At 35.5% G+C, this 288,358-nt stretch overlaps 11 protein-coding genes across 13 annotated transcripts; 4 read left to right on the top strand and 7 right to left on the bottom strand.

The window, feature by feature from the left end:
* Positions 1-2,740: 2,740 nt before the first annotated feature.
* On the top strand, positions 2,741-17,691 carry mus101 (mutagen-sensitive 101). The gene is made up of 28 exons (XM_077438722.1): positions 2,741-2,879; positions 3,319-3,470; positions 4,256-4,388; positions 4,464-4,571; positions 4,661-4,920; positions 5,000-5,198; positions 5,287-5,355; positions 6,329-6,496; positions 6,575-6,587; positions 7,533-7,636; positions 7,721-7,849; positions 7,928-8,161; positions 8,248-8,449; positions 8,529-8,714; positions 10,287-10,474; positions 10,550-10,716; positions 10,794-10,993; positions 11,073-11,348; positions 13,103-13,219; positions 13,301-13,444; positions 13,530-13,681; positions 13,756-13,851; positions 13,926-13,970; positions 15,299-15,464; positions 15,542-15,657; positions 15,749-15,946; positions 16,024-16,244; positions 17,371-17,691. Exons 1-28 carry the CDS (start codon positions 2,754-2,756, stop codon positions 17,576-17,578), a joined length of 4,377 nt encoding a protein of 1,458 aa, XP_077294848.1. The 5' UTR covers positions 2,741-2,753; the 3' UTR covers positions 17,579-17,691.
* A 1,937-nt stretch (positions 17,692-19,628) lies between these two features.
* On the top strand, positions 19,629-117,029 carry LOC143917065 (fibroblast growth factor receptor 4-like). Its single transcript, XM_077438459.1, has 10 exons — positions 19,629-19,776; positions 26,357-26,732; positions 110,745-110,926; positions 111,891-111,986; positions 112,077-112,182; positions 113,431-113,561; positions 113,648-113,812; positions 115,161-115,298; positions 115,386-115,537; positions 115,611-117,029. Exons 2-10 carry the CDS (start codon positions 26,515-26,517, stop codon positions 115,881-115,883), a joined length of 1,461 nt encoding a protein of 486 aa, XP_077294585.1. The 5' UTR covers positions 19,629-19,776; positions 26,357-26,514; the 3' UTR covers positions 115,884-117,029.
* A 5,693-nt stretch (positions 117,030-122,722) lies between these two features.
* Positions 122,723-126,036, bottom strand: LOC143917086 (ras-like GTP-binding protein RhoL). The gene is made up of 5 exons (XM_077438483.1): positions 125,875-126,036; positions 123,505-123,619; positions 123,305-123,422; positions 123,105-123,186; positions 122,723-123,030 (listed from the first exon to the last, which is right to left on the bottom strand). Exons 1-5 carry the CDS (start codon positions 125,994-125,996, stop codon positions 122,907-122,909), a joined length of 561 nt encoding a protein of 186 aa, XP_077294609.1. The 5' UTR covers positions 125,997-126,036; the 3' UTR covers positions 122,723-122,906.
* A 3,354-nt stretch (positions 126,037-129,390) lies between these two features.
* LOC143917084 (ras-like GTP-binding protein RhoL) lies at positions 129,391-134,511 on the bottom strand. Of its 2 annotated transcripts, none has more exons than XM_077438480.1 (6): positions 134,392-134,511; positions 134,040-134,185; positions 130,281-130,395; positions 130,078-130,195; positions 129,904-129,988; positions 129,391-129,826 (listed from the first exon to the last, which is right to left on the bottom strand). In XM_077438480.1, the coding sequence occupies exons 2-6, from the start codon at positions 134,159-134,161 to the stop codon at positions 129,703-129,705; spliced, it is 564 nt and encodes a 187-aa protein (XP_077294606.1). In that variant the 5' UTR covers positions 134,162-134,185; positions 134,392-134,511; the 3' UTR covers positions 129,391-129,702. The 2 variants fall into 2 exon arrangements, with proteins under 2 accessions (XP_077294606.1, XP_077294607.1); XM_077438481.1 differs by having other exon boundaries at positions 134,040-134,229; positions 134,392-134,507.
* A 3,760-nt stretch (positions 134,512-138,271) lies between these two features.
* Positions 138,272-154,083, bottom strand: LOC143917085 (ras-like GTP-binding protein RhoL). The gene is made up of 6 exons (XM_077438482.1): positions 153,922-154,083; positions 143,050-143,211; positions 139,120-139,234; positions 138,926-139,043; positions 138,718-138,802; positions 138,272-138,640 (listed from the first exon to the last, which is right to left on the bottom strand). The coding sequence occupies exons 2-6, from the start codon at positions 143,169-143,171 to the stop codon at positions 138,517-138,519; spliced, it is 564 nt and encodes a 187-aa protein (XP_077294608.1). The 5' UTR covers positions 143,172-143,211; positions 153,922-154,083; the 3' UTR covers positions 138,272-138,516.
* Positions 154,084-160,085: 6,002 nt separating this feature from the next.
* LOC143916776 (uncharacterized) lies at positions 160,086-163,794 on the bottom strand. The gene is made up of 5 exons (XM_077438023.1): positions 163,711-163,794; positions 163,341-163,500; positions 163,073-163,270; positions 160,964-161,207; positions 160,086-160,889 (listed from the first exon to the last, which is right to left on the bottom strand). The coding sequence occupies exons 2-5, from the start codon at positions 163,476-163,478 to the stop codon at positions 160,720-160,722; spliced, it is 750 nt and encodes a 249-aa protein (XP_077294149.1). The 5' UTR covers positions 163,479-163,500; positions 163,711-163,794; the 3' UTR covers positions 160,086-160,719.
* A 3,506-nt stretch (positions 163,795-167,300) lies between these two features.
* LOC143917045 (kelch-like protein 25) lies at positions 167,301-170,130 on the top strand. The gene is made up of 9 exons (XM_077438417.1): positions 167,301-167,996; positions 168,075-168,263; positions 168,327-168,524; positions 168,594-168,752; positions 168,827-168,982; positions 169,054-169,217; positions 169,286-169,505; positions 169,601-169,781; positions 169,854-170,130. The coding sequence occupies exons 2-9, from the start codon at positions 168,117-168,119 to the stop codon at positions 169,976-169,978; spliced, it is 1,350 nt and encodes a 449-aa protein (XP_077294543.1). The 5' UTR covers positions 167,301-167,996; positions 168,075-168,116; the 3' UTR covers positions 169,979-170,130.
* Positions 170,131-186,106: 15,976 nt separating this feature from the next.
* LOC143917238 (uncharacterized) lies at positions 186,107-201,390 on the bottom strand. Its single transcript, XM_077438723.1, has 8 exons — positions 201,283-201,390; positions 199,565-199,669; positions 199,362-199,482; positions 191,590-191,887; positions 190,810-190,991; positions 188,838-188,930; positions 188,643-188,733; positions 186,107-188,086 (listed from the first exon to the last, which is right to left on the bottom strand). The coding sequence occupies exons 1-8, from the start codon at positions 201,388-201,390 to the stop codon at positions 187,867-187,869; spliced, it is 1,218 nt and encodes a 405-aa protein (XP_077294849.1). The 3' UTR covers positions 186,107-187,866.
* Positions 201,391-204,703: 3,313 nt separating this feature from the next.
* On the bottom strand, positions 204,704-245,141 carry LOC143917048 (semaphorin 5c-like). Of its 2 annotated transcripts, none has more exons than XM_077438422.1 (19): positions 244,827-245,141; positions 235,542-235,657; positions 225,918-226,020; positions 209,876-210,083; positions 209,631-209,785; positions 209,397-209,556; positions 209,131-209,330; positions 208,905-209,063; positions 208,526-208,811; positions 208,245-208,452; positions 207,454-207,609; positions 207,185-207,388; positions 206,881-207,114; positions 206,721-206,800; positions 206,139-206,364; positions 205,903-206,049; positions 205,672-205,836; positions 205,368-205,594; positions 204,704-205,294 (listed from the first exon to the last, which is right to left on the bottom strand). In XM_077438422.1, the coding sequence occupies exons 1-19, from the start codon at positions 244,838-244,840 to the stop codon at positions 205,091-205,093; spliced, it is 3,252 nt and encodes a 1,083-aa protein (XP_077294548.1). In that variant the 5' UTR covers positions 244,841-245,141; the 3' UTR covers positions 204,704-205,090. The 2 variants fall into 2 exon arrangements, with proteins under 2 accessions (XP_077294548.1, XP_077294549.1); XM_077438423.1 differs by lacking the exon at positions 244,827-245,141 and adding an exon at positions 237,447-237,465.
* Positions 245,142-253,734: 8,593 nt separating this feature from the next.
* Positions 253,735-259,227, bottom strand: LOC143917072 (uncharacterized). Its single transcript, XM_077438468.1, has 4 exons — positions 259,117-259,227; positions 257,717-257,853; positions 254,223-257,646; positions 253,735-254,057 (listed from the first exon to the last, which is right to left on the bottom strand). The coding sequence occupies exons 2-3, from the start codon at positions 257,831-257,833 to the stop codon at positions 256,438-256,440; spliced, it is 1,326 nt and encodes a 441-aa protein (XP_077294594.1). The 5' UTR covers positions 257,834-257,853; positions 259,117-259,227; the 3' UTR covers positions 253,735-254,057; positions 254,223-256,437.
* Positions 259,228-262,811: 3,584 nt separating this feature from the next.
* Positions 262,812-271,334, top strand: Mcm2 (DNA replication licensing factor Mcm2). The gene is made up of 13 exons (XM_077437800.1): positions 262,812-262,843; positions 262,959-263,128; positions 263,209-263,378; positions 263,760-263,952; positions 264,023-264,515; positions 264,598-264,801; positions 264,870-265,101; positions 266,772-266,949; positions 267,027-267,194; positions 267,267-267,428; positions 267,514-267,670; positions 270,658-270,897; positions 270,981-271,334. Exons 1-13 carry the CDS (start codon positions 262,841-262,843, stop codon positions 271,266-271,268), a joined length of 2,658 nt encoding a protein of 885 aa, XP_077293926.1. The 5' UTR covers positions 262,812-262,840; the 3' UTR covers positions 271,269-271,334.
* Positions 271,335-288,358: the final 17,024 nt, after the last annotated feature.

Below are 288,358 nucleotides of genomic sequence, written 5' to 3' on the forward strand. Positions count from 1 at the left end.
GAACTCGTTAGTGTGATAGTTGGCGTGGGTACCTCTCGATTAGGGTGACCATTCGTACTGGATTTTTGGGTAGCTGTCCTGGCAGAATCCTTGGGATTGGACTGTTTATAAATATTGAAATCGATTTTATTTTATTTTCATAAATGTGCATCCAAGTTCATTAACGTTTTTGATCACTCAAGTATTTAGAAACATTATTTTTACAAAAATGTCCTGGTTTTGTCACATAACCTAAAAACATATAACATGGTGACTTTCTCTCGATGGATGTAATTTTCGGGTGCCAGATTTTCCGTGATTGATATTCTAGTGATATGTGCGAGATCGCTTTGTGCGGAATAATCACTGAATCGATGGGGTGAGAATCAATGGCGTGACGTGAAAATCTTGCTGTTTTTGTCGCACTTACATGTGCAGGATACTATGGAGGATGAACGAATGAGACGACTGGCATGTTAATGCACGTGTTTATTATATGACAGCTGAAGACAGAGTGAGTAGCAGCTCTCCGAACCCAGCCGGGTTGGTCCCCACTCGCAGGAAGGCAACCAAACTCGACCATGTCGTATAAGCGAGCCGCCACATCACTCCCCCCCCAGCATCAGCGATACCAAAATTACAAAGAAACAAATTTTACAAAAGAAAAAAATTATTGTTACACAAAGAGAAAAATTATTACGTGGGGAGAAAAAAAATTGTTGAAGTGGGTCATCCGCTGTGTACATAGGTGTACCGCCCTGAATGGTCGGTAGATTCGAGGGCGGTGACGTCGCGAGCAGGACGGTGGCTGGTCCGATGGTCGCGCGATGCGATGCTGCGGCGGCGCCGCTCTTCCGAGGCTGATGTCGGTTGGTGGGGCGGCGGGGGCGGCAGGGGCATCGATGTGGTTGATGATACTCCGAGCTGGACTGTGAGTCGTTGTGGCTCGTGGAGGTGTTGTAGCGCTACCGCCCGTCTCGGCGTGACGACGCTCGTGGGGACGGACGGGGCCTTGATGATGATGATGATGATGGTGCTGAGGTGGTGTATGTCTTGTGGTGCTGGATGACCGTTCTATGTGTAGTGGATCGCGCATGACTCCACATCCAGCTGTCAAGATCGTCGTCTCATTCGCTCCCCCATTTTTTTTAAAGCACCTGTCGTCGACGTTGTGGCTGGACTCCAGGTAGGTAGGTAGGTAGCCGTGTCTGCTCGTTTATTGTCACCCGCGGGCCGCGACGCGCTCTGTTGATGGCGATGGGGGCGCGGCGGGTAGCTTCTCCCGCCTGACTCGGCGAGGCAGGGATGAGCGGCATGTTGAAATTGATCGAGGCTGCGTGGCCCGATGTCGGGGGTCACCAGTATGGAGGATGAACGAATGAGACGACTGGCATGTTAATGCACGTGTTTATTATATGACAGCTGAAGACAGAGTGAGTAGCAGCTCTCCGAACCCAGCCGGGTTGGTCCCCACTCGCAGGAAGGCAACCAAACTCGACCATGTCGTATAAGCGAGCCGCCACAATACAATGGAATTCGGTATGATGTCACCTGATACTGAAAATCTTCAAATGTGCCTATATTGTCATCGTAAACGTTCTGCATTAGTAATTAACCGTATTGAGCCCTATTGGCATTTCAAATTGCGGTCTGCATAAATAATTACCCTTATTAAAGTTGCGACGTGTATAAACCTGGGCTCTCATCGTTGTGTTTTAAACCCATCCTACAGCCCCCCATAAGCCCTTTTGGCATTTCAAATTGCAATTTACGTAAGTAATTAGCCCTATTGGCATTTTAAATTATGGTATGCAGAAGTAATTTATTTAAAAAATAGACTAGATTAGAAACTAGAAACTAGTGACTTTGCGGGTTGCCCCAAAGCGCCATTATGGCCAGATATATGAAAATAAAATTCAATAAAAAAAATTAAAAAGGTAATAATGATACAGATAAGAATGATAAAAGAAACATAATAATTTAAAAAATAATAACATAAATTAAAAATTGTAAAACAGAATAAGCTTGTTAAAATAATGATTGATAATATTGATTAATAATGATAATTAGCCGCATTGAGCCCTATTGGAATTTAAAATTGCAATCTGTAGAGGTAATTGGCCACATTGAGCCATTTTGTCATTTTAAATTATAATGTTTGCTGGTGATAATATGCTTATCTTCTCCTATTAGTCCCAAATGTCCTTAAAATTTTTTGAACTTGTATACGTCACAACAGCTGTTGTCCGAGTCATATATTTTTGACACAAAAGCGCTGTGCATGTATGTTATCATTTTAAAATTATACATATCATAATAAACAATGTTCCAAATTTTTATCAAGGACAACGCGATAACCATTTTTTCTTCTCAGAAAGAAAATTTTAATTTACACCATATTTCTCAACTGTTCGATCTTCCAGCTGTTATTTTTAGATATCAGACTGAAAGTGCACATGCTTAAATCATCATTTAGAATTAATTAAAAAGTATGAATGTGACCTTGAAATGAATTGCTTTTTTTTAAGAATTGTTGAACTCGTTTTAAACCAAAGCTCCACTGTCCTAATAAATTTATTATGGATACCAAAATTAGTAGCATTTTTTCCATTGTGTGTGTGTGTTTTAACTTGATTTATTGCAGCACAAAATGAAATAAATTCAACAGTTTGTTTATCGCCAATCATAATGGCCGCGAAATACGTGATTACGGCTGCGAATGATAACAGATGTTGGCCGCAGTGTTTGGTCTGGCGCGGGCCGTTGGCGCAGATATGACAGATCGCGGGAGCTCCGGGGGCTCGGGGGGCGCAGGGGGCGCTGTCACGGAGGTGCGAGTGCGCCTGCTCGTCACAGACCCCGAATCTGACCACTCGCCAGACATGCTAGCTGTCAAACATGTATTTACAACATTCAAATCTTAACCCCACCACTCGATTGTTTTCATTTTTAAATACCAGGCATCGCCCGGGATACAGATTTCAAATGCTTTGACTGGGATTCTTCGCGAGCTGATGGATGTTTTTGATGTTCCTCGAGTCTTAAGATGCCTTCAATTAGATTTTTTTTCAATGCATATACACCTAATATTGTTTTTACATAGTGGGTATGTTTTGGGGAATTTCATATAAAAACACACAATTCATATGGGAAAATTTTTGGTTGGTTTTATAACATAGAATATGTGAAAGCGATGAATAATTCGATAATTAATTTCTGAAGTAATACATATGTATATAAAACTAAATATTTAATTTATTTCATATAAGAAATATGAATTTTGATAAAATTCTGTGCAATCTTTAAGACTATGTTGAAATATAGTTTCTTTGATTTCAGCTATGTGAACAATACAGATGTAATGGTATACTTTCCGAATGGATTACTGAAGACGAGTGCCATGAGATCACCGATTTTACCAAACAAGATATGTTTGTACTGGAGGAATTTTCCGGGGAGATTTTCAAAAAGTTATCTCAAACTAAAGCCGTGTATGTGTATTTTATTTTTGATTATAATTACACTGATATCATCATTACCATTTAAACCATTCAATTCTAAATACACCCTCTTCTATTAAAGATCTTGGCGTAATACTTAATAGTAAACTCGATTACTTTGAACATATTTCCTTCATTACTAATAAAGCATATACACATCTTGGATTCCTACTCCGTTCAACTAAACCTTTAAATGATCCTCGTGTACTTAAATTACTATATTTTTCCCTTTTAACCCTTTGCCCACGGCAATAAATATAGCGAACAAGCCCTGTACGCGGCGGCACCTTTTTCGCGAATTTGGCAATCGAGTTTTCGACCTTAAATACAGATTTTAATATTAACTCAAGTAACCAGATATGTTAATTATCACATAAAGTATTATGTTAAACAATAAAATACATAATATATCTCGTAGTTTTGGATTAATTGTCAAATAATCATTCTTCATAATTGTATGAAGACGTGACGTCACATAAACGAGGTTTCAGTATGGTTCCACAGAAAACTAATTTTGACTGGTATATATTGATTTTAAGCAAATTGAATAGATGGCATTCAACTCTCAGTAATATATTCAACCAATTTTGAACCTTAAAACAGTTGAAATAGGCGCATATAAGGCTCAAAATCCCGTACAAAGTTCAGAAATTCTATGGAAGACAGCCGCGCTACAGACTTGTCGCCCAAAGCTTCCATAGAAGACGGCCACGGGCAAACGGTTAAATGCACATTTATTTTATAAAGTGATCTTTTAAATTGTTCCCAATAAATAGCGTGGTGGGACCGAAATGCTTGTCTTGCTGTTTGACTGAAGGCAGTGAAATTCCACCAGGCCCGTCTCCGATCTTCACGATAGCAATGAGAGGGCTCGTCATTACAATAAGCGGATTAAATATGAATGAAAAGGTATTTTTATACGTCTTCACAACCTTTAGTTTATTTTTTAACGTAATCTTTATACTCGCTTTGTTTATATTATAGGAGAAGTTGAAGCAAAATATCTCATGGATGGGTGGACGATACGAAAGTGTGTTGACGGGCCATACTACACATCTCATTTCTAATACTGTAACATCGGATAAATATATTGTTAGTATAATCTTTCAACTGTTCAATCTGAATGTTATTTTATATTGGATTTATTGATAATGTATCCATTTTGTGAATCTTATCAATAGAAAGCGTCTTGTCACGGTTTGCCTTTGATGCGTCCGGATTGGGTTGAAGCCACTTGGAAGGCTTCTCTAGAGAAGAATATTTCAGCGACGAATTCCCAATTCGACAATTATAAAATGCCCGTATTTTACGGCGTCGTCGCTTGTTCTACGGGCGTCGATAGACGTATGAAGAGAAAAATAGATGACTTAATAAAAAACAACGGCGGGAAACATATCAAAGACTTCGAGACTTCAACTGTCAACGTCCTCTTAGTCGATCAGTCAGTAATCGATTGCTACATCATTTAATGAGTGTCTAATACTGCTTTTTTTATGCATCTGGATGATAACATGTTTCAGGAATGGAATGGGAAGCGAAAAGCACAAGGCGGCAATCGAATATGGCAAGATTTGTACTACGCCGTCTTGGATTTTTGAGTCCGTCGAAGCGGGATATGCGTTAGATTATAGTAAATTTGCCGTCGCTAGTGATCCCGTTCTGAAAACTTCCAGTCCGAATAGACCGTCGCAACTTCCTGATATGAGTAATTGCCGTTTCGTTTCATACGCACTACCACTCGGATATATAGAAAATTCTTCCAATTTCTAGACCTATATATTTTTATGATCGTATATGTATATTACAGTCAAAGCGTATTACCAGTTATAATATAACTGTTTCACATGACACTGTGGATTTACAATCTGATTTTGATGTATTTTATTCATAGTATGTAATGATTTTCGTGAAACGTAAATTGCCTAGTATTATAATTTGAATCGGAAAGTCACTTTTTTTTTAAAAAACATTCTCAGGGTTATCCTAATATTTTTATTTTTACATAGATATATACCAAGAATGCCCAACAGGTAAATCCCATAGTGGCCTTCCTAGTCAATTACAAACATTGCATAATTTTTTTTACATAAATCGCTGAATTTCGAGATGCTGAAAATAACTAAATCGACTATTGATTAATTGATGAATTAATCCATGGAGACATCTATGGATTTAGACTTGTACATACATTTTTACATATTGTACTAAATCAAATTCAGATATTGGTGACGTAGTGGGTAGGAAGGCTTTTGCCAATTTGATGAAGGAACCGTTTCATCAATTAAATCAGATAAATTGGCAAACTCTGATAGGAAACGATCGTCTTGGAGTCACAAATATCCAAGTCTGACCAGCAGCATTAAAGATCGAACCCGGTGCTTAACATAAACGCAACCACCGAGCCATATTGCTGGCTGAAACTATTATCCATAATTCGTAAAATTGACGCATTATAATACATATGTAGTTCATCCGCTGTAGGAAGACACTTAAGAAAAACGCACATGCTGTCCCTTACACCCCATCTAAAGCAATCTGAACTGTTGAAAGCTAATATATGTACATATAATTACTGGCGAGCATTAAAACTATATATTCGCCTGTAGAAACATATATCTACTAGTTCATTTGTATTTGAATATGAATTATCTAAAACACCAGATAAATCGTATTATAACGGGTAATATACTTTGACGGTATCTTACATTTGGCAAATATGTAAATATATGACAGTAAATACGATACAAGAATCTGCTATAAATTGTTTAGACAAAATAATGCTCAATAATATAAAGATAGTGGTTGCTTATTCTCCCCGACTATTGTCAACGTCCCCGAATTATAATTAGGTACTTATTGGTTATACGGGCGCATCTTTCTGCAACAATTCTGATGCTGAAAGCGAAAAAGAATTGTCGATCAAAGTTCATTGGAGGAGTAAAGGGTATCGTAGATTTAAAATTCGCAATGTATTGTTTAGGGTGACCATGAGGAGCATTGTCATTTTTGATGGATTGGTACTCATGAAAGAGAAAGTCGTAGAGTGGTAGGGTTTAATGTAACCTTTTAATGGTTCTCCATTTTGTATTCAGTAGCAATTGAAAAGTGGTTCGTTATGAATTAGTAAATACCTATATAGAATTTTACATACATATGATCTGGCGGAGGTCAATATAGCCTTATTGCAGGGAAATTCCCTTCAGATGGATCTTACAGGTATGTATGATCAGGCACGTATATGACGTACCTAGGCCGATTAGTTTCAGCGCCCTCCTTTTAAACGATAAATTTCATGAAAGTTGTTGAAATTTTATGTTGAAGAAAAGTATACTAAGGCAAAAACAAAAAGTTTCATTTAAAATTTTATTCAAAATAGGTACGTTTTATTTTATTTTACATAGATATATACCAGGAAGGCTTGACATTACCATTTGTGCCGACAACTGTTTGCTTTTTTACAAGTTTTATTCGCGAGTCGTTGATATTTGACGGTCAACTTCCTGCGTTCCTCGTAAATTAAAATATAATATTTTACAATCAGTATTGTTACTTTGAGTTGAATATAGAATGTTTTATAAGTTCAAAGAAAAAGACGGGGGCGCCTCGCAGCGCCTCTTGTCTTTGGCACGTGTCTAGTCTGCTGCACCTTTGAGCCGGCCCTGTGTATGATATACTGTGGGAAATGCGTTTTCGATATTATTCGATGTTCACTGGTTGCGCACTGTCACTTTACTTAAACTTTTTGCGACACCTAGAGGCCATTCATGTAACTGTTGTGTATTTGTATGTGTTAGTGTGTGTATATACTCGATATTCGGACGCGCCCGTATAATCAATAAGAACCCATATGTGTTCAAAATAGTCGATGGTTTTTTTATTCTGATGATTTAGATAAATAAATAAATAGAAATGATTCTCGAACAATACAAAAAACGATTGTAAGATTATAATAATATGGAAACGCTACACGTCGATAATCCAGCGCTGACATAAATTATTTAAGTTGCTTTTATATATTCTCTACATATTAATTATTCTTATTAATATGTACAGGTTTGAATGTATCGACAATAAAGAACATAAGAACTACCAATTTTGTCGATGATACGTGTTCATCAACGAGCAGCGACTTTACAATGCAACCGTCTACTTTACAGGTAATGTAAACCATTTGGTTTCGGTGTAAATTAACAATTTGCTCAAAAGGTACAATCATTGTATGATCAATTTGTATTCCGCAGTCGGTGTCGACCAGTCAGAGAAGTAGACACGGTCGATTGGTCGGACCAGCGAAAGAGTTCGCCCATTTGATAGACTCAATCGACATGAAAGAGGCGAAACGAGCTGGACTATTCTTAGACGGCTGCTGTGTAAGTGGCATACAACGGAAACCGGCATCGATGATGGAATTATGAAGTGATTATATTTTAAACGATGTCGTCTTTCAGGTCTACGCGTATGGAATGTCGGGGACGAGACGAGACAGAGTCCAACGTCTGGTCTCGCGAGCCGGTGGAGTGAGATACAACGAGCCGTCGGACGCCGTCACCCATCTGGTGTGCGGCGATCCTAGTGTTAATTTGACGGAAGACCAGCTCGCGTGCATGCCTCGAGCGGTCGCCGTAACCGTCTGCTGGCTCACGGACAGCTTGCGAGCCGGAAAAACTGTCGACGAAGCTCTTGTAAGCGACCATTCGTTTTTGCACTGTATATATTGTGTGTGTGTGTCGTTTCGTGAAATGTTAACTGTAGCTTGTTTTTTTTTCAGTATCTGGTTTCGTCGAATGCTGAAAAGTCGAACAATGCTAGTAGCAAGTTGAGGTTGACGAAAGCGTCTCCGATGAGCAAACGCAACTTGCAATTGTTGCAGTCGCCGTCTTGTCGTCCGCCGGTGCCGCTCTTCTCGTTGGACGAATCTCCCGAGAAGAATGATATTGTTCAGCATTATAGGGACCAACATAGTAGAACTCGTAATGAATTGTGTTAATTGCTATTTATGTACTAGTGCTGTTCTATTTTTACGTGGTTTTTTTTTCTTCGTTTTTGTAGAAGAATCGTTGACTTCGTGTAATAATGTAACAAAGGGACCCCAAACTGATTCAAATGCTACCATTGTAGCTAATGATGCACCTCCAGAATCGACTGTCGACGATGATAAAACTGTCGATGATGATAAAACAGTCGCTTTAGAAGAAGACGCTACCGTAATCGAAGATCCAGTTTTATTTTTCGATGGTAATTTAGATACGTTAGTGTGTGTGTGTGTGTGTGGTTTTGGTTATATAATTGTAAAGTATCATGTTTAATAATTTTAAATTAATCTGGGCTAGCTTTTGATAAAACAAGATGTAAATACATAACCATCAATGGGTATAAAAAATGTTGTAAGACCCATTTTCGTTTTTACTATATCTACATTTATACGAAGTATCAATAGATGGAGTTTAGTTTGTTTGAACAGATGGAACATTAATCCTTTTATTAGGTACTTAAAGGCGCTTTAGTTATAATTTACACTAATGTTTTCCTTGCATTGAGGATACAGTCATAATATTTTAATAAATCTTGTTGCTGGGATGGATTACGGGATGCGTTACGGAGTTGGCTTATCAAGAGATCATTATCAGATTTTACTGATCCATCACAGAGGATGAGTACATCTTCTTCATCGTTTTCTCAATGCTGAGCGTAATAAATATCATCTAGAATCCGATGGATGATCCGCCTCCACTCCTCCCGGCCCTGTGCCAAATTGAGAGCAGTGTCAGTTCTTTAATTTCGTCTGACCATCTTATGTGTGAATGTCTTCTCTCGCGCCTTCCCTCTAGTGTTCCGTTGATTACCAGCGTCTCTAGACTCCACATTATTTCTGGCAATATGGCTAAAGTAGGAATGAATGTATAGGAGGGGAGGCTATGTTTCGACTGTTTCCCAGCCTATGGAAACTCGGTTGAGTTTTTGAAAAGATCTTTATTTATGTTCAATACACAAGTACATATGTACTGCGAAGGAGGTAGTTGCTCGATTTTGGAGTAGGCTGGCTGAACTCCAGAGGCTCTCTGTCGTCTTGGACTGGTGCACTGGTTTATAACCTGGTTCGTTATGCAATCAGGGAGATTGTGCTTTCGGGAATTTCTGTAGGCTGGCGATCGTTTATATAGAGCGAGTCGAATTGTGTCTTTGCCCTTGTATAAGCGAACATATTTCAGACGAGGACGCTCGTACAGGAACGCGATGATGCAATCGTGCGACTTCTGTTTTATGGGGAAGTAGATGAGATCACCGACCTCGATTCGGAATCGTACAAGTTGCCAGCTCTTTGGGGATGGAGTCCATGGAATGCACAGCATTCGCCACATTTCGAAAGCATCGAACATTTCCCTTTCACTCTTTTTAAGGGTCCATGTTTCGACTCCATACAATGCAATGGGGATCACCAGTGATTTCACCAAACGGATTTTCGTTCTTCTCATTATAGAGCGGTTTTTCGATATCTTACTGATCATCGCTTGATCTTACTGATGTTCTATACATTCTAATACTTTTCTGAACACTTTCCTCTTGATGGTTGCCTACTATTAACATTCCCCATCTCAATCTTGTAATTATAAAATCTATTTATTACTAAATTTATTTTTGGGACCTTTATTTGCTATCAAGTAGATGTAGAAAACTAAATAAAGCTAAAATCTCAGGGGTGGAGTAGAAAATAAACAGTCCAAATATGCCTATTTTATTGGAACGGAACTGATATTCTATGTATTTGTTATTTCGTAACATTTCTAACCATATCGAAACATTTTGCAGGTTTAACATTCGAGTTGCAGCAGATTGAAGACGACGCCGAAGAAATTATAAAACTCATAAACGATTCAGGCGGAACGGTCGTCGAGCACAAAGGAAAAGGTTCAAACCACTACATAATAGTTCCGATAGCCTGCGATGAAGTCAAAAACGCCAACAAACAAGCTGAAGTCGTCACAATAAACTGGCTGGTAACGTAAAGCCTCCCTGAATAATCTACAATATGTCTTATAAATACACAAAATTAACAAAACCGTTGCGTTTAGATCGATTGTTCAACAAATGAAGCACTCGTACCGATTGAATACTTTCACCGACCCATTATACCGATTCCGACTGAAGAACCTCTATCTGGACTAGTGTTTGCTATTTCGACGTACGCCGGAAATGAACGATCGTATCTCGCCGAAGTCGCTCAACTTCTGGGTGCAATGTAAGCATTGGACTGATTTGTAAGCATTGAATGTTGGAAGAGTTTTATGACCGATTTTGTGAAATTTTCTTTGACAGTGTCCAACCATCGCTGTACAGACGAGAAAGTTCTGCGACGAAGCGTTCCACTCATCTCATATGCTCGGAACCTTCCGGCGCCAAATATACAGGCGCCGTCAGCTGGGGACTGCCCGTGGTAAACAATCGGTGGTTGTTGGATTGCCTCGCTGCTGGGCAGCGAATCCGCGAAGGGTCGTATCTCTTGGGCGACAGTGTGGGTATGTTGTGGTATAATTTGGTTTGTGTTTTTGAGTTGCCTTGTACATAGTTATAACTGTTTAATCTTTGAATTTGTAGCACCTGTGTGGCCGGACGATGCTGACAAGCCTGAAACTAACGATCAAACGAAATCGGTAATCGAACCGGATCGTAAGTCTTCACCTGAACCAGAGCCGTCTAAAACTTGTGAAAAAACTTTAAATGGAGTGGATTCGCTTGAAAAGCGCCCTTGTGTGTCTGATATAGTAAATGTAGACGATGAAGATGCAATAAAGCCGTGTGGGCAGCCTGTTAATAATACCCCGACCAACAGTAATACTCTGAGAAGGAAATCTTTCGCTAGGCTGTCGTTAGGTAGTTATGATTATTTGTCTATTGGTTGTGGGATTGTACGCTAATTTGGCAACAAATTAGTTGTTTTATTAATATTGTTGCGTAGGGGGGGTTCAGGATCCAAATGAAAGACCATATTCGCTTCACAGAATTAATTCTTTCGCTCGAGAGTTTCCCATCTACCGTGTTTTAAAGGACAAGTAGCCAAGCATCGCCTCTATGGCCGGTGAAATGTTATAACATATTAAATATTTTTTTTACTATCTACATATGCATGTACTTCAGACGGCAATCGAAAAGTATTAGAAAATATTATTGTTGCGTAGGAGTGGGTTCGGGATCCAAATGAAGAGCCAAATTCGCTTCACAGCATCTATTCAACGATCCCAGAGGTCCACACGGAACGAGTCCACTGGCGAGTCTATTGTTTACGTACGCACTCGCCCAGGTCTGTGAGAACTCCAGCGTATCCTTTATTCGGGCACTTACTGAGTCCTGTTAGCCTAATCCAGGGTCACATGTTCACCCACGAATGCAGTGGGTACTCTCTCTCTCTCTCATGTTCTCACGTTACATTATTAAACTGCTCAACTCTCTAAGCTAGTGACTTTCAACATTTGGACATCGCACAAAGTTCTATAATGAAAGATCGATTTGGAAAATATGTGAGAAGTATGACAAGGGTAGTTGACATTGTGGAAAGAGTGAAGACATTGAAATAGAAATGGGCGGGTCATGTAGCTAGAAAAATGGACGAAAGGTGGACAAGAGAAGTGCTGGAATAGTGGCCGAGAGAATATAGAAGAGTGAAAGTATGATGGGTGGATGAAATTAGAAAAATGTGCAGGGTGAGATAGATGGAAGTTGCGCAAAACAGAGACGAATGGAAGCGTGTTGGAGAGGCTTACATGCAGCAGTGGATGGTGAATGATTGTAAATGATGATGATTTAAAATAAAAGTGGCCGACTCTTATCAATTGGTAATGAACTATACTGCGATTGTGGTAACGCCAGACTTCCATACGATGATCGACTTCAAATTCTTGTGGCCAAGTACAATTATTATTAAGTCCGCTCTAAAGGTCAATGAAGTCGACTCATAAAGCCCTCAAAATGAGTCTGAGAGCCCTTTCGTCGGAGTACGAGATTGTTGTCCAACTACATACAATATGTAGACTGTGTCACAATGAAGATAATGCTCAAAATATGTTTGTATTGTAGTGTGGACGTGAATAGGGGTTTCCGAGATTGGGGCAAAAGACGCAGCGAGTATTGGTCTTATTCTTTCTCGCTTACTCAATGCCGAGTGTCGTGGTCATTGATGTCATCTTATACGCAGCATCCGTCTCCAGCACCACATTTCGAATGCAAGTGGTGGTAGGGGTAGTTTATTGTTATTCCGCCGATGATCCAGCTCCAAATGAATATACACAGCGTGTACTCTCGTTGGTCGATGGGTTGCGAGACCTTATTGGTTGTTGTATATGGTCGACGAGCACCAATCACATAATCTCTGCATTATGGTATTATTAGTCTGGATCCGAAAAAGTACTCCTTTCATGATGTACATATATGGTCAAAAGCGTATCGTCTAATCCTACTTCTATTTGTTATACAATATAAGATTGTGCCCACTGATGTGACTCCAACCAACTTGAATCAAGTATATTACGATTTGATAAGATGCGAAGAACTTTCATTTGGTTGCCGATGTTATATGTCGTTTCTTGCCGCGTCATTGTGATTGAATGTTTTTTTTTAATTTTGCAATGCAGATAAAATGTCTCCAGCTTCAAAATACATAGCTATGGCACGTCAGGGATTCTTTGGCAGCGAGTCGCAAGAAACTCCCAAGAAACCAAATAATGATCAAATTCAACTGTCTGAACAGAGTATGCTTAATTCATTGAATGTATTATATTTTGTGATTTTGTTGTTTCTTTCGAATTGTTTTTATTTTTATTCTTTTCTAGACGATACTGTTAGTACACCTTCGATGGAGAATGCTTTGGCGACGCCTAACCTGGCTGTGTTTTCCTCGACGTCCAAAAGAAGAATACTCGCTATCAAACACGGGCAGAGGCCGTCGAATCCGCTCAGTACTCCAGTTAATATATGTATATATATAAATTTTAAGTAATTATGTGTCGTAATTTGATTGTGACTTAGTTTTGTTTTCATTTTGTGTTTTTTTTTTTGCAGTCGATATAGCGTCTTCAACTCCCGAGAGTCCTTTCGGTGCAATGTTGAGGCCGGACACCGGTAAAATGTCGGTGGAGTCTCGCAAAAGGTTGAACAAACTTTGCGATCAGATTTCTTTGCCGGCCAATAGGCACGAATCGAAGAGTGAAACTGTATGGGTTTTTAAATGCATAATTCACTTCGGAATGTAATCGATTTGTTGTTATGTTTTCGAATGTGTTTTCAGCCACTGTGCGAGCTACGGAATAGATTCTTTTCGAATCAACTGAACCGAGAGCCTTTGCGTAGTAGAGTTTTGATTCCGAAGCAATTGATTATTGATGTAAGTTGGCCGATTTTATCTTATACTAATTGAGTTTTGTAAATCAATTAATTAATTTGAATGTTATTTTTCAGGCTGATGTCGAAACGCCTCCAAAGAGAAAACTATCGGCTGAACCGGTACAAATACATTTTTTATATTGATATTCAACGAAAAGTTACCTTTTTGATTTGGACCACTTTTTAAATGTTTCATAATGTATAATGTCATTAGACATGGATTGAAAATCATAAGATGTATGATTTGAAGTATTTCTGTGATCAAATTGTACATCGAAATGGATCGTTTCCTATTAGAATTTACCAATTTATCTGATTTAATTGTTGAAACAGATGAAATTGGGTTCATATCTACTCATTACTTTCACAATTGTCTGATTAAGACTTCAATTTATATTTGTATCTGTATATACAATACACATTTTGCCATATTGCCAGATTTGATTACACTGAGCAACAAAAAAAATTACTAACTAAATATGAACAATATGACGATGATTTTTGTTGGCTTCTTCTCGTTTATGAGATACTAGTTGTTTTACCCGGCTTCGCTCAGTGTTTGTAATATAAACAGCTTAAACATGACGAATCTAATAGTCGTCCCGACCAAAGATACAAAGTCTCTTTCGAAATTATACATTAGATAACCGTTTAAAAAATGCACAATTTTTACAGATCAATCTCAAAATCTGGTATCTATATGTATGTGCCAAAAGTGAAATCCATAGTCAGATGTTTTTTGTATTGATATATTTATTGCTTTAAAATACTTAAATTAATTTGTCTAACGTAAATTAAAAGTCAAAGATGTGATTTTTTCTTACACGTATTTTTCCCTTAACACGATGGTGGCCGATGACTTATATTTGTATCATGTTAGGTGCACAACGCTTAGTGGCCGTTGGTATATATATGATTTACGACTGCACGAACTGAATCAGTTCGCTGATATATTTTTGTATCACGTTTTCGTCATAAACGAATATATATCAGCGGACTGAAAAATATATTCGCGCAGTTGTGAATCATATATGTATCAGCGGCCACCATAGTGTTAATATTATGATTTTATTTCGCTAAATTGTCACTTAATCAGAAAGCCAAAAATCTGTAAAAATTACGTTTTTTTTTAACGCTTACATCTCATAAACGAGAAGAAGCCAACAAAAATCGTTGTCATATTCGAATTTAGTGGGTCAAATTTAGTAAAGATTGATTTTTTGTTAGTATTATTAATCAGCACACATAAATGTCATGTTATGTGTATCATATTTTGTTTGATCAAAAAATGTGATCAGAATCGGCTAAAGATTTGAGTCCAATTCACAATGTACATAAATATTTTATTTATAAAATGATAACTTAAGAAGTAGAAAAATAAAAACTATACTCGAGTTTGTATAATGAAGTTGCAATGCTCAAAATTGAATGATTTGATATTATCTCAGGTGTCAAACCTTTCCAACACCTCGGGCCACGATATTCAGAACCAATTGAAGCACCTGGACATGGCGCTCACTGGGGGCGACGGCTCTAGCAATTCGTCCACTCCTCGATCGGCCAAACGGAAACGTATCAGCGCCATGAATTGTATGGACAACGCCGATTCAGCGGGTAAACTATACTCACTGCACTATTCAATTGACAAATCCTCATTATTCGTTCTCAACTCATGTGGTATGATTTTCCAGGTTGTGTGGCATCACAAGTCGACACAGTCGGTTGGGACGATATGAGCGAACCTGTGAAGGCAGCAACGGCCGTTGTTTCCAAAAATTATAAATTTATACTATCTACAAACGTTGGGGTGTGTATATATATATACATGTTTTGTTTCTTTCAATTATGCTTAGATTTAAATTTCTCATATTCTATCGGTGGAGTAATTTCGATTGCAGAATCACGAAGAGATTAAGCATATTATAGAACGGCTGGGCGGCTTCGTATCGGGACATGAATTGGATCTCGATGCTACGCATCTGTTGTGTCAAAACCTCGCCCGATCGGAGAAACTCATCGGTTGTCTCGCAAGTCGGAAATGGATCGTGCATCCGGATTATATCATCCGATCGCAAGAAGCGGGACGATTCGTCGATGTTAGTAGTTTTATAAATTCGTACGTTATTCTGGAAGATTCGACTCGTTTTAATTTGATTCTGTTTTTTTTTTTTAGGAGGAGTTGTATGAATGGGGTAATCCCAAGTTTGTTGTAGATTATCAAATGTCGGAAGCAGAACGAAAATTAGCCAAAGCCATTCACCGGGGCCGAAGCGAACGAGAGTGGAACTCGTTGCCGTTTTCGCAGTTTAAAGTTATCGTGCACATGCTTGAGGCTCGCAAAAGGCCGATTCTCCGCGTGCTTCAAGCTGGAGGCGGAGAAGTGATAGACGTCAGGTATAGCATAAAATTAATATAAAGAAGAGATGCATATTTAAATATTTCGACCTGTCTACTCGCAAGAGTCACTGATTCAGTTGAAATGTTTTATTATATTGTCATGGATATTCCATTGGATCCGTCTTGTGTGGAATCTTTGCTCGATTTGGGAAACTATCACTTTTGACGTTTCCATTCGTCGACTTGGATTTGTCTTGAGATATGCTAGGTTATTCTCCAACCGTTTGTCTTCTCGCTTGCTTTCCAACTCAATTGTGAGAAGCAAGCTAGAGTAGAGCATCGTAACCTGTGCACCGCGGTAATATGTGTTCTCTGAACAGCACTTCGGCCTAATGCGTGCGAGTGAGATAGAGAAAACCGATGTTAGTTAGTATTTTGTCCCTACGCATATATGGAATAACTAGCGACTGCCGATGAAGTACATTTGTATGTACGTAGCTGACAAACTCTACGAGTCGTAAACAATGTGTGCCGCAAATATCCAAAGGTTACGATGCTCTGAGCTAGAGTATAATACGATCGTGTGGAATCCGCATGAAGCAAATTACTCTCTAATTATTGAGAAAGTCCAAAAAGCATTTCTTCGTTTCCTATATAGGAAGGAGTATGGGTATTACCCATATCTCTACCCTACTCCTTTCCTTTTGGGCATGCTGGGTTATAATTCCCTTGAACTTCTCATTAATTCGTTTTGTTCTTCAGCTACTACGTGGTAACACGACATGCCCGTCGTTGCTGGATCAGTTTGAGACTTTATGTCCCTAATAATTATGTGCGTGGTAGACATCATCATTTGATGGTTGTACCTCCAGCTCGTACAGTTCTTTTTCGAATGTCTCCTATTCCAAGAGCTATTCGACTTCTCAACGAAATCGTTGCTGCTGAGCCTGAATGTGATATTTTCTATCTTAGTTAGTGTATATTATTCTAACCTATTTGTCTGGTAGCATGCACTCATCATTATTCTCATAATTGAATGTGATGTATGAGTGGAATTTTGATCTTCTCTCTTCCATTTGGGCCTCGCAGGGATGTTTTGTCATATATTATACTATAAATTTTATTTTATTCCTGTAATGCCATAATGGTCCAAATGAATGCTTAAATAAATCTTATTTTTCAGTCCGCCGTTCAGTGGTGAAATAAACGCAACGCATTGCTTCGTGGAACAGGCTCGTTTGCCACTCTCGTCTGCCGATTTGAAATACATGGCCACTCGTCGCATTCCCGTTTGTCAGCCGCTATTTTTAAACCACTATCTAGTCAACGATCCGCCGCCTAAGCCTACGGATTTTTCGTATCCTGAATATATGAACCTTCTGTGTGAATAGTTGAACGTCGTTATGAAGATCCGTGATCTCTCATCGGTGCCTTGTTGCAAATAATGCATTTGAAGAAATACAAGTGCATGTTTTCTTTCTAATATTGCATAAATTTTTGTATATATGTAGTTTTATTTAAAAAGGACGTAGTTTTCTATTTTTATTTCACGCTAATGTGATACGACTGTAATTTTTCTCGACAGAAATAATATTTTCAGTCGCACTAATTATATATTTTAATTTTAAATTGACTCATTTAAAAATTAGACTGATTTAGTCCTCCTGGGATGATAGTCAAGCTTCATGATTTTATTCAACTAAATTTTTAGTCTTCATTCCTATTTTAGATACTTATTATGAATTTTGAAATTTAGACTGCACTTGTCGAGGAAATATAATTTATGTTGGACATTTTGCGTTTATGCGCTCATTATGTATTTATTATATATATGTAATATAATAAAAAATAAATATTTACATTTCTTATTATATGTGTTTCGTTTATTTTGTGAACATTTGATTTTCCATTAATTGCTTAAAAAAAATTTACCATCATTGTGGAAGCATGAAGGGACATTAAAATGTAGGGTTCCAGAAATGGAAAATATGCAAGGAAATTTCCAATGGAAAGCCCTCTGAGAATGTTTTATTGAATACATGTATGCTTTTTAAAACCAAAATTCCAGTTACCTTACCTAGTCGATAATATATGTAATAAAAATCTTGTAAAAATTGAAAATTGAAAAAAAAAATCGAAATGGTCGAATTTTTGGGTGTGACCAGTTTTTTCGTGACCAATTTTCGGGTGTGACCAGTTTTAGTGTGACGGGTGATCACGTGTGACCGATCTAGAGCGACCGGTTGTCCTGTGACTGGTTCACATATGACTTGTAGTCCGTTTACCGCATAGATATATACGCTCAGTGTTGCCAGGTTGCCTCCACTCCTGACTCCACTCACGGAGTTGCCACGCCATATCTTGTCAGGGTAATTGGATTATTAGTCACATCACGATCACCTAAAAGACAATTTTTATCATGAAAATCGTGAATATGGAATATTTGGTACTGGAGTTCCCGTTAGTATGATAGTTATCGTTTGTATAATAAACTTTTCGGCTGCTAGATGTTCCGTTATAAAGATTTTAGTGACTTTTGGGCGAGCGCTTTGTGACCAATAATCACCGAACCATTGTCAGAGGGAATATAGTTAATAGTACGGATTGCGTGAAATTATTATCAAAATTGAAAAATAGAGCATTCTGGGTGGGTCTACCTCACGGGCCCGAATGTGAAACGCCCGAAAACACAAATATCGGAAGGCAAAGAACGAAAAACGAAAGATCTTAAGTCGAAAGATAAAAAAAGGGTGCATGGTAAACGGTACATACTCACTTAATTTGCGCGAGCAGGATACAACAGGAACAAAGGAACAGGCTTTTCCTCCTGTATTCTGCGCGCACACAGTAATACGGGAGGAAAAGCCTGTTCCTGTTGTATCCTGCTCGCGCAAATTAAGTGAGTATGTACCGTTTACCATGCACCCTTTTTTTTATCTTTCGACTTAAAATCTTTCGATTTTCGATCTTTGCGTTTTCGGGCGTTTCACATTCGGGCCCGTCACGAGACCGATTCTGGGTATATTACAAAAAAGAGAGAGAACAAAATAATTGTGTTAAAAAAGAGAACATGTTCTCTTTAAAAGATACCCGTTGACAACCCTACCTATAACACGAGAATCCTGAGGCTCCATTGCTTAGAATATGCCTCAAGATTTACATCACAATTATTTTAATTTCATTTATTCTCGACTTACGACGTATTATGGACAATGATAATCCATTTGGGGGGCCCTAAGCGCGCGCTTATTTTCATTTATGATAAACTGCCGCTGCCGTCAATTGATATTATTTTAATGCAAATGGCCAACGAGTATAACGTTTCTCGTACATCGAACGCGTATAATCAACAGGGCAAGTCCGTGAACGCGCTTGCGAAGAAACGCGCTCGCAAACTCACAACGGGGAGAGAGGGGTTCGCGCGGCAAAGCGAAAGTGGCCGAAGCGCAAATCGACAGTCGCACGTGGAGCGTGCTGGTGTGAGGTCGTGTCGTGTGTAGTGTACGTTGCGTTGCGTTGCGTTCGCCGTCTAGAAAAAGCCGGTCGTGACTCTCTGACTCACCCGATGAGGCGTCCCGAACGACGACCGGTAAATATAATAATTAGATAATTACATCATCGCATCGTTAACATAAACAAATACCCCACACTCATGTTTAGTTTTTCTTGGGAAATGTGTACATCGCTTTCACTGCTCGTTTATGAGTGCGTTTTTTGCTATCTGGGTCGGTTGTCAAATTTTCTTTCTAGGTGATATTTTCGCGTTCGTTTTGAAACACATTCAAGTGTTTTCAAATTGTTCCGTTTTCATTTTTCATATAATTAGTTTTCCTTTTGTTTATTTTTTTTGTTTTTTTTTTTGTGTTTTTTTTTTGTCCAAAATTTTCCTTTGCATTGAATTTTTAAATTTTTTATTTTATTTTAAACACTTAAATAGTTATTGCTTTTGTTGAATATGTTTTAATTTCTATTTTAAAAATTCGTTGTAAAATCTGATTAAAAATCTGTAATTGAAAATATTTTTGATTTTTAAATTTTTTTTATTACTAAATTATGTTCACAATACATCTTATATCTATGTCTTTCAATAGCTACTGATTACTGATCATTTTCTATTTTACAATTTTAATTTAATTTTGTTAGTAATCATAGTATTATAATGTATTAATATGTACAGCTTAATAAGAAGAAAGAGCTCAAAAACCTATTATAATTGAAAATATGTACTACCATATATCCCTTTGGCTGCTACGAGGTTTTTCAATGTCCAAGCGAAAAATGCTAACATTTGTAATTATTTTGAAAAAAAAAAAATATAATATTTTTTTTTACATACTTACTTCGCCGAACACTCGTAATTTTTATAATACTTTATATACATTTTTAAGAAGCAGTCGTGGACTCGTGCTCTCTCTTTCTGTCTTGCTTTTACATGCGTGCGTGCGAAAGAGATACCTACATATATACACTAAATAAGTTTTGACGATTGTTTTCCGAGGCTTTATTCTTTTCAATAATCTATTTTTAGATATCGATGTATCCTTACAACATGCGATATATTCGAAACAGGTAGCGGTCTCTCTCTCTTTCTTTCTTGGTTTTAATTGTGTACGTGTGAGCAAGACACACAAGGATGCGAAGTTTCTAATAATCAAATAATTTTTCAACATGTATCATAAACATTTTGTATGCATTTCAGTTGCATTTGATTGATTGCATGAATTCGTGACGTCTCGTGACCTATATAATTGAAAGCGGATTTCTATTGTTTTTTGCCATTTATTTTAACTCTGCAAAATGATATCGGACAGTGAAAGTGATGAAAGCGAAATAATAGCTCCTCGCCGAGGAACTCGACAAATCAGCAGCTCTACTGATTCTGAAAATGAATTTATCGACAATAATCAATTCCCAAGTAATAACTCCTTATATGACATTGACAACGAACCCGAAATTTACTTTGATGATGAACCCGAAATTGAAGAGCTTTTATTTAAAAAATTGATAAATATTTATAAAGCTTGATTGAAAAATAAATATAAATACGTATATAAAAAAAATGTTTCGTGCCACTGATGCGCTGGTGGCTCAAAGAAAGTATTGAAATACGACAATTAATGACGTCAACAACGATCGTCGTAGCAATCTTCGCCGATTTCAAAACAACGATTTATCGTTGTTGTAGCAGTCAAAGGGATATATACATACATATGTTAGAAATAGTGAAAAATTATCCAGATGATGTCGTAAATAAGGAAAAGTCGAAGGAAAATAGTCAGTAATTCCAAAATTTTGATAAGATATGTATACACATATACAATGTGTGTGATAAATTGAAGGTTTGTATATGTTTTTGAAGTTTTATCTATAAAGAAAGCCACATTTTAATAAATTGACAAATTCGTTATTATCTTAGACAGGAGTGAAACATATATTTTACGAAAGATTTTGAAGTTTTTAAATACAAATTATTATAATATGTAGTTTAATGACATATTGCACTTAATTCAGTCGTTTATTATTAATTATTATTTATACTACTAATTCTTTAACTTTAGCAACGTATGTACATATTATTGTTTTATACTTGGGCGACGCCGGGTCATTATTTTTTTTTAATATAATACATGTTTGTATGGCTTTCTTGACACACATGGAATTTCCTTTGAAATTTAATATAATTCATTCTGAATTGCATACTTTTCAAACGGCTTATATTTATTTGGTCATTAAATATGTGATCGGTAAGTTACATACATTATCAGTTACTGACATATTGATTATTGTCGGTCAAAAAAATACTTTAAAAAAAAAACGATTTCGTTCATTTACATCTGTATAGTACATTATTATAAATTTTGGTAAAAGTTGCTGACCATTTAAACTTAAACATTAACCATTTTGACAAAGCATTATCATGTATTGTAATTAATGTTTATTTAATAATAATAATAGAGGAAATACCACGTATGTCTAAAATACCTGTACCTGGGGGTATTTACCAAGCGACGGATTAAAAACCCAAAATCAGCAGTTTGGGTTTTCCTCGAAGTATACGAATTTTCCACAAAAAAAAATGTTGCTTTATTTAGCGATTGGGTACATGAATTGCAGTGTAATTGAAATGCACCGTTTACATTCAGTTTGAGTTAATTAACTAATTAAACTTAACCCATTCGATTCCCGCTTAGTTATTTGCCTTTTAACACGATATATAACCAAACCATATATATACACGTTTTCTTGGAATTGCGTTATCATCAGTACGTAATTTTATCAGTCGATTTCCCCTTTAAATAATAAATATAACATATTTATACCTGTGTTTTAGATAAGAATACATTAAAAAATTCTGTCAATACACACTTCACCGGATTTTTCTCAAAAAAAAAAATATATATACATATATAAATTCACATAAAATTTACAAATTGTCGACCGTAGAATACGCATACATATTTGCACGCATAAAATTTTCGATAATTAGTTTGCACACCTTATCATTTTCCGTAATTATACATGCAGAAAAAATGCTTATTCTTTATCACCATTTCTGGAAAAGAATTATTTATGCGACTTTTTTTTTATTATTATTTCTTTGTTTAAAACATATGTACGTGCGATATTTTCTACTGATATTAGGGATAGCTATTTACCGTCAAATTTCATAAACCGGTAAACGGTAATTGATTTTTTCCTACTATCGGTATACCGGTATTTACCGGTAAATGAAAAACGTGGATTATGTAACTTTGCGTTGTTACTTTTCCTTAAAACGTCAACTTAGATTGAATCGTAAAGAATTGAAAATAAATCTCAGGTGAATAATGTCATATAAATGAATTAAATTAAATTCGTAATAATATTATATAAATAAATATTTTTTTTTTAACCAATCATATTTATTTATTTAAAGTTTGAACCATTTAAGGTCTGTTCATACTTAACAGCACTGCACGACTCCGTTTCAAATATGTCATTTTATTACATTTCTATTCATATCTACCTACACGTCGCGGTCACGTCACGTTCACAGCACTTTGGCCGAGTGCAAGGCCAAATCGGCTTACTTATACATTACAGGCCATGATGATACGGCGCAATATTGTTTACGTCGTATTGTCAAGTACTTACAATATGAATGCATACACGTGCATTCGTAGCTACGCGTCTGAATACAAGTCAGCAAAAATTTTTCGGCATTTATCGAACGAAAAATTATGTATAATCATGCTGTTGTTGGAAGAAGAAGCTCAAGATGGCAATAAAAAAGCACGGAGGCGTTTTGATGTGCATCCCATGTTGAAAAATAGAAAAACCGAAGGAGAGTTTTGGACACTGTATAAGGAGCTTGTGGATGATGGACAAAATTTTTTAAGTATTTCCGTAAAAAATTTTAATTTTTTTTAAATATTTGCGCCAAAACCATGTCGAAAGATTGAACAGCTGTCAACTGTCACTATCGATAATTGGTCCAAAACAGCAAAGCGGCAGACTCATGGCACGTAATTCGCGTGTATATTTCCACGGTGGCCAAAAAAACGGATACGATACGTTGACGGATGTTGCTGTAAGGTTATGAACAGGAAATGTCGGGTACTGCTGTAAGCCTGCCGTGGCGTAAACGTTACGGTTGGTGTGAATATACCCATACAAAATGTACCAAAGAATACTTTTCGTACGGCCGGATACCTGCTTAAGTCGGTACGTGCTGACTAGGTATGAACAGACCTTTATAAGTTTCAGTCATTGAAACAACCGTCTGATCGCATTTATTACGATTTGGTTGGTCTGTGTTGCCAGTAGATTTATCAATTTGAAATTGCCACATTTAATACTGAAAATAAACAAACTACAGATAACTTAATCCACGATACACAATTTACATCGAATTTAATGTAATATTATGCAATAGTATGTACTTAATTGGCGATAAAATAGTTGACCGTAAATTTTAAAATGTATTTACCGATGGTGAAATTTTGTACCGATTTACCGTAAACCGGTATTGTAATCCCTAAAACCGTGTGTATTAAAAACTCAGCTCAGAAGCAAGAAACTGCATGTACATACATGTGTGCTTTTAAAATTAATTACGTCATCTTGTGTTTGTTCCGTGATCTTCTATATGCCGTTTATGCCGAATTGGGAATTCCCAGTTATTCTTCAACTGCCAGCATAAACTACTAATTATTACTGTCTAGCATTTTTGCCGTATGGTCAAGGTTGACCGTTCTTATCTGCTATTCAATTTAATATGTAATCAATTGATCGGAACGTATCGATGTACATAAATTGTAATTTATATTTTTGTATAATGTTGGTATGCTCGCATTTTGGAAGCAGTACATTTGTACGTATTAATATTTAGAGGTTCATATTCACGTGATAGACATTTAAGTGAATTCCCAGTAAATTAGTTATCTATTGACAATCGGCTTTGAACACCTATTTGTACATAATTTTGTTTTTCAATTTAGGTCGAGATAACGATCAGACCGTATTTTCGCGGAATATTATGCGATAGCTAATTACTTCATATTGATAACCGCACTAAAACCTCTCATGCAGTGGCGTGCCGTGAAAATCGCACCGTTTTTGACGCACAGCCTAACTTGCGTGTGCGCGAGCAGGATACAAGGGGACTCGGTATGACGTCACCTAATCCCTTTGCATCCTACTCGCGCACACACAAGTAAGTCTGTGCGACAAAAACACGGACACGCAGATTTTCACGGCACGCCACTGCTATCATGCTATTTTTCATACTTGGGAAATATTAAAATTTCTAGTTGATTGTCAACGGGCCAATATGTTGGTATTACATAGTAGTGTGCACTAGTGGGTTGAATTGAACGCGAATTAAACACTGTTTTGATATGGTGGGCCTACAGATAAAACGATCCATCTACTGTAGAGATAGTCGCCTACGATATTTGAATGGTAACTAGCAATTTCTAGCAACTAGCAAAGTAAATAGAAAGATTTACAATTGAGCATAATAAATCTGAAGCGCCTATTCCGTTGTTTAATAATATTTTGAGGCCTTTTAATTTATTTGGTACTACGCAATCTCGGTGATATGTTGGCAACTGATTTTCCGACAGTTCATGACAAAATAAGTTTTCCGACAAAATAAGGCGGTCGAAATATACCACTAATATTATATAAATAGATACGGCAAGATTTAATTTAGTAAATGGGACTCAAGTCCAGCATGACTCATGACTAAAGCCCGGACCCAGAGGGTGCTGCGTATTGTTCAATTGTTGTAAATGCATTGTTAAAGGTTCGCCGAACGATTTTTTTTGGACTCTAGCTTTGTAAATAGAGCTAAACCGCCCCGATTCCTGGAAAAAGCAATGTGTCTATCCGCAGTCTACTCATGACTAGTCACCGGACCCAGAAGGTGCCGCGTATTGTTCAAAGGTTGTAAATGCATTGTTAAAGGTTTACCGAACCTTTTTTACAAAGGATTTACAACAATGGAACAATGGATAGCACTGTGACTATCCTACCTCTACTCATGACCAGAGATCGGCTTTGCGAAGATGCTTACCAAATAATAAAACGCTCCATTTGTGTTCAAAGCAATAGAGCAAAAAAAAATCATGGTTGATTTTTTCCTATCAGAGTTCAAGTCCTCGATTGAAAAGAATTTATTCCGAGTATTTCAGCAGAGCTGTTGGTCAGACTTGGATATTATTGATTCCAAGTAAATCCTATCAGAGTTTGCCAATTTATCTGATTTCATTGTTGAAACGGTTCCTCATCAAACTGGCAAAACCATCTTACTAGTTGTCACTACTATTTGATTTCAAATCTATGCACCCCGTAATGGAAAAATATTTATTTAAAAAAAATTACGATCAGCTGGCAGCTTGAGTCTGACTTACCTACCTCACATTTCTATCTTCAATTCAGTCCGAAATTGGTGACGACCTCAAGTCGTGTTCAGACAGGTCAAAGACTGACCGTGACATCGCTGAAATCGACCATGATGCACCGGTGAAGTGCCCCATAGTCCATTTAGTCTTGTCTGGGATGTACAATATAAATGGAACTTTGTTCTGTTCAATGTTTTTTTTATTATAACACGCAATTTCGCAGTGCCACAAGCTTTTTTTAATGTAATCGTAACGTTTTATTGTGTTTTTTTTTTTTTTCAGATTCATCTCGACCACTTTCGACGATCGGCTGCAGCGTGATTCACCTTTTCGTCAGTGGTATTGTGAAGTGAAACTGTCCAATAATCCTCTCATTTCGTCACATATTGTGCTCCAAAAAAATTCGTTGCAATATTAAAGTCGACTGAAGAATAGTCAAAATGGCTTTCGCCAAGTTGTCGTCGGTCATAGTACTCTACTTGTTCGTCGTTGAAAGTGCTTCCGGTCTGGTTGTGGACTATTACTGTTCCACCAACACCTTCGGCTCCAACTCTTCATACTTGCAGTTCACCAAAGAGGTCAGCTCGACCGAGTACGCGGTCGTCAACCGGTTCAAGAGTCTCCATTGCTGTGCTAAAGGTTACAGGAGTATAGAATGGTGAGTCCTCTTCTTCTTTTACCGTGCTTTTTTTTTGCATATATTAACGTCTACAGTGCGTCTCCGACTCTTACTTCTATTCTATTCTGATTACTTCTATTCATACTATACAGCAGCGCACGTTCAGACAAGTTTTGGCCGAGTGCAAGGCAAAATCGGCTTACATATACATTACAGAGCGCGACGACATGGTGCAATATTGTTCGTAACTCAATATTGATACAATATGACTTCTCCGAAAATATTCATATGTACACGCGCAATTTCTTTACTATGTTTCGTTTCATTACTCGCTACTATGACGTCACGTTGTGTGTAAATATTTCCACAGTGGCCAAAGAAAACGGGTTTTCTTGATACGTTATGGCGATATGTATTGCTGTATATATATAGGTAATATGAATAGATTCTGTCGGCTACTTCTGTTAAGTTTGCGCCACGTACACATTACGGAACATATATATGTGTTCATATAGAATGTACCAAATAATACTTTTCATACTGTTAAATGACGATGTAACAATTTTTTATATTAATAAATAGCAAAGATCGACTTTTGTCAATTTCTTAGAAAAACCATGCTTTTTACAAGCATTTTATTTGCTCTCTTGCTATGAAAATTGATGGAACGGTCTTTTGTTATTTAAAAAGTCGCGTTAAGTCGGTTTCTGTTAATTAGTTATCCTGGTGACTTACAGTCAGTCTTTAAAAACTTATGGAGAATAGATTTCTCAGCAGAAAAGTCTGTCGATAAATCTCTGCTTACGATATTTGCTGTGGTGAGAGACAGATTTTTCAAGCAATAACTTATTTTATGTATTGCAGTGTCGGGATCAAAATTTTGTACATTAAGAATTGTATACATTAAAAATAATAATTAAAACTACTATACATACATAATAATTAAAACTTCATTCATTCCTTAAAAACCCTTTTTTAATTAAGTGTTTGAGTAATTAAATACATATGTCTCGACCGTTTGGGTACTTCGTAGGTCGTTGGTATTTGCTCCAGGTGAGATTAGAAATAAATACGTTTCGTTGTGTAATGGATTCCGAGAATTGGATAATGCCACTGTACCGCCATGTATGTATGTACGTACGTAAGTGGGATGGTCTATTGATCGAGGCTCAACGTGTTAATTGCATTTTGGATGTCGGACCTATAATTGAAATCCGCTTCATACAGTACAGCTTTTAATTAGAGCTACCGTCTCTATATCATTGCATATGCAGTTCTCGAAAAAAAAATTGTTGCGCATATAGTGAGAAAACTTCTGGCAACTCGGCCAAGTTTGATGAAAAATGTGTTTGTCGCATAAGGCAATACTAGAACGACTGGTGTAAACAATGAAATCAACGATTACCATCATGAATCATTTACCGTTGGACAAAACATACATATGCTCTCTTCAATTCTCATATATTCTAGGTTACTAGGTGGTTAGCAAGCATGTCATTGGATGGTTGCTATTTAAACGTTTTATCTACATATTTGACAATATGATATCTAAACGCACTTATGAAACCACTCGTTTATTGAAGTTATGAATTTACTATTGTTGGGTCGTAGCTGCCTTTCTTCACCGTAAAATTGTCAGTAATGAAAGACTCGGCGATTGAGACTTGTCATAGTTAGGAAAAAAATAACATTTTAAACTGATTCAATTTGAATTATTTACATACCTACCAGATAAATGTAATAATAATAGAAGCGGCATAAGGCGCCACAGTGTTGCAAGATTGCGGTATGGCTACCGCCATACTTAATTAGTTTTCGCCACAGTCGTGTTTAGCATGCATTGTGCAACTTTTAACGATGCACTTCCCCATCTTGCGAGTAATTCGAACAAATGTTTATCTGACGTATGTCTAACACTAAATACAACTATGGTGGAAACTACTTAAGTATGACGGTAGCCATACTATGGTAATATTACAACACTAGGACCCTAAAGCCACTTATTTTATTATGACATTTCTATGGTGCATACTATTTAATCTACACACTCTTGGGTACCATTCGAGCAAGTTTTTCGACTCATATATGGACATATATTACCCACTATCAAAATTCCAATTTTCACTTGCTTTACTATGTCAACTTCCCTTTTCACCTATGTATGTATGTACGAATAAATGTGTTTTGCTTTATGTTTATCCTCCTATATACCCAACATGTGAAACGTTCCACACTTGTCTGAATACTATGAACTTAATCATTCGTCTTCTTCATATTCGAATATGGCAATGATGATGATGACGATGGAAATCAAACAGGATAATTAATTCAAGCAAAATATTAAGCAATCTGCAGTTACCCTTTAAAGAAAATGAAGGGTTTTATAGTTTGTAGGAGTATTGTGTTTCTCGGAATAGCACTGCAGATATTGGATCATAGGTGACACAGTTCGGTGGAATAGACACTGCGAAAATTGGAGAGCTTCCAGCCAATCAAGTGCAACGAATTGAGAGTGTCTCATAAAACAGAAGTGGATCGCAGAATAATGGGTATTTTAGGGCGAGATAATTCCACGAACCAGATCACATTACCCTCCTCTGTGCATTCGAGAGTCTGGAGAAAGTACGTATATGATTGAGTCTTGGGTCGTTTTTCACTTGTTTCACACCTGATAATTGTCAAGTATTGTTTAGAAAGCGTGCATGTTATTTCTCACTAGTGTAACAATGGGCTTTTTGTACCCCCCTCTAGGAGTCCTTTCGTTGTTTGGAATTTCATGGTTTTGCAACGCGCGCGCTCGTTTACATTCTTCTATCCCCTCACAGTTGCCATTTCTGCTTTTTTTGGCTTCGTGCTGTTGTTGAATCGGTGCTTCTTATTTTCTATTATTGCTATTGTGATTCGATTTTCCGGCCGTTTCTAGGTTTCTTCACAATGCGACGCCTCTGCACAAACAAACCGTTTGCTGGAGTACAATATTTAACTCAGCTTTGTTGGCGATAGGTACTTACAAATGTGTAAGTAATAAATGGAAAAATATACATCACACTCGTATCCATCGAATGTAGCGAAAAATGTTTTGATAATATCATCATCATCCGCGTTCAACGATTGTCCATTGACTATCAGATGAAACATTGTAAATCATGCTTATATGTAGGTATAGTCAAATCATTGACATGTCCGGTAATAAAGAGGAAATAAAGAGACTTATTAAATAAGGATGTAGTGCATTTGGACAAATGAATGCCATTTTAAAATACAAAATGCCACTTTGTCTGAAGAAAAAGATCTCCGATCATCGTGTCTTGCTAGTGATGATATGTGGGTGGAATAACTTGGGAAAGCTGCATAAAGTCCAATACACTAAATAAATCACGGAACTCTGTGTGCTTAGCATAACTAGGAAATATAAAAATCGGATTTTTTGGGTGTGAAGTATGACAAGGGTAGTTGATATAATAGAGATTAAAAGGGTTGAACTGGCAATGGGCGGCTTACGTAGTTAGAAGAACGGACAGTGGATGGACGAAATAAGTGTAGTGAATAGTACCTGAGAGAATATAAAAGGATACAGGGGAGATGGGTTTATGAAATTTGCAAAAATATGTGGGATGAGATGAATGAGAGTTGCCCAAAACCATGGAAATGAATGGAAACGAGAGGCCTTCATCTAGCTGATGATTAAACGAGTTTTCCCAAAGCCGAGACCCATTGCATTTTAGGCCGGATACTTACATATAAGGGTATGAAAAGTTTAGTCTTACAGTTAGTTATGTAGTTTAGAAAGTCAAACGGAGGCGGAACCACTCCGTAGTCTCCTTTTTTTAAATTTCTAGTAGTACTGTTACTTTTGATCTTTAAGATACATATTTTTTTTCATCTGCAACAGTATGATCTTTTTGATGGTTGGTTTCTAATCGAATATTTTTCTTGACTTCTTAATTCTGACCCTTTGGCTTCAGCATAACGCACCGTCGCCGCGGCTATATAGCAAATAAAATTATATTTAATACGCTTCTGAGCCTGAATAATGCTTGGAATTGAACGTGTGTCGTTTATGGCCGAATTCTACGGTTCCATTCTTCTTTTGAAAATCTGCATCAAAATCTCTTTATCTTCTTCGCATTATGGACAAGTTCCCATACAATGCGCCTCACTTCTAAAGCTTCGTTTCAATTGAGCTCTCCCAAACTATCTACCGTATAGGTTTTTTTTTTTTGCTAAGCCACCTCAATTTTTCTGCTCTATTATGCTCGAACTCGAGTGCTGGGTCTCGATGGAACGCACAGGTAAACAACGTTATTCCCCGCTTCTGCGAAATTTAATACGTCGCTCAAGTCTCAACTCCAAAGCCACTCTAAATTGTTTTCATCGTGCGGAAAATTCTGTGATCAAAGGCTAAAATTACCTTTTACTCGTGATTGAGTCATATTCGAACCGCCAGTTTCTAGGAATCCATCTTCTCTTTTATTATCTTTACGTATGTACGTAGTCTTTGCGATAAATTGTTGGTTTGTAATTTAAAATACAGCCAATTTAAATTGAATTTTGTACTACATATATACAATCAACTTGATCTATTCGATTCATAGCATCTAATGTACGCGGTATGTATAAAAGTTTATACTTGAATTGAAACTGTTTCTGAGCACTCGACGTTTTACTATTAATTCGCGCGCGCGCTTATTAATTACCTTACACTATATGTACATATATATGACATAAGTTTATTTTAAATCAATTCCTTTTCGAAGCCACCCGTTGAACTTTCAACGGACACAACACTAGTATTGTATAAAAATTAATGTGCCCATTCTGACTTTACATGTATTTAATATACATTGGTAGATTCGGATTAAATCGAATGCAATACATATGTAATAAAATATAGAGTGAAAAAAGAAAAAGTTATAGGCGTTTAAACAATTGAAATCTGACATGGCGAAAAGTGAGAAGAGGTTAAAAAACGCTGGATAAACGTCAGGGAGAAGTTCGAGGGAGTATTTTCAAACGTGTCTATTACGATTATTTTCACCATCGTAAGTATGAAAACGATCGGATAAGATGCAAATTTTTTCCTTAATAGTAATCGTAAGTGAAAGTAAGAAGAGGTTAGTAATAATTAGTAAAAATGGCAATCGTTTTTATCTTGGTGATTATCGTTTAATAATCCATTTTTGTTCTAATCCATTATAATCCATCAGACAATAATTCAATTATATAATATAATTTATACTACGATAAAATACAGTAGATCTGTTAACACTCATATATATATTATGCATACAATAACGTATACAATATGATTATCATTTAGTATTTCGTTTAAGAAGGCCCACCCCTACTCCTTGAAATAAGTGCGCAAGAGCTACAATCAGTATAGGATCGTAGCGTGCGCATATTTTCCGTAGGGTGGGGGTGAGCCTTAGTCGATAGAATATTATTTATCAATCAATTTTTCAACATACTTGGGGGGGGGGGGGGGGCTGCAAAGCCAATTGACACAAGGGGTGTTAAACATTCAGTTTTATGAATACAGTAACAAAATCAAAATTTATCATTATCCATATATGTATGTATGTATATCTACATATGACCATAATAAAACAGGTTATGGAGTGTTTTGAAGCATTGCAATATTGCAAAATTTTATATTATACCTACGCTTAATGAATTCTTAAGTACCTACGAATTTATGTACGTTTTGTTTATAACGTGCAGTGACTCCCAATTGTTGTGTACGAAACTGTATATCTATGTATGTATCTTGGTTTTTTTTTAATTTATTGTATCGTTTCGATATCGATCTATTGTCCGTTTGCGTGTTTTTCCCTATAACGTACTCCGTTTTACGCGACCAATTTTCTTTCGTTTTCCACTCAACGGAAAATTATCAATTCTGAGAAACGCACGTACAAAATAATAATAATACACATACGTTCTGGTTTTCCGTGTATCGATCGTTCCCTCGAATTTCATAGACGAGTTATAATAATTTCCCCGACAATTTTCTAAGAATTTTTCTCACCCTTATCACTATGATTTTTTTTTTTTTTTTGTAACTTAGCTTTTGACAGGGTTCGTGATCGCGAAAATTTCAACGCGCGACTTTGGCCGCATTTCGGACTTTTCCCAGAATTTGATAATCGTCGTTTGATGTCGTCATTCTGATTTCCCTGACCTGTCCATTACTATACGTTCTGTTCCAGGGGCGTGCGAACTGCGCCCCACGAACCGCAAGCGGTCCCATGAAGACAAATTGCGACACACCTCGAAAAATATTCAAAAATGTGTTTTGATCGATTGCTATTCACTCAAGTCACGTTTCACCGCGGGTGGTCGTCTCGACTATTGATACCAGAAACGTTAGTATTAGAATAACATTATCAACGTTAAGTGTTTTTTTTCCCATTGTACTTACAGCTTAAAACAAATTATCGGTTCTTGTTAAAAGTATTTTATGTAAAAACCGGGTTATATATTGGGTACCATTTATCGGCCCGGCAAATAAAAAGAATGCCCCTCTCTAAAATAGCTCGCACGACAGATTCACAGACAGACAGGCAAATCAAATGTCAAAGTGGGTTGCCACTAACAAATATAAATACCGACCCTAAAAGCCTACTCTTAAATTAATAGGACCAACCCTAACTTAACCTAACCTAACCGTCTGTTATCGGTGAACAGACGGTCTGTGAAAGAGATAACTGCATACGTAATGGCATAGTAAACGAGATCTTGGTGAACAGACGGGGTGAGAAAGAGATGGCCATATACGTAATGCCTGGAGCGCATCCTCGGTTCACGGAAAATCTGTGAACGAGTTGTGGTGTCACCATATTTACGATTCTAGTATGTATCTTGAAAGTTTTGTTATTTATGATACATACTTCAACCAGGAGTAAAAAATAAATAAATGAGGTATCAGATGGTCGTTATTGTGATAAAAGTATCCATCCCACACGATTAATATTTAGACCACCACAAAATTTTCCTATTTACGTGTGCTCACACATTATATTACACAAAAATGGGTTGGGTCTCGTTTGCGGACTTATACTACACACGTACATATGAACGATTCGAAAAAAGTTTGCTGACCCCTGTTGTACACACACACTCAATTTAATATAATAATTGCTGCCAAACGACTGTTTACATTTCACCAGCGAGGTTATTAATCAGTCGACAATAATGCTCCGAAGGACATTAGTCCCATATACCGGTTTTGCGCGAGTAGGACTTGGATCTGAATTGTGGCACATGATTCGATTGAGTCACGTAAATATGTAGTAGGTGAGAGAGACGGAGAGAGGAGCACCTACGAATAGTATGACTCATTTTGCAGTAGTAGCATTGGGTACGTATTAGGAAAAAAAATAGGTGTAGCACACTATCGGTACCCAAAACTTTGTTGGAATCGTTCCAAACGCGTGTAGTAAACGTATCGATCGAGCAACAGGTGTTAACCTTTTGAGTAGTGAGTTAATTTGAACACCAGAAACGTCTCAGGAGTGAGTTTTTTTTTCGGAATCAACTGACTTGAAAAATCCGAGCGAACACTCTTATTTTGTGGGAAGTTTTAAAGTTGACATATTTCGCTCGATTATATGATTGATTTATTGCCCGGCGGCGGTTTTGCCTTGCATCTCGAACCAAATTCTCTCGAAAATAAATCTATAATTTTACGCTAAATTATTTTTATGAGGGTCAAATGAAATAAATTTAGTCAGAGGTTTCAATGTTATTCGTTCGGAACATATTTTATAGTTTTTACACGTGGAAAATATTACTTTGGAAAAAAAATTGTCATCATGTTCAGTCATAAAAATTTAACTGGCTTTCACGCCTCGTTAAATTTGGTTTCTTTATTCGAATACAAAAATATATATACACAAGAGTGAAAGAGAAACCTCAGCAACACTTGAAAAAAAACGAGATGCAAATATGTCGAACAATGAGAGAGGTAGAGTATTTTGAGTGATTGAACGTGTCAAATCGTACAAGTACGGCCGTACTCTGGCGGGGCCATTTTTCTTGCCACGTACCCGTACGGCCGTACTCCTCAAAGGGTTAATGTTTGGCTTTCGTCTGTTGTTAATTTGAATTTGATTGTGTTGTGTCGTATTTGCTGTTGTAAAAAGGTCGTGCCTTAGCTCCGAAAGGTCTGATGTCGAATTTTGAGCTAATTTGTAGACTTTATTCTCGATTTCAATTGGTGCTTAGTGCTTTCTATTGAGGTGAGGTGAGCTCACAATGAAGTATCTACTTTCCCTTTTTTGTCATCTGTAAAAAGTAGAAGGAATAATAACTTCTGGGTTAGATGGATGTCCTTATTGATCTCGATTTTAGCCAGTAATACAAATAGTGAGTGTAGGAAAGGCTTTTCTCCGATTTTTTTTTGTCTCATTGAAGAAATGTTGGATTTGCAAGAAGACTAATTTATGTCGTAGGTAAGGCATGGAAATATTTGCCTTCGTGACAAAATATTGTTATATAGTTAGTACAAAAATAAATAGAACTTATTTTAGAACTGTCAGATTGGGAATCACGTAACGAATCGCAGTTAATCTACCGTATAGTTGCTGATCATTCAGACCGTTAAATAAACTGCAATTATGTTACATGAGTTTGATTTGCTATATAATTTCTATCTACGTACTGGGTATTGCGTCTAATAATCATATGTACATATGACGTATAATACGTACATAGATTGAGATAGGCTAATGATTGCCACATTTACCGTAATTGATTTGATTCGAACCAACCGTTAAAAATTTTTGTCGAGCTAAGCCCTAACATTACCTAAATGCATTGCGAAACTGAAACGAAATGTAATTGGCCATCGCGGGTCGAGTGAGGAATGAATGCGATAGCATGTACATACATTTTAGGTAAGTCTCATTCTACATAGATTGGTTCGAATACAACATTACTCATTTGGCGTAACTGTTTTGTGAAATATCAGCCCCCTTTTTAATTTGACATAAACATGTGAAAAAGACCATTAAAGATTCACCGTACATATCATATACATATAATAGCGCTTTTCTGTGTATCCGTGTGTGATAACGCTCGCCGTACTATAATAGTCATATTATAGACAAACTTATGTACGTCACAGCTAAAACACTGTCAACAAAATATAATAACGAAAGAAACAACTTCTATATATACTGTCTGCTACCAATGTTCCTTCTAGCGCAATAAGTCTCTGAGCATTTAGCGTCATTATTGAAAATTTATCTAATTGATTAATTAATTTTTCTATTGGTGTTTATATGTAGGTAGTTTTTACAATTTTTTCCATATTAAACAATTAAATATAAATATTAAATTAAATATATTTAAAAGGTATTTAAAAAAAAATACGATCTTGTGCGGATCGAATACAGAACCGATACATTTCTTTTTTTTTAATTAATAGCTTAAGAGGGCTGGACAGCAGCGCCTTGTCCATACAAACGTACTATACTTCTCCCTTCCTCAATTATGGCACTAGACAAATTATTTTTTAATATGCTATGGATATCCACCATTGGGGTGCATCTATCGTTTTATTTTTTTTGATTAATTATTTTTTATATGAGCTAGGAGCCGCCAAACATCTATAAAATCGCCTCTTTTTTACACCCACGAAACGAGTCCAGCGTGCTTATTTAACGGTCGATTTAAAAAAAAATACGCCGATAGATGCACAGAAAGTATATTTCTCATACCGATGATGAAATTTTTTTAAAAATTGGTCCAGGTTTGGAGGAGAAAATAGAATACGAAACCTCGATTTTGTCAATTTAAAATACGTTTTATCTGGTCGAAGCGCAACTGTCGCATTCACTCAATAATATACATACACTCAATATATATATCGAAGAAAGGAACGGTAACAAAATTAAGGTTTCGGCTGTACAGCCCTCTTAATATGCCATAACCCATGCGATGATATTTCATCGGGCACAACACCAGTAATTCAATATGCATACGTGAAGTAAAATGAAAATCGAAATAATAAATGAAGAATCAGAATTGAAATGGTTCGATTTTAAACGACTCCGATTCCACAGCCCTGGTTCAATAAAAATATTTATATTTTTACTGCCTCACTGACACAGCCTACCATATAAAATGTTGGATTTCGGTATTAAAACATTGGCTAAACAAATAATCCGTAACATAACATTTGCTATCGCAACTTCTCAGAACTATTTACCTACCTATGTTTATAATCCATATTCTAGGCACCCGCACATTTTAATTTGTACTGTACGTACTTCAGACTATATAATTGTTCCGTTTAAAACCGCAGTTTGTGAAGCTCGATCGTGCACAATTGAAGTTTAAATGTCGTCATCGTCGCCTTCGCGTCTCTCGTTGCATTGTCTTCTTTTCCAGAAAATTAAAAAAAAAATGAGCGATAATGTCACGTGCAGAATATTTGAGAACGTCGTGCGTATCTGATGATGACGCGCGTGACGTAATCGCTCGGATAAAGCGCGGGCCACACGGGGCCGTATTAAACGTCGTTCACACGCGGCCGGATGAAACGCATATAACGCATAATTCGAATCCAGTGCGGTGCATTGGCGTATCGTAACAATTTTTAATTCGCAGGCAATCGTCATTGTGCGGTGTTGACACGAGTGTGTACTTACGTACGTAATGCGGTTATTATTTCTCTTCTGCGAATCCGCTCGCTCGTTTCAACTTCCTTCTTTTATCTACCCTTTTAACCTAACCCAGTTTCGCAATTCGTATTGCATCACATACATATATATATATACATATGTACATTTGCATGGCTCATATGAGCGCAACCCATGGCACTGTTCCTCGAATCGATATTTCAGTGAATGCGTCCGACAGATATGAACGTGGATGGTTTGCTCTTATTCGAGAGATTTGAAACGTTGCAAATTTAGGAATTGATTATGTTAGTGTTGTGTAGCCTGTGACTTTTGTCTGCATGTGGAATGAGGGAGGATTAAGTCGTTCATCTTTTCGGACAATCATCATCAACATCATTTGCATCCATTCACCATCCACTGCTGGATGAAGACCTTTTCAACACGCTTCCACTCGTCTCTATTTTGTCTCATCCATCTCGCCCCACATTTTTTTCATAATTTCGTCTACCTATCTTCCTTGAAGTCTTCCTTTTACTTTTTTACATTCTCTCGGGTACCATTACAGCTCTTCTTTTGTCTACCTTTGGTGCATTCCTCTATCTGCTTGACCCGTTCATTACCACTACCCATGTCATACATACTTCTCAACCATCTAATTCGCTTACTATGACGAATATACAACGCTCCATACTTCTTCCTCATTATGACGAACATACAACGTTCCATACTTCTTTGAATGCAAAGGACTTGGTATACCATCTTGGCGCTGAATTTTTTAAGTTTTGCATCCATACATCATCACATAAGATCTTTTTCTTCAGGCAAAGTGTTCATTCGTCCAAACGCACTCCATCCTAGTTTCATAGTACATCTATTTATTTTATTTCTACTGTATGTTTGTTTGTGTCTGCTATGAAAATCTATTATTTTTATAATTTAGAACTATCAAATTTGAATGTAACTTTTTCAGAAAAGTTTAATTTTATTTATTCACTCCCCGAGCAACGCCCGGCAATTCTGCATTGCCGTAAGCAATTTGTAAATGATACTGTTTTTGCTAAATATTGGATGGTTGCATAAGTTGATGTCAAATTATACTACATTTATGCAACCATCACAGTGACGCTGTACTTCTTCTCTACACTCCTGACTCTCAACATAAGTTAGTTAGATTCACTTTTAACGTTAGCGGGAGGTTTGAGTTCGATTTGCTTTATGCTGAGCTATGTTTGAAAAACACTGAACTCTGATTGGTCGAGTCGTGGCGTTGACAGCCATAAGGGCCGGGCCGCACCGCTCAACTCGCGAACAACTTGGTTGAGGGTGACCAGACCAATGCATGCAGGTAGATGGGACATGCCACACCCGTCAACTTGTTTGTCGCACACATTTCCATACATTTTTTCGTGTTGCGCGACTAGTCGGCCGACAAAGTTGCACGTTGCGGCCCGGCCCTAATGCTGCATTTACACGAGGCCAATTGTTAGACATTCCACCAAGCCAAGCCAGTATTGGCTATTGGTGTATTGTTTCGGATCGCTTATTTATATATTGGCTTGGCTTAGTGTAGTGTCTTAAAACTTGGCCACGTGTAAATGCAACATAAAGAGTAGGCTTGTTTTAGTTGTCAGTGTCCATTGCATATGTATAAACCTGAGAGGTATGGACACCTTGTTGTAATTACCGATTATCTTCACAAGTTCATTGATATGGTTGTTAGTGATTCTTTCATAGTCTCCTGGTTAATTTGTTAGTAATGTCTATGACTAAATTGGTCATTTTTTTTGTCATTTAGTGATATTTCGATTTTTTGCTTCGAGTCAGTGTATTGAAATGTGGAAGGATGTCGAGGAAGGGGGTAATTTTCTCACCGGCATTTTTCTAACCTAACCACAAGCATGCGGATCTCATGTAAGCGTTGATCCTTTGAGGTGGTGAACTCGCTTTCGACGAGGCAACTATTATATTTAGATTGCAGAATGATCGAAACCGCAAATGAGCTAATGCACGCTTATATTTATTCATACGTGTATTACCTATATATGCGATAAGATATACGCAATCATATCGTTTTATAGATCGCGATAGCGGTCATTCAACACAACTCGCGTATTTAAATGATCATTTATTATTTTGTTTGTTTGTTGTACACGCAACTGCAAATAACGGATTCTAAAAGGATGGTTAACGAGCGCGTAATTATTAAGCACATATCAGATACATGATATATGTGTGTTTGCAATAATATAATAATATACTATCGCTTGTGTTTGCTTCCCGTTGGTTCTCACTCGCGCAAAGTTCCCAGCTTTGCCCTGTTCAGTTTTTAGTCTTGTAAAACTACCGTCTGGTTTAGCCGACATTCTTCAGTATATCGGACTATGATCGATTCTGAGGTTTATATCACAAGGCTAGAATGTTGTATGTGTTAAATCATTACAAGGTTTAATGAAGTGTAAATTACACTTATATTGCACATTCAAAGCTGAAGGTCATGCATTCGCATGCAAAAAGTAGATAGCTTGCGGACCCTTTAACTTGATATCGCTTATTTGTATTGATGCTGCAGACAAAAAGCGACCGCTTTCATTTGTATTATATGAGATTGTTTTTTTTTTTTTAATCATAAACAACTTACTAGTAAGAGCCGGGTCAAACCTGGTGACTTGTGGGCAGGGCAGAGCTAAAAAAGTCTTAGATATATTTTTAATATGCGAAAAATTAAAACGGTTAGAAAAATACCTATGTTAAATGCTATTTTTTGAAATAATCGAATAAGAAAGTATGATAAGTGGGTACGATTTTACATGGACACAAAGAATGCCCGGATCGAAAAATAAGAAACATTTATCATTACAGAAACATATGTATTTTTATGTAGAATAATATAAAATATTAATATCGATCAGTCGAACGTCCCAACACGGGGCCCCTGAAGTAGTCCGGGCCCTGGAACTTTAACCCTAGCTTCCCCCCCCCCCTGTCGGCGGCTATGCTTGTGAGAGACTTTGTTACCAAAGCGTAGTTGCTCGTGATCTTTACCTAAATAAATAAAATAATACCTTCTTTAAATAAATAAATAAAATTGCAAAAGTAAGCAGTATGAATTGTATATAATCGATACAGTCATACGTGCTCATAGTTTTTTCACTATGGAGTTGCCGGCAAATTATCGCCGAACCCTTCAATACAACGCTATAGATTTTGAGGGATGGCGACGGTTGCTCCAGTAATAAAATCACTGTAAAATCACTTACGACTTGGGCAACCGATGAGTTGCCTGGTGTAGCATGCTCCATACAACTTCATACATTTTATCTGGTTGCCTCATTAAAGTCACCCATCGAGTTGCGGGCGCAAGTTACCTGGTGTGACCGGTCTCTAGGAAGCAATTAAAGTGTTAACAATGCGTTTGGATAAGTTAAAAACAAAAGCAAAAGTGCTAGCCGAAAAATGGAACTTCTGAGTTGCAATCAATTTATTATTTTAGATAAATGTATGCAAAAAAAAAAGTTTTGTAACATCTGAAAAACGGCGAGTAAGTAATCTTAATAAACAGTATGCATGCATGTATCTGCTTCTTGTCCGTACATCTATAATTTATTCAATGTAATCTATGTATGTATGGCTATATAGAAACTTGTATGTGTGACAAATCAATTAATTCTATTTTGAATCGCTTAGGTAATGACTTCTTTTGCGCGATCATGACTCATTCTATCGTTTGTTTCGTTTTCGGATGCTGTCTAGCTTTTTTGCATATTCCGTGCATAATTTCGTGTTGCCCTTTTGAAAATGATCGAAAATCTTTTCGGCCGGGAACGGACATGCACAAACTTGCTCGGCGAACCCAGAAGAAGACCACAGGTAAATTTTTCTCGGAAATGAAAGACCCACCCTGAAATATGGCTGTGAGTTGCTCGCATACCTCTCTCCCATTCTCTCTCTCTCTCTCCGTCTTCCCTTTGTCCGTTCTGTCTGCTTCTTTTAATGTGCACAATAAAACATAATAACTTCGCATCGGGTCTTTATCCTCTGGACCGACTTTCGCACGAGGCTATATCTGTCTATCCATCTATCTACCTTTCGGATTACCTGTGCATGGCCACTTCGGTTGCTACCTGTTAATTTTGTAGACCCAACAATTCAATGTCTCAATTTTGTACACTCCACTTGTGCGTTTCATTCAATGGAGGTATGTAATTCTCGTAGTTGGCGTTATTATTTCGTATGCGCTCTGCAATTATGTGAATGTTGGAATCAATCTGAAGACCTTCCGTTTGAATTCCATAATTGTATTTTATTTATCATTTTCACCGTTCATCAGTCTCTACAGTCCTCATCTGTTGCTACATATGTATCTTGTACAGATTTCGTTTACATATGTACTTCTACTGTGTTGATGAACTCATCTTCTTCTATTTTATCCACTCGGTTTAACTTGAAGCACTTTCTTTATTATTTCTTGGTCCTACTTCAAATTTTTTTTGGGTTCATCACAATTCTTATCTACTTGTCTTTTTTTTTGTCACTTATATCACACTTTTGTCTTATCACATTATATTTCATATTACTTTACATTCTTCACTGATCTGAACTTCGCGTAGCACTCAAGTTTCATAACTTTCTTCATCTTCTTCTTCATTAGATTTTGGTAATATTTTGGCCTAGTACTACTTCTATTGACTCTAGTTATACAATAATACATAACTATTGAGTGTATCGACATGAATAATTTTAGAACTGGCTGTCACCAGGCAGTCTACTCAAGGCATTTGTATGTACATACATTAAGTATGTATATACATTAAGCTTTTAGCAAATGTATATACATAAGAAATTACTGACTACTGCATATTATCAAAATTTGACTGAAAAAAGTTTAATACAAATAGCCAGTGTTTGATGTTTGGCGATAAGAGCGGATTTGAATATAATTATCTTCGATCTTCTCCGAATTTTAATTTACTACTTTTTTTGTAATGCCTTTACCTGAGCGTCGGCATTTTCAAAAGTGCAATAACAGCGCTTTAGCACCCGTGCAATTGTCTTTTCTTATCTACCTGCGATTCTTCAGCTTCTTGGAAGACGACAGTTAAACTTAACAGCTCTTTTGTCGTCGTGCTCGTTTTGTTGTTCAAACTTGTCATTACCTGTCGTTAAACTGTAGGAGTTTGTAGGCGTTTTGTTGCACATTACAACTTTGTTTCGACCCAATTCAAATAGATGTGGGTCAAAACTATACGTGTCTCCTACCGCTCTGATCTTTTATGACTCTTCTGTGTTATTTTATTTTGGGTCTCCCCCATGTGTATTGTTTACATGTAAGGTTTGTTCAGTAATGAGTCGAGTTTGTTCGCTTTTTATGTAGAATTTGTCGTCTCTATTTGTACAGAATGTTCACGTGTAAATATTATACTACTAGTGGGTATACGAAACGCCTCCTGTAAAGGTGGGTACTGTTTACTACACAAATCCGTGTTTGTCTTGTGGAGGGGTACTCGTTTTTGTTGTTTCGTCATGAGCTGGAGCTTTTTCGAGTGAAGATGCCGATTACATGTCCTCGAGTGGACGAGAACTTCTACATACGATCTTCTCCAGAAGAACGTCAACATATATTTTCGAAAAGTGTGAACGCTGCATATCGTAGTGCGTAACCAAATCCATGATGTGGATAATCTATTTAATTCTCAGATAAGATTTGCACACGTCATTGCTGACGTTTGTCACAAATTGGCGACTGATTTATAATTTTTGGCACGAGTGTGCTAATTATTTTATTTTATTTTTGGGTATTTGGTAACTTCACTTTACGGTAATGCAAGTTCTCTTTGCTGTCATCATCAAACGGTACAATTACGTAATATCGAATGTGGTAATATAATTTGGTCAAGGCCTGGTACTTTGCATGGTACTACACGGTTAAGCTTATATTGTTTGGCTGTACTATCTTATCTTAAGGCTTTTGAAAAGGTACTTTTTCGGTGTTTCTCTCTCTCTGTATCTCGTTCATAATTAAAGATTAATATCGTGGATAGTAAAAATTTGCATGTAATGGTCATGCGATGAAATGTTCGTACACGCTTTTTATTGCACTGCTGTGCCGGGCTGTTGCCTAGCAGTGCTGAATAGTATGAATAGACCTTTAGGGCGGAAACACACTGTGGTATGGGACATCACGTGTCTTTGGCTTCCCGCTGTGCACGTGCAAATTGCACGTGTATGCATATTCATATGCAACTGACGAGTTCCTCCTACATTTCCTCAAATATGGTATTCACCGCTATCGATCACTGTCAAGTAAGGATAAAATATCGCTAAAAACACCCCAGGGGGTGATTTTTGGAACTGTGTACCATGCATATGAGATAGGTGTGCTGCGTTTTTTCGCATGTTTGAAAGTGTCTAAAAAAAAAACAACACGTACCACGTACCACTCAGCGTGCTTTCGCCCCTTACTCTTCAACTACCTTCCTTCGTACTTACTCCATATTGTCTTAATAAAATCATTATGCTGCTTTAATACATTTTAATCATCGGCAACACGAACTAGTGCAGCGCTAAAACATGAAACCAGCGTCCGGTCGTATATCTTGTCGCGTTTTATTTTACATTGTCGTACCGCAGTCAGGATTCCAGTCGGACGAGTTAATTATGCGTCACGACACGGTATTCTTTTGTTTATCGTCCTTTTTCACACACGCCGAGTCCTTTGCTTCCATTCAGAACTTTTTGTGCCACCCTCTAGGACTCTCAAGCCGCTCACTTACCTTCGGAAACACTTCAAGTGCTCTCGAATTCGTCCGCCATCTTGAATCCCACGTAGAAATGTTTTCCGACATACGGGTGGCCTTCGGTGATCTCCGTTGATCAAAGTTGTGGATTTTATAAAGAATATAAAAATATAAAAATTACTCTTCAAGTGCCATCAGCGAATTTATTTGAAAAAGATGAAGGAAAACACCGGTAAAAATTGGTGTATAACCAGTGGAACGTTTGCTCCGTTGACGTCATCGATTTTCTACGAATTTTCCATTGTGTATTTGCTATAACGAATAGCTCGTTCTACTGTTCAAATAGCAGTTTTCATCGACGTATTATCGAATTTCGTTTGGTATTGTTGTGCTGTTGTTTGTGTAAGATCGTTTCTAAAATTGGGTGTATGCATAAATGCCGTGCCTACTTAAAACTTTAGTGAGTGACTTTTCGTTAACGAGTTCTCGGTAAATATAAATTGGAACTGTAGTGCGAGTGATGGAACTGTTATTTTTGTAAAATGTTAACAAGTATTATATGCCTAATAATTTTTTTGTTTGTTTCAGGTAAGTCAACTTTATGATGCGTTTTATAGAGATAGTGTGGCTTTGGTGAGTTTTAATACCTTTTTTATATAAAATTATTTCGTTTATGTTACAAATGACTCAAATACGGTTCTAACTACATATGTACATACATACGTAGTTGTTCAATTTATCCCTTGTAGACTTTATACAGGTACAATACAAAATCATTGGTAGAATGTATTAAGAGGACTAAAATATGTGAATATCCAAATTGTAATTGATCAATTGTAAATCGCATTTGGCAATAATTTTAAGAATCGCATAGTTTGTCCGAAACAAATTTCCCGTGTAAAAAATCCCAGGTAGCATTTTTAAGATCGATCGATACAGAAGATTATCTTTTCACATGTGAAATTATAGCTCGTTACGCATAAGTTTGACTCGAATACCATCCACGCTTTGTATAATTTCATCAAAGCATGCAAAAAATATACAATCATTTCGACATTTGCTATTTTTGAAAGTGTCTATACATAATGACATGGTAGACATCATCATTTGATGGTTGTACCTCCTGCTCGCCCAGTTCTCTATCGAACGGTTCCTATTCCAAGATCTTTCCGACTTCTCAATGAAATCGTTGCTGCTGAGCCTGAATGATATTACTTTAACCTATCTGTCTGGTAGCCTGCGCTCATCCTTATTTTTATAATTGTACTAGCTGAACCCGGCATGCGTTGCAATGCCAGAATAAGGCATGCAATGCCCGTTCCCGTTGTGTTTCCGTTTCAAGTGATGGTTGGAGTTCAACCCCGTGTCGTCATAAACCTACCTGTTAACGTGGTTACCAACAAACACATTTCCTTAACTACACAATGGCGTTTCATACTTTCGCGTTGGCAAAATCGTAATTACGAATATTATTATTAAGAGGTTTTTTCACACTAATCTTCCCGGACATGCATAAAACAAATCCTGAAAGTTACATCGTAATCGGTTGACTGGTTTACGAAGCTATACGAGACAGACTGACGAACAGACATTCAATTTTATAAATATAGATATGATGTATGAGTGGAATTTTGATCTTCTCTCTTCCATTTGGTCCTCGCAGGGATGTTTTGTATTTACGGCTGGTTATTATATATTGGTTAGATGTGCAAGACATTCCCTACTTTGTATTATATTATTTGATATTTTTACTCTATCTGCTATTGTTTTTAATGATTATTTATATTGTATATTTGTCTGTATATACTTTTTCTCTTCTCTATTATGTTTTCGATCATTGTAGCGCATTAGGGATTCCGATAATGCCACAATGGTCCAAACTAAAATAACTAAATAATGGATTCATAGAAGTTTTGAGGTCCATTTTCAAATTGGGCGACGTCAAATTGCTGGATTGCATATCAAGTCAATATTATGAAACCTTGACGCAATTTTGGATACTCCAAATAACCTCTTGGCATCTTGTCATGTCGCATCGTGTTGTGCCATCATGCACGTGAACATTTCTTCTTGACCACATCATCCCCGGCACAGTTGCTCATAAATCTTATATACAAACAAATGAAATTCGATATGCATTGTATGTATGTATGTATGTACTTTCGTGACCGACGGCCACGCCAGGTATATGCGAACGCATCTTCAATGAATCAACCGCGAACATTGCACGGCATTATGACCGCAATGGACCAAGGGCGGACGGCTCAATTTCCCTCGCAATCAAGTCCTGCGAATTCGATCGAAACACACAATGGACTTCATACCTACATATGTAAAGCCCAACAGGTTCGATGTAATGAGTGGTCCCCAGTCGCTGTTTTATATCTGGTCTGGGGATTCTGTTCGGTTGCTCCCTAATTTCGTACGTTTTTGTTCTTGTTCTTTTTCGGTGTGTTTTTTCGTCGTTCTGGTCTGGTCCGGTCTTTCCAAAAAGTGGGTCCTTTTGAGTGTTCCGCCGGTTGAACAACATAATGGGACGCGAAGAATCACATTATTGTTATATATCGGTCGTTCTTTCGAGTGTGTGTGTGATTTTTTGTCGCTTGATTTATTTGGTCGTTTTTTGATTGTTTGGTTTTCTGGTTAGGATGTTCTCCAATTTCAGTGGCGTGCCTCAAATACCATTAAAAAAAACGAAGTAAAATTGAAAAGAAAAAAATTGTATAAGGCTGGCGTCTCAATCGATCTCATGATTGATCTTGTTTGAATTTGAGGGGGAATGCTTTTTCATCCCCTTGTATTATTATTTTTTAAGCGGATAATTATTCGGTGTCGATTCAATTTTAAAATTTGTTTTTTTTTTTTACATTGAATTCTTTTGGAAATAATTTATGTTATTAGATTTATTGTGCGTATCTTCGGTATGAATTATGTGTTATTATTTATAAGTGGGCTGTTTTATTGTTATATTTATATCACTGTTGAAGGTTTTAATGCGGTAAAACATATAGGAGTTATCTTTGCAGTTGAGGGTGTGATCATTAAATATTATTTTCGGAATATATTTTCTATTTTATGCATATATGTAGGTATATGTGATGGTAGATTTATATTATTGTTGCGTTTATTCAGTTAATTTCTACAGATCTGACAAAATATTGAACAAGAATAGTTAAATGAGTGAAACCACCGAGCTATACTGCTGCCAAAAAAATTCAATTTGATTTTTTTTGCCAAGACGCAATCAATCGATCTCGTCTTAACTAACTTCATAAATTTATAAGTCGACGTACTGCACATTAAATGCTCATACATTTATGTATATATGAAAAAATTCGCTTGATTGACATTCTATTGAATTTTGATCGCAATCGTACACTCACCCTTTCGTTGCCGAAAAAATTCGACAATACGGCAATTAACTATAAACATACAATATTTACGACCGTCCGAAAGGACGTCGCTGAATACATTTATTGTATGAAAAAAGTTTGAATTGAAATTTAGTACGTCCATTCAAAAACACTGTGAATTGAATTTCAACGGTGCGTCGTAAACATGTCCTAAAATTAAAACCGAAATGGAGATGATTCGACTAGATAAAATAATAATAATGAAATGCACTTCTTCGGAGCCGGCTCGTGACGATGACCGTTTTGATGATGCAGTTTTGGAATTTTTTTTTTTGGTTTTATGTGTCGCGCCCGTATGTGAAAAATTTCGGGACAGGTTGTCGTGTGATAGGATCGTTTACGTGGGACACGGGTTTTTTCGGCTCCGTTTTGTGTATGAACAAGGAATGTCAGTGTGATTTGTTTCTTTATGTTGTTGTTGTTTCGCTTTTTACAAGTATTTGTGTTTGTTGTAATCGTGTGAAGTGAGAGGACTCGATGCGTTAACACAGTGCGCGCCGGGCGATCTGGCCGCGTTGTGTTAATGATTTTTTTTTGTGGTCCGTAATTTGATTTCTGAAAGACAATTGTCCGTTCAATGATAATGTATGGGTCGTTAACTCGGTTCGTTTTTATTTTTTATTTTTGTTTGTGTGCTAACGGGATGAGTTGGTAAAAATGTTTTTAATTGCATTTGACGGTTTTTTTGCCAAGTAATTTTGCATGGAAATTTTTCGATTTTGTGTGGTGTCATTATAATAATCGTGATGACTTTTTGTTTTTGTGTTTGCTTGAAATTCTGCTATGCAACTTTTTTTAATTGATTTATTAATCTTTGTTAAAAACTGTATGAATTCACATACTTCGACGAAAAAAAGACTTGAAGCTCTTTTTGATAGAATATCTATGTATATATTTAAGTACATATATTTGTATAATATCTGTGTATAATGTTTATTTCGTCACACTGTTCGTACAGACGTTACATGGTCGATGCGCATATATGTACAGTGGTTCCCGGAAAGATGCACTAAATTGCACTGAATAGTATGTAGCGCAGTTGTAAGAAGTCATAATTAAAGCCCGGACCCAGAGCGTGCCGCGTATTGTTCAAATGTTGTAAATGCATTAAAGGTTTGCCGAACCTTTTTTACAAAGGATTTACAACAATGGAACAATGAGCGGCCCCTTGGCTATCCTACCTCTAGTCATAATTTTCAAAGGCACTCAAAAAGAACTTACGCAATAGAATTCCACAAAAAAAGGTTAGCACCCTCGGATAACATACAAATATCCCTTGACGATTTTTTGTGGAATTCTATTGCGTTAGTTCTCCCTGAGCATCTTTGAAAGTTTGGATGTCTCGAGAGTGCCACTATCTTGAGTGCATTTTTCCGGTCACCATGTACATTATATCAATTTCCAAGTTTCCAATTATTCGAATATCAAATAGTAAAATTCGAAATATTCGAATTTTGAACAAACGGCTAATTTCACATCACATCACAAATCGCTTCCAAAAGTATACGAAAAGCATTTGATGAAATGATATCTTGAAGCACTTACCTAGAAAAATGTCGACAATTGACGTAAATTGACCTCAAAAGGATTTTCAATGCGTCATCCGCACCAACACTCAATTGTATTAATAATTAATTAATTGGTAACGATGAAACACGCATTTAAAACAAAAAACTAGACCGGACGTCGAAGGGTTAAAGGTAGGCTTGTGTTTGTTTGTATGTATGTATGTGATTTAAGAAGCTCTCTCACGGTGGAAGAGGGCGATCGCAGATAAGAGACCACCATGGCATGCCTGGGCTAATAATGAGTGACTATGGGGCTTTGTCATACGTCGTCGTTCATATCGTGTGTAGTATGAGTGTGTCCTTGACTTTGCATGAGGTCTTCGAGGTTCATTCATGTTCGATGAGGTTGAGAATAATATAACCATTTCATAAACGCTGTGCGATTATGGTCAAATGGTATGTGGTTGTATCTTGTGCATAATTTAGTCATGTCACGATATGGCCGAGACATAATGGCGCGTTTATACCGATTAATGCTGAAATATTCATGGGTCGGGGTGTGTCCTATTTTCTTTAATGTCTTCTTCTATTCCTTTTTTTTGTTGTCTCTATCTCTGATGTTGCCATACACACTTACATAAATATGTTTTCTTCTAGATTTTTGATCATTGCATATTTACATAGATATACAAACATAGTTAAGTGTGTATAAAGATGCAAACCTAGTATTTGAGAAGATCTTACGCAACCTAATTTCAATTGACTTCTATTGATTAATTAAGATGTTTTGACCAATATGGATTGCATATGAGAGGTTTATTACAAAGTGTATTGAGCAATAGGAATCGAGATGTAGAGTTTACGTACTACTAAGCTGCCCGAAATGAAGTATGGTACATATGTAATTGTGCTCACAAGGAACTAAAATACTTACTCTACTAAACTCTTGGATACGTTAAGCTCTGATCTGATTTGTGGTTGTCCAAATTTGGTTTTGGGTCTTAATCAGAACAAGAACAAAAAGCCTCGAGCTGAAAGAAGTTGTTTCTTCCTATTTTTACTTTACTGGATTCGATTTGTTGACGAGATTGGGTTCAATTCATTATGGGTCGTGTGCTTTTTATTGATTGAATGAGTTTTAAGCATGTTTTAAGATCCTTCGAATCTAATGAAATTGGAAAATCATTAATGAACTCATCTGAGGTAGGGCTCGTTCATAGGAACCTGAACTTTTCATTTCATTTTCAAGTAGTACAAGCTTCGACATAAACTTACCAAGACAATTCAATTCGTCGCTTCTATTACTTTATACTAATGCATTAGAAACTATAGCTGAGTTCTGAACAGTTCGAATAATATCTCATTTACAGTTTGAGCTATCCGTATATGGCAACCCTAAAAACGCTGCATTAAAATTGTGTATTCAATCGTCGACGAGGAAGTCGTGTGCTCATGTTCCGGTACTTCCAATGCCCAATCTGAAATACGCGACACTTGAAAAGAATAACAAATGGTTGCAGTTTTACATACATAGTTCCATTTCATGATTACTCTTGGTCTTGGCACTTTTTCCTTCGCAGCGAGCGAGGTCATCATCCTAGCATGTCTATCATGATCGTGATGATGATGATGTAAGACTAGTTGTCTGAGAAGTGTTGCAGTTCGATGTCCGCTACAGGAAACAATCCGGCGTCCGGTTAGTTCGTCTCCTTATCGAACCATCTCCAGGACATTATCGATTCCGCACCCATAACCCAGCTGGTGCGTGATGATATTCACATTGTCCATCATCATCACGACCCACTGTGCACCTATTGCGATGTTGCCTGTCGATTTGGCTCGCGAACTTTGAGTTTCTCTTTCTGTGTCGTGATCCGTGCAACTTCTATTATAATTGGGTAAAACGAAATTTTGACTGTGAATAATTGTAATACAGTAGCAACACCAATGAGTTTTGTTTCAGACGATAGACGCTGTACTCTTGTTTCAGTTTCTCGGTTGGTTGTTTTCATGTACGTACGTATATCTTCTGCTGTAGTTTCAAATTACATGCGAGGTTCGCTTTACCTTGTGTGGGTTATCTTTTGAAAATGAGTGTTGCAATCGGGAATTTACAACAAAATAGTTCACTCCATTGTGGTGTTGCAATCAAGAAAATGTGAAATATGATGTGAAGTATCATATTTAGACTTTCCGTTGTTGAGCAATCACTGGAAGGAGTGATTGTGTAGTTAGTAGAGTGAGAACTTACAAACTGAAATGTACATAAATATGTACTTGTACGTAGTAATGAAAAATATTTTTGTAGGAAGGTCAAAAAAAAGAAGAACCTGGTCGAAAGCCAGAGTCCTTATATTTGTCGTGTTTTTGAATGACTTTTTTATATCATCCTAAACTCATTGTTTCAAAGGTCTGTCGTTTATTTGTTACCATTTTAATACCTCCTTCGCTCTTCTTCAATTATTGTTCAGTATTTTTATTTTTTTTTTTTTGCGTCTTACATACCTTACTTTAGTATTCCTTTTGCATTTCTTTCAACTTATTTTTCCAATTTCAAGAATACATCTTTTTCTCTTTTTTTTTCTCTTTTCTTTTGACTTTGCTCAGCTAAGTATGATTGAAAAGTTCGAGATTAAAATCCATTTTAAAGTCTTCATTTTCTTTTCTTTGTTTAGATATTCCTATACATAATTCCGAAATCATATCTTATCACATACATATATAATAGCGCTATTCTGTGTTTCTGTGTAAGATAACGCTCGCCGTACTACAATAGTCGTTTCGATTCGACATATGTATGCACGTCAAAGTTAAAACACTGTCAACAAAACGTACGAATATAAAACGAACATTTTTTTTGATCTGTTAGATCAACAAAAATGTACTTCTATATATATTGTTTGCTACCAATGTTTCCTCAAGGGAAAAGTTTCCGAGCATTTAGCGCCATCTATTGAAAATTTATTTAATTAATTAATTTTTCTATTGGTGTTATATATTGTTTATATGTAGGTAGGTATTTTTACTATTTTTTTTTCGTATTAAACAATTAAATTATTTAAAAGCTATTTGAAAATAAAAATACGACCGCGTGCGAATCGAACACAGGACCGACCGAACGACAAGGGAACTTGGCTTAAATACATTTTCATCTCTAAATTCACATGTTAAAATTTCATTTTAATTTGCAAATGCAAATGTTGTTGCTGACACAGTGCTGGTTTTAGGGGGGGGGGGGGGGGCTAGGTTGGGCGGCGCCCCAGGGCGCCAAATAAGTTAGGGCGCCGCTCAATGCGTCAAAGGCGCATTAAATTTTAAAATTAGAGCGCCAAAAGCCATACAAAATTTTAGATTAAAGCGCCATAGGCGAATTTTTTTTCTAAGGGTTTTTAAAAAAAATTGCCCGAGGGCTCCATTGGGTGTAAGGCCGGCACTGCTGACACACAAACACGGGTTTGAAAAATCAAAGATGTTGAAGAGGATGCAGTTTGGATGTTTTTATAAAATATAATCACAATTTCAATAAGAATATTTGTTAATTAGCATTAGACTTTTTTTTATAAATATTAGGATTCATATTTAAGTATCGAAAAAAGCGGAGGGGGGGGGGGGGATCGTAAAAATTAAACACCGCCCTGGTTCTTTTTTGTTTAGCACTACACCACTGTATATATCCAAAGTGGACCTTTGGCTAGATTGCATTTACCCTTCGACAACTTCGCCCACGCCCCACTGCACCGCTGCACACATTTGTCATTATTGCATTTCGCCAGTGTTGCACCAATATCAGTCGGATCGTAAATCAGCCGCTGGAGCGGTTTCTCCTCGGGTTAATATTATATATGTATGCTCGGAGCGAACTCGGCGTGTGCAGCTCGGGGGTGCGTCCATGCATGCGCAATGAGCGACGCTCATGGTGCACACCACCTCTACTCTCGGCGCAGAACCCGTCGACAACCGATCGTAAATCTGTCCGTCGGGCCTTTTACCCCACATCTCGACGATTTGTCACATATAAAATTCCACGTAAAACACCACTCGGGGATTCCCCCGGCTTAACTCGCTCACTGCTGGTGATGTAGGTGAAGTGCTGTGTCGTAAATCGACGCATTTAAAATTTCAGGCGTTTCTTCTATACGTACGTATGTATGTATGTATGTATATACGTGAATTTTTTTCAATTCGACGTATACATATGTATATACTGCTTTGGGTTTTTCCGACTTGTGCAATTGTGAAATCCAATGTTGGAACCTTGATTCTCTGATGCATGGTTTGGGTGGTGATTTGTTTTGACTTTTTGAGATGGTTTTGTAGAAAAAGAAGGCGGCAATATTTAACCCTTTGGCTGCTACGAGGTTTTTCAATGTCCAAGCGAAAAATGCTAACATTTGTAATTATTTTGAAAAAAAAAAAATATAATATTTTTTTTTACATACTTACTTCGCCGAACACTCGTAATTTTTATAATACTTTATATACATTTTTAAGAAGCAGTCGTGAACTCGTGCTCTCTCTTTCTGTCTTGCTTTTACATGCGTGCGTGCGAAAGAGATACCTACATATATACACTAAATAAGTTTTGACGATTGTTTTCCGAGGCTTTATTCTTTTCAATAATCTATTTTTAGATATCGATGTATCCTTACAACATGCGATATATTCGAAACAGGTAGCGGTCTCTCTCTCTTTCTTTCTTGGTTTTAATTGTGTACGTATGAGCGAGACACACAAGGATGCGAAGTTTCTAATAATCAAATAATTTTTCAACATGTATCATAAACATTTTGTATGCATTTCAGTTGCATTTGATTGATTGCATGAATTCGTGACGTCTCGTGACCTATATAATTGAAAGCGGATTTCTATTGTTTTTTGCCATTTATTTTAACTCTGCAAAATGATATCGGACAGTGAAAGTGATGAAAGCGAAATAATAGCTCCTCGCCGAGGAACTCGACAAATCAGCAGCTCTACTGATTCTGAAAATGAATTTATCGATAATAATCAATTCCCAAGTAATAACTCCTTATATGACATTGACAACGAACCCGAAATTTACTTTGATGATGAACCCGAAATTGAAGAGCTTTTATTTAAAAAATTGATAAATATTTATAAAGCTTGATTGAAAAATAAATATAAATACGTATATAAAAAAAATGTTTCGTGCCACTGATGCGCTGGTGGCTCAAAGAAAGTATTGAAATACGACAATTAATGACGTCAACAACGATCGTCGTAGCAATCTTCGCCGATTTCAAAACAACGATTTATCGTTGTTGTAGCAGTCAAAGGGTTAAGATCAAACCCAATTCATGTCAATGAAGTTGAAAAGCACTACCCAAGTTTTTGATATACATTATCATCATCATTTATAGCCAAGCGTCATGCACTGCTAAATGAAGGCCTCTCCAACAGGCTTCCACTCGTCTCGGTTTTGCGCAACTCTCATCCAACTACGTCTACTCATCTTCCTTGTAGTCTTCATTTTACGCTTTTAAATTCTCTCGGGTACTATTCTAGCAATTCTTTTGTCCACCTTTTGTTCATTCTTCTAGCTACATGACCCGTCTATTGCCATTTCAACCTCTTCACTCTATCATTCTTTTCACCCACCAATTCCGCTTCCTGTCTTTCCTCGTTTTACCAAGGATACAGCATTTCATATTTATTTTGGGGTAAAGTGCCCAATCCATACGTCATCACCAGTTAGGTGGTCGTTAAATGCTTTTTATATGGTAATAGACGGCTCCATATTATTATTGTTCAAAGCAAGATAGCAAAAAGCATGGTTTTCCATGCAAGATATTGACACTAGTGAACCATTTTTTGTGCGAAAAACATCCATCTAACTAGAATAATGAAATTACTCGTTTATCCTTAGATAAAATATAAATAATATAGTTAAAATAAACTCATTTTTTAAATATAATACACCCCCCCCCCTTAGATAGTCATTCCTTTCTGGTCAAATTTCTCCCCCCCCCCCTCCTGGAAAAGCTGAAATAACGCCCCTCAATCGAAGATCTTTTTCTTCAGACAAAGTGGCACTTTTGATAGAAAAACGGCATACATTCGTCCAAATTCACTCCATCCTAATTTCATACATCTTATCTTCTCACATATGCTTGTTTGACATAGTCACAGACGATACGATTTGTCGCATGATTTGCCTATCGTAGATATCGATTATGTTTAGTCAAATATAGATTTACGTAGAATAGAATTATTAAGAAATAAATTTTAGTAATTGATAGAAGCTGAAGAGTTTGGCCCATCGTTTAAAAATATATGTCGACTCCTTAAAATATCTGCTCCTTTCATACATAGTTTGTCAACGTTATGATAACTTGCCGCAACTCTCGCTAAGACAAATTGGCCAACAGTTGTTTCACTTATCATCGACACGAGTTCACTATATACGGTTGGGTGATTTGTTCTATAATTTCATATTCCTTTCATACATGCGTCTACTCTTCCGCATTATGCACACATGTGCAGATTTGAAACTTCTCGTAATTGAGTATACATTCGTAGTACATATAAAATAGTTGGCATCTGCATTACTACTACCTACATACATATCATCCCAGTGTACATGTGTACTAGTACGAATGGTCGAACACAGAATTTACTTTTACGTTGCTAAATTCGTCCTACTTTTCATTAAATTGGATCTGAACGAATCTGTTGCAACATTCGCCACCGATTTAATTGAATTTCCATCCGCGTCCATTGTTGATTCGATCACATTCAATCGGTCGTCACGGCGATTGTATTTGACATCCGGGATATGACTATCTCACTTTTATTTGAATACGATCTGTCGTAAAAAATATAAAATCCTAAATAAAAAAAAAATCACTTTGTTTGGCACGCTCGTGTACACCTACATACATACTTAAATATATATGTATATCTATGTATGTAATATAGTATATATTTTACTATTGCATTGTTTAAATTCGGAACTCGTTATATCGGGTTTGGTGCAAGCGCTCGACAATCACCAGACAGACTGAACGACAGATAAACTGGATGGCAGCTTTAAACGAAATTCTCGTCTTCTCGAATGATAGATTGCACATCAGTTGACGAGTAACCTTTCGATGTGCACATATGCAATTATTAAAATTGAGTTGGATCTTTCTGGCGAGTTTAATAAGGCAAGATTCGATAAGTTCCGAAGTATGTATGTATCTATGTATGTATGTATCCTTCGTTCGTAGAAATCCGTGACGTCGTCGAACAAATAATTCGCTTTTTTCCGATTCAAAGGATTCGAAGTTCCCGGGGGCGTAGGCGCCGAGGGCGAAGCCTAGGGCTCCGCCCTAAGCCGAGGGGGCGCAGACGCCGGGGGTGTACATATAATTTTTTATAAGAGACTTACTTATATATGTTTGTTCGTGACAGTCAATTTAATAAAAAAAAACAAATGAGTATTCAAAAAAATTTATATAAAATAAAACTATTCAAATAAATTTAATAAAATGTTTACTATTAGATTAGTTATGTTTAAGCGGTTTATATTACAAATACCGAGCGAAGCCGGGTAATACAACTAGTATGTTATAAATGTAGTTTAAGGTAGTTTATAGGTGCGCGCTTGTATTAATAGTAAAAAGTTGACCGCTTATTAAACACTACCCATTCGCCTACGTTGAAATGATGAATGAATGTTTGTGGCTTCGTGGATGTGTGTATGTATGCTTCGTGGATGTGTGTATGTGTGTACGCTCCCGCGCATTTGACGCTGACGTCACCCCTTCAACGCTCGCTCGGCGCTCAATATCAGGAGCACATGTCAGACGCTTCGATCCCCGCTACCTCGCGTCTCCTTGACACGATCGGTCGTCACGCCACATTCCTATGCATAACGTATACTCCTGGTATTCTAAAAATTTTTTTTTTTAAATCTCCCTACTTGTCGATGCACTTGTATATTATATATATAATATTATATTATACCCGAAGAGCTGAAATACCGTATCATAGTTTTAATATTAAACCGAACTTTCATTTCGCAGCACTAATTAGCAACAATGTTCGCTGAAAACTTTTGACGTTCGCAAAACTGACACATTTTTTTATTTTAATTCTGTCTGTTCCGCGTACAGATTTTCAGGAAACAGCTAGAGTTATTGAAGTTTTTCACAACGTTAAGGGGGGTATACATGTGTATTTATGTACGTACGTAGTTTACATTTGAAACTAGCAGCGCGCCATTAAAACTTGTAACGATCATTTCTCGGAAATTCGTTGCGCTCTTTCCTTACCCTTTGTTGGCTTTTTTCCGCATCAACAGATGCGTCCCGTTTGTGCAAATCTAGATAGTGTAAAATGAGCGATTCATATTTTTTAATGTCGTTTTTCCTTTCATATTCATATTGCAAGATCGCAGAAACAGATCGGAGCGTATTTTTCTGCCGTATCGTTTCATCTAGCTAAGTCAGCGATTGATAACACTGGGCAACAAAAATCACGTTTTTTTACTTACCGCAGCGAAGACTAAACAATCTTTACTGTAAAGTTTGACCAACTAAATTCGAATGACAATAATTTTTTTGTTAGTTTCCTCTCGTTTACAAGTGTTTAAAGAATTTTTTACGGATTTTTAACTTAGCAGTATTTAACTCAAAATCTAGTATTGCTGTGCCAATGTGGGTATTGGAATCAATATTCAAGCGGTTTTTTTTGTATTGATTTCAATGCGTATAATTAATTATTTAGCAGATTCTAAAATGCATTCATTGGGCCTGTTATATATTTCACTACGTTTTCAAGGGTTGATTTTCAATCTCAACATTTTTTATTTTATTTATATCGTGTCGTGCTTTTAAAATACGAGACTAAATATGAACAGAAAATATATTTTTAATTTTTGAATCATAATAATCTGTATTGAAGTCTTGGGTATAATTTTTCATTTTTGTGCTAACAGAAATATCTTCAGTAGCCTTCAAAACTTAATCTTTTGAATGATTTGTCGAACAATCAATCGAGAATGCAACATTCCAAAGCCTTGTTATTTGTTTCCGCGCACTCCGCCCTGATTCGTTCTGAGGGAATCGTTTCGCAAACCAAGTCCCTTGCCTTATTTCTATTCGAAAATTTCTGTGTAAATGTGCTATTTTAACAACAAAAAATAGTTCACAATAGACACAAATCGGAATATTCTTAGTGAGAATTGCACAAAAGTGTGAGACGAGATGAATAAATAAATAATATTTTGTCTTCGACGGTAAGCCCATACGTAATAATTCGCCAATACCGCGAAGGGAACAGAATTGAGACGGCGAGTCCGTGCAAGCGAACGGCGTGGCGGACCATACCATAAAAATCCTTTACTGGTAGGGCCGATTCCGGTTTCTGAACTTCGCTAATCCATGTGAACTATCAATATGGACAACGATTTGAATTTTTGATATATTTTTCAATTTTAGGTAAAAAAATAGGGGACTAGCCTAGTCCCTCTGGTGACTAATCCAATGACGGCACTGATACATACATATAAAAATTAAAATTGTAAGAGTTAAATTCAATTTAATTTAAAAATAAATTACAATATTTAGAAATTTTATTAAAACATTGTGTATATATGTACATAAATATAATCACTTTTCAAAACCACACTTTGATTATACATATATATACATACAGGTCTGGTTTGCCTCTCGGCTAAAAATAGTTCCTGACCCCTGGTCCAGTTTGTCTCCCGCGATTTCCCAGAGAGATAGAGATTGGTTTCCTTTGATGTGTGCGACCGTGCTAATTTGGCGCAATAAATCGCAATTTCCACGGAAAAAAGTTACGATTGACACACACTCGTTCACACACAGCATTGACATATACGTACATATATAATAGATACATTTTGTTTAAAATCCAGTGGTTTAGCTGGTCTGTGGCCGCATCCTGCATTCGTCGAACAACCGCATAAACGTTTCGATAGAATTCGAATATACATATGTACATATATGTATGTATAATACATTTGTAATGTAAACGAAAACTGACAGACTATGCATTTAATTAACTCGCATTCGATCGTTTCAATACATTATTGAATAGCTATTCTTATGCTTTCACCCAAACACTCATATCTATACTTATCACAAACATCATTTTCTTTATTGGCGAACGCATTAAGTAGCAACACTCGTAATGGAACACGTTTAATTGTTTCCACACATGCTAATTAAACACGTATGTGTACGTCTAATTGTGTTTTCGCAATCATATATGAATGCCGCTATGCGAAAAATGCTGCCTCTGGAAACGTGGCTTTTCCAGGAATGTTCGGTCCGATCCTTTCCGGATGATATAATAGTGTAAAACAGCGAATCTCAACCGAAAATACGGAGAGTGAAAAAAATTGCGATCATCATTTTTGATCTTCCAACGTTGGTTTTAATTAATTAGTAAAAAAAAATTAGGATCATAGGAATCAAGTTTTGGAATTTACTATTAAGAGATATGTAAGTCATAAGTCAGCAATATACATAGCTCGGTGGTTAAATTTCCTACTATCGGTATACCGGTAATTACCGGTAAATGAAAAAAAGTTTTTTTCGTGGATTTAGATAACTAACTGTATGTGGTTACTTTTCCTAAAAACGTTAACCTAAATTGAATCATGAAAACAATTCAAAATAAATCTTTAGTGAACAATGTCATATAAATATGCATTTAGGACATTCGTAATTTAAAATAATTTTTATGTTTTATCATTTATGTAGCCAGCGGTGTCGCTCAGTGGTTGCGTTTATGTTTAACACCGAGAGATTACCGGGTTCGATCCCGTGCTAATCTTTAATACTGCTGGTCAGACTTGGATATGTGCGACTCCAAGTCGATCGTTTCCTATCAGAGTTTGCCAATTTATTTGATTTCATTGTTGAAACGGTTCCTCCATCAAATTGGCAAACACTATCCTACCCGCTATGTCACAAATATCTGAATTTGATTTATGTACAATATGTAACAATTTATGAACATGTCTAAATCCATAGATGTCACTATGGATTAATTAATTGTTAATTTCTTCAGCAGAAATATAGCGATTTATGTAATAAAAAATGCTGCAATGTTTGTAATTAATTGTCTAGGAAGTGTGGGGCTTATCTTTTAAGTCTTCCTGGTATATACATATATATCTTTGTAAAATAAAATAAAAATGTTGGAAGGACTTATCTGCAGACAAATCTCAAGATTATTGTCCACCCTAAAATTTGTATATAATATTACTTAACGATTTGAGAAGGTTTATAGCTGAAAAAAGTATTTCAATAAGTGAAATACATTATTGCTATTGATCGGCCAAGATGATTTGACCAATTGGAAATTGGATATGAGAAATCGGATAATGGAATCAACATCTAGGGACCAAGTTAACTGAAATATTATACATATATGTAGTTGAAGGGCTCAAAGGAAGTTTGTTGTACTTTTAAATATTATCGATGTAAAAGCTTAATCGAAAAAGTGTGATTTATTTAATAATTCTTTCCCATTCAACGTACTACGGAGCCATTTTGGAAAATTCATAACTGGAATATGTCTATAATGTAATTATTGCCTCAACGGAGGTAAATGTTGACTCAATTGAACTTTTATTATAGGGTTGACTTTCAGTGTTTTCTTTGCATCGTTATTTTTCTTTGTTCTCGGAAAGCTCGAGCTTTTCCTGTTAAAAGTAACTGCAGTTTTGCAATAAAATAGGTTTACCTTTGTAATTTTTCTGATTAATTTTCAACGAAGTAGTCGTATTATTTTTTTTATTTTTAATTCAGAAAATCTCGCCTTCATTTTCAATGTAATTGAATAAAGCTTCTGCCCGGCCGAACTGTCCGAGACTAGACAATTAGGCCGCTTTCAATCGTTGCTCGTCGTGTCGCGTCGCTTCAGCACACACGTCGCCTATAATTTTTATTATGCATCGTGCGTATTTTTTGAATTTATTTATTATACATACGTATTATGCGCTTTATAAAATCAACGATATCGCGCTTCCGCTCGACGATTCTCCGTATGCCAACAATTGTGCATATTGTGGTGATATTTAACGTATGCAAATTTTTCTCGGATAGTCCGATTTGAAACCGACACTATTGTAACTTGACAAGTAGTATAAAAAAATAAAAAAAACGACTTGAGAATAAAGCCGTACCGAGAAAAATCTAAATGATTAATCATCCGTCGAGTACAAAAGCCGGTATGGATTTACAGGTGTTAAAATGCTTTTGACTAAAATATAATATATGTATGTAGTTTTACCCAGAAAGAAAGCAGACATCGGATGCTAAAAATGCGCTTCATTCGCACGTTTTTAGTTATAATTAAGGTAAATCGGCAAAATTTCGCCATTGGTATATTTTAAAATTTACCGACAATTACCGGAAACTATTTTATTGTGAATTAATAAGTACATATGCAGTCATATTATTGCATTACACTACATTCGAAATCGATGCAAATGGCGTATTGTGGATTAGATAGCTAAGAATTTGTTTATTTTCAATATTAAATGTGGCAATTTCAAATTGAAAAATTCGCTGACAACACAGACCATCCAAAGTGGTAATAAATGCGACCAGTCGTTTATTTCAATTATCATTTTAATTTATATGAAATTATTCATCTGATATTTATTTTTTATTATTTACGATTCAATCAAGGTTAAAAGTTTTTAGAAAAAGTTGCTACATACAGTTATCTAATCCACAATTTTTTTTTCATTTACAATATCATTGAGCGTTTACCGGTTTATTAAATTTGACGGTAAAATGCAATCCCTAATTATATATATATTATAATATGCAATGTTTGGTGACTTGACCTACAATGCAGATTCGTAATTTTTCTGCGATGATCAAAAATAATTACTCATATATGTATGTGTATTCACTTTATTTTTTTTGTGCTGTTCTTTGCTTTGCTATGCGCGGACATTTAGGACTTTGACCTGTCGGTCTCAAATGAAATCTTTTATACGAGTACATTGTCTCAGCAGCTATGCGGCTAATCTTCAACGGTAAATCAAGACGATGAAAAAAATAACACGCCAATTTAAATGCATGCAATGATTCAAAAGCAATCTGAATTATATATACCTATATATATAACCATTCGTCAATATGTGTGTCGGGAGTTACGTCTATAATAAAAATGACAACGCAATCCCAGCTCCATCGTGGCGGTTTGAAATTGGTGATCACACAATAGGCTGTAAATCAAATCAATGTTGACCATTCGTCAACATCCATACTGTTTTGGTTTTTAATATTCAGCTGAAAAGTCCATTTGCTATAAAATAATCCGCCTTCTTCTTTCGAGATTCTGCCTATAAATAAGACCACAAAGATTTTTAGACGTGCTTAACCCTTTAAATGCTAACGTTGACCAGCGTTTTGCCAACAAGTCCATGGGCCTGAAAAACGCCGATAGCCGTTGTATTTTGTGCATGTACAAAGTAAGGGTTTGGTGCATCCGCTTTAAAATCGCCAGATTAACAGAACGGCAGCTTTAAACGTAATTCTCGTTTTCTCGAATGATAGATTGCACATCAGATGACGAGTAACCTTTCGATGTGCACAGATGCAATTATTAAAATTCGGAACTTATCGAATCTTGCCTTATTTAACTCGCCTGAAAGATCCAACTCAATTTTAATAATTACCATTTTAATAATTGCATCTGTGCACATCGAAAGGTTACCCGTCATCTGATGTGCAATCTATCATTCGAGAAGATGAGAATTGCATTTAAAGCAGCCGTCCGTTAATCTGTCGTTCAATTTGTCCGGCGATTTTAGAGCGGATGCACCGCATCCACAAAGTAAACAAGAATACTACCCGCTAAGCCTTTCCAGGTAGCATTGAACATGTATCGTGTAATCCATGTCATTCATTTGTCAACGTTTATAAAGATTGGTTTACATCGGAATTTCTGAATTTATAGCAGAATTTCCCGATGAAAATCGCCAACTGCTGAGTATTTTGAGGTTTTTTGATTGTGAGCATTACATTTTAACAACAATGAAGAAGATGGAACTAGTTTTGGAAAAAATACATTCATTAATATACTTTTTTTGTTTATTTTATATTCTTGCAAGATATGTTAAAGAGTCTAAACACACCTTTACAAAACTTAAAATCCTCGGCGGTAGTTATCTAGGGTTTGTTTGGATTAGTTACAATTTTTATACCTGCTTTCTATTGTATTTCTAAATAAATCTTGTTGGAAATGTTGGCGAAATTTTTAGCGTGGTGGGCTTTCAACAGAAAAGACGTCAGCACTCAAAGGGTTTTAAAAGCAATTCAAGTTGTAATATTCTTACAGTACTTCACAGCTTTTCACATTGAACTATCACTTAAGCCAGCGGTTTCCAAACTTTATGCTACTACGCCTCCCTAAAAAAAAATTTTTTTTACGCGCCTCCCTACCTTTTATTTTTTAATAGATATAATAATATAGACACGTTTTAAATAATAAACCTTTATTTAAAAATAAAATAAAAAGACATAATAATAAAAAGGTTTTGCTATAACATATATTTATACGAACACGTACATATATTTATTTTTATATTAAATTACTAATTAAACTACATCTAACACATCAAAATTGAATCCGAAGGATGTTGTTGTTTATTGGCACAAAGTTTATCAAATCTTGGGGGCAATATGGAGAGTGCCACTCGTAACTCCTTTTCGACTATTAACCTGGCTCGATATTTGGTTTTCATTGCAGCTAGTGCCGAAAAGCCCATTTCGCATAAATAAGACGTTACGAACGGTAGCAGCACTTGCATTTCTTTGCAATACAAAGATTCATACTCTCCACTAGGATTCATCCAAAATTTAATTATGGTTTCAATTTTGAAACTTTTGTTTTAATGAGCTATCGCATGATAATTCTATCAATTTTTATTTTTCGATGGTTGTCAGCTCGAATTCGTCTTCTTCATTGTAGTTAAATGGATTCTGTATCCACAAAAACTTCTTTGAAATAATTGGAAAAATGCAGCACTAAAACATCCAAGTGGTCGGTAAAAATATTTTTACTGGCTTCAATATTGGCTGTGCCCCAGAAATCTTTGGAAAGTGATAACCTATCCAACCCATTCTTTTGTAAATTTGATTTCCATAACTTTAATTTTTTAATGAAAGCTTTTACTTTATCTTTTTGAACAAGTGGGTGTATTTGTGATCCCTGCATTGATTTATTTAAACCGCTCAATTTTCCAAAAATTTCAACCAAATAGGCAAGTTTAACAATAAAATTATCGTTCGTCATACAAAAGTGAGGTATAATTAGCTTCCATATCAGCACACAGCTTTGCAAACAGCCTTGCTCTCAAAGGACTATTCTTAATGTTGTTTATAATTTTTATAACTTTTGTAAAAATGCTGTTCAGTTCCTCGCTCATATGTTATGACAATAGAGCTGCTCTGAGAATCATACAGTGTGTCCAGATAGCATGTGGTGCTTTCTTTTTGATCAATGCTTTAAGACCTGCTTTGTGTCCGGACATTGAGTGAGCTCCGTCGGTACACAGTCCAATTATTATTTTATGTCGTTCACAACGCAATTATTTCACTTTATGTCGTTTTCTTCAATAAAGCTGTCTATTATATCAAAAATTTCAATGGATGTGGTCTTCACAAAAATGTGTTTGCAAAATAATATATCTTCTAATATATTATTATCCGCGACATATCGAACATATGCAATTAAATGGGCATCTTTAACTAAAACAGAGCGTATGCAAAGGCGCAATTTTTAAAATCTTCTCCGGATAATTTTGTATAGGAATTAAATGTATATATAAAAATGAAAGAAAAATAAAAATAAACATTCATGCATTGAATTTTTACTGTTAAGCTACGATATGAAGTTTTATTTATTTGTAGATATTATGGTATGAAAATTATTTTTTTATTAAAAAGTTTTGGCGCCTCCCCTGGCAATAGTCCGCGCCTCCCAGTTTGGAAACCGCTGGCTTAAACTCAAAATTGATCAAATAAGAATAATAAATTTCATGAACACTACAATACATACGTGCTGTCGTTTTTTTCTTTATTATTTATGATGCATAGGCCAAAGTCCTCAGACAATGAACTGTGTAACGTAACACTATGTATTGTGCGATAACTTTAATAATGAAAAATCTTAGATTCAATTTCGCTCATGAATCATTTCGATCGCAAGCTGCAGCATAGCAGATGCACTTCTCCATTCATCCATTGTCCTTCTCGTGAAAAGATTTCTGATTTCGAATTACCAACTATTGTGGAATCGCCGGAAAAATTACCGCATCTGGCTTTATATCGTATGTATGCATGTATATATTCTCGATACACATACAACAATAAAATAAGAAAAATCGACATTTCTATCACGCTTGCAACTGACTCTCTCCTGTCGATTGTCGAAATTGATTTCCCAGAATTGATACACTGTGTATATGTAGGTATATAAACCGTACAGTACATTGATTTTTTATTATCATTTATTGTAATCAATTGCGTTTCATCGTCGGCCAAACGATCGCTTGTATAATCATGTGTGGTCGAGTCTTATTGTATGTTATGAATTTATTAAACTTGTATTATATATTACTTTTAAGAGCATTCAGAAAATCCATTAGCTACATATGTCTCCACTTTTCGTTTTCATCTTCGTTCGCTTTCAATTTTCATTTCAAAATTCAACATTTTCAAATTTTGACTCTGAGGTTGCATCGATGCACATTTCAATATGATCCGTAATCGTTTTAGTGCATTGTAAATTGAACCTATGCTCAAATTCACACGTTTGGTTTAATTTGAAATGAAAAAGGTTAAATTTGAAATTAAAAAAGGTTAATTTTAATTGAAAAAATATTGAATTTTAATTCAAAAACCTGTATAAGAAACTCAAAAAGTTGGTTATTGTTAGATACGTTATTTTCCGGCAATTTAAAATTGTAAAATTTATACTTGAACGTTGAAAGCAATGTTGAAATGTCAAATTAAATTAAGGTATTGTTGATTGGGTCGCAATTAGTGACATGTTGAATTATATGCCAATTACGATTGTAATGGTTTGTGGTTTTAGTTGGAAATTGAAATGTTAATTATGTATGTTATTTGATGTGACAAGTTTATATGTGTGCATTGTGTATTTCTGTATGTAATACAATACATGCATATTATACAAAAATATAAGACACCAAATCTGTGTTCATTTCGTATATTATATTATATTTATGGCACTGTGCTAGTATTGTACCAATGCATACTATTTGCAAGCTTGATCGTCTTTCACAATTCGATTCACGTTCTTCCTTTCTCTCATATTAAACTGCCATTCGATGGTAAAATGCTTGTACGTTTATCGATCTCTAACTTAAAAATTGTGACGTACAACTTTTTCTAGACTTAAAATTTACGCCTACGAGCGATAAATCTTCGCCATTTTGTACCATTAACGACATCCTTATTTCCTACTCGATTTGCCTTTAACTTAACACAATAAAGCGTTTATTTAATTTTGTAATATTATATATAGCCTTTCCGTATCCTCCAGAGTCTCCTCTCAAAAACCTCTTAACACCTACCCGCTAGTTTGTCGCTATGATAAATCATGCAACGAATTTCCCAACCGGTTGCTCGAGAGATTGACTTCCATAAATCGAATTCTAAATTAAGTCATAAGGTGCATACAGACACATCGTCGAATTCGGAAAACAAATTCTGTCCATCAACTAGCAGCATAGATCAATGGTTAGCATGTAATAATGCTTTCAATTGTGTGGTCACATGTTCTATCCCGTATGCTGCTGGCCAGACTTTGGATATGTGAATTCGATTCGATCGATTACTTCTAATTTTATATATAATATCGCTATTCAGTCTGTCTGTCTGTCTGAGATAATGCTCGCCGTAAGAAGTGTGGTAGCGTGGAGCATCATGTGACATTGGGTCGAGCGACGGGTGACACATACACACACACACACACACACGCACATTTCATTCATCATTTTGAACGAGCTGGTTTGGTGAGCGTGTAATGCGCGCACTTTTTACTACGATTAATATTACGTGCGCGACTATAAATGACCTTCCACTATATTTATATATAACAACTTTATTTTAATTCGTGTATCAATTCCTTTCCGAAACCACCCGTTGAAAACAACGGGCTGAAAATTAGTATAATATACAAAAACGGACGCGATGTATGTTTGTGAAAGACTCGTGGAGACACAGCCAATCAGAGTCACAGAGACGACCAGCCAATCAGAATCAAGTGGTCGATGAGACGCGGGGAAGTGGGGGGGGGGGGTGGAGCGTTTGTCATGTGCGACGGGTGACACATACAAACATCCACGAAGACAAACACACATTCATTCATCACTTCGAACGGGTTGAATCAGTGAGCGTGTAATGCGCGCACTCATTTTTTTTACTATCAATACGTGCGCGCGCGCCTACAAATTACCTTACATTATTTATTTATTTATTTAATAGTTTTGGACCATTGTGGCATTACAGGAAGAACTTAATGCGCCACAATGGCCTACATAGATATAAAAACAAGTAAACTGTAAATAAAGGAAAAAAGCAAAAGCAGAAAACATGGTAAAATAAAATAATAAAAAAAAGTAACAAAAGGAAAATAATACATCATTCAGAGAGAAAAAAAATAACAAAAGTGTAAAAATTAAAAATAAAATCCATAAATCCCATTTTTTGTTTACACTGAACAAAATTAAAATAGTATATAAAAATGTACAAAGGAGAAAGAAAAAGTAAAATAAAATAAAACAAAATATGAATAAAAATAAAATCACAGCGAGGCCCAAATGGAAGAGAGTAGATTAAGATTCCACTCATTCATCACATTCAAATTAAGAAAGTAATGATGAGCGCAGGTTACCAGATAAATATGTTAAAATAATATTATATGTATATAATATATATTTTAATTTTAATTCGTGTATCAATTCCTTTCCGAAGCCACCCGTAGAAATCAACGGGCACAACACTAGTATAATATAATATAATAAAATATTTACATGGACGATGGGGATTTCATTATATTCTCTCTCTCGTCTGGAATAAAAAAGTTATTATTATTGAAAAAAAAAAAACACGCACCTCGTTGCAATCTGTGTGTCTGTATCATCACATCGGTGATTCCCACATTGAAGAAATATAGGAGAAACTTGTCGAAATAATGTGATCATACGAATTGACAATGACACAAGGAGGATACACCCATCACAGCTAGAGTTTACCTAGGCAAACCGTGCCGTACAATTGAGTGTGTCTGCGCCCTAATTCGACCAAAAAACAAGATTACACGAAAGATCAAAAGACATTTTAAAACCATTATTTAAGTTTTCGTCATTTAAACCTGCGCTTGATACTTTGGCCTTTTCGGTATGCGCTCACCTCTACATTATCCACACACGCATGCATAATTTCAAAGAAATGATAAACGCGTTTCCTCTCTCTGCGAGTCGCGTTGCATTCTTGCATGGATGCATTGCACCCGCCAAACGCACTCTCCAGCGAGTGATGACTCACGTCGTTTTCGAATCGATCACAAATTGCGGCTTTCGAACTGCGTCATATTTAGGATACATGCATATATGTTGCACACCATTTGCTGATGTATGTATATATAGATCTGTGCACTTTGCATGACTATCGTGCCGGTGGAACGCAACCGTGTATGATTGCAACGCTGCATCACAACAATGCAGTTTTCCCAGAAGAGCGCCTCGTCCCCCATTCTCCTCTTCCTCCCCCTAACACACACACACACACACACACACACCATGCCAACATCACACGGTCTGCTCCATCCATCATCGATAATCATCCATCTATTGATATGCATCGACACGTATGTAGCTTTGATCCGAGTCGTCTCTCGACTGTAACGATATATCTTTTGGGCTATGTGGAATAGAACTGATTACAAATCAGATATCAGACCATTCAGATTTGTATTGTGTGTACTGAAAAATTACATATTCATGCTGCCATTGTTTTGTTAGATAATCGAATTGCATATTTAAATGCTCGGTTCTTATTAAGCAACAGTTTGGTGCACAATGCTCCACTGTTTTGGATTGTTTGTTGGAAGTAAAACTGAACACGACAGGCTGTAAATCAACGCAGTGAATGCCCTTCGTCAAACTTTGCTAGTATATTGAATTCAGTTTAAAATTACATCGGGTGATAAAAACGCAGAAATAGGCATATGCGTTGCTTTTTTAATGGTTTTGCGAGTGTAAAACAATTGACTTAGTCCATTGATACCAGTGAGACATTACATATTACCATATTTGCATGTATACGTGCACTATGTCGTTCTCTTCACACCCGGTCGACCCCCTTACGCGTCCAGCGTAAGTATTTGTCATTGTATTTGTACACAGAGAGAGAGACAGAGGTACACGGCACATTTTGTGTCTCAGTGCGCACCTCGTATCCTAATTTGCACGGGCCATAAGTAAACACCGGATAGAAACAGTGCTTTTTCCAGGAATTGGGGCGGTTTAGCTCTATTTACAAAGCTAGAGTCCAAAAAAAAAAAAACGTTCGGCGAACCTTTAACAATGCAATAAACAATACGCAGCACCCTATGGGTCCGTTTTTTTCAAGACGGCACCTTGGTTATTCGGCCTTTAGCCGTAAGAGTGCAGACATACAGAATAGTACGCGCCAAGTTTTTTGGACACGTCCGATGTATGCTATGGCACCCAGGCCAAAAATGACCCCTGGAGTATTTTCGATATTTTATCCTTATATTGACAGTGATTGATAATGGTGACTTCCATATTTGAATACATGTAGTAGAAACTTGTCGAAATAATAAGATCTTACGAATTAATAATTACATGAAGATACGCCTCTCACCGCTGAGTTCACGTACGCGTTCTGCGCCGCACTTTTGAGTGTGTTTTTAGAGCCCGGCCACATCAGGTGACTCGTCAGCAATTTAGTCGGTGATTTTGTCGTCCAAGCTCTTGTTCACTCGGGCAATCCGCTCACTAATACCTAATATGAGTTGCCAGGTGTGGCATGCTCCATACAGCTGCATACATTTGATCTGGTCGCGCAATCAAGTTGCTCGCAACTCGCCCTGCATAGCCCGGCTATTGTTGTATAAATAAAATGTTTACAAAATATTATCACATCTTCTACATACGGTCTCATCCCCATTTATAAATGCTACAGAAAATTTCAAGGGTTAAGTATTACAAATACCCTATTTTTTATTTTATTTTATTTAATCAATCATGCACACTCAAGAATGCAGAATAAGAATTATTAATTATATTGTAGTTACGTTAAACACAACATCTATGGTCAAATATTATACAGAAACATTATTAGCATTATATAAGGCAAATACAAACATTAATTAACATTCACAGACAAATGTGCTGCAGTTGTACAAATCGGGGGTTAAGAGAGATAGGACAGGGATACCAATTTGTTGGAATCGTTTCAATGAAATTAGATAAATTGACAAACTTTGATGGGAAACGATCAACCTTGGACCATATCCAAGATCTCTCCAGCAGCACACACTAGGGATATAATCCGTGACCACACAATTAAAATCATTACATTCTACCATTGATTTTTGGTGCTGGTCTATAATGGCTTATTATATATTTACATACATATATACCTATACATATGAATTCATCACATTCTACGGATAAATAGTTATTTAAGTAATCTTTTTTCATGTAATATAAAATTGAAAGCTCGGAATATATTAGAAATATGCATATCTTGAAATTTTGATAGTTCCTGTCATTCATATGAGCAGAATTTCATCTGCATCGCATTTTATATAGGAAAATTTTGATTAAATTATATGTATTAGCTTTTATATTGCACGAAAAACATTCACATTATGGCATTTTTCAAACTTTAATATGTACTAATTTGTTTAGTGTTTGGATTGTTTTAACATATTTTCACTACACGGTGCATTTTTTACGTACTTACTTAAAGTAAGTTCATAGCTATAATACATATTGTGATTTTATACACACAATAAATTATACTGTAATGAAAATTCCGTGAGCTTTTGAACCGCCGATTAACATCATTTATAAATATAACAGATACACAGATATTTATTGTGCACGAATTGATGTAGCGAAAATTTTAGCATTCTTAGAAGCGTCCGGATTTATGATCCAGATCTGGATCGCGGATGCTTAACGTAAACAAGTAACTATACTGACGTGTCTGTCCATCTGTCTCGAACGACTGTACGAGAATAAACAAGAAATAAAAAATCTTCAGAACTTTCAAACACAATTCGACCACACTCGAAACTCTGGCCGTTTTCCGGACAGCAGACTCAAACATCAACTCCCCATACCGTGAATGTTTACCCGGCGAACTTCCTAAACTTCGGAATTTGTCTGTTTATCTTGCTCAAAGGAGTCTAATTGGAACTCGTTAGTGCTTATCAATGATATTCATCGCATTTCCTGCCTCTACTTGTCTACGGGATGTTTCTCGGAAATTCAATTTCGCCCGCAGTCTCGTATCGCGAAATCCAATTACTCCACAAGACCACTCTGTGGCAGTTCGAATGGTCCATTGGGAAACGGCAAAACCTCTTGCATTTCAGAAATAACTTTGCCAATGGCACTTCAAGACTGAAAACCAATAAAACCCGCCGCGTTGGACCGTTAACCGTTTTCAAAGTACTCGTTTGTTTTCATGTCGATTGTTGTCGACCATTTTGGCTCTCGATCGATCAAAGCTAACTGGACTAATTTAATTCATTACTATTAATTGGCTTTATGTAATTATGAACCTGAATAGCATAGCATGCGTTGCAACTGTTTGCACTTTGGTGTCACAAAAGCCCGAAATGAAATTCGAAATATTCATTCGATTAAATACACCCGCATGTACATACATATAATGAGCATATTGAAATAACCATACCTGCATTAGTGTGTTGAAATTATTTTATTTTAAGTTTAAGTTTCGACTATTGTGGCTTTATTATCCTTAATGCGCCACAATGGTCGAAAAGATACAGAGAAATGAGAAAAATAAAAATATATACATGAATATACATTTATATATATGTACATAATCATAATAATACCATAATATCGCTATTCCGTCTGTGTGTCTGTCTGTCTGAGATAACGCTCGCCGTACTATAATAGTCGTTTCAATTCGACATACATATGTACATATGTACGTAGCTAAACCACTGCCAAGTCGTATATACGAATACAATAACAAAATAAAAAACTTCTATTTATACTATTTGCTACCTTTTTTTCTGGGCAGAGAATTTACTAGTCTTTACTACTTTAATTAATTAATTAATAAATTTTTCTATTGGTGTTTTATATTGTTTACATATAGGTAGGTAGGTAGTTTTTACCTTTTTTTTTCATATTAAACAATTAAATATAAATATCAAATTCAATATATTAAAAAGGTATTTGAATTTATGTATTTAATAACTTAATATGCCAATACCCATGCGATGATATATCATCGGGTACAACATTTGTTTATGCATAATCATAAAAAAACAATAGCATTATTAAAATAAGAAAAAGGGCCGCCGAGAGGAATACCAGGCCCTGGGAAAAATAATTTCGGGTCCTATTTTCCAATTTTAAAAAGAATATCTTACAGACATATTTTTAATATGCAAAAAATCTATCGAGAATTATTTGAAAAATACCTACGTATATGTTGGTTGTTATTTTTAAAATAATTGAATAAGAAAGTATGATATAACAGGTATGATTTCCGACACGGGGCCCCTCCTGTAGTCCGAGCCCCGGAACTTTTCCCCTCCCCCCCCTCCCCCCCCTCTTGTCGGCCCTGCCTATAGCCAACACTAATATATAAAAACCAGCCGCAAATACAAAATATCCCTGCGAGGCCCAAATGGAAGAGGAAGGCAATACATCACATTGAATGAAAATAATGTTGAGCCCAGGCTACCTAAATTGAGCAAAATTAAATCCATTTGTCCCCTATAATACCACTTAAAAATATGTAAGTTTATATACATATATTCGCTGAAAGGTTTAAATTTTATAATTTAACGTCACATTTTATATTAAAACTGTCGCAGTTACGTGTGCAACTGCGTATTTTTTTCAGCAGTGTCGCACAAAAGTTCAATATTTGCCTCATTTATTATTTTTAACAAATTAATATACATATGTACATACATATATATTTATATCAGAGGTCGACAACCTTATCTATGAGATTAGTGTGAATATACATACATAAATACATAAGCGAACGTCTTGTGTGGCTTTTCAATAATCATCTTTGACGTTTCCCAGAATCATCGTTTGACTTGATCTACATAACTAGACTGCATATTCACATTTTTTAGCCACCGTCAATCATTTCGGCAAATTCATCGGAATCCAATTAGTTAAATTGATAGTAATTTCTGAGAAATTACTTGAAATATTTTGCGATTCGATCGCATGCACAATCTCACTTGTCGCAGAACTGGATACAATATAGTATTTCAGCTTTGACGACGTAAAGGTTGCCGATCTCTGAACTTATTAACCCCTTCGAAAGCCGCATCTATGTATAACGAAAGTTGAAATACCTATCGAATATTTGTTTTTTATTGTATTATCATTATCGCGAATGCACGTCATTGTTGTTTGAATTGCATATTTCCAATTAATGGCTCGCATCATTACGTTTTCCCCGAAGCGCAAACAATTACGGTTTTTAGCGGAATCCAAACAAGGTAGGTACACAATCGTAGAACAAAAGAATGTGTACAGACCATCGTTGACGAGCAGGTGGTTCTTAAACGGAGACATTCGAGACAGCTGAGTCGATTTTTTCCGACTAAATTATACCACTTGTATAGACCACCGTGTCAATTATTAGTTCGGTGTAAACAAATGCAGGAGTGTAAATTCACCATGTAATGTTTTAATATATTGCTTGAAGTTTCATACTTTTGTTGCGTTTGTGGTCTAATCTCTGTCTACGAAATTTTTCGTAGCGAGAAACGCCACGACTGACTTTGCGAAAGAGCCAGCCGCTGTATTTACATGTTAAACTGCCTAAAAAGTGTTAAATTTAATCTTATCGGTGTCATGTACATTTGATTTTGTGAACATCTTTGGAATTAAAATAATTTGTTTTTTACTTTGTTAATATATGTATATGTATGTATATTTATTTATTTACATATTAGCCACAGTGATATTACAAAATACTTGAACGTGTCATACTATACGTGTATACTATATTAAAGAAAATTAGCAAGACATCTATGTTATAGATAAAAAAAAATTGAAATCATATTAAAATAGTGGGTAGGATGGTTTTTGCCAATTTGATGGAGGAACTCCTTCATCAATAAAATCAGATTAATTGGCAAACTTTGATAGGAAACGATCGATTTGGAGTCACAAATATCCAAGTCTGACCAGCAGCATTAAAGATTATTCTCGGAATAAATTATTTTCAATTAAATTAGAAGGTTATTTATTTATTTATAGCAAATTGCTAATGAACATATAACAAAAGTAACAAATAAAATTAATTGTATATAATTATGTTTACCAAGTGCATTTTATTTTGATAATATCTACCGTATCTATATACCATCATGAAGAACATAAATGAAGGCAAGGAACACCAAAGTAAAGAAGGTTATTGAAACTTTCAATAATATTTTATTGGTTTATGACCTGGTCATCGTCCATTACTATATCTCAAAGCCACCGCTAAGTGCCGTACCTTTTTTTGTTGTTCAAAGAAATATACGCCTATTCCCTAAGAAAGTTTGGATCCATTGATCTTTCATAGAAATTTGAAATTCATAGTTGTTGAGACCTTATAAAAATCGGTTAATCGAGCCAAAAAAGCCGGTTTTCGGTTTTTTGAAAGATGGCCAAAAAGTCCGTTTTTCGGTTTCGGTTTAAGCCGGCTTGGATAGACGAGGTATTTGTTGCCAGAGAACTTGGCTGCCTACCTTTGTCACAATGTTGCAAATTGACTAAGGCACCAAGTCGAATATGTATTGTTACAAAAGCAATATTCTTGCTCTATAAGCATCTCAGATTCAAAGCGATTTTAAAACCTACATATTTTTATTTTATTTTTTTTTATTTTTACATATATACCAGGAAGGCCTTACAGGAAAATCCCAATGCGCCTTCCTGGCCAATTACAAATACAAATGCAGCATTTTTTTATTATAAGTCGTTGAATTGCGAGACACTGAAAAAACTCGCAAATTAACGAGACATCTATGAATTGTACATAAATTTTTTTTTTATTGTACATCCATCAAATTTCAAATAGTGGTGACATAGTAGGTAGGAAGGATTTTTAGCCATTTTTTTTTTTCCGGGAACCGTTTCAACAATGAAATCAGAGAAAATTGGCAAACTCTGATAGGAAACGATCAACCTGGAGTCACAAATCCAGGTCTGACCAACAGCATACTCTGAAAAATTCATTTTCATTCAGGGATAGAACCCGGCACCTTCTTGACGGTAAGCAGAAGCTTAACGTCCGAGCTATGCTGCTGGCTATGTACATGTACATGCATCCCACAGATGCATATGTAGATGCGGTTCTATAATACAATGAACCAAACTACCACCTGGGCGATCGAATCGTAATGTTTTCTCGGAAAATGGTTGACTGAGACAATTGCGCAATTTAATCTAATTCGATCAATTGTCAGACGTGTCTGTTGTTAGGTTGCAACACGTCTCTGGACAAACGGATGGACAATGTAGCGTTATTTGTTGGAACACGCGACTTTTCTCGTATGTATGTAGGTGTAGGTATAGGGTAGGAGTGGTTCTGCAACTTTTTTTCGCGCGTCACCCCGGTACCAAGGCGACACGAGACTCGTCTCGTTGAAAATGACGGGTGACTCTATAATTTTATATAGGAACAAGTCTAAACTTGTCTAAAAATGTCGCTTCGTTCGTGGACGGGTATGGCGTGCTTCTGCTGGAGTTGGCGGTCTTCGTTTTTAATCGATGCGTACAGAACTTGATCGCCTTTTTATTATAACATTTATAACACACTTTTTTTCGTCTCATAATAATCACTTTGGCATAACGGGGATTACTAATTAGACAAATAGTCTTAAAACTGTAATCGGAGATTCCAAATTCAAATCAAATTTGAAGTATTGTTTTATTCGACAATGAATATGCAATTTTATTTACCGGCTACTAACTACTAACCTTTCCAAACTCCAAATAATACAAAATTAATCCCTAAAAATAATTTATAATACACCCATATATACTAACTTGAAAAAATGCATGCCATAAATAATATTCCGTTTGTTACAGACATTACTAACAAACTAACCAGTTGATTCTATGACAGAATCACTAATAACCACACACTTGTGAAGAGTCTCGGTGATTACAACAAAATGTCTATACCCTTCAGGTATAACACACAAATTACCTAAACACCACAAACTTGCTTTAGATCGTCGACTATAGAGAGTCTTTAAATAATATTATATATTAGATGTATTATGAGTAGTCACCGGAGCCTGAGGGGGCCGTGTCTTGTTCAAAGGTTGTAAATGCATTGTTAAAGGTTTGCCGAACAATGGATAGCACTGTAACTATCCTACCTCTAATTATGAGTAGAGGTAGGACCGGAAGCGTGCCATTTATTGTTCAATTGTTGTAAATCCGTTGTAAAAAAGGTTCGGCAAACCTTTAACAATGCATTTACAATATTTGAACAATATACAGCACCCTCAGGGTCCGGGCTTCAATTATGAGCATTTATAAGAATTGTAAATAGATTTTTGAGCTCCTTTTCCTATTATGCTTTACATTAACATTAGAATAATATAATACTATGATTACTAACAAAATTAAAATAGATATAAGATGTATTGTGAACATAATTTAGTAATAATAAAAAGCATTTAAAAATAAATTTACCGGCAAATACGAGATTGAAATATTTCGAATCGCTGTGCCCTATTCAGAAATGTGTATAGATTTGATGTTATACAGCGTTTATTCTGACAATTGCAAATAGTCTCCTATTGAAGTGTAAATATTTGACATTTTCAGTATTTAATTCGATTTATAAATAGGAAATGCAATATACCATGCAAATACCGCACATCCTTGATTCATTTAGGGCTATCGATATTTCCACAACGAAAGCAAATTCAAATTTAATCAAATGAATTTGTTGTGCTGGTCTATAAATAAGCACTTTCCCGGGGCTCGCAACTTAAGGAACACTCCATAGATATATAATACACATAGATGGGCCCTGACGTGTGATTTTGGTCGGAGATCTTGTCTTCACTAACTGAGGGGTGCGGGGGGTTTAACTAGCGGGGAAGTTGGGAAAAAAAACGTTTTTTCCCTACGACGCACGGTACCTACCTACCTACTGAGAGAAACTATGCATGCGCCATGTATTTTGCATGCGCCAAAAGGGAGACCAGTATAAAGCGTGAGGGCGGATCTAGTGTATTATACATCAATGGAACACTCCCTTGGGATTTAATGTATTTAAAATATACATATATAACTAGTGTTTTTACCCGGCTTCGCTCGGCATTTGTAATATAAACCGCTTAAACATGGCCAATCTAATAGTAAACATTTTATTAAATTTATTTGTTCGTTGACGTAACGCATTTACGAACCAACATTACATATTTTCTTACATACCTATTAAGTCTCTTTCGAAATTATATATTAGATATACGGTATTAAAATATAACATATTACTTAATATATTTTTAACACACTCTTTAATTATTTATTAACCTCGATTGTAATTTGTTAACTATTCAAAACGAAAAACCAAAGTCTATCGTAATAAATAGTATTACATAGATTGGTATATATATATGTATAATACTTTTATTTTTTACAAGCTTTTTATTAGCTCCACTCACATTATTTAATTAATTTTAATTTTTCTTCTTTACAGGTGAGTCTTCATTTTCATTATGTTTTACTCGGAAGAACATTTTCCTCCTACGCATTTCATGAAGGTAATAACATTTTCTACATAAAACAATTCCTAAGTATTTACGACGAAATCGTAATATAATATTTCTCAATATTCGTTTTAAAATTTTAGGGCATTTATATTTAGACTTACATTTAAACTTTTTAGATTAATTTGATGAAAAATATAACTCCCCATAGTATAATCCAGTACTACTCAGGCAAATATCTACGATTTATCGATCGTAGATATCATTGCGTATATCTTTTTTTGCAATCTTGCTACATTCAATTAAGAAAAAAATCGCCAATTGCTAAGCATTTCAATCAATAAAATACTCACAATTGATCAAAAAAAGATCGACTCATACTAGCGTAGTACTAAAATCGTATTCGCGGTTTGTTACAAATTCATTATCGTATAAAAAAACTAGTGAAACTCAAAGCCTAATAAATACACTTGTCTATTTTACACTTCACATATTATATAGTTTGACGCTTCGTCAGATAAATTGTCCAACTAATCGCTCTATTAAGACGAAATCACACAGAGAGGTTACGCTGCACTTTTATTTGTATTTTTATATACTCATTTACCTAGCCATCCCTAGGCCCGAGGCACGCAGTCCCAAAAATCACCCCCTGGACTGTTTTCGGTGAAATTTTATCCTTGTATTGATATAAGCTTGACAGTGATTGATAACGGCTAATCCAATATATTTGAAGAAATGTAGGAGAAACTTGTCGAAATAATAAGATCGTACGAATTAACAATGAACTGGGAACGCCCTTTCTTGACTCGAAGTCAAGACGACATACCGTGCCATTCATCTCAATGTGTTTTCGCGCTTATAGTGCGCTGTAGTTGAAAAATTTAAAAATTCATTTCGATTTAATGCGTCCGGTTTATTATTTAATAATATTTCGCGTCCTTGAAATACCCTCTACTCTGTTTGTCGCTGTGAATCTGCGAGCGATAAATTGTCCAACTAATTGCTACGGCTCCAGTACGCTATGAAAAATAATTAGATATTCGTTGCATAAAACAATATGGCGCCACTCGAACGAGTGAACTTTCCCGGACCAATTTTTCCATGTCGTCGAAACAATATTGATGGGCACATTATTCTCAAAGCATCTCGATTCCACGTACAGAATTGTAAATAATTATGCGGTTCCCATACTCAACATACATATGTCACGGTCATGTCATCCCGGATACACAGACAAGGATACACACATAACACTCGCAACACACGTAAGACCATCAAAATCGATAATTAAACCAGATTCGAGGCATCCTCGAACAAGGATATTGAGTTGTAACCAGGGCTGTGGGGTCGTTGAAAATCCGTGCGACTCCGAACAATGTATATGGGATATTGGATTACTAACAGAGTCACTCACCAATATCGAATGTACATATGTACATATGACATGTCATGTCCTTTGACACTGTATGCGCTCAAAACTGTATAGGCACATACATACATAGATACAATCTTTCATACAAAATCTTTCATGCGAAGTCTCTCAAAGCACTTGCAACGTATACAAAGTACTTTCGACATTGAAAAGCCCTCTCTCTTTAATGGACAATATCGATTCGAATCGAGTTAAAAGCTGCGATACTAAAAGATAGATAATGTGATAATTTGAGGAGAGTGCTTTCCGAGTTTGCGCTTTTTTTTTCATTCATATAAAATATTTCACAAAATCTTAAAAGAAAAAACCTAGTTACATAATTTTTTAGAAATACGCCAAACTGAAGGTGTTCTTTAATTATGAAAATATTCTGCTTTTTCTTTGTGATCTTATTTTCTTCACAACTTTCAACTAATAAAGGAAATATATTGTTGCGTAGGGGTGGGTTCAGGATCCAAATGAAAGGCCAAAGTCGCTTCACAGCATTTATTCAACGATTCAGGAGGTCCACACGCAACCAACGCTCACTCCAGAATACTTGATCTAACGTGTGTACCTCCTTAGGGCGGTTTCAGACTAGCGTTTTATACGCTCGTATAATCTCGTTTTTTGAAGTGCATGTAGGCGCGTATAGGCGCGTCGTTTTCCATACGCGCAACTCGTACGAGCGTAGACACGCTTATAAGCTCGTATTATCCATGTTGATACTAAATCATCACTACCGGTTTTAGCGAATACGCCGGAATAAGCCCGTGTACGCGCGTCCGGTTTTTTGAAGCGCGAAAAGTAGCGCGCGTGTAAGCGCGTATGCCGAAACGACCGTATACGCGCAGAAAAAAACGCTAGTCTGAAACCGCCCTTATACAGGACAAGTTGCCCAGCATAGCATCCCCGATCCGTTGACGGGTCTATTGTCTAGGCACGTCGGTCTACCCGCACTCGCCCCGTTTTGTAAGATCGCCAGCGTATCCTTTGTTCGGACACTTACTGAATCCCGTTAGCCTAATACGGGGTCTCTATTTTGCACCCACGAATGCAATTAGACAGTAGATACTCTCTCCCATGTTCCCACGTTACAATATGTTAGCTTCGTGAACTTATTCTTAAGGAGTTTTCATTTCAAAAATTGCCTAACCAAATTTAGGTACATATATATATTATATAGCGACCTCTACGATCGGTAAATCTCATCTAATATATTATATGATAAAATAATTCTAATGAAAGCTATTAATTGGGTTTAGGGAGCTCATGTTATATTTCAAAATTCACCTTCGTCTGTCGTTTGCGCAAGTAACTTGTACTGTCACAAACGAGTATCCTATGTATGTACCTATAGAATAATCTTAGTATAATATATACATAGTTGGTATAAAGAAGCAAAACTAGTGAATTCACGTTCGTTACTGTGTTGTGTTTCTAAATTAGGATATTCAAGACGGGTCATTTGTCTATGTATAAAATTGATTTCAATCGATCAGTCCGGTCTAGGATTAAATCAACCATACCCGGAATCACGTACGTACATAGGTCGTTCAAAAGTCGAATCATTTTGTGATTGATCATTCGAATCCACTATCGATTAACATGTCTGCCGTCAAATATGTTGAGATTCTCATGTTGTACGTACATACATTGAATGATTGACTCAATCAAGTTATTTTACAGATATGTTCATGAGACACTCATTCCTGATTCAATTGCTTTATTGTTTCTCTTGAAATCGTGATATTGATAGAGTTGTCAGCGGACTCATTTTATCTGTCTGTTTTTACTTGCATAGTATTGGTATTGGTTGTCAACGTAAAATAAAAGCTTGGAAAACACAAGAGATTTTGATTTAATAATCGTCCAAATTTTGCCAACAGCAATATACGTACTCTAAATATTGGGAAAATCGAATAAATTTTTCGATTTCGGCTGGGATTTGAACCCATGACCTCTCTACTGGTACACAATCGATTGACAGTGGCTTTTTGTGACAGATGATTATTCACGGCACCCCGAAAAAGACGCGCACGACAATGCCGCGCCGACATAGCCATGAAGGACAAAATAAATTCCCATGTACATACATATTATATTTTATATATAGGAATAAAAATTAAAAAATACTCATAATTAGACATTAGTCCAGTGGGCTTTAATAGTTTAAATTAAAAAAAAATTGTAGCCCGAGTTTGATCCCACTGGTTGCTGCTGGCCGATCGTTTCCTATCAGTTTGCCAATTTATCTCAGTTTAATTGAAACGGTTCCTACAAAGCAAGACAGAAAAAAAGTTGACTATTGTAAACCATTTATTGTAGGTAAAAGCATCCTGGCCGCCCAAGGAAGAAAGCACGCAGGGAAGAACGGCACGTCGTGTGCTTGGTTCTCCGCTGTGAGGGGTCTCCTACATTTCTTAAAAGATGGGATACACCGTTATCGATCACTGTTAAGCAAGAATACAAGGATACAATTTTACCGAAAACACTCCAGGGGGTGATTTTGGGATGGTACGTGCTGGGCGTGCCATGAATCTGTGCAAGGCACGCCACATTTTTTTCGCACGTTTAAAACTATGTAAAAAAACCATGTGCCACGTTCATCGCTGTGTGTTATCGTCCCAAGTCTGAAGATAACGAATCTTCCGTACCAGTGCTTCTTTTTTTTTCTTATCTTCCTTTCTCCTAAAAACAACTTGTGTTTAATAAAATTAAATCAAATTTTGTAGTATTGTTTTGGCATTGACGAGTTTGTCGTCGCGGCTTCTTCGGGTCACCATACTCTGTGTAGAATTTGTCTTTCATTTTCAAATAATTGTATGGTGCATCCAGATATTTCCAGATAATGGTCGAAATCTCGTTACAGCTGTGTTTGTATGTTACAAAATTGGACCGCATTTAATTTAATTATATCTTACACAGGCAATGAATGTCTTCCGCGATAATTAACGCTAATTAAAATGTCTTTATTCGAAAGAAATATTCAAACTTCCGAAACGGACAAGGCGGCTGGTATAGTCGGCCACATTTAACATTCCACCGGCGAGCGTTTCCGAAAATTCGAAACCTGAAATCGAATGCGAAACCTCGCCGCAAAAAAGCACGAAGGAGATCCTCTCAATTTGTTGTTAACTCATTCCGATGGCGGAAGAAAGGAGTAAATCACTACTCGAGACTCGAATCCTCGTCTTCTTTTATTTTGTTTTTCTGCTCGTCTCTTTTCTCCGATCGAAATTGAGCGGAGACCGCATACTACCGCCAATGTTGGGTCGTGTCTCGTCTTCCTTTAATAACAGCTCTCTCGGTTGAGTTATTGCCCCGAGACGAGACCGGTTCTCAGGATGCGTCGTCCTCAACCCCCTCCCGTCTGTCCCTGTTTGCAATTTCGCCAGCTGGATCGATTCTCAAAATTGCATACAGTCTTCTCGAACTTTTTCTGCAAAACCCATCTTGTATGATTTTTAGCAGACGTTATATTACGGCGGTATGTGCTACTCGCACTTCGTCTTTCCACTAAATATGTAGGTTTTAGAGGTTGTATTAAATATAATATAAGATGCATTTAACCAGCAGAATAGACGAGTGGTTAGCATATAATGCTTTGAACAGAGTGGTCACGGGTTCAAACCCCACTGGTTTCTGCTGGCCAGACCTTGGATTTGTGACTCCAGGTCGATCGTTTCCTATCAGAGTTTGCAAATTTATCTGATTTTCATTGAAACGGTTCCAAACAAATTTGTAACATTTTCTTGCAAAATCTCCGAGTTTTCAGCAATCTCGAATTTCGCTGAATTGTATAAAATGCTGCAAATTTATAAATTTGACCATAAATTTAGATGTTAATTGATTTTACTGAATTTCGCTGAATTGTTTAAAATGCTGCAGATTTACAAATTTGACCATAGATATCTCTGTGAATATTGATTGATATGTACATATTTATGTACTTTGTATAATACTAATAATATTTGTATCAAATGTACAATATTTCTTTACCTTTAAGGTCTTCCTAATAATAAGATAAAAAAATAAAATAAAATAAAAAAATGTATATCAGGAGCTGTAAAACATTTTATTAAACATGCGTGCCTGAAATCTATACTTCGATTGTAAACGTGCTCTTAATAGTATGGAAACAAATTATAAGATATAGTGTGAATATAAAAACGGACGCGATGTATGTGGGTATGTTTGTGGCGGACGCGTGGAGACACAACCAATCAGAGTCACAGAGGCGCACTGCCAATCAGAGTCTAGTGGCCGAGGAGACGCGAGAAAGTGGGGAGGGGGACGTGGAGCGTCTGACATGTGCGACGTCAGGCCGAGCGACGGTAGCGTACACAAATAAACACACCCTCGAAGATGCACACACATTCATTCGTCATTTCGAACGGCTGAACGGGTTGGTTCGGCGAGCGTGTAATGCGCGCACTCAACTTTTTACGTCTGTTCATACCTAGTCGGCACGTATCGGCAGCAGCAGGCAACCTGCAAGTACGGGGAGTATTCTTTGGTACATTCTAATAAAACTAATAAAAACCTTGTAAAAAAACAGGCAGTCCCCGCTAAATTGTTCAAATTAATTACTGTTTCGTAATATTTATACTTATGGACTATAGGCCCGATAAAACGTCATCAAGTACTACAATATAGTTTTAAAATTTTAAATTCATAATGTAATACTATACATATATACCACCGAATAAAATTTTAGCCCTGGGCGAATCCTACCGATGAAGGTCTATTCATATAAGTACAGCAGTTCACGGCTACAGAACCGCACAGCACCTCACGTAAACGACAGTTTCTATTCATACTATCTAGCACCTCACGGTTTGCGCACGTTCAAACGCTAAAGTTTTGGCGTAAAATCGGCTTATATATTGCTAAAAAATATTTTTGTGATTGTTGAATATTCTTCACGTAACGCTGGTTTATCACCGCTGATTTATATGTTGTCAAAACTTCGTATTATACTTTGTTTATTAAATTCCAAACTCATTACAGTAGCTTGATGTTATACAAAGTATCAATAATTTATTTATTTACTGCTTTCTTGGCAAATTTCAACTTCGAAAACCCTGCAAATTTCAACCTGATACGTATCGATTTCTGGTCATATTATATGTTTGATAAATCACAACATAAAAACATATTTGTTATATAAAAGTGAAACAATCAAGTATACTAAAATTGTGTTGAAAACCTGTTGCAGCACGTGATTATTTCACTAGTTGCTTCCATTGGTCATTACATTTACCTACATATACATTTACATAAGATTAAGTATATGTATTTATGAATAATAAAATACGTATAAACATATCAGTTGAATAAACTAATAATTAGTACACTAAACGAAAACACAAATACAATATTATTTTGGAATCAATTCAACCCGATTTGCAACACAAATCAAGTGATGCAATTTTCTTTCCAATAAGCAACATTACTCATTTTAGATAGTGCTATCAGGTCTTGCTTGTAAATACATTTTTCAAATATATATGTGTCATATATGTATGTATGTATCAGTGGCGCGCCGTGACTTTTAAAACAGGGGACTAGGTATGAACAAAAATATACTTTTGATTTTTGAATTATAATAATCTATCTTTAAGTGATGAGCAGACTTAGGCGGCCGGGAGTGATGACTAGAGGTAGGACCGGAAGCGTGCTTTTTCCAGAAAACATGGCATTTTGGGTCTATTTTCCAGGAAACACGACAAAATACAAAGCTAGAGTGCAAAAAAAAGGTTCATCATAAAAATGAACAATGCACTGCAAACAATAAACAAAGAACGGCACGCTTCTGGTCCTACATCTAGTGATGAGTATACTTTTTCATTTTTGTGTTAGCAAAAAAATTAAAAGTAGTCTGCTTTTCTTAATGACATCTTTTTTTTATTCAAAACTCAATCTTCTGAACGATTTGTCGAACAATCGATCGAGACTTCAGCATTTCAAGGTCTCGTTATTTGTTTCCGCTCGTTTCTGAATCAAAAAGTTCTGTGGAAATATGTGTTAACAACAAAAAATAAATCAGAATGACGTTTAATAGACAAAAATCAGAATATTCTTAGTTATAATTCCACAAATGCTTGAAGAGACGAGTATATCAAAAATATGTTTTGTCTTCGACGGAACGCCTATACAAACAATTCGCCAGTACTACAAAGCGAACATAAGTGAGACGGCGAGTCCGTGCAAGCAAACGACGCGGTGGACCATATTATAACAATCCACTACCAACTACCTCAGGTAGGGTCGATTCCGGTTTCTGAACTTCGTTAATCCGACTGAACATCAAAATGGTCTAAGATTTGAATTTATTGTAATTGATTATATAATATGTATGTATTATACAAAAAAATATATAACACTGTTGCGAATACTTGTTTTTATTTCAAGTGTTCGCAATAGTGCTGCACGATAGTTACACGTGCCAGTTTGTAATTTGGCTGAATTTGAAGTGTGCTCTAAAATCGAATTCCTACTTACAGATGTATTTTCTGAAGAAAAAATATCAGTGTGAACCTTTTTATAAGGTTTTTATTAGTTTCATATTATATTGGATGTGTACGTAGACTTTGTACGTTTTTCTTGAAAGCTTTTCTGTTTTCATGTTTTATTTCCTCAGACGGTGGATGACTGCGAATATTAAATTTTCCGGAAAATCCGTCTCGGCTTCTGTGCAAAAATCTGTATAAAGGTGGCGGCGCTATGGCGTCTATTATGAATTGCATTTATTTTGTCATGGTGGATCAATAGTGCAAGGACAGACGCTTGCGCTGAAGATGAGCAAAAATTCTAAAAACAACGTATTTCCACTTTTTAAATTGTGATCGTTATAAATAAAATAACCGAGCCATTTATTTAACTATCTTTGTGAATGCTGTTTCACTTTGTGAATATTATAATTTATATACGTATATATCTGATTAAAAATTAAAGCTATTTTTTACAAGCCTCATATCAAGTTGCTTTCGCTTTTTCGTCTGACAAAATTTGGGTTTTATTATTACTACATAGCTTCTTTATATTTATATTTATAAAATGTTGCAAATGTGTCCATATCTGTCTCTATGATTATTAATCGATGTTTGTAATTGGCCCTAAATAATACTTACAAAACTTATGTGCAATATTTCACCATAGAAGTTTTGTAAAAAAATCAAAAACATTACCTTCAAAATCACTTTTCAAAAAAGTTATCATTAGCTATGATAACTTTTTCATGATTCATAACTTATGATTTATAAGTTTTCTTTTTTGCGGAACATATATTATATATAAAATATATTAGACAAAGACAATTATTTAAAACATTTTCCTTATATCGGCATTTTTTGTTGAGAATGAAATTCCTTGATGTTACAAAAATCTTAATTATAAAATTCCTTTAAATCGGAGATTTTTATCTTTAGATGTCGTTGGATTTATATTTTACTTATAAACAAAATGGCGTCCTTCGAGTTTATTTTGTTATTTACTTAATCATATTTTCTTTTCAATTAATATTTATACTACATATTTCGGTTGTTTCATCAATTGCAATAAATATTTTCTTCCAATTGAAGTTTCATATCATTTCGTCAGTTTGGCCCTTAATAACTGATTCATCTAATATACCTATTTATTATTGTAGGATCTGGTAGTAAGGAGAGACGGGCGACACAGTAATTAATATTCGTTCAGCGGTTTTAATCATTCATTATTCCTCGAGACGCCACGACGAACTGTCGTTCGCTGCGTTACATATACAAGATGACAACGTAACCATTCTTAAACTCATGCATGCCAACCTAATTATCATTGCATGCGTATTATAAAATTACCTGTATGTTTATCACAACTTACGTACATTATTTATTAATATTTACGCGCTATCAAGTTTCTCTGTAGTGTTATCAATCATCGAAATTTATTTTTAGAGGTTTACCATTTATTATGCATATATAACGTGGCGTTACTTACGTGTTGGCTTTATGTTTGAATAGTTGACTTGTGCGTGTCGGGAATGATCGATGAACTTTTACATACGAGATGGGTATGTTTATGTATGAACATATCTCACATGTGAGTTTCGCCATTGCTAAAGTTCATCACAGAGTATGCAATGCAAGACTCCTTCATTATGCTCATTTCAGAGCTCGACGAAACTCACTCGAAAGTACTCCAGTAATTTCAATGTTTGTTGCAAATCCACAGTTTTTCACTGCATGGAACATTATTTTATTTAGAATTTATGATTTTATTTATTTAACACACTTGGGGGAGGCGGCAAAGCCGATAGACCCAAGGAATTTGATTTGTATATATGTAAATTAAATGAGAAAAAGTAAAATACATTCAAAATTAAAATAAAAATAAGAGAGAAAAAAAGTAAACAAGAAACAGAAATAAGATATTGGGAAAGAAGAATTACAGAAATCCTTTATGTTTAAGAAATGTTGTACATCAAGCTTATTCTTAAAAATATTAAGGTCAGAAATTACAATATCATTGGGAAGGCTATTCCAAACTGAAACCACTCTGTTTGAAAAGAAGGAATCTCTGATCAATGTATTAGATTTTTCTTTTTGGAGTCAAAGCGAGTGACCTCTGAGGTGAGTGTTTTCGTTGAATGTAATAAGATTGGACATATGACATTTATAATGGTTATTTAGTATTTTAAAGACTTCGATTAAGTCGCCTCCAGTGTTTTCGTAAGGGCTCGGAGTCAAATCCTAATCAAATCCACAGTTTTCAATGCAGAATTACCAAATGCAGCATTCTCTCTCACGGTACCCAAACTTGTGTAGACCGCAGACGAATTCACATACAAAAACTAGTCTAGTGTTTTATTGATTTTTCTCATCGAAGCTACACACACATATCATAAATATCTGATAAAAAGTCCTCCGACGGATATGAGCAAGATTCCTCCGCTATAATTTACGAGCAGGTAGACAAACTCGTGTAACTTATACGTTTGTTTGTGAACGGGTTAAAAAAAAAATCTGCACGATATCAGAATACATACGAAACGTATCAAGTTCGCCTTGCGCGTGTATAGTTCGGTTTGAGAACACCGGATATTCGATTTTTAGGACCGAAAACAAAACCGGTATTTTTCTTCGCATTTTTTTTTGTACTCCGTTTGAATATTTTGACTGTGGGGTCGTTGTGTTTTCGATGTTGTCTATAGGGATCGTCAATTTTAATGGCTGGGGGCTAATTAGTTCAGAATTTGACCTAATGTGACCTAAAAACTGCTTGCATATTGACGTGACTAGGGTCTACTGATCTGAATCGACTAAACTTTCATTATTAGTACTTATTAATGACATATCTTCGCAACTCTACATACATATGTATATTCGATCCGATGTAGTGAGAGATTTACGAAAACCGAGCATGCTGTCGCGTTCTTGCAATGTGTTATAACTAGTCACCGGACCCAGAAGGTGCCGCGTATTGTTCAAAGGTTGTAAATGCATTGTTAAAGGTTTGCCGAACCTTTTTTACAAAGGATTTACAACAATGGAACAATGGATAGCACTGTGACTATCCTACCTCTAGTTATAACATTGAAAAGACGTAAATTAATTTCTGTATTCTTTTTGAACGATTTCTTATTTAACTATATAATATTATTACAATATAATTCAATGTAAGGTCTTTAATAATATTACTGTAAGTTTTGATGTCCATAACATGACGTTGACAATTATTTTTATCGTCTAAAAAATATAAATTTCCATTAATATAAAATATATACGTATTCCATAAAAATACGTCTGAATTTTTAACCAGAGCTGCTGGTTAGTGTTAAAAAACAGGTTAAAATTCAAATAAAACTATCAAAAAACTAGAGTAAATGTACTACTTCCGGTTCAGGTAAAAATATTAGGGTATAAAATTTATAATTTCTGTTACATGTAAAAAATTTCAGTCCGATTTAGTTAGCGGTTTGGGAGATAATTGAATTCAAAAAGAGGACACCTATAAGGGGAGGTACCATTTCCGGTCAACTTAAAAATTTGAAAAAAATTTACGTCGTATCGATAAGAATTTCAGTAACCGGTACTAAGTTTCAGTTCGATAGGACTAACGGGGTTCAAAAAATCCCCAAAATACACAGACACACACATATTTTTTCTATATCATGAAAACTAGATCAGTGATCGATTCTGAGTTCGAATCAGTCAAAATCTCGAGTTCGAATTTTCGCATGATCACAAAACTTCATATATTGTTACTATGTGTAGATAATGTAATAAAAGTCAAATTCTATCGACCGCTATATATACGCACGAACAATGTTGTCTTTCTTGATGTTTTTCTTAAAATGATTTTTTATAACCATCTTCTGTCATTGTTATTGCCTACCTGTTTACTACAGTGGTGATGATTGATATAAATATCAACGCGAGTGGAATTAGGAAATCCTTCACTATTGTGTCTCTGTGCGCTCCTTGTGTCCTACATAAACGTAGATTCGACGTTATGCAACATTGTATGTAGCATTAATTGGCAAAATTTTGCGTACATACATTCGTTTTTCCTTTCCTGTGTTGGACACAACCAGCAGCGTGGACTAGTGGCTAGTATATAGGTATATGCTCTCAAACACAGTGGTCAAGGGTTTGAGTCACACTGGTTGCTGCTGGCCAGAAGTGGGTTTGTGATCGTTTCCTATCAGAGTTTGTCAATTTATCTGATTTTTATTGAAACTGTTCTAACAAATTAGCAACCTTTACCCATTTATCGCAATTTTCGAGTTTTCATCATCTCGAATTTCGCTGATTCGTATAAAAATGCTGCAAATTTGTCCATAACTGTCTCGCAAATTTAAAGTTCTTCATCATCTCGAAATTTGTTCATCATGTCGAAAAAATGTATCAAACAATGAATTTACAACATTGAACTTTATAAATTTAACCCTAACAACCCAATCTTAAATAAATAGGGCTAACCCTTAATTAACCTAACCCTTAAATAATACCAACCCTAACAATCTAATCTTAAATTAATAAAACCAACCCTGAAAATGTAACTGGTTATGATTTCACTGAAACGTCAGCGAAAATATATTTTCACTTGAAATATAATTTCACTGTGACATACATACATATATAAAAGAAAATGCTTCGAAAATGTTAGTTTGTCAAAATTTATCCATAGATGTATCTATGATGCGTTGTTAAAATTATTCTAAAAATTGTATATCGATGTTTGGAATAGGCCAGGATGGCGCATTGGGGCTTATCTATTAGGCCTTCTTGGTATATGTATGCATGTAAAATGTAAATAAAAAATAACAACATTGAAAATTATCTGTATTGAATGTGTTCATACATTTATATTAGTAACTATAGACTCCATGCAAAAATGAAAACGTATACATTTCCAAAATTTGCATACTTTAAATGGTGTTGAAATCGATTCTTCTTCAGATCAAAACAGGGGATATTCGTTCCGGTGAAATTTCACCTCGCTTATACAATGGAGTAAGAAGCTACGTTTTGTTTAAAAATTGTTCTCGCATGTGTGCTATGAACTTGGCGACGTTGATTAGAATTCACAAGCGGGTGTCTTCGCTATAGCGAAGTGCTCGTTGTATGTATTTTAATTAGAAATCATACCGAGAAAAATGTACACGTTCGTATAGTCTTTCGAACGTGCTCAATGCTAATCAACCATTGTTTAATAACAAATATTTAAAAAAAAATAATGCGAGGAGCAAGTGTTAAATATTTCAAAAGTTCACACACACATCCATAAAGGATAACAAACTATTCTTCCTAGAACCATAAATAAAGTACACGTGTTAATATAAAATCGCAACACATCACATGGTTCAGTAGCGCGATATTTACATATGATAGGTATCAAAACTTGTTACATTCAAATCAGTGACTTGAGAATAAAAAATAAATAAATAAAGGTGTAAGTCTGATAGTAGAACGATTTTTTAACCTTTACTGATCAATGTTTTTCTCCCTTGTTATATAATATGGAGTAAATTATGCGACACGCAATTCTGTCCTCCCATACTTGGAGTGGGCGTTTCAATTAATTGTTATGTTCATAATAAAAATAGACCAATGAAAACAATCATTTTTGTGCTGGGAGGATATTCTCTAATAGTCTAATACATAGTTTTCATTTGCCTTACATAGAGTGGTTAGAATATACAGATGACAGATGTATTTGTAATATAAACAGCTTAAACATGGCGAATATAATAGTAAGTATTCATTTATCTTTTTGATTAAATTTATTTGAATCGAAAAACATATATGTACATATATCGAATACAAAACCATATGGAATGTCGTCATAGAAACTTTGATTGTTTTCCAACCAACATTACATACTTACAAATTCTCTTTCGAAATTATATATTGGATATATATATACATATGTTGGGAGCGACTGGGAGGTCCCGGGTTCGAGCCCTGGTTAGATCTCGATTGACGTATTTCTACGGTGCTGCTGGTCAGATTTGGATATTTGTTACTCCAAGTCGTTCGTTTCCCATCAGAGCTTGCCAATTTACCTGATTTTATTTCTGAAACGATTCCCCACAAATTGGCTACATTCCTTCTTGTCACCACTGTCTGGATGAATATAATTTCAAATGTGTATTTGAACAACATTTGAAATTATATTCAACCAGGCAGTGGTGACAAGAAGGTAGGTAGCCAATTTGTGAGGAACCGTTATAACGAGTCACAAATATCCAAATCTGACCAGCAGCACCGTGGAAATACTCGGAACGTATGGTTTTTTATTTCAATCGTGGTCTAACCAGGATTAATTCTGCACTTAATTATTTTTTTTAAATTAATTCAATGGTCCCTGCGGCCGAATATGTAAAATAAAATAAAAACAAGTCTCAAAAATTATACATATGTACATAATATGTACTATGTAGAACTGGCTCGGCTACTTCATAGCAGGCATGTATATATGTATGTAGGTCTGACCGCACTATACGACAACCCAACGATCCTTCACTTCACAACAGTACGCGACCAAATATTGTTTGTATGAAATTGTATGAGACATAACGCACTGCCCGACAGTCGCATGACGTAGAACGTCACATTGTGTCAAAGTTGACTTTTCGACCAACTTTGACGCTAGGTGTCCTCGAGTGGGGGGGTTGCCTTGCGACAATTATTCTCCTTCTTCATATCGTGACTTTGAAATAGCATGTAGCCATAATCTTTTGGGTTTTCTCGATTGTTCTTCTTCTTCCTCGCACATCAAAGATACTATAATAACGTCCGTTTCGTCCATTTTGCTCCGAGGTATCGAACGAATGATTGACATCATCTGTCGTTCAAGTGCGGTTTACCCAATATTGTCGCACACTGTTGTGAAGTGAAGGATCGTTCGGTTGTCGTATAGTGCGGTCGGACCTTATATATAACATCTCAATAAAACAAAGAATTGTATTAATATTTTTTTGTATATTAATGATGAATGAACACATCTTTATATACATACATACATACATACCGTTGATGTGTCCAAGTCCTGGCCTGTTCGATTGATGGCCCCTTTGCATTTGTTTTACTCGGAAGCGTCAACGAAGATGGCGTGACTATCTTAACATCGCTCGCTTGTTTGTGCAAGTGTTTTTATATGTTCGTTTTGAACCAGATCAAATCTCTCCCGCTGTTTGGAGTTGTTGTTCCAAAGCAGCAAAAGTAGAAGAAGAAAAAAAAACTACACCGAGACGCAAATTCCCAAAACCGTGAGTGAGATCATCTTCGCGAGATAGTTAAATTTCGCTCGCTAGATAGATACATACATAGATACAGATAGTCATTTACATCGTCGTGTAATTTTGCACTACACTTCCGTTACGTCTCCGTGTGCAGTTTCGGGTGGTCTGTATTTAATTGCAATTTCTCGGAATGAACATTTACGTAATCAGATAAGTTTATAGCATGACGTGCTCTCCGCTTTGAACTGCCACTCTATATACATAGTGTCATAAGTCATATCTTTAACATTAAACGAAATCAAGTAGTTAAAAGAGTCGATTACCACTTCTACTTGCATGCAAGTGCTACTTTTTATACGCGTTGACAAGTTACTAAGTGACTGTTGATACATGTACGAGTGGACTTTACTTACGCAAGTGATTCAATCTTAACAATCGATTATTTTGATCCGCAGATTAGATCTAGGTATAAGTTTGTTAATGTGATAATAATATACGTAAGACTTAAAGCGGATACACATAGCTCTCTGATCAGATAAGTCAACAGCATCTCATGATATTATCTCTTTGTACCGTAATAGTGCTTTCCCCGATGTAATTCAATGGGCGATTTTGGAAAGGTTTTTAAGACGGTTTTGCATAACTTATGAGTGAAGTAAAAATATATATGAGAGATCATGAGAACCTATAATGCAAATTTTATAAGATATAGTGTGAAAAATAAACATTTATATCTGACGAAACGAGAGGGTGGCGGAAAGTCAAACATATAAGGTTACTGACCTCTAAATGTCGAGATGTCCAAAATGATGGCATTTTTTAAACGTGTTTATTACGATTATTTTTCACCATCGTACTGGCGGAATTGATTTGACTATCTGTTGTTGATCAAACCGCGCAAAATGGCAAAGTTTCAAAACGATCGGAAAAATGTAGGATATGATATACAATTGTTGTCAACCCAATGAGCGAAGTGAGATATAGAAGAGCCTTGTAAAAAAAATAAGAACAATCTGATGGATCCAGCTTTGAACTCGGATAGTGTCCTCTTAAACACTCGGTACCACCTCATAGTGTTTCCTCACACATTTAGCTCTGTCTGTCTATGCCATTGATGTATAATACACTAGATCCGCCCTCACGCTTTATACTGGTCTCCCTTTTGGCGCATGCACAGTTTCTCTCAGTAGGTAGGTAGGTACCGCTGCGTCGTAGGGGAAAAAACCATTATTTTCCCAACTTCCCCGCTAGTTAAACCCCCCGCACCCCTCAGTTAGTGAAGACAAGATCTCCGACCAAAATCACACGTCAGGGCCCATCTTGTGTATTATACATCAATGGTCTATGCCTTTAATATATTTTTCGCAGTAGACATTGCGCACTGAGCATACTCTGCGCAGTAGACATTGCGCATTGAGCATACTCTTAATAGTACACAGTGCGCATGCGCATACGTGTTGGTCGTCTGAATTGTACCTAAAAGTAAATCAAAATATATGCTATATATTATTGTAAAATGCTTATAATATAATCACCCGCTGTCTTATGTTACGTGACTCAAAACCTCGTATATGTACATACTATGCTCTTTTCCATCGTATGAAAGGATGCAGATAAGCGTAACATTTTACATACATCATATCTAACACGATAACATCCTAACTATCTAACGATAGGACTTGGCTCAGTTTCGTCTCGAGTTTTGTCGGATACGTCATTTGAAATATGTACTTCAGTATCGTCCCTAATAAATAGTATGAGAGAAAATAAAAATACGTTAATAGAATTTAAACTAGCTGAGGGTTGTGTCGGTGAGAAGAACCCGTGTCAAAATTGATGCAAGTCATCTTGTTAAATCCATTGTTGCACCTTCTCGAAATCTGATATGGAATGAGAACAAATCACCGGAGCGGTGTGGACAAAAAAAAATATACACACTTAAATACAGCTCACATATTTTATATATATATATGAAATATTTTATTTTGAAGCGTATAATTTTTAATCGGTTATTTAACGCGCACGTTTTATTTTTTTTTTGTTTTTTTATATACATATGTATGTATGTTTGTATGTATATGTGCACTTTTTCAGTTCGACTTTCGGTCTGCCCGTATAAGAGATGACTGGCCAGTCTTGTGGATTCATTAATTTGTGTGTAATTTGATTGGCTGACCGGTTATACTGTAATATCATTAAATTTATGAGAGTGACGAGATACTTGTACTCGTGATTAATAAATGAAAAAATTGTGATAATGAATTTATCAGTTCGGTTCGGTCTAAATGCGGTTTCAGTTTTGATTTTTTTTTTACAGAGGCGCCGTTAAATTGTTTTTTTTTTTTGGAAAAATTGTTGAGAATAAGTCGATGCATACCCCGAGGCAAACTTTTACATAAAAATAATACGATAAAATAATTTGCCAAATTGCAGGTTGTTCGTTAGAATTCTACGAACTCAATTTCCATTTCGGTGTATCTATGGCAGTGTAATATACTATTTTTTTTTAATTTTCACAATATTCTTTCGAGGTATTCTATAGATATTTCAATAGTAAATTGACTTTTTCTTTCTTTATTCGAAATACTCAATTATTAACGACTGGCCTAAATGTCCCTAATTATAATAAATATATACTACTTGTATTGTTTTTAAAACGAGCAATGTCATATATGTACATATATACTGCATACATTTTGCGAGGGATAAGTTCTGATATAGAATAAATTATCGTCGGGGAGGTTATGTGAATGGTAATTGGACAATTTATCGCAGAGTTTGTCGCTTGTAGTGGCTAGTAGGTAGCCGGTCTTTCAAGTACTAAATTAAAATGAGCCAAGTCAAATGTTCGATGGAAAAGTTCTTGTTTCGAATGAAGCAAATCGAAAAAGTCGCGATGACAACTTTATAAATGGTAAATTTATAGATTATAAATTTGAAATAATATTAATGGTGACATAATAGTTAGGATGGTTTTGCCAATTTGATGAGGAACCGTTCCAACAATGAAATCGATCTAATAAGACACGATCGGTTTGGAGTCACAAATATCCAAGTGTGCCCAACAACACTACTGAAATACTCGGAATAAATTCCTTTAAATCGAGTTCAAATCAAAGCAGGGCTTGAATTTTCGGGACCTCTCTGTGGTTAGCATTAAAGCAACCACCGAGCTATATCGATCAATTTATTCCAAATTTAAATTTAATCCGACTCATCGTACAATATGCATAATTTACCAGACACTAAAATTAAATACCTTCACACGGAAAATAATTGCATTTTGAATTATTTATATTTAGTGCATAATGCATTGTGTTTAGACTCTATAAACTTTAGAGCATTAGGCAGCATTACCACAATCCGCATTCACTGGATCGACAATATAATGCACAAAGCCTTTACTACCCAACATGTTCTGAGCCATAACCCTATACACACCCACGCTAGTATAGACATTCAATATAGAAAATAAAAATGTACATCAGTAAGTGGTTATTTGAGAAAATGCTCAGTCATTGCGTCACGGCTGTTACATAGCTCCCTTCGCCCGACACATTAGAAGTCATTTATCTATTTTTATTTGCTCACTTTTTTCCCGAACCCTCCAAGGGTCCTGTAGATTCGAGCCCGGTGTACAATACAAATAATAGGGCTATTATGGGTTTTCGATACGGTGCGTCATCTCGTACGCTATTATAGTCTGGAAACTTGCATCTTATTCTCTCGGTCTGGGTCGCATTTAGACCTGTGCTTACTGCGAAAAGTGGAACGCGATATTTGCACACAAATTGAAACGGAAATGCTATCGAGTATGACTGTCTGCTTTTTTAGATATCATTTTCTTCGAATTCGTGTTTGCCGTCTCTATGCATGTGCTGAAGTAGTTTTTAGATTGGAAATTAATTTTAAATCGTGGCTAATTTTGATTTGAGGCTCTGAAAGCTGATAAGAGTTTATCTGGATTGTAGTGGGAGTTTCAAAGGAATACTCTGTGAGTGTATCAATTAGAGCCCAAACAGAAAGTGGGCGACGTTTTCTTTTACTTTTTTTGGTTTGCGAATAAAAAAAGGCGCATGTGAACCTGTGGAGGTATTTATAATATATGTGCTCACTTCAAAATAATGTGACCTAGAGATTAGGTGATTAGTGCTCATAGACCGCTGGTTTACCACCACTAATCGCCTGATCTTGCGTTCGCGCCAAAAAGGCCTCAGCGTATAGACGAGCTGTATTCAACAACCAATAAGGTCTCGCGACTCATCGACCAATAAATGATCTCTCTGTGTGGAGAGTACCCGATGGTTATAAATATTCGTCGGGTTTGGTCCGTGCTTCATTCGGAGCTAGCAGGCCGACGGATCAAGAACAATGAACTACCTATACCACTTCTATTGCGTCTTTCAATCCAATCTCGGAAACTCTTCTTCACGTCCACGCTAGAAACAAATAACAACAACAAAATCAGTTGAATCATAAATGTAAAGAAAAATGAAAAAACATTTAGCTGAAATTATTATTAGCTCCATAAAAACAATCAAAGCTAAGATTAGATAAGTTTTGAATGAGCAATTTTTCAAATACATCTCTCGTACGCTTTCAAAGAATAAAAAAGTGATTGGTGATACAATAGTATTGACTCTTTTGGAACAATTTGAAGGTAGATTCCAACTATTTACCATCTATCGAACACGTTACTACATTTTTACTGTAATTGCTAAATCCGTAGCAGAACTTCTTCAAGAAGAAACATAAAAATTGAAGAAGAGCTTTTGAAAATTCTAAATAATAACATTGAAATCTCACAGTTACGGTACAGTTGAAAACTTTTGGAGTCGATAAAAATTACACTAATTAGAAAAAAGGGTTCCTATTTTGGTTGCACATATTTGCGTGAATCTTCAGCAACTGAAATTTCAACAATTGCATTAATTTTTTTGTTTAAAAAAAAAACAAAAATTCCATAAATTCAAAATAGAACACTACCAAATATATGTACCTACTCCATTTTTTTTAATCCGTATTTTTCTCAATCTTGAATGCACCCACACTACAATAAGGTGGAGAACCCCTGACCTATGGTCTTAGTATTAAACTGAAAAATCACACTCGTATTATAGGGAGGTAAATACTGGTAAGATAACACAGATTGCTGAGTAAATTATGTAGATTTTTTGCTATTACGTAAGTACATACATATATAAATGTAGTTTTGCATAATGATCCAACCTAGGTGTGTAATGTTTCGACTACTGATTCATTGAATAGAACATATTTTACTAGTCAACTGAAGATTGATGATGTTTGTATGTATATTGAAGTCATAATGGAAATGGAATTCAGTAAAACCAAAGTATGCTTCGTATGTAGGTTGTTATTCAATTATAATCGAAAACTTTTGGATCATACAGAGTAATTCTGTGAAGTTGCATGTTGTCTCAATTAATCGTAAGTGTAAGTCACATAAGTAAGTTCGTTTTAAAAGATGGCACAAAACCGCAATAAAGAAGATCGTACTTACTTTTTGTAAATGTATATACTTTTTTATACATACATATATTTAATTTCCATCATAAAAGAAAAACTTCTAAGCTCATAAAAACAACATTTTTATACGATGGAAAAAAATATCGCTATAATATGACACATGATGTCAAACAATACATATTTTTTGTATCCGAAGATTATGTTTATGAATGTATCATTTCATTCGAATTCCTTTTGAATATAATAAATTATGACGTATCACAAAAATATGCAATTGCGCCTCATATTTTCTTGTCTTTACATGTACACACACGTTTCGGATTAAATTTCATTTTCTATAATAGACCAGTGTTGTGCCCCTTGATTTAAACTGGTGGTTTCGGCAAGGAATTAATACACGAATTAATAAAATAAAGTTATATATAAATATCCAACCGGTTCACCCATTCTAAATTATGAATGCATGTGTGGCTTTGTGTATGTATGTACGCTCCCACACAGCGTATCTGACACTGACGTCACTCGGCGCTCAATATCAGGAGCACATGTCACGCTCAGGTCCTCACTTCCCCGCGTCTCTTCGACACGACCGCTCAACATGCCACATCCCTATAGCGGATGCTTAAAATGCACCCATTGGTCAGAATGTGTCGTCGTTGTTCTAATTGGTCAAACGTTTTATTCCACGTGGACCACTTCACGCTGATTGGTTGTGCGCCTAGTTCGAGTGTATTTATTTTATTAAATATCTCTAGGCACAACATATACTCCTGGCATTCTAAAATTTGTTTTTTTGAAATCTTCATACTGGTCAGCCACATACCCACAAACATACATACATCGCGTCTATTTTTATATACAATAATAATAACTTTTTAGGGAGAATAGTGCAATCCCCAACGCCCATATATATAATATATACATAATAAAAACAATATTATTGAAAAATAGAAAAAAAAACAAATAAATATATAAATAATAATAATAAAAATAATTAATTAATTAATCAATTTAATGTCTATTTAAGGCGGTCGGTGGAGTAGTTCCATCCATCGAACATACAGCGAAGAATGCAAATGAGAAGATGCAGCAGCAAGAAGACAATTAGACGATAAAAATATACGAAGACGTAGAGAGGCCGCTCTCATCCTGAGAATGGCGTCAAAGTGAGGCACATGCCCTTCCACAAACATTTGCGACGCGCTGCAGCCCCTAGTTAGGGCCGGGCCGCACCGTGCAACTTTGTCGGCCGACTTGTTGCGCGACACGAAAAAATGTATGGAAATGTGTGCAACAAACAAGTTGACGAGTGTGGCATGTCCCATCTACCTGCGTGCATTGGTCTGGTCGCCCTCAACCAAGTTGTTCGCGAGTTGAGCGGTGCGGCCCGGCCCTATGCCTAAAAAGAAAGCACGATAGCAGTTGTTATATTATTCACACACCTTCAGCTTTGCATCTTATAAAATTTGCATATATGCAACTGTGTCATTCAATTTCCGTAACAACGGAGACTATAGAAACCATTCAGTTCGTTTTAGAAGACTTGTCTACTGATAAGCTTACGATGTGGCCCACAGTGCTCCATATCAACGATTGGGACAATTTGAATGAAAATTCGCTTGCTACGAAACGGACTAACATACAATGTTCGCCGGCTTCCCGGTAATGATTGTCGGCGAACGTCGCTAATTAAACGTGTGTGTGTGTCGTGTTCGATTTGTCGTGAACACAGGTAAAATGGCCGTGTAAAAAGTGCGTATTCTCTCAGGTTTAATTGGCGCGGAATGCCCCTTATATAGGATGATCGGTGCCGACGTTAAATACTAGTATTCTATGGCCGCTACTGCTTGCTTACTTGCTTGCTTGCTTACTTGCTTGCTTACTGCCTTTTGCAGCGGATTCGCTGCGTGAGATTATATACATACATACATATATACCTTTTCTCGGGAGTGGGTGAAGCAGGAGCTGGTAACTGGCGATGCTCGATACGTTTCAGACCATTCGTTGACAGTAGCGAGGATTGTATCATCAAAGTCATTTTCAATATTATTTTATGAAATTTGTTTCTTATAGCAACGTGCAGGAGTGCAATATTACAGGAGTCCCTAATGCGCCACAATGGTCAAAAAAATACAGAGAGATGAGAAAAATAAAAATATATACATATTATATATACACAGACAAGATTATACATTTATATTATATTCAAATATTCATTCGATTAAATACACCTGCATGTATGTACATATAATGACCATATTGAAATAACCATACCTGAATTACTTATGTTGAAATTTTATTTTAGTTTAAGTTTGGACTATTGTGGCATTACAGGAGTCCCTACTTGTACCAGTACTGGACGTGTATAAATTGGCTTTAGTAAAAAAAAATCAACTGTACTAAATATTACCTACAAGTAGTTACCAATTATAGGCCAAATCATTGACATGTCCGGTAGCAAATTAGACGTATGACGTTAGGATGTAGTGCATTTGGGCGAATGAACACTGTTTTCAAATCTAAAATGCCACTTTGCCTGAATAAAATGATCATTGATCAATTTATTTTGACAGTGATGATTAGACTTAGACGGCCAGGATGCTTTTACCCACAAAAAATGGTTCACTATTGTCAATTACTATTGTCCTAAAAAGTAAGAGACTAAAAAAAAGGTTGACAATAGTAATTGACGATAGTGAATCATTTTTGTGGGTACAAGGATCCTGGCCGCCTAAGTCTAATGATGATATAATATTATAATGCACTCAAAGAAGTGTCGAACGCTGTATGTTTGGTATAACGAGGGAAGATATAAAACGGTTAAGGCGCAAATACACTGAATCGCACGACACGGGCACGTTCTTGGCCTCCTGTGGTGAAAAATTATGTCTCACACCGCAGGTGTTGTTTTTTTTCGACTAGTTTCTCCTACATTTCTTCAAATATGGTTATCACCGTTATCGATCACTGTCAATATAAAGATTTTTGACCTGGGTGCCAACGCATAGATTAGGCATGTGCAAAACTATCTATAAAAAAAACACATGCCGCGTATCTCTTATGTGTTTGCATTCTTACATGTCTGACTAAATTAGTTGATACAGTAGCGAGAGTGAGATTGAAATTACACAGCTAGAAGAATGGACGAAATAAGTGCTCAGATGCTACCCGAGAGATTGTAAAATGGTGCTAGGAGGACCACAAAGGAGATTGGTGGATGCATACGTGGGATGAGATGGATGAAAGTTACTCAAAACAGAGACGAATGGAAGCGTGTTGGAGAGCTTTGTATCTAGAAGTAGGTGGTGAATGACTGTATATATATATATATATATATATATATATATATATATATATATATATATATATATATATATATATATATATATATATATATATATATATATATATATATATATATATATATGAGTTCGGTCTTTCGTGTCATGTGAGGAGGACGTGCTTCTGCGTTCCTCCCGCTATTACTCGCTTAAACCCGGCTATTGCACGAAATTTAACTTAACCATCTAATCACTTATTTTACTAATTGCATCCTAGTATAATTTAAGTGTAAAAATAAACAGCAAATCGGTCGTAAAAAGCGGTTTTATATCAGTTATTTCGAAAAATTTTGTGCTAATTTTTGTGTCAAATCGGTGTCAAACGAGATACATCTCCCTACCTGAATACAAAAAAAGGGTCCTTCGCCAGCCAAGTCGGTCCCACAGAAGCAATAAATCTTCCACATAATTGCTTCCAGCCAAAAATCTTTAACGAACTTTACTTAATAGAATAATAGCAAACAGAAACGGTGTTTCCCAACTGTCTATCAGTTCTTTTTCATATTTAAATTATATTAAAGTAATTCGTGTAATTTTATATACTTTACTAAAGTTATTATTAAAATATTAAATTGCAAACCGCACTCACATATATAAATCCGTTGTCTCCAAAGAGGCGTCTCACGATAAAGATCTGTAAAAAAGTAGTATAACAATTGCTAATCTATTATTATCATAACTAACTACTTTCACTTACAAAGTAACCCTGTTAAATGGCATGTAATAACTCATAAGTGATCCAAGTGATACCTAGGATGACTATATGTCAAAGCTGACCACAGAGAAGAGTTTATGGCGGTAAGAACTCACTCCTTGAATGGAAATCTCTCTCAAGTACCGCCTTTTTCTCAACACATCTTGGATAAATGCGAGAAAAATAATATCCAAACCTCCAACAAGGTAAGAGTGACGATGGATGATAGCTTAGCTAATAGAAACCTGTATTTAGCCACGTACAATGTAAGAACGTTATCGAGTGAAGGAAGTGTGCTTGCATTAGAGAATGAACTAGAAAGTATCAAATGGGATTTAGTAGGACTTAGCGAAGTAAGACGAAAACAGGAAAACCAAATAATCCTAAAAAGTGGTAACTGTCTCTACTGGAGAGGGCTACCAAATGGTAGAATAGGAGGAGTAGGGTTTCTTATCAATAAGAGAATAGAAAGAAATATTATAGAAATAAACGACATATCGGAACGTATATGCTATGTAGTATTAAGAATCTCGAGCAGGTACACTTGTCAAATCTTCCAAGTGTACGCTCCCACATCTAGCCACCCAGACGAGGAAATAGAAGACTTCTACGAAAAACTACAGGACGCATACGATAATAGCCGCCACCACTTTAAAATAATCATGGGCGACTTTAACGCAAAAATAGGACAAAAGGCAAACACAGAAAGAGCAGTAGGCAATTTTGGTACCGGCCAAAGAAACGACAGAGGCGATCGCCTCATAGAATTCGCAGAACACAACAGGCTCTTCATCACTAATTCATTTTTCAGGAAAAACACCAACAATAAGTGGACTTGGGAGAGTCCTAAAGGAGACAGAAACGAGATCGATTTCATCCTAACAAATGCCCTGCACTCCGTTAAAGACGTTAGTGTTTTAAGTAAAGTAGATATAGGCAGCGATCACAGATTAGTCCGTGCCAAGATGGCCATTAATATAAATTGCGAACGTAGGAAATTAATAAAAGGATGCAGTAACTCTCCAGATTTCGCTCAACTAAGGTCTAGGAAAAATGAATTCGAACTCGAACTTGGAAATCGATACGGGAAATTAAACCCAGAAGCAGACATCGAGGAATTGAACACTGTAATTAGTTCGGTTCTAACCTCAACAGGTAAGAAATTAGGTGGTTTCAGGAAACAGATTAAATTAAGCAAAATTTCAGCGGAAACAAAAAACCTAATTAAGCATAAAAGGAATTTAGATAGGGATAATAATAAGCAAGAATACAATCTAGTAAATAAGGAAATTAAGAAGAGAATAGTCAGGGATGTCAGGGATTTTAACAGCAAGCTAATAGAAAATACCATTAAGAATAACCGTAGCCTGAAAAAGTGCAAACAGGATCTTTTCTTAGGCAAAAACCAAATGATCGCAATCAGATCAGAGAGCGGAGTAATAATTAGGAATAGAGAAGAAATCATAGACAGAGTTTACACGTTCTATGCAAAACTATACGAGAACGACAACGGCCAATTCCCCACTCTGGAATCGACACACGGCCAAAGGGTTCCTGCAGTATTGCCTAGCGAAGTAGAGGCCGCGCTAAAAACTGCAAAGAATGGTAAAACCCCAGGGGAAGATAATATTCCCATCGACTTACTAAAATGTGGCGGCCCCCCCCTAATTAATATCTTAGCTAGGCTTTTCAGCAAATGCATCCAGAACCAAGCTATACCAGAAGGATGGAATAACGCAACTATCATTTTAATACACAAAAAAGGCGACAAAAGCGATATCAAGAACTACCGACCCATTAGTCTACTTTCAGCGGTCTACAAGCTCTTCACGAAGGTTATTACAGAAAGGCTGAAGAATATCCTCGACGAGAACCAACCTATAGAGCAGGCAGGGTTTAGGGCAAATTTCAGCACAATGGACCACCTCCAAGTAGTTGGCGAACTAATCGAGCGCGCCAACGAATATCAACGGCCACTGTGCCTAGGTTTCGTCGATTATGAGAAAGCCTTCGATACAGTTAGTCATAATGCAGTACTTAACGCTCTAAAAACACAGGGAGTACCGGAACCCTATGTGGGACTGTTAGCTACAATATATAAGAATGCCACAGCTTCAGTTAAAATTTTTTCAGGTACAGATAGATTTAGCATAGGAAAAGGAGTAAGACAAGGAGATACAATCTCGCCCAAGTTATTCAATGCGGTGCTTGAGGGAGTTTTCAGGAAATTGGATTGGGATACAGCCGGAGTAAGCATCAATGGTCGCTTTTTGAGTCACCTTCGGTTCGCAGACGATATAGTTTTAGTAGCTCGTGATTCAGCTGACCTACTTATCAGACTAACACAGCTGGACAGGGAAAGTAGAAAAGTAGGATTAAAAATTAACGTAGATAAGACTAAACTAATGTTCAATAGTTATTGCATGCCTGATAGCATCCCCTTAGATGATAAACCAGTAGAAGTAGTAAATAATTATTTATATTTAGGTCAAATAATTGACATGTCTGGTAGTAAAAATGAAGAGATAAAGAGACGTATGAAATTGGGGTGGAGTGCATTTGGACGGATGAATGCTGTTTTTAAATCAAAAATGCCACTCTGCCTGAAGAAAAGGATCTTTGATCAATGCGTTTTGCCAGTGATGACGTATGGATGTGAAACTTGGACACTGAACGCCAAGATGCAAAATAAAATCCAATGCACTCAAAGAAGTATGGAACGCTGTATGCTTGGCATAACGAGGAAAGACAGGAAGCGGAACACGTGGGTGAGAAATATGACAAGGGTAGTGGACATAGTGGATAGAGTGAAGAGATTGAAATGGCAATGGGCGGGTCACGTAGCTAGGAGGATGGACGAAAGGTGGACAAAAGAAGTGCTTGAATGGTACCCGAGAGAAGGCAAAAGAGTAAAAGGAAGACCGCAAGGAAGATGGGTGAACGAAATTAGGAAAATGTGCGGAATGAGATGGATGAGTGTTGCGCAAAACAGAGACGAGTGGAAGCGTGTTGGAGAGGCCTTCATCCAGCAGTGGATGGCGAATGGCTGTAAATGATGATGATGATGATGATATATATATATATATATATATATATATATATATATATATATATATATATATATATATATATATATATATAATATATATATATATATATATATATATATATATATATATATATATATATATATATATATATATGATGATGATTAAAGCCCGGACCCAGAAGGTGCCGTGTATTGTTCAAATGTTGTAAATGCATTGTTAAAGGTTTGCCGAACCTTTTTTACAAAGGATTTACAAAAATGGAACAATGAGCGGCACCTTGGCTATCCTACCTCTAATGATGATTATATATAGTAAATAAACATACTAGGTAAGGAACGTGCTAGATTTTTGAAGTAATTCTGAAAGACGGATAGGAATTGAATATTGAAACTTTATACAGGGTCTTTTGATCTTATACTTCTAAAAACCGTCTAAGATTGCCATGAAATTTTGTGGTTTTAAATTGAAAACTATAGATTTACATGAACATTTAGCTTTATGTATGTATATATAAAATACTTGATGCAACACGTGATGAAAATCGCTAAGCTTCGTACGCGTGAAGAAGAAAAAGAAGCTCGCATTAGCAACAGGATAGTGTTAAATGGAGCGCTTCAAATTTGGCACTGTCGCGTCTCAATTTCGAGATCACATTCTCCGTCGTCTTTTTATTTTAGAAGACGAAACTTTTCCAAAGCAAAGGTTCTTCATCCCGCATTTTTACGAGAATGTTGTAAAGAACACACATGCCTTCGAGAGACGTTATTCCGCAGAACCGTAACAAGCGAGCTTCTCTTCTTTTTCATTTCTTCGCCGTCTTCTTCTCCTTTTTTCCCGTCTTATTATTTATTTTTATTAACCGTCTGCTCTCGGTACAGTTTGCGTCTCGCAAAAGCTCACTTGAAGCGCACCTGCTCGGAACACTTTATAAAAAACTTCACTCCAAAGGCGACGCAGAGCAACTTCTCCTCGTCTCCAAGTTTTAAAACTCGAAAGTTTTCAGCTGAAAAGTTAGTCCTCCTTTTGTGCAAGCGCTCTATACATAGTCACCATTGAGCAATGCGATAATGGAGCTCGATACTCGCAGTAGTAGTTATTCTTCACATTTCGAGACGAGTCTTCCTTGGAAATGGTCAATTACCTGTTGTAACTGTCGTCGACTCACTTACACCTGTCGACTCGCTTACTTCTTGTAATTAATTCATCTGTAACTTGCGCAAGCTAAAGTGCTAAAAGTTCGCTCGAGCGAGAGTGCTCCGTTAATGGTCAAACACTATGAAGTTTAATTTTGCTCCAAATTTCACGATTGTAGTAAAGCTGGGTACTTTCGCTCGAAGCACGTTGGGTTGATGGTGGATACTTATTCTACGAAATGGTTTTGGAAATTAAAATTGGAAACAGTATCAGATGAAGGGATTGCAATTTACCGTCAAATTTCATAAACCGTTAAACGGTAAATGACTTTTCCTACTACCGGTATACCGGTATTTACCGGTAAATGAAAAACTATATGTAGTTACTTTTCCTAAAAACGTTAACCTAGATTGAATAGTAAATCATTAAAAACAAATCTCAGGTGAGTAATGTCATATAAATACATTAAACCCTTTGAGTGCTGACGTCTTTTCTGTTGAAAGCCCGCCACGCTAAAAATTTCGCCAACATTTCCAACTAGAATTATTTAGAAATCCAATAGAAAGCAGGTATTAAAATCGTAGCTAATCCAAACAAACCCTACATAACTACCGCCGAGGATTTCGAGTTTTGTAAAGGTGTGTTTTAGACTCTCTAACATATCTTGCAACAATATTAAATGTCTATTAATGAATGTATTTTTCCAAAACTAGTTCCATCTTCTTCATTTTTGTTAAAATGTAATGCTCACAATCTAAATGCCAAACCACAATCTAAAATACACAACAGTTAGGGATTTCCATCGGAAAATTCTGCTATGGTTATAAATTCAGAAATTCCAGTCTTTATAAACGTTGACAAATGAATGACACGGATTACACGACCCATGTTCAATGCAGTTTTTTCAATGCTACATGGAAAGGCTTAGTGGGTAGTATTCTTGTTTGCTTTGTACATGCTCAAAATACAACGCCTATCGGCGTTTTTCAGGCCTATAGATTTGTTGGTAAAACGCCGATCGGCGTTGTTCAGCATTCAAAGGGTTAAGTAAATTCATAATTATAAATAAATTTATTTTTATTTATTTAAAGTTTGGACCATTTGAAAGTTTCGATCATAATTGAAACAACCCGATCGCATTTATTACGATTTGCTTAGTGTTGCTAGTGAATTTATCAATTTCAAATTGCCACATTTAATACTGAAAATAAACAAATTCCAGACAACCTAATTCCAAAATACGCCATTTGCATCGATATTTAATGTAATAATATGCCTGTGTATGTACTTCATTAGCGATAAAATAGTTTACGGCAATACCGGTAAATTTTAAATTTTACCGGTATTTACCGATGTCGAAATTTTGTCGGTTTACCGGTAAACTAGTATTTCAATACCTAATTAGATGGTACGCTATTGGGATACTAACAGTGTCGAATTTTAAGTACTGTGACAGTTTTGGATCACTGATCAAGAGATGAGTATGTAGTCAAAAAGTCGTAGCTACTTTTATGACATTCATATACTTTTATGACAGGTGTATTCGACTTAGGATCTTTTGGTCCGAGCTACAGGATAAAAAAAACATACATGCATAACTGTTTGAGTGTCGACGCTCTACCCACTTGGTTGCATAAAATCTGAGAATCGCCATTTGCTTCGCCGAAAGTAATTGCAGGTTGGACGAACGGTCGGCCGATTGTAGTTTGCCCTGGCACTTCTTTTTATTTCTTTTCCCTTTTGACTTCATTTTTCTCGTCCCATTGAATTACGCAGAAAACTGTTCGCCATTTTTGCTCCAGCGCTAATTACTCCGCAGCGCTCGACTGTGGGAACACCACTCCTTGCTCGCTTTCTTCTCGTTCCCTTCCCGCCGCTCCTACTTCTTCTATCGTCCCGATGATGGGCGTCCGAGTTTTTTTAGCATCGTCAGCTCGATTCGCCTCGTCAATTTTCGAGGGACTTCTCGTCTGGTCGTCTCCTTCTCGGAAACTTGCGTGAACGGTCACGGTGCTCGCTCTCCGGATGGCAAATGCACTGTAAAAACGCTTTCACAGCACTTCCGCAAGTTTTCTCTCCATGCTTGGTTAAATTCAGCACTTTGATGTTGGGGAACCGATGACCTTTTTTTTTCGTATTTTTCCGTACGGCATTGGCTCGAGGAAAATACAGTTATAATAACAATGTGTGTGCTCCTTTGTTAGAGCGTGCGACAGATATTAAATGGAGTGCTTCCATCATCTTTGGTACAATTCGTTTATTATACGTTTCGTTTTCAAGAAGCCCCATGCGATTCTATCAAGGAAGAAGCCATTTCAATGATATTGTATTTTATTTTTCACGGAATTCAATAGATACACATTTTCCTTTCCCAGAACTTTTATGCGGCAATCAATAGTTTGACAGAGGAGTCATCGTCCAAGCGTCTTCGTGATGTGTTTCAAATTATCTATTGGTGTTAATATAAAAAATAAGTTCATGCAACGGAGAAGATTATGTACAGCATTTTATAGCTACATATGTATAAACAACCCCAATTCAAAAATATAATATATATTAGCCAGCAGCATGGCTCGGTGGTTGGTCTTTTGTCTAGCACCGAGAGGCGCCGGGTTCGATCCCGTGGATTGACCTCGATTGAAAAGAATTTATTCCGAGTATATTATCTGAAATACTGCAGGTCAGACTTTGATATTTGTGACTCCTAGTCGATCGTTTCCTATCAGAGTTCCTACTCTATTAAATTGGCTAAAACCATCCTACCTTCTATGTCACCACTATTTGAATATGATTTATGTACAATTTTAAAATTCATAGATGACTTATTTAATAAAAATGCTGCATTTTTTGTAATTGACCAGGAAGGGGCATTGGGGTTTACCTGTTTGGCCTTCCTAGTATATATGTATACATGTATGTAAATAAATAAAAACGGACGCGGTTTATGTGTGTGAGTATGTGGCGGAATTCAAAAAAACAAATGTTCGAATGCATTATAGAACTATACGTTATGCATAGGGATGTGGCGTGACGACCGATCGTGTCGAGGAGACGCGGGAAAGTGGGGACCTGAGATCTGACTTGGAATGGGTGACGTCATCGTCAGATGCGCCTAAGCATTTGCGTGAGCGTACACACATACACACATCAACGAAGACACACACACACACACACACATTCATTCATCATTTTGACACGGGCAAACGGCGAGCGTTTAATGAGCGCTCGACTTTTTACTATTATTACGCGCGCGCGCCTTTAACCTTTCCACCGCGTACGACTACTATACATGTACTAGCGAACATGCCCTCAGCGCGCGAGACACGCATAGATGTCTTGGAAGTTCCAACCTGTATAAGAGCCGTCTATTGTGTTAAAATTTTATAACTTGGTTGAAAATATTACTAAATGTATACTTTACCAAATTCAATAGATGGCAGTAGTCAAAAAAAATAAATATAGGTTGTAAAATTCAAAAAAATATTACAACCTATATTTATAGTCGAAAACGCGATAACAAAATCCGCAAAAAAGCAGCCGCGTACAGGGCATGTTCGCTAAATTTGGTGACGCGGGCAAAGGGTTAAATAATCTTACACTATATTTATATACTTAGTCTGTATTCGTTGGGGGGGGAGGGGGGTGGCCTCATGTTGAGGGCTTTGAGGGTCGAATTCCTTGACCTTTAAAGGGGGCTTAGTATACATATATCACAACTTTATTTTAATCCGTGTATAATTCCTTTCCGTTGAAATCAACGGACACAACACTAGTAATTCATAGTTTGCCAAAAGTCAAAAATCTACCATATTTTATAATTACATTATTATGTTTCATATCATTTTTTTCCATACTCAAGTGTTTTAACATATTTTATTTTGATTTCAGGTACAAGGATTCGCGAGCTTATCCTTGGGCTGGTGGTGTATCCTCGTTCATTCTGTACCCCGAGGCTGCCAATCAGACAATATACACCCAACGTGCCGTGGCTACAGATAGCGGAAATTACACCTGCATCCTCAGGAATGACACGCACGTCAAAGTCCACACCATCATGCTCATACCCATCGGTAAGCACTCACATAAACATATAAACTCAAAAGTCTTGCAAAAAGGAACCGACCCACACATAACAAACACTTTGGTAATAGTAAGCAACCTATGGTAAGAGCACACTTAAAACTACGGCACGGGATGCGCAGGTAGACTCCAAATGTGATAGGCGTGTCTTCGTGTAATTGTTAATTCGTAAGATCTTATTATTTCTACAAATAGCTCCTACAATTTTTCAAATATGGGAATCACTAGCAAACCTATATCAATACAAGCATAAAACATCACTGAAAACACTCCAGGGGGTGAGGTTTACGAAGAAACGCAACGGTATAGATCTAACCTAGAGGTCTTTTTTGCATGTGCAAGACTATCTAAAAAAAAAACACGTGGCTTTTTCTTTGTGTTTTCACCTTAAAGGCGTAAACACACTGAATCGAATGGCACGGGCGCGTTCTTAGCTTCCTGTGGTGAAAAAATATTTCACGCCGCAGGAACTTTTTTTTCGACAGGTTTCTCCTACATTTCTTCAAATATATGAACCACTGTCAAACATTTGAGCCGCTATATTAGAAAGTTGCGAAATTACAATTTTCAGTTCCAAAAACACTATTTCTGTTTGACTTAATTCATAAATTGTTATCACTTCTTTTAATTCGATATATCCAGAATCTCGGAAAAAATGGAATAAACGTATTACAGGCCACCAGCATTTTTGATTATTGTTAAATGTAAAATATAATATTAAAAATATTTCTCGAAATGAAGTAAAGTAGACTTATGCCTGCCACTATCAAATATTACGGCTCATATGTCAATTCAAGTATTTTAGACTTGGGTGCCATGGCATAGATTATGCGTGCTAGCGGTTTTTTTAACATGTGCAAAACTGTGTGCTTTCGTCTCAAAGATATGGTTTAGATCCTTGTTGTAAAACTAATTCTGATTATAAATTTTAAACTGATCATTTTTCTTTTGTAGAAAAACCACCTCAGACTCCGAGAGCGACGTTCACACCCAAAGACCAAAGGGTAGAGCTCGGACAACGCGTAAGACTTTACTGTGAAGCTTTCGTTGGTAATATACTATTTTTTTTGTATACTATTTGTATGTATGTATTTTGAATGATTTGAAAAGACATATATTTATTTCTATTTTGAATTTCAGGTCGAATCAATTTACCTGATGTACGTAATGATATTTCCTGGAAACGAGTTTATCCCGATGGTACAAAACCACATAATCAGCATTTACAACAGGAGAAAATTACTAGGTATGTGAAGTGTATATAAATTTGACTTTTTATAATGAATACGGCTTGGTTTTATCACAATGAAAAGACAAAGGTTCGTTTATACCAGCAGCTCAAGTCGGCAACCTTAAGTACGAAAAATATTCTTTAGTACATTCTATATCTATATTTAGAGAAGTGGGTTAAATTTGTCATGAATATGTTTATATCGAACTTGTCAAAAATACGCGTCAACACGTGGGTCATTCTAAAAGCCTTCTTGGATCAGTGTCTGACCCACGGGTCATATGTTCGCCATCACTATTTGGATGTTTGTGAGTCCAAGTTCTTATCAGAGTTTGCCAATTTTATCTGATCATTGTTGAAACGGTTCCTTAAAATTGGCAAAAAAAAAAATCATCCTACCTGCTGTCACAAATCTTCTGTATTATGTATGTAAAATTTGTAAAAAATTATGTACAAGTCTAAAAATACGTAGATGTCTCAATTGATTAGTTAATTAATTAATTAATTGGTAATATCGTGTTCTTCAACTTCTTAAGATGCAGCATCGTCAATAAAGATGCTGCATTGTTTATAATCAAATGTTCAGGAAGGCGCATTGGTGTCTACCTGTCAAGCCTTCCTGGTATATAATATCTGGTAATAGGATTATTAGTCACATTTCGATCGCGATTTAGCACTTGAGTTCTCGTTAGTATAATAGTTATCGTTGGTATGATGGACTTTTCGGCTGTTAGATGTTCCGTTATAGAGAATTTAGTGACTTTTGGGCGAGCGCTTTGTGACCAATAATCACCAAACCATAATATCTATATAAAAAATAAAATATGTTCCGTAATATGTATGTGCGTATCGAAACAGCAGCAACCGACACGATATGTATATCACTGAAACATATCAAGCAAATTTTTTCTAAGCGCATATGAATGTTTTGTGAAAATATTCAACGAAAGCAATATTGCACTGTATATATATATATATAAGCCGATTTTATCTTGCCCAAAAAAAGTATGACCGTGCCGAAAACGTGCGGTGCTGTATAGCATGAATAGAACTAGTCTTTTCCGCGCAGTGTTGTGCCGAGCTACATAATATAAACGGACTTTTGTGAGTTTAATTTGCTTGCAAATTTTACAATTTGTAAAAGTTACAACTTCCATATTTTGTACAATTGTTTAGTTGCTCAGTCATACAAGTGAATATTCAGACCTAAAGCATGTATGTATGTGTTTGTATTATATTAATTCCATTATTTTTTATTTTCAGGGAAGACGATCAGATCATCGGTGCTTACTTCTATATAAATCAGGTGAAATCGCAAGATTATGGACAGTATGTGTGCTCCGTTGCAAACGCCGACTCCGTAATCCAAATGCAGATAGGGTTGCATCATCAAGGTATATAAGAATATCATGTCTATAATATTTTAATTTAGGCTTATGTGTATGTGTTTGTATTTATATTTTATTTTTTTACGTTTTAGCTTCTGAATCTGTTCGACCGGACGTATCGATACCGTGGAAGTCGTTGTTTATGGTAACCGCTGGAATAGTCGTACTCTTTATATTCATTGTGCTCTTGTATTTGAGAGTCGGCAAGAAGGTACGACTCAACTGGATGGAGACGTTCGCCAAAAATCCTAAAAATGGTGAGATTTAACTTTTACTATCCTTATACATACGTGCATTGTTATTTGTACAAAAAAATCGATATTTCATTTCAGTATAAATACTTTGCAATAGGCAAACTCTAAATTACTATTGGTCGAAAAACTTTGTTTGAAACATGATAGCTGACTAATAGGAATTGTTATTATTAATTCAAAACAGAAACTAACAGTATTTCAATATTTTTACCAAACATTGACACAAAAAGTTTATAAATATCCCTTATATATATTAGCCCCGGCCATAGGTGCCGCTACAGGTCGCCCAAAGTGGCATTTATCATCAAACTTTTGTACATAAGTACCAAATACCGTCATTACCCGTAATGATTATACATAAAACATGAGTTTAAAACACTGCAACAACTCCTGCAACCCAACTCTTCCAGTAGCTCCGTCATACATATGTATGTAGATGTTCCTATTCCCAATTCATCGAGCAAAACTAAAGAGCTAATTGCAGTGCGCCTCAATATTGCTGCTGCTTCACTCAATTCACCCAGGAAGGTTGACTGTCCCGACATTACATCATCATCGACATCGCCCCGTCTTACAAAGATTCCGTTGATGACAGCCAAACTGCACTCTGCAGCCCTTCTTGCAAAAATATTAAGATTATTGATGTGAATTAACAATTGCGAAGCACATCAAACAAGATTTTATTCAAATTTACGACACTGCTTCTTCTGAATGTCTTGTCCGCATCCAATGTTGGTGACTACCTCGTTGATCATTTGTAGATATCCACATTGGAACAGCTCCTCAGCGCTCCATTGTCTTTCTTCTATTTTTCCCGTGGTTATCAAACGGAGAAATTCGCATTTTGGACCTGTATCATGTGTCCAAGGTACCCTAATGACGGAAACAAATTCCCTGCCTTTCCTTATCACGATGAGGACACCTTCATTGGTGACTTTTTTGGTCCATGGGATCTTAAGCATACGCCTGTAGACACAAATCTCAAAAGCTTCGTGGATCCTGGTCTTCAGAATCCATGAAACTATCATTCAAAGTAATTTCTATCAAGGATTTTTCTCCATACTACAAATATCTGTGAAACGAAATATTCATAGTCAGATATGCCTGATTATAGACTGTCAGATTGGATAGTTATTTTATTAATAAATGGTAGTTATTACTAATACTAAATAAAAGAAAATTAATTGAAACATTAAGTATTTTCTTAATTTGTTATAGTACTAAAATACGTATGAAATTTGTATAACCCCAAAATTATTCAAATTTTTTAGGTAAGGATTCTTTTACTAGGTTAGGTTAGCGTTCAGTATCAAAATATTTATCATAATCATTGTATTTGATTTAATTTCAGACAACAAAGTGTACGATGCTCTCATTTTGTTTACGGATTCAACGGAGTCGACCACGCTGGACTGTTTCATACCGACTCTTCAGAATAAATACTCATATGATTGTGCCAAGTGTCGGCTATCGGATGAACCTAACGAGTGTATGTATACAAATCAAATATGATTTAAATTCGATATACTTTTTGGTAATTATTCTATTTATTTATTTATATATCTTTATTGTCCAGGGTTCGATATTGCCTCTCAATTGTCTAAGCTGAGTCGGAGCGTCGTCGCTGTCATCTCACCTCAAGAATTCAACGCTATGCAACTCACCATCGCCCTAGCTAAACTTCACATGCTCTCGTCCAATTGTAGTCCCGTTCTTGTTTGCGTTCAGGTATTGTCAATATTCCCCATTCATCATAGTCTATATTATTTTGATTATTATTAATGTAATTTGTAATTTGTAGGAATTGCCAAAGTTCCAACCGATGGCTAAGAACGACAAGGGTGAAAATCTTCAAATACTCTTGAAGAAGACCAACGTGATTCTGTTCAAAGACAAAGACTTCTGGCTTAAGTTGCGCCTTTCTTTGCCATGCTTCAACAACTCCATCAAAAACAAACTGAAGACGTCCGAGTCAGAGACGGCGGACAAAACTTCCGTCGAATTCGAAGAGTATGCGAGGACCGTAAAGAGAAACTCGCACGACAACAAAACCGACGCCGACATGGTGGTTTGAAGATCGATGATGGAAAGATTGATTGAACGTGATCTCCAATAAAGTCAGACATGTCATTTGCCGCGGTCATACATTGTAAATTATTTCATTAGAAGTGTATAGGCGAGGACGTCGAAATTGTCATGTATTTATATTCGGAATTTTAGCTTGTACGATGGATGTAGATTTGATGTTGTTTGAATGTATGGAATATATAAAGTCAGTATTTTAGGGTAAACGTTAAGCCTGTATCATATATATCTTGTATGCAATATATTGTTAATCGTCTCGTACGCGCATCCGCGGCAGACTGCATTATCTGTTTGCAGGTTAGGTTAGCTTTACGATGTCGATGTGATAAATCCTCTTGTACGCAAAGGGCACATTATTTTTCTACTTCGTTTTGAATGATACATACATATATCGTTACGTTGTACTGTTCTGAATGCGAAGATGTTCGGAAATAAAATTTGGAATGTTTGTGCTTGCATTTTTGTACATTTTTTTAGTTATATTGTAATATAGTTTGTTTTTTATATTTATTAAAAAAATAATAATGAAATGGGAACTTTGATGTTTATTTTTTATTATATATTTAAGATTTTTTCCCTTCAAATCTTTATTATTACAATGGAACTAGCGTACTTTGAATGCCGCGTTAAGAATGCCATTTATTTTGACGCTGTTCAAGACTGTTTATCATATAAATTGTACACTTGACAGGGAATTAAATTTTATTAGTAAGTAAGCATAGTGTATAAGTTTCATGTTGATTAGAATTAAATTGCATTTCGTGCAAGTATGATTTGCATTTGTAAATATCGTTTCTTTAAGTTGATATTATTTTATTGTACATGTAAAATAGACAACACTTTAAGTTTATAGACAAAATAAAAGGAAAAGTAATTTTGTTAAGTAAGTACATACATATATATCTTATTTGTTGAATTTGGTGACAAAATCTAAATCATTTTTTAAATACATATTATCTTTATATTTTTTTTTTTGCAAAATTGATCTTCTTGTACATATATTGACGTCAAGTTGATGATAATATGTAAAACAATCATTCCAAACATGTGAAATAGTTTTTTTTATTTTCAAAACTGTATTTAGAATTAAGATTTGTACTGAAAATTTTATAATAAATGTATTATGAATATTACAAAATTTCTTTTTATTTCTTTAATAATACACAATCGGCGCCAAATTTGATTAATGTCTAATGAATCAAAAATAAATAAGCTTGGATTGCAGCAGAAGCTGTTAAGTTCTGTAAACCCTTTGCCCGTGGCAATAAATATAGCGAACAAGCCCTGTACACGGCGGCACCTTTTTCGCGAATTTGGCAATCGAGTTTTCGACCTTAAATACAGATTTAATATTTACTCAAATAACCAGATATGTTAATTAACACTTAAACTATTATTTTAAACAATAAAATACATAATATATCTCGTAGTTATGGATTAATTGTCAAATAATCATTCTTCATAATTGTATGAAGACATGACGTCACATAAACGAGGTTTCAGTATGGTTCCACAAAAAACTAATTTTGACTGGTATATATTCATTTTAACCAAATTGAATAGATGGCATTCAACTCAGTAGTATATTCAACCAATTTTTAACCTTAACCCTTTGACTGCTACAACAACGATAAATCGTTGTTTTGAAATCGGCGAAGATTGCTACGACGATCGTTGTTGACGTCATTAATTGTCGTATTTCAATACTTTCTTTGAGCCACCAGCGCATCAGTGGCACGAAACATTTTTTTTATATACGTATTTATATTTATTTTTCAATCAAGCTTTATAAATATTTATCAATTTTTTAAATAAAAGCTCTTCAATTTCGGGTTCATCATCAAAGTAAATTTCGGGTTCGTTGTCAATGTCATATAAGGAGTTATTACTTGGGAATTGATTATTATCGATAAATTCATTTTCAGAATCAGTAGAGCTGCTGATTTGTCGAGTTCCTCGGCGAGGAGCTATTATTTCGCTTTCATCACTTTCACTGTCCGATATCATTTTGCAGAGTTAAAATAAATGGCAAAAAACAATAGAAATCCGCTTTCAATTATATAGGTCACGAGACGTCATGAATTCATGCAATCAATCAAATGCAACTGAAATGCATACAAAATGTTTATGATACATGTTGAAAAATTATTTGATTATTAGAAACTTCGCATCCTTGTGTGTCTCGCTCATACGTACACAATTAAAACCAAGAAAGAAAGAGAGAGAGACCGCTACCTGTTTCGAATATATCGCATGTTGTAAGGATACATCTATATCTAAAAATAGATTATTGAAAAGAATAAAGCCTCGGAAAACAATCGTCAAAACTTATTTAGTGTATATATGTAGGTATCTCTTTCGCACGCACGCATGTAAAAGCAAGACAGAAAGAGAGAGCACGAGTTCACGACTGCTTCTTAAAAATGTATATAAAGTATTATAAAAATTACGAGTGTTCGGCGAAGTAAGTATGTAAAAAAAAATATTATATTTATTTTTTTTCAAAATAATTACAAATGTTAGCATTTTTCGCTTGGACATTGAAAAACCTCGTAGCAGCCAAAGGGTTAAAACAGTTGAAATAGGCGCATATAAGCCTCAAAATCCCGTACAAAGTTCAGACAGCCGCACTACAGACTTGTCGCCCAAAGCTTCCATAGAAGACGGCCGCGGGCAAACGGTTAAAGATGGTCCATGGATGGAAAATATATTTTCATTTGCAATCATTCCCATCAGAGTGGATGTACCATTTATATACGTATACATATATACACATATGCATATTTAACATATGCCTTCCGATAAAGATCTTTGAAAATTAAAATATATTCAGACTGTATCAATCATTTCTATCAGAGTGGATGCATATATACACACATGTACATCAGTGGCGGACGGTGGGTGTTAATACCGGGTGTGCTGTGTATGCCGTAGGGCGTAGGGTATAAAATTAGCAATTAAAAAAAAATACTCGTTTTGCATTACAAAAATGTTTAATTTATTAGTTATTTATACATAAGTTCAATGCGACGTTTCTGAGACATAAACTTTTCAATCACGTCTGCATAGAATGTGTCTTTCTGTTTTAATTCCACCAATAACTTTTTTTCTATTGAAATTAAGCTAAGGCCACATAATCTATCTTGACCTTGCGTACCTCTATAGCAAGTTTTTATTCTTTTCAGCGCCGAAAAAGAACGTTCTGCTGAAGCTGTACTGCTTGGTATCGTTAATATTAATTCTCCCAGCTTAAACACCTCTTTAAAACCAGATTCGAGGCTATTTTTTGTCATGAATTGTATTAATTCATGAACAGGTTTCTCTGGAAATTCAGAGCTGGAATATAGCACAATGAGTTCGTTTTTCAATCGAATATAATCAAACAGTGATCCATAAAAATCTTTTAATTTATTAATTAAAACATTTGGAAAATTTTCTTTATATTCGTCATATTTATCATTACAAAGAAGGTGGAAATATTCTAATTTGGAAAGTGAAGAATATCTACGTTCGACTTGTGCGATTATGCTATCAACTATTTTGAAATATAATTGACGAAATGAAGTTTTATCTTCTACTTCTGAATAATTTTTTAATCTTTGTGGCCTACGATCATGATCATCATTTTTTTCATTTAAATAATTATTCCATAACATTTCAAAATTATTATCCCTTTCGTATTTCAGTTGCTGCAAAACATCATTAATTTTTTTACAACAATATAAAACGTCCGAAGATTTAGATTGAAGAATGTTATACAAAACATCAGTTATTCCAAACAGTTTTGAAAAAATTTGAAGAAGTTTAATTGTTTGAAAATCCTCTAAAAAGCCTAAAAACCCTCGTGCTTTTATAACAGTATCTGTGTCCCATAATTCACAATTTTCTATAACATGTCGAAAAAAATCTGTAAATTGACTTCTGTATTGTTGTACTGTGCTACTTAAACGAGATGTAAAATTCCACCTTGTGGGTGCTACAGAGGGAAGTCTTTTTGTCACAAATTCCTGTAAAGCGAATACTCTTTTGGAAGATTTTGAAAAGTATGTAGACAATCCATTTAAAGTTTGAAAAAATGATTTACTTTCTTTAATATCAGAAAGACCTTGCTGCAATACTAAATTCAATACATGAGCATAACAGTGTGTAAAAAGAGCAAAAGGATAAGCATTGAGGACTTTGGATTGCAAACCATTTACGTGTCCACTCATTACACTTGCTCCATCATAAGTCTGTCCAACCAATTTGTCTTGAATTTTAAATTCTTCAACTATGTTCACCACGTGACGGAATAGACCATTAGATGTTTTATCAGCACTAACGTCTGTAAAACTAATAAACCGTTCATGTACATTGCCTTTACATACAAAACGTAAAACTGTTGAGAGCTGTGATTTTGTCATTATATCTGAAGTTTCATCGAGAATAATAGCAACAAAACTTGCTGACTCTACTTCATTTTTTATATGAACTTTAATAACATGAGCGATTGCTTCGATTATGTCATTTTGTATACTTGGAGAAGTACCACGAAAGGTAGTAGCAGTATTTAAATGAGTATCTAAAACAGAATCATATTCTCGAAGAGCATTTAGATATTCAATGTAATTGCCTTTGTTTACGGAATTACATGACTCGTCGTGACCTCGCAGGGACAGTTCTTGTTTTCCTAGATAGATTATTGCGTTAATAATTCGTTTTAAAACATCTCTATTTTTAATTACTTGTTCATTATTTTTTTATTTTTTTATTTTATTTTATTTTATTTTATTTTACGGTCAAGAAAAAATTGACCATTTTACATGTTGGAAATAGAGAAAGAAAAAGAAAAAAAAATTAAAATGAAATATAAAAGAAAAATACACATACATTCATATACTACAAAATAAATTACATTATATTAAAAAAATATTTAAATAAAATAGATTTCATGTTATATTTACTAACAATGAATAAATCGACCATGGATAATTCGTTTCCAACTCTGTGCAGTCTCAACATAGCTGAGTTCAATGAGTAATTAGTGGTAAATCTGGGCATATCAAAAAGATGGTTACATCTAATTGATCTACCCGGCACATGGAAGCACACTAAACTCACCAAGTCAGAGCATTTAATAGTGCCATTAAGAAGACCACACAGAACTGAAATATCGTTAATTTTCCTTCTGTCATATAATTTTAGCAAATTAAGTTTCCTATAAATAATAACGTTACTGACATAGTGATTATGACTTTTAAAAAATTTAAATTTGATGAATCTAGTGAACTTTATTTGCACTGACTCTATTATGTTAATTTGTTTCATTAAATAAGGAGACCAAATGGTAGAATTGTACTCTAATTGGTTTCTAACCAGAGTGGTGTATAAAATTTTAATCGTATTTACATTTTTGAAGTGAGTACTATTTCTTATTAAGAAACCAAGTGTTTTGATGGCATTTTTTGTGATAAAATTTATATGAGAATTAAAAGTTAATTTGTCGTCAAAAATAACTCCTAGATCTATAATTAGCGATGATGATGGTAATGATTCATTATTTATATGATAATTATAAATAATTTTGTTATTTGACCTACTGAACCTGACAACAGAACACTTCTTAATGTTTAAATATAATTTATTAAAAGAACACCAATCGTTTAATGAGTTTAAATTAGTTTGTAAAGTAGCACAATCGTTAGTGTCTTTTATACATTTAAATATTTTTAAATCGTCTGCAAATAAGAGCACTTTAACATCATTAAATATATTTATAATATCATTTATAAAAATATTGAATAGGACTGGTCCCATGTGAGATCCTTGGGGAACGCCATTATGTCGACTTATTTCGGCTTTACGTTGACTGTCAATTAATACGTCGATTCGTTGTTTGCCAAACATTTGTATGGAAAGAAATGATTGAACGTGTGCCTGCGATCCTTCGTGTTTCTTCAGTGCTGCTGTCAAATGGTTGAGATCAGCAAATCCTTCTTTGTTCCACACATTAATATCTTTGGAGAACAATAAACATGGCCAGCAGAAAAGTTTGGATCGAATTTCACAGCCTGTAATCCATTCGAATTTTTTATAATTTGAAACGCAAAAATGTCTAGTGTAAACTTTTGTTTTTTCTTTATGCAAACTGGATAAATTTGGAAGAGACGGACACGGTTTCCCATCTTTAATTATTTTTAATTTTATCTCAAAACTTCTATTTGAAAACGGAATAGTTAAAATGTCTTGAACACTGTTAGCCATTATTAGTTATTAGAGGTATGACTGAGATACGAATGACCATAAAAATACGAATGTGCGAAAAAGTACGAGACCACGTGTCGCATCGTGCGGTGCGGTGCGGTGCGCGGTGCTCTGAAGTCGTAGCACACCGTACGTCTTAATATCGCGAACAAACCTATACAAGCGAATATCCGCCTGCACACTCCAACCAAACCCACCAATTTGCTGCACGGCATAGGTATTCTCTCGTCGCGGCGCACAAACTACATACACACATCACACAACACGCTGCAGACTGCACACCACACCATACACCACACCATACATTTAGCGCACGCGGTAAATACACCATACACATCAATGCCTGTTTATACAACAACACATTATTTTGTATTAAAATACTACTTTATGTGGTCTTTGGTTTTCACGGGTGTGCGCCGCACACCTAGCACACACCCAATATACGCCACTGATGTACATACATATATCAAAATGATCAAGATCAGGGAAAGTCTAATATTTTAAATTGTATATAAATTGTTCATCCTAGTTTTAATATAAAATACAATAAACTCGATTCAATTTAAATACATGCACCAAATCATGAAATGTTGAAAAAAATTTAATACAAATTTACAGCAAAAATGGCACTATCTTGCAAAATACTTATAATCAATTACAAAATCAATACAAAATTACATTATTCATATAAATACATATTGTCGCTTTTAAATGTGAATTACTTAATCACACTCTTTTAATTTCGATATATTCCCGTAGCACTTCCAAACTATAATAGCGTACATAGTTTTGATTTCATGGTATTTTTATTCTTAACTGTTCTGACGGCTTCTACAAATACTTCCCGAAGTCCTTCTCCAGTCAGGGCAGAGCATTCAAAGAAAGAAGCAGCACTAAATCAACAGTTCACAAATGAATATATATTTAAAAACATACATTCAGTACAGTACAGCTGTGAAACACTTACTTGATTTCCTTTTTCAACCGTTTACCCTTAGCTACCGTTATATTGGTATTTATATTTGGAACCCTCAAATCTTTTTTGGTACCTGATAAACAATGTCAAAGGAATATGCATTGTAATTATGTAATTAAAGATTAAAATCTGGTAAAAGTATCATTTATACAAAATGAAGTTCAAATTTCTAATGCAATTGCATTTCTTACCTACTAATATGATGGGAGTCATCGGTGAAAACTTCTTTAATTCGGGAAACCATTTTAAATTAACATTCTCGTATGAGGCTCTGCTGTTCACAGAATAGCATAATATGAAGCAATCCGTCTGAAATTCAAGCAAACACAAACATTAATGGTTTAATAATAATTAAAACTATTTTGATTGATATAAACGTTGAATATAACACATTTGGATATGACAAAGGTCTCAGTCTTTCATAATCTTCCTGGCCGGCTGTATCCCAAAAGGTTATTTTAAATTTTTTACCATCCACTGTCATATATTCAGCATAATTGTCAAATCTGAAATCGTACAATTATTTATATGTAATTTATTATAATCGTACCCTACCTCTCCCCCTCTCAAATCGACGAATAAATATATTATAGAAACACTAAATTGATGAATAAATATATTATAGATTTTTCAACAGATAAGACTGTAGGAATTCAAAAGCTTTGTTTTAAAAAAAGGAAATACGATTTATTTTAAGTTTAAATCCCCAGTATGCCATTGTTAATAACAATATTGGATTGATTAGATTTTGTTCGTCTTCAGATATTGTATGTAAATGATAAATTTTTAACCTAACCTAACCTAACCAATCTATATTACTTAAAATCCTTATTTGAACGTTAAATATATGTATATTAAGAGGGCTGGACACCAGCGCCTTGTCCATACAAACGTATTACACTTCTCCCTTCCTCAATTATGGCACTAGAGAAATTATTTTTTAATATGCTATGGATATCCACCATTGGCATGCATCTGTGCTTTTATTTTTTTGATTAGTTATTTTTTATAGGAGCTAGGAGCCTCCAAACATATATAAAATCGCCTCTTTTTTACACCCACGAAAAGAGTTCAGCGTGCTTATTTAACGGTCGATTTTAAAAAAAATACGCACACAGGTGCATAGAAAATATCTTTCTTATGAGAAAGATGATGAAATTTTTTTTAAAATTGGTCCAGTTTCGGAGGAGAAAATTGGAGAATACGAAACCTCGATTTTGTCGATTTAAAATACTTATTATCTGGTCGAAGCACAACTGTCGCATTCACTCAATATGTATATTGTCGTATTCACTCAATATATATATATCGAAGAAAGGAACGGCAACAAAATTAAGGTTTCGGGTGTACAGCCCTCTTAATAACACCTCATAAATCATTATTAGTTTTACTTCTCACAAACAAATTGTAAAATGCATCGCCAATTTAATTCAATCAAATTATTTTATTGACTCAAATTATTACTTCATTCATTTGCTTTAAAATCTTAATAATTATATTCATTAAAATATATTTTATTATTACAATCTAAATGAGAGGAGAACTTAAAGAAATTAAAATAACGCTGTTAACCCTAAGGTAACTTAACACATTCAGCCCGGCGCATGATTTCATACATTTGCCCATGTGGCGGCACTGTGACGCGTAACGGAACCCAATTAAGATCTGTTCATAACTAGTCAGCACGTACCGACTTCAGCAGGTATCCAGCCGTACGAAAAGTATTCTTTGGTACATTTTGTATGGGTATATTCATACCAACCGTCACGTTTACGCCACGGCAGGCTTACAGCAGTACCCGACATTTCCTGTTCATACCTTATAGCAACATCCGTCAACGTATCGTATCCGTTTTTTTGGCCATCGTGGAAATATACACGCGAATTACGTGCCATGAGTCTGCCGCTTTGCTGTTTTGAACCAATTATCGATAGTGATAGTTGACAGCTGTTCAATCTTTCGACATGGTTTTGGCGCAAATATTTAAAAAAAATTTAAATTTTTTACGGAAATATTTAAAAAAAATTTGTCCATCATCCACAAGCTGCTTAAACAGTGTCCAAAACTTTTTTATTGCCTTCTTGAGCTTCTTCTTCCAACAAAAACGCGATTATACATAATTTTTCGTTCGATAAACGTCGAAACATTTTTGCTGACTTGTATTCTGACGCGTAGCTACGAATGCACGTGTATGCATTCATATTGCAAGTACTCGACAATACGACGTAAGCAATATTGCGCCGTATCGTCATGGCCTCTAATGTATAAGTAAGCCGATTTTGCCTTGCACTCGGCCAAAGTGATGTAAGCGTGACGTGACCGCGACGTGTAGGTAGATATGAATAGAAATGTAATAAAATGACATATTTGAAACGGAGTCGTGCAGTGCTGAAGCCGTGCAGTGCTGTTAAGTATGAACAGACCTTTACGCGTGACGGCATTAAATCACTTTATATAATGAGTTGTCACTAAATCTTTAGAATTTTATAGGAATTTTAGTGTTGGGGTGCTCAATGAAGTGGAACCGTAAAATTATAGTCTGCTATAGCACTATCCGCGTGGCCACCGGTAGTACACGCTGGGTTGAACGTGTTAATTTATTAATCTATAAATTATATACAAGATCTATTAATTCTTTATTAAATGAATATAAAAAAATTTAATTATTAAGTTCTATTATTTTTTTAATCACCCAATTAATTAAAAGAAATATTACTAATTTCAAAATTTGTTTTTAATTTCAAAATAGTGTTTGACTCACATAGTCGGGATATATTCTAGAGGAAACTGCTTGGTCGTGTAAGTGATGAGCATAGACGTTTTGCCGACAGCTCCATCACCAACAATAGTAACTTTAATGGATCTTATTCTGCTGCTGTCCATCTTCACTGCTGTTCACATTTGCAATCGCTGATGAAATACACTGATAATACAGACACAAATACGTTTTACTATGAAAACTTCATTTACCGAGACACCACAAAAGCATACACTATATAGCTTTTAGTAAATATGAGCTAAAATATGGTAGGGAATACGTATGGGAATCAGCTGTACAATGCTAACTAATAGCAAAAAAATGGTTTTGCAGTCAGTTGGAGTTAGTGTAATGTCATTGAATTGCAGTAATTTCATGCTAATTTTGGTATTATGTATGTAAGTTGATTACATTGTATGTAAGTTGAGAAGTTTGCACACATCCGCGCAAATTTATATATATATATATATATATATATATATATATATATATATATATATATATATATATATATATATATATATATATATATATATATAATCATTTGAAATAAGATTCTCAGCGATATTTAAATGTCAGCTTAAATCTATATATGGAAGTTTTTCAAGGACAATAAAATATTACCAGACTTTTTACAGACGTTTCTATGAAGTGTACTCGTAAGTACTGAGGTTCAGTGATTATTCCGCAAAAAGCGATCTCGCACAAGCCGCTAAAATCTCGATTACGGAACATCTGGCACCCAAAAACTCCATCAATCGAAAGGTACCCACGCGAAATTTATTTATTTATTTATTTTTTATATATGTATATACCAGGAAGGCCTTACAGGTAACCCCAATGCGTCTTCTTGGCCAATTACAAACATTGCAGCATTTTTATTATTATTATACAAGTCACTGAATTACGAGATAGTGAAAAACTCGCAAATTAACGAGACATCTATGAATTGTACATAAATTTTATTGTACATTAATCAATCTCAAATAGTGGTGACATAGTAGGTAGGAAGGATATTTAGCCAATTTTACCGGGAGCGGTTTCAACAATGAAATCAGAGAAAATTGGCAAACTTTGATAGGAAACGATCGACCTGGAGTCACAAATATCCAGATCTGACCAGCAGCACTACAGATATAATCAGAAAAATTCTTTTCAATCGAGGTCAGCTCATGGGATCGAACCCGGCGCCTCTCTACGCTAAGCAGAAGCTTAATGACCGAGCTATGCTGCTGGCTATAATTGAAATATTGTACTAACGAGATGAAATATTGTACTAACGAGAACTCGATTGCCAGATGTTCCGCGATCGAGATTTTAATGACTTGCGCGAGATCGTTTTTTGCGGAATAATCCGTTTACCAAGTATCAAGTACTTTTTCCCGAGGCCCCATGGAACTTCCAGCCGGCTCTGTGTATATACATTTATTTATTTATTTATCTAATAGTTTTGGACTATTGTGGCATTACAGGAAGAACCTAATGCGCCACAATGGCCTACATTTAAAAAAGATATAAAAACAAGTAAACTGTAAATAAAGGAAAAAAGCAAAAGCAGAAAACATGGTAAAATAAAATAATAAAAAAAAAGTTACAAAAGGAAAATAATACATCAGTCAGAGAGAAAAAAAAAAAAGTGTAAAAATCAAAAATAAAATCCATAAATCCCATTCTTTGTTTACACTGAACAAAATTAAAATATTATATAAAAATGTACAAAGGAGAAAGAAAAAAAGTAAAATAAAATAAAACAAAATATGAATAAAAAATAAAATCACAGCGAGGCCCAAATGGAAGAGAGTAGATTAAGATTCCACTCATTCATATATACTATATACAGATAACAATTCATACATTCACATTTGTACATCCTCCTTCGCATCCGGAGGAATATAAATAAATGACAAATAGTTACAATCTTATGGTTGGAATATTAAATGAAATATGATACAATTTTAAAGTCCAAATATGAAGAATACTATTATATTACCGTCGTTCGTGTCTGTAAAAGTCTATCGTATCGATCGCTATACAAGATTTTTTCACATTCAAATTCACATATTGTAACGTAGGAATTCTGGACCAATGTAAAATGGAGAATTCAGAGTTTGTAGGTAAAAAAGTTTATGGAGAATTCTGCGATTGTAAGGTAATTCCTAGTTTATGAGGAATTCCGGAGTTGCCTGGACTGCTGAACGTCCAAACTCTTGGCTACCTGACTTCAACAGAAGGGTGCACATGGTGGACAGACACTATTGAGAGAGCGGTGGTTCCGTGTGGGCCTCCTCAGTCGGAGAATAATTGCTGTGAACTGACTTTGGCCCTATATTTTGAATCCTTACCTCTACGCAACACTTTTTTGTAGATAACACATCACACATCTGAACTAGAAGACAGCTACTGTTTCAACTGGACTGTTAGCCACAACTCAAACCAGTGGTCGCATCGTTGATAAGGAGATTAGAGTTAAATGCTGCTGTACAGTCACTAAAGGAGTCATCAAAATTAAATGCCAACCATGATTATAATTTTTTATGCAGTAATATGAAAATGAAATATAAGGCAGGGAAGGTATGTTGACCGTATCCCGGCCTAACGAAACAAATGTTGTGTAGTTTGTAAGAGGATCGTTTATTTTTGTTCAATTGTTACAATGGTTATTGTATGTACGAAGAGGTTGAGCTTCGGAGAAGTGAGCTGGTTGCACTCCAGAGGTTCACTCTGGTGTTGGGAGCTGGTGCGTCGCTTTATATACGTTCTAGCTTGAAGCGTGCCGTGTGCAGATGCTTTGTCTTCGTTTCAAGGACACGTGTTTTAGGGACACGTTTTGACCTGTTTTCGAGGCACGTGTCTTCGGTACACGTGTGGTTTATAGCTATGGAGTCAGTGCCAGGACGTCGTTCGTTTGAGAATGCGGGCATGTGCCATGTGTAAACGACTTTCAAGACATGTGTTACAGCTTCCTGATGACATCACTGTTGGGTTTCGTTCGTTTTACGATCGAGCGATGAACTCTTTCTTCTGGAATGGTCGAAGGGGACGTTGCCCTTGAGTTATGCATGTTTGTACAGGATCGATGATGAGATCACTGGTTTTGATTCGTAATAGCAAAAGTTGTGCTAGATTCCTACAGGAATAATAAGCAGATGAAATTTAACAAAATGTATAGTAAAATTTTTAAATATTTTATTTATAATTTTTTTAAGAAAAATGTAAGTACATTAAGTTTTTACAAAATCATATATTTCATTAATAATTGGAATAAAATAAAAATTAAAAAATGATTATTTTCAAATAATTACTATCGTTAAAGTGCAATTAGAATCAATATATGAATATGAAGAATTATTTTATTTTCAATGTCAAACAATAAGTTGTAAATCAATTTAAAAATCAGAAAAAAGTTAAATGAATTGAATTTAACAATCCATGTATATACATAATAGAATATAAGTACTCATAATTATATAAAATTCAAAGGTCATAATTAGTAACATGTCAATATAAAAACTATCATCTCAGATTTAATAATTTAATACACACACACAAAGCAATTCATATGAAGTATAAAATAAAATATTTGAATGCAAAGCCTACTGCAGATATGACATTGTCTTGCAATTCTTACTAAAGTACTTGCATACATACATATTCTCATTTAATAAGTATATGTACATATGTATATGAACAACATTTTATATACATAAGTATTAATTAATGTACAGTTAAAAAAATTCAGCAAAAATGAATCACATTCATTGGTTGGGTTTTAAACGTGAATTATTTAAGCAAAAACTTTAAATTTTAATATATTCTCATAAAATTTAATAACTATAATAATGTACACAGTTGTGATCTCTCAGACTTGACACTCAAGACTGCCCTGACGGCTTCTTCGAACGCTTCATGAAGTCCTTCTTGAGTCAAGGCAGAGCATTCAATGAAAGCAGCAGCACTAAAATCAGAAATTCATATATAAACGTTTGTTTTGAAACATTTAATAAAATGTAAGTATAGTTTAGAAGCACTTACTCGATTTCCTTTCCCAACTTCTTGCCTTCATCTGTTGTTATGATGTTGTCCTTTGTATTTAAAATTCTCAAATCCTTTTTAGTAGCTGATAAAATAAGTACAAACATGTCAATTGAAGAAACATTGTAATTAATTGAAGATTGAATTGGGTAAAAAAAATAATATTTTTCTTACCTACTAAAATGATGGGAGTCCTTGGTGAGTAGTGCTTTAATTCGGGAAACCATTTTAGACTAATGTTCTCGTATGAGGTTCTACTATACACAGAATAGCATAATATAAAGCAATCCGTCTGAAATTCAACCAAACACAAACATGGTTAGTTTCAAATAATTAAAACTAGCAGATCGTGATTAATAAGAGTTTTAATGACATACGTTTGGGTACGACAGTACTCTTAGTCTTTCAAAACCTTCCTGGCCAGCTGTATCCCAGAGGGTCATATTATAGCTTTGACCATCTACTGTAAGATGGTCAACAAAATTGTCAAATCTGAAATATTATAAAACATGAATCGTTTATAATTTAGTCAATAATTTTTTAGGAAACAGGAAATTCGCGTTAGAGTGACGCAAGCAAGAGCTGCATTCTTTACAATGAAAGATGTCCTAACCACACATGATCTCAGTATAGCACTTGGACTTGAACTTCTACGATGCTACGTTTTCAGCATCCTTCTGTATGGGACAGAAGCATGGACAGATGCCACGTGTAAAAAACTATGCCTTTGAGATGTGAATATACAGAAGGATGCTGAGAATCTCATGAATGGCACGTCAAACCAATGCCTAGGTGCTGGCCCTAATGGGAAAACATGTCGAAGTACTCAAAAATGTGAACAGGCTCAAATTAGAGTACTTTGGACATGTGATGTGGAACCAGAAATACGATCTCCTGCGCCTAATAATCCAGGGAAAAATCGTAGGCCAACGCAGTCGGGGCAGGCAGAAACATATTGGTTAAAGAATCCTTGGCAGTGCACTATTCCGAGCAGCCATAGATAGAGTATGTATTTTTGATTTTTAAATGCTTTTTATTATTACGAAATTATGTTCACAATACATCTTATATCTATTTTAATAGCTACTGATCTACTGATCATTTTCTATTTTACAATTTAATTTAATTTGGTTAGTAATCATAGTATTATATTATTCTAATGTTAATCTACAGCATAATAGGAAAAAGAGCTCTAAAACCTATTTACAATCCTTATAAATGCTCATAATACATCTAATACATAATATCAATTATAGACTCTCTAAAGTCGATGACCTAAATCAGATTGTGTTTAAGTAATCTGTGTGTTATACCTGAAGGGTATAGACATTTTGTTCACCGAGACTCTTCACAAGTGTGTTAGTATGGTTATTAGTGATTCTGTCATAGAATCTACTGGTTAGTATGTTAGTAATGTCTGTAACAAACGGAATATTATATATGGCATGCAGTTTTTTCAAGTTAGTATATATGGATGTATTATAAATTCTTTTTAGGGATTTATTTTGTATTACTTGGAGCTTGGAAAGGTTAGTATTCGAGGCGTTATTCCATACAGGTGAAGCATAGGTTAATAATGTTAATAATGAGCGCGCGATATAATTTTATTTTATTTTGAGTTGATAAAGAACTATGGCGATTAAATATTGGATATATTGAGGATATACCCCGCATCGCCTTCCATTTCGCTCCCTCAATGTGATGTGCCCATCATAGAGTATGTATGAGAAATCCAGTTGCCGACGTTCTGAGAGGACAAGGCACATGAAGAAGAAGAATAATTTTTAGTAATTTGAATACCATTAAATCGTATGGTATTCAAGAAGATGTGGAAAAAATCAAAGAAGGCCAAAAGGTTGTAAGGCGAATGTTTTACCGATGATGTTAAGGTTAATTAGCAATGAGATTCACACATAAAATTCAATAATCAATTTGATATAGGTATGTACATTTGTATACCTCAAAAATCCAAAGCATTTTAGTAAAAATAAATGTTTTTTAATGTTTATCACTATACAACATGAATCAACACCATCTAATCTATAATTTGGAAAGAGACTTTGTATGTATGTAAATATCCTTGGTCGTCGTCATCGTCCGTAGATCGGTGACGTCATCGAACACGTGATTCGATTTTTTTTTTTTTCGATCCATGGGCGCCGATTTGTTTTTTTCGATTCAATGGATTCACCCCCGCGGGGGCGCAAGGCGAGTAGCTTCATGGGGCCCCGCCAGGGGCGCCACAAGGGGCGCAGCCCCGTGGGGCCCCGAAGGGGGCCCGGAGGGCGCAGCCTCATGGGGCGCAGCCCCATGGGGCTCAAAAGGGGGCGCAGCTTTATGGGGCACAGCCTTATCGGCCGCAGCCTTATGGGGCGCAACCTTATGGGGCGCAGCCTTATGGGGCGCTGTCTTATGGGGCGCAGCCTTAGGGGCGCAGCCTTATGGGGCGCCGCCTTATGGGGCGCCGCCTTATGGGGCGCCGCCTTATGGGGCGCCGCCTTATGGGGCGCCGCCTTATGGGGCGCCGCCTTATGGAGCTAAGCCACATGGGGCCCCGAAGGGGGCGCAAGGGGGCGCAGCCTCATGGGGCGCAGCCCCATGGGGCCCCAAAGGGGGCGTAGCCTCATGGGGCGCAGGGGGGGCGGAGCCTCATGGGGCCCCGAAGGGGGCGCAGCCTCATGGGGCGTAGCCTTATGGGGCGCTGTCTTATGGGGCACAGTCTTATGGGGCGCCGCCTTATGGAGCTTAGCCGCATGCGGCCCCGAAGGGGGCGCAGCCTCATGGGGCGCAGCCCCATGGGGCCCCAAAGGGGGCGCAGCCTCATGGGGCCCCGAAGGGGGTGCAGCCTCATTGGGCCCCAAAGGGGGCGCAGCCCCATGGGGCCCCGAAGGGGGCGCAGGGGGGCGCAGCCTCATGGGGCGCCGCCTTATGGGGCGCTGCCTTATGGGGCGCCGCCTTATGGGGCGCAGCCTTATGGGGCGCAGCCTTATGGGGCGCTGTCTTATGGGGCGCAGCCTTATGGGGCGCCGCCATATGGGGCGCTGCCTTATGGGGCGCCGCCTTATGGGGCGCCGCCTTATGGAGCTTAGCCACATGGGGCCCCGAAGGGGGCGCAGCCTCCTGGGGCGCAGCCCCATGGGGCCCCGAAGGGGGCGCAGCCTCATGGGGCGAAGCCCCATGGGGCGCAGCCTTATGAGGCGAAGCCCTAAACGGCAACTGATCATGGGGGCGAAGCCCTTGACGGCATTTAATCATGGGGGCGCGGAGGGGCGAAGCCCTAATAGGCATTAACTAAGGGGGGCGAAGCCCTAGGCGGCATTTAATCATGAGGGTGCGGAGGGGCGAAGCCCCAAAAGGCATTAGTTAAGGGGGGCGAAGCCCTAAACGGCAGTTAATCATGGGGGCGCGGAGGGGCGAAGCCCTAAAAGGCATTAGCTAAGGGGGGCGAAGCCCTAAACGGCAATTAAGCTTGGGGGCGCGGGGGGCGAAGCCCTAAAAGGCATTAACTAGGGGGGGCGAAGCCCTAGACGGCATTTAATCATCGGGGTGCGGAGGGGCGAAGCCCTAAAAGGCATTAACTAAGGGGGGCGAAGCCCTAAACGGCAATTAATCTTGGGGGCGCGGGGGGCGAAGCCCTAAAAGGCATTAACTAAGGGGGACGAAGCCCTAGACGGCTTTGAATCATGGGGGCGCGGAGGGGCGAAGCCCTAAAAGGCAACTGATCATGGGGGCGAAGCCCTAAACGGCAATTGCTCATGGGGCGTGGAGGGGCGAAGCCCTAGAAGGCAAAGGCTCAGGGGAGTGCCGAGGGCGAAGCCCTAGAAGGCAAAAAAAAAAATTTGATTTTTTTTAATTTTTTTTTTGATTTTTTTTTTGATTTTTTTTAAAAAAATTTTTTTAATTTTTAATTTTTTTTTTTTTTTAAATTAAATTAGCTTAGTCATGTTTAAGCGGTTTATATTATAAACACTGAGCGAAGCCGGGTAATACAGCTAGTGTACATATATTTAGGGCATGGAAATATTTATTATATTTAGTTTTAATACTGTACCTGTTATTTAATACATACATGTGTAAGTAAATAATACATATATGTATAAGTAAGATGAATTTTACCAAAATAATGTTTGACTCACACAGTCGGTATATATTCGTTAGGAAACTGCCTGGTCGTGTAAGTCACGAGCATGCAAGTCTTGCCGACAGCTCCATCACCAACAATAGTAATTTTAATGGGTCTTATTTTACCGCTGGCCATCTTCACTGTTGCCGATGACAATTACTGAAAATCATTAATTAAACCCGGCTGATCATACTGACAGAATGCTGAAAATACTTAACATTAGGTACCTGTTGATAATGTGGAATGGCAACAATTTCAAATAACAAACGTTATATACGCATAGATCTATAAATATTCCATTATAAATTGAAAATCGCTTCCATTTTACAATGAAAACGTCATTTAATTAGTATGGAAATACATACGTCTTAGCCTTTAATGAATGTGGTCCAAAATTTGGCAAGGATTATTTAATTTTGAATTTTAAAAATTTCTATAAATGCTTAGAACCTCGATAGTGCTCTTGTCAATGTTAACTGATAGCAACATATGATTTTGCAATCATTGGCGCTAGTGTATTGTCACATAAACTAGTTCGTTTTCATTTTTGTTTTCTTATTCTTCAAAAAATAACCCTTATTTTCGTTTCGTTTTCAATCCATGCACAAAACTACATTCATCCAATGCTAATTTTAGTCGTGGAATACTATTTTTGTGTGTGTATGTTATTATATTATACATTGTATATTTTTAAATGTCCACCAGCATCTTTTAAAAACAATGAGATGGATAAAAGTATATATGTATGTATCATTTCAGCATTTATTAATCATCATATAATATGATAAATATAGCACTGGTATCACCTCAACTTTAAGAGGGCTGGACAGCAGAACCTTGTCCATACAAACGTACTATACTTATCCCTTCCTCAATTATGGCACTAGAGAAATTATTTTTTAATATGCTATGGATATCCACCATTGGGGTGCATCTATCGTTTTATTTTTTTGATTAATTATTTTTTAAAGGAGCTAGGAGCCGCCAAAAATCTATAAAATCGCCTCTTTTTTACACCCATGAAACGAGTCCAGCGTGCTTATTTAACGGTCGATTTTTAAAAAAATACGCCGATAGATGCACAGAAAGTATCTTTCCCATACCGATGATGAAAATTTTTTAAAAATTGGTCCAGTTTTGGAGGAGAAAATAGTAGAATACGAAACCTCGATTTTGACAATTTAAAATACGTTTTATCTGGTCGAAGCGCAACTGTCGCCTCAATATATATATTGATATATATTGTCGCATTCACTCAATATATACATACACTCAATATATATATCGAAGAAAGGAACGGTAACAAAATTAAGGTTTCGGGTGTACAGCCCTCTTAAGTAGTTGATATTACAACCTATGATATTATGATTCACTTGGAACGATTCAATTTAGCGTAAATGTGCATATATAAAAAGTAATTATCCAGATTTCGTTCAGTATATGAAACAAAATTTCACGAATCATAATAAAAAAATAATATACATAGTGTGCTATGTTATATTATATTTCATTTAAGTTGGTAAACAAAATGAAATGATGTATAATATGCCATTTATTCAATGCAAGTAAATATTACTATTACCGGCGTTCCGGACTCCGGTAAAAATAATTCTGGGCCCTATGACAAACTAAATAATTTGTATATAAAATTATTATTTTGAATAAAAACACCAATATCTTTTTTTACTACCACCATCTATGTATAAAATTAATGACTACCAACTGTCACCGAGATTAAAAATCTTCTGACCTGAAATGATTCTTATACGATATTTTATCTCTATCGTAATGGCGGAGGCTCCATTTACTTATATTGATGACCAAAATGAGCAACATGGCAAAGTATGAAAACGATCGGATAAGAGGTAAACTTTTTCCTGAATTGTAATCGTAAGTGAAACGTAAAGGAGGTATTTAATAAAAAAAAAATCTTATAGATTACAGTTTAGTTCGCAGCAATATGGAGTATGCTTCGGTCATATGGTCTCCTTATTACCAAAGTCATATAGATCGTTTAGAGACTATTCAGTGGCATTTTCTGCGTCATTTATCCCATAAGGCTGATTTTGTAAGATTGTTTCCAACCTATGATGACAGACTCTCTCATTTCTAGGTCATCAGTTTGCCTCATCGCAGAAAGGTTTTTTGATCTGTTACTATTGTATAAGATAGTTAATGGTGTCTTTGACGCATCTGTTTTAAATTAAATTAATTCTAATCTTAATACCCGATTCACCAGGTGTACAAATATTTTCTATCCACCAAATTGTCATAATAATGCATCGTTTAATAATGCAATCGCACGGATATGCACGGATGGTATGGATAATTGTCCTGATCTTTTTGCTGACTCTTCAGTACTTTTAGGGCTAAGGTGAAGAAGCAAATCTGTGGTTGATTTGCTTCTTCACCTTCATTGTCGTTCATTATTTAGTATGTTTACTATGTTATTGTAATTTTTCTTTTTTGTTTTCTTTGTATTGCCAAGTGGTGATCACTGTATTTTGATACTAAATATTTCCATTTATTACATACCTCTTTTTTTTTTTTATACTTCACTTACGACGACAATTCAGGAAAAAATTTACCTCGTATCCGATCGTTTTCATACTTTGCCATATTGCTCATTTTGGTCATCAATGTAAGGAAATGTATCCTCCGCCATTACGATGAAGAAAAAATATCGTTTTAGACGCGTTTGAAATTTTAATTTTTGAAAAGTGCCTGACGTTTATCCAGTTTTTAGTTTTAAACATAGATGGTGGTAGTAAAATAAAATTATTCAAAATAATAATTTTATATACAAATTATATTTGTATCATTTTGTTTCACTGTACTGCTTTCTTTTTATATTTTTATTCTGTATGTGTGCCATATATATATATTGAAAATATTTATGTACTTTTAAATTTCAGTGTAGTTGGTGTAACATGTTGTTATAAAATGTTGTCACTGTAATATTTAGAATCCAATTCGGATTGGACACGTGGCAGGGGAACCGAACAGAGAGATGTAATAAGAATAGAGGGGCCCTTACGAATAAATAATTGTTGTCAATTTTACGCGGTACGTCTCTATAAATACGCTACATCTCACGGAACACAATCGGATCAATTTACTTATAGAAATGTATCCCATGTTGTTTATTGTGTGTTTTTGAATGTATTGCGCGATTTTTACCGATGCTTGCCCATCTTGCGAGTAATATAAACAAACAGAGAAGTTTTTATCGGACATACGTCGAGCACTAAACGTCAAATACGACTGATGCTAAAATTATTTAGATCTGTCCGTGGACAGAATGTCACTTGACAACAAAAGAACACCTAAAGCCACTTCTATTAATATTACATTTCTCTGGAACCGAAACGAATTGGCTATATGCAGCAGAATACGATTGAATATCATACAATGACTTAGTATCTAATAATGAGAAGTATCTAATAAAGAAAATAAAACTTTATATTTAAAACATGCAAATTTGCACCGTAAAATTTTTATTATTTTAAAATATTGTACATATTTATAAAAATACAATTACGTTAAGTTTTTACAAAATCACTTTCTTCAATATTTGGTATATTAGATAAAAATAAATAATGATGAAGTAGAATCATTTCTAACTAGCAAAAAAACAGTTTCTTTTTAATGAATTATTATCGATAGAATGCAATTATGTTTTCTACTGAAAATTATTATAATAAAATTAAAATATGAATATGAAGAAATATTTTATTTTTAATATTAAATAATAAATAGTATATCAATATTATGGCGATATGGATTTGTATTCAGGTTGAGGAAAAAAGCAAATTTAATTGAATTTAACTATCTATCTAAGATAATATGTACTCATGACTAAGGATAGACCCTTGGGTTCTATTTCCCAGTAAAGAGGGGTTGCCTTTTGTCAATTTCTATTGTCAACCTTTTCTAGCTTTGTAGGACAATAGAAATTGACAAGAGGCAGCCCCTCTTTTCTGGAAAATAGAATCCGAGCGTCTATCCTTACTCATGACTAAAGCCCGGACCCTGAGGGGGCTGTATATTGTTCAAATGTTGTAAATGCATTGTTAAAGGTTTGCTGAACCTTTTTTACAAAGGATTTACAACAATTGAACAATAAACGGCACGCTTCCGGTCCTACCTCTACTCATGACATATCTTACATAGGAGACAATTGGTCACCTGTTAATATATAAAAATTTTCGTATTGGTTTTATTTTAAATTGATAACAATTCAATCCAAATATATATGCAGATATATTTAATTCAATTAAATACGTATGTACATACACAATGTATGCCTAATGAAAACTAAAAATGTTCTTTGAATGCATACCAACTGCATTCAAATGCATATGGCACTGTCTCGTAAAATACTTATAATATTGCTCACATATGTACACTTATGCATTCATTCATTGGTTTTTAAAGGTGAAATACTTAATCACACACTTTCAATTCCAATACATTTTCGTAGCACTCAACTATAAAATTTTACATGGTCTTGATTTCACGGGCCGTTTCTTCAAGACTGCCCTGACGGCTGCTTCGAAAACTTCCCGAAGTCCTTCCTGAGACACAGCAGAGCATTCAATGAAGGAAGCAGCCCTAAGATAAGAAATTCGCATGTAAATATTTACTTTAACACAAGCTTAAAGATGCAAATACAATTTAGAAGCACTTACTTTATTTTCTTTTTCAACCTCTTGCCCTCAGTGAATGTTATGATTTCGTCCTTCGTATTTGGAACCCTCAAATCCTTTTTAGTACCTGGAAAATATGTATTGTAATTAATTCTAGATTGATGCGAGTCAAAGTGTCCTTCGTGGAAATCATGTACTGTGATTGGATTCTAGATTAATGCGAGTCAAAAAAAGTTAGATTAATTATTACCTACTAATACTATAGGAATCGTCGGTGAGAAATGTTTTATTTCAGGAAACCATTTCGTATAAATATTCTCGTAAGAGGCTCGAGTGCTAATTGAATAGCATATGATGAAGCAATCCGTCTGAAATTAAATCCAAAACAATCATTAGTAGTTAACTATCATAAATATAATAATATATGAACATTGAATATTATACATTTGGGTATGACAGCGGTCTAAGTCTTTCATAATCTTCCTGGCCGGCTGTATCCCAGAGGGTCATATTAAATTGTTGGCCATCCACTGTAATATTGTCAGCATAATTGTCGAATCTGTAATGATGCAAATCATGAATTATTTTATTTTTAGATATGTACGTAGTATACATCATAATAATGGGTCTGCGTGACGAGCCAGAATGTTACATTACAGAAAACACAAATATCAGAAGGCAAAGATCGAAAATCGAAAGATCTTAAGTCGAAAGATCAAAAAAAAGGGTGCATGGTAAACGGTACATACTCACTTAATTTGCGCGATCAGGGTACAACAGGAACAAGAGGAACAGGCTTTTCCTCCCGTATTCTGCGCGCGCACATTAATACGGGAGGAAAAGCCTGTTCCTCTTGTTCCTGTTGTATCCTGCTCGCGCAAATTAAGTGAGTATGTACCGTTTACCATGCACCCTTATTTTTTGATCTTTCGAATTAAGATCTTTCGATTTTCGATCTTTGCCTTCCGATATTTGCGTTTTCTGTAATTTAACATTCTGGCTCGTCACGGAGACCGCATAATAATATGCCATGACAGGAATAACCTCAAGTCGACACAAATGGTTAGATCAATTTTTTGTACATACTAATAATTTTTTCAAAAAACTAAATTTTGCGAGAAATACATTATGTAAAATACATTTGCGAGAAATACATTATTCAACAAATTCAAGATGCTAATAATTCGTATTTGCGAGAAGCTGATGGAAAGGATACTGATTAATTGGATACGTCAAAACAATCAAGCTATAAAAATCGGGTTTGGTGCAAACAATCGACAAGCGCCAGACAGACTGAACCACAGATTAACTAGATGGCTGCTTTAAACGCAATTCTCGACTTCACGAATGATAGATTGCACATCAGATGACGAGTAACCTTTCGATGTGCACAGATGCAATTATTAAAATTGAGTTGGATCTTTCTGGCGAGTTTAATAAGGCAAAATTCGGAACTAAAGTATCAGAACCAGAGGACGTATACAGGGTAGGTATGTCGGGACTTCGGGTAGATTTCACGTAGTGTAAGTGCGAGCAGTGCGCACGCATAAGGTACACGTGTCGTTAATCTGTGGTTCAGTCTGTCTGGCGCTTGTCGATCGTTTGCACCGCATCGAGAAAAATCCTATGCTTCACCTGTATGGAATAACGCCTCGAATACTAACCTTTCCAAGCTCCAAGTATTACAAAATAAATCCCTAAAAATAATTTATAATACACCCATATATACTAACTTGAAAAAACTGCACGCCATATATAATATTCCGTTTGTTACAGACATTACAAACAAACTAACTAGTAGATTCTATGACAGAATCACTAATAACCATACTAACACACTTGTGAAGAGTCTCGGTGATTATAACAAAATGTCTATACCCTTCAGGTATAGCACACAGATTGCCTAAACACAATCTGCTTTAGGTCATCGACTTTAGAGAGTCTTTAATTAATATTATGTATTAGATGTATTATGAGCATTTATAAGGATTGTAAATAGGTTTTTGAGCACTTTTTCGTATTGTAGTCGGGGTACATGTGTATTGACCGTATCCCAGCCTAACGAAACACTGTTGTGCTTGTTTTATTAAGTTTTATTTTTTGCCTATGGTTGTACAAAGGTATTATATTTGGGCAAAAGTATGGCGTTCAGCGGTCTCTGGATATGGTAGAGTGTCGCTGGCTCGGCATTCGCTTATGTTCAGCAGGTCTCTGGATGCGGCAGTGTGTTGCTGCCTCGTTCTTCGGCTATGTTCGGAAGGTCTCTGGATACGGCAGTGTGTTGCTGGCTCGTTCGGCTGGTTGATCTTCCAAGTCCGCGTGGTGTAGTGGTGGCAGGTCAGGAGCTGGATGTTGACTGGTCTGCTGCTGTGTGTCGACGCTTGCTGCTGTGGGTCGACTGGCGTTGTTTGGGTTGTACCTCCTTTTATAGTATTTCTGGTATCGCCTGACCCATGGTGGTGGTTGTTGATGCGTAAGCGAGGAATGTTCTTTTGTTGATGGGGTGGACTTTTCTGGAACGATTGGCGCCGTTCCGCTCGATGTAGTTTAATGGCGGCGGCGTGTTTCCTCCGTTTTGGTTCCGCTCGACTGGTAGGGGCGTTCCGCTTGAGTTTAATATAATGGCTGCAGGTGTGCTTCGATTGGTTTTGTTCCGCTCGAGTGTGAGGGGTGGAACATTCTCGAAGGATTTGGCACCGTTCCGCTTGAGTTTAATATAATGGCTGCAGGTGTGCTTGGACTGGTTTTGGGAATGTATTCTGCGTCGCAGTAAATGTTTTGATGATTGTGAAGAGATTCCCACAGTATTATGCTGTACATTAACATTAGAATAATATAATACTATGATTACTAAATTAAATTAAATTGTAAAATAGAAAATGATCAGTAGCTATTAAAATAGAAATAAGATGAATTGTGAACATAATTTCGTAATAATAAAAAGCATTTAAAAATCAAAATCAAGCTAGAAAAATCGGAAAATCCTAACAGTAGAGAGTCGATCTGTGTTTTTAGTCACCACGAGACCTCCCCAGCAGCGTATTTGGCCGGAACTTGAACCCAAAATTGGTATGCAATAGCTCTACCAGTGCACTACGGAGTGGCTATTTAAATGTATTTGACAATTATTAATAAAAAATGGTTGTGGCTATTTGAAGGTACTATATCTGCGAATTATTGGCTATTTGCAGGCACTATATATCTGCGACAGGCGCAAAGCCTTCTGCGCATAATCCGATTATAATTTCTTACATTTTATGTATGCTAGACTTGTTTAATCAATCGTTCATTATTTTAATCTTATATGTTTAATCAATCGTTCATACTACGTCACTTTACGAGTTCGAACTAAATTTTAAGAGGTTTAAAACAAAATTTTATCAGTAAACACGCTGACAGTGACAGTTCACGCGCATGCGCAGAAGGCTTTGCGCCTGTCGCAGATATAGTACCTGCAAATAGCCAATATTTTGCAGATATAGTACCTGCAAATAGCCACAACCATTAATAAAACCAACCTTGAAAATGTAACTGGTTATGATTTCACTGAAACGTCAGTGAAAATATATTTTCACTGTGACATAAAATTGAGTAGATGAAATTACTGATTTCAGCAAATGCATGACAAATCAAATGCTTCAATTTTATACAAAATATATGGAAGGAAGCGGAGAAAACCTAGAGGATGATATGCAAATATATGGCACACAATGGATGAAGTTAGTACTAGTTTAGTGATGAAGATGACATTTTAAATGGTACTGTTACAAAGGACGAAAATCATTATTACTATTTACATACTAAAAAAAATATATGCTTTTCACATTTCATTACATAACTATTTGCACCACGGAGATAAATATGTAAATGTTCTGACCAATAGAAATAATATCTTTTGGGGTTTTCGTACTTCAGTAACAAAGATCTCAATCTCACATTTCATTACATAACTATTTGCACCACGGAGATAAATATGTAATGTTCTGACCAATAGAAATAATATCTTTTGGGGTTTTCGTACTTCAGTAACAAAGATCTCAATCAATTGGAATCAAAATTAGAGTTTGCTTACTGCAAAAGCTATTGAAATGAAATGTAGGTATAGTTTGCAATGAAATTCACCCCACAGTACCAAATAATCAAATAATCATTTTAATATCACCACAAAAGCCAAACTATTTAACTAAAAAAACATGTTTTTATATAGAATCTTTATCACTATTCATTATTCGGTACATTGAAACATTATAAAAAATTAATTTTACTTACACAATGTTTCACTTCTGATTCAAACCGATACCATAACATGTTTTATACACACTATCTACACATAATGATTGTACCACACAATCTAATAATCATAATCATACTCACACAGTAGGCACATATTCTTGAGGAAACTCCTTGGTTGTGTAAGTGATGAGCATGCAAGTCTTGCCGACCATTCCATCACCAACAGTAGTAACTTTAATGGGTCTTATTCTACTGTTGGCCATCTTCACTGTTGTTCACATGTGCAATCACCGATGAAACACACTGAAAACCACCGATAAATTATCAATCAAACTCCGGCTGATAATGCCAAACACAAAGCTGTCAATAACAGCCAAAGACAGCCAAATGGTAATACTTCTAAATACACAACAGACCTTGCAAAGGGACCTTAATAATATGACATCACACTGAAAGCTGGCAGAGATAAGATTCAGCCAGTTTCAAGATAGATAACACTGATGCTATATCTGTGTGTTTGTGTGTGTTCGTATCTTTTCATGGAAATAATATCACTGAACAGAACGGTTGCACACAATTTTACATATTCGATTTAATTGAAGCGAACCTTTATAGAACACAATGACAGGGCATTGTATACAAATTGATTCTTTGAAATTAGTTGCGTTAAAGAATGCTTACATATTCATTGTATAAAAATGATTAGGATGTCTGTCTGTAATCTGTTGTTGGGGAACGCATATGCCATTTGAATAAAAAAAAACTGTTTATTCTATTTAATTTACTGGAACGCAACAAAAGATGTTAAATATATAATAAAATCCTTGTAAAAATAAAGGTTGTGGCTATTTGCAGGTACTATATCTGCAAATTATTGGCTATTTGCAGGTAATATATCTGCGAATTATTGGCTATTTGCAGGTACTATATCTGCGACAGGCGCAAAGCCTTCTGCGCATGCGCGTGAACTGTCACTGTCAGCGTATTTACTGTTAAAATTTTGTTTTAAACCTCTTAAAATTTAGTTCGAGCTCGTAAAGTGACGTAGAGTAAAAAATATAATCCAAATTAGTTAATATTATTAATTGTTAGAAGATTATTATTATTATATACAACGTCTAAAGGTCTGTTCATACCTATCCAGCATGACCCGTATCCTGCAGGTGTCATGCAACTGCGGATAGTATTCTTTGGTACATTATATGGACGTATTCATACTCCATTCGCGCATGCGCATTTACGCATTCATGCGCGTCCATATAGAATGTACTAAAGAATACTGCCCGTACTTGCAGGATTCGGGTCGTGCTGGATAGGTATGAACAGACCTTAATACCTACATACAAGTACAAGCCGCAAACTAGCTGAATTATATAAATCTATTATAAAAACGTGCGAAATTTATTTGCCTCATGTATAATGAAAGATTGATTAGACAAGTCTAGCATACATTAAATGTAAGAAATTATAATCGGATTATAAGTTCACGCGCATGCGCAGAAGGCTTTGCACCTGTCGCAGATACATATAGTACCTGCGAATAGCCAATAGTTCGCATATATAGTACCTGCAAATAGCCACAACCAAAAATAAAAAAGATTATATTAAAGTAACATTACATGAAATTGATGTTGACAAGCTAACCTCTAGTATCAATACCAGCGAAGTCAAGTCAGTGAGTTTGTGCGCCATCGACTTGGTGCAATCCCCAAAACTGGAGTGACGTATTTCAACCCTTTATACTTTATAGGACGATGGAAAATCTACTCCATATATAAATATGAATGTTTGTTTTTCTACTTTATAATTTATTTATTTTTTAAAAACAGAAACAAATTATTGTATAATTTTCAATTATTTAGAACTAAAAAATTAAATTGTTTTTAGTATTTTCAACGCCAGATAATTTTTCTGGTATATTTATTTATTTTATATCAATTAATCATGCACACTCACTTAACAGATTGCTCCAAAGCAACGAGTGTGCTAAACAGATTAAGAACAGAAGAAAAAATACATGAATTACAGAAGAAAAAAATTACATGCCATTAAAAATTCTTACAATAAATAAAAATATAACAACCAAGTCAACAGTCAACAATTTAAATGGTCAACTATTAACTCCTCTAGTTGATCGAGACCCCCGTAGCCGAGGAAGCGTTGCAGCGAATGAAAAGATATGCATATGACAAATAATGTCAATGGCACCATCCAGTGAATTTAAGAAACGGAGAATTAAAATATGTCACAGTTCTTGACAGAGGAATATGGTATAGGGGACGATGTCGGGTCTAGATCAAACTCTCAGGAGAATGCTGCCTAATTTCCGCCATGAGATAAAACCTCTATATATAGAAAACAAGAACTTGATGTGGACAAAATTCCTCCTGTGTTCAAGAGCAGTGTAGCCGACCATACCCGTGACAAATCTTGAAGGAAATAAATATAGGTAAATCCCATATTGCTCCTTATAAAGAAGCCGGAGAATGCGTCTTTGGATAAGTTCAAGTTTATTAGATTGAGTTTTGGCTGACGGACTCCAGATCTTAGAGGCGTACTGCATGATACTTCTCACCAGAGCATTGTGCAGCAGCCTCAGAACAATGGGATTATGGAAATGCTAGAGGATTGCGAAAAATAAATCCTAGCATCCTTGAAGCTGAGCAACACACATAATCAATGTGATTGGAGAACCTTAGGTCACTCTGAAAAGCAACCCCAAGATCAACAGTAGATTCTACCCAGTTACATACACATATATACAGGAAGGTCTATCAGGTAAACCCCAATGCGCCTTCCTAGCCAATTACAAAAATTGCAGCATTTTTTTATTACATAAATCGCTGAATTTCGAGATGCTGAAGAACACGAAATGAGCTATTAATTAAATAATTAATAAATTAATCCATAGATACATCTATGGATTTAGACGAACCCGGTAATCTCTTGTTGCTAAACATAATCTCTTGTTGCTAAACATAAACGCAACCACCCAGCCATACTGTTTGCTATTTAATATATGTATTAAGCAAGACATTCATTTGTAATTCATCGAATACTTAGATTGAACTTTTTTTTCTAATCTCATATTTCTAATCCGATGATCAAACTGAGTATTATATGAGCATTTTTTTGTACGAATGCTACAGATAAATTTCAAATTCCATTCGTTTTCATTGGAATTTCAATATAATACATTTTTACGCACTCAACAGTTTATTTCATATGTTAAATATACATGAAGGTCATTTTTATCATCACGCTGGTATTAAATCGCTGCTATATTATCTTGTCTCTGCTACTATATCCTCTTTTCATTACATACACCCCCTTTAATCAAGTTAAAGTTCATAGGGCCAATAATAATACACGTTCCAACAATGCTGAAAGCAAAAGAACCAAACATGTTTTTCCACTAAAGTAACAAAAGCATTTGCCCTAATGAGTATCTGTCTAATATTTATGACCAGAACTATACCAAGGCATTGGCAACGGGACATTTGCCGAGGGTGCAAAAATATGAAGGGCCCTCGGAGCGTGAAGCAAAACTTTCTTACGACGAATAATACAATATGAACAATACATTTATTAAAAGTTTCATTTAAACGCTTAGACGTAAATAGACCGTTAGTTAGTGGGCACTCATTCAGGTATGTCATTTTTCTTTGGACTTGTCTGTATGTCTTTTTTTCATTAAGCTATTAAAAAAATACATAAAGAGGAGCTTATAATATTGTAACGTGGGAACATGAGAGAGAGTATCCACTGTCTAAGCGTATTCTTGGGTGAAAAATAGAGACCTCGGATTAGACTACGCTACACAAAGGATACGCTGGAGTTCTCACAGACCTGGGTGAGTGCGTGTATTAACAATAGACTTGCCACGGAAGACATTTACTTGCCTAGACAATACACATTAATGAATCGGGGAAGCTGTACTGTGCAACTTGTCCTTTATAAGGAGGTACACACGGTAGACCAGATTATTCTGGAGTGAGCGGTGGTTCTGTGTAAATGCTGTGAAGCGACTTCGGTCTATGATTTGGATCCCGAACCCACCTCTACGCAATATCAAGATATTAGCCAGCAGCATAGCTCAGTCGTTAAGCTTCTGCTTAACGTCGAGAGGCGCTGGTTTCGATCTCTGGGCCTGGGCCCGAATGAAAATGAATTTTTCAGAGTATGCTGTTGGTCAGACCTGGATTTGTGACTCCAGGCTGATCGTTTCCTATCAAAGTTTGCCAATTTTATCTGATTTCATTGTTGAAGCGGTTCCCGGGAAAAAAATTGGCTAAAAATCCTTCCTACCTACTATGTCACCACTATTTGAAGTATGATTGATGTACAATAAAATGAATGTACAATTCATATATGACTCGTTAATTTGCGAGTTTTTCAGTGTCTCGTAATTCAACGACTTGTAATAAAAATGCCACATGTGTAATTGTAATTGTAATTTGTAATTGGCCAGGAAGGTGCATTGGGATTTACCTGTAAGGCCTTCCTGGTATACATACATATGTGTGTAAAATAAATAAATAAATTTGCCAAGGGCGCCAAAGTCATTGGTACGGCTCTGTTTATGACTATATGTCGATACATACATACTTAAGAGCAGCGATTTTAAAAATACAACGGCTAGACCTATAGATCTACGTGTGTATGTGTGTATGTAGTTGCACCGAAATTAAAAGACAACGAAGTCATCGCACCAATTAAATAAATAGAGCGGTGGTACACCTACGCTCGCCGAGATAAATGAAAAATGAGTTTTGATCATGTCTAGAATTGTAGAATGTTAGCGCAATTAGTAGTAGTCGGCAGCTTCACAGCGGCTGTTAAAAAACGGCGTCAATTCATTCACGCAGTGTCGCCAACCCCGCCGCAATTAATTTACTTTCGTCCGCTTTAACGGCCAATAGTCATTTCAAATTTGCCTAATGTGCACGAATGACCATTTTGCACAGTCAACCGATATGATATTCGAGATACAACTGTTTCGTTTTATATATCGAAGATATTTCAGAGTGAAATACACATACACGATACATTCGCACTTAGCGCATTCTGTAGAAATTGAATAACAATTGAATTTAGTTTATTTCGGCGCTCCTAATTACAGGAATATTTTTCACAAATATTTACATCGAATATTGTTCCACGATTCGTGGGCTGATATGATTGAAAATATTAAAATCCCAACTTAAATACATACATATGTAATTATGTATGTATGGGAAAACTTGCGACACATTACATATACATATACATTATACATACATATACATATGTATGTACGTACAGAGAAAAATATAAACAGTAAAGGGGAAATGAAAAGAATTTAATGTACTTGTGCCGTACAACTCTCCAAGTTGCAACTTATTAGTAATAAGTAGAGCCCGGATAAACAAGGTGCCGTTTATTGTTCAAATGCTGTAAATGCATTGTTAAAGGTTTAAAGGAACAATGAGCGGCACCTTGGCTATCCGTACTCTAGTAATAAGTTATTTATTACAATACTAGTGTTGTGCCCGATGAAATATCATCGCATGGGTGTTGGCATATTAAGTTATTAAATAAAAAAAAATCGTGGCGGCAATGAGCGGCACCTTGGCTATCCTGTGCTCGATCCGCACGCGGTCGAATTCTTTTCAAATACCTTTTAAATATATTTAACTAGCCGTATTACCCGGCTTCGCTCGGTATTTGTAATATAAACCGCTTAAACATGACTAATCTAATAGTAAACATTTTATTAAATTTATTTAATAGTTATATGAATTTATTTGAATACTCATTTGTTTTTTTTTATTAATTTGACTGTCACGAACAAAAACATATATAGTCTCTTATAAAAACATATATGTACAACCCGGGGTCTGCGCCCCCTAGGCGTCTGCGGCCCCTAGGGGGCGAAGACCTAGGGATTCGCCATCGATGCCTACGCCCCCGGGAGCTTCGAATCCTTTGAATCGGAAAAAAGCGAATTATTCGTTCGATGACATCAGAACTGTCGACTATTAATTAAATTGATGAAAAATACGTATATACATATGTACATACGAACAAACTTTAGTGTTTTATATGTTACATTTAATATTTATATTTAATTGTTTAATATGAAAATAAAATGGTAAATACTACCTACCTACCTACATATGGATAAACAATATAAAATACCAATAGAAAAATGAATGAATTAAATAAATTTTCAATAGATGGCGCCAGATGCTTAGAGACTTAACGCCGTATATTAGCCTAAAGGAAACATTGGTAGCAAACAGTATATATACAAGTTTTTTTTCTTTTGTTATTATATTCGCACATTTTGTTGGAAGTTGTTTTAGCTGTGACGTACATATGTACATATGTCAAATTGAAACGACTATCATAGTGCGGCGAGATACTTATCTTACAAAGCTACATACAGACACAAAGATACACAGACAGACCTTTTTTTAGTTTAAGTGGCCAACAACTATGTACCTATTCATATATCCTGGCCAACAACTGCGACGACTCCTACGAAAAAATCTTCAAAATACTTTTATTACACTTAGTTATTTGAATCCTATCGTTTTATGAAATTATTCGATGCTTATTTCGATCTTATAATTAGAAATGTATCATATTGAACTTTTAATAGACGGTAAATTACGTACATATGCTTATTGATTGAATACAACTGGGCCACAATGTGTTTTCAAACTAACTTTTCTACTATAAAAACCTCCTTGAATACATATATAACAACAAGGTCCCTTCGCAAGTTTTAGCATTCAATTAGAACTAAAACGTCAAACAAAACAGATTCAAGGTACTGTTTACTAATACACCTATAAAGTACAAATATGTAGGCAGATACTAATTGTCAAAGATACTACTAGCTCATGTGTGTCGAATAAACCTATCTAATCTTTTTTTGGTAGCGCTACATTTAACGATAAATTATAATCGATATTTTTTATTGTATGTATGTATACGATATTGTAAAATAATGAGGAATTAAGGTAATCGTAAAATTCATCTTAATAGTTGAAATTTTTATATATAAAAAAAGAATACAACTAAGAACATTTCAGATAAAATAAATATTTAAGGATAAATTTGAAAATATAATACTTAGTTATTTGAGGAAGGATAAACTGGGGATGACGAATAGAAAAAATACAAATAAGCGCATTAGTAATTTTTATTAAAGTACAACTGGATCGTCATTAATTTTCACAACGAACTGACGTCATTGGTCAGTTAGCCGCGTTAAAAAGTTGACACATGTGCACACATACACACAAATTTCTATATTTAAAAATTTTAAATAACATTCCCGGCGATAATGAAAACGCTTGTGGTCACCGGAAACGCTGGCGTATGTATACATACGTATATATTTATGTCCAGAAACGTCGGTACAAACTGCGATATGGAACAATATTTAGGCATTTATTTGACCACTAAATTGGATTACTTAATATGGGCCTACGCGAAGAAATTTATCTGCAGGCAAGTCTCTAGCTATTGGTCTTTCGTAGACAAGTCTCTAGCTATTGGTCTTTCAAAACGAAATCGAGTGATTTGTATCTAGATGTCTCATAAGCAAAGATCGGCGTTGAATGTACATATACATATGCTTATCGCATAAAAAATGGTTCAATATTGTCAATTTCTTAGAAAAACCATGTTTTTTGCTCTCTTGCTTTGAACACTAATAGGGCGGTCTATTGCTTATTTGAAAAGCATCCGTCCAACGCCTATCTTTGCTCATAAGCTGTCTCCATTTGTTCACTCTTTACAAGGCTATTATATGTTTCATTTCGCTAATGATTCAGACAAAGTTCCTCCATTCTACCGATCGGTTTGAAACTTTGTTTCATACTACGTGCGTGCGACAAGCGCATGCGTCTTGACGCATGAAAAATTAACAAGTGGAGACATACTCGTACATAGCTATAGGGTGCCCAGAAAATCCGCGCACGACAATACCGCGCTGAAAATCCCCGTCAATGCCACGTCGACAGAACGAGCCGCGCTGACAATGCCGCGCAAATAAAAATTACAAAATTTAATGAAACAGAAGTTCTTCTTAGAAGATAGGAGGATAGGAGAAAAAAAGTATTTAAAAAGAAATTGAGAAGCACTGGTACGAAAGATTCGTTATATTTAACTATATGTAAACTAATGCAACTTAATAAAATATTGATCAAAGCATTGGATTCTGATATAATATTTATTCGGACTCTGATATAATATTTTGTCCTGCGCGGCATGTTGGCGCGGCATTGTCGTTCGCGGCATTGTCAGCGCGGATTTGTCGGGGTGTCCACCCATAGAGTTTATCGTAGCGCGTCTAACTCTTAAAATATAATTTACAAAAACCCTACGACAGACATATCTACCGACAAGTATTTCCATGAATGCCTACCTTTAGTCGTATTTGCATTTTTACTTTCGCCAAAGAAACTACTGTGAAATATATTTTCCAATACTTTCCGCTATGAATTGTGTATAAAAATATCCAATATGAGAGAAATATGAGAGAAATATATACCTAACTTTCAGAATATCTGATTCAATTAAATATTTTATATTTAAAACTGAAACGGCGTCTGTAATTCGTTTCAAAGTCATCAAAGTCGTTTGATTGGCTGTTATCAAAGTCGTTTCTGATTGGTCAAAGACGTTTGTGATTGGTCGGTCGTTAAATAATTTTTTTTCGATTCAAATAATAAATTTAATAAAAAAACAAATGAAGATTTTTTTCACAGTTTTCATTTAATTTCCATTTACCGAGAGAAGCCGGGTAGCACCACTATCTAATATATAATTTCGAAAGAGACTTTGTAACTATAGTTGGGTGGGAAACGAAAACAAGTCAAAGTTTCGAAAATGACGAAAAATTCGCGTCCGGGCCCGGGGGGCGATGGGGTCGCAGGCGCCGGATTCTGGCATACATATAATTTCAAAAGAGACTTAATATATATGTATGTTTGTTCGTGACAGTCAATTTAATAAAAAAAAACAAGTGAATATTCAAATAAATTTATATAAAATAAAGCTATTCAAATAAATTTAATAAAATGTTTACTATAAGATTAGTCATGTTTAAGCGGTTTATATTACAAATACCGAGCAAAGCCGGGTAAAACCACTAGTTATTCATAAAGAGGAAAAATTGGTTTCCATAAAAAATCATTAAAGATTCAATGTCATATTTCATTATGAGGAAATTTTTAATGCATAAATGTCAGACAACACACCAAAGCAATATTTAAAAAAAAAATATATATATATATATATATATATATATATATATATATATATATATATATATATAATGTAGATATGTATAATCATATTTATATGGCGACATCATAGAGTGATAAGCATTTTTATCTGATTAGTAAACACTAGATTTGCTTATGATATTAAGTATGAATTCTATTCGGCGATCCGAGCTATGGTAACTTATTAGATACGTATGCACGTATACTTATATGACGTCAATCATCAAGTCTGACATATTCAGAATACATTTGAAGCATTTATTGATGTGCGTCATACTGTCAGACTGACTAAATACCCATATAAATGGAAGAGCAAAAAAAAAAATCCTCAAAAGGGTGTGGATGTGCAGCTCGTCCCTTTTTTATTTATTTATAAATGATACATTTCTTTTAAGAAGCATATATGGTTAATTTCGGTTGCATTAAAGTTTGTTCGTGATTAGGAAGGAAACGTGAACCCAATTGTAGCTGCAAAATTTTTAATTCCTGGTTCATCAAATATCGAAGAACATAATATTGAAAAAATTTTTAATTCCTGGTTCATCAAATATCGAAGAACATAATATAAGAACATAAATATTGAAGAACTGGGGGGCTGCAGCCCCCCAGCCCATATGGACGAGCCGCCGCTGATACTCATTATGCTAAAACTAGTGTTGTACCCGATGAAATATCATCGCATGGGTGTTGGCATTTTAAGTTATTAAATAAAAAAAAATTAAAAGAAATATGTCGGTTCTGTGTTTGATCCGCACGCGGTCGATTTTTTTTCAAATACCTTTTAAATATATTTAATTTAAATATTTAGATTTAGTTGTTTAATATGAAAAAAATGGTAAAAAATACCTACCCACCTACATATAAACAATATAAAACACCAATAGAAAAAATAATTAATTAAATCAATTTTCAATAGATGGCGCTAAATTCTCAAAGCGCCGTCTATTAGCCTAGAGGAGACTTGGTAGCAAACAGTATATATATATATATATATATATATATATATATATATATATATATATATATATATATATATATATATATATATATATATGTATATATATATATATATATATATATATATATATATATATATATATATATATATATATTATATTCGTACGTTTTGTTGGCATTGTTTTAGCTGTGACGTACATATGTATTTCGAATTGAAACGACTATTATATGTAGTACGGCGAGCGTTATCTTACACAGACACACAGAATAGCGATATTATTATATGATGAACACACACGTAACTAAACGAGAAATAACGTCACAAAAAAATTTCACCTGCAGCGCATTTTTTATTTTTATTTAATCAACATTGGCTATTGAAAGTTTAACACGTTATAACTTTATGAAAAAACTACTAACTAACCACCAAAGAAACTACAACTAACCGATACATACATATATAAAGCTTTCACACCGAATGGAAAAAAGTATAAAAGACGCCATTTTGAAATCCATAACTTAAAACAGTTGATTGTTTGGTGTAAATTTGATATGAAAATGTAATACTGTAATTTTAGTTAGATTGGACAATTTAAGCTACAGATAGGTGTCGCTCGACAAAAATTCGCAAACAAGCAATGATTACCCATAAACCTGCATACAGACTGTTCGCTTCAATAAGATTTGGTTTCGTTTTAAATGGATTAACTATAATACTAAGTACACTAAAAGATTGCATAAACTGCTAATATTATAATGCATGCACTGTTACCGTTGTCCGTGTCTGGTAAAGTTTATCGAATCGATCACTATACACGTCTTTTTCACACTCAAATTAATGTAATCAACATTGGGATTGGAAAGTTTGAAAATAATATGCACAGAGAGGCACACGGTTACACAACCGAACCACACGAGAACTATTGTTTCAACTGGGCTGTTAATCATACCGCAAGTCAGTGCTCGCATCGTGGTGGCACGCGTACCGTTGATAAGTACCTAATAATTACAGCTCAAAAAGTATAGGGAAAATGCTACAGTCGTTGGCCACTAAAAATCTTAATCAGTTTGGGATTTAAGCTGTCATCATCGCGACAAACTTTCGGTTTATCTCTTGTCAAATTCACTTATCTAATATGTATATAATTTCGAAAGTGACTTTGTATGTTTGTTTGGTTCATAGAATATTCATATAAATTTAAATAAAATAAAACTCAAATCATTTAAATAAAAAAAAATTCAAATGAATTTCATAAAATGTTTACTATTAGATTGGCCATATTTGAGTTGTTTATATTACAAACACCGAGCGAAGCCGGGTAAAAACACTAGTTGTAAATAAGTAAGGAAAAGTTGTAACGCCAGTTGATGTCAAAATAACATGTAATTAATTCAATTCAATTATTAGCTATTAAATCAAAGTGGCATAAAGGCAAATAAACAAAAATCCTGTGATAATACTGAATACCTTTCTTGAACTCAACAGTGCTCCTGTTTACTACTAACCGATAGCAACATATTATTTCGCCATCAATCGGCATTATTGTGTATTTTTTGTACTGTTTAAGTATTTTATGTGTATTGTGTCTTTATATATTGTGAAAGCGGGAAATCACTAATGGATTATGATTCAGTTATATTAATTAAATCGAAGACAAAATTGAAGTCGAAATTGATATCGAGACCGAAGTCAAGACTGTAGTCGAGATCGAAGTCATATATTCTGATTTTTCATATATTCTGGCGCGGTTTTGTCATCGAGCGCTTTTTGCTGGGGCGGTTTTGTCGGCGCGCGGCTATGTCTGTCGCGGCTTTGTCGCGGCACATATTGACCAAGTGGTTTTGACTGGATACCATGTATGCTTACCCTGCAATATTTTTTAAATTAGCGGAAACGGTAATTGCAACAACGTTGTAATGTGCTTTTCATAGGATTTCTCATTTAAAATATTTGGCCTTATAGCATATCGAAGGTTTTGACAGCCAAAAGTTTCATACGACACCCGGTGAGTGTATTTTAATAAATATAACTTTATGTAACTGTTAAGGTTTAAACTAAAACCAATTGTTCGTGTATGATCAAATTAGTATGTTTATGAACGAGCCGGAGTGAACACTCGGACTTCAACATATACACTGGCTAGCAACTATAGTCTTTATCAATAATCTTTCATAAACTGAAGTACTTACTTATAATTTACTGACAGCTCCTTCATCATGTTTAATATATAATTTCGAAAGAGACTTTGTATGTTTGTATCTTTGGTTGGGAACTTCGAAAACAAAACAAAGTTTCTATGACGATTATTCAATTGGTTGAATATTATATTTTTTTCGATTCAAATAAATTTAATAAAAAAACAAATGGATATTTACTATTAGATTCGCCATGTTTAAGCTGTTTATATTACAAATACTGAACGAAGCCAGGAAAAACAACTATATTAGTTACATACATATATGCAAGGGCGTCATTTGATGGGGGGGGGGGGGGGGCTGGGGTGAAGAGGACTATCCACGTTATTTAATGTATTATTATGAATTTGAATTAAAATACTAAACCACCAAAAATAGAATATCTTTAGAACGCTTTCATACGTCGATTATTCCCAGAAAAAAAATGTTAACTCCCAAAAATATTTTGTATTGTTGTTTGTCTTGCTTTGAAGGATTTTCAGGGGACTATTTTGTACTTTATATACACTCATTTTTTAATAAAATACCCTAGAAAGTCATTCCTAACAGGTCAAAAAGAAAAGCTGAAATTACGCCCCTGCATATATACATATGTACATACATACGAGGAAGGCCTAACAGGTAAACCCCAATGCGCTTTCCTGGCCAATTACAAACAATGCAGCATTTTTATTACATTCGCTGGATTGTAAATAGGTTTTTGAGCTCTTTTTCCTATTATGCTTTAGATTAACATTAGAATAATATAATACTGTGATTACTAACCAAATTAAATTAAAATTGTAAAATAGAAAATGATCAGTAGATCAGCAGCTATTAAAATAGATATAAGATGTATTGTGAACATAATTTCGTAATAATAAAAAGCATTTTAAAATCAAAATAACATTCGCTGAATTACGAGACACTAAATTAACGAGTCATATATAAAATTTTACTGTACATAAATCATATTCGAATAATAGTGACATAGTAGGTAGGATGGTTTTTAGCCAATTTATTGGAGGAACCGTTTCAACAATGGAATCATAATTGTCATAATTATCCAAGTCTGACCAGCAGCATTTACAATCGAGGTCAACTCACGGGATCGAACCCGGCGACCACCGAGCCATATTGCTGGCCAAATATGTATGTACATATGTAGCATCATTTTATGTAGCATATGTAACTAGACTTAATGTTAATTGCGTCACACCAGCATGTATGTACGTAAGCTTAGACGCAATGAACATTGAAAAAATTCTAAGAAATTAACAAAATTTAAAAACACTAAGCAATTAGGCGATGACCAAAAAAAAAAGAATCACTCGCACATTAAGTACAATTCACAGTTCCCCTTGACCTTGGAGTTCTCCATTTTTGTTTAAACAATTGTATGTGTTATTTGCATGCGTCTGGGTTTCGTTTAAAATATTCACACTCAGTTCATTGGTATGTCGACAGATAAAGATTTGATATCAAAGTATGGTAATCGACAATATAATATATTATACATATATCGACAGAGAAAAGGTTCGCCATCACGTCATTATAAGGAATGAAATGCTTATCTTATCTGATGTGTGGGTAGATTGACTCATGTACCTATGATTTTCTTACGGGCTGTAAACATGAATATAACCTTTAACCGGACGAATAAATAAGGTTTTAGGACTATTCTGTGTGTATTTTAAATAAGGACTGATGGAAAATGTAATCATAGTAACATATTACATATGAAATAGAGATATTTGTTTATTTATATCTGTCTCAAATATGGTAAAATAGAAAAACAGAGACATTGCTAGTGGTAATCGGATTATTAGTCACTTTGCGATAAATTTTTGTCATGAAAATTGCGAATACGGAATATTTGGCAGTCGAGTTCTTGTTAGTATGATGGACTTTTCGGCTGCCGTTATAGAGATTTTAGTGACTTTTGGGCGAGCGCTTTGTGACCAATAATCACCAAACCACAATATCTTTGTAAAAAATAAAATATGTTCCATAATATGTATGTGCGTACCGAAACAGTAGCAACCGACACGATCTGTTCATATTATACAGCAATATATGTATGTATATCACTAAAACGTATCAAGCAAAGTTTTGCCAAGCGCATATGAATGTTTTGTGAAAATATTCGACGAAAGCAATATTGCACCGTATTGTCGCACTCTGTAGTGCATATATAAACCGATTTTACCTTGCCCAAAAAAAGTATGACCGTGCCGAAAACGGGCGGTGCTGTATAGCAGGAATAGAACTAGTCTTTTCCGCGCAGTGTTGTACCGAGCTACATAATATAAATGGACTTTTGTGAGTATTTGCTTGCAAATTTTATAGTTTGCAACTTCCATATTTTGGCAACAGATTAAAGTCGTACAATTGTTTAATAGCTCAGTCATACAAGTGAATATTCAGACCTATATAGCATGTATGTACATATGTATGTATTTGTATTATATTAATTCTATCGAGGTTTTTTATGTTTTTCTCAGAAACCTTTTGGTTTATTGGACGAAAATTTTATATCTAAAAGTTTAAGCTTAATAACAAGCTATGTATAAAATTTGGTAAGCATCCGTCAACGGGAAGTGGCAGTTTACTCTTGTTTGATTTTTCTTCCACTATTTTTTTCGACCCCTTAAACATGTGTGATCTTAACGAAAAAAAAGTCAATTGTAATTCTTGTATTAATATAATGAAAATAAAAAAAATGATTAAATTTTATAAACCGGAAGTGAAATTTTTTCCTTTTAGAAAGGTCAAAAATGTTGTGCCTACTACTCTGTCCACACCTCTGAACGTATCAAGCTGAAAATTTATATTTGTATTTTTTATATATTAACTTAGAGCTGATAAGATTTTGGTTAGAATTCGTAAACCGGAAGTAGTATTTTTTTTAAGCAATATTTAATTTTGAACTTTTAATTATTTTAATCTTCTTGATATTTATTGTATATAATACTGATAGTGATTTTAAGTAATAAAAAAAAAATTGAAAAAATCCGACAGCCGGAAATAGAACTTTTGTCTTTTGCAAGTTTCCATACATTTGCACTCAATATGTATCGGAAATGCTGTCATAGCTATTAGTATTTCATAATGTTGCCGGTATGTGTGAACGTGTCTGTGCGGTTCAATATCGAACTTTGTTTTGTGACTTTCTTATATTCCTCAAATACATAGATAAAGTCATGAGTTGGTCACATCCGAATTTTTTTGAATCGAAAAAAAAAATCGAATCAGTCATAGAAACTTTCCCAACAGTTCTCAACCAAAGCCATACATACATACATACAAAGTCTCTTTCGAAATTATATATTAGATTATTCGTAATTTTGAACTTGAAGATGTATGTATGTATGTTTATAATAAAAAAAATTTACTGTAGCAAACGAGAAAAAAACAATGTATGAGAAATGGATAATATTTTCTAAAGATCATTCCGCTTGTAATAATTTGTATAAAATTGCAATTTGCGAAATAATATTTGGTCTAATGAGTGCAGCCCGGAGAAAGGAGAGAAACAGCTGAATTAATGCATTTGGAATGACTTAAGAAAATTTTTATCAAGCAAAGCTGGCGAACATATTTTGAAACAAGCTAAAAGCTAGGAAAAAACTTTTAATAAAACTGTTTTTATTGCAATTTTTTTTTCTTTAAATTAAAATGTAATTCCTGTAATTGTATCCAATATATTTTAATAACTGCGATACCTGTGGATTAGAAAGTGACTTTTTTATATGTTCTCTCCTACATACATATGTATACAAATAAAGGTTTTTGAGCTCTTTTTCCTATTATGCTGTAGATTAACATTAGAATAATATAATACTATGATTACTAACCAAATAAAATAAAATTGTAAAATAGAAAATGATCAGTAGATAAGTAGCTATTAAAATAGATATAAGATGTATTGTGAACATGATTTCGTAATAATAAAAAGCATTTAAAAATCAAAATCAAATATACTTATTTACATACATTATAATTTAATAAAAAATATTTTTTTCTTAATTATTAAACTCCTTTTTTTCGATGGTTCGAAATAGTGAATGTTCCAATCGGTGATTTTAGAAATCTGGCAACCCTGTTCTCACACTACATGAGGACATTGCTTATTGAAAAGAAGTTGGCATAATAATTAATTCCAATTACTGTGATCTCTCCCCCCATTAATTCAATAATAAAGCTTAAATTATTATAAATAAATCACACATTAAATGATTACATCTTAGATATAAAACAAAGATCGTTCGTTAGTGTGTGTGTGTGTGTGTGTGTAATTCGTTTCTGATTGGCTGTCGTTAAATATTCATTTTTTTCGATCCAAATAAATTTAATAAAAAAAAAACAAATGAATATTATGAATAGTATACATTATATGTATGCAAATCCGTTTAAATGATTTTTACAGTATTAAATGTTTTTCTTCCGTTTTCAATTTCAGAATCGAATACCGGACCTGAATAGAACCTGGAATTATAATCCTGCCTAGATAGTTAAATAAAACAGACCAACTTTCAACATAACGAATAAAGAACGCGCTATTTTTTGACTAATGATTAATAGTGACAGGAAATGACACTATTATCAAAAGGTTTCCATAAACACATTTCGACGCACAATTAACGGGAAATTTTTATTATAATGAACCATCAGACTTAAATGGTTTCCGTGTTCATAAGAACTATACAAGTCATTAATTAATTACATTATCCAGTTGAATAAAAGACGATTTTCTTTATTAAAAAAATAATGTATTATATATATACATATATATTTGACAAAAATAAAAATAAATTTTTAAATGGCACGCAACGGTGGGACAGTTTCAGTCGATCGTTTCATAAATAATATCATACACAAGTCAACTCGTGCACGTAACAAGAATCACATACGTATCAAAATATATACAAATATCAAATGACACCAAAGTGTGTTTGAATTGTCATCAAATTTACATTCACGAGGAAAGTGCTCAAATTTAATAACACCGTCGAAAGTGACTAAGATAATTTAATTGTTAATCGCTATACAGACTATACACAAAAAGGAATGAATATGTCGAAACTGTTTAAACTTTCAGTTTTATCAGTTTCGTTGTAAACATATCACATCAAAGGCACAATAAATATCACATACAGTTCAAATAGCATATATCAGTAATAATGTTCAATAATAAAGTGCGATGATTAGTTGCACGTATTTACTTTAGCTGATTTCGCATTCGGACGTGTCAATACAATGCAAAATGTCTTACTCGTCAACATTCAGCTGCTGTTTGCAAATTTCAAATATCAAAGTAACAAGTTTCATAATAAATAAATATTAAAAAATATAATAAATATTGTATGTAGGCTTGAATGCGTTTTAAACGAAATCAGGCGTCTCGGTCTGAGCCGAGCAGGTCATCTTTGAGGCTGACGACTTCGAGAAGCAATTGCCGATTTCCTTCTTGCAATTTGGCTATGGTTTCTTTGTACTTTTTCTCTTTCGCCTGGAACTCTGCGATGTAAGCGTGCTTAGCCTCTACTTTTGATACAAATACACCTGAAAACGTTATCAAAATATATGAATCAACATTTGAATTGCGCATTACAACGATGCAAAGAGCAATGTTTTACCACATTGTCCTCGAGATCTATCTTGCAATTGCAAATAGTCTTGTTCCATCTTCTTCACCGTTTTTGTGAGTTGATTTTCTTTTGAATCCATTTGTTTCTTTGTCCTCTTTACTTCTTCGGTCACCTTCGCCAACTCTTTCTTACAACATTCATATTTGAAAATCACCTGCCGTACATTTTCGTCCGCTTGTTTCCGTTTATTTCTCATCAAGTCCAAATCCGACTTCGACTTCTCGACAAGTGACTGCAATAAAAATTTGGAAATATTTATTTACATTACAGATATACTTCAGGGCGTCACTATAGCTAGGCATATACAGGGCAGCGCCTAGGAGTTCGGCCGCCTGTGTGCAAACTTAAATCGGCCGCTCTTTAATTTCATCAGCATTTGTATAAATCATGTTAATAAAGAAGATTAAAAAAAAAATTAAGAGAGTCGTGCAAAAATCTTACCTTGTGATAAATATAGTTTGAGAAATGTAGTGTTGAAAATTTTAATCACAATAAAAATTGACCAGAAAAACAGACAGACAACCAAAACGTTAAATTCTGAACAGGACCAGACGACAAGACAGACTGAAAGTTTTCAAGTTCATTCATGAAAATATAATGTTTTTACCCCCAATCTCACATCTAGGACATTGTCCTTTCGATGACCAACATCCTTGAAGAAATACATACATACAGAACATAAAAGAACAGCTCTATGCGGACTGAAGCTATACCTGCTATCCCGTTATATACCCGAATTAAAGTTCGGGTGTGTTACAAGTTGTAACAGCAATCCACAAGTATACAACAAGACAACCTAAATGCATTAAAAAAAATGTACAATGTCTTGTTTCGTATTTTTTAAAGGAATATAATTTTTTTGACTCTCATTTCTTTCGGCCGCCTGTGTATGTTGCACACATTTGTACATTTTTCTTCCATCATATGGAATCCTACCCATATAACTCATTCATTGAAGATTGAGAGAATCCAAAAACGGTTTCTCAGATATCTTTATATGAAACGGTATGGTTATTATCCTTGGCTATATCCTAGTGCATTCCTATTAGGGGCGTTAGGTTTCAACTCATTGGAGTCTCGTCGGAATATGTTACTGGGAAGGTACTTTTTTAAGCTGTTGAATGGGATAATACACAATCCTCAGGTTCTTAATGAATTTAGGTTTTATGCACCTAGTAAATTCAGGGACTTGAGGAATCGTCATTTGTTTGTTCCTCCTGTGGCTCGCACAAATATGTTGTCAACGGCTCCTATATCTAGGGCGATATATCTGCTCAACTGGATTGCTGGTGAAATTGACCTCTTCAATATAAAATATGCTAATCTGGTTGAGTGGTTGTTGAGGAATGCCAGTGGTATGAAAATACATACATGAAAAACAAGAGGTACGAAGAAAATGTAAAGTAAAGAACAAAAATAATAGAAAAACAAAAAAATAAAATGAAATATGAACTATCAAATGTGAGAACACATTTACGATCTCAAATTAAACAATTCCTCAACCAGATCAGCATATTTTAGATTGAACAAATCCATGTTAACAGAAATCTGGTTGAGGAGCTTGATGCCCCGAGCAACAGGCGACAACAACATCAAATTTGTAAGTGCCTTAGGAGAAGAGAACAAACTGCGGCATCTGATGTACCTGAGTTGGCTGGGGGCATTGAAGCTCAATTCTGCCAGAATTTGAGGATTGCTCACCAACCAAACCAGTAATTTATAAAAATGTTTCCCCAAATATACCCAACGCCATGACTTTAGGGCATTATAACCTAGTGCTCCCAGTAGGTACGCATTTGAATAGAGCCAAGGATACCGACAGCAAACCATCACGTAGGTATATCTGAGAAACCTTCTCTGTACTCTCTCACTAGGGCTCCATATATGTAATAGAGGAAAACTCAAAAATGTTTCATACTAGCGAATTATATAGAATACGAAGTACCAAGGCACTTTGGAAAAGTTTACTTGCACGCAGTATGAAACCCAACATTTTTATAGCTCTCGAGCAAATAATATCAATGTGCCGTCTAAAATCAAAACAAGAATATCATACAAAATTATTTTTTGAATCACATTTGGAAATATATCACTTACATTCAAAAAGAAATTGTTTTGTTGCAATGCATAGTTTCTTTCCTTCAACTTGTCTGCATTTGAAGTTATTTCTTTGTGTTGCATTAGAAGATTCCATACAGCGTTCACAAGTCTTACCATAGCCTGTACAGTGTTTTCGGATCCGGCAAGGTCGTCGAAAGGATTGAATCTGTATTTAACCCCATAGAGAGTCAATTCCTATAAATACAAAAAAATAAGTAGAATTTACATTACATCATGGTGTTTTTTACTGTGCAGTAATAATCACCTCTTGAATATAAGTCAAATATTCAGCCAGATTGTTTTCATTGCAAGGTTCAAATACGGTGGTGCGTTTTGATTTTGAGTGTAAAATCAATTCTCGTATTTCTTTCTCGATGGATTCCATATCATCTGTTTCTGACATTATTAATGAAGAGATAATTCACCTGTATTTAAAAAATGGCAATTACGTAACAAAAAGTATAAAATAAAATGACGAATATGAATATTTTTTACAATAATCAGAATATAAATTTTAGGGTTATAAAAATATAGAATTACGACATTAAACTAAGATTGTAAATTTAAGACACATATAAGGAAATCATATTAAAATATGCTTAAAAAAGAATAATTAATTATAATAATTGTATTACGTAGAGTAGGATAGGAAAAATACGATGCGCAGTCAACAACACAATAACGGCCGAATCTGTCAAACGTCAAATGTTGCGTTTAGTGCTGCCACGATGAAAAATTACAAAATTGCTAGTAAAAATAAATAAACATACTAGAATGAAAGTTTATGTTTGAATCGTAAATTTCACCAATGTTTAATTCAAAATGCTGTGGAAAAACATATTTTTAAAAACTGCATATATTATTTAAATTAAGCCAGCAGTATGGTTCGGTGGTTGCATTTATGTTACCACGAGACGTTACCGGGTTGCATATAATCGAAACCTATTTGATTTCTATCCAGAGGGCATGCTATCGCACTCGTGCACATAGTAAAACAGTGAGGTGCAACATGGACGTATTCATACTCCATTCACGCATGCGCATTTATGCATTCATGCGCGTCCATATAGAATGTACTAAAGAATACTGTCCGTAGTTGCAGGATACTTGCAGGATTCGGGTGGTGCTGGATAGGTATGAACAGACCTTAATGCGTCTCGGCTCAAAAGTTCACGCACACCGCGTGTAAACTTTTACTATGGGCACTATATAAATTTACTATGGGCCCGTCAGTGTAAACTTTTCGTCGAAGCCATTGATACAATAGCAGAAGACCATCTAATGTCTACCTGCCCATCGTCTATCATGTTCAACTTTCCTAAAGAATACACACATAAGGTGGGTTCAATATCAGACGACGGTTTATCCATAAACGGTTCGGTGATTACTAGTCAAATGTGAACCGGTCACAGGACAACCGGTCGCTCTAGATCGGTCACACGTGATCACCCGTCACACTAAAACTGGTCACCAGAAAACTGGTCACACCTTAAAACTGGTCACGAGAAAACTGGTCGAATTTTTGGGTGTGACCAGTTTTTTCGTGACTAATTTTCGGGTGTGGTGACCAGTTTTCTCGTGACCAGATTTAGTGTGATGGGTGATCACGTGTGACCGATCTGGAGCGACCGGCTGTCCTGTGACTGGTTCACATATGACTAGTAGTCCGTTTACCCCATAAACAGTGGCGTAGCTACCATTGCGCAAAGTGATACAAAGCATCACGGCCCATGCTCGACAAGGGGCCCAAATTTTTAACACTCAATATGAAAAAAATATTATTATCCAATGTGGGAAAAAATTGACCATTGATTGTAAAAATGAAGAACAAATGCGATATGAAGCTTCGTTTTGAAAAATGGTCTTGGAGCGACTGTTTCGCATAACATTAATGTTAGCCAAAAATTCATTGTGATTTCGAGGTCAGAGAAAAACTTTTGGATGATTACAATGGAAAATTTTTATCCCAAGTTCAATTGATTGTGAATTTCGATGATGTTATGAAGCAAGTAATGGATATGCCATCCTGATCAGTAAATTGTCTTAGTCCAACAATACAGAATGAGTTAATAGAATTGTTAGGAAATATGTTAATATTAATATTAAGATAACTTCTGGACATTGGTGGTGTTCAAAAGAATAAAAAAAAGAAGGCGAAATTTAGCCGAAAATATATCATTTAATAAACCTAACGCTATACCGCATTAATTATAATATTACATCAACTGTCCAGTGACCATATGTATATTTATTTATAAATATATATTTTTTAACCCATCTTGTTCTTGTTAGTATTTATAATGTTTATCGTATTTTATGATAACATGCATGGGCAGATATGTACATGCATGGCGGATTTGAGTAGTTTTTCAAATTCCATTATCGATGATCTTATTTTTAATTCCAAAACGTGTTTTATGTGTGAGAAGAAATTCATTTTTATATCGGATGAGTGGTCGGTTATTTTCATGCGGTTTTTCACTATCACTTTAAACATAATATTGTAAAAACATGTTTTTCTTTGGTATAATTTCACATCCGTGTAAATAATCTAGCGTTAGCTCTATAACCCTAATATCGCTTTAAAAAACTGTTTTTCTTACTGCAAAAAATGTGCAATCATTTGAAATTTCAAAAATCAAAATCCCAATACCAATTCAGACACAATATTTTTGCCCAGATTATTTATTTTAGCCTTTTAAAATTTAAAAATTACTTTTATTATGAAATTGATCCACAACGAAGCTGGATCTTCTCAATATTTTGCTGCTGGCAAGATATGGACAGTCATTAAATCCAGATCGACCGTTTCCTGTTAGAGTTTGCAAATTTATTGTTGTGACGGTTTCAATATAATCGACATCCCTTCCCTCTTGCAAATTTGGCAAGTCCGAATCCATTAATTTATTTAAGCATAATACAATAATATCTGCTTAACTATGAGCGTTTTTCTTAATAAATATTCTTCTTCTAATGCCGAATCCGTATTCAGACGTAGGCGACTACCATGGGCAGACATCGTTTATGGCCCGTGCGAATTCTTCCCTATCATGGGCAAGCCGAAATAGCTTTTCGAGACCGAGTCCCATCCATGACCTGATGTTCCAGAGCCAAGAGAGCTTCTTTCTCCCAAGCCACCGTTTGCCTTCTATGATTGTTTGTAGAAGGCGATATTTGGGGCCGCGAATAATGTGGCCAAAGTATTCCATCTTACGGCGCTTCACCGTGTCAAGAAGCTCTCTCTTTTTATGAAGAAGCTGGAGGACTGTTTCGTTTCTTACATGCTCCTTCCACGAGATCTTTAGCATCCTCCGGTAACACCACATTTCAAAGGACTCTATCCTGTTCGTGGATGCCACTAAGTGTCCACGTTTCGCATCCGTACAGCAACACCGACCAAACATAGGAGTGCAGGACTCTTAAACGCAATTTCATAGACAACCTTCGACAACATAAAACATTTTTCATGCTGCCGAAGGCATTTCTTGCTATTTTGATCCTTCTTCTTATCTCAATAATGAAGTATAAATAATTAGTATTAAAATTATGAATCAATAATTTGTGTTGAAAATGTATTATTATAATCTAAAACAAGTCAAAATTTGATGATTCGGCTTATTCGTGTTTTTCAATTATCCGTGCCCTTCTTCCCCAGCATTAGCCCGGATAATCGAGAATATACTGTATATCTCCAAATCTCGAGCCAATCAACATTTTTTATTACCAGATTCGTGTTCACTGGGCATAGATCTATAAGAAAAGTCATATCTCCTCTCTGAACCTTATTAGTGATTCTGTAATAGAATCTACTGGATAGTTTGTAAGTTTGTAAATACATATGTAATACTTGAGTTATTGATTAGTGATACTTGATTTATTATACTTGAGTTATTGATTAGTGATACTTGATTTATTATACTTGAGTTATTGATCAGTGATACTTGATTAATTAATTGAATGTATTTTGATGTGTTTATGTACATATATACGTTTTTATTTAAATTTGTTCATTTTTTATTAAATTATTTTTTTTTGTGTATTAAATTCATACACATGCACTATGAATGTACTTACTTTTTATTTATACCTGTTTCATTACCAATAATTCAATAAATTGGGTAACATGTGAATTGTTAGTGATTTTCTTAATTCATTTCGTTTTTTATATTTCGAATATCGCTATTGATTTCATTACTAATAATTTTATACGTTGGCAATAAAAGTCAACCTTACTATAAGTATAATCATTCAAGTTGGAGTCACAGTCGAATAAAAAAAAAAATCTGATCTAAAGTAAAGTTCAATGAATATATTCCCCATATGTTGGTCATAGTGTCGATTTAGGGCCACCTGTCATGGCAATGTTTTGGCATTTATTAAAAATAAAGGTTATTTTGAATGTTTGGTTTCAGTAAATAATTAATATACATTTCAATGCAACAGCAGGGCTAAGCTTTTCTTATCTATCGTAATAAAACCGCAGAGTGACAGTGCTTCAAATCAATCGCTGCTGTTGTGTCTAATCGGTAAGTCTTATTTTATTATGCTTAGAACTTAGAGAAAACTAAGAGAAAATTAGAAACAAGATGTTCGTAATGAAGCCGAAGTCCAATTATGTTTCAAAACGTGTGACATATTTGTATGATGCCATGAAACGAGATAAGAATTACGACACCGGATTTATTGTTCGAGGCCGAAAGTATCTTAATTCCAATCCAAAAATACATAATATAAAATGCTAATTGTTCTATCAGTTTAATTATAATTTTTCATAATTGCAGATTCTACGCGCATTTGATCGTGCTATGTGCATGCAGCGAATTCTTTGGGACAAACGAAGGTGAAGTGGAGGACATCTTTTCAGATTTTGACTTCGAAGTCATCGAAGCAATTCTGAAGTATTCTTACACTGGACAAATAAGTACGAGTTCATAACCACCTAAAATAATCAATTCACAATGTTTGTTTTCGTCATTAAATGTAATAATACGAAATATAGTTTTATATTTTAGGCATAGACGAAAATCACTTTGAAAAATTAATGGAGCTAGCCAACCGACTGGAAGTGAAAATTCCACCACAATTTAAAACAGTCAATATTTCAAACTGTTTGGAAGTTTTGAAATTATCGGGAGATTTCGAATTAATAAAAGAGGCAATGGATTTGACTCTGAATAACTTCGAGACGGTGAGTGTTGGTATATAAAAAAAGATGTCACTTACATATTTTTCAATTCCATTTTTGTTTTAGTTGCACAAAACTCAAGATTTTCTCAATCTATCAGCCTCCAACGTGATCGAAATCTTGAAATCGGACGATTTGATAATGTCTTCCGAAGAAGACATATTCAATGCTGTAAAATTATGGGTAAATCATGACAATGCAAACCGTAAATATGACTTGGCAAAGCTTATGGAATCCGTGAGCTTATCCTTGCTCTCGACGGAGGTATTTGAATTTAAATGAACGTTACAATTTATTGATAAAAATCATTCGAATAATGGGCTATGTTTTCAGTTTCTTCTCGAATTACTGATGTTCTGTCACTCGTGTGCAGAGTGTGTGACCCCTATTAAACAAGCAATTAAAGACAAGAATAATAGATCTTTCGTGCAAATAAAGACCCCTAGTAGAAAAACAAAAAAAATAGCACTGGTTGGGGCGAGTTATTTGGATGTGAGTTTTATATCACAAGTATAATATTTTATTGGATTGTAAATTAATTATTTTATTGCATAACGTTTTTTCAGATGGCAAATACCATCGATATATTTGATGGACTGAAGAAAAGTTGGACTCTATGCAAAAACATTGGATTTAATAAAAGTAATTTTGCGTCTGTCCTCGTGGGAAATTGGATCGTTATCATCGGCGGATGGAATTCTTCATATGAAACATTGACTTCAGTAACGTTTTCAGGTGTGGTAAAGTACCTGCTTAAAGAATTCGAAATATAACAATTTTTTTTTCTTTTCAGGTCGAATACATTGATTTGAAAAACAGTCAAAAACTTAAATTGAAGCCGTTAAATCAAGCCCGTTATAATTTGTCAGCAGTGACGTTTCGTCGCGATTCATCCGCGGATGTCTACGCCATTGGTGGGGATAATGATATTGGTGAAACTTTATCTTCAGTGGAAAGGTGATTAAATTGCAATCATTTCATCAGATCGATTTAAAGAGTAGTTAATGTTTATTGATTTCGATTAGGTGGAACAGCAAGACTGGGGATTGGGAGATCATCGCTTCATTGTTGGTGGCAGTTATTGGTCATAGTGCTACTGTCATCGATGACAAAATATTTGTAACAGGCGGGCGTATATTTGAAAATGGAAACGAAACATCTACGAATAAAGTGCAGATGTATTCAGTGGAGACAAATTCTTGGACTTACCGCGCTCAGATGATTCAGGGAAGACGCAGTCATTCGGTGAATATTAATTAATTGTATTAACAGAAATCGCAAATACATGATATAAAACTCTCCAAAATAAAATGAACCCAATATTGATTTCACCATTTTAGAGCGTCGCATTCAAAGGGAAGCTTTACGTCGGTGGTGGCATTTTTTGGGAACCTTATAAAATTTTAGACAGTGTCGAGCATTACGATCCGAATGCAAATGTGTGGACAGCATTCACCAAACTACCAAAACCTGCATACGGAATCAGCCTCTGCTGTTTCCAAGATAAAATACTTAGCATGGGTGAGATTTTTATAACTTCATTTGAATTTGTATGCCTGAAATGCTGAATTAATTAATTGTTTTGATTTTCAGGTGGATTTAGTAGTGATGTTTGGGAATACGATGAGACAGGAAAATCTTGGAAAGCTTCAACAAGTCTTAGCGAAGGCAGAGCTCATTTTAATGCACATGTTATTCCATATCATTCAATTATTTGATCCACTGCAGTTTTTTTTGTATTATTTGAAAATAAATGTAGAATAAAATAATCATTAAATGTATTAGAGTATACTTTTTGTAATATTTGATTTTTTAATGTATCTAAATGTTTGAATAAATACATCATACTCGTATGCTGTAATACTTCTGGAAATATATTTTATTTTTCTGTGAATATTTAATGTTCATTTTTCAATTAATTAGCTATTAAGTTGGGTCTATCTGTCTTGACAGAATTTATTTTTACAGAATGTTAAATTACAGAAAAAGGCGTGATCAGGGGCGGAGTCATGGGTGGAGTCATCGAATCCCCCCTCATACCCCCCATACCCCCCCAGTTCGAAAATTAATTAATTAATTCGAAAAATATTTTCCATTCTCCTAGGAGTACACGTACAGGAAGGAGATGGATACGATACGATAAAAATACTACGTGTAGTATTTAAACAATATGTAGTAGTATTTAAACATGCGTAATATTGTCGAAATTCGTTGTGTACGTATCCGGATAGCAGAATGGTAAGAGAGCTAGCCACATGCGTGCGAAGAGTATATCCGAGTACATGTGTGCGATAGAGCGAGAGATGCACCTAAACCTGACCTGCGCACTACAACCATCTTTTGTCACTGGTTCTACGAGAAAAAAATTTAAATGTTAATTTTTAATAATTACAATTGCTATCACAGCAATTCTCCAAGATTACATATTTATATTTAAATTAAAAAATGGATTGTTTTTCGTGTTTGCGAATGTGAAAGTAGTCGCAAATACTTGTTTTTTTGCGAGATTTTTATTATTATCGACTAGACATACGAGCTTCGCCAGTGTTATCACTAGAGACCGGAATCTGAAGGGGCTGTTTATTGTTCAAAGATTGTAAATGCATTGTTAAAGGTTTGCCGAACCTTTTTTACAAAGGATTTACAACAATGGAACAATAGGCGGCACGTTTCCGGCCCCTTCAGATTCCGACCTCTAGTTATCACTAGTCACCGGACCCAGAAGGTGCCGCGTATTGTTCAAAGGTTGTAAATGCATTGTTAAAGGTTTGCCGAACCTTTTTTACAAAGTATTTACAACAATGGAACAATGGATAGCACTGTTACCTCTAGTTATCACCCCAATTTTGGAACAATAAAATTAATATATGTACATACATATATATGCATACATTTTTTTACGCTCAAGGCACTATTATATGAAAGTTCATTGACTTTGCATAATTTTTGACAAAAATTATATGACTTTTTAGATTAAATAACGGGTTTCCGGAATCCGATGGAAACTATAAGTACATATGAACATTTTACGAACGATTGTATATGAACCCGCGAACTAAACGATCGCATTGATAAGCTTCGATCTGTCTAGCTTTGCTGATCTTGCTGATTTGCATCTCGCGAAAATGACTGTGTATAACTATGCCACACTCGGTTTGTCTCTCTCTAAATGCGGCTGTGTGAGGGAGATCGAAAATCTCTGTATGTACGACGCATTGTATATTTGTATATTAAAACCAAATAAGCGTGGAAGATAAAGGCATATTCAGACACTCGGTTACATTTATTTTTCAAGTTTATTTTTTATATGTACTTACATAATAAAATATACAGACATAAATATCTAATGATACAATAAATATATAATAAATAAATAGAAACAAAAAAATATACAAAAATATAATATTCCAATAAATATAATATATACAAACACATACATAAAAAATAGAAAAAAACATACAGACATAATAACTAGAGGTAGGGTAAATTAGTAGAGTAAATTTGTGTCTGTTATTATTAATAACAGACACAAATTTTCGTTTATGCGTATTTGTGGAATAAACGAAAACATGGGTCTAAACAAAGACCTGGCTTTTCTGGACATTGTGGACAAAAGAAAATGGAATCATTTATTTTTCTATTTGTTGTCCAGCAATATTTGCATCTCTTTCTTTTTGTCTTGCCTTTGTCTTCTTTTGGAGAAAAAATTGGAAGATGTATTTTTGCAATAGACCTGGATATTGAAGAAGGGGGAGGCCCAAGTAATTTTTCGATTACACAGAGTCTAAAGTCATATAAAGACATCTTTTCATTTCGGGAAATATACAGGTAATATGAATTCAGTAGTATTGTTTGAAAAAAATGGAGGCCTAATTTTTTATACCACCGCAAAGTTTTCCATCTGATTGGGTAATAGGCCAACATTTGGTCATGAAAATGAATTTATTGTACTGGATTATCATTTGTGGCTTTATGGCCGTATTTCCTCGACGATTTACAGTTTCAACTGTCTGGCCATCAAACTCCGATGAAATCGACAATACTTTGCGACGATCTCTCCATTTACTGACGCATATACCTTGGGCAGTATATTGACGCACAGATTCTCCCCTTTTTTTGAAACTTTTTTTTTGAAAAAAAAGAGATATATTTTTAAAAAACCTTTTTTTACTAAAGATTTTTATTTTCTACTTTTTAGTGTTACAGAAATTACTATAATACCGCAGGCAGCCTATGAGAATTACTAAAAAATATATGCTGGTCCGCCAATTGAAAATGTTAGAGTAGCACTGTTTTAAATGCTACAGACATTTATTTATGAATACAATATTTTAAAGATTATTTTAACTATTTTATAAATAGTAATTTAATTATCATTTACAAATTAATTATAATTATTTACAAATTATTTTAACTATTTTATACATAGTAATTTAATTATCATTTACAAATTAATTATAATTATTTACAAATTAATTAAATTATTATTTATAATTATTTTCATTGTTGAGTAATATCGAATCTAAATGACTTTAAAGGCACTTTAAAATCTCAATATGTAGTATTTCTATAAAGCATAGTCATCAAGTCCAGTTGCAAAGATGTTTGAATCTTAAAATTGTATATGTATATGCATCTACGGAACGAGAGGTGCTGTATTACATAAAAATTAAATCAGCTGATAACTAAAAATAAAACTTTCACTGTTTGATCTGTGTACATGTGTAGCTTGTATTGGTTAGAAAGTTTGTTATGAAGGAATAAACAGTGAAATTTGAGGTTATGAGTTGCTGCCGGCAATATGTATACTCACTTATGCCGGGAACCCTACAGTTCATAGTAATAGTTTATTAATAATCTTACAGTAATAGTTTATTAATACTAAGATTGCTTTAAGAATAGTTTATCAATGTATGATTGTCCATAAATGAGTTTATGTATTTACAGAAATGAACTTTTCAATCATCAGATAAATTAAATCAGCTGATAACTAAAAATAATTGTATGTGATGTATGTATGTAAGCTTATTGTAAAAAACTAAATGTATGTAAGCTTATTGTAAATCATATTAACAATTAGATACAACATAACTTATTATTGAATACTTATCTCGCAGATAAAACTCCGTGAAGAGATATACTTTAAGCCGTGAAATGTCAGATTTGACACATTTGGCCATAAATCAATATATATCGTGTATTACCCTACAAGAAGCTAGACGCCAAATTTGAAATTTATATATACATATGAGAGCTAAAACTATAAATATTTATATATTATAGATAACGAGAACCAATAGAGCAAATTTCATAAAATATAGAGTGAATTATAGGCGTTTAAACAATTAAAATTGATAAGGCCGTGTCATGGCGAACAGTTTACGCCTTGTTAAACAACGCTTGTTAAACGTCAAGAAGGTCTACGTGCCCCGTTTTTAAAACGCGTTGTATACGATATTTTATCTCCAACGTAATGGCAGACGATACATTAACTTGTATTGATGTTCAAAATGAGCAATATGGCAAAGTATGAAAACGATCGGATAAGAGATAAAAATGACCACTGACACGAAAGCCATGTGAAACGTTAAGGAGGTATGTAAAAAATTACGTCGTGTCGATAAGAATTTCAGTGACCGATACTAAGTTTCAGTTCGATAGGACTAACGGTGTTCAAAAAATCCCCAAAATACAGACAACAGACACACAAACATTTTTTCTAGATCATGAAAACGTGATCAGTAGAGCCCCGTATTTTGGGCACTTTGCTATTAATGCTTTATTGATGCTAAAATTCGGAATAGATGCTAATAGATGCTAAATTCGTAAAATATGCGAATAGATGCTAAAATAATAAACAAAAGTGAAATTTGCATAAAATTTACAAAATTAATAGACAATTTAGAAGGGTCTTCCTATCCCTTGGCCTATTTATTATGTGAAGAAATTGAGGGGATAAAACAGAGCTTGCAGTTTATTATCGACGGTGTTTTTCCTGTCGAAACCAAGCAACTGCTTTTGTCTACTACTATAAACAAAAGAAGACAGTTGGAGCTGTGTATACAAAAGGCTGCTCAAAAAATCGTCTTAAAACTAGACTCGCACTCAAGACTAAATGAGACAAATATATTCCTCCGAACATTGAGTAAGCTATTCAATCCATCTGTGGCAGGTTCAAAATCTAATATTAGTGTTTGAGAAACAGTTTTGTTTTTTAGAAACCTGCCATTGTTTAATGTATTAACAGAGGCTCAATGTTTGGAAGGATATCAGCACTTTTTAGACAATTAATAGAGAATATAAAAAGTGAATCCACGCCGGATATATTGCTATTATTGATGGCAACACAAATTAAATATGAAGAGTTTGGTTGTGCCGCTCTAAAATCTATTTGGTGTCCCGTTAATAGTGTGGATGCTGAAAGGTATTTTAGTAAATACAATATAATTGTTACCGATCGTCGCACGAATCTCAAAAAACAATCTGTAGAAATATGCTCCATGTTAAGTTTTAATCAATTTTAATTGGTATTATATTTTTATATTCATATTTTTTGTCTTTGTATTTTTATATTCATTTTTTTACTTTATTTTTATTGTAATTTTAATTTCAAAATATTTTTGAATTTTTCTATTATTTTTTAATGGTTGTGTTGTCTTTAAATTGTATATAGGTATATATATTTTATTAAAATTCATCGAAACTTTTGTATACGAACATTCCTAGGTTCGTGTACATAAGTTTCGAAATATTTGTATGACGAGATGCGCGTATCAATACATAGAATAGAATCATTAGGTATCAAAAAAAATACGGTTCGGTGATTACTGGTCACAAATTACTCGTCACAAAGTCACTAAAATCTCTATAACGGAACATCTGGCAGCCGAAAAGTCCATCATACTAACGATAACTATCATAGTAACGAGAACTTGAGTGCCAAATATTGTGTATTCGCGATTTTCATGACAAAAATTGTCTTTGTGACCACTCCAATGTGACGAATAGTCCAATTACCAAAAAAAACTAATGCGTATTAACAAACGCTCAATTACGGGGAATCACCAATAGATGTCGCTCGTTTCTCAATACATTGTCCAGGGCTCTGCAACCAGTTGGTTGTACCGGTTAATCGATCTATGGTACATTCTTAAAATGTACTTATTTTGACAAATGGAACCTGAAAATATTTAAAACACAATCGTAGTATGTAAATACTTTGTATTATAAAATCAGATTATGAACATCTTGACCAGTGTCGATTATCTCTTTCATCTAAGGCTTCCGAGCGTCCTGGTATTCCGAGTTTGTTCCAGTTTCAAGCGAGAGGCTGTCCCGGCGTCCCAAAGGGACCTTTCGGGACAGCCAAATGTCCCGATTTTTGATATCATTGACCTTTCATTTTTCAGAAATACCGACTCCTCGCAGTTACGCAAATGCAAAAAAATTCACGAATATCAATCTCACCGTAGATCCGAGATTGAGGAAATCAATTTTTTTTTCAATCTTCTTTGACAATATGTTAATTTCATTTTATATTAAAATAACTAAATAAACTGGAAAAAAAAAGGAAATACTAGTATAAAAAAGGAAGGATAATTTGTTAAGTTTACGATTTTTACAAGGTTTTTTTTTTAAATTGTAATATTTGTGCCTGGGGGATACAATTAAAAGGTCACGGTTTGGATATCAATAAATCTGGCAGCTCTACTTTCATCGTATGTACATTTATGTATGTAATCCCGAGTATGAAAATAGTGCTTGAAAATATTCCCGGAAGGTTACTTCAGCACCAGGATTGTGGTGCCGGGAATTTTCAATCCTGCGATTCCGGTACTAGCATCGGGAAATCAAATGTATAAGAAAAAAAAAGTTCAATTGCATTGTGCAAACTCTCCAGAAGCTTCACGCAAAAAATACTCCCATACTGGGGTTCTTCTTTTGAGACTTTGGCTACAAATTTTCTAAACAAAACAAAAGCGTTCTTGTTTTGAGAGTTTCTTGAAATTTTGGTTTGCATCCATGTCTAGATTTCTGTAAGATTTAATAAAACACACCCTATAATGTAATTAAATAAGGTAAAAAACATCACTTTGATTCATTGATTCGTTTTTTACAAATAGTTTGTAACGTATAGTAATTATGCAACGAAACAATCCATTAATATAAAACTGCAATTAGTACATTGAATTTATGTAAAAAAAATATCACACCTATGAATTTTATTAAATAATTAAGTTTAATATTGTTTATAGTACGATATAGCGAAGAACTGGACATATAAATACTGTTACGTAGGGGTGGGTGGAGGATCCAAGTAAAAGGCCAACAGTCGTTTCACAGCATTTATTGATGATTAAGGAGATACACGTATTGCCAGTGTTCAGTCCAGAATGAATTATATCGCCTACGTACCGCCTTATAAAGGGTAGATCTCTCAGGACGCCTAATCTGTTTACCTGTTGTATAGTCACGTATTCGGATATGTATTTCCAAGACATTGGGTCTTCCCGTACCGATTCTGAGAAATAACTAATAACGGTCATTGTTTAGCCTAAATGCACTTAGAGTCCAGATATAAACTTTGGATGTAAGTGCATGCATTTAGTTAACCGATAACAGATATCCGTTGGTCTAAGTACAATTCGCTCAATCCACGGCGTATTCATCGGGATGACGGAAGGAGGTTACGAAACGGGAGGTTTCGTACAAGTGCTGCCGGGAGAGGACAGCTTGGGGCGCTGTCAAGGGCAACATCGAGGAGCAGCATCCGGCAATTGCAGAGTCATCCAAAGGGCGACCGGGGCGAGTGCAGTTCGCCAGTCTACTTACGCCGCAAGTAGCAAGAATTAGCGGCTGTAGGTGACGACGATCCACGGGAAAGCATCGTCGTCAGAAGAGGAGCGGAGATCGACTACAACTGAGAGATGTCGATTACAAGCCACTATTCCCTTCAACTGTTTGTTGACGGCAGATGTCAACAAACTGGAAAAAAATCTAATTGGAAACTAGTCGAGTCTAATTGGAAACTAGTTAACCACCTGTTACGTCACAGGTGTCGTCTCGCATAGAGTCGGAAAGTAAACGGATTGAAATGGAATTCAATCGGAACCATGCAACGGCAGAGAGGCACATTTATCAGATTGGATAAATGTTGGTTGGTCAGTCGGCGGAGTCAATCAAGTCACTTTTGGGAGGATAGAGGCACCGCTTCAGAGGGAATGGCAACGGAAGCACGTTCTGGGTGGAACGTTGGTCTGCAGCAGGATGCTGGGCCACATGACCGGAAGACGGAGCCACCGCAACAAATTTGGACGTTGGGGAAACGAGCGACTTGGATCAACCACGTGAGGGCATTTGAAACCGAAGAAACGCCAGATCGCGACTTCAACGAGAGAGAGCGGAACAATTGATATACGTCAACATCGAAAAAAAATCTAGTTGGAAACTAGTGGAAACACGAGTACCGGAAAAAATACATGGACAGTTGCAGCAGTGTTTAGATCACCTCGCAGATGTAACGGGAAAATACATCAGAAAGAAATGGATTTCAGTTGGGTCAATGGAACGGAAAAGAAGCACATTCAACAGAGTGGCAGACTGTTGGGTGCACATTTACCAAGGTCAATGGAACGGAAAAGAAACACAACCAGCAGAGTGGCAGACTGAGGTGTGCACATTTTCCAGGGTCAAGGGAACGGAAAAGAAGCACCACCAACAGAGTGGCAGACTGAGGGGTGCACATTTTCCAGGGTCAACCGTCACTTTTGTGAGAATGGTGGCGATTCTTGTGGGACATGACTTTGGAGCACGTTCTGGGTTGAACGTTGGTCTGCAGCAGGATGCTGGGCCACATGACAGAGGAACTTTGGGCCACCGTAGCAAATTTGGACGATGGTGACACGAGAGCAATGGACCAAGTCACTTTTGTGAGGATGGGAGCGATTCTTGTGGGACATGGCTTTGGAGCACGTTCTGGGTTGAACGTCTGCAGCAGGATGCTGGACCACATAACAGGAATACGGGGCTGCCATAGCAAATTTGGACTTTGGTGATACGAGCAACATGGACCAAACACGTGAGAAAATTTTGGACCGAAGAGCTAACAAATAATGATTTCCAAATGTAAAACATCGGATGACTAATTTTAGGGGATTAGAAAGTTTACTGTAATTGTTTCCATTGTAAAGGTGACGTAAAGTGAAGTGTAACGAAAGTTTAATGTAATTGTTTCCATTGTAAAGGTGACGTAAAGTGAAGTGTAATGAAAGTTTTTATGTAATTGTTTCAATTGTAAAGGTGACGTAAATTGAAATGTAACGAAAGTTCAATGTAATTGTTTCAATTGTAAAGGTGACGTAAATTGAAGTGTAACGAAAGTTTAATGTAATTGTTTACATTGTAAAGGTGTCGTAAATTGAAGTTTAACGAAAGTTTAATGTAATTGTTTCCATTGTAAAGGTGACGTAAATCGTAGTGTAACGAAATTTTAAATGTTTTTGTTTACATTGTAAAGGTGTCGTAAATTGAAGTTTAACGAAGGTTTAATGTAATTGTTTCAATTGTAAAGGTGACGTTAATCTAACTGTAACAGAATTAGAATTGTAAAGGTAACGGTAGTAGAATTTAAATGTCATTGTTTCCATTGTAGCTGTAAAGATAACGGCTGTAATTGTAAATGTAACTGTGACTGATATCGGAGATAAATGTAACTCCTGTAGATTTAGTTATGATTTGTTGGTCAATCGGGACGATTTGACCTAAGAGGGAGGCAATGTTACGTACGCCGTGGATTGAGCGAATTGTACTTATATTGCTGTCGGTTCCCTCATCACTGAGGATCGTGACTATGATGTGCGGTCAACCAGCTGCCTCCATTCAGTTCTAAATTCGGCCAGGCGAAGACTTGCTACCGTGGAAGCGCCCGTCGCTGCAGATACTTGGTCAGTCCAGCGTGTGGGGGATCTGCCTCTGGCTCTTCTGCCTTCGACGCTACCAACCACAACCAACCGCTCCAGGCTCTCCTCACCTCTTCGTGCAATGTGGCCGAAGAACTGCAATATACGTTTCAGGCATATTGTTGACAATCTATCCTTGATTTTCAATTCTTCAAGAATAGACACATTCGTGCGTTTGTCGGTCCAAGGCACGCGCAGTAGCCGTCTCCAGGACCACATCTCGAAGGCATCGATTCTCCGTCTATCCGCCGCCTTCATGGTCCACGTCTCGACACCATAAAGGCAGACAGAAAAAACGAGACTCTTCACGAGACGGATTTTGACAGCAGTTGTAATGGCTCTATTCTTCCAAATCTTCGTTAGTTGTGACATTGCCGATTTTGCTAATGTAATCCGGCGCCGTATTTCCAATTCGCTGCCGCCGTTGTTAGATATGAGTGACCCCAGATAGACAAAATTATCAACCACATCTATACCGTTTAAAGCTGAGTTGTTGTTTTGCAGCTGTTGGTGACGGTCAATTATCATAATTTTTGTTTTGGAGCGGTTTATCTGGAGGCCAAGCACATTACTCTCTGTCTCAACACGACGGATCAGTTCGGCCATTTCTTCATGATTATTAGCTATGAGCGTTGTGTCATCCGCATACCGAAGATTGGATAGTTTTTTTCCACCAATGGACACTCCACCCTTCCAACCATCCAGTGCTCTACGCATTATATACTCTCCATATATATTAAATAGGTCTGGAGATAATATACACCCTTGCCTTACTCCACGTTGTACTCGAAAATTTGTCGAGTTTAGCGAATTGATTCGAACTACTGCATTGTTATCATTATACAAGTTATGTATTATTTTTACAAGATGCATGGGGACTCCCATGTCCAGTAGAACTTTCCACAGATAGTCCCAGTTCACAAAGTCAAAAGCTTTTTTATAGTCTATAAAACAAAGAACGGCTGGAGTTTGAAACTCCCGACATTTTTCAATGAGTTGACGTATATTCAGTATTTGTTCCCTCGTCCCTTTGCCTTTTACAAACCCTGCTTGTTCGTTCGGTATTTGCCATCCAAGGTAACTGCACAAACGATCTTTAATTATATACAGCAATACTTTACTAGAGTGCGATATTAAGGCTAAGGTCCTGTAATTCTCGCATTTTTTTGTAGATCCTTTCTTGTGTAAGGGAATGAATATTGAATTGACCCAATCTTTCGGCCATACTCCGTTTACCCAGATCTTGTTGCACATATTACATAGCGCCTTTATCGCAGTTTCACCAAGCTCTTTCAGAAGTTCAGCTTGTATACCATCGCTGCCAGGAGACTTTTTACATTTCAGTTTCTTTATGGCATTTACAACTTCAGATGTCAAGATGTCAGGCTCCCTGACATCATCAATTAGGGAAACAATTGAGGTCGACGAACTACCACTGTACAATTCCGAACAGTATTCTTTCCATCGGTTGAGTATCACATCAATATCTGTAAGCGTGTTTCCAAATTGATCATCTATTGTCCAAGTTTTGGGTGAAAATTTTTGAGTGACGATTTTTACTTTGTGAAAAATATCCCTTGCCTGATTCTTTAATGCGTGTTTTTCTATCTCCTCACATATGTCATTTATATATTTAGCTTTATCCCGCCTACAACTCCTTTGAATATCTTTATGTAATATTGCATACCTTTCAAGATATTCTGTCGATGTTATGCCAGTTTGTTTAAGTCTTTTACGTTCTTTTATCTTAACCCAAGTTGAATCAGAGATAAAAGACTTACGATGTTCATTTTGCGGTGTTTGATGTTTTCTGGCATACCGAATTATGAGATCTTTAAAAATTTTCCAAGACTCTTCTACATCTACATTAGGATTTATTTGGAATTCTGCATCTTTTTCTCTGATTACATTGCCAAAATTAATTACATCATCATTGGTGAGTTTAATTGCTTTATTTTGATGTCTTTTAATCATTTTCAATTTCAGTCGAAATTTAGCAACAAGTAAGTTATGGTCCGATCCGCAATCTGCACCTGGATATGTTTTGACGTTATGTATCGATGATTTCCATCTAGAATTTATTAATACATAATCGATTTGGTTGCGGTGACGATCCCCAGGAGATATCCAAGTGTACAATCGCCTAGGATGATGTTGAAACCAAGTATTCATAATGGACATTTTATTTTCAATGCAGAAACTTATAAGTTTCTCTCCTCTCTCATTTTGAATACCCAATCCATATTTACCTACTATGTTATCAATGTTGCTATTATTACCGACTTTGGCATTAAAATCACCAAGAATGATGGTCATTTCTTTGTTTGAGATATTTGACAATGTATCGAGTAGTGAAGCATAGAACGCATTTATTTTAATATCTTCGGCATCTGCAGTAGGAGCATATATTTGAAGGATGTTGAGTTTATACGGATGCGTGTTGAGTTTTAAGTGTATAAGTCTGTCGCTTATGGGGTTGTAGCCAATTAGTGCACTGGTTAATTTAGATGCTAAGATCACCGCGACACCGCTATGTGACGAATCTTGGTTACCAGAAAAATATATCGTATTTCCATTTGAAGTTTTATAATGGCCGTTGTTCTTCCAGTGCGTTTCCGAGATTCCGAGTATATCTAGCCCATGACTGTACATCTCTTTCTCAACAACCAGTGTTTTCCCAGGATTCAGGAGTCCTCTAACGTTCCAAGTACCTATTTTGGATTTGTTCCGTAAAGTTTCTCCAGTCGCATATTTTCCACATGATGCCTGGTGAGTCACATGCATGTGGCCAGTAGCCAATTTCACACCGTGAGACCTGGAACCTCGAAGGCGCCGGGTGTCAGCCGGAGAGTCAGACTTCTTCACACTTTTATTTTTGTACATCATAGTTATCTTGGGAGAATACTGCAGTGGATTCCCACTTCCTTCTACAGCGCAGTAAATGTTTTGACATCTTATACTGGCAGAGCTGCTGCCCACTACCAGGGATTTATTATAGAGTTTCCTTATCTGTCAAAGATGATACGGTACCTTTGAAAACCGGGTTGTGCTTTTGTTAAGCGGCGGCACTTACTCGCCGCTGACCTGAGACCGTCATAGTGTTGTGTGACATTTTATAGAGTGAAACTTACCACGGATTCACTCATCACCACTCTTATCTCAGCGCTCCTTGTCCAGGACCACCATGTCGCCATGGCAGTTGACTACAAGAGTCGTTCCCCTATCTGCAACTTGGGGACCTGAGCGGTTGCATGGAGCTCTGCTCTGAGCTTAATAATTACTCTGTGCGGACGGACGTGTGTTTCCATTTATGATATATTTACATATATTGACAGTTTATTCACAATCATAATATTTATTAAATTAGTACCAAACATTAACGTTAACGTTGAGTACAAGTATCCAATATCAAATATTAAATTATCAAAACTAAATATTAAATAATCAATTATGAAATAATTCAACACTCAACATTAAATAATAATTATGAAATAATTCAACATTAAATATCAAACCATTCACTCAATATTAAATATGAAATAATTCAACGTTAAATATTATCAATACTATCATTAATAAATCAATCGACGTTAATAGTAAATTATTATCAAAAGAAATGTGATCGAAATTATGTGGGTAATTATGTAAATATGAAAATATTATAAATTTAAATTTCATTTAAAAAATATTGTAATAATAAATAAATAAATTTGAATTGTACTTAGACCAACGGATATCTGTTATCGGTTAACTAAATGCATGCACTTACTTCCAAAGATTATATCTGGACTCTAAGTGCATTTAGGCTAAACAATGACCGTTATTAGTTAGTTCTCAGAATCGGTATGGGAAGACCCAGTGTCTTGGAAATACATATCCGAATACGTGACTATACAACAGGTAAACAGATTAGGCGTCCTGAGAGATCTACCCTTTATAAGGCGGTACGTAGGCGATATCATGTCATTCTGGACTGAGCGGTGACAGTGCGTGTAACTCCTGAATCATCAATAAATGCTGTGAAACGATTGTTGGCCTTTTACTTGGATCCTCCACCCACCCCTACGCAACAATATTTATTTATTTAATTTATTATTTTAACAAAAAAAAAATAATAACAAAAAATGACCAGTATGACCTGACAGGTTGCCCCAAAGCGTCACACAAGTCTTTCAAAAAAAAGAAAGAAAAAAAAAAATCAAAATTCCAATCGTTCATCTCATTCAAATAGTCTCATATTGAATCTCAAGAAACTAACCAGCTCATCAACATGACAATTGAACAGGTCCAAAGCTCATCAATCAAATTAAGGAACCAGATAGCCTTTACAAGAGACAAGTTATTGAAAACAGGCGTTTTCGCAGGAATAGGTTATTAGAATATATGTACACATACCGCGTAACGAGATCTGATTCACTTGAAAATCCACAGTGCGACTGGAAAACAGTGGATCATGTTCCATCTTGAATAGAACAGGTCTCATAAAAAGAAAATTTCAATATATGTGAACGATAGCTGCAGATGCTGTATATATGCGTGTGTATGTGTGGATGACCAGTGGCTGTGTATGTGTGCCGTCGTCTCGTTCAGCTCGCTCTGGAGCACGTGCTGGAACAGGGCGGCGTGGGGAATTAGACACGTCAGGTTGGTTATATCCTCGTTTATTAAGGAGTAGTTGGCGAGCCGGGGAGTTTCTCGGCGCCTCTCGCCTGTGCCCCTTTATGGCGGGGGCTGTAGATTGAATACGCTGGCTGGTCAGGCACGGTAGACCAGCCACGCCAAGACCTTCTCTTCAAGATAATTAAAAAAAATAACAGATAACACTGAGCAACAAAAAAAATTAACAGAGCGGAGACTGACCGATCTTTACTAAGTTTGGCCCACTGAATTCGAATATGATAATGATTTTTGTTGGTTGGTGATCGTTTACGAGATATGAGCGAGCGTTTAAAAAAATGCGCGATTTCTCAACTCAACTCAACTCAAAATCTAATATTGTTGTGCTCAAAGTGAGTATTGGAATCAATAGTCAGATGTTATTTCTATCGATTGTGATTTTTCATTGTTTTAAAAAACTTATAATTAATTGTCTAGCGAATTTTAAAAGTCAAAAATATATATTTTTTTACGAATTTTTTCTCCGTGCTATTTTGCGTTTATTTGCCCACTTTTTTATTTCACCACGTTTATAGGGATTGGTTTTCTATCTCAATGTTTTTTTTTATCTAAACTTACTAATTCGAGCGGCTTTTGCGTAAGAAAGACTTTCGTTCAGTTCCCGTATGCGTATAACAGAAGCGTTGGAGCAAACGAGATGGCAAGTCCGTCGCTTTCGCGCTTGTGGTCGAACTGTCGTTTGCCGTTTACCATGCCCCCTTTTTTTAGATCTTTCGACTTAAGATCTTTCGATTTTAGATCTTTGCCTTCCGATATTTGCTTTTCACTTTCGGTCCCGATCCCGGTAGACCCATTGTTTTAACTCCACTTTTAACCTTTGCGTCTACAACTACAATTTATTGACTTTTCCCCTAGCATACTTATTACTTAACCCCTGGAATTCACACAAATGTAAAAACTTAAGTTTTATTACTTCTTCCCCCAGATTGTTATTAAAATACTTTGTTTCAAAATTAAACTCTAGTTATTTTCAGATTTAGACATGTATCCATGCTTTGTGATTGATTGATTTCCAACCAGCACATTGAATAAATACCTTTGTCAACCCTTCATTTATTCACTTGGGGTAGCACTTCGAGACTAGTAACTTGAAATACAAACTTGTACATTAATCTCGTTTATACTCACTGCTATTTAAAGAATATAATCATTTGACAAAATCTGTGACTATAACATTCTTATGCCATCTCCTACTCGTCCCCGTAACAATATACCTATACGATAACAATATACAATATACGAAGGCCGAGGTGGAACATTTTTTAAAAACAGAAAATTAAATAGTGGAAGTAAAATGATGGCCGTCAAAAAATATAGAGTATTATCATTTCGACGAGAGAAACAATTATTCGTACACATTTATCCCATTCTAATTATTTATATTTTTAATCTAAATAATTAGACACGTGCACCTTTTTACTTTATCTATGTACATACATACGTAGTAACAATAGATGAAGTTTTGTGATCATGCGAAAATTCGAACTCGAGATTTTGACTGATTCGAACTCAGAATCGATTACTGGTCACGTTTTCATGATCGAGAAAAATGCAAGGCGATGCGGGGTATATCCTCAATATATCCAATATTTAATCGCCATAGTTCTTTATCAACTCAAAATAAAATAAAATTATATCGCGCGCTCATATTACCATTATTAACCTATGCTTCACCTGCATGGAATAACGCCTCGAATACTAATCTTTCCAAGCTCCAAGTAATACAAAATAAATCCCTAAAAATAATTTATAATACACCCATATATACTAACTTGAAAAAACTGCATGCCATATATAATATTCCGTTTGTTACAGACATTACTAACAAACTAACCAGTAGATTCTTTGACAGAATCACTAATAACTAGAGGTAGGATTGTTCATCATTTCTTTTACTTTTTAAAATTATTTCTGTAAGAAATTTTAAAACATCTGTACATATACATATGTACCTACATATTAGGGGTTCCAAAAAACCGCCCGAAAAAAAAACCGGTTTTCGGTTTTTTTACAAAAAAAAAACGGCCAACCGGCTTTCACCGGTTTCAGAAAATATTTTTTTTTATGTTTTAAATTTAAAATAACCAGAAATTGCTTTAAATATTCATGAAAAAAATATGTATTGTATTTGAGAATACACAAACATTTTGTTAATATTCCTATCGTAAATATGGAAAAAAACATTGAAATTTTTGAAATAAAATACAATATAATAGACAAAAACAAATTTATTGATTTAAAAAATACAAATGGATACATCACAAAAATTTGGAAGAAGTAAATTCAAATTATTATAATACAAAAACAAGGAAAAATAACAATTAAACGTTATTACAGCTAAAAATTAAATACAGAGTTCGAGAAATTATAGAGATATTAAATTTCATTTATTTTAAAAAAAAATGATATTTTAAAAAAACTAATGCATCAAGTGTATCATGTTTCATCGAACTTCGAATTTTCGTACAAAAATTATTGGCAATGCTAAAAACACGTTCGCTCGCGGTTGACGTTGGATTAATAGTTAACAATGCGTTATATAATTTTTCGAGTTTTTCAGTACGCTGTTTGCTATACTCTAATAATTTAAAATCTTTTTGCAATTGGAACGGTTCCTCAGAAACGTCTTCTGGCACAGTCATGATTGATGATATGCTTTTATTTAATTCCGTTATCAAAGGATCGATTGAGGCTATTGCCTGATCATTGTCAGATCCATATGATTCTGTCGTTTCAACTAAAATTATATCGTCATCATCATTATCATTATTATTTAAAAAAAAGTATTTTCATTAAATTGTTCGCATGAAAAATTGCAGCAGATTTCGAAACAAATATTTGAGTTGAATTAACTACAGTTTTGGGAACTACTGATGTGTGTAAATATTGTAATAAAACTAATAAAGTAACTAAAGTTTTGTTTCGTCGTTCTAATATTCTACAAGTTAAAGCCTTTTTAATTTCACAAATTTTCATATTTTTTTAATTGCTCAAATATAAAATTAATTACTCCTTCTGCCTGCAAAATAGTAATATCGTTCTTACTTAATTCTAATACACCAACGTAATGAATTATGAAATATTTCCATCTTACTAGAAAGCTATTTTTACGCATCTGTTTTAGCTTAAAAATCCGAAAGCTGTCGAACCGTATCGGTAGTATCACAAACGTAATAAAAAGTAGGTATATGGGCCTCAAAATTGAAAGGGCTTCCAATTCCTTAGAACAAAAATCAATTATATTCCGGAAACTCTCACGCATTTTGCGAAAAAGAATTCGAGTTTTATGACTACTTTTTTTTCAAGTACAGGGATAATTGTTCTCTTTTCTGGTTATAAATTTGTCTTTCAATAGTGAATATCTCAAAGCTAGCGCTAAGTGCTTTTTACCTTTTTTTTTTGTTCAAAGAAATATACGCCTATAAGTAGAGGTTGTTGTAAATCCTTTGTAAAAAAGGTTCGGCAAACCTTTAACAATACATTTACAACATTTGAACAATACGCGGCACGCTCTGGGTCCGGGCTTTACCTATAAGAGATTTTGGATATATGTACACATTTATTTTGATGTCATAGAAATTTGAAATCCATAATTGTTAGTTTTGAAGAAAAAAACATTAATTAATGAAAACCTTAAAAAGCCGGTTGATCGAGCAAAAAAAGCCGGTTTTCGGTTTTTTGAAAAATGGGGAAAAAGCCGGCTTTTCGGTTTCGGTTTAAGCCGGTTTGGAAGCCCTACCTACATATGTATCGAAGTGCATTAATAGAGTCTAATCTGGACGACCAAAAAGCAGTGCACAATCTGTTTAAAGTAACTGATGATGAATTTTCCTTAAAAACTTCCCACCTGTTAATGTTGACAGCTAAAAATTTATAAATTTTTACGTTTTTACGCCTCATATAATTTTATTTTATTGTTTTAACACGTTGTTTTAACAAAAATATATACAAGAATAAGAGAGTATTGTCAGCTATATGTAAAAACGATAAAACAAGATTATTGTAAAGAAATTACAGAACAAATTAAAAAATCTGCAAAAACTGCGCCCCCCCGCATTGTCGGGGGGGTTCAACCACATCGGCATATTGATCGTGGAGTCCATGTTAAACACAGAGCAGATATACTGCCCGAAATCTTGAGATTTCATATGTCGTATCTCCAAGTAAGACCCGATTATCTTATCATCTTCCCTGAAAATAAAAAATAATAGAAAAAATATAATACAAATACATATGTATGTACATACATGCTTTAGGCCAAAATATTCACTTGTATGTCTAAGCAACTAAATACTCAAAAAAGTCAGTTTATATTATCCAGCACTGCACGCCAATAGCTCGGCACAACACCGCACGGAAAAGACTAGTTCTATTCATGCTATACAGCACCGCCTGTTTTCAGCACCGTCATACTTTTTTGGGAAAGGCAAAATTGGCATTATAGAGCGCAACGATGCGGCGCAATATTGATTTCGTCGAATATTTTCACAATATGACGATTTCGAAACTATTCATATGCGCTTGGCAACACTTTGCTTGATATGTTTCAATGATTATATTGCTGTATAATATGAATAGATCGTGTCGGTTGCTGCTGTTTCGGTACGCACATACATATTACGGAACATATGAATTTGTCTATATGTACTAATGTACTAATAATATTTTTCATATTTGGAGTAGCCGGCTTGACCTGCTGATATAATATAAACGAACCTTTGTCTACCTTTGTATACACTTCACATACCCAGAAATTTTAGTTTTTTGCTGATTACGGAGGTTTGTACCCTCCGGATAAACTTTTTTCCAGGAAACACCATGTTGGTAGGTCTTTGGACCTGAAATTGAAAATTGACAAAATAAAAATAAACATAATATGTATGTCTTTTAAAACCATTCAAAATACATAAACACAAATAGTATACAAAAAATCGTATATTACCAATATCCGCTTCACAGTAAAGTGTTACGCTTTGTCCCAGCATTACCTGTTGGTCTTTGGGTTTGATCGTCACTCTCGGAGCCGGAGGTGGTTCTATTACAAAAGAACAAATATCAGAATAGTTTAACATTTATAGTCAGAATAAGTTTTAAAAAAAGGATCTAAACCATATGATGAAAACATACAGTTTTGCACATGTTGATAATGAATTAAATAGAAATAGTGTTTTATACTGAAAATTGGAATTCCACCACTTTCAAATATAACGACTCATATGTTTGACAGTGATTCCTATATTTGAAAAAATGTAGGAGAAACTTGTTGAAAAAAAGTTCCTGCCATGCGAAATGCTTTTTCACCACAGCAGGCCAAGAATGCGCACGTGCCATTCGATTCAGTGTGTTTACAAGCTTTTATGATGAAAACACAGAGAAAACGCGACATGCGTATTTTTAGATAGTCTTGCACATGCAAAAAAGACTTCTAGATCAAATCTATACCGTCGCGTCTCTTCGTAAACCTCATCCCCTGGATTGATTTCAGTGATATTTTTTCCTTGTATTGACATAGATTTGTTAGTGATTCCCATATTTGAAGAAATGTAGAAGCTATTTGTAGAAATAATAAGATCTTACGAATTAACAAATACATGAAGACACGCCTATCACATTTGGAGTAAGGGTTCCAAAAAACCACCCGAAAAAAAAAAGCCGGGTTTCGGTTTTTTGACAAATAAGAAGCCGGTTGGCCGGCTTTCACCGGTTTTAGAAAATTAAGATTTTAAATTTTTTATATCGAAAAAAAAATTGTAAATATATACATATATTTTATTATTTTTTGCAAAAAATAGAAAATAAATTAAATTGAGTTATTATGAACTTCCATAAGATCATTATTATATATTATTATTACAAATAATACAATTTGTATTATATATCACAGCCGTAAAATGGCAGATCCTAAATACCCAAAAATAATTGAATGATTTAAATAAGCTACTCTCAAGACTACATATATTATTATAAAAATAATGTTACCTCGCAGAATAATTATAATTGTGGAATCGTGAATATATAAGAGCACTGCTGAGATTCGCTCTGAGGTGCGCTGAACGTTGAAATATTTCCACCTTTCAAAGTTTTTTTTACGCATCTGTTTTAGCTTAAAAATCCAAAAGCTTGACAAACCATTGAAATTTTCGGAAACGAATTCATTAGAAACGGCATATCACAAACATTTTAAAACCATAATAAAAAGTAGGTATACGGCTTCAAAATTTTTAAAGGGCTTCCAATTACTTCGAAGAAAAATCAATTATATTCCGGAAATTCCCATGAATTTTGCCATAAAGCATTCGAGTTTACGAATAATTTTTACTTTATCTTATCTTTGTACGTAGTAACAATAGGTAAAGTTTTTTTTTGTCAAGTACAAGGTTTTGCGATAATAATGTTTTCTATACTTTTATACCTGAACTTGTGTAGGTTATTGAAACTACTGTCAATAATAATTGGTTTATGACCTGGTCTTCGTACATTACAAAATCTCAAAGAAACCGCTAAGTGCTGTACCTTTTTACTTTATCTATGTTTTTGTTGTTCAAAGAAATATACGCCTATTATCTAAGAGAGTTTAGATATACACATTTATTTTGATTTTTCATAGAAATTCGAAATTAATAATTGTTATTTTTGAGAAAAAACACATTAATTTTAAGAAAACCTTAAAAAGCCGGTTGATCGAGCCAAAAAAGCCGGTTTTCGGTTTTTTAAGAAATGGTGAAAAAACCGGCTTTTCAGTGCATCCCGTGCCGTAGTTTTAGGTGTGCTTGGAGTCTACCTAAGCATCTTGTGCCGTACTTTTAGTAATTGTACTCTTACCATAGGTTGCTTACTATTACCAAACTGTTTATCACGTGTGGGTCGGTTCCTTTTTGCAAAACTTTTGAGTTTGTAGGTTTATGAGTGCTTACCAATAATTATGACCCTGATGATGTGCGAATTCATGTGCGTGGCATTCTTGACGATGCAGATATAATTTCCGCTGTCTGTAGCCACGGCACGTTGGGTGTTTATTGTCTGATTGGCAGCCTCGGGGTACAGAATGAACGAGGACACATCACCATTCCAAGGATAAACTCGCGAATCCTTGTACCTGAAATCAAAATAAAATATGTTAAAACACTCGATTATAGAAATAATGATATGAAACTTAATAATGAAATTACAAAATAAAATAAAAGAATGGTGTAAATTTTCATCCATATGGGAATAACAAGTATCGACACACACGCACGCACACACACACACACACACTTATTTTTATTTATAGTTTTGGACCATTGTGGCATTACAGGAAGAACCTAATGCGCCACAATGCCCTACATTTGATACAGAAGAAAAACAAAGATAAAATAAGTAAAATACAAAGATAATATAAGTAAAATATAAAATAAAAAGAAAAAAGCAAAAGCAGAAAAACAAAAGTAACATAAGAAAAATAATACATAAGAAAAAAAATGTATAAAGGTGTAAAAATCAAAAATAAAATCCACAAATCACATTCTTAGTTTCATATTCAACAAAAGAAAAATAGTACATAAAAATGTACATAAGAAAAAAGAAAAAGTAAAATAAAATAAAACAAAATATAAATAAAATAAAATCACAGCGAGGCCCAAATGGAAGAGAGTAGATTAAGATTCCACTCATACATCACATTCAAATTAAGAAAGTAATGATGAGCGACTCACCATTCAATAAGCCTGTAAGCTTTCGCACAACAATTCAACCTCTTAGCCCGGTTGACGACCGCGTACTCAGTCGAGTTGACCTCTTTGGTGAACTGCCAGGTGTTGGTCGAGCAGTAATCTTCCACATGTAGACCGAAAGCACTTTTAACGACTAAGAACGCGAAAACTATTAACGACAACTTGTCGAAATCCATTTGGTCTTTCTGCACAATATGTGAAGAAAGCAAAGGATTATTCGACAGTTTCGTTCCACAATACCACTGACGAAAACTAATCGTCGAAAGCGGTCGAGATGAATCTGAAGAAAAAAAAACAATAAAACGTTACGATTAAATTAAAAAAAACTCGTAGCACTACGAAATTGCGTGTTACAAAAAACATCGAAAAGAAAAAGGTCCATTTATATTGTAAATCCCAAACAAGACCAAGGGCGCGAACACAAAGCTCGGGATGCGGGTTGTTGTACGTGGGATACATTTTTTAGATAGTTTTAAATATACAGAAAAAAACATGTTATGCTGCGTACGGACCAAACCAACGACGATTTTGGGCCAACGTTTTTAACCAGCAGGATAAAACCAGTAGCGTACAAAATATCGAAATAAAAATTAAATTTAAAAATTGAAATTAAACATTATAATTAAAACTATTATTATTATATTAAAATTAAATTCAAATATCAAAATAAAATTTATTTATTTAATAGTTTTGGACCATTGTGGCATTACAGGAAGAACCTAATGCGCCACAATGGCCTACATTTGAAAAAGATATAAAAACAAGTAAACTGTAAATAAAGGAAAAAAGCAAAAGCAGAAAACATGGTAAAATAAAATAATAAAAAAAAGTAACAAAAGGAAAATAATACATCATTCAGAGAGAAAAAAAAAATAACAAAAGTGTAAAAAATAAAATCCATAAATCCCATTCTTTGTTTACACTGAACAAAATTAAAATAGTATATAAAAATGTACAAAGGAGAAAGAAAAAGTAAAATAAAATAAAACAAAATATGAATAAAAAATAAAATCACGGCGAGGCCCAAATGGAAGAGAGTAGATTAAGATTCCACTCATTCATCACATTCAAATTAAGAAAGTAATGATGAGCGCAGGTTACCAGATAAATATGTTAAGATAATATCCGATAATCTACGCTCCCCAAGGTGGAAAATATCACATTCAGGGACAGCAGCAACGATTTCATTGAGAAGTCGAATAGCTCTTGGAATAGGAGCCATTCGAAAAAGAACTGTGCGAGCAGCAGGTACAACCATCAAATGATGATGTCTACCACGCACATAACTATTAGGGACATAAAGTCCCAACTGTTCCAGCAACAACGGGCATGACGTATTACCACGCAATAGCTGGAGAACGAAACGAATTAACGAGAAGTTTCTCCGAAGTTCAAGGGAATTATACCCAAGCATGCCCAAAAGGAAAGGAGTAGGATAGAGATATGGGTAGTACCCATACTCTTTCTTATAAAGAAAACGAAGAAATGCTTTTTGCACTTTTTCTATAATAAGAGAGTAGTTTGCTTCATGCGGATTCCACACAATTGCATTATACTCTAGCTTACTTCTAACAAGCGAGTTGAAAAGCAAGCGAGAAGACAAGGGGTTGGAGATTAATCTACTATATCTCAAGACAAATCCAAGTCGACGAAAGGAAACGTCAGCGATTGTCTTGATGTGGTTGTGAAAGGTGAATTGAGGATCAAAAGTGATACCCAAGTCGACCATTGATTCCACGCGCTTCAACAATACGGATCCAATGGAATATCCGTGACAATAGAGCGAATTCGCACGTCCATAACTCATAATGGCACATTTACTAGTATTCAGTTCAAGCCCTAAACTGGAACTGAACTCTAAAACAGTGTTAATATCAGCTTGAAGGAGAGAGGCTTGCCTCTCATCCTTAACAGTAAAGAATAGTTTAACGTCGTCTGCAAACAAGAGACATGAAGCATTGCGTAGTACTTTAGGGAGGTTATTAATGACTATTGTAAATAGTAAAGGGCCTAAGGTGGACCCCTGAGTTACACCAGATCGCGTAAAAAATGAAGGAGATTCATAAATACCATATCTAACAAATTGCTTCCTATCACTAAAATAAGAAGCAAAGAGTTTAAGAAGACGTGGAGAAAAGCCCACTTCAGCTAATCTGATCATAAGAGCGTCATTGTTGACAAGATCAAATGCTTTTCGAAAGTCAAAGTAGGCTACATCAACTTGTTGATATGAATAATGGTATAATATGAAAAGCAGGCAAGATTAGTGGTAGTGGAACGACATGGTGAAAAACCATGCTGCTCATCACACAACAATCTTTTGAACTGCAAAAGAATCAAACGGTGAAGGATATTATCGAAAATTTTGGGAATAGCCGAGATGATAGCAATAGGTCTGTAATTCTCAAACTCATTTTTAGAGCCACTTTTATGGATGGGAATGACTCTAGATAATTTCCATTTTTCAGGATAATTACCAGAACCCAGAATAAGGTTAAAAATAAACTGAAGAGGCTCTAAGAGCGAATTACAGCATGATAATTACAGCATGATAATTATAATCAATATATTAAAATTAAAATAAAATATTGAAAGTCAAAACAGAACATGCCCAATTTAAATAAATTTTCGAAATTGACCTAAAATTAGATCATCAACAATCACATACAGGTAATCCTTGACTTTTGTTTGTCGAAGATGTTTTGACTTACGAAGATACGCACTAAGATCGAAAAAAAATCAAAGAATTATTATTTTTACTACCCCGTAATGCACAGTTACTGAGAATATATCATGTATTAGTATGGGTGATTGAGCGAGCGTCGCAATTCGGTGCGTTGTCGGTACATCAATCGAAATTTTTTTAGTCTTCAATTGTTTCTCTCGTCGAAATAAATCAATTAATTAAATCATTTCAGAGGTAAAATTTATCGGATAATGTCTTCAATTGTTTCTCTCGTCGAAATAAATCAAATAATTAAATCCATCTCAGAGGTAAAATTTATCGGATAATGTGTGATTATTCATTTTATTTCGATGAAAGAAAAAAAAACCCTTTGACAAATCACCGACAGTTTTTTTGTTAAATGTTTCATCGACGGCCGAAACACAGTAGTCTATCGTGACGACTTATAAGAAATAATAACAAGGTTTTTTTCGCTTGTAATCAGAAAAATTATAATATTTCTCTGGTTGTAATGCGTATCGTCGTAATTCAAAACATTGTTGTAATTCAAAACATCAATGATGATCTAATTTTAGCTCAATCCCGCTCTTTAGTTTAATTTTGATATTTAATTTAAATTTTTTAATTTAATTTTTATTTCGATATTTTGTATGCTACTGGTTTTAAAAGTTGGCCCAAAATCGTCGTTGGTTTGGCCCGTACGCAGCATTAGACGGCGGTCATACACGCGGTAACGTGTGGTATATATGTTACACCGAATCCGTGAAATTGCCTATTACACGCATTCGGCAAGAGAATTGCCGATTGCGTGAAAAATGCAAGCACGTTGTCCAGTTCGCGGATTCGGAAAATTCTTTGCCGAATGCGTGTATCCGGCACGAATTTGTCTGCTCAAAGCGTGGAGTCAGCAGATAGACAGCAGCGCTCCGGTGTTGTTTTTTAGAACTGAACAGCGTGGACAAGTGTCAAAGTGACAGCTGAATAAGGATGTTTAATTTACGTATTATTATGCATAATATGACTACATACATATGTTTCGATCATCCCATATGACTTATACATAAATTAATGTTATTTTTAAACATTTTGATCAATATTTTAACAGTCGGAATTTTATACCTTGTGAAGAAATCAGTATTATATTATAAATATTTAATTTCATGACACAACTTTTCCCACCGTCACAGATAGAATTTGCTCAAATTTATATTTGGCGTATTTCACAGGAGTTGTTACAGTGTAAAGAATTAATGATAAAAAGTAAAGGTCACTAGAAATTATGTACTATCAATTATAATTGAAATGCATATAGCTTGTGGATATAAAGGGGAAAAGAAAACCTAAAACAAAATTTCAGAACACTGCAATTGTACTGATTGTTATCGTGAAAATGATTATTGAACAGTGTGAGAGGTCCACGGAGAAAGAATGGCATGTGGCCTTTTACAGTATCAGTTCTTAACTAAAGAGGACAAAGACTTGGTGGATTTCCAAAGTTTATCTATTTCTAATTCATTAACCAAATTTAGTTTTTTGAGGCCAATTCAAAAAGAGCGATAGAAGTGGCAAACGAGCTATTTAACATTAAAATTAACTTAAAAGCCCTACAAATTTGACTACATACATTTAAAACATGTAGTTGATAATTACAAAAAAATACAATGGAACTGACCGTGTATTCATACACAGTTCCAATGTAGTTCATTTGTAGTTTGATCAATATTTTAACAGGCGGAATTTTATACCTTGTGAAGAATAAGTATTATATTATAAATATTTAATTTCATTGCACATGTCCCAGGACATATGTAGCTCCAGGCCACACCGACCAGACCAAATGTATGAAATGTTTAGGTCGAATTGGTGTATATCACCGTCAAGCAAGTATAAACAATACTATAGAATTTCAACGAGACCGAGTACATATATACCACACGTTACCGCGTATCTAACATGTTTTTTGTGTACGTTTAAAATATCTAAAAAAAATATCCTACGTACATCATCATCCTAAATGTATACGTATCCTAAATGTACTACGGGGCACTTCACCGGTGCATCATAACCTGTCTGAACTAGGGATCCCAATCAAATATTCGAATATTCGAGTATTCGAATTATTCATCTGATTTTTCAACCATTCGTTATTCGAATATTTCATCAAATATTTGAATATTATTCGTGTATATATTTTTTTATAAAATAAATACATAAAATCAACATGAAAAGAGTGATGAAGAAGAAGCCGACGATTATGAAGAAAATTAAATATTTAATAGGGATAATTGTGATGAAAATGAAGATAATGAGGAAGATGAAATGACTACATGTGGAGAAACGGATTTTTATTCATTAAATACAGAAAATTTTTGAAGAAAATCACTTTGCAATCGATAATAATCTCTACGAAATTATAGAAAACATCAGAAAAATAATACAAATATTTAATAAGTCACCGGCGAGAAGAGTTTTTACAAGAAATCATAATGAAAAAAAGAAAATAAAAAATTTAAATTATTATTGGATGTAAAAACGAGGTGGAATTCAATGGCAACTATGATAAGACGATTTATTCAAGTTTACGAAAGGTAAACATAGCATTAAAAGGATATAATTTCAATTCTGTTTTCAACTGTTTCGAAATTGATATTTTTAAAATTTTGATTATGTTCTTACTCCCGTTGAAACCGCAATCAAAGAATTAAGCAAAATAGTTCTTCTTTAATAACAGCAGGAGTTTATAATTTTTTTATTTAAGAAGTTAGAAGAAATAGGGTCTCAAACAATCAAAAAGTTTTCACACATTTTAGAAAACAGAATGAATGAAATACGTAATAAGACGGTAATACTAATTTACCTAAATACAGGAATTATTCCAAACTCACAATAAAGCCGACATCAACAGCGTGTGAATGAGTATTTTCGACTGCAGGGTGGATGAAAACAAAAATTAGAAATAGACTCGACAATGAAACATTCAACGCATTATTATTTCTAAAATATTATTTTCTGAAATTAAATTAAGATAAAATTATTTTTTTTAAACTGATTCAAAATGTTTTGTTTTCAAAGAAATTGAGCCATTCCTTTTTGAATAGAGGTCGCATTACTATCTTTTCTCTCAATTAAAAATGTTCTTATTTCAGGCAATAACTCTCGAAGTCTAACAAAAACATATCCATTGCTCAACCGCCTTATCTTAACTTCTTCCAAAAGAGTTAAAAATATTCTTCAAAAAAAACTTTATATCTTATAGAATTGATTTTATTGTTTATATTTTATTTTAAAATTTGGAAATCATTATTATTTTTGCAAATTCACAATCGTATTTGAGATCCACCATATTTTGCTTCGCGATTTAACGGTTGGGAGCCCTTGGTAAATTCAGTGTCAGTTTTAGGGGGGGCTGAATTTAAAATTAGAGCGCCGAAGACACTACAAAATTTTATATTAGAGCGCTAAAGGCGCCTCTACGTTAGGGCTGCCATAATTGTCGGAGCACCGACGGGGACAACCCCCTTAAAAAAAACAAAAACAAAAAAAAATATTTTTATCGATATTCATAGCTGTATTATAAAAAAAATATACAACACTTCAACACAAGTAATTGGAACTAAACAAAAATTGAATTGAAAGAAAAATTTAAAGATTGATAATAGGTTTTTTTGTGGAAGCGTCTGTACCAAATCTAAAATAAATAAATATAGATAATTGGACGATTCAAATAAATTTAATTAAATGAAACCTTACATTAATATTTTATTTCATATTCTTCTATCGCCTTCACTCTTCTCTGATTTCCGTGACTTCATTATCATCGCTCTTCTTTGCCCAATCATATTTTTCCGATGTTTTCGTTTTTTGAAGTAACTCTTTTTCCCCTTTTATATCATTATAGAATTCAATGCATGACATTTTATAATTTAAAGTACATTGAATTATGCTTTTTACTGTGTCAATAGAAAGCGAATTGCGCTCATCTGTCCATTGATTTTTAATTAATGACAACACACGTTCAACATGTGCATTGTGCGGTGGGATGGCGAACAAGTATTGGCACATTTTCAGTAGATTAGCTTTTCTTTCTGTCTCTTCAGTTTTTTTGAAATAGTATAACCATTTATCATGCACATCTTTCGTTTTCCATTCTTCTGTTTTTTTATTTTCGATAAATGACTTCATATACTTTACTTCCTCATAGATTGAATCCGTGAACAATATTCCCATTTCACTTAAATAAGCAATAGTTTTTTCAACATGTTCCCATTCGGGTACTTCATGGAGAAGCATCCATGAAAAAACATCATATTTCGCCAGTGGAACTGACCACTTTGCCAAATAATTAATTCTAAAGTTGTAAAAATTCTCTACATCTTTTTCAAATACTGCTACTTGTGTCGTCGTAATGTCCATGTGTTTTTTCAGTTTATTGTATGCCTGGGTTGCTTGAATACCTAGATATTTACTATTATTTTTACTATGTATTGAAAAACGTACATCAAAATATCAGTCCTCTTCGATCAGAAACAAACAGAACAAACGGATATTATCAGCAGACAGTAAACGAACTGCGCGCGCTTCGTACTTGTAAGTGCGAATTTGAATGCTTAACATTTGTGTCAATGAAAGAAAGATTCGAGCAGTTGAACGAATGTTCTACCGGAAAGAAACGAACTTCGTAAATATTGTGCCGATCTTCAAATTAAGCTCACCACGAATTCAAAATCTGATATCATTAGTAATGAACTTATTAGTTAAAAAGCCTATCTTTCCAATAAAAGGTAAAACTAATCCACTCATTGTATTAAATTTCATAAAACAACATTTACAAGAATTATATCCGAACATTTGGGTAGGGCACTGGGTAAATTGTATTATGTTATTATATTAATATAATTATTTATTATTAAAGGTGCCATTCTTCATATTTTTCAAAATTCAAAAATTGTTCAACCACGTGTTCAACGGTCACAAATGCTCCGGCGTCAATCAAACTCCAACAATAGAAATCACGTGATAAAAACCACCACCAGCATCCCTCTGCTTAAAATATAACTATAATATTTACCGGTTGTCGTTCGGGACGAGTCGCGAAGCTTCACTACGAAAGTTGACCTGCGAATGCGAATGTTGTGCACACAACACAGCACAACCACCGCCCGGCTCGCCAGACGCTTGTCTGGCGAGGCCTTTGTTTGGAATGCCGTTTAGGCATAGACGGAATGCCGTATAGACGAGATATCATTAGTAGTAATAGTGGTTTATGTTAACATATGTGTCTTGAATGTATCGAGAAATGTTTGAGTAGATGCACGTAATTTGTTGTGCGGATTTAAGAAGGGTTTTGATTTTTTGTGAGACCCACAATTTGTCACACTGATTTAAGGGTCGTGGGAATAGAATACAGATAACATAAAACGAATAAAGACTTATGTAGACGTAACAGTTCACTGTGCAGCTCATAATTTAAATCTCGTCATTAAAGATACCGTATCTGATGTGCCAAAAGCTTCTTATTTTTTTTTTTGATGTGGTTGAACAAATTTATAAATTTTTCGCTGTCGGCAATAACAGGTGGGAAGTTTTTAAGGAAAATTCACCATCAGTTAACCAGAATTATAATATCCTTCATGCTATAAGAAATATAGATAAAGGATGGACCCTTTAACGGCTTAAGAAGTTACTTCAGCATGTAGGTACGGAATATGGAAAAAACTCACCAATCGATTTGAACCCGCTTCTCTTTCCATATACGAAAAAGAAAAAAATGTCGAGGATATTAAGAACCTAACCGTACAATTTAGGAACGTCTACAATTTGACGTAGATAACGAAGACATCATTATTAGATCTTGAAACTCAAATGGTTGCAGAAGAGGATATTGATGAAAATGAATCAATCACATCTGCAGAACCGCTGAAAAAAATTGTATTGAAAGAAATGGCTGCTGCTTTTAATTTAATTAATCAAGGAATACAAAAGTTTGAAATGATGGACCCAGAGTGTGAAATGATGGACCCAGACAAAGATTTTCAAATATGAACCGCAGGATTCAAGAAAATCTCGCATGCTACCAAGAAATATATGGAGAAAAAAAACAGGACACTTTTCAAACAAAATTAGACACATTTTTCAAAAAAACTCTTACGACTGTATCTCAAACTGAAGATGAAGAAATGGATTATACTTATTTATTTATTTTATTTTTTATTTTACATATATACCAGGAAGGCCTTACAGGTAAATCCCAATGCGCCTTCCTGGCCAATTACAAATACAAATGCAGCATTTTTTTATTATAAGTCGTTGAATTGCGAGACACTGAAAAAACTCGCAAATTAACGAGACATCTATGAATTGTACATAAATTTTTATTGTACATCCATCAAATTTCAAATAGTGGTGACATAGTAGGTAGGAAGGATTTTTAGCCAATTTTTTTTTCCGGGAACCGTTTCAACAATGAAATCAGAGAAAATTGGCAAACTCTGATAGGAAACGATCAACCTGGAGTCACAAATCCAGGTCTGACCAACAGCATACTCTGAAAAATTCATTTTCATTCAGGGATAGAACCCGGCACCTTCTTGACGGTAAGCAGAAGCTTAACGTCCGATTATGTGATAAGTGATGAGGATTTATAATTTATAATTAATAAGTACGGATGATGTAGGTGTTTAATTTTTTTTAAATTTAAATATGAATTCATTTGAATTACTGTATTAATAAAAGTAAGTAAAATCACCGAAAAAAAAATATATATATATATTCCTCGACTTACGACCGAGGTTCAGGAACGTATCTCCGTCGTAAGTCGAGGAATACCTGTATTATGTATTTATAGTGTGTATAGTGTATGTCTTTACTAAGTTAGTGCATTGTGGTGATCTCGATTACGCGAAGCAATTACGGTAGCAACAGTTGATCGAAGTTGAACAGTTGATATTTAAATTACATGTATAAAATTATGTAAATTTCAATAATATAACATATAACAAGCAATTTGCCATCTTTACTAACACCCGCGACTGGGGGGCTTCTGTCCTTGGCAATCCAACAAAGGGTAGAATCCTTCCGGGCAGCCTCTTTAGAGTCATGCTTATTTCACAAATACAAGCAACTGTTACACTTTTGTGTGGTTTTGTAACAATAAATTATTATACATAGTTCAAATAAAATGTTGCAGTCCCTCGCCATTAGAATTGTTCCTCTGGACGATTAAATTGGAGAGGGGGAATAGTGGTGGAGGCGCAATACTCCTATGGGTTTTTTTCAAGACTGTTTGAAAAATTCAATTAACACACTTGAATGAATATCACAATGTTTGAGTATGTATTTGTGGTAGAAAAAGATTTAGATAAAAAGGCGCTATGATAATTTCTGACTGAATGCGGGCGTATAATAATAATACTCAAAAAGTATTATTATAGGCGCGCGCGGAGCCGGCGCAGTGTTTGTTCTCAGTAGCACGTACAAGCGCTCGACAATCGACATGACTCATGTCAGTAGTCACCGGAGCCTGAGGGGGCCGTGTATTGTTCAAAGGTTGTAAATGCATTGTTAAAGGTTTGCCGAACAATGGATAGCACTGTGACTATCCTACCTCACTCATGTCACATGTCGATTGTCGAGTGCCGATCTTTGTCCATACAAACGTATTAGACTTCTCCCTTCCTCAATTATGGCACTAGAGAAATTATTTTTTAATATGCTATGGATATCCACCATTGTGATGCATCTATCGTTTTATTTTTTTGATAAGTTATTTTTTATAGGAGCTAGGAGCCGCTAAACATCTATAAAATCGCCTCTTTTTTACACCCACGAAAAGAGTCCAGCGTGCTTATTTAACGGTCGATTTAAAAAAAAATACGCGCATAGTTGCACAGAAAATATCTTTCTCATACTGATGATGAAATTTTTTTAAAAATTGGTTATTTCCGATATTTGCGTTTTCGGGCGTTTCACTTTCGGTCCCGTGAGGTAGACCATTATTCATATACAGTGAGCGACAAAAACAAAGCTGATTTTGAGATGTAGCGATATTTTCAGTACAAAAGTTTATTAAACGATGATAAGGATCATAAGGATATTAAAACAGGACAAACTATGAATTTTTACTACGTGTTTATTGAAATAATGAAATCATTTGTGAAATGTATTTTGGTCGTGTTTCACTTGTTTTGAAGCGATTTTCAACCTGTAAAGAAGAATTCGGGCAGTTATAAAAAATAAATTTGGAGTAACAAATTATTAACGTAAATAATTATATATTTCTTTATGTTTATTAATAGAATAGATTATTTACAACATATAAAAACAAGTGAAACATCAAGAAAGAAAGAAATCTCAAAATCAGCTTTTTTTTGTCGCTCACTGTATTATTGCACCGCGCACGCACACACACACACACACATACATTACTCATTAAACGTGTGTTAAAACCGTCGCCGGTATGAATCGACCGTCTGTTATCGGTGAAAACATGGTCTGTGAAAGAGATGGCTGCATACGTAATGGCAGAGTAAACGAGATCATGGTGAACAGACGGGGTAAGAAAGAGATGGCCGTATACGTAATGCCTGGAGCGCATCATCGGTTTACGGAAAATCTGTGAACGAGTTGTCAGGTAACCGAATCTATGTAGTTATCTAGCCCTCTTAAATACACATACATATGTAAAAATAGCCAACGGTATCGTCCGAACCATACCCAAGGTAAAAATGAATGCTATGTATGTTGTTACCTTTGCAATTACACGAAGCTGTTGAATTAACAAACACAATGTCTCAGGGACGTCGTTACACATAAAGATTAAATCCATCTCATTCGTTGTTTTGTGTGCGTCTGCAAATAAAAATACGAGAAATAAAATCATTTGTGATTGAACCGATTCAGTAAAATATTAATTTAAAACCTTTCTTGAAAACAAAAAATAAATACGAACTTTCGGAAAAATAAACGTTACACATCTATTTTTGAGACAAAATAAAATAAAGGAGACCTTTCTAACGATTCGCTAACGATTTCTAAGAATTTTACCCAAGGCATACCACTTAAAAACCAAAACATACTTGTTTCGAAATAATAATTTTTTTTTCAAAGCACGTAGCAGCGATTATTTTATTAGTTACTGAGCTACCCAAAAGTAGAGGTTGTGATTTCTCGACTTTTTTTGATTCTCGAGATTCGAGAATCTCATTTTCTCGGAATATCTGAATCTCGAGATTTGAGAATCTTATTTTCTCGAAATATTTGAATCTCGAGAAATCGAGATTTTCTTTTTTGTTTCTCGAGATTCTCGAGAATTGTCGAGAAAGTATAATTTTTTTTTAATATAGTGAATTGATTTTTTTAACATATAAAATCGACAACATACAAAAATCAAAAGGACACAAACACTACATATGTATATTATATCAGGGGTTTATAACTTTATTAAAGACATGATGAAAGAAAGTTATAGAGAGATACAATAGAACACTGAATAGAAAAAAAAGTAAAATTATATAAAAAAAATTCGGGTGTGACCAACCCATGACTTTATCTATGTATTTGAAGAATATAAGAAGGTTACAAAACAAAATTCGATATTGAACTAATAACTATGATAGCGATACAAATTGAGCGCAAATGTATGGACACTTTCACAAGATAAAAGTTCTGCTTCCGGTTGTCAGATTTTGTTCAAATTTTTTTTAATACTTAAAATCACTATCAGTATTATACACATTAAATATCAAGAAAATAAAAATAATTTAAAAGGTCAAAATAAAATAATGAAATATTGTTTAAAAAAAAAATACTACTTCCGGTTTACCAATTCTGACCAAAAAGTTATCAGCTGTAAGTTAGTACATAAAGAATACAAATATAAATTTTCCTGACTTTAAAAATTCGCTAGACAATTAAGTATTTTAAAGCAATGAAATATAACAATTAATAGGAAAAATATCTGACTACTGATTTAAATACTCACTTTGAGCGTAACAATCCTAAATTTTGAGTTAAAGACCGCAAAAGCCAAAAAACTGTAAAAATCGCGGATTTTTTTAAACGCTCATATCTCGTAAACGATCACCCACCAACAAAAATCAATATCATATTCGAATTTAGTGGGTCAAACTTAGTAAAGATTGTTTGTCTCTGCTCTGGTAACTCAAAAACGTGATTTTTTGTTGCTCAGTGTAATCGAACGAAATAATAGATGAAAAAGAAGAAGCAAAAGAAATAATTGTAGAAATTGCGATTGTACCCACATAACCAGAGTCATACAACGTATGATTTTTTTTACAAACCTCCTTTACGTTTCACTTATTAACTAGTTCTTATTTTACCTACCTTAAAAGTCATGGTAGCACTTATCTTCGGAGAAATACTAAGTAGAAGTTTGTAATAAAATACCGATTTGTCTCAATTCATGTTTATTCATTACACTGACTTTTTAAATTTTAAATTACACGTTATACATAGACTAAAGTATGCTCAATATGAGCTACACATTATTCAGATTTTCAAAGAGTCCAATTTAATTCGAAAAACTACGTTTACTAATACAATCACAAATTTAAGTCTTTTTATTACACAATAGCATAAAATTTCCAAAAGGTCGAAAATTCAATCAAAATCTATCACAGATACAAATTCATATTCAATAAATCTGAATCACAAACAAAATATTAATTTAGTAAACTCTCATACCATAAGAATAACATCAACAACCTTACTCTTAATAAAGCTTTCATTTTCTACAAATAAATACATAAGCTTTTTGTACCATTATTAAAAAAAAGTCTATTAATAAAATTTGTCTTGATCTACGTCAATGTTATTTCTACAACTACTGCTGCTTTGAGTAGCATGAGAATTTCTTTTGACCGTTGATGTCTCATAGTCTCCGGCCATGGCTTTGGGATATAGCTTCGGAGAATCCAAAGACGTATCCCTATCAGCGTTGATATTGTTTGGCTTTGCAAATGTAGTCATAGGTTTTTTTGGCACCTAACAACAAATCAATTTTAAAACATAATAATATCACTAAATCATTTGAAATCAACAAAAAATCACTACACACCTCCTTCAAAGGCACGCTGACATAACTGTTTTGCTTTGTTATATAATGTGGACTGGAAGGTATACGAGGAGTTCTCCGGCGCACTATCCACACTACTGGTCCAGCAGCCAACAGTGCACCGACGAGGAATGATATCATCACCAAACCAACAACTAAACCCATACCGAGTCCATCTTCACTCGTCAACGTCGCTTGATTCGAATATCTAGCTGGCAACACTTCTGCAACTACAATTGAAAATTTTGAATATACATAAATATAATAATCCACACTTACACTCATTTTTATATAAAAATAAAAATACCATTATTAATTCCATTAGAATTGCAAAGCTTCATTTCAGTATCGGGGCCTTGACACACATCACTGTCCCTAACTTGATTCTTAAACAAACACCGACGATTCCTATGCTGCTTATTCGAGGAATCACAAGACGACCACCCACTCCAGTTACTCCATCCCAATAAACCTAAAGTAGAAAACTTTAAAATTAGTACCAAATAAATCTGAAATATCAAATTTCAAAAACACTTACTATCACAAGGTGGTCCGTCACAGAGGGTAGTTTGTACAGCGTCTCCTTTGCAGCCTCCGGGTGCAAGACAAGGTCTCCGTCTTTCCGTACGACCTGGTCCACATGAGACTGAGCACGGTGACCAATCTCTCCAACATCCCCATCCGTCTTTAAATTAAAAATTTCAGTACTTAACATATCTAATTCAATTTATAAACTGAAATGTGTCGATTTATTATATGTATATGTATATATACCTATGCATGAATGAACATTGCATGCTCTTTGTAAATTGCCACTACCCTGGCAAGGTGGCTTTAGGCAAGTTCTGGTCATCGTCTGATATCCTCCTCCACACTCCGCGCTGCAAGCGTCCCATTGACTCCACGCTGACCAGCCGTTTGATGACAAATCCAAAGCCGGAGTAGATCCACAAGTTCCATCGCCGTTACAATAACGCTCCTCTTCTTTTGACAGGGATAACTGTAATAATAAAGTACAATTTTTAATGTTACATAAATATATCATCCAACAAAAGAATGTAAAGAAATTATCATGACTATGTGACGCTGATATAATATTATATTACCGACGGTAAATTTGTATTAAACAATAAATAATAAAGTACTAAAACTCAAAATAGGCTTGATTTAAATAAAGTTGTGAATAAACATACACGTATCAAACAAATTTCACATTTCCCGTTCAAACCTGACGAACTGTACAAGACATCACTTCCATAATAACATGAAAACACTCAACTCAGGACCAAAATGAAGTGACTTCCATGTATAGAAATATATGCTATTGAAACCTCTTTTCTTTTATATTAAATTTACCTTTATTTGATCCGCAGTTTGAGCTTTGCAAGAAAATCTATAACGTTTTTCAATGTACCCCACCTTACTACTGACATTATCTAAAAACAAAAGCAAATAAAAATATTAAATTCTATATATAATTTGGTACCTACATTAAAAAATAAATAAAATGTCATACTAGATTGTATCATCTGCCAGGGAGTCCATGCCGAAGCTCGTCGCACTTCACACGGCTGTTTATTGCAGGCCTCTGCTTCAACGGCGCACCCAGGACAAGGTGGAGCACCAGGTGCTGGTGGAGGAGAGTCGCATCGTCTTTGTCTCCAACGAGCACCACCTCCACAAGGAGCTGAACAAGCACTCCACAGCCCCCATTCAGACCAACCGCCTTCAAGTATCGGTTGCACAGGAACTAAATATACCAATAGATTAATAAAAAAAAAGCGTTTAATCCAAATCACAATTGATAACGATACTGATACCTGGACAAGGTGGGTTTTGGGAACAATAAATTTCTGAACGATCGGCCCCCACGCATAGTCTACCACCATATTGAGGTGTGGGCGCTCCGCAAGCTCGGCGTCTCCACTTGACAGCTACACCGCACGTTGCACTGCAAGCTGACCATCCAGACCACGCAGTCCAGCCTCCATGGACCGTACAGTTTGATACTCTGATCGATATTCCTGAAATATATTCGACATTAGCGAGAAAGATTCAAGTTTTTGTCATTATTGCTATGCATTATTACCGTCACAGTTTTTGCCTCCGTTCCTCGGAGTAGGATTGGTGCATGATCTGGTTTGGCATAAACATTTGTCCTGAGTCTCCTGTGTGTCTCGAAGAATGTCATCAACTTCCTGTAAACATTCACTCCATGGTGACCATGCTGACCAAGCGCCGTCGACTGAAATTTGAGATATTTGCTACTAAATTATTAATGTTAGATTAGGTTAATAGATCAGAGTTCATTTTATGTTACTGTAGGAATATAGCACGACTTGTGCTATTACGAATCAAAACCAGTGATCACATCATCGATCCTGTACAAACATGCATAACTCAAGGGCAACGTCCCCTTCGACCATTCCAGAAGAAAGAGTTCATCGCCCGATCGTAAAACGAACGAAACCCAACAGTAATGTCATCAAAACGAACGACGTCCTGGCGCTGACCCCATAGCTATAAAGCACGCGCCTCGAAAATAGGTCAACACGTGTCTCTAACACACGTGTCCTGGAAACGAAGACAAAGCATATGCATACGGCACGCTCCAACCCAGAACGTATATAAAGCGACGCACCAGCTCCCAACACCAGAGTGAACCTCTGGAGTTCAACCAGCTCCCTTCTCCTAAGCTCAACCTCTTCGTACATACAATAACCATTGTAACAATTGAACAAAATAAACGATCGTCTTACAAACACAAATGGTGTTTTCTTAGACCGGGACACGGTCAACACATCTGTCCCGCGTACTAAATTACCTAGAGTTTATCTTTGTACTGCTTGGTAAATGAAATCAAGTTTAAACAGCACTTACGTGGAATCTCAACATCGGGACACTTCAACTGCTCTTGTATCCAGTGAGCTTTGGAGCCACTGGGTATTGTAGTGCATCTTTCTCGTCTCTCATCCCATCCACACATAGGATCTTGAGCGTTCAAACAACCGACACGTGTCAAGTGTCTACCACAGCGACTTGCCGGTATGCGAAGCACACTTTTTTCACTCCCAATGTATAGAGAATTCTTATGGAGGAATAAAAATATGTATATAAAGACGAATTGAAGTATATATCAATTATAAATTGCACAGAACTACCGTTTCGTTTAGATACTTCATAATGTTCAATGGAGCAACTGCATTGCTCGATTCCGGCTTTAAGATTTCAACGAGACACGTATCTTTCATCCCAGGCATTACTGCCAGCTTTCTCACCAGTCCATCTTGGCTAGCTACGAAGGCAATAAATGCTTCAGAATATTTGGTTTTCACGTTGGTGACAGATAGATGCGTGTAGAAATCCAAGTTAGCAGTGTGAATCGGACGGGATGTGATCGGCTGCACCACCTTATCCATCAACTGATAATCAAACAACTCGGTAAACCTTAAAAATATAATAAAAATTATTACTCAAATACAAATTGACAACATGACAAAAATTTTTCTTATAAAGAGTAAAATAAAATTCATGACATACGTAGAATCAACATTTCGACATTGAGTATGTTCCTGATGAGGAACAGACTGACTCTCCCAAATACTCTTCGAATTTGCCTGATGTTTGAACGGACCCAGGAACGCTTCTTCAATCTCCGACATATTGAATACACATATCGCCGATCCCGGCACACTATTACTACAAAACAAAACAGTCAACACAGACTCATGAGCAGAATTTGATCCGAAACAAGCACAACGAGTACCTGGCAGTTGTAAACACAGCGAATAACAATCGCCTGTCCGACATGTAATCGATGCTTTGTACAGAGTCAAAGTAGAATGGATACTCTCCAGGTAGGGAACAGTTCAGACGAGCTTTCATGAACGTAGTCCAGTTGTTCTTCAGCAATGAACTGCCACCGGAATCGTTCTTGCACACTCGGGCTATCCGGGAATATATCGTCTGCAATGGTACGGTTCATTAGTACAAAATCAATTATCAATGTTTGAAAGAAACTCTAAAACAAACCTTTCCACAGTTCATATATTCAACAGCAGGCTCTCTGAAGATAAAATAGACGAACCTATCATCCTCAAATGATCCCACGAAGTGAGGTTCATTCAACCATTTTGAATTGTATTGAAGTGTACGAAGGCGATAGCCTCCGTATGCTGGATTTCCAATGGCTCTATATAAAAAATAAAACATCAGTATTAGATTTCGTTTAATATTATATTTAAATGGTATTCAATAGTATTGTACCTGTATATGGCAGGATCAGATCCTGAAAAATCAGTCGGTGTTCCAACATAATAGTGCCCAGTGTCCGTCATGAGTGCCGTAACGTTAGCTTTAGGATTATAAGGACACTTGGCCACACCATCGACCCATTCCAGAATGTGATTGATATTGTCCAACTGTAAAAATTAAATTTTAAAATGCAATAAAATTTTGGTCATAGGATGTCTAACGAGTGCATTCGTGACGTAATAATGTGGGGTAGATACCTCTCTCCACGAGCATTGGGGTGAGTAAGCATTGGTACCGCAAGCAAACAATTTTCTGCCATCCGTCAGAAGAATCTTTATATAATTGTGACAGCTGTTCTCGGACTGTCCTTTGTCCTGACAGAGGTTCACTTTTTCTAGAGGAGAGTCCCACGAAGCCTTCTCGAGTCTCCGTAAGCCGACGAGTGACAGTCGATAGAGATTATCTCTGAAAAGTTAACCAAGCAATCTCTTAAGTTATAATAGTAAATTTAAGTGTTGATTTTATATTATATTTCAAATTGAGGATAAGTCGCAGTATTTGGCTGATTTTATTTTTTGATCATCTTACATTTTAAAGTTAATAGTCAAGTGAGGTGATTTTTTTCCAAATTCAAAACCAGGGCATTTTTTTTCAAAAAACATATTTCTAAATACTTCCATTATTTAAAACGAAGATTAAAGAATCATGGACGTAGATTTATGAAAAAATTAATTAATTTTCTTGTATGCTCTTATAAAACACAAGACTGGTTAAAATTAAGTTCAACACAAGACTGGTTAAAATTAGGTTTAACACAAGACTGGTTAAAATTAGGTTCAACGCAAGACTGGTTAAAAAAAGGTTGTGGCTATTTGCAGGTACTATATCTGCGACAGGCGTAAAGTCTTCTGCGCATGCGCGTGAACTTATAATCCGATTACAATTTCTTACATTTATACGTTGTGTATGATAATAATTTTCTAACAATTAATAATATTAACTAATTTGGATTATATTTTTTACTCTACGTCACTCTACGAGTTCGAACTAAATTTTAAGAGGTTTAAAACACAATTTTAACAGTAAACACGCTGACAGTGGCAGTTCACGCGCGTGCGCAAAAGGCTTTGCGCCTGTCGCAGATATAGTACCTGCAAATAGCCAATAATTTGCAGATATAGTACCTGCAAATAGCCACAACCTAAAAAAAGCGATTAGCAAACATTTTATGGTTTCAACATTTTTATCACTGAACTATATATTGTTCATCAAAGTAAATAAGCGAAGTGAAACATAGAAAAGCCTTGTAGAAATCCTTCGGTTGGTGCATTTTTTCCTAATAAATGGAAACAACATTTGACTAATTTGTCAATATTTTTGTAGGAGACATCATTTTTGGCCAAAAAATTTGTATATTTATCCATCTATTAGATAAAAAAAGTGCTATTACATAAAATAGTGTACTGGTGTTATCTTACGACTTACCTGGATAGATACCCAAAAAACCAGTACTGTTCTGGTAAAAGCAGTACGAATGGTCACCTTATAGTAAAACAACCTAAAATTTTAACCTCCATACATACACACACACGAGCTTCCATTCAAATTTAATTGAGAAATCCCTCTAAACTAGGGTTCGCGGTTTGTGTCAAGTAGACCGCACGCGGACGCAGACTAACAAGTTTACATCCTCATTGATGTAATATAACTTTGTTAGATCCATTTTCACTTTTAAATTTGACAGAATAAGTTCAATCTCGAATCCGATTCAATGCATACCTACACACATCGTAATTTCCGGAAAAACAGCTTTGATCTTGACCAAAGTAGATAGGATTTTCAAGTCTGCAACACACTACAACTCAAACCTCTACATGAATCTTTACCCGATTGACATAAACTTCAGCTTTAATAAATAATTGAACTCGATAAACCTTAATTTAAAAGTTTTATATCTTCATACATATGTATGTACATATCCAGCAACATGGCTCGGTGGTTGCGTTGATACTAAACACCGAGAGGTTGCTGGGTTCGATCCCGCGAGCTGACCGCGATTGTAAAGAATTTATTCCGAGTATAATCTACCGGTTAGACTTGGATATTTGTGACTCCAAGTCGATCGTTTCCTATGAGGGTTTGCCGATATATCTGATTTCATTGTTGAAACGTTTCCTCCATCAAATTGGCAAAAACCATCCTACCCACTATGTCACCACTATTTAAATATGAATATGATTAAAAAAAAATATCTATAACGTAGATGTCCCGCTAATTCTTATATATGTATAGTATTTGTATTATGCTTATATATCTATCTGGTCACAGTGACGCGTTAGAGTATTCTGTAATGGCACTGTGGCTAATATGTAAATAAATAAATATGGGGTCCCATGCGAAACATCAAGTCTCGTTAACCCTTTGAATACTGAGCCCAAATCTGTTGTTTTAGTGCAAAGCTGATATTCTGGAATACTGTTGTTGTAATTGTCCATAAACAGTGAATGGCCATGTCCAGCTTTTTCCTCCATCAGTTTATGAACGACTATATTGGTGTGGCTATGCTTACAATTCGATCTAGCTAATTTTTTTTTTTTATTTTTACATATTTTATTTTATTTTATTTTATTTTAAAAAATCAATACCACAGAGACTTGACAGGTTGCCCCAAAGCGTCAATGTGATTTTAATACAAATAATAAAAATCATAAAAATTACAAAAAAAACATCATAAAAAAAAATAATAAAAATCATAAATTAAAAAAAAAAAACATAAGAAAATAATAAAAATCATAAATAAAAAAAAACATCATAAAAAAATAATAAAAATCAAGTAAAAAATATGTACACAAAATAAAAACAAAGAAATAAGATTGAAAAATTTATATCGTGCTATTTAGGATGTGTTCCACCAACTCAACATAACTGGCATCGAATAGGTCCAAGTATTGTGCCAGTAAGTTAAGGAGTCGAACAGCTCTCGAGAGGGGGGAGTTCATGAGCACGTTTGATTTAGCCCTAATTGGTAAAAATATATCATGTTTTCTTAAAACTCTACGATTTTCCGGGGCCCAGAATTTTAGTTTCTCCAGGATAGTGGGATTGTGAATCTCTCCTCTAAGTAATTTTACGAAATGTTTCCCAAGAAATAAATCTCTTCTCTTTGCCAGGGAGTTGAAACCCAAAGATCCCAAGACAAAGGCACTAGGGAACAGATATGGATAAAATCCAAATGTTTTCAGATATAAAAATCTAAGGAATTTCCTTTGGACTCGTTCCAACATTAGAGAGTAACGAAGTTGATAGGGAGACCATATAATGGAGCCAAACTCGAGCACACTGCGAACTAATGTACAATATAAGAGACGAATGGCAGTGAGCCCTAGTTCAGACGAATTACGGATTACGAATCCAAGGATTTTTGTTGCCCTATCACAGATATTCTCAATGTGAATGTTGAAACTCCAACTATTTTCGAAGACTATTCCCAGATCAGATATAAATAATTCTCTCTGAAGAAGAGAATCATGAAATTTATACGGATATTTAATAGGAGAACGAGAACGAGAGTAAGAAATGACCCGACACTTTAGGATATTGAAGGGAAGTTTATTAACATTAGCCCATTCATAAATAGAATTCAAATCCTCTTGCAAATAAAGAGCGTCAGGTAAATCAATTATTCTCTTATAGATTTTTAAGTCATCCGCATATAATAAAAATTTAGAATGGTGAATAGAAGATTGAATATCGTTGATAAATATTAGGAATAATAAAGGGCCAAGATTTGATCCTTGGGGAATCCCAGAAGTGGCAACATACTCATAAGAAAAGCAACTCCCAAACTTAACGAATTGACGTCGATCCTGTAAATAAGAAATAAAAAGACCAACAAGATTATAAGTAAATCCAATAAAACTTAATTTACTAACCAAAATTTTATGATCAACTTTATCAAACGCCTTCTCAAAATCAGTATATATTACATCCATTTGATTATTACAATCCAAAGTGCTGGTTATGTCATTAGAGAAACATAACAAGTTGGTAATAGCTGATCTGGCCGGACGAAAGCCATGCTGCTGATCAATGAGCATACTTTGAAAGTGATTAAAAATGTATCTGTGTAATATTACCTCAAACATTTTGGCTGGCGCTGACAAGATAGTTATTGGTCTGTAGTTCCTTACACAAGATTTATCGTCCTTCTTATGAATAGGAGTTACTTTAGAGCATTTCCATAAATTGGGGAATGAAGAGTTCCTTAGAATTAAATTAAAAATGAATTTTAAAGGTTCTAAGAGACTAACCTCACATCCTTTTAGGATGTAATTAGGGATGGAGTCAGGACCGGAAGAATAAATATTTTTTAACTTTAGAAAGCCATATTTCAGATCGGAAGAGTCAAGATGATTAATCGCTAAAGTGGGGAAAGTAAATTCCGAGTCATTGGTAGGTTCCATGGAATCAGTAGGATTATTGAAAACTGATTTAAAAAAGTCGGCAAATCCATTAGCAATGTTTTGATCACCCTCTAACAATCCAGAATCATTGTACATAATGGTCGACTTTACACGATTTACACGTTTAGAATTGATGAAGTTCCAGAATTTCTTAGGGTTTTTAACTATGGAACTTTCACAATCAGCTACATAAACATTATATGCATTATTAATTAATTTCTTAATTTCCGTACGTAAAATACGGAAATTATTTAAGATAAGAGGATTGCTCGATTTCTTCCAGAGTTTATGTGTTTGATATTTACTTTTTAAGAGATTAATAATTTCTTTAGTAAACCAAGGCGGATAAATCCTTTTACTCGTCACTAATCCTTTCAACCGAAAACAATCATTAAAAATAGAATATATAATGTCATAGAAATTAGAGAGGGCCAAATTAACATCTTTGCACTCATAAACTCGCTCCCATTGACAATTACAAAGAATATCATTTAAATATTTGAAATCAACATTTGTAAATAACCATCCATTTAGGACAGAGGTATTTATTAAACGAAGTGAGGAATAAGTTATAGTTAATTTTAAATGAATATCAAGAGCAGGATGATAGCTGTCTTCAGGAACCAAGGAATCAACTGCATTTGAAATAATAATATTCTGACAATCTAAATTTGTTAATAGAAAATCCAACATGGAATTATTAAAATAGTTTCGAATAGTATTAATTTGTTTTAAGTTGAATAAAGATATAAAAAAATTAAGGTCATCAGGAAAACAGTTAGAAGAATTCAGATTAAAATCTCCAGATATAAAAATGCGACCATTACTAAAATGTGAATAATTAGATATAATTAAATCAAAAAATCGCTTATAAATATTTGGTGGAGATCTTGGTGGAAAATAAATAGTACATATGTATATAAAAAAATATATACCAGGAAGGCCTTACAGGTAAATCCCAATGCGCCTTCCTGGCCAATTACAAATACAAATGCAGCATTTTTTTATTATAAGTCGTTGAATTGCGAGACACTGAAAAAACTCGCAAATTAACGAGACATCTATGAATTGTACATAAATTTTTATTGTACATCCATCAAATTTCAAATAGTGGTGACATAGTAGGTAGGAAGGATTTTTTAGCCAATTTTTTTTTCCGGGAACCGTTTCAACAATGAAATCAGAGAAAATTGGCAAACTCTGATAGGAAACGATCAACCTGGAGTCACAAATCCAGGTCTGACCAACAGCATACTCTGAAAAATTCATTTTCATTCAGGGATAGAACCCGGCACCTTCTTGACGGTAAGCAGAAGCTTAACGTCCGAGCTATGCTGCTGGCTAAACTGCTACTGCTACTCTACTGCATATAAATTGCTTTGTTCCATCACGAGATTATAAAATTCCAGATCTAATAATAAAAAAAGGAAGAAAGAAAGGAAAAAGGAAAGGAAAGATAGCGTAAAAGTCCACTATTGCTAAAAGGTATTACATGATGTTTTCCAGGAATCGACTCACCATTATCGTGTAAGCAGGTAAATCAAAAAAAAAATTGGCATTTTTACATATAAATTTTATCATATTTGGATCACCCATTAGACATTTTAGTATATTCACCATAAATTTAGAATAACCTATAAGTATTCTTTATCTATGATATTCACTTTTTTAAATGCTTTTACTAACCTTTTTGTATAAAAATATAATCACCAAAACATCTATATTTTTTGAATAATGTAAAAAAAAAACAGTAAATAACCTTATATAAAATTTAAAAAATAGAGAGTGTATAGAGAGAGACCTTTAGGCGAAAAAATGAAATGAGTATTTATTTTTTGTACCTTTCAATGTAAATCAGAAAAATTTGGCAAACTCTAATAGGAAACGATCGACCTGGAGTCACAGACCAAGATCTGGCCAGCAGCAACCAGTGGAACTCGAACCCGTGACCACTAGTCAACGCTGCTGGTTTAACGGATATTAGTCAAACCAGGCACAACGATATATACATACATATGTATATACATACGTCTCTACTTGCATCGTGTATACGACCGTGAACGATGCAAGTCCAGTAGCAAGTCAATCCCAAGTGGATCCACTTACGAGATCCAAGCAGATAGGTAAGTCAGGTTGTTATATAAGCTGAACATTGACCCATCATAAGCACACAAGTTGCCCTGCAAGTGCAATTCAGTCTGAAACACTTGTCGCACACCTGCACCTCAACTTTGTTCGCTGGCAAAATGCGAAACAGCATCATTAAGCATCGGCAGCACTGAACGGGTGGACAAGTGGGCATTTTGCGATGATTTATGAGCGCTAAGTGCATCCATAGCACACCCCATTCGTCTTCCGGTCGTCGGGGCGTTAATGATAGCGGTTTTCAAGTGCCGCAATCTTTTGCACATCGCAGTTTTACATAGTGTGCCGCGATCGAAGTGCGTGACGCTAGGTGTCGCCCATCTCGCAAAAAAGAAAGAAAAAAAATGGCGTCGAGGAAAGAATTGCATAGTGAAAATGGCCGCGGGCTGTGCGCGCGCGCTGTTAGCTCTTGCAACTTTGCGTATGGTTCTCACAATTAAATTGCACACCATATGGTCACACTAGTTGCGCAACTTGCGGAGGAAAAAAAGTTGTACGGCAACGGAAAATCCACAAAGATAACAGTCAAAAGAGTATATACGTATTTAAGTGAAATAATGGCTCGGTTATAAAAAGGAGATATACATACATATGTACCTTTGCAATTACATACGATATTTTTGGGTGACCGTGAAAAAGTCGAAAATATTCGTTTATCATGCATACACATGAAAAACGGTTAGTATAAAAAAAAGTATTTATGTATGTATATGTATACATTAGCTGCGATATATAAGAATGCAACAGCTTCGGTTAAATTTTTTTCAGGTACAGATAGATTTAGCATAGGAAAAGGAGTAAGACAAGGAGATACTATCTCGCCCAAGTTATTCAATGCGGTGCTTGAATGAGTTTTCAGGAACTTGGAATGGGACAAAGCCGGAGTAAGCATCAACGGTCTCTTCTTGAGTCACATTCGGTTCGCAGACGATATAGTTCGTGATTCAGCTGACGTACTTAACAGACTAACACAGCTGGACAGGGAAAGTAGAAAAGTAGGATTAAAAATTAACGTAGATAAGACCAAACTAATGTTCAATAGTTATTGCATGCCTGATAAACCAGTAGAAGTAGTAAATAATTATTTATATTTAGGTCAAATAATTGACATGTCTGGTAGTAAAGATGAAGAGATAAAGAGACGTGTGAAACTAGGATGGAGTGCATTTGGACGGATGAATGCTGTTTTTAAATCAAAAATGCCACTCTGCCTGAAGAAGAAGATCTTTGATCAATGCGTTTTGACGTATGGATGTGAAACTTGGACACTGAACGCCAAGATGCTACATAAAATCCAATGCACTCAAAGAAGTATGGAACGCTGTATGCTTGGCATAACGAGGAAAGACAGAAAGCGGAACACATGGGTGAGAAGTATGACAAGAGTAGTGGACATAGTGGATAGAGTGAAGAGATTGAAATGGCAATGGGCGGGTCACGTAGCTAGGAGGATGGACGAAAGGTGGACAAAAGAAGTGCTTGAATGGTACCCGAGAGAATGCAAAAGGGTAAAAGGAAGACCGCAGGGAAGATGGGTGAACGAAATTAGGAAAATGTGCGGAGTGAGATGGATGAGTGTTGCGCAAAACAGAAACGAGTGGAAGCATGTTGGAGAGGCCTTCATCCAGCAGTGGATGGCGAATGGCTGTAAATGATGATATGAAATTTAAATCGTCCAAGGGGGGGAGCATAGGACCTATGGCACCCTCCTTGGATCTGCCTATGCACAGAAATCACAACCAATACGATCAAACAATGGGATTTGAAAAAACAAAAATGTTCAGATACTACAAAGTTCAGGTTATATTAGACCCATCTTCAAAGAGTTTTAAGTTTTTATTCCAAATATCGAATATATTGATAATTTATCCAAATAAAAACTAGAATGACTCGTTTAGATTACAAATTTATTTTCTTTTAAAGACTGGCATTCTTTTCTATCACGACGAAACAAAACAATAGAGACTCTACTTTGCACTTTCGCTGTTATTATGCTGTAACCTTTACGATTGACGATCTCTATAGTAAACGTTAGTGTTTATCAAATTGCATTATTAAAATTTTGACCCAAATGTTATCCAAAGTACCAATATAAATATTTCAATCGCGCGCCATATCATTGAATAAACGAAAATGTTGTTCCATCGTAAAAACTATGACATTTCGGTAAAACAACAATTTGCGGTAATTGAGCTTTCAGCGACGCAAAGTTCAAACAAAAAACCGCAACATTCATCGCCATGTCAAATTACGCAATGGCGTCTCGCTCGATTTTATTGACATTTGAATAATTTATACGATAGATCGAACCGAGACGATATCAATTCCGGCTCGTTCTCAACTCCGTTGCGGTACGTATAATTGGCACCATCTTCCGCGAGCGATGAATATCTGAATTCAGTCAATTGTCAACTTTTTTCTTCCAACCCTGAAAGAAACAATATGGCGTCGTTGACGTCTCATTAGCATTTTGCGCGCTCATTCAACGCTGCGAAAGACAGGATTCAGACTCTCATCTTCGTCCCCTGAAGAAAGCCCATTGATTATCTCGCGCTGAACTGGTTTCGACGTAAGATCAAAGACGGCCACTGATTTCTTCCGTTTTTTGTGTAAGTGGCTTGGGTAGAATCGCGCGGCCATTTTCTTGTCTCCTTTGAAATTGCATTGTATTGTTACACATATCGATATTATAATAAATGTCGGCTTTGTAATAATACACACAACATACGGACGATACGGCGAGGCAAAGTTACACTGGGGAATTTTCTAGAACGGCTTTATATAGCGAGTCCAGTTCGAGTCTGTCGAGAGAGTCGCTCGTCTTCCGGGAGCCTACATTTTAATACGGAACGGTGATATTTTTGCGAATTTCGCACTATCAAGAAGTATTGTGAACGTTGCATTGTCGCTCTAGTTAAGGCAATTGTGCATTTCGATCGCTTTAAGAAGATAACATCACACATGAGAGAGAACAGAAGTCGCCATCTTGGTCAAATCCATTATTCAATGAAGAGAACCAGCAGCGTGGACTAGTGGTAAGCATTTATGCTTTCGAACAAAGTGTTCACGGGTTCGAGTCCCACTGGTTGCTGCTGACCAGATCTTGGTTTGTTACTCCAGGTCTTTTCATTTTCTATCACAGTTTGCCAATTTATCTGATTTCAATTGAAACGGTTCCAACAAATTGGCAACCTCTGGCAAAGTTTTCCACCATCTCGAATTTCGCTAACTCATATAAAAATGCTACAAAATTATCCATAAATATCTGGCAAATTTCGAGCTTTCCAGCATCTCAAAATTTGACGATTTATATGAAAAAAAATGCTCTGAAAATTTAAGTTTATCGAAAATTTGTCAAAATTTATCCATAGATGTCTCTATGATGCTTTGTAAAATTTGTATATCTATGTTAGGCCTTCCTGGTATATACATATACATATGTAAAATACATATTAAAATATAGAAGAAGGTGCATAGTTCTGTAGATTTCATTTAGTGTAAAGAGGAAATGAAAAGCCTCAGGGCGATTTTTAAAAATAGTATGATGAGATCAATCCTTATTAATATTGTTACGTACGCCGCGGATTGAGCGAATTGCACTTAGACCAACGGATATCTGTTATCGGGTTAACTAAGTGCTTGCACTTACTTCCAAGGATTATATCTGGACTCTAAGTGCATTTAGGCTAAACAACGACCGTTATTAGTTATTTCTCAGAATCGGTACGGGGAGACCCAATGTCGTGGAAATATGTACATATCCGAATACGTGACTATACAACAGGTAAACAGATTAGACGTCCTGAGAGATCGACCCTTTATAAGGCGGTACGTAGGCGATATCATGTAATTCTGGACTGAGCACTGACAGTGCGTGTATCTCCTTAATCATCAATAAATGCTGTGAGACGACTGTTGGCCTTTTACTTGGATCCTCCACCCACCCCTACGCAACAATATTTAAACATTTAAATATTTAGTTGAAGCGATTAAACCAGCGTAAATTGGTGCAAATCCAGTATATTACAAAATACTTTTATCACTAACGGCCCAATTAAGTTTAGTAGATGCCGTCGCGATTAAATGGCCCACAGGCCTACTCATAAAAGTTTCAATCTAGAAATCAAATTTGACTCGATCCTACAAATTTCCTTTCTTTAATGACAATTCTAATATGATTTGGCTTCTATCTCTTAATGTCTTAATATTCTATCTCTCAAACTTCTATCTCCTAATTTTATATGTCTTAATCTTCTATCTCTTAATTTTCTATCTCTTAATCTTCTATCTCTTAAATTGTTTTTGACATACACCTTTTTAAACTCAAATATTAGCTAATAAACTTAGAAAAGACAACCCAAAATAAAACAAATCAACATTTAGACTAGTTATAATGAACCATAGTAAGTTTTGTGCTGTCAGAATATCATCATTGGGATGAAAGTAAAAACCTATTTCTAGCATACCTATGTAGGTAGTTTTCAACTGAGCTATCCACAGTGCCAAAAGACTTGCATATTACGAAATGAAACATTTTAACGTTAGTAAGTCTCGAATTTCAAGTCTCAAAAGTAAATACCTATGTATTATTATGAAAAACTCCAGCAAGTAAGTAATCGAAAGTTGATTTTTGGAACATAGCATCGCACAACTGGTCCAGCACACCTCATTAGCGAAGTCCCAAGAAGTTGTGAGAGGTTAGGACCACCGAGCTTTACGTGGGCGATTCGATTCGATTCGATTGTCGTCCGACAATATGGACAATCTACCGCTACCATAAACAAGTTGTTGACATTCAATGGACATTGTTCTGCGAGAGATAACGCGAAACGGTGGTCCCGGTCACATCGAACAACCGATAGCTTCCCTAAAGAACATTCAGCCTTGGGATATTATGTCCACCAATTAGAGAGATGTCGAAAAGACCAAAAGTAAAACCGAACACGGGTAACGGAACGGTGGGATTCGACCCATTTCCATAATGCAAGCTCGACGAGAAAGATGGAGGCCAGCACGCCATATGGTCGGACATACATAACTTTCGCGAATATATTTTCATACCCGGGACAGTGCCGAGGCCCCAACTTTCGTCGCTATTTTTTAAGAATTTATGATCTTCTTAATGCGATAAGGACACAGATGAAACGGAATTAAGATTGCGACTGTAGTTCAAGTATGTATGTACATACATATGTAGGTGCAAAACGCAACAAACTGTATCGAATCTCTCTTTCTGTGTATGGGATGGCGAGTTTCCAATCTCTTTTAGGTGTTGTGGTCTTTATTTTATTTCAAATTAACAGTGTACATACATATGTATTGTGCAGATATGGCAATTTTTACAGTTCGGGTTCGAAACTATATATTTATTTAATTTATTATTTTATAAAATTAGACACCGGACCCACAGCGTGCCGTTCATTATTCAATTATTGTAAATGCTTTGTTAAAGGTTCGCCGAACCTTTTTTTTTGCACTCTAGCTTTGTAAATAGAGCCAAATCGCCGCGATTCCTAGAAAAAGCACGGCGTGTATCCGTAATCTAATAATAATAATAACTAAACACTTTGCGCCGTTCATTGTTATCATTAGACTATGGATAGAGAGCGTGCTTTTTCCAGGAATCGGGGCGGTTCGGCTCTATTTACAAAGCTAGAGTGAAAAAAAAAGGCTAGAGTGAAAAAAAAAGGAACCTCTAACACAGCATTTACAACAATTGAACAATAAACGGCGCGCTTTGGGTCCGAAGTCTAGTTATAGTTCGCCGTGCATTGTTAATTTTTATGGTGAACCTTTTTTTTTTGCTCTCTAGCTTTGTACTACAAAGCTAGAGAGCAAATGAACAAACAACGGTGCAAAGTTGGTCCGCTCTTTAAATTAATAACAGTAAAATTACCAGTGTGACCTGACAGGTTGCCTCAAAGCGTCACACCAGTCTTACAAAAAACAGAAAGAAAATAACAAAGTAAAAACAATAAAAATTCCAATCATTCATCTCATGTTGAATCTCAAGAAACTAACCAGCTCATCAACATGACAATTGAACAGTTCCAAATGTTCATCAATCACATTAAGGAACCGGATAGCTTTTACAAAAGACGAGTTATGTATTGAAAGCAGACGTTTTCGCAGAAATAGGTTGGAAAAGTCAATGATGACGCAAAGCTCTACCGAATTCAGGCGCCGAAAATTTAAATTCCAATAAAATCGAAGGGTTGTCGATTCTTCCCGACATATCGCCCGATGTGGCATCTTAAGGCTGAGTGCTAGACCTAGTATTAACTGTCAACTGATGAACTGTCAAAATAGTATTAATCTGTTGACTTCCAAGATTTAAGCGTACATTTTTAAAACATACATAACATGTTGCATTATTTTATAATGTGCATCGTCAATTGATGGTTGTACCTCCTGCCGGCACGGTGCTTTATCGGATGGCTTCTATTCCAAGAGCAATCCGACTTCTCAATGAAATCATTGCTTATCAAGGATTATTTTAACCTATTTGTCTGGTAGCCTGTGCTCATAATTATTTTCATAATATATGTGATGCGTGAGTGAATTTTGATATTCCCTTTTCTATTCAGGCTTAAGAGGGCTGTACACACGAAACCTTAATTTTGTTACCGTTCCTTTCTTCGATATATATATTGAGTGTATGTATATATTGAGTGAATGCGACAATATATATCAATATATATATTGAGTGAATGCGACAGTTGCGCTTCGACCAGATAAAACGTATTTTAAATTGACAAAATCGAGGTTTCGTATTCTACTGTTTTCTCCTCCAAAACTGGACCAATTTTTAAAAAAATTTCATCATCGGTATGAGAAAGATACTTTCTGTGCATCTATCGGCGTATTTTTTTAAAAATCGACCGTTAAATAAGCACGCTGGACTCGTTTCGTGGGTGTAAAAAAGAGGCGATTTTATAGATTTTTGGCGGCTCCTTTAAAAAATAATTAATCAAAAAAATAAAACGATAGATGCACCCCAATAGTGGATATCCATAGCATATTAAAAAATAATTTCTCTAGTGCCATAACTGAGGAAGGGAGAAGTATAGTACGTTTGTATGGACAAGGTGCTGCTGTCCAGCCCTCTTAACGAGGATGTTTTGTATTCACGGCTGGTTCTTATACATATATACTTACATATATATGTAGGTGCTGACTATTGATTGCAAGAGATTCTCAATTTTTCTCTTTATATTTAAAAAAGTCACCATTTTTGTCAAACCCACCATTAAATTAAGAGAAGAGGGTACATAGTTCAAAGAATTGCATTTAGTGTAAAAAGCAAATGAATAGCCTCGGGTAATTTAAAGAAAGTATGGTGAGATTAATCCTTATTATTATTTAAACCATTTCTTTCAAAGATAAAGAACATTGTTTCTTATTTTGTGAAAAAATGTGACCAACTCATTACTTAACGTATGTATTTGATTAATTAAGGTACTATCAAAAACAAAATTCGTTAATGACACATATGTATGTACTCTCACATATTGGCTATGAGATCGTTTTTGATACATGTTTGAGCACTAATATATGAATACATTTAAAAAATGAGATAAAATAAATTTTAAACATCAAAATAAAATAATGAAATATTGTTTAAAATAAAATTACTACTTTCGAATTATAAATCCCAACCAAAACCTTATCATCTCCAAGTGGTACATGAATATATGTAAATACAAATTTTCAGCTTGACTCAATTTTAACCATAGTGTACCAAAATTGTGTGCGAACATAATATTTGTGATTTTTCCAAAAAGAAAAAGTCCCACTTCTGGCATATAATTTTTTGCTTATGAAAAGCACAACACTTAGAGGGTCAAAAAATATAGTATGTAGAAGAAAAAATAGTCGAAAGTAAACTGTCACTTCCGGTTGACGTAAAGAAGTTGTACTTCAAAAGCTACATACTCGTATGTAAATACATATTATATATACCAGGAATACCTAACAGTGCGCCTTCCTGGCCAATTATAAACATCGATAAACAATTTATAGAATAATTTTACATACCATCATACAGACACCACACACGGATAAATTTAATTTTTGCATTTTTATAAATCAGCGAATTCAAGATGCTGAAACTCGAAATTTTGGGAGAAATAGGACAAGGTTGCCAATTTGTTTGGAACCGTTTCAATTAAAATCATATATATTGGCGAACTCTGAATTCGGAACTCGGAAACGATTGACCTGGAGTCACATATCCAAGGTGTCTGGCCAGCAGCACGGGGCAGGGCCAGTGGCGTAACGTGAATTCCCTTAAGGCGCCCCCCCCCCCCCCATTATATTCATATTATTTTCTTACAGCCAATTTAATTCCCAATAATAATTCATGTAATTTTTAAGTAGAAAAATCTTTTTTCTGGACTTCGCATTGGCAAACATTTTGTTAAAATTCATGTCATTTGCCCTCTCATGTTCAATACTTGTCCTTTTAATCGATGTTGTGACATAGTTGACGTAGTTTTAATAAGTTTCAATTTCAAACGAAATAATTTTAAATAAGATTCAATTTCAAACGAAATAATTTTTAATAAGTTTCAACTTCGAGAACGAGTGCTCCGCAGTGGCTACAGTTACCGGAAGCGTGAGGAACAAGATGATTTAAATGACGAATTTATAGTATAAAAATTACAAATGAAGAGCTTCACCAAATTATGAACAACGTCGATCTTCTTTATTTTAACAAGGTTTATTTTCTTTTAAGCACGAACGGAAATCAAGCAACTGATTAGACAATGATTTGTCTAATTTGCCATTGACGTATTGGTCGGTTAGAGATTTGGATTCACGATATACATATATGTATATGTATGTAAATCGTCATCTGATAATTCACAAAAAAATTACAGAACAAGTTTAAAAATTAGTGAAAAAGGCGCGCCGCTTTGCGACGCCCCCCCCCCCCGCATTGCGGGGTTTGCGGGCACGGTCGCTACGCCACAGGGATTGAACTCGTGACCACTCGGTTGAAAGCGGTACATTCTAAACACCGATCTATGCTGCTGGTTTATTTCTAATTGAACGACCCAAGCCTGGGGAGCACCCACTGTCGATATATTCCCAGGTAAATTCATACCAGGGAGACAAGTGCAATCTTCTTATGGGTTATTTTCGAGGCTTTAAAATAGACCTCTCAAGGCAATGCAAGGCACGATCATATTGTGAATCATTTTTGTTTATTGTGAGGATGGTCACCCTAGGCCCCAGCGGGCGTGTCGAGACACTTATTTCACGTTCGACGCGTTGCAGATAATAACACGTTACTGGAGTGCGCGCATATCAAATGCAATTCATCACAGTCGCACAACTAATGGCGTGGGTGCGAAAGGGTTAACATGAAAAGAAAAACGCGTGCAAATTTGATAATAACCGACAACCATGCCACTTTTCCGGCGTGTCAAAAGCAACAATTAAACGCCTATCCCACACGTCACGAGTATGTATGTACAATATATGTATGTATGTATGTATGTATGTACATAATAAGTCCTACAGTCCGTTCTGCGGTTTTACCGTTATCGGTATACAAAAAGAATACATTGGCTTGTGCAGGAATGGACTATAAATTGTGTCGAACGTCGATCAATAGTGTGTGGTGGATAACGGACGAAACGTTCGATCGTTGCCTTATGCGGTCTACGCGAATGTGGTCTCTCACCTGGCACCTGCAAAAACCTGGTCCCTCTTCACGTCGAACAGTAGCTGCCCAAATGAAGTCACTCCCTCGTCTGAGAATCTCTCTCCTCCGGCGGCCATCAGATCTAAAAAACATATAAGCGACACGTTATGTAAAAATATATGGTTCTTATTTAAGAAGGAGTAGCTTGACTCTTGGAATCGTATGCTGTTGAAGAGGTTGTAGGAGCTCAAATAGAGAATTTGAAAGGTAGGAGTACAAAGATTGCTGAAAAGGATTCAATTTGGTAGGGGTTGGAATAGGAAGATGTTCTCAATTTGTAAAAATCAGACGTAAAAATCGAAAACGAAGTAAGAAGAGGCTAGTAATAATGGCGGATGATACTTCCACTTATATCGATGACCAAAATGAGGAAAATGGCTAAGTATGAAAACGATCGGATAAGAGGAAAAATTTTTCCTTAATTGTAATCGTAAGTGAAAGTAAGAAGAGGTTAGTAAAAAAAGTGAAGTAGTTCAAGATATTCATTATTCATTAAAAAATAAGAAATCCCAAGACAAGAGTTTGGGGCATACATAGTATTTTGTATATCTAGGAAATTACAACGATTTATTAACTAGTTGAATTGTCGTATAGATGCGTGAATGAATTGTAGGCGGTTGAATTTTGACCGCAATACAAATCGTATATTCAACTTTGGTTTAAAAATGTGCTGGACAACGATGGACTTACCTTTTAATATCAATAAATAGATTGAATAATGCAAATTTAGAATTGTAATACCAGAAACTCGACAAATCGGTACAAAGTTGAAAAAAATGTATTTGAAATAATGTCGCGTGAAATACGTATGAATTCTCACTTCGTCCGCTAGGATGAACAATTAATTGAACTTTATTTTAAATTAAAATACTCAAAAATAGATTTCCGTTTTTTATGCCAATAGATAGATGAAATATTTTAAATTTATAACTTTTAAACCAGAAGCTTGGCAAATAGGTAGAAAGTTGAAAAAACATTTGAAATAGTTTCGATGAGAGCGAAATACATATTATGTACAATCATTCGGTACGCGACTAGGTAGATTTTTAAAAAATCAAATACCCAAAGATGGAATTTTGTTTTTTTACCAATAGACAGATTGAATATCGTAAATTTAGAATTTTCAAACCAGAAAGTTGAAAAAAATGCATTCGAAATAAATTTGGAGAGAAATGGTTTTTGATAACTTCCGATTAACCTTTGACATTAAGATGCGCATTTGGTATTCGTGTGTCACTTCCTCATGTCCACTGAATATCTTGAGAGGTTATGAGTGTAGCACAGAAGGGGGAATGTCTTGATACAAAACAACCCATTGAGTTTCAGCAAGAAAAACATGTTGAATACAACATCTATTTTTCAACACTTTCAACTGGAAACCTTCCACACCTGATATTTAGCATGCTTTAAAATTTTTCTGATATTTAGCACACTTTCAGATTTATTTTCTGTTATAACAAAGAAACTATGGACGAAATCACACGCGTTTTTTTTTAGATACTTTTAAACACGTGAAAAAAATGCATCATCCCTAGCACGTGGCATATGGCATTCATGGTACACAGTCCCAAAAATCACCCCCTGTAGTGTTTTCGGTGATATTTCGTCCTTGTATTGATATTGTAAGCTTGATAGTGATTGATAACGGTTAATCCCATATTTTAAGAAATGTAGGACAAACTTTTCGTAATAATAAGATACGTACAAATTAACAATGAACTGGGAACACCCTTTCTTGACTGGAAGCCGTGCTGTTCATCTCTGTGTGATTTCGCCCTGTGAGTCTACGTTTGCGGTCAGTCCTCCCTCCCATACCAAAAATTAGTACCAACTAACTAAACTTCAGCTCCAACACTCGCTCCAAAAAGTTTCCTTTGAAATTTGATCCTCTTCTGACCAGCTCTGAGTGCAAGCTATTACTTAGAGGTATTTGATTCATATGCTCGTAAATGCAGATCGATCTGCTCATCACCTTTAACGAGGTACGGAATCGATTCCACGTGCAGCAATAATTGCACTTTTTCTCCGCAAAGACGAATGACACGAGGAATGCGATTTATTATTAAACAGGAGCCGAGATGCGGTTTCGAGCTCGTTTTTGCTCTCGCCGTGTGTAACTGAAACCTTGTTAAAACTCCTGGCGTCCATCAATAACTCGTTTGCCCTCCCTTGCTCGCCTGGGTCCATTATGTGTGCGACGACAAAAGCAGATAGTGTCCTCGAGGACGCTCCTAACACGCCGCCGTACATTTTAATTAGATCTCGAGGATTAATTGTACTGCTGCTCATCCGAGAGTCAGCTCCTAGTTTTGCATCGGTCGGTTGGCCATCTCGGTAATTGGCCGATGCGCTATCTGAGGTCTCGCACTTGTCGTCCCGATCCCGATGAGATGATATCTCCGATGAGGAGATCTCTTGGAAGTGGATGGAGCAGCGTCGGATGGTGGTGGTGCCGACGACACCCCCTTATATGGCCTTCGACTTCTTGGACAACTTTAACTGTACAGCCAGCTACTGGCGTCCGTTCGATTGAAAAATTCCTCGTCGAAAGATTCCTCTCTTAACAATTGTATCGGTGGAAGTTTTAATTCATCGATTAGAATCGACGTAGAGCATGAAATGTTCTTGTGCTCTTCGTATGAGCTGGTGTGTCTCCAGGTGCACGTTGGGTATTCGAAGCACGGCATAGTGATATTGATTTGCGATTGGAATCTGATTTTTACTGTTTCTCCAGTACCAGCCAAATAAATTAATTCTATAAGGATAATGAAAAATGATTCATCTTAAACTTCTCCCACCTATAATTGAACAAGTTAATTAATAAAATAAATTTTCTCTTACTATAAGATCTATGGAATAATCTAAATAAAAAATTTCTAAATGATTTAAAAAATTTGAATATTTTTGTCCTAGGTAGAAAAAATATATTTTATGCATTAATTATAAATATTCAGACAGTATAAATGTCCCGTCTGAATATTTTTGTCCTAGGTAGAAAAAATATATATTCTGCTTTTATGCACTCATATTGATTAACCCTTTGAATGGTGACCAACGCCTATCGGCGTTTTGCCAACCAGTCCGTGGTCCTGAAACACGCCGATAGGCGTTGCATTTTGAGCATGTACAAAGTAAACACGAATACTACCCGCTAAGTCTTTCCAGGTAGCATTGAAAAAAATGCATTGAGCATGGGTCGTGTAATCCGTATCATTCATTTTTCAACGTTTATTAAGACTGGTTTACACCGGAATTTCTGAATTTATAACCATAGCAGAATTTCCCGATGGAAATCCCTAACTGTTGAGTATTTTAGATTATGGCTTAGAATTTAGATTGTGAACATTATATTTTAACAACAATGAAGAAGATGGAAGTAGTTTTGGAAAAATATATTCATTAATAGACTTCTTTTTTTGATTTTCTATTGTTGCAAGATATATTAGCAAGTCTAAACACACCTTTACAAAACTTGAAATCCTCGGCGATAGTTATAAGGTGATCTAGGGTTTGTTTGGATTTTTAAATAATTCTAGTTGGACATATTGGCGAAATTTTCAGCGTTGCGGGCTTTCAACAGAAAAGACGTCAGCACCCAAAGGGTTAAATCAACTTCATTTGTCGAACGTAAATTAATGAAAAATAACTTTTATGTTCATGTTCTTCAAGCTTTTCCGCTCTTAGTTATTCAAATTTCTGAATATCTACCAATCAGGTTATTCAGAAGAAGTGTTCTCAGCACTATTTAAGTTCAACGTGGAATTCTTTATGCAGCTCAAATCCACTTCCTTTCATACATATGTACATATTTATGTAACCCAGATATTATTTCCCACATACATATGTACATACATATATGTATATCAAACACATCATGAATAAAAATATCGTAATAAACTGAGAGACTACCCCTTAAATGAAAACGATACATAGCTCAAAATAGATCAAAGCAAACCCGGAACGCAGCTCCTGTTCGTGCAATCCAGTAGAATAGACTAGTGGTTAGCATATAATGCTTTGAATAGAGTAGTCACGGGTTCAAATACCATTGGTTTCTGCTGGCCAGACCTTGGATTTGTAACTCAAGGTCGTTCGTTTCCTATCAGAGTTTGCCAATTTATCTTATTTTCATTAAAACGGTTCCAGCAAATTGGCAACCTTACCCATTTTCAGCAATCTCGAATTTCACTGAATTGTTTAAAATGCTGCAAATGTACAAATTTGACCATAGATGTGTCTGTGGATATTAGTTGATTAGTATTTATATACTTTGTATAGGTATAATGCTAATAAGTAGTCACCGGAGCCTGAGGGGGCCGTCTATTGTTCAAAGGTTGTAAATGCATTGTTAAAGGTTTGCCGAACAATGGATAGCACTGTAACTATTCTACCTCTACTAATAAGCTTCAGCTTGTGACAGCTCTCACTCATGACAAAAGACTTTTATGTTAGCAAGCAGTGTGGCTTAATGGTAGCGTGTATGTTTAGCACCAAGTGATCAGTGGCTTCGATCCGCTATACTGCTGGTTAGATTTGGGGGTATTTGTGACCGCAAATCGATCGTTTCTTATCAGAGTTTGCCAATTTTATCTAATCATTGTTGAAACGGTTCCTCAAAATTGGCAAAAAATCATCTTTTCTACTGTCACAAATCTTATGTATTTATTGTTTGTACAATTTGTAAAAATTATGTACAAATCTAAAATCCATAAATGTCTCAATGGAATTATTCTTTAATTAATTAATTAATTGATTGTTATTTCGTGTTCTTCAGCTTCTGGAAATACAGTGATTTATGTAATAATAAATTGCTGCATTGCTTGTAATTAATTGTTCAGGAAGGCGCATTGGGGTCTTCCTGTCAAGCCTTCTTGGTATATATCTATCTATCATATATATATATATATATATATATATATATATATATATATATATATATATATATATATATATATATATATATATATATATATATATATATATATATATATATATATATATATATATATATATATATATCAAAATGAATGTCTGTGTGTGTCTCAAATAGGCTCCTAAGCCACTGAACCGATTACAATGGAACTTTCAGGATTTGTTGTATGCATGTCCGGGAAGATTACTGTGAAAAAAAGACGGGAAAAACGGAAATGGGTGTCATTGCAACGCAATAATTTCAAATGTTTTCGCGTCGCGACCAACGTGTTCGCTGCCTGCGTTTTTCCGAAAAGTGGGAACGGGATAGGGAACGGGAACGGGAATTGCCTGCGTTATTGTGGTGTTGCAACGCATGCCGGGTTCAGCTAGTGTAAAATAAAAATAAAATAATGTTCTAAGCACTGAAACATTATAATGAACAACTCTGATATATGTAGATACATTATGAATTCAATTCCATTTCAGACATACATATGTACATATGTAGGTATCTATTATTCGTAAGCACTTCACTCAAATGAATTCAGAGCACAGAAAAATTCTGCATTATCCATTAAATTCTGATACCCAAGTAGCCACATGAGACACGGAGCATTAAATAGTTACATCGTCGGTCCTCCAATGATCAATACCAATTCCGCTTACATATGTACATATATGCCATTGGAGACAAGTGGAGCTCAAACGAGAAGCATCTCCAAGACCGACCTTCCGGATCATCCGCGTTGATAATTTCATACCTGTCACTCATTCTAGAGCCGATGACACTAGCGGATGAGTGGTTTCCCGCACAAGACGTGAACGGGGGCTTCGTCTTGAAGAGTGACACTTCTGGTCACACCTGCGCTCATCCATAAAGGTCTGGTTCCACTTTTAGCGACCGGCGACCCAATGTCGCGCTAAAATCTTCCCTTGCCCGAATCATTTTTATATGCCCGAACGTTTGTCCGATATGCAAATCTACAGTTTTCAACTTGTGCTCTACTTTGGACTGTAGACGGTTTTACAAAAGGGGTCGAAGACATACGTACATATCTATACAAAAGATTTGAAAAAGGTATCTGACATTTTTTCAGAAAACTTTACTATTGCACAATCTCAATTGTCTGGGGTATATTTTACGGTGTCACGATAAAATTTCCATTGGACGAAACGCCGAACGATACAACATCCCCGACAAAATGATAGCGCGACATAATGTCTACGGACAAAACGGTAACACGAGATAATGTCTACAGACAAAATAAAAACGCGACTTAATGCCGGCGGACAAAAAAAACGTACAAGAATTCAAAAAAACGTGTGATGTCGAAGATATATAGGTATACACGTCCTTTGACATTTTATTAAATGAGTCGGTCTAATCGAAATTTAGTCTTAAAAAACAAACTCTATCATTAGAATTTTCGAATTCTTCATACTAATAAGAAAACAATGATTTTTTCACTTTCTTTATCGTTAACCTTTGGTGGGCGTAATTTTCTTTCTTCTTTTGAGTATACTTAATTAAAAGTGTCAGTCGTTATAATAATTTTTTACAGTATAAATTGTAAATGCTTTTCGTAATCAACAGAATAATAAAATATTAGAGTATGTTCAATGTACGTTCGATTCATCATCTAAGACTCGGTTTTATTTTAATATAATAATTTATTAAAAATACCATAATGATCGTAATGATTTTGAAATATGTAATCAAAGTTATTGATACGTAAATAAGAAGAAGAATAAACTACGTTTAAATTTGATTATTAAACTCTCAAATACACGTGCTATTTGAATTATTAAAAAAAAATATATATATATCCGTTTCACAAACTAAATTCGTTTTTGAACACGTGAATCTCATATTATTTTTATTTTATTTTATTTTATTGTCACAAATCAATACACACTCGCCATTACAGATTTGCTCCAATGCGACGGGTGTACGTTAATGAAATACATAAACAATCAGAAATCAGAAATACAGTAATACATACATATACAATCAGAATATATAGAATATAACAATAATGAAATACATAAACAAATCAGAAATAATAATCATAGTGACATCTATGGATTTCAGATTACTGTGTATAATTAATACAAATTATACACAGGCAGATTTTTGTGACAACAGGATTAGATTTTTTTAATACCAATTTTCAGGAACCGTTTCAGCAATGATCAGATAAAATTGGCAAACTCTGATAGAGAAACGATCGATTTGGAGTCACAAAACCCCCAAATCTAACCAGCAGTGGCGAGGACACGAACCTATGACCTCAGTGATGCTAAATATATACGCTATCACTAAGCCAAACTGCTGGCTAGATTATGTCGCGTTATCATTTGTCCGTAGACATTATGTCACGTTATCGTTTTGTCCATAAACATTATGTCGCGTTATCATTTTGTCGGGGACGTTGTATCGTTCGGCGTTTCATTCGGGGACGTTTCGTCGTACATCCCGCCCAAACTATACTCGGGTCTATTGTCGCTAACGGCCGTCCACATCTCCTCTAACTCCACTCCACTTTATTTTAATACTTAGTAATATTAACTTTATAATATAGTAATAACACTTTATTTTAATACTTTAATAAAATTAAGAAGAGGTTTGTAAAAAGGCGATATAGCCAAGCATTTTGTCGGGGAAGTTGTATCGTTCGGCGTTACGTCCAGGGACGTTTCGTCGTGGATCCCTTTTTGACATGTGGGTTCTTCGATCCAGGCTCCAAACCCATCTACGGTGAACATATATTCAAGTATCATGAGGTATTATATCAAACTTAGTGGTTCTAAATTGAAAACCCGAAATATATCCGATGAAAAAATGGCTACAGTGCAAAGAAATGGTCCAAGAACGAGATTTATAACGCGGCTGCGAGCGGTCGCAGGTCGCTGAAAATGGAATCAGGCCTTAGCTCGCACTGATCGTTCTGAAAGTCTGAACCTGAAAGTGGCAGTGTGATGAATTGTTCGAGATGTCATCACGTCGACGAAGTCAAGCGGGTCAAGAATGGATCGGTGCGAAACGAGTTTCACAATAGTTTTTTCATCTTCCTGTGCCTTTTGCAGAACGCATCTATACTAAGTGCATTTTATTTTTCTCGAGTGGTTATGTGCGTTTATTTATGAGCGCAACGTCGTACCTGATTCAATTCCTATTTTTTTCTCCCCTTCAAAGCCTTGAGCTTGCTGAGAACTTATGTATAGTCTCTTCAAGTATTACGATTGATGAATTTTGATGCGTTTCCAACTGCTCGGTGCCTTTTTTGAATACATTGCAAGTGCTTTCAACTGTCGGACACTTTGAATTGTATCATCAAAGAATGGGGGGTGAATGCGATAGCATTTACATTTTACATCATTCTCATGCTAGATCGGTTCAACTATAGAAATAGAATCGGAAATATTGTTAAGCCTAGCCTAAAATTGTCAGAACTTGTTATTTAATAAAGAAAATATCATTTTGATAAATAATCAGGGCAAGAATGGGTAATTTGACCATTTGTTAAAAGTAAAGTTACATATAATCGATTAATAGTGAAGCAGATAACAATAATTGTCGCCTAGCTCTTGAATACTGCTAAGAAATTAAAAAGTCTAGATCATCACACAAAGAGTACTAGAGCTAAAGAATAATCTGCCTCTTCTTTTTTTTTCTATCACACCACCAATCACGATAATTATCTCAAACTATATTATGTAAGTATCGACAAAGTAAGACACACAGGATTGAAAAAAGATTATAATAAACCACAAATAAATCTACTGATAAAAAAAGATTTACCCAACATTTCACATTTGATAAAATTTCAAATTAGCGAAATGAAACTAACAATAAATAGCCTTGTAAAAACTCTCATATCATGTTCGAAGACCAGCAGCTGAAAATCACTGCTTTAACTACACAACAAAAGTATTTCAATCGAAAAAGAAGTAATCCATCGAGCATCTTCAACCAACAACTTCTACAAATCCAAACACCAACTCAAGAATTTGGAACACGGGAACCACACAGTAGCAAACTAACGATCACTACAAAGGTCGTCGTCGTTTTTTTTCCTGCCTTTTTAATCACCATACATCCACACAGAAGTCACGGAGGCAACCTTGCAGAACCCGTTCCAGATAGACCCGAGAGGGCAGCAGCCAATATGGGAAGTCGCCACCGACGAGATTCCTCAAGATTGGCACACGCTCTCCGAAGACAAACATTCAATCGACCACAACCGCAATTAACACATTTTAGAAGATAGCGGTATCGACTAGCAACACCTCCAGAAGAAGAGCTCGAGCTACAATGTCGGCGGATGGGGTAACATTTCATACATATATGGACACCGTGGAACATTCGAGAGGACAAAAGATCTGAATGGTCAGGTGCTATGTGGTACCAGCTTGGGTATATATGAATGTAAGTGTATATACAATTGATCGAGATGGGTGCGTCTCCTTGTTGAGCTAACAACGTCCATATAGGGTAGGTAATGGGCGTTGCGGTCCAGTCCGGTACGTGAGTGTACTTCTCTGATGACTCTCCAGAGTTTACGGAGAGTCGTTGACATCGGACAGAATGACAGGTTGACACGTCGTATAGTCCAGTTGGCGTGTCGTGAGTCCTTTTGACGGCTAGGGTCAGAGTGTGTTGTAAAATATTGAGCTATGACCGCTTACCGTTGTATGAAGTGTATCTGAAGTCGTCTTCTATCTTCTGGGTCTTCGCTTCGGCCGCGAGCGATGGAGCCAATGCGACGAGGATAGTCAGGGATTGAATGACTATCATTTTTAAGCTGAAAAATAATTGCAAGCTTTAGTCATGTAAATAGAGGACTTTTATTATACACTAGCTGAACCCGGCATGCGTTGCAATGCCACAATAACGCATGCAATTCCCGTTCCCGTCCCCATTGGAAGTCCCGTCCCTAGTCGGAAAAACGCAAGCAGCGAACACATTTGAAGTTAATCAATTATTTATTTATTTTATTTATTTTACCCTAACAACGCATGTCGCGACGCGAAAACATTTGAAATTATTGGGTTGCAATGCCATTAATTGCCGTTTTTCCCGTTTCCGTTCCCGTTTTTGGCCGAATTTTTTTCGCGGTAAGCTTCCCGGACATGCATACAATAAATCCTGAAAGTTCCATCGTTCCATCGTACAATAACGCATGCAATTCCCGTTCCCGTTTCCGTTTCTCGATGCGTTTCGATAATTGAATGTTTCAGTTTCAAATTAATACTTAATAATCAAATTAAATTATAGTATGGGAACGCATACGTGACAGATAGACAAACATTGATTTTTTATATACATATGTAGTATTGTTATGAGTAGAGGTAGGATAACCAAGGTGCGGTCTTGAAAAAAACGGACCCATAGGGTGCTGCATATTGTTCATTGCATTGTTAAAGGTTCGCCGAACGTTTTTTTTTTGGACTCTTTGTAAATAGAGCTAAACCGCCCAAATTCCTGGAAAAAGCACCGTGTCTATCCTATGTCTAGTTATGAGTAGAGCCCGGAATCTGAAGGGGCTGTTTATTGTTCAAAGATTGTAAATACATTGTTAAAGGTTTGCCGAACCTTTTTTACAAAGCATTTACAACAATTGAACAATAGGCGGCACGTTAAGACAAGCCCATTTTAATTTAGTTATTTTGGAAAATTTGCAGTTTTAATAAAATATTACAATTACTAATGAAATATAATTATTTAAAATATAAACCATTTAAAATTTTTTTACATATATCATAGATAGGAAAAAATGTAGATATTAATAAAAATAACAAAAAAAGGAGAAGAAGTAATAATAATATTGATAACATAAGTAAAAAAAATGATAGCAATAAAAAAAATAATAATAATAATAACATAAATAAAAATTATAATAATAAACAATTACTAATAGAAATAATTACAAAATTTCAGCAAAATAATTTGAAAATAAATAAAAGTAAGTAAAATAGTTAAAAAAAAAAATGAAAAAAATTTACAATTCAATTATTTAATTATTTATCTGCACTCTGACATATGTACATTCAAAAATAAATCATCAATAATCATTCTATTATAGCTTGATTCGTGTTTGTATAAATAAATCATAAATAACACACGTCCATTGCAATTTAAACGAACATTGCACAAAATATTCAACCCGAAGCGATTTCGAATGCAAAACGTTCGACTCCATATGGGTTTGAGCGCTCTCGAAAGTTGATTTATTAACCCTTTCGCTGACAAACTTAATTAAAAAAATCAAATCTACATACGTTGGTAGAATGTGTAGTAAAATAAAACGTGTAATTATCATTACTTAACAATTCAATTTCACGCAAATTACGATCAAAGTCACTTTCTTTTACAGGTTATAAACAGAGATCTCCGGCCAGGATTCTTCAATGCCCAAAAAATGGTTCAGTATTGTCAATTACTATTATCAACCTTTTTTTGATATCTTGCTTTGTAGGACAATAGTAGTAGTGAACCATTTGTGCATAAATAATCCCAGCCGCCGATCTCTGGCAATAATTGTAATTTGGAATACATAAATATGTACATAGTGAATATAATATCATACTTACACTGTAACGAGTCAATAATAACTGATATAATATACATAGATAAATTGTAAAATATTGATAAAAAATATTCGTCATCAATAAGTAACGTTTTATCAAAGTTTTATGATTTCTCAAAACTTTCATATCATCAATTAATACACAATCTTTACAGTAGCCATATCTTATTCAAGTGCATCAAGTCACAAATGTAACATTTTAAACGAATATGCCGAAGAATATGTGAATATGCTCGTCCACGTTGATAACATGGACGGCCGGGCGAGTCGCGGGAGTGCAATAAAAATGCAGGAGATCACACCGTGACCACTGACGAAGATATGTCGGGTAAGCGTGCGGGGATGAAACGAGGGGGCAGAGGGAGGTGAAGTAGGGGTGGGGCGATGCGAATTCACCACAAGGGATGTGCATGCTGAACTCGCTAGCGACAATAGCCTCGGTGTGGTTCATGTATCAATTCCTTTCCAAAACCACCCGTTGAAATATCAACGGTCACAACACTAGTTTATTAAAATTGCACGTTTCATACCTTTGGGAAACCTTCATGGGTGTAGGGAAATAGATAATTAACTAATAGAAAATAACTAGTGAGCGGACCTAAAGCGCGCCGTTCATTGTTCAATTGTTGTAAATGTTTTTTTTGCACTCTAGTTTTGTAAATAGAGCCAAACCGCCCCGATTCCTGGAAAAAGCACGCTCTCTATCCGCCCTTTAATAACAACTAGTTTTAGAACTACGTTTCAAGACGATGCATGTAGGATTCATTTTGTAAGCGATACGTGGTACGAGCGGTTCGATGATTATTGCTCACAAAGCCCTCGCCCAAAAGTCACTAAAATAGCGGAACATCTGGCACCCGAAAAATCCATCATACTAACGATAACTATCATCTGGCACCCGAAAATTCCACCCACCGAGAGTAACACACGCAAACTATCACGCTAATGAAAATTCGAATGTAGAGAATATTCCGTATTCGCGATTTTGTGGCAAAGATTGTCGTGTGCGAGATTGTCATGAGCGAAATTGTCCGTTTACCGATCCAAACATGCCAACTTAATAGTTTATACATGAACTCTTTTGAGTTTGAAAACTAGATCCTACATCAATTTGTTGGGGAAATAAAACAATAAAGTGCGCGTATATGCGTCTTCAGATTCCGCGAGAAGCGCTTGACGAAAAAAAAATGCAATCAACGCATTCACATCCGGAACAGAGTGAGTACTGACGGGCTCATAGATTCGTATGCAATAATTCACTGTCGATGATAAATGGTCGTGGGAACGACTATGATGGACGACCACTTGGTCACCTACTTTTGCCGAAACGAGTGACGATTCGATAATGTGCCGGGAGCGTTAACACTTTACCGGCGGACGGATGCGGAAGATTAATTAGTATGCGCACGATAGTTCAATCGCGATTAATCGATTCGACAGCCGACAGACTACCGTATTAGTTCTGCGATACACTTGAAGTATGGCAGACGTCACAAACGTGACCTACGGTATATGTACAAGCTGTCAAACAATTTGCACAACACGGTCTTGGACAACAAGTGCTCCAGTTTAGTTAGTGGTCTCAGAAACCTTAGAAGAAAATCGAGACTACGTCTGTCTGTCATCGACTAATGGAATTAAATGATTTATTGTATAAAACAAACAGTGTATTGTGTGTTCTGATAAATACACTTAGGGCCGGACCGCACCGTGCAACTTTGTCGGCCGACTAGTTGCGCGACACGAAAAAATGTATGGAAATGTGTGCGACAAACAGGTTGACGGGTGTGGCATGTCCCATCTACCTGCATGCATTGATCTGGTCGCCCTCAACCAAGTCGCTCGCAAGTCGCACGGTGCGGCCCAGCCCTTAGACTAGAGATCGGGGTACTAAGTTTTTACAAGCTTTTTTCCTCTCGTGCATCGGGTACTGATGGAGCGGTCTATTTTTTTTTTCACGGGTTGTACCCCAAGGTGACATATATCGTATAAATCTTGTATATATATATACATTGATAGATTAATTTTTTTTAAATCATATTCAAATAGTGGTGACATAGTGGATGGTTTTTGCCAATTTGCCGGAGTTTCTCCATCAAATTGGATAAAACCATCTATGGTAAAAACCATCAAGGCATCTACATACGTATGTTATAGATAAATAGCTGAACTCGGCATGCGTTGCAATGCCACAATAGCAATTCCCGTTCCCGTTCGATTTTGTCGGAAAAACGCAGGCGGCGAACTTGACTTGACTAAAAAAAAACGTGCTCTTAAAAATGTGCTCACTAAAATAAAATTATCATACGCGGGCGCGTTTTTAAACATTTCAAACGAAAAACTTTTTTCAATAAGCGTCCATATAAAGATATAATATTTATTCATATCTTATACATACATACATACATACTTAGATGTGACACGCTTCTACTCATATAAAATTTTAGCCTGCGGCGCATTATTGGTTATTCCAAAATTTAATTTGATGGAAAAAACTCATCGCTTAACATCCATAATAAGATACAGCGTTATATTTTGAGAACTGTAACACTATTGAGATTCATCTATGGAAATATTTCTATATATCGTCTGCCATTCTTTTTACTAATTTAGATATGAAGCTAGATATGTATATACACAAGCGAGCACACAAAATCCGGCATCAAAACATGAACTGTCTGTAGTATATAATATGAGAAAAATATCAATACCGATAAAAATATTGATAACGAAATAATCTTACGGTGATCATATTTTTACTATAAATGACTATCCGAATGCACAGGTGGGGTCGGTATCAAACTTTCTGATGCGACGATTAGAATTTATCAAAGAACACATACTTAAATGGGTATATATTTTGTAATTATAAAATAAAATGACGTCACAAAAATACGAAAGCGATTAATTTTCGAAAGACATGTTTAGTATAGTTATTGTGTGTACATAAGAAACGAGTTATACCGCACGGATTACAGCCGGATAAACGGATTAATTATTGCACTCGGAGATGTTATCGTTTCTCGTTCGGACATCAATCATTCCCGTAACGATCGATGGGTCATTTTCGAGTTTAGCCATTTATGGCATCCGGAATGATTTAATGTATAATACTCATTCGAATTGAAAAAAAATCGGATAGAAAGTGCGCGTGAAATTCTTACACGGAATAAAATACTAGCGCGCACGAAACTGTTAACGAGAAGATTTCAAATATGTATAAACAAGTATTTAGAATATGTATAGTATAAGTAACAAAACTTGAATGCGTGTTGGCTTTAGGTGTTGAAAATGCAATAATTCAATTTTATGATTCACTGATCATCATCATCATCATCGTCGTTTACAACCACTCACCATCTACTGGCCTACTGCTGGATATAGACCTCTCCAGCACGCTTCCATTCGTCTCTATTTTGCGAAACTAATTCATCTCACCTCACACACTTTTCTAATTTCCTCAACCCATCTCCCCTGCAGGCTTCCTTCAACCCTTTTACATTCTCTCGGGTACCATTCCAGCACTTCCTTTTCTCCACCTTTCGTCTATCTCTTACTAATCTCTTGACTCTCTTCACTACATATATCAACTACCACATACAATAATATGTAGGTAACGGAATTAATTACCAGTATATATATGTACATATGTATAGGTATATTAAAATGCGAATAAAAGTATTTGTTTTCAACTTTTATTTTCAGCATTAAAGGTTCTGATTTCATCTTCAAATCTATATACATACATATATAAAATTTAATGTCTGCTGTGTGCCTCGTATAGGCTCCTAAACCACTGAACCGATTACGATGGAACTTTCAGGATTTGTTGTATGCATATCCGGGAATATTACTGTGAAAAAAATCACCCAAAAACGGGAACGGAAACGGGAAAAACGGGAATGAGTGTCATTGCAACGCAATAATTTCAAATGTGTTCACTGCCTGCGTTTTTCCGACAAATGGGAACGGGAACGGGAACGGGAATGCGTTATTGTGACATTGCAATGCATGCCGGGTTCAGCTAGTTAATTATATAATATTCTAATAATGGTAAAAGTTATATGACATCAGTGTATAAGCAGCACAGCCATAGCCAGGGTTTTTTTAAGGGGGGGGAGTGTTGAAACACATGTGAACCCCACCACCTCCCAAGCATTTTTTTTTTGTTCCTAGAATTCGTGGAAAATTAGGTACATTTAAAATAAATAATTATTCAGTCAAGTCATACGACTAGAATATCAAGTTAAATATAATAAACGACTTTTCGTTACTTCTATATATGTACATACATATATAATTTGGTCCACCAAACTATCAAATTAATTAATCATGATGTAGGGGCTCTAAGACATGGTCGAGTTTGGGTCGCCATCCTGCGAGTTGGGACCGATTCGACCATGTTGGTGGCTAACACTTTACTTCCTTCTCGACCGTCATATTAAATTGTGCAAATCACACCGTAATTTTATTCGTTTCGTCCCCATAATGCTATTTTTTCGAAAAAAATGTATTTCTGCAGTGCTTTAATACGGTTTAATATGAAAAAAATTATGAATCATATGGCAAATTATCGAAAACAAGCTAACGTTTTCATATTTTTTCAAGTATTTATTTATTTAATAAAATTTCACCTGAGGCGTTGAGTAATAATAAAAAATTTTAAATTTGATTGTATTTGTTTTTTTCTTCAAAATATCTCCTACTTTTTAATTTAGGGGGGGGGGGGGCTAATATCCCCAAAACCCTCTAAATTACATAGAAGGCAATCTTCCTAAAATTATACAAAAGAGTATGAAACTAATTTTAGTATAGAAACTGTCAATATGAACAGTAAGTGTCTTTATCTTTATGTACTCTATCTATGTACATATGTATATATCTACATATATCTACATACATATGAAGCTCGTTAAATAAAGGACCACAGTAGTTGGCCAGTCTAGATACGATACTTGGCCACTCGGATCTTTATGTAAAAAATTAACATTGCTACTCTTATTAAAGATTAATCAATCAAAAAGCATATGACATTAATTCCAATAGATGCATATTTTAAAACATCAAAAACCAATTATTTTGATACTACATATAATAATTACTATAACCTACATATATGCGAAAATTCTTAATGGTTTTTCTTAAAATAATTATGTTTTTTTTTTTATCAACTTATGTAATTTAATAAACTGTTAATTTTCCAAACAAAATAAATAAATAAATCTCTCCCCTACAGGCGCATACAGATTCAGTAGGTTCGGACCACAACTAAAATATAATATAATACTTAATAGTTTATGATTTTTTTTACAATTCCCACGGGTCATTGTGAATAAAATATGAATTGATTGTTTGAGCTGATCCCAAACATGTGTCATCCTATGTTGGACAGTCCCTAAAAATATATCCTATGTGCCCGCCTGATCCCTTATATCAATAATATGACTTGCGACATGATTATCCTAAACTCGTATTGGACATTCAAAAGCCACAACACAACAAGATAGAAATGAGAAAGGAAAGAAAACAAATACACAAGATCATTTCATTAAGCTGCTCGATATCAAGTGTGGTCGCAATATCATTACAGGTTTTATTTATATCATTATTTTTTTTTTGTTTTGCATTTTTTATGTTACATTTTTAAGTCTGTCTCCGCCCCAGGGCGCTTCGTTAAAAAGGCGGCACCGTCGAAACTCATAAAGGAAAAAATGCAAAAAATGCATTAATTAAAGTCCAATTTGCAGATGCAGAAATTTGAAAGCTTTCGCGAGAAATCGGCGAGTTCGCGTAAACTGAACGGTTTCTCATCCAATTTAAATTGCATTAAAACGAGAAAGGGCGTTTCAATCCGGTCACATATCCAATGTAATTAAAAATAAATTCAATGAGTCGTAAAATATCGCATTGCAATTTTTCCTAGTTCGTCTTTAGATCTTAAAACATATCCCAAAGAATAGCATAAGTATACACAGTGCCGGCCTTACACCCAATGCCGCCCTCGGGCAATTTTTTCTTAATACTCTTAGAAAAAAAATTCGCCTTTAGCGCTCTAATCTAAAATTTTGTATGACTTTTGGCGCTATAATTTTAAATTTTAGAGCGCCTTTGGCGCATCGTGCGGCGCCCTAACTTATTTGGCGCCCTCGGGCGCCGCCCAACCCAGCCCCCCCCCTAAAACCGGCACCGAGTATACATAGTTTCGAGATCGAAATTCCGTATGTAAAATTTGGGTTCCTTTGATAGTTCAATTCAAAATGGCTACCCCTAAGAGGGCTGGACAGCAGCGCCTTGTCCATACAAACGTACTATACTTATCCCTTCCTCAATTATGGCACTAGAGAAATTATTTTTTAATATGCTATGGATATCCACCATTGGGGTGCATCTATCGTTTTATTTTTTTGATTAATTATTTTTTATAGGAGCTAGGAGCTACCTATAAAAAACATCTATAAAATCGCCTCTTTTTTACACCCACGAAACGAGTCCAGCGTGCTTATTTAACGGTCGATTTTTAAAAAAATACGCCGATAGATGCACAGAAAGTATCTTTCTCATACCGATGATGACATTTTTTTAAAAATTGGTCCAGTTTTGGAGGAGAAAATAGGAGAATATGAAACCTCGATTTTGTCAATTTGAAATACGTTTTATCTGGTCGAAGCGCAACTGTCGCATTCACTCAATATATATATATATATATATATATATATATATATATATATATATATATATATATATATATATATATATATATATATATATATATATATATATATATATATATATATATATATATATATATATATATATATATATATATATATATATATATATATATATATATATATATATATATATATATATATATATATATATATATATATATATATATATATATATATATATATATATATATATATTTATATATATATATATATATATATATATATATATATATATATATATATATATATATATACATATATATATATATATATATATATATATATATATATTGATATATATTGTCGCATTCACTCAATATATACATACACTCAATATATATATCGAAGAAAGGAACGGTAACAAAATTAAGGTTTCGGGTGTACAGCCCTCTTAAATGTGTACGCATATTATAGCTATTATAAATAGCCCGGCATTGCTCGAGTGAGTGAAAGTTGAAAAAAAAGAACATTTAGTATAGGTAGTGCACGGTCTAATTTATAGTATACCAAATTTCATGGTTCTAAATTGAAAAATTCGAACATTAATCTTTATGTATGTACCTACATAAGTAGATACAAAGTACTTTTGAAAAATACATATTGATATGAAATATTAGTCAAAGATTATACTATCTATTGAATAAAATACATACCTTAAAAAAAACATTTAAATTAAATATAGAATGTGTTTCGAAGGGTCCAAGTCCTATTTAATACGATAGTTTATTCCACACACTGTTTCGCCGAACGACGATAAATCAACATTTCAAATTCAAAACGATCTGTCGATTACAACCGGAGGTAATACAAAAAAAAACAAATAAAACACAACTGCTTTTAAAAACAAATGAACTTTCACTAAAAAAAAAGTATTTGAAAATATGAAATTTACGCAACGATGTACATTTTTACTTGTGTATTTAGAGACGAGACACGCGAACGACCTCTTCGAAAGTCCGACAGCCACTGGACCAGACCGGCTGCTGCATCATCTCATGTAAACACAGACTGTCGTCATGACAACAGGCTTTATCACTGGATTATTGGTGTAACCGTGATTTGTCGACGATCACACGGGACTGACCAGTCCGCCGAGAATTCTCGAGATCTCATTCTCAATCTAAAACTTTGATAGACACGATTCATACGAAACATGTCCAGAGAAATGTAATATTGATAGAAGTGTCTTTAGGTGTTATATTGTTGTCAAGTGTCGGTTGTCCACAGACAATCCTAAATAATTTTAGTATCAGTCGTATATGACGCTTGGTGCTCGACGTATGTCCGATAAAAACTTTATATTACTCGCTTCGATTCGACATACATACATATGTACGTCACAGCTAAACCACTGCCAAAACGTATATACGAATACAATAACAAAAGAAAAAAACTTCCATATATGTATACTGATCGCTACAAATGTTTCCGCTTAGCAAAGAATTCACCGCCATCTATTGAAAATTAATTTAATTAATTAATTTTTCTATCGGTGCTTTATATTGTTTATATGTTGGTAGGTAGGTAGTTTTTACCATTTTTTTCATATCAAACAATTAAATATAAATATATTTAAAAGGTATTTGAGAAAAATTCGACCGCGTGGGGATCGAACATATGACCGACGACACATTTCTTTTAATTTATTTTTATTTAATAACTTAATATGCCAACACCCATGCGATCATATGTCATCGGGTACAACACAGAGATACATATGTAATAAGAATAGAGGGGCCCTTGCGAATAAATAATTGTTGTCAATTTTACGCGGTACGTCTCTATAAATACGCTACATCGCACGGAATACAATCGGATCAATTTACTTATAAAAATGTATCCCATGTTGTCTATTGTGTGTTTTTGAATGTATTGTGCAATTTTTACCGATGCTTGCCCATCTTGCGAGTAATATAAACAAACAGAGAAGTTTTTATCGGACATACGTCGGGCACCAAGCGTCAAATACGACTGATGCTAAAATTATTTAGATCTGTCCGTGGACAGAATGTCGCTTGACAATAAAAGAACACCTAAAGCCACTTCTATTAATATTACATTTCTCTGCTTGGTGCTCGACGTATGTCCGATAAAAACTTTATATTACTCGCAATATGGGCAAGTGCATCGTTAAAAATTGCACGATGCATTCAATAGCATACAATAAACAACATGGGGTACATTTTTATAAGTAAATTGATCATTTAAGTAACATATTATTCAATTAACATCGTAGTTTGACAGTTCTTAAAAGTGTCATGGCTAGTCACCGGAGCCTGAGGGGGGCGTGTATTGTTCAAAGGTTGTAAATGCATTGTTAAAGGTTTGCCGAACAATGGATAGCACTGTGACTATCCTACCTCTAGTCATGGCCTTCGACTTTTTTTTCAGGGGTGGCACCAGAGAAATGTAAAAAATATTTTTAAATGAATGGAAAAACATTTTTCTTGGTGGCGCCGAATAATCAATTATATTAATAACCAATTATTTAAGTTTTATTAACATAAACATCGTTAATTTTATATTATACATATTTTTGTTGAAACTATACATTACACGTTAATTTAAGAGTTCCCAAGGACAAACAAATACAAATCCCTTTATAAATAAATAAATTGTAAATAAATATTAATCAAAATAAAACACTTACATATATTTACTTATCAAAAATAACTTTAATTATGTAGTAATATGTGATGACCCTGATTCTATATTGCATAGTTACGGAAACGGACGCTTGTTATTGAAACAAAAAATGTTTTCGAAAGGGCGATTATATTATTATAATATTTCTCTACCTCTTACTAGCAGCAATTTCACTTGAGTATAATTTACACACTACACTGCAGTTTAGCGGCCGTTCAGTATATTAATTTACGGTCTCCGTGACGAGACAGAATGTTAAATTACAGAATACGCAAATATCGGAAGGCAAAGATCGAAAATCGAAAGATCTTAAGTCGAAAGAGCAAAAAAAAAATGGTGCATGGTCAACGGTACATACTCACTTAATTTGCGCGAGCAGGATACAACAGGAACAGGCTTTTCCTCCCGTATTAATGTGCGCGCGCAGAATATGGGAGGAAAAGCATGTTATGTCATTCTGGACTGAGCACTGCCAGTGCGTGTATCTCCTTAATCATCAATAAATGCTGTGAAACGACGGTTGGCCTTTTACTTGGATCCTCCACCCACCCCTACGCAACAATATTATAAACATAATTTATGAACACTTAAAAGCATTCAAAAATCAAATCAAATATTCTCATCTTTTCATGATAATAAGTTACTAGCAATCCTTATTGTGAGTATCTTAGCCCAAGTTTTCAAATCCTGAAAGTATCTTGTTAAGATTCTTAACCGAAATTATCAGAATGAAAGCGCTGAAGCTTTCAGCGTTAGCCTTTATGTTGTTTCGTCCCAACTTAACTAGAAATACTGACCATTCGCGGAGATTACTATCCTGGATCACAGATTTCATTTCGGGAAATAACCTATAAAAAAAATCAATCCTAAAAAAGACCGTAACACTTTTTCATCGGAATCGTCATCATTTACAGCCGTCCACTATCCACTGCTGGATGAAAGCCTCTCCAACACGCTTTCATTCGTCTGTTATGCGCAACTCTTATCCAGCTCTCCCCACACACCTTTCTAATTTCATCCACCCATCTTCCTTGCACTCTTTTACAACCTCTCAACTACCATTCCAGAACTTCTTCATCCATTCTTCTAGCTTTTCATGAGCATAATAACCAGGAGCGTCATTTCAGCTTTTCCCAAGGGGAGGGGCCAAATATTTGACCAGTAAGGAATGACTTTCTAATGGGAGGGGGCGGTGAAATATATTTATATTTAAAAAAATGAGTTTATACATATGTATTAACTATTTTTTTTAATCATTTTTTTATTTATATATTTTTATCAATAAAATTAATAGTAAAATAATTTTAAAAAACCTATTAAGAGATTTGTCAAGTACAAAATAATCTCCTGAAAATACATTGAGATTTTATTTTAAACTAGAAAATATAAAATTAGCATTAAATAAATGTAGAAAACTATAATGTTTTTAATATTAATATAATATTATTTTATTGACAATACCATTTTATTATATCATTTTATTCATAATAATACATTAAACAACGTGGATAGTCCCATTCAAATCTAGGGGGGCAGCTGCCCCCCCCCCCCAGCCCCCCTCCAAATGACGCCCCTGATAATCACCCAGTTATATTCAAATCTGTATTGCGTGACAAAAATAATACTCTGCCATCTACTTACCATGCTTTTTACAAACATTTATAATACATTTTGTATGGATTTTGATCATAAAGAGAATTGCTTGTTTTATTTTCCAAATTCTTAATGCACAATAGTTGGTCACCGCGTCCATTGAAAAACTTCTGAATGCAACCAAGTTAATACCTACCTTTCCATGAATGTCATCTGAATGCGACTACTTGTCAAGAATGCATAAATTACACGTACAATGCATTTCTTTGACTTTCGCAATGATCGACTCTATGTATGTATTCAGCGAATTATAAAACAATTGGATAACAGTGAATGAATGGGAGATGTTTCACATGAACAAAGAGATATAATAAAAATGAAAATCGTCTTGCATGTATATGTATGTATATAGATATATATATATATTTGTTTTACAACAAAAGTACAAATACAATCGTTAAAAGGACTAGTTAAATATCAGTCTTAAACTGTGATAATAAAAACGTATCACTTAAAATTAAACTATCAATAATACAATAAAAATCAATAAACAGCAACCGTTCTCAAATTCACACAGTAAGCGAATACTTTGTATTACATTTATTATATTATACATACGTGTATATTCTACGCCCTTGTAAAATCCGTCAAAAATACACCCTGCTGGCAGATCGTTCAACTAACCATAAAACTATACACAATAATGGACTTGGTCTGCGCGTAGTAGATATTGTGTGCCCGCAATGGTACATTATACTAATTTACTTTGAGCTTTAAAATCAAATCCAACTACTGCAGACCCGGCCAATTACCCTCTCTCTTTCTCTCGTCTATTATATTTACAAACTTACAAAATAATATGGCAATAGATTATGTATAATATATATGTAAATTATTCATAATATATAAAACAAATATATGTATAACAACGCAACGTTAGTATTCGAGTCTAATCGAGGCCGTCGCGATAAAGTGACAGGCCCAATCCTAGTTGAGAACGAATAGCACATGGATTCAAATCGATAGACTGATTATTTCACATGCTATGATGATATTTCAGACACGAGCTGATGTGCTTCAAGGCTGCAAACATCAATGCAAGTATCAAACTCACCAGTGAAAATCAACCGTTGGTTCTATGAAGTCTTCTAAACTGACAGGTCTAGGAGCGAGCCTGTCTTAGCTGTCGTTTTATCGGCAGACGGCCTCAATATCATATATACAAATCATACGAGTGCACTTGTGCGTCGTTTAAAATAAATAAATTTAATAAAAATCGTTCAGAACACATCTTCGGCCGTCCGACGGTTTGGATCAAACTTTTAATTTTTTTTATTTATTTAATTTATGTAAAATTTTCTAATCGATCGAATATTCTATCAGTCGAAAATCTTCTAAAAAAGATTTGATACGCCAATTTTGAATTTATTTTATGAAACCGTTGGTCACGATTAATCTTCCGTACATACGTCAAGTGCCAGCACGGCAAAAAGTGTATTCTATAATTTATAAATTTACTTATCTTTACGTTTATGTAATAGCACCTGAAACGTGATCCAGATTCTCTTAAATTTTTTAAAAAATGTTTCCAAAATATTCACTACTTAAACGTATAAAATTTACCAAATGTGTTCTAAACGTGGCTTTCATTTTTTATTTTTTAAAATCAAAATAAGGCCTGCATTTACTAAATGGTCAGTTACTAATTCCTCTTTTAGAAAGGTGGGAATCAGTGGTGTAGCGGGGCCGGAACGCACCAGAACCATCAATTTCACATTTTTAATATCAAAATAGTATAAAATTTTTAAAACTTAGGTACTGTACTAATGCACACGAACAATAATATAATGAAATGTTTTCGAAAATTGAAAACAAATGATTTATTTTGCTTAAATAAAATTTTAATTTATGCGTTGATTGCCTTGAGGCGAAAATTATAATTGTTTAGTTTAGTGAAGTAGAATTAATGATGCTGGGGAAATGTTCGAACTCAATATGAATATCATTGAAACAAAATTCATGGTGTTTAACCGACAGGATCATGCAGATGCACGTCTTACATTAAACGGTGCTAGTATAGAATGAGTCGATACATTTAGACACCTTGGTTCTAGTTGAAAACATAGACCCAGAAACCGAAATCAAATGCAGAATGGAAGCAGCCCGTGCAGGATTCAATAGAAAAAGAAATATTTTATGCAATGATAACCTCAATTTGAAACTTCGGCAAAGAATGGTTAGGTGCTATGAGTTGAATCATGGACCCAAAAGATCAGTACTATGAACTTTGGCTAGAAGCGTTCGAAATGTGGATACATCGTAGAATATTACGGGTTCCATGGACCGACATGGTAAGCAATGAAAATGTGCTCCAAGGAGCTAGATATCAAGATCCGAAAGGTGTCATATCTGGGGCATGTACTTAGAGGTGAAAAGTACGGTCTACTGCACCTAATACATAATAAGAGGGAAAAATAGAGGGTCGAAGAGGTGTGCGTAGAAGACAGATCTCCTGGCTCCGCAACATACGAGACTGGAAAGGGATTAGGCACTGCTTAGAGCTGTTCAGGACAAGGACACATACTCACAGGTCCATACTCAAGAAGAAGAAGGATTCATACTCAAAAAGAAGAAGTCTCATCTCATGAATCCACAAATTCTCAAATTAATTATCATTCTAATATAGTATCAGAATTACGAGTCCTTGAAAATAACAAATGGCATGCCGATATGTTGCCAGGTTACGGAGAAAATGAAACCGAGTCTCTATGTAAACGATTTAAATTATCTTTTCCGAAAAAAAAAGAGATCTCAGTGAAGATGAATTCTGGAAATTATTATGTTTACAATAAAAAAAATACTTCAAATATTATATTTAAGGTTTTAATTTTTTAATTTAAAAATCGAGCGTTCCGGCACCTTAAAATTAAGCACTACACCACTGGTTGGGATTTAAATTAAATAGTCAGTGATTCAAAAAACAAACAGTACAAGTACAAATTGTACGTCATAGTACAATTTGAAGATTCCTGCAAAAAAATGCATGAAATACTTCAAAAAAGGGCTTCTTGCTAAAAGAAATTGTAGAAAGTATGTAAGAAAATACCAAAAATTAGTCTTAACCAAGAAGAACAGTGGTGTTTGGACCCTACTGAGATACCAAAATTGGAAAACTTGGCATATGTGATATCTCACAATGTTAAATATATTTTTTTACAGACCGTTTATATTTTAGTACTATAAGTTTAATACTTACTGACCGATTTTGTGTTTAGTAACTGACCAAAACAATTTGTTGCCTTGAAATAATCGCATACAGATAAAAATCAAAATTTCAAAACTGACATTGATATGTATAATATAAAAACTTTATATGCATTTGCAATATTAACACAACGAATGTATTTTCAAGTATTTATGTGATTTGTTTATTGAAAATAAAATTAGCCTAGCAATACCTTCCATGTATGTATAACAATATTGTTCAGATTTCAGTAGTAAATAGGGGCATACATATGTACGTCGTCCACCAGATCCCAGACGGCAAGAAATGACCACGACACTCAGCATTGAGCAAAACGATAAGAAAAATATCATCTACGACGTGGTTAGAAATTCATCAGAAACTCGGTAAAATCGTTAAAACGTCAGGTGCGAACATTTTAAATTAGATTTTAAAATGATTCGAATAATCAACGCCACTATATTGACCAAACAGTATTCGGACACAAATATGACTTTGCACGTAACAATGAAAACTGAAATAAAAAAGGTACTTCGACTAATGTATTTCCAAAGCACAGTAAAAGTCAAAAGGAATAAGAATCGCTATAAGCGATTACATGCATTTGCAAGAGTTGATAGGATTATTATAAGGTTATTACGATAGTGAAGAATCGATTTGTTCGATGTCCTTTCCGATAGAGTAAATCAACGCTGAAAAGGAGAAAAACAAGAGCGTTTTCCTGTCACAGCCTGTTGAAGGTATGAAAGTCACTGATATTTGTAGTTTTGTAATTCAAAACCAACAAATTAGACACCGTGATGTCATTCATTGATGTGTAAACTCGAGTGACGTTTACGGTATATTCAACAGATTTGTCGAATGTCCTTTCCGAAGGAGTTAATCAACACTGAACAGGAGAAAAACAAGTGCGTTTTCCTTTCATAGTTTATTGAAGGTATGAAAGTCAACAATATTTGTGGTTTTGTAATTCAAAACCAACAAATTAGACAGCGAGTTGTGTCATTCATTGATGTGTTAACTGGTGTAACGTTGAAATATATACATCAAATTTGTTGAATGTCCTTTCTGAAGGAGTTAATCAGCACTGTACAGGAGCGAAAAAACAAGTGCGTTTTCCTTTCATAGTCTATTGAAGGTATGAAAATCAACAACATTTGTGGTTTTGTAATTCAAAACCAACAAATAAGACAGCGAGTTGTGTCATTCATTGATGTGTAAACTCGTGTAACGTTGAAATATATACATCGGATTTGTTGAATGTCCTTTCTGAAGGAGTTAATCAACACTGAACAGGAGAAAAACGAGTGCGTTTTCCTTTCATAACCTATTGAAGGTATGAAAGTCAACAATATTTGTGGTTTTGTAATTCAAAACCAACAAATTAGACAGCGAGTTGTGTCATTCATTGCTGTGTAAACTCGTGTAACGTTGAAATATATACATCAGATTTGTTGAATGTCCTTTCTGAAGGAGTTAATCAACACTGAACAGGAGAAAAAAACAAGTGCGTTTTCCTTTCATAGCCTATTGAAGGTATGAAAATCAACAATATTTGTGGTTTTGTAATTCAAAACCAACAAATAAGACAGCGAGTTGTGTCATTCATTGATGTGTAAACTCGTGTAACGTTGAAATATATACATCGGATTTGTTGAATGTCCTTTCTGAAGGAGTTAATCAACACTGAACAGGAGAAAAACGAGTGCGTTTTCCTTTCATAACCTATTGAAGGTATGAAAGTCAACAATATTTGTGGTTTTGTAATTCAAAACCAACAAATTAGACAGCGAGTTGTGTCATTCATTGCTGTGTAAACTCGTGTAACGTTGAAATATATACATCAGATTTGTTGAATGTCCTTTCTGAAGGAGTTAATCAACACTGAACAGGAGAAAAAAACAAGTGCGTTTTCCTTTCATAGCCTAATGAAGGTATGAAAGTCAACAATATTTGTGGTTTTGTAATTCAAAACCAACAAATTGGACAGCGTGTTGTGTCATTCATCGAATTTATACACTAAAGTGACGTTCACGGTGGATATGCCGGGAAGGGAACTTCATAATGAAAAAATAATTCGAGATTTATCGATGTTGTATTCTGAGAATTTTCCAAATTTTTACGAACACCTGTACTTGATTCGACTTGGAATTTAAATAAATATTTTTTCTATGAATGACAAGATTCACAAAAACAATTTTAGAGCAAATGTATGGCTTTTATGAAGAAAGCGTATTGACTAACGTCGACTTGTTAGTTGGAAAAAATTGATTTCCTACACACAAGCTAGTTAATACTGATTTCAAATTCCGATTTTTTAAAAATAAAAATCTAAATTTAGTAAATAAGAATTATCGAACGAAACGAGGACTTGAAAAAGTAGACATAAATCAGTTGCCGACTTCAAATACGATTTTCTAGTAGTACATAATAACAACACGCATTTTAAAATTAAAAAAACCAAACGATGTCGATTATTATATACCACGTGTGAGATTTATCGGCGATAATATTTGTGGCGAAGTTAGCAATTTCATTGGGACTTCGAACAAAAGGGAAAAAATGCTCCCCATAATATACATAAGCAATAGTGACGACTTGGAACTACTCTGTAATATCACTAAGGCAAAATTTTAATAAATAACTAAAGACGTTTTAATTAGATACGCTGAACAATATAAAAAAAGCACAGTTTTAAACCAAAAAACGTTAAGCCCAAACCCGACATAGGATATGATACACAATCCACCAAACGCTACGCCAAATTAAACAAAGACGAAATGAAATACATTTACGATATCTATGTTGGAGTAGGAAGTGATGTGCTTAAAAATCATCAAACATCAAGTTAAGTGCATACAAAGCACATGATACAACTTCCATGACATTAAATGACTTCCGGGAGAGTTCCTAACTGGAAAAAGGAAGCATTACAGCCTAGAATAGAAGAATTATACACATATGTATGTATAAATAAGTATTCTTAAATGAAAAACATATTCAAATAAAAATGAAACTTTAAAAGAGTATTCGAAAAAACCCCATATGAAGTCATCAATGGTGTATGGCCAACAATATATGCAATACAAATGATACGTTGATGATAGCAGATACACCTGAAGAACAACGAAAGTTGCTAAAAAGAGTAGCCGACACTATCCATAAACTTTGAAAACACAGTCACAAAACCACAAGACATTAGCCAGCATATTTAATTACAAGTGACAATACACTGTATATTTCACCAAAGCATTATGTAATCCATAAAATTAAGATGCAGTAAGTAAAGGCATGAAAGTATTACATACAATAATCAGCCTGAGAAAGAATTTGAAGTAGTTAGGATTCCGCTTCTGCTCAAATACAGTGGGATTTTTAAGAAATATGAATTTCTGCTTGTTCAAAAGGCTAACATACTATCATGTTTTATTTTATAGATTTGATTATCGCCATTATATAGTAATCTTTATCACGATCTTCACGAATGAGGCACACAACTTACATATATATATTATAGTTATTTACCGGACATCGTCATTTTATTATAAATTTGCCTCAATACGCTTGGTTTCTGAATTAAGACCTTTTGAGAAGTTTGCAGAGAGCTGCAGGAGAAACTTTTCGATGTTTCATATTTATAAAAAATGAAAAAAAAGACCCCATGATGGAAAGCTAACGATCTAAATCGACGCGCAAAATTTTTTAAAAGATCTCGAAACAAAAAAGATCATTTCCTAAAAAATGAAAGCATTCAATTTGTGGGTGATAAAATGGATAAATTGACAGTTAAAATATGTAGATGCTAAAATCAAAGAAGAAACATATCAAGAAAAAAAAACCGGACTTTACTTCGTAAGCTAATTTGTATTAAATTTTGTAGCTGATTTGTTTTATTAATATTTTGAGTTAAAAAATAAACAAGAATGTTAATCTAAAAACTTGCACATGCCCTACCTAGGAGCGACACATTCAAAATAAATGTGAAAATGGAGCAATTAAATCATGCTAAGAGTCATTAAACATCCAAATTGGCAAAGAAAAAAGCACTCGAATCCCATAAAAATATTATAGAATTGAAGAAAGTGCCTTTTCTAGGAAAATTCTCACAGTATAAAAAAACAAATATCACTGCGACTTCACAAAGATATTCTAAAAACCCATATGCACTAATGGCATTCAAATTTGGGGCTGCATCATAAAACACAATATCAAGCGTATAGAAATTTTACAAAAATCTCTTTTATAGCAGATTACTTGTGCTACAAAATACAGGCAGAAACCAGAAAAGATATTTTTAATAGCAACATAACCGAGAAGCTGCAATTATATGACCGAAGCGGCCAAAGAAAAACCAAACCAACATATGTTGACGTACTTGCAGCGAGTACACATGTTAAACAAATTGTTTTTGTGACAATAATCGAAATAGTAGATCTCCTGACTCCGGATCATACGAGATTGGACAGGGATTAGAACAGCCGAGGCACTGTTTAGAGCTGCTCACATACTCACAAGTGTTATGAGAACACATTGTACACATTCCAGTGTCCATGAAAAGTCTTGGGATTTGAATACATATGTATATCCTTTCAGTTACAGAGTATTGAACAATATTGCTATACAGAATGAAGTCACTAAATCGAACCATACTGAGCTTTGATAAAGTATGCACATTGTAACAAACGGCAACAGTAAAAAACAAGCTATTTCAATAATATACATAAATAAATAAAATACGTCATATGTATGCATGTACGATTGTGTAAAAAAATTCGAAAAATTTAAATAGATATATCTTCGGTCGACGAGTGTCCCCGCATGTCGGTGTTTTCAACTACTTTCAAATCGGTCAAAATGACCACCTCGTACGGACTGCAATCGGACAGACGCAACAGTCCGCACAACCATCCGTAGAACCCCTTCTCGAAATCGCATACCTCCTTCCACCACGTTGAGCCGCAATATGTCAGCTGGACGAACCCGGCATACACCCCCAAGCCTACAGTAAACGTCAATATCAAAAAAGGATACAAAAGTATTACAAACGGAGACGCGAAAACCCTAACGAAGACGCGCTTCCCTTCGCTGACGTACGTGAATATATTATACCAAGTCAGAGTGCCGATATAAAACGAGTATACTCCAGAGAGGACGATCACGATCGGCATGCACAACAGTGACCACACCAAAACGTGCACTCCGGAGAACAGCGAGCATTTGAAGCTTTGCGTCGAGCTCATCTGCTTGGCGACTATGTTCGCTTCTAAGACTTCCAACTCCTCGCGAGACATGTTCAGGGTTACGTCGACACTCTGACCCTTCTTTTTGCCCCGCTTGATCGTGCCGTTGAGCGTCAGATACCCGTCGGCTATGTTGCTCACTATAGACTTGTCCGGAGATCCTGATGTTTCCGAGTCGCACTTCAAACCGGATGTATCTATCTCGGTCTCGTCCACGCTCTCCGATACTATATTAACGCGCTTTTTAGTCTTTTTAATGCTGTGTTTCGAAAATGGACAATCGGATAGGTGTCCCATTTCGAGGCTGGCTTCCGATAAGCTATTGGGAGTTAAGGAAGTTGCATCGTTGACGTCTTCGACGACGACTACGCAATTCCGCTGCGCCACTATATCATTATTTGAACTTCTAACGTCGTCGTGACTGGAGCATGCGTCGCTTGAGTTTTCGTATATCGGAGACAGGTCGACTATTTCGCGACTGCTGTTCAGGTTCGAGTTGAATTGGTGGTATCCGTTCTTGGTCAGCGTCTGCGGTCGGTCGTTCGGTGTGTACTTTTGGACGTTGTCCGTCTTCACCGGTGAGAGTTCGCACTTTTCCTCGTCGTCTGGTATTATCGGTAGGTCCATCAGTGTGTGATTTTTGAAGCCGTTCATTTTGGATATGCCGTTGCCGTTGGATTTGTGATGTTCGAGCACTCCGCTCGCTTCTGCCAGTGTGTACATTTTCGCCGATGTCATATTCGAAGAGCCCTGAAATCAATGTGTGTTATAGTTTAGCATAAAATGTCGGTTTTTTGTGTGTTTTTTTAAATAAAAATACCTGTACTACTATTATGTGATCGACATGACTAGATATGGCTCCGGTTTTCTTTCCGCCGGATCGTTTTTTTGGTATTATTAGGGACGGCTTATCGGCGAAGTCCACTTCGACCGTCATTTTTATGAAATTTTATTTCTCTGGAATTTTACATAAAAAATCCAATGAAAAATCCATTTTATTATAAATAACAACTGATAGGAAATTATAAATTTGATCAAATGAAATAATTGTTACAAGAGGTGTTCCGATACAATGAATTGTTACATCTCGGACGCAAACGCCACATGAATTGTTACATGTTACTGGAATCAAATTAACGGAAATTTGATTTGAATTTCACGTGAATGTTGTAATATGACTAAAGTGACCGTACGTCCCGTTTTGAACGGGACCGTCCCGTTTTTAGGTAGCCTGTCCCGTTGTCCCCAAGCACAGCTTCGGGACGTCGAAATGTCCCGTTTTCAAAAGGAGAGTATATTTATTGAATTATTATATATATGTATATATCGTATAATTATTGAATACATTTTATGCCTGCTCGGAACTAATGCACCCGTAGAAAGAGTCTTTTCACAGATGAACGCAATTTCAAATCGCAATTCTTAAAACGATGTTGTTAATTAAAATCAATTTTAAGAAATCCTGCCAAGAATTTCATTCTTATTTAAAAGCAAACCCAGTAATACTTAAGAAAATTTGTTCATCAGAAAAATATAAAACAACATAATTTTTTTATATTTATATTATTCATTCCTGTTAATTTTCTTTTCTTCATCAACATTCCTGTTCTTTTTATTAATAAATAAAAACTATAAAAAAATACGCGTTTTCTTGAATACACATAAAAATTGGTAGATGTCCCGTTTTGAGGACAAAAATAAATGGTCACATTAAATATGACTGAATGGCTTTATTTTTTAGAATAAACATACATATAATATGAGTATTAGTTGAGAGCTAATTCGACTAATTAGACTGTGAAACCTTTCGATATTCGACAAATAATAGTCAAAGCAATCAAAATAAGAAACAAATTACATAACGTTACATACATATATTTACATAAATTAAAATCTAAAATGATCCATTGGCGCCGTCCATACACACGATATTTCCATATCCAGTTCCAAAATTGCAACCTGTGGTTACTATTTAGGAACCGGATATGGAAAATATTGCAAATATCTTTAGTAGATATCGTGTGTGTAGACGGCGCCAATCACTAGTCTTAAATGTAATGCAAGGAATTCACGGAATGTGTACATCCCAAGAGGAATCGAATCAGAAAGGTCATACGAAATACAAAATGGAACTACATAGATTCATTTCCAAATGAGCGTGAATTGAATGCGACTAATTTAATATACAATGTTTATTTATTGAAATAATAATATACATACGAGTGGGCGACCCTCCATCCTCCAACAGGACTCTATCGATTTGTGAACATTTTGGTTTAAGCGCGTCACATCACGACCACCTACCGAGCAGCAAATTCTCTTTTGTCGATGTAACATTATCTTGGTTGCAATGGCGCGGACCACGCCCGGGTCTACAAGTGATTTAAGATAACACTTTTTAATATTTACATTGATTATTTGAATACGATAACGACAGATAGCAGCGTGTCGTGTTCGAACAAATACACAGACTACTCACAGAAAATATATATGTAGATACTATGTAGTATTTAACTCGTTGAAACACGACTACTTCCTTCGACAAGAGGGGAGAAAGTGACGTGGAGCCCATCAAGTATTTGAATGCTTGAAACGTGCCAATACACAGGTACAAACAAGTCACATTGTTCCCACAATATTAACATATTATTTTGTCCGTGACAATAACTTCATACTTCACGCTTTTGATGGTGTGAAGTTATTGTATCCACGCATGACAGAAAAACAGGTAGACATTGTTCAATGTTTTATATAGCACCGTTTAAAATGGTAAATGTATTATTGAGCAAAAAATGATCTCGCGCACGTCACTAAAATTGCGAATACGGAATATCGTGCACTCGAGTTCTCGTTAGTACAATATGTCGATTGATGGAGTTTTTGGGTGCCAGATGTGTTCCGTGATCGAGATTTTAGTGACGTGTGCGAGATCGCTTTTTGCGGAATAATTACCGAACCGTAAACGGAATAATCACCGAACCGTAAATAATGCGCATTGACGAGTGTAATAGATTGTGAAATCAGTTAACAGATTAAAATCGAATTCGCTGTATATGATACATATAAAAAAAAGTAATATTTTTTAAACCAGAAAACAGTCAGGTAGACGTTCGACAAAAGACTCGGGTCAGGTTGTTAATATCCACTGCTTATATATGGTAAACGGACTACTAGTCATAAGTAAACCAGTCACAGGACAACCGGTCGCGCTAGATCGGTCACACGTGATCACCCGTCACACTAAAACTGGTCACGAGAAAACTGGTCACACCCTAAAATCAGTCACGAGAAAACTGATTGACCGATTTTAGGGTGTGACCAGTTATATATACGCTCGCCCCAGGGCTCCCTATTGAACAGGCATTTTTTAAAAGTCTTTCTATTCCATTACATCATGAAGGCAGCCATTTATAGGCAGCCTAAAGAAAGAAAATTGAAGCTTTTGTGGATATGAAATGTTGGTTTGGAGACAAATGTCGAGAATCCATCGGAAAAATATTTTAATTTTGAAGAAGTTGCATATTAAAGATTATCTCTCAAAAATATATTTGACGCACTCTCTAGTTTTTGGAACACGTAGCGATAAGAGACGATAGTAGCCTGGAAAAGCTTGTTGTGATTAGTGTCGTAGAGAGAAAGAAAGGAAGAGGAAGATCTCCTATACCAGCGGCTCCCAACCTGTGATACGCGTACCACTTGGTGGTACGCGGTTGATAGTTGGTGACGAAAAAAAATCAGTAATGGCGGACATGCAAGAATGAATGATTTATAATCATAAATAGAAATATATTTTCAATAATTAATAAACATTATATTAATTAATCGTAGTCGATGATTGAAAATCCAGCAATTGATACCATTTTATAAAAGAAATATAGAAATAGATTGAATGCAATTCCAGACTTGAGGGAATATCTCGCATCATTTGAACCGAATTTTAAAAAACGTTCCTCGACACAAACACAAGAATCTCATTAAATTTATTTTGTAAGGAGATTTACTTAAGAAAATAAAATATATTATAGGGCGGGTTAAAGGCTTGGACCATTTCCCGGCCTATGGAAATTCAGTTGAATTTTGAAGAGGATCTTTATTACTCGATTAATACAGGTGTATTTGAATGTACAGCGAAGTAGGTAGGGGATTTGCTGGAACGAGCCAGCCCGAGTTCATGAAGCTCAGTGGCATCTGGGGACGATGCGCTGGTTTATAAAGGTGTTGCTTGAGCAATGTGTAGCTGGGCTGGTGAGATCACGTTCTGGAAGATTCCGACGGGGTCGAGGTCTTCCTTTGTGTTCTATGTTTGATGCGTAGTTGCGTAGCTCCTTGGGATTTCCCGTGTGCTCGTGATTGCTTATCTGTAGCGAGTCGAATCGCCTTTATGGGTACGCTGGACGAAGTATTTCGGGCACGGCTGACTTTCGTGTACGAGAACAGGACGTGATGATGTAATTTGTACAGATTAAGTTCGATGAGGGAAATAGGTGATATCATCGAGCTAGTTTCGTATGGTACAAGTCGAGCTATATCCCTACAATATTATATGTACTTTGTAATTTTGTGTTTTTATTAAAGCCATTTATCAATAATGGAAGTATGACGAAATCGTAGATAAATATATTAAACTTTAAGCATTGATGTGTAGGTGGGGGTGGTAAGTGTTGACCGTATCCCGGCCTAACGAAACACTGTTGTGCTAGTTTTATAAAGTTTTATTGTTTGCCTATGGTTGTACAAAGGTATTATATTTGTGGGCAAAAGTATGTCGTTCAGCGGTCTCTGGATATGGTAGAGTGTCGCTGGCTCGGCATTCAGCTATGTTCAGAAGGTCTCTGGATGCGGCAGTGTGTTGCTGGCTCGGTGTTCGGCTATGTTCGGAAGGTCTCTGGATACGGCAGTGTGTTGCTGGCTCGTCCGGCTGGTTGATCTTCCAAGTCCGCGTAGTGTAGTGGTGGCTGGTCAGGAGCTGTATGTCGACGCTTGCTGCTGTGGGTCGACTGGTGTTGTTTGGGTTGTACCTCCTTTTATAGTGTTTCTGGAATCACCTGATCGATGGTGGTGGTTTGTTGATGCGTAAGAGAGGAATGTTCTTTTGTCGAGGGGTAGAATTTTCTGGAACGATTGGCGCCGTTCCGCTCGATGTATTTTAATGGTGGCGGCGTGTTTCGACCGTTTTGGTTCCACTCGACTGGTAGGGGCGTTCCGCTTGAGTTTAATATAATGACTGCAGGTGTATGTCGTCTGGGTTTCGTTCCGCTCGAGTGTGAAGGGTGGATCATTCTCGAAGGATTTTGGCATCGTTCCGCTTGAGTTGGATTTGGCGCCGTTCCGCCTGAGTTTAATATAATGACTGCAGGTGTATGTCGTCTGGGTTTCGTTCCGCTCGATGTAGTTTGTTGTTGCGGAATATTCTCGAATGTTTCGATGACGATGACGATGACGAGATTCCTACAGATGTATAATACACTAGATCCGCCCTTACTGGTCTTATACTGGTCTCCCTTTTGGCGCATGCAAAATACATGGCGCATGCACAGTAGGTACCGCTGCGTCGTAGGGAAAAAAACCATTTTTTTCCCAACTTCCCCGCTAGTTAAACCCCCCGCACCCCTCAGTTAGTGAAGACAAGATCTCCGACCAAAATCACACGTCAGGGCCCATCTATGTGTATTATACATCAATGACTTTGAGCATATTTTATTATATATTTTTTTAGTTGGTACTTTTTCTTTAACCAGATACTTCAATAAAATAAAAAATATTTTCATAATATTCTAATAATTTTAATCATATTGCAATCAATATATGTATGTAGTTCTAGTAAAATGTGTTATATTATTATTAAAATAAAAAAGATCAACCGGCCGTAAAGAATTGCACTCGATAGCCGTTTAGTTTACGCGCCAATATTAGACAGTTGTAGACGCGACCTTCATCACACAGCATGGTGAGATCCTAAAATTATTCACTTTATATGTTTATTATTTACATTTAATTCTTATCCATCACGTATTACTAACTGACCGAATTGCATATAATTGAATTTTTACTTCCACCATCAGAGTTCTCCAATACCTGACACGCCGAGCGATCGGGATGTCGGCGACCAAGCCACATCTCCAGCTCGAGACTTGGACATGTTCGAGGATGAGGGCGCCCTCTTGGGCGAAATCTCAATGCAGGAACAGGAAGAGGAAGAAGGAGAGGAACTCTTCGGAGATAACATGGAAAAGTATGACAGATGATACCCATCAATTGCACAGTGCATGGTTGTATTTTTTTTTTATTGTTATTTTAATTGTGTATTTGTAGTGATTACCGACCAATGCCAGCACTAGATCGGTACGATGCGGAGAATTTGGACGACGAAGTAGATTATGATGAGCTTTCCGTCGACGGACGACGTGAAGCCGAGAGAGAAATGAGGAGACGTGATCGCGAAGCTGGATTGCTGCATAGAGACGATAGAGATCTTCTCTATGGTATGTTGAATATTTGTAATATTATTTATTTCCATACAAACACACAACTTCCATAGAATCTACAAAATTCACTGTCTACATACATCTTCAAAACTAAATTTTAATATTTTCAATATATTTTCATCATTGTTATTGATTTGTATGAATGTTTCAAGACATTGATCATTATCAAAATATATTTATAAAACTTCATACTGCTACCGTGCACTCTTCACTGTATGTTTGGTGGATGGAACTAATCCTCCAACCGGCTTAAATAGACATTAAATTGATAACTTAATTTATTATTTATATGGAAGATGGGGATTGAACTATTCTCCGTATTGTCTGGAATAAAAAAGTTATTATTATAATTAAATTAAATTTTATTTGTATTTTAAGATGAATCCGACGATGAAAGTACAGCTGGTGATAGACGAGCAAAGCGTAGACGTCTAGCTGAGAAATCTGCTGCCGGAATCGACAGCGTCAGTGAAGATGTCGTAGAAAGTATTGATAATCTTGAAGACACGAAAGGGCATTCATTAAAAGAATGGGTATCCATGTTAGGCCCAAGAACTGAAATTGTCAATAGGTTGCTTTTACTTAATATATAATTATATTTTAATATTGAAATGCATCGATTACAATCGAATATTTCATAGGTTTAAGAACTTCTTGAGAACCTACGTAGATCAGAAAGGAAACTACGTATTCAAAGAGCGAATCCGCAGAATGTGCGAACACAATCAAGCATCGTTTCAAGTTGAATTCCGTGTCCTCTGCTCTAAAGAATACGTCCTGACGTACTTCCTCGCCGAAGTTCCCCTCCAGATGCTGGAGATATTCGACGAGGTAGCCAAGGGCATCGTCATGCAGATGTTCCCGAGTTACGACAGAGTCACATCTGAGATTCACGTCAGAATATCAGAAGTACCGCTGCTGGATGAGCTGCGATCCTTCAGAAAGTTGCATTTGAATCATCTCGTGAGGACGGTCGGAGTCATCACATCCACGACAGGAGTACTGCCTCAATTGTCCGTCATCAAATACGATTGTAACAAGTGCGGCTACATCCTAGGACCTTTTGTCCAATCGCAGAACTCTGAAGTCAAACCTGGATCATGCCCTGAATGTCAAAGCACCGGACCTTTCATGGCATGTTTAGATACATTTGTATATAATATATTATATTAATTTTCAATATATATAATTCAATATGTTGTTGTTTTTTTTTTAGGTTAATATGGAACAAACTGTATACAGGAACTATCAAAAAGTTACACTTCAAGAGTCTCCAGGTCGTATTCCAGCCGGTCGAATTCCACGTAGCAAAGATTGTATACTATTAGCCGATCTGTGCGATCGTTGTAAGCCTGGAGATGAGGTTGAAATTGTCGGAATTTATACAAATAATTATGATGGCTCGCTTAATACCGATCAAGTATGTTTCCGTACTGGAGTGTGCATAGTTTTGTGTTATATTTGTTTATAATGAAAATAATATTTCAGGGCTTTCCCGTGTTTTCTACCGTAATCATAGTCAACAATATAATAGTGAAAGATTGCAAGCAGATTGTAGAGTCACTCACCGATGAGGATAAAGCAGTCATTGTTAAACTTTCTAAAGATCCGAGGATCGTCGATAGAATAGTTGCTAGTATGGCGCCTTCTATATATGGCCATGATTTTATTAAAAGAGCTCTAGCGCTAGCTCTGTTCGGCGGAGAAAGTAAAAATCCAGGTAAATATACATATTTTACTATTAACCCTTTGCCCGTGGCAATAAATATAGCGAACAAGCCCTGTACACGGCGGCACCTTTTTCGCGAATTTGGCAATCGAGTTTTCGACCTTAAATACAGATTTTAATATTTACTCAAGTAACCAGATATGTTAATTAACACATAAAGTATTATTTTAAACAATAAAATACATAATAGATCGCTCTGGATTCACATACCAAGGTGTGGCCAGCAACATCAGGCCAGGGAATGAATGCGTGACCGCTCAGTTGAAAGCATTACACGCTATCCACACAGAACAGCATCATTATATATATAATTTATTTATTTTATCATTCATTTCTTCTTCTACATGTGCCATGTCCTCCTAGAACGTCGGCAACTAGATGTCCCATTCTTATTTTGTCCATTGCTGCTCGGGTGCTGAGGCCGTACCACTGCCGAAGATTCTTTAGCCATGATGTTTTCCACCTCCCCGACTACGTTGGCCTACGATTTTCCCCTGCATTATTAGGCGCAGGAGATCGTATTTTTCGTTCCGCATCACATGTCCGAAGTACTCCAATTTACGCCTTTTCACACTTTTGAGCACTTCGACATGTTTTCCCATCAGGGCAAGCACCTCGGCATTGGTACGACGCGCCATCCATGAGATTCTCAGCATCCTTCTGTGTGTCCACATCTCAAATGCCTCTAGTTTCTTGCATGCGGCATCCGTCAGGGTCCATGCTTCTGTCCCATACAGAAGGATGCTGAAAACGTAGCATCGTAGAAGTCTCAGTCGGAGTGCTATACTGAGATCACGTGTGGTTAGGACTTTTTTCAATTTCAAGAATGTATCTCTTGCTTGCTCCACTCTAACGCGAATTTCCTTTCCACTTTCACACGTTTCACCCAGATAGCACCCAAGATATCTAAAACCATCCACTCTCTCCACCACGCTGTTATTGATCTGTAAATGAGAGCTGACCGTATTGTGCGCCGTCTTGCTGAATATCATCCATTTGGTCTTTTTTGTATTCAGCTTCAACCCCGCCCTAGAGCTATGCACAACAACTGCGTCCAGTGTTGCCTGTAAGTCGTTGAAGTTCGTGGTCAGTAGTACTGTATCATTCGCGTACCGAATATTATTAATTACTGTGCCATTTATTGTAATTCCGGAATCTATCTCTTCCAAGGCTTCAGCAATAATATTTTCTGAATATAAATTAAACAGTAGCGGTGATAGCACACATCCTTGCCGAACTCCCTTCATCATTCTTACGCTCTCTGTTGTATCACGTTCGACGCGTACTACGGCCGTCTGATTCCAGTAGAAATTACCAATTAGCCGAATATCTCTTTTGTCTAACCCTATCTGCGATAGTATTTCAATTAGTTTAATATGTCACAAATTATCAAATGCCTTTTCGTAGTCTTATGAAACAGGCATATACATCGACGTTCATATCCAGACATCGCTGCGTCTTAAATAATGCTTCTTTTGTACCGAAACCGTTTTTAGAATCATTCATTTGTATTATCTACGTATATATATGTATATAATATTAATATGTTCGATGGGTATTTGCACTATTCTCCCTATTGTTTGAAATAAAAAGTTATTATTATTATATAACTTGGAATGCTATGAAACATTTTCAAGTTCAATTTTAATTTATTTCAACAGGCGAGAAACATAAAATACGCGGAGACATCAATGTGCTGATCTGCGGCGATCCGGGTACGGCCAAGTCCCAATTTCTAAAGTATGCTGAAAAAATTGCACCGAGAGCCGTCTTTACAACCGGCCAAGGAGCCAGTGCTGTCGGTTTAACAGCCTATGTACGCCGTAACCCTTCTTCAAGGTAACTTTGACATAACCTCGACTGTAATGTGAATGTAAATATGAATTACATTGCTTATGAATTGATTCCAACTTCAGGGAATGGACTTTGGAAGCGGGTGCGTTGGTATTGGCCGATCGAGGAGTTTGTCTCATCGATGAGTTCGACAAAATGAACGATCAAGACAGGACGTCGATCCACGAAGCCATGGAACAACAGTCTATTTCGATATCAAAAGCCGGAATAGTCACATCATTGCAAGCTAGGTGAGTCGAACGAATTATGTATGTGTACGGTTTTAAACGAATGCATTGTATTCACGGTGTCTCCGTTCGCAGGTGTTCCATCATTGCTGCTTCTAATCCGATCGGTGGCCGATACGATGCCAGCATGACGTTCTCTGAAAACGTGAACTTGTCCGAGCCAATCTTGTCTAGGTTTGATATATTGTGTGTGGTCAGAGACGAAGCCGATCCTATGCAAGATCAGCATTTGGCCAAGTGGGTTGTTTGTTCTGTTTTTTTTTTTTTTTTTTTTTTACTTGTATTATATTATAGTTTTATTCGAATTGAATTATCTTTGAAGGTTCGTAGTCGGTTCACATATTCGCCATCATCCAACGCATAAACAGGACGCGCCTGAGATTGAAGAAAATATGAGGGATCCTGACTTCGACATTCCGCAAGATCTTCTCAAAAAGTATATTGTATACGCTAGGGAAAACATCCGGCCGCAACTACGAGTTTGTATATCATTTTTTTATTGGTAATTATTCCTCACAAGAAGATTGTTCACACAAGTATTGCTCCCAAGGATCCCTCTTACAAAAACACGTAATTGATAAAAAAAACCCACAGGCAATAACTAGTGTGAGCAATCGTATTGTGGGGAATAATCCATTCGCCGTGTTTTATATGTAACAAGTTGAAGTGTATCTTCCAGTTGTAATATATTTTGACTAGTTGGAATATATACCATCTAACCTGGTACCAACTACCGTTATAGTTGAAGTGTATTTTCAGCTGTAATATATGTTGACTAGTTGGGATATATTCCGTCTAACCCACGTGAGCTGATTCTGGTCAAAATATATTACAACTGAAAATACAGTTCAATTATAGGTTGGTACCAGGTTAGATGGAGAGGTTCGGTTTTCGTGAAAATGTCATTCGACTAGTAAATTGAGTCAGAAAGTCACATTTTTGTTTTGAACACATTCTTAGTTATCATAATACGATACTCATTACCTTTATTCGTAGTAACCAGCAAATATTAACGCATTATTAAATTGTAAAGCATTCGTAAAAACATCAGAGCCGTCAAAACTCAACTGTTATATTACAACAGGCGCACATTGTTGAAAGCGTATTTGCGTTTGTTGAGATATAATATACTAGTTGAATTGTATTCGAATATGAATGACCTTAAGCCTTTGCCCGCGGCAATAAATATAGCGAACAAGCCCTGTACGCGGCACCTTTTTCGCGAATTTGGCAATCGAGTTTTCGACCTTAAATACAGATTTTAATATTTACTCAAGTAACCAGACATGTTAATTAACACATAAAGTATTATTTTAAACAATAAAATACATAATACAGTCCCATGACAGCGAATTACTAACACCATGCGGATTTTGCAAATTCTATGTTTAGAGCTATATATTGAAGAGTAGGTTCGTAAAATTAAAACAAAGATGTGTTTATAATGATTATACATAGTTTATTTACAATATTAATACAACATATATAAATATTATTAATATTTTGTATGTCCACCCTTATTTCGGAGACACGATGCTATTCTTTTGGGCATACTCTCGATACAAGACGCAATGGTTGACTTTATCTCAGGATCTCCCTGCCACACAGAAATTATGTTTTGTTTTAGGATATTTTTATTGGTACATTGGAGCTTATTTAATTTCATTTTAAGGGTATGCCAGACATTTTCTATAGGATTTAGATCGGGAGAATTACCGGGCCAGTGAAGGAGCGGTAAATTGTGGTCGGACATGATTTTTTTCACAATTTTGACTTTGTGGCAGGGTGCAATAATATTGCATTAAGTGCAGGCGATCCTTTTTGTCAATTTTGTTTTGTATAGAGTGCAATAGGGTGTATCGCAATACCGTTATATATTGCGAAGCATTCATCATCCCTTCTACAAAATACAATGGCCCCCGACCTTCCGCACTAATTGAGCCCCAAATCATGAGTGAAAGCGGGTGTTTCACATTTTTTATGACACAGGACTCATTATACCGCTTGCCGACTCGCCTACGTACGTATTGGTGAGTCGGTGTCATCAATTGAATTGACGACTCGTCAGAGAAGTGAACCTTAAAAATGTTAAAAACATCGATTAATTCGATTCATTCAAAAAATATTAAACAAATAATTTAATTTCAATTAAATTACCCCTTTCCAATCGTCGAGGGTGAAGTGGCGATGCTCATTAGCCAAATTGAGCCTGGCTTTCTTCATTTTTGGCGTCAAAAGCGTTTTTTTAGCTAGCTGCCTGCCTGCCATCTCCGCGTCTGCGACACGGCGTTGTATTGTCCGAGTCGATATTTCGGTTCCGCTCCCGTAAATTCGTCTGGATTTTTTTATTTGTGGCAAACCGATCCTTCTCAACAGTATTTATAATATATCGATCGACTCGAGGACCGTATTTTCGAGTGCCACAACAATTCTTACGCTTGGTGACCGTAGGATTTTCACCTCTTTTTAGTTGGGTGCTAATTTTATGCACACTGAAAACGCTAACCCCCTGATCTTTAGCAATATATCGTATAGAATACTTCCCAGTATTTAATAATGTGGAAATATTGGAGATTTTCTCCATAGATAAATCTTTATTTCTTCCCATCTAAAAAGGAAAGGGGGTTTTTTCACAAGCAATTTAAACAAATAATTAAGTCACATATAAAAAATTTAAACACTTTAACTTACTTCAATGATATCGATAATATACAGGAAAGCAAAAATCTCTTCAAAACTAACTTTTCTCCCAGTGAAAGCACACGTCTACACCAAACGAATTTCAAAGCCAAACTGTGTATTTGCACTTGTTCGGTTTTTAAACTATTTGTATAAACACTACTCATCCTATCCTTCTCTAAATACATAGAATAGGATACAATGAATGGTCTACAAAAAAAACCAACCCAAAATGTTACTTAAGACGGCGCAGGTACACAAAATAGGGTAAATACGCGGGTGTTAGTAATTCGTTGTCATACGACTGTATATCTCGTAGTTTTGGATTAATTGTCAAATAATCATTCTTCATAATTGTATGAAGACATGACGTCACATAAACGAGGTTTCAGTATGGTTCCACAAAAAACTAATTTTTGACTGGTATATATTCATTTTAAGCAAATTTAATAGATGGCATTCAACTCAGTAATATATTCAACCAATTTTGAACCTTAAAACAGTTGAAATAGGCGCATATAAGCCTCAAAATCCCGTGCAAAGTTCAGAAATTCTATGGAAGACAGTCGCGCTACAGACTTGTCGCCCAAAGCTTCCATAGAAGACGGCTGCGGGCAAACGTTTAAACGCCAGTTGGAATATATTACAATTGAAAACACACTTCGACTGTAACATACATATATGTATAGCTATACTAGTGCTGGCATTTGTGAAAGCATTCTGCAGAAGTGTGGTACTATTTGTCTTAATGCTGCTTTTTACCGTTGATTACCTTCCTTACTTTCAGAACATGGATCAAGACAAAGTGGCGCAGATGTACAGTCAGCTCCGTCAGGAGTCTCTGGCGACGGGAAGTTTGCCAATAACGATCCGGCACATGGAATCAGTCATCCGTATGACTGAAGCACATGCCAGAATGCAACTGCGGTCTTCAGTGAGCGACGATGACGTCAACATGGCGATACGCATGATGGTCGAGAGCTTTGTCGAGACCCAGAAGTACAGCGTCATGCGATCTATGCGAAACGTAAGCATCTTCTAAATCCTCATATCCGTGAGTTAATATTGTGTAAGTATGTACATATATACTAACGTTTTGAATTGTTGCAGTCGTTCCAAAAGTTCCTGTCGTACCGCAAGGACAATAGCGAACTGTTGTACTACATTCTTAGACAGCTGACGCTGGATCAGTTGGCTTACATGAGGGGTTTGCACGGATCCAGTCAGTCTACCGTCGAGGTTTCCGAAAGGGATCTCTTGGACAGGGCTCGGCAGATCAACGTTACCGATCTGAAACCGTTCTATGACAGTCGGCTGTTTAAGATCAACAATTTTTCATACGATCACAAGAGGAAACTCATCGTGCAAGTTATGTCACAAACCGTCTCTGTAGAATGATTTGTATTGTATTATTTTTGTGATATTTTTATTGTTGACGTCTGTGTTGTCTATTTTTTATCTTAATCTCATGACTATTTTAATTATTTGTAGGAAATGTATTCGTATTCGTCTTCATCATTTTTTTTTTAATTTTAATTATACATATTTACAATAAATATTTTTATAAGAAAAATACTCTTTTGTTTATTAAAATTCGTATGTATGTGTTCACAAAAGCTCTTGACCGTTTAAAGAGTTCGATGAAATACAATAAAAAGACTATGAATGTTTGTCGAATACTTTGACAAAAGACTAAACGCAATTGAATTTCCTTGTCTTTTAGAAGGAAAAGAAAATGACATTAAAAGAATTGGATGTGAACATCCAATATTTATTTGAGGAATATGTAGTATCAAAAAAGGAAATTCAATAATGATGCACACATACCGGCAGTGGTATAGTCAGGGCAGGTCACCGCCCTAGTACTTCTTTTTGAGCCAGGTTGCTGCCCTGGCACAATTGTTTTGAGTAAAATTAAAAATTATTTTGGCTAATATTAATAACACTCGATATGAGAAGAATAAGAGGCGACTTAATTGAAGTCTTTAAAATAATAAATAATTGTCCTATGTCCAAACTCATCACGTTCAATGAAAAGACTCATCTTAGAGGTCACACTCAGACTCAGAAAAAAATCGAATAATTTGATCAGATGTTCCTTCTTTTCAGAGTGGTTAAAGTTTGGAATAGTCTTCCCAACAATGTAGTAAATTCTGAAAACCTTAATATTTTTAAAAACAAGCTAGAAGTCTTTTTGTAATTCTTCTTTTCCATGAAAAATTAGGATTAGTAGACAACTTCAATGTTTCGTCTGGCTATAAGCGTTTTTCTTAATAAATAATGAGTATTAAAATTATGAAACAAAAATTTGTGTTGTTAATATATTATACTCGAAACCAAGTCAAAATTGATGATTCAGATTCTGTATCTGTATTAGCCCGGATAATCGAGAGTATACTGTATATCCAAAACTTAAAAGTCGTTTTGATGAAATTTATGGGCTTTTTTTGATAAACTTGAGGATAGATAAAATAAGGGAACTCAGCTTAAATAAATAGTCATCTCTAAATTCGCATGTTAAAATTTCATAGTTTTTTGACATACAAATGGACTTGGCAATGCTAAAAGCAAATGTTGCGTTGACACACAAACACGGGTTTGAAAAATCAAATATGTATGGAAGGAAGTTTCAATAAAATATAAAAAACATCATAATTTCAAGAAGAATATTTGTTAATAAGCATTTCATTTTTTTATAAATATTTAAACTACCAATATTAGAACACATTTTTTAAGTAATGAAAAAAGAGGGGGGGGGAGTCATAAAAATTAAACACCGCCCTGGTTCTTTTTTATTTAGCACTACACCACTGCATACCAGCTACATACATCAACTTCATAATCATATATAATAGAAATAATGCAAAAGTAAGTTTAAAATGTCAAATTATAACCAAAATTGTAAAAATAAAAGCGGTGGCCCTAAAAAGGGCCTTTTTGCATGATGAACAGTTACATTGACAATAGTCCACAATAGACCAAAAATATCCTTGTAAATATGACACAGCTCTCTATCCAACCAAAATGTTGAATTGAACCTGCAACAGAAATCACACATACTTGCGAAATACAGCAAGCGTTAAAAAAAACTTTAAAATACAATACGTGTGTATATTGCCGCTGAATATAAAAATGAAGATGAGTATTTAAACGAAAAGATTTTGTTTTTCATTTTTACAAGTGTACCTGCTACCAAAACATTTATTCGCGTATGTATATACGTGCTACTTTTTCCAGGAAATGCTTTTATATTTGAGAAAGATCCGACTCTAATTTAGAGTCTCAACGGTCTCAGAGGCAGTCTTTCATCTGTTGCTCGGCTACTCACAATGGAGCGTCGCATGCCAGCCTTCCAAAACCTTATCCATCACCTGCGCCAACTCCTGCACCACAGAAGGCTTCTCTGATAGATGCCGTTTCTAAGTCTCCAATTCAGTCTCAACAGTCTCAGAGGCTGTCTTTCATCCGTTGCTCGGGTATTGAAGATGAGCATCTAAAAGCTGTCTCCGATAAACGTTTTATTCATTTATTCTATCTGAAACGTGAGTCTACAGAAACTCAAATAAGGGATTATATATGTAGGAAGTTGGGACGAATTGATCAGAACTTCACAGTTCAATCTCTATCAGCTAGGGGCAGTTATGCTTCATTCAAAATAGGAGTCTGCACAGCTGATTTTTCTGTGGTTTTTGATCCTGCTTTTTGGCAGCGGGGAGTCGGGTTGCGTCGGTGGCTTTTTCGGAAGACAAAGGCCGCAATTTAATAAGACCCGAAAGGAACGGGCGCGCCTTTGTGAGTCCTTAAATGTTTACTACCAAAATGTAAAGGGACTTAATTCAAAGACCGACATTTGTTTATCTGCTGTTCTTGCTCAAGATCATGACTTAAATGCTTTTTCTGAAACTTGGATTTGCGATTCTGTCTTAAATGGCGAACTTTTCGATGACCGCTATTTGGTTTTTCGGAGGGATCGTTGCAGCAGAGGCGGGGGAGTACTTCTCACTGTACGAGCTGCTAGTTTTCAATCTGTTCGCCTTTTTGATCAGCCCAATACCATCGGTGAACATATTTGGGTTGAACTTCGCTTAAAGAATTTTTCTATTTTAATATGTGTACTGTATTTTCCTCCGAATGAATCTCCTCCGAATTATAAATTAATTTTTTTCAAATTTGCAAAATAATTTTAATGTTTTGGCTGGCAGGAAAGTCATGATCTTGGGTGATTTTAGTCATGTAAAATGTGTGTATGCATGTATTTCTATGTGTATGTATGTTTGTGTATATATGTATGTATATGTATATATGTGTATTTTTATATTTATGTATATAATTGTGAGTGGTCTAAGTCAAGAAAAAAAATTTTTTTTTAATCAATTACATATTACAATATAACCGATATTAAACGATAAAATCGACTTTAAAAAAAAAAACTTCTCTCGGCTGAAACGACTATTAGTTTAATGATGAACAATTTAGGAAACAGTGATTTAGCAATTCAACTGAAGGATTCACTTGCTCGTCGAATAAACGAATATCGGACTCGTGTTTCTTCTTTATTCCAGTTTTTGCATAAGGGCAAACAGGACGACATAAATAAATATCCATTGTTAAATTTTGAGCGCTTAAATAAATCATCAATAACAAACATGGTTGTTAGCATGACCAAATCGTTAGACAATACTTCAGAGCCCGATATAGAAATAATAGACAACGACATAGAGGAAGTTGAACTAGAAATTGAACAGTCCTTGCAAGAAAAACTTGATCAAGCAATTAACGAAGAATTAAATCCTAACATTGTCAAAAAAATCAACAACACCAGCACCATTCGATATTATTTAAATATAAAAAAAATTATAATTTTATTCTGACTGTGCCTCCCCAAGAGTAGAATTTTGGTTTTTGCCACCATTGAGAGAGTATGGGCCTCCCAAGGGGGCCAATGTGGACCCAAGTTGAGAAACGCTGATCTGTAATATTACATTTGAAAAAGATCCCCATTTAATTCCATTTAAGGACGCCCAAAGAGAAAAAAAAACTTCATCAACTTGGCAGAAGACCGGCGAGAGATTTGATACCAAATGATAGATAGAAACAACCAAGACCAAGAAAGGAGAAAAGAAAAGATGAAGATTTAGGACGTTTTATTAAAATACTCGGTAGAGACTAATGTACCGTTAGGTCAAAGATAAAAAATTCTGATGATATATTCATCCCTCAGTACCGTGTAAATTTTCGTGACAACAATATCGCATCGCAAATATGTCGGTCGACGTAAAAACGGTGATTTTGAATCTCACCAACAATCTCAATCAATGGGCCAGTGTCATGATAAAAATTGGAAGAGAATCCCCTGCATATCTTCAACTATGCTACAATCACGCTATTCATCTAGTGGTAATGAAAGTTTTGTTACAAAAACAAGCGTTCAACTGATTTTCATTCAGATGCAGAATCTGAAATCGATGAATTTAGTTAAAATAGTTCGGAATTGGGGTGGGTATAGCACTTACGACTGGGAGCTGTTGGCAATATACAGTGCAGTCCGGCACTTCCCCCATATGGTAGAAGGGAAAGTTTTCACTATTTTCACTGACCAAAAGCCTATTATATACATGTTTCAACAGAAGCCAGAGAAATGATTGCCAAGACAGTTTAGGCACATAAACTTCGTAGGCCAGTTTACAACAGATGTTCGACATGTATCGGGAGAAGAAAACGTGGTAGCGGATGCACTGACAAGAATAGAAGCAATTTCCGGGATGGACTTTCTTGGTACGCGCTCGTAGAATTCTCAAGAAAAAGCGGAAAGGCCGAGAGAAGGAAATTAATTACCCTATCATTAATACTATGATTGTTTTTCAGGAAACAAAAACCAGGCGGGTCAACTAAAAGAACCGAAAAGGAGAAGCCAACAAGGACGAAATCGGCCCCTGCGGAAGCAAACCTTCTCTGCAAAACTTTAATAAAAGAAACCAAACACTTCAGCATATTCCGATATGTCAAGCGGAAGACGTTCTGTACCATGGGTGATCCATAAAAATTAATATAATAATTATTTGCGCTGCCGCCAAGCCAGACCATTAAAGTGATAATCGTAAAAATAATTTCCAAGGAAATGAAAAAGTCCGAGAAATCAGAAACCCTTGGTCTAAATAAATATACATACATGTGCGTGGCGTGGCACGTGAGATTACGCAAGACTAAAAAGTCATACCAACAAATTTAATCGAATTGTTGGAATTTTAAAAAGTTCTGTTAATTGAGATATGATACTCTTGAAATATTAAAAATACTGAACTGAATACATGGTTGTAATTTTTCGAAACGAAACAAATTGGCTCCGGCGAGTGTTTTTTTTAATTTTTTCTCTTCATATGTAGATTTCAAAAATTCACTTTTTATCGAGTGCACAAAAGCGTGCACCAAGGTTACTAGTATAAATACATTTACCAAATAAAATTAAGTGCCAAGTATTTGTTTAAAAGGACACGATTTAAAATGATAATTCACTATTTTTCTTCGGTCAAGCGAAGATAATACGTTTGAACGGTTGTCTTTCTTCATTGATTTGAGGTTGTAGAAAAACAACCCTTCTGATACATTATGTATTGAAGATAGCTGCAATGTCGCTTGACCCAACATGAAAATAATATACAATCATAAATGTAACACTACTTAGTGTATGCAAAATAAAATGATTCATCAATTCTCATACATTAAAAAGGAAAGATTATTTTAACAATTGCCACAATTAGTCAAATTAGACTGAAACTCTCGAGATTCACAGATTTCATTGTAGTAACAGTCGTGATTGGTGTTTTTCGCATGGAGATTGGTAGACACTCAGGTGCCAAGATGGACCACTAAAACTCCCACCTGAAACACCGGGCCCGGGAGATTAGTCAACCCCGTCCTCGATTTCGTTGTAAATATATAAGGGAGTAGCGATTCTCATCTCCTGGAGATCTTCAGCACACCTCGGCGGCTGCATACGGCGGCTAATCAACGACCCGCTGATGACGAAATCCGTCACCAGCGTCCGCGGCCTTAAAGTTGCACGAGGGTGCACAAATCGGACAGTGTCTTCTCTTGAAACTGCACATTCTCGCGTTACCCACAATGAAATAGGAATTGAAATTAAAAGAACGGGCCAACATTTCCAGAGAATTGATTTTCACAAATGTTTTTTTTTTAATAATAATTATAATTCTTTTTCATGTTTATAAAGATGTAAAAAGAAATAAATATGCAAACATTTTTTCGTGTCCTTTTCGTTTTTATATGTTGTCAGTCACCTATCATTATAATATAAAATCTATTTACTATATTTTAAGTAAAAAGGGAATTCTCGAAACAAAAAAGAAAAACACTCGCGCCTCATAGCTTGAAAATTAAATGAACAAGAACCGATGTATTCAGCATAGCTTAGTCTTCGGCAAATGTCCTGTCTGTTGTGATTATTAACGAAGCATTTTGGTGATCGTGACCAGCAAAATATTTTTTTTGTTTCTATGCTATTGTTGGTACTTACGATATTAGCTGCTAATATCATAATTACCACCAATGTCATAAATTTGAGGTGGGAACAGCAGCTTCTGGAATTATTGTTTCCGTCAAAAGGAATGTCAATATACATATATGGAAGCTCTCATTGGACACTTCGTGTGACGAGGTTTTGACTCACGTTAGTGCCATCTGTGGATTAAAGGATGGCATTGTGGTTTCCCCTCTTAATGCACGAGGATCTTATACATCCTTTAAGGTATCTGTTCCTGCTTCTGTCGCTGGCCTGTTATTTTCTGCTGGTTCTTGGCCTGCTGGTGTTCATTTTGGTAGATTTAAAGATTGGGGAATGAGCATTAAGAATATAAAATCTAATACTAATACTACTTCTATGTCTGCCACTGACGTTGTTTCATCATTAGAGCTGCGCCCAAGTGTTTCATTTGCTGATGTTTGTACGGGAGCTGCTAGATGTTTGAAGCCTGATATTAAAACTACGTCTGCAAGTATTAGTGAATCTTCTATGGAAACGGTCGCAGTGACGTCGATGTTTGCCTCTTCTCCTACATCTGCCTGCTCAAATGGTCCTGATAGACGTGATTCTGTTGTGACTGTGTTGGCTTCTTCTTCTGCTTCCTCTTCCGTTTCGTCTCCATTGGCTCAATCAAAACTGCCATTTCTTGTCTCAAAGAAAGTCACGCGCCAAACTGGGAGACCGAAAATTGGTAATTTATTACCAAAATGCACGAGGTCTCAGGACAAAGCTGGCTGCGTTTAATTTAGCCGTTTCTACTACATATTTGTGATGATATGGTAGCACTAACGGAAACATGGTTGACTTCATCATTTTTTGATGCTGAACTTTTTGATTCTTCCTGGAGGCTGCATCGTAGCGATAGAGTAGATCGACGTGGTGGTGGTGTATTATTTGCTTGTCGTGATTGGTTTCGGTCGGTCCGGATGACAAATTTTGAAACTCTATCTGGTGAGAACTTATGGAATTCATAACTTGAAAATCATAATCGAGAAAGAATATTACGAAATACAAAAACCTTGTAAATATAGAATGAATTCAAGACGATAAACGATATATAATAATAATAATTATTATTTTTAGTTGTTTGTGTATATATATGTTTTGATTTTGTTATGTCTAATTTATTATTTTGTTTCTTGTCTTTTCTGTTATATTTTGACCATTGTGGCGCATTAGGAATTCCTGTAATGCTACAACGGTCCAAACTTTAAATAAATAAATAAATAAATACATAACTCGGTAGAACGGTATGACCCAAAGGTTCAAAGTTACAATCCTGGGCGTCTGTTGCTACTCTCCCTGTAGTACGGTGTGGGCATAGGGCTATTGTCCACGATGAAAAAATTAGGGAATATCTTGCACCTACAGCCAGTTCCAATAAATAAGTACCAACAAAAAATTCCCTTTGAGGTCCAAATGGAAGAGTAAATAGAAATTCCACTCACACATCACATTCAATCATGAAAACAATGATGAGCGCAGACTACCACACAAGTACATTATCGGTTAGAATATTATCCGATAATTTACGCTCACTAAGATGGAAAATATCACACTCTGGCTCAGCAGCACTGATTTCAACAAGAAGTCGAATAACTCTTGGAATAGGAGCCATTCGAAAAAGGACTGTGCGAGCAGGAGGTACAACCATCAAATGATGAAGTCTACCACGCACATAATTATTAACGACCTAAAGTCACCACTGTTCCAGCAATAAATACTCTAGGCAGGTTATCAATAACTATAATAACATTATTTTCCAAAAAAACCAAGAAGTACTAATCAATAAGTAGCGTAACCAAAAAAAATTTTAAGCCATTTTTTGCTAACGATTTGTTAAATTTTCATGTTATTTTTAAGTTTTATGTATACGGTACATATTACATTTTTTTTTTCAATTTTCACTCTACATATAGTATTTTTACATCTACATTTCCTAAGTATTCCCTAGATGTTTTATGTTGCAAGGGTTCCCTTATGACTCATAAAAGAACCGTTGCAATCAATCGGAACGGCGAAATGTGTCTGGTGCAGCTTGTATATTTAGCTTCGAGTGGCCATGTGCAGGTACTTTCTTGTCCCAATAAGGACCTGATGGGATGGCGCTAGTACGGCGAAGATCAGGAGAAAGGTATAAACAACTTTGCTACTTCTTCATTTAAATCTATCAATTTGTTCCTTTGAAATTACATATAAAGTAGGAAGTATGCATAATAGAAAAATTTGAAAACGGGGACTTTTGGGCGTCCCGAAAGGTTCGTTCGGGACACTGGGACACGAGGCTTAAATCCGGTGACAATCCCGATTAGTCGGAACGCCTGGCAACCCTAGACACTCTAAACTACGTATAGAAAATTAGCACTCAATATTTATCAGTTGCTTGGTTACCTAGAAACTAATAAGTCGAAGTTTTGGTCGTCCGTTCTTCGTACTAAGTTTTACAATGTTTGAACAGTGCGAAAGTGTGTATTTCGTAAAATTTAATTTCTGGGCAGTGTGCGTAATTTGCGGTAAAAAAGTCGGACAAAATCAGTTGTGTAGTGGTTTAATTCGTCTCCGAAAACTGTGAAGAAAATTCCCTTCGCAACACGATTAAACATCGTTATTTGTTTTTTTTTCGTATAAAAATTAATTCGAAAAACATTTTCATTTTTAACTCTCGTTTGGTTTAAAAATAATTGAAAATAGTTCATTAATATCATTTCAAGTTTCAAGCGTACGGTAGGACGTACATACACGTTCTCGAAGTAAATTTCATAGATTATCAATTCAATTTGGCAATCATGCTGAGTTGCGCATCCTGTGAATCGCAATTTACTGATGGTGTTCAATGTGGTACTTGTAAGAAGCACAAGATTTTGGTTGTGCCAACAACACGGAAGGCGGCTACAAAAAATTGAGAGCTAATAAAAGGGCTGCGATGCCGTAGTTCACCAAGTTCTCAGCCATTGACCGAGTCACCTTCGCCTTCACAGGATACATTACTTAAGGAGATCCTTGATATTGTAGGAATCTCGTCATCGTCATCGTCATCGAAACATTCGAGAATATTCCGCAACAACAAACCACATTCCTTGCAGAACTCACACACGTAAACAAGCGGAACGAAACCCAGACGACGCACACCTGCAGTCATTATATTAAACTCAAGCGGAACGCCCCTACCAGTCGAGTGGAACCAAAACGGTCGAAACACGCCGCCACCATTAAACTACATCGAGCGGAACGACGCCAATCATTCCAGAAAATTCTACCCCTCGACAAAAGCAAATTCCTCGCTTACGCATCAACAACCACTTCCATCAATCATTCCAGAAAATTCTACCCCTCGACAAAAGCAAATTCCTCGCTTACGCATCAACAACCACTTCCATCGATCAGGTGATTCCAGAAACACTATAAAAGGAGGTACAACCCAAACAACGCCAGTCGACCCACAGCAGTAAGCGTCGAAACAACAGCAGACCAGTCGACATACAGCTCCTGACCAGCCACCACTACACTACGCGGACTTGGAAGATCAACCAGCCGGACGAGCCAGCAACACACTGCCGTATCCAGAGACCTTCCGAACATAGCCGAACAACGAGCCAGCAACACACTGCCGCATCCAGAGACCTTCTGAACATAGCTGAATGCCGAGCCAGCGACACTCTACCATATCCAGAGACCGCTGAACGACATACTTTTGCCCACAAATATAATACCTTTGTACAACCATAGGCAAACAATAAAACTTTATAAAACTAGCACAACAGTGTTTCGTTAGGCTGGGATACGGTCAACACATACCTACCCCGCCTACAATATAAAACGTTGCCGTCGCTCGTAGAAGACATTAAAATGATTAAAACTGATATTTCTGACCTCAAAGCTACCTGCGAATTTAACAGTTCTAGCATCATAGAAGCTCAAACTAGGTTATGCGTAGTCGAGGATAAGGTGAAAAATATCGAGCCACTTCAGAATCTTGTCGAGGTCCTGCAGAATACGAGTACAATCGCTAGCAGGTATTTTGCAGATCAAAGGAGTTCCTCATAAGAACAATGAAAACGTCTACAAAGTTGCAAATCAATTATATCGCAAGAGAACCCACCCACACTTCTTCGGATAAATTGTAGTGAGTTTCATCAACAGTTAGTGATAGTGAAATTTAAGGGCGGCCATGTTAGATTTTACCTACATTTTTACTAACATGGAGTCATAGCGGAGAGACGTACCGGAGCGTGTTGAGGCCCCTACCATTTCAGATCTACCGAAAGAAATATCTGTAGCCCCCTGTAGTGTCGAAAACTTTTTACACGCGACAAGACAAGACGCGCAGTAAATTCAATGTCAATCATTCATTCGGAACCTCTGAGCAAGATGGACGCTATTATAGTATCTTTGCTATGCGAGGAAGAGTCGAGAAAAAACCGAAAATTACGGCTACATATTCCAGATTTACAACATGACGAAGGAGAGTATCATACGGTTCATTTTTCTTTCGCAGTTCAATGTAATTAACTAAGTAAAAATATTATTAATTAATCACGCTGCATTTCTCAATATTTTCATATTTAAAGATCTATATTGGCTACATTCTTATAATTTAAAAATTATAGTCACTATTATGCACAAATATTAGCAAACAGTTCACGAACGCATCTAACGTGGGTTCGCGAATTGGATGCGTTCGAGACGCGGTAACGAGTTGTTGCGTGTCTGAAACGAACTTAAAATAAAGGAGGTATGTAATGAGCGTCTCGTGGTGTAAAAATCAGGAGCTTAGACTTAGTGAATGTTTACAAGAAGAGCCAATAATATGGTAGTCCAAACATAAGGACCATAAAAAAATATGCCATGTCCATGATGCTTGGAAGGAATGCAAAAAAAAAAAGGAGTCGCTGATGTCCAGCTATAGGACGTATAGAAAGAAAGTAAAAGACTCCATCCACAGTGGTGCAGGCTCAGGTGAAATTTATAAACCTACTAGTGTTGGGCCCGTTGATTTCAACGGGTGGTTTCGAAAAGGAATTGAAACTCGAATAAATACAATTAATTATGTAAGTATTGTAACGTAGAGATTAGGTGGGTGGCGCTCGTGGACCGATGGCTTACGAGCGCTAATCACCTGATCTCTCGTTCGCGCCAAAATGACCTCGCCGTATGCAACGGCCAATGGGATCGCCCCACTCAACGACCAATAGTTTACATGTGTATGTATGTGTGTTGTGCCCAACGGGTATAAATATGGGGCGCTCTCAGCCTGGAAAGCATTCCGACCTGGAGCCCCGACGAGAGCGGACGAATAAACGACTTCTACAACCCTCCTGCGTCTTTCACTCCGATTCTGGAAGCCCCCACTTCACGCCCACGCAACAGTATGTATATTTATTTATTTACATTATACTTTAATCTACAAAATATTTCGTGAATTCGTCTCTTATTTGACTGACAGCACAAGTAATTTCAGTTTCGTTTCTCCATGAACCAGGTGCTATAAGTGTGTTGTTCTCGTCATAAGTGTCTATCGTTCCGGGCGGTGAATATACATATGTTCGACGAAGTGGCGCTTTTTCTTAAGAAGTTATGCAGTAATATACAAGTCATTGTTAAAAGAGAAACTTTTTCTGGAGTTAATTTAATCGGTTTGTTATATATTCTAAATTTCGTAACAAGTATTCCAAACGTATTTTCTACTACAACCCGTGCTCTCGACAATCTTTGATTAAAGTTACGTTTTGGGGATCCCCAATCATGATTACCAGTATAGGGTTTCATTATATGTTGTCAGTGCAAAAGCACCGTCTCCCAAAAAAATATAGGGTACATCTTTGTTTGAACCGGGCAAAAGGGTGTGGTGTAGGTAAATTTGATGCATCAGAAGTTTTGTGCCTTCTCCTTCTGTTTCTCTCGTTGCTAATGCAACCGTGAAGATGGGTAACTCCAAACAGAAGAAAAGAAATAGACGTAAATCTGGTCTGGTGAAAAACCAGAACAACCCGCATTACCCGACCGACCCGACAGTATTACCCGACCTTCGGCTGAACAACCTCCACTTAGGCGTAAATGTGAGGTGGGAACAACAGCTTCTGGAATTATTGTTTCTGTTAAAAGGCATGTCAATATACATACATATATGGAAGCTCTAATTGGGCACTTCGTGTGACGAGGTATTGACTCACGTTAGTGCCATCTGTGGATGCAAAGATGGCACCCCTCTTAATGCACGAGGATCTTATACATCCTTTAAGGTCTCTGTTCCTGCTTATGTTGCTGACCTGTTATTTTCTGCTAGCTCTTGACCAGCAGGTGTTCATTTTGGAAGTATAGGCCATTTCCATTTCCCGAAATTGATCTTAGACCGAGGCAACTCAAAGGTTCTAAGAAATATCACACTTTGAAGTAACATTCGAGTGAGATAACAAAGCGCCAGCATGGACTTCTTTGAGTCAGTGTTTGGAGCAGAAGACATCGAGATCACAGAAGTGGTCGTTGACGACGAGGCGGAATACAGAAAGTATGCTCTTTCAATCTATGAAAGAGTAAAACTGTGTAAGAAGTCAAACCCGGAGTCAGTGACACAAGAGGCTGTAATAGCCGAGGGTGAATCGAACTCAATTGAAATTCCATATACACCATTTCCCGGCCTATGAAAATTCAGTTGAATTTTAAAGAGGATCTTTATTACTCGATTAATACAGGTGTATTTGTATGTACAGCGAAGTGGGTAGAGGATTCACTGGAACGAGCTAGGTCGAGTTCCTGAAGCTCACTGGCATCTGGGGACGATGCACTGGTTTATAAAGGTGTTGCTTGAGCAACGCGTAGCTGGGCTGGTGAGATCACGTTCTGGAAGATTCCGACGGGGTCGAGGTCTTCCTTTGTGTTCGATGTTGGATGCGTAGTTGCGTAGCTCCTTGGGTTTTCCCGTGTACTCGTGATTGCGTATCTGGAGCGAGTCGAATCGCCTTTATGGGTAAGCTGGACGAAGTACTTCGGCCACGGCTAACTTTCGTGTACGAGAAGAGGACGATTGAAAATGTCATTTGTACAGATTAAGTCCGATGAGGGAAATAGGTGATATCACAAGTCGTGCTATATCTCTACAGAAGATTTAAAGATTGGAGAAAGAGCAATAAGTATATCAAATCTAACACCAATACTACATACTTCTATGTCTGCCACTGTGTATTTGACGTAAGATACTTGACGTAACGGACGCCACGCCAGCATTGCCAGTGAAAAAGAAAACCCTTTTGGGTGATCGGGGGTATAAAGAGACAGAACAACGGTGAAGTTGGAAAATGTTTTTTTTTATTCAAGTTCCAAACCGCTCTGATTCTCACTACACTGGAGACGAGAAGAATAAGTATTCAGCACACTTTCAATTAACCCTTTTGAACGAAAACAAAAAATTGTGTGGCCAGAACACTATCATGTTGCAATAGAAAAAACTCAATATAAAATAGTATTAACAGTGGGAAAAAATCCAATAAATCAAAAAAGTGAAAATACTAGTACTTTTGACTTTTGATTTGAACTGGACGACTACTTACCCGACTATAGATTCCAATATTCATTTTGAACAGGAAATTGACAGATTTTGAGACATCGACCGAACAACACCAAGATATAGAAAACATTTTTTATTACCAGATTCGTTTTCACTGGCCATAATTCTGTAAACAAAGTCATATCAAGTTGTTATTTGTCGAACAGTGTTATTATTACTTTTACTACTAGTTGATGTTTATACAGTTTTTGCAAATCTATTTCACCCTTTTGCAAATGAAATTGATCCTTTTACAAATGAAATTCAACCTTTAGCAAATGAAATTAATGCTTTTGCAAATGAAATTCATCCTTTTTAAAAATCGTATTAAAAAATAAAGAAACCGAATTACATAATATGTGGTTTTTGTGTATTTTAGTTTAAGCTTATATTTCTGTTTGTACAGACAGATGAATTTCAAATTAGATTAAGAGAAAAACCAAATAGCGTAGTCTCTGGTATTGCCAGTAACATCAGACTGAAAATAAAATATTGTGCAACGTGCATACATATCGCGATTTTGTACACCTTTCGAAGTTTTGCGTTTGAGAAGTATAAGTAAACGAAACAAATGTATAAAATATAGGTGTAGCCGAATAGGATTGCGCAATGTCATGAACAAAAGCTAGCAAACGAAAGCACAAGTTTCAGGGCGGTGCTGGAAAAAGTTCGAAGGCCGCCATCTTGTCGAAACGCGCAACGGGCGAAAATTCGATTTCTTCTCTTCGGGAAGAAATCGAATTGGCGATAGTTGACACGATATGTGCGAAAAGACAACGTACGTGACCTGCAGAAGCTTGGATTGGACTGCATGACTGCATGACTCCATCAGACGCGATCGCCCCGCTCTGGCCGTCGATGAGCGCTACTGGTGCTTGTGGAGCGGCTACTGGTCCACTCCACGCCACACCACACGTACCCCTTCTTCACCCCTTTCGTTTCCGACGGAACCATAGATAAGCTTTTGACCACTCATCATAAGTGCTTTTTATCACCCATAATCCACTATCAGTATTTGCAACTTTTCAATCGAATTTATTCGTTTACATTTCACAATGAAACATCAAGTTTATTATTATCAAGCTTACAAATTCATATATAATTAAATGTATTTAATATCGTTTTAAAATTGTTTCATTTTTTATCTTTCATCTTTCGATTCATGAAAAAACACAACTTTCACAAACCACAATGAAACTATTCAATGCTGATTCATTGATATGGTAGCCGAATAAACTATGGTATGATCTTATAACCAATGACTTATAACTAGTCACCGGGTCCAGAAGGTGCCGCGTATTGTTCAAAGGTTGTAAATGCATTGTTAAAGGTTTGCCGAACCTTTTTTACAAAGGATTTACAACAATGGAACAATGGATAGAACTGTGACTATCCTACCTCTACTTATAACTAGAGGTAGGATAGTCACAGTGCTATCCATTGTTCGGCAAACCTTTAACAATGCATTTACAACCTTTGAACAATACACGGCCCCCTCAGGCTCCGGTGACTACTTATAACTAGAGGATAGCGGTTGGTTTCTATTTGGACAAAAAAATGGGTTCACCGTTGTCAATTTATATTGCCAACCTTCTTTTTTGCTCTCTTGCTTTGTAGGACAATAGTAATTGATAATAGTCTACCCTCTTTTCTGGGAAATGGAAACGCCACCGCAATCCTCTAATTATAACTAAATAATAGGCATTCGAATTCTATTTCCCAGGAAAGAGGGGTTATCTATTGTCAACATTTTCTAGCTTTGTAGGACAATATTAATTGACAATAGGCAGCCCCTCTGGGAAATAGAACCTGAGCGTCTATCCTTACTTATAACTAGAATTCGGCGGTGGCGTTTCCATGAAACCCCAGAAGTGCGTATCCAACACGATCAGTAAATAAACCAATAAAACCATTTTCTTTTGCAGTCATATTGAAAACAGTGTTTCTATCATAAAAATCGAACTATTAAGTGTATGTGTAGTTTTACTAGTTTAGTAATCAGATAAAAACAATTTGGTTTTGTACTCCAATTTTTCGAAATTTTCAAACGTACTACCTGCGTAAGGTGAACATTTGTTTTTTAATTCTAAACTTAGACTTGTTTACTTGGAAATATTTTTATATATTTCAATTATTAAAAATTAACACTGGATAATCATGGACGCAGTTATAAAATTATAAATTAATTTATTAGAAAAGTCCATCGCCAGGTTCCTGGTAAACAGAGACAATATTAAATCTAATTTGCCAATATTTTTGTAGGAGAAATAATTTTTACTGGCAGTTTAAAATATTTCAATCCATTTCGATGTGCTGTGGCCAAAACCGATTGTTTCATTCATTTTTTTTCCATTATTGTTATCAATCTTTAGAAACTTTTTCGGTGTCAATGTTATGTATGCACATTGTATTGCTGTTTATTTCAGCGTTTTAAAATAAATAAATCTCATATCTTTTATTATTAAATTGATTATTTTGTGTGAAATGCATACATATACATACATACATACATTATGAATGTATGTACTTAATTTTTATCTATAGCCATTTCTTTTAAATTAGATTTTTGAAAATCGCTATTGAAGTTTTCCAAAACTTTGAACACAGCATATAATATACAAAAAAAAAAAAGAAACACTATATTTCGACTTTTATTTGTACAAAATTTGATATAACACGTCTTACAATTACATAACAATGAATAAGTACATACATACCTATGCATACTATCATATTCACTTTTCTCTTAGTACCCTATCATTTTTAATTTCCTAATTAATCAATTTAGCAATGATGTAGAACAGTGCTACTCAAACTGTGGTCCGCGGCCCATTACTGGTCCGTGGACCGTTACGGTAGCCGGTCCACGAAGAAACTCCGCCAATCATAATTCCGCCATTATGTATGACATTTTTGATACACGACAGCTCTTAATATTTTCCGATGAAGTAGAAAGATCAAACAATCAAAACCGAGACTGGATTAATGGTGCACTCAAAAAAGTGGTTGCTTCAGATCTCTGCTAATTTTGCATTAACCGTTTGCCCGCGGCCGTCTTCTATGGAAGCGACAAGTCTGTAGCGTGGCTGTCTTCCATAGAATTTCTGAACTTTCACGGGATTTTGAGCCTTATATGCGTCTATTTCAACTGTTTTAAGGTTCAAAATTGGTTGAATATATTACTGAGTTGAATGCCATCTATTCAATTTGCTTAAAATTAATACATACCTGTCAAAAATTAGTTTTTTGTGGTACCATACTGAAACCTCGTCTATGTGACGTCACGTCTTCATACAATTATGAAGAATGATTATTTGACAATTAATCCAAAACTACGAGATATATTATGTATTTTATTGTTTAAAATAATACTTTATGTGTTAATTAACATATCTGGTTACTTGAGTA

Source organism: Arctopsyche grandis, chromosome 9, assembly GCF_051622035.1.
Source record: "Arctopsyche grandis isolate Sample6627 chromosome 9, ASM5162203v2, whole genome shotgun sequence".
NCBI lineage: Eukaryota > Metazoa > Arthropoda > Insecta > Trichoptera > Hydropsychidae > Arctopsyche > Arctopsyche grandis.

Bases quoted from the DNA above. Each gene is read 5' to 3' on its own strand.
- mus101 (XM_077438722.1), top strand. From the start codon at position 2,754: ATGACAGATCGCGGGAGCTCCGGGGGCTCGGGGGGCGCAGGGGGCGCT. The intron at 4,572-4,660 runs GTTAGTATAATC...TCTTATCAATAG, and splicing joins TAACATCGGATAAATATATT to AAAGCGTCTTGTCACGGTTT. The intron at 8,450-8,528 runs GTAATGAATTGT...TCGTTTTTGTAG, and splicing joins GGACCAACATAGTAGAACTC to AAGAATCGTTGACTTCGTGT.
- LOC143917065 (XM_077438459.1), top strand. From the start codon at position 26,515: ATGGCTTTCGCCAAGTTGTCGTCGGTCATAGTACTCTACTTGTTCGTC. The intron at 113,813-115,160 runs GTGAGATTTAAC...ATTTAATTTCAG, and splicing joins CGCCAAAAATCCTAAAAATG to ACAACAAAGTGTACGATGCT. The intron at 115,299-115,385 runs GTATGTATACAA...TTTATTGTCCAG, and splicing joins ATCGGATGAACCTAACGAGT to GGTTCGATATTGCCTCTCAA.
- LOC143917086 (XM_077438483.1), bottom strand. From the start codon at position 125,996: ATGGACAGCAGCAGAATAAGATCCATTAAAGTTACTATTGTTGGTGAT. The intron at 123,423-123,504 runs GTGTTATATTCA...CTTGAATTTCAG, and splicing joins GACCTTTGTCATATCCAAAT to ACGGATTGCTTCATATTATG. The intron at 123,031-123,104 runs GTAAGTGTTTCA...CTGTTGATTTAG, and splicing joins CGGTTGAAAAAGGAAATCAA to TGCTGCTTCTTTCTTTGAAT.
- LOC143917084 (XM_077438480.1), bottom strand. From the start codon at position 134,161: ATGGCCAGCGGTAAAATAAGACCCATTAAAATTACTATTGTTGGTGAT. The intron at 129,989-130,077 runs GTAAGAAAAATA...TTATTTTATCAG, and splicing joins GACTCCCATCATTTTAGTAG to CTACTAAAAAGGATTTGAGA. The intron at 129,827-129,903 runs GTAAGTGCTTCT...TTCTGATTTTAG, and splicing joins AAGTTGGGAAAGGAAATCGA to TGCTGCTGCTTTCATTGAAT.
- LOC143917085 (XM_077438482.1), bottom strand. From the start codon at position 143,171: ATGGCCAACAGTAGAATAAGACCCATTAAAGTTACTACTGTTGGTGAT. The intron at 139,235-143,049 runs GTGAGTATGATT...GCATCATTACAG, and splicing joins CAAGAATATGTGCCTACTGT to ATTCGACAATTATGCTGACA. The intron at 138,803-138,925 runs GTAATAATTAAT...CATATTTTCCAG, and splicing joins GATTCCTATAGTATTAGTAG to GTACTAAAAAGGATTTGAGG.
- LOC143916776 (XM_077438023.1), bottom strand. From the start codon at position 163,478: ATGTCAGAAACAGATGATATGGAATCCATCGAGAAAGAAATACGAGAA. The intron at 161,208-163,072 runs GTAAGTGATATA...TTTTTATTGCAG, and splicing joins AAAACAATTTCTTTTTGAAT to TCACTTGTCGAGAAGTCGAA. The intron at 160,890-160,963 runs GTAAAACATTGC...TAACGTTTTCAG, and splicing joins TAGATCTCGAGGACAATGTG to GTGTATTTGTATCAAAAGTA.
- LOC143917045 (XM_077438417.1), top strand. From the start codon at position 168,117: ATGGAGCTAGCCAACCGACTGGAAGTGAAAATTCCACCACAATTTAAA. The intron at 168,264-168,326 runs GTGAGTGTTGGT...TTTTTGTTTTAG, and splicing joins CTCTGAATAACTTCGAGACG to TTGCACAAAACTCAAGATTT. The intron at 169,218-169,285 runs GTGATTAAATTG...GATTTCGATTAG, and splicing joins ACTTTATCTTCAGTGGAAAG to GTGGAACAGCAAGACTGGGG.
- LOC143917238 (XM_077438723.1), bottom strand. From the start codon at position 201,390: ATGACTCTAAAGAGGCTGCCCGGAAGGATTCTACCCTTTGTTGGATTG. The intron at 188,734-188,837 runs GTAATATACGAT...TTTCAATTTCAG, and splicing joins TTACTGTGAAGCGGATATTG to GTCCAAAGACCTACCAACAT. The intron at 188,087-188,642 runs GTATGTGAAGTG...TTTTATTTTCAG, and splicing joins CAAAAAACTAAAATTTCTGG to GGAAGATGATAAGATAATCG.
- LOC143917048 (XM_077438422.1), bottom strand. The intron at 210,084-225,917 runs GTGAGAGACCAC...TTAACTTTTCAG, and splicing joins CAGGTTTTTGCAGGTGCCAG to AGATAATCTCTATCGACTGT. The intron at 209,064-209,130 runs GTACTCGTTGTG...TTTGTTTTGTAG, and splicing joins GCTGTGTTTACAACTGCCAG to TAATAGTGTGCCGGGATCGG.
- LOC143917072 (XM_077438468.1), bottom strand. From the start codon at position 257,833: ATGACGGTCGAAGTGGACTTCGCCGATAAGCCGTCCCTAATAATACCA. The intron at 257,647-257,716 runs GTATTTTTATTT...CATTGATTTCAG, and splicing joins ATCACATAATAGTAGTACAG to GGCTCTTCGAATATGACATC.
- Mcm2 (XM_077437800.1), top strand. The intron at 265,102-266,771 runs GTAAATATACAT...TTATTTCAACAG, and splicing joins CGGAGAAAGTAAAAATCCAG to GCGAGAAACATAAAATACGC. The intron at 270,898-270,980 runs GTAAGCATCTTC...GAATTGTTGCAG, and splicing joins TCATGCGATCTATGCGAAAC to TCGTTCCAAAAGTTCCTGTC.